At 46.8% G+C, this 270449-nt stretch overlaps 7 protein-coding genes and 1 pseudogene across 16 annotated transcripts; 6 read left to right on the top strand and 2 right to left on the bottom strand.

Annotated features, from left to right (window-relative positions):
• The first annotated feature begins 9166 nt into the window (after positions 1–9166).
• Positions 9167–22357, top strand: HIGD1A (HIG1 hypoxia inducible domain family member 1A). 2 transcript variants are annotated; one of them, XM_066631081.1, is made up of 4 exons: positions 9167–9267; positions 16813–16920; positions 20201–20335; positions 21124–22357. In XM_066631081.1, exons 2-4 carry the CDS (start codon positions 16818–16820, stop codon positions 21171–21173), a joined length of 288 nt encoding a protein of 95 aa, XP_066487178.1. In that variant the 5' UTR covers positions 9167–9267; positions 16813–16817; the 3' UTR covers positions 21174–22357. The 2 variants fall into 2 exon arrangements, with proteins under 2 accessions (XP_066487178.1, XP_066487179.1); XM_066631082.1 differs by lacking the exon at positions 9167–9267 and adding an exon at positions 9330–9517.
• An 11653-nt stretch (positions 22358–34010) lies between these two features.
• Positions 34011–57958, top strand: CCDC13 (coiled-coil domain containing 13). The gene is made up of 15 exons (XM_066629091.1): positions 34011–34234; positions 35440–35588; positions 36154–36296; positions 38955–39035; positions 39898–40008; positions 42132–42236; positions 43714–43866; positions 45233–45409; positions 47427–47633; positions 51302–51432; positions 53480–53554; positions 54992–55123; positions 55811–55965; positions 56646–56745; positions 57714–57958. Exons 1-15 carry the CDS (start codon positions 34011–34013, stop codon positions 57871–57873), a joined length of 2103 nt encoding a protein of 700 aa, XP_066485188.1. The 3' UTR covers positions 57874–57958.
• On the top strand, positions 44003–44122 carry LOC136654658 (5S ribosomal RNA; annotated as a pseudogene).
• A 10051-nt stretch (positions 57959–68009) lies between the features above and the next one.
• HHATL (hedgehog acyltransferase like) lies at positions 68010–96275 on the top strand. Its single transcript, XM_066629093.1, has 12 exons — positions 68010–68247; positions 82744–82897; positions 84004–84071; positions 86587–86700; positions 87990–88184; positions 88614–88823; positions 90569–90740; positions 91720–91864; positions 92535–92570; positions 92762–92963; positions 94072–94213; positions 95949–96275. The coding sequence occupies exons 2-12, from the start codon at positions 82792–82794 to the stop codon at positions 96059–96061; spliced, it is 1503 nt and encodes a 500-aa protein (XP_066485190.1). The 5' UTR covers positions 68010–68247; positions 82744–82791; the 3' UTR covers positions 96062–96275.
• A 7728-nt stretch (positions 96276–104003) lies between these two features.
• On the top strand, positions 104004–113837 carry KLHL40 (kelch like family member 40). The gene is made up of 6 exons (XM_066628669.1): positions 104004–105354; positions 108935–109095; positions 111137–111244; positions 112025–112210; positions 112796–112942; positions 113656–113837. Exons 1-6 carry the CDS (start codon positions 104206–104208, stop codon positions 113765–113767), a joined length of 1863 nt encoding a protein of 620 aa, XP_066484766.1. The 5' UTR covers positions 104004–104205; the 3' UTR covers positions 113768–113837.
• A 1332-nt stretch (positions 113838–115169) lies between these two features.
• On the bottom strand, positions 115170–165969 carry ZBTB47 (zinc finger and BTB domain containing 47). 3 transcript variants are annotated; one of them, XM_066628537.1, is made up of 6 exons: positions 165790–165969; positions 132827–134248; positions 126890–127037; positions 125199–125314; positions 124196–124340; positions 115170–122368 (listed from the first exon to the last, which is right to left on the bottom strand). In XM_066628537.1, the coding sequence occupies exons 2-6, from the start codon at positions 134165–134167 to the stop codon at positions 121944–121946; spliced, it is 2175 nt and encodes a 724-aa protein (XP_066484634.1). In that variant the 5' UTR covers positions 134168–134248; positions 165790–165969; the 3' UTR covers positions 115170–121943. The 3 variants fall into 3 exon arrangements, with proteins under 3 accessions (XP_066484634.1, XP_066484633.1, XP_066484635.1); XM_066628536.1 differs by having other exon boundaries at positions 165839–165969; XM_066628538.1 differs by lacking the exon at positions 165790–165969 and adding an exon at positions 138922–138989.
• Positions 165970–183360: 17391 nt separating this feature from the next.
• NKTR (natural killer cell triggering receptor) lies at positions 183361–231455 on the bottom strand. Of its 6 annotated transcripts, none has more exons than XM_066626927.1 (17): positions 231397–231455; positions 229735–229822; positions 224425–224499; positions 222338–222445; positions 220137–220181; positions 217751–217838; positions 206997–207029; positions 205709–205854; positions 202767–202992; positions 197966–198136; positions 194972–195059; positions 193577–193722; positions 189403–192294; positions 189079–189174; positions 187682–187741; positions 186688–186795; positions 183361–184772 (listed from the first exon to the last, which is right to left on the bottom strand). In XM_066626927.1, the coding sequence occupies exons 2-17, from the start codon at positions 229790–229792 to the stop codon at positions 184694–184696; spliced, it is 4419 nt and encodes a 1472-aa protein (XP_066483024.1). In that variant the 5' UTR covers positions 229793–229822; positions 231397–231455; the 3' UTR covers positions 183361–184693. The 6 variants fall into 6 exon arrangements, with proteins under 6 accessions (XP_066483024.1, XP_066483026.1, XP_066483025.1 ...); XM_066626929.1 differs by having other exon boundaries at positions 197966–198118; XM_066626928.1 differs by having other exon boundaries at positions 206997–207026.
• Positions 231456–242111: 10656 nt separating this feature from the next.
• Positions 242112–257966, top strand: SEC22C (SEC22 homolog C, vesicle trafficking protein). Of its 2 annotated transcripts, none has more exons than XM_066626937.1 (8): positions 242112–242156; positions 244760–244969; positions 247346–247509; positions 248609–248788; positions 249793–249911; positions 250893–250958; positions 254190–254384; positions 256224–257966. In XM_066626937.1, exons 2-8 carry the CDS (start codon positions 244788–244790, stop codon positions 256329–256331), a joined length of 1014 nt encoding a protein of 337 aa, XP_066483034.1. In that variant the 5' UTR covers positions 242112–242156; positions 244760–244787; the 3' UTR covers positions 256332–257966. The 2 variants fall into 2 exon arrangements, with proteins under 2 accessions (XP_066483034.1, XP_066483035.1); XM_066626938.1 differs by having other exon boundaries at positions 255827–256316.
• The last annotated feature ends 12483 nt before the right edge of the window (positions 257967–270449 follow it).

Raw genomic sequence — 270449 nt, 5'->3', positions numbered from 1 at the left:
TTGGGTCAACCATCTCCAATGCGCACGCTCGCGCTCTTTCTTGAATCCCAGTCCAGATCTGCCGGTCCAGCAGTGGCATAGCTAGAGATGGTGCAAAGTTTTGCAGGCGCCTGAATGTACTGTGCATGCGGCCCCTCTCCCTTTCCTCTGGAGCCATTCTGGGTGGTGGGAGCAAAATGGAGACATCCGCCTCCCTGCGTTCACCTCTGTTTTGCTCCAACCACCCAGAATGGCTCCAGAGGGGAGGGGGGGGCACTTGCATGGCACTTTCAGGCACCTGCAAAACTTTGTGTTGTGCATCCCCTGTAGCTATGCTACTGCAGTCCAGTGTCATCTCTTCCTCTTTCCTTAGACAGTTTGATGAACCTCAAACTTGATTGGTCTTCACTTATTATTTTATCCTCTTTTGCCTCTGGTCAGTCTTGGCATCTTGCTGCTATGGTACAACTGATGGCCAGGTAATGCATGAAGGTCTATCTACAAGGTCAAGCAGGACCAGTTTGCACTTTTGTAGCCTGATGCTCTTCTAAAATTTGGAAATTCTCAAATTAACTTCAGCCGCATCAGAATCTCTCAGCCTGCTTCAGCCGTGTTCCTTTGTCCACACATATACATATATACAAAGAGACTCTATTGCAGGAGTCTATAATAGGGGTCTATTGCAACCTACGGCCTGCAGGTTGCATCCAGCCAACCACCTGAAATGGAAGATCACCAGGTGGACAATGTGGTGTTGACAGCGATTCCCATGTTTTGACAGCTGGTTGACAGCTCTGGGCAGGGCAGGGCTGGCTCCACAGCTGTAATCAATCAAGGCCAATGGAGTCTTTGATGGACATTTGAGCGTCATTTGACTTTGATGGACCCATCCAAGGAAGAGGACATGGAAACTCTGCTGGATTGGCCTGGGAAAATTGGACTGTGCTTTGAAGCTGCTGTGGATTGGAGTGGAGGCTTCAGACCTTTACCCACTAAGTTAAGTGGAGTTTTGGGGGAAGAAAAAGCCTCTGGACACGAGAAATTGCAGGGAGTGTGTTTGTAGCAATAAATTTTGTTAATTGCACAAACTGATAAGGGTGTCCAGCAATTCCTTTGCACACCGCAGCTGACTCTTCATGGCCATGAGGCTCTTGCACTGCTGTGCTGTCTGGTCTTACTGTGAAATAACACCCCAGCCCTCCTATCTGTACACATGCACACACACAACACACACATATAAAGTGTGAAAATAAGCTGAGCTGCTGGAGACAATTGAGTGGGCATTTCAAATACAACAGTTGACTTGAACAGATATTTTCAGTCCTGTCTAGCAGTGCAATCCTATGCACCTGCTCCTGGGAATATGCCCCACTGGACACAGTGGAACTTACTTCTTAGTAAACTTGCATAGAGTTGAAAGTTTACTAAGGTAAGTATAAAGCAACACTGCCCTCTACAGGAAATAGATGTTATTACCAATACTGGCAGGTGGTTTTACTGACAAGTTAAAATGAAAAGTTTCCACTGAGACTTTCACATTTCACCTAATGTAACAAGGACACTCCCTTGTGCATGTACTTGAGTGTAACCACTAACAGACAACAGGCAATAAATGTTTCACAAACCAGAACATGCCATGTTCATATACAGCTGAGAATTCTACCTGCATTTTAAAAGTACTAACCCTAAAAGGGCCTAAAAGAAGAGGGGCATTTAAAAGTCAAACAAATGCTCCAGACTTTTTAAGAATTTGGAAGAAAATTAAAATTGTTGCTGTTCTCCCTCCAGTGAGGTGTGGGATGTTCTTTGCAAAGTGGTGTTGTGTGCATTTGACAAGAGCAACGCAAATACATGGCAGGGAGACCCCAGGCTTGGTGATGGTATTGAAATGTGACCCTTTATCCTATGTTTCTGGTGGCAGCAGATGTTAGCGAACCTAACCTTATACTTAGGCATGAGGCCCAATTGGGAGCAATTGGTCCAAACTGGCTTAAAGTCGGCCCTGCTTCCAGGGTTCTGATATCCTCTTCTTCCTATTCCTCTCTCAGCTGCACAGCCCTTGAAGCTGTGCTGCTGTTGGGAAACAAACAGGCAACTGCGGACAACCTTCTGTTTAAATCTTAAAAGTTATCAGAAGACATTGCAAGGATATAAAGCTCACTTATGATAGCTATAAAGTCTGTCCTTTCCCCTGTACTCTTTTATTATCTGCAAATCAACCCAAGAAAAAATAAAAGCAGTTATAAATACAGCAGGGTGTGTCCTACAGGTGAAAGGACAACATAGTGACATGGCAAAATGTCCTCAGTGGTCCAGAAGTCAGTTCATGCTGGATATCCTAAGCCTAAAGGGAATGAACTGGCAGGTATCTCTGGGATATCACTGGAAAGAAGCACCTTCCCCTCTGGGAAAGTCAGCACTTCCTCTCATCCTGAGATCACGTCAAAGCCACATGTATAAATTTTGCACAGGATGAAACAGACAGCCCTCCTGCTCAGTTGTCTGAGGAGGGAGAATGATGGGAGGAGGGAGGAGGATAGAGACCCTCTTAGAACACCTAAGGGGGCTATTCTACAAGTGCCAAGTGAGAGGGGTGGCAGCTTGGGGCAAGCTCAGTGGTGTCAGGGTTTTCATCACTCAGTGCTAGAGGCTAGCATTTCACCCCTATGATGGACCTCCTCCCATGCAGTGGGTGGGGCAATGCCCCGGGTGCTGGGTGTGGAAATGTATCATCACCCCACCCCCACTGGGATTTTTCTGGCTATAACGTTTGATAGAACAGATATATTTCAATGTAGTTTGTTTTATTGCATTCTGCAAGAAATTATGCATTGATTGATATATAACATGATGCTATTATTCAAAAATACCAAGATTTAAAACATTTTGGCCAATAGTGGTGTTACCCCCCCATGCATGTCACATGGTGCAGCCCACACCCCCCAGAGACGCCACTGGGCAAGCCTTCTCTGTAGTAGCACCTCAACTATGAAATTCAATTCCATGGCTTTTTGTTGCAGGTTCAGAACACACCTGTTTCATCTGGCATTTGGTTGCTGAATAGATATTGGCCCTCTACACTCCTGGAATACTGCTGTGACTTGACTGCCTCCCTGGACTTATTTGATCCTCCAATGGTTCAGTGATATGTGTGAGGTCTTGCTTTGTTTTTATGTTTCACTGTTTAATGTTAAAATTAATGTTTTTAGTACTTCTTACCTGCTATGATATGTTATGACCTGTTTGTATTTTGTTATGGAGATTTGTAAGCTGTCTTGGGCATTTGCTTTGACATGGGAAAGATGGAATATAAATTTCTCTAATAAATAAGAAGGATGACCTTGCTTTGTTTCTTTTCCTGTCTCATCACACATCCCCGTACAATCATACATGCACTCAGTCCTTCTCTGGGTAGCAGGCAAGGCTGGGCAAGGTGTCTGAAATGGGAGCCCAGCTGCTCTGCAGGTTAGAGCACCGGACAGGTTTGGCTTTCATCAAAACAAAGTAAAAGATATATGGAAAATTGAAATGGAAGAAAGAAAAAACTAACAAAAAAGACCACTAGATTGTTGTGTTTGAGAGCCAGAGGGCAAGTTTCAAAATAAAATAAAAGCAGAGCCTCACAAAGTCTTCCTGGACCTCAAGCAAACACAATAGTGCATCCTGTTGGACTTGGAGGGGAAGATCTTCCTAGGAATTCACTCCATCCTAGCTGGTCAGCATCATGGGTTGTATCCTAGCTTGCTCCCTCTCGTTTGGCTTCCAACTGCCCTGGCTCCGGATTCTCAGGCTCTCTCTACCCAGGTGGGTAGTTCTCTTGGGTTCCCTTTTCCAATAAGCCTGGCCCCCCAAGTTCCAATAAGCTGGTTTTAAGTTCACCACTGTTAAATTTCCCACTGCCAAGTCAGGTGAGCAGCACTGAACCAATGACCAGGCGTGAGCTAGTTTTGGTCAGAGCTCCTGTTCTCTGGTGATATGATACCAGGCCTTCCTGGGACTTCAATTTACATTTGAAAGAGATCGCCCCAATCCAGTGGGAGATTTACCATAGCACATCTAGTGATCCACTGCCATAAGTCCCTGCCTTGTGATGGTGCAAGTGTGCCTCCATTGGGTCATATGAAGCAGCTGACGGGAACAGCCAAAGGCTCTGTGCGTGTGCAAGAATTACATTGGCAACCTTCAGTCTCGGAAGACTATGGTATCGCGCTCTGGATGGTGGTTCTGGAACAGCATCTAGTGTGGCTGAAAAGGCCGATTCGGGAGTGACAATCCCTTCCACACTGGGAGCAAGTGTAGTGTGTCCCTGGTCTGTCTCCCTGGCTATGGGCCTTCCTTCTTTGCCTCAGACTGTTGGCCAAGTGTCTCTTCAAACTGGGAAAGGCCATGCTGCACAGCCTGCCTCCAAGCGGGCCGCTCAGAGGCCAGGGTTTCCCACCTGTTGAGGTCCACTCCTAAGGCCTTCAGATCCCTCTTGCAGATGTCCTTGTATCGCAGCTGTGGTCTACCTGTAGGGCGCTTTCCTTGCACGAGTTCTCCATAGAGGAGATCCTTTGGGATCCGGCCATCATCCATTCTCACAACATGGCCAAGCCAACGCAGGCGTCTCTGTTTCAGCAGTGCATACATGCTAGGGATTCCAGCTCGTTCCAGGACTGTGTTGTTTGGAACTTTGTCCTGCCAGGTGATGCCGAGGATTCAGTTTCCTCTCCTGTTGTGAGCGAAGAGTCCATGACTCGCTGCAGTACAGAAGTGTACTCAGGACGAAAGCTCTGTAGACCTGGATCTTGGTATGTTCCGTCAGCTTCTTGTTGGACCAGACTCTCTTTGTGAGTCTGGAAAACGTGGTAGCTGCTTTACCGATGCGCTTGTTTAGCTCGGTATCGAGAGAAAGAGTGTCGGAGATCGTTGAGCCAAGGTACACAAAGTCATGGACAACCTCCAGTTCATGCGCAGAGATTGTAATGCAGGGAGGTGAGTCCACATCCTGAACCATGACCTGTGTTTTCTTCAGGCTGATTGTCAGTCCAAAATCTTGGCAGGCCTTGTTAAAACAATCCATGAGCTGCTGGAGATCTTTGGCAGAGTGGGTAGTGACAGCTGCATTGTCAGCAAAGAGGAAGTCACGCAGACATTTCAGCTGAACTTTGGACTTTGCTCTCAGTCTGGAGAGGTTGAAGAGCTTTCCGTCTGATCTGGTCCGGAGATAGATGCCTTCTGTTGCAGTTCCAAAGGCTTGCTTCAGCAGGACAGCGAAGAAAATCCCAAACAAGGTTGGCGCAAGAACACAGCCCTGCTTCACTCCGCTTCAGATGTCACCAGACATTCCACCAGTGCAGGTAAGATGGGAGAGGGGGCGGTTTGGGAGAATTGGGGCAGACATCAGAGCAGGACTGGATCTCAGCAGAAGTAGTGGTGCTGAGATGTGATGCCCCCCAGCCCACACCCTTGGACCTCCTTGGGTTTATGCCAGCAAAAGAGCTAGCATAGATCCAAGCAGGTCCATTGGGGACCAGGGAGTGGTGGAATAGGTAGGTATAAAAGTCCTCACAGTGGTGTAGCTAGAAAGCACTAAGTTTTGCAGGGAGCCTCACCACAGCGTGCAAGGGGCCTCTCCCCTTGGAACAAATGCCTCTGTTTTGGTTCCCCCACCTGGAATGGCTATGGAGTGGCCACTTGCACGCCGTGCTGACACTCCCTACAAAACCTACTACTTTGCACCCCCTCTAACTACACCACTGCACCCATCACAGGATGCAATGCACACCCCATTGCATCAGCACTAGAAAGATATATATATATACTACTGGGCCCTAGTTTCGTGTTCACTTATGCTGTCCAGCTTCATCTAGTCTCGCAGCTAGAGGATTCACACGTGCAAACAGAACAAGCGAAGTCACACTAAGAGCCTATTTGCCCCTATTACGCAACTCCCGCCCTTCCCAGGGAAATCCCCTGGAGCGCCTCTGGTTGTCAATGACATCATCACATTCCACTCCATCTGATTGGGCAAGACGCATGGCTTACGTCACAGGCTGAGACCAGACTAGCGCCTTTCTACACACAGCCTTGGCGCCAGGAGCAGAAAATAGAACCGCCCCCGAAGCCGGCCAACCAATAGCGAATAGCCGGGCAAGGCGAGGCGTGGCTTACGCCCTGTGCCTCACCTTGGACGACCTCACCTCAAGTGTGGAACACAGAGGTATGAAAACTCCAGAGTGACGAATCTCAGACTCTCTTTGGATAAATTCCGGGTTTATATTTTATAACCCTTTTTCTCTCTGGTCTAAATGAGAGTTGTTCATAAAAATCAATGGCTAAATTCAGGATTCGTGCATGATATTTTGTGGGCTGCAGCCACTGTGCATGAAGTGAGATTCTCAGTACAAAACACCTTTTGGGAACAGCAACATCAGTGCAAGGGGCAGAAGGGGCATCCTGGAGATTGAACTGTCGCCTTGCCTGCAAAAGCTAAGCAGGTTCGGCCACTTGGAAGGGAGACCAAGGTTGCAATCCTATCCACACTTACGTGGGAGTAAGCCCCATTGACTATAATAGGACTTATTTCTGAGTAGACATACACAGCAGGGACATGCGGTGGGTGGGGAGGCAGGTGAGGCAGAGCCTCCCCACTGGAGTCCTTCGCAAAGTGCCACCGCTGTTTGAGGTGCCCAAACACTTTCAACCCACGTGCAGAGCGCTGTCCATACAGGATCATGAGCAGCAGTGGCGATAGTTTCCAGTGCTTGGCAGAACGACATGACTGAGATGTGCAAAATTATGAATGAGACGGATAGAGGGATGTTCTTTTCCTTCTCACACAACACCAGAACCAGGGGACATCCACTAAAATTGAGTGTTGGGAAAATAGGACAGATAAAAGAAAATACTTCTTTACCCCTCCTGCAATTGGTCTGTGGAACTCCTTGCCACAAGATGTGATGTATGGGCCACTGTGAGACACAGGGAGCGGGATTAGATGGGCCTTTGACCTTATCCAGCAGGGCTCTTCTTATGTTCTTCTGGTTATGGGAAGCTATCATGAGAAGCTCCTGAAACAATTAATTGTGAAATAAATCACTGATTGTAACCTGTGACAGTTAATGTAATGCACATTAGGGCAAAACAATCAAAACTTCACATACAGGCTAATGCAGTGGTTCTCATGCATTTAGCACCGGGACCCACTTTTTAGAATGAGAATCTGTCAGGACCCACCGGAAGTGATGTCATGGCCAGAAGTGATATCATCAAGCAGGAAAATTTTTACCAATCCTACCCACACTGACCCAGGAGTAAGTTCCATTTACTGTCATTGTTAAAAGAATATACATAGTAGCTTGTTAAAAGTAGAGGTCTGTCACATTTCCCCAAATGCAGTCACATATCATGGCAGCACCAAGTCTAATAGTAGTTGGCAACCTTCAGTCTCGAAAGACTATGGTATCGCACTCTGAAAGGTGGTTCTGGAACAGCGTCTAGTGTGGCTGAAAAGGCCGATTCGGGAGTGACAATCCCTTCCACACTGGGAGCAAGTGTAGTGTGTCCCTGGTCTGTCTCCCTGGCTATGGGCCTCCCTTCTTTGCCTCTTAGCCTCAGACTGTTGGCTAAGTGTCTCTTCAAACTGGGAAAGGCCATGTTGCACAGCCTGCCTCCAAGCGGGCCGCTCAGAGGCCAGGGTTTCCCACCTGTTGAGGTCCACTCCTAAGGCCTTCAGATCCCTCTTGCAGATGTCCTTGTATCGCAGCTGTGGTCTACCTGTAGGGCGCTTTCCTTGCACGAGTTCTCCATAGAGGAGATCCTTTGGGATCCGGCCATCATCCATTCTCATGACATGGCCAAGCCAACGCAGGCGTCTCTGTTTCAGCAGTGCATACATGCTAGGGATTCCAGCTCGTTCCAGGACTGTGTTGTTTGGAACTTTGTCCTGCCAGGTGATGCCGAGGATTCAGTTTCCTCTCCTGTTGTGAGCGAAGAGTCCATGACTCGCTGCAGTACAGAAGTGTACTCAGGACACAAGCTCTGTAGACCTGGATCTTGGTATGTTCTGTCAGCTTCTTGTTGGACCAGACTCTCTTTGTGAGTCTGGAAAACGTGGTAGCTGCTTTACCGATGTGTTTGTTTAGCTCGGTATCGAGAGAAAGAGTGTCAGAGATCGTTGAGCCAAGGTACACAAAGTCATGGACAACCTCCAGTTCATGCGCAGAGATTGTAATGCAGGGAGGTGAGTCCACATCCTGAACCATGACCTGTGTTTTCTTCAGGCTGATTGTCAGTCCAAAATCTTGGCAGGCCTTGTTAAAACAATCCATGAGCTGCTGGAGATCTTTGGCAGAGTGGGTAGTGACAGCTGCATTGTCGGCAAAGAGGAAGTCATGCAGACATTTCAGCTGGACTTTGGACTTTGCTCTCAGTCTGGAGAGGTTGAAGAGCTTTCCATCTGATCTGGTCCAGAGATAGATGCCTTCTGTTGTAGTTCCAAAGGCCTGCTTCAGCAGGACAGCGAAGAAGATCCCAAACCAAGATCCTTGGTGTGTGTTCTTGCACCAAGTCTAATATATTAAAAATATTGGCAGGAATGGGGACCCACCTGAAATTGGCTCGCGACCCATCTAGTGGGTCTGGCCCCACAGTTTGAGAAACACTGGGCTAATGGGTTCTGAGATGTCTATGATGCCTTTGTGACGCATCTGGCCTGGATTGCCTTTAAAAGGGGATTGGACAGATTTCTGGAGGAAATGTCCATCACAGGTAATAAGCCATGATGGGTCTGTGCAACCTCCTGATTTTGGAAGTAGGCTGTCTCTAAATGCCGGCATGTAATTACCCTGCGGAACACCTTGCCACAGGATGAGGCATTTGGTGGGCCACTGTGGGTTCCAGGAAGCTGGACTGGATGGGCCTTTGGCTGCTCCAGCAGGGCTCTATGCTGGTGTTCTATGCTGTAATTAGCCTGTGGAACTCCTTGCCACAGGATGTGGTGATGGGTACATGTGCTCCCTGAGGCGTCTGGGGGGCACTGACGCCGGACTGAATGGGCCCCCTTTGGCCTGATCCAGCAGCAGGACTCTTCTGGTGGTCTGATGACTCTGGCGCGCGCGCGTGACTCTAGCCCCCGAGCGTGTTCCTAGAGTGAGCACGGCTGAGGGGCGCGGCCTGGGCGGGGCTGTGGCAGATGGGCGGGGACTAGGTGCTGAAGGGCGTGGCCTGCGCAGAGACCGGTTCCGGCCGGGAGGCGCGTGACGCATTTTGGCTCGGAGCTCTGCTGAGCAGCGAGGATCGCGGCAGGTTAGCGGAGGGCAGGGGTGGGGGAGGCGGGGGGAGCGCCGCCCACTCCCACTCCGCTCAAGGGCGCCTTCCCCTTCAGCAGCCGGCCCGCCAGAGCAGCTCCTAGCCGGGCCCTCCTCAGGCAGGCCGGGGGTGGCCGTTTCCGCCCTTCAGCGGGCCTGCTTGACGCGTGTGCGCGCTTTCACACGTACGGGGCGGGACACTTGTCTGCTGACACGGACTTTGCTCTGCGTGTCTCCTGCTCTGCGAGGTGCGTCCCCTGTGCCCCTTCCTGGGCTGCTCCCCCTCCAGGCCGTGGCAGGATTGGCTCTTATGCGTGTCGTCAACCTGTGGAACTCCTTGCCGCAGGATGTGATGGCGGCGGCTCTTGTGGGCTCCCTGAGGCGCCTGGTGGGCCGCTGTGAGATGCAGGAAGCTGGATGAGCCTATGGCGTGATCAGCAGGGCTGATCTGCAAGTACACTGTGGAACTCCTTGCCACAGGATAGGGTGGCTTCTTCTGTGCTCCTTGAGGCACCTGGTGGGTCATTGTGAGATACAGGAAGCTGGAAGGGCCTGTGGTCTGTTCCAGAGAGCCAGGGTGGTGCAGTGGTTTGGGAGGTGGACTTTGACCTGGAAGATCCAGGCTCGAATCCCCCCTCAGCTGTGAATCTTCCTGGGTGACCTTGGGCCAGTCACTTTCTCTCAGCCTCGCCTACCTCACAGGTTGTTGTGAGGACAAAAGAAGGGGAGCAGCTGTGTACCCCACCCTGAGCTCTTTGGAGGAAGGGCGGCATAAAAATATGAATAACAATAATAATGTTCCTGTGCAATTAGTCTGAGGAACTCCTTGCTACAGGATAGGGTGGCTTCTTGTGTGCTCCTTGAGGCGCCTGGTGAGCCATTGTGAGATGCAGGAAACCCGGCTACTGCTTGCTCTGCCTCCTTTCCTGCTTCTCCTCTCTGGGACAATGGGCAGCAGAATGGCATATGCCTTTCAGTGGAAGTAAGTGTAAAGCAGGGATGTATTGTGGCTGGGGAGGCAGGTAAGGCAGGGCCTCCCCACAGGAGTCCTTTGAAGAGCGCTGCTGCCGTTTGAAGTACCCAAGCACCCACAATCCATGTGGGTTGTGGGTGCTTAGGTGCCTCCTACAGCAGTGGCACTCCTTGAAGGACTACAGTGGAGAGGCTGTGCCTCACCTGCTTCCCCACCCACCACACGTCCTTGGTGTAAAGTAAAGCACATTGGGGCCAGAAACCAAAACTTCATATATAGTCTAATGCAGTGTTTCTCAAACTGGGTCAGGACCCACTAGGTGGGTTGTGAGCCAATTTCAGGTGGGTCCCATTCATTTCAGTATTTAGACTTGATGCTACCATGGTCTGTGACTTGTCGTAAGAGGCGACTAAACAGCCACCGGGTAGATGGGACTTGTCAGCCTGGGAAGGCAGCTCATCTGAGAGAAGGAAAACTGATCCCAAACCTCCACTGCCTTGTGGCTACATCCAGTTATGGAAGAGGCTTCAGGAGTCAACCTCGAGGCAAAATCTGGAGCCGGAGTCCCTGAGGCAGTTCATGGCTGAACACAGTCACGTTCTGGCAACTCCTGCGACGCCGCTGGAACCAACCGTATTGGTCTCTGCCTTTCCATTGGACCACTTCAGCGATGTGGAGAGGGGGGATTTGCTGCATGGGTAACAGCCTATCCTCCATACCTACTTTACCCAGGCTTTGCGCACTGGAGAGGACACTCTGTTCCAGAACCACCATTCAGAGCATGACACCATAGTCTTCCGAGACTGAAGGATGCCAACAAAGGTCTGTGACTGTATTGGGGAAAATGTTACAGACCTATACTTTTAACAAGCTACTGTGCATATGCTTATAATCATGATAGTAAATGGGAATTACTCCTGGGTAAGTGTGGGCAGGATTGCAGCCTAGGATTGTTAAACATTTTCCTGCTTGATGATGTCACTTCCGGTCATGACATCACTTCCAGCAGATCCTGACAGATTTTCATTCTAAAAAGTGGGTCCCGATGCTAAATGTGTGAGAACCGGGGCAGGAGGTCTGGTCTAGAGGGTTGTTTGCCTGAAGATAACATCCAAAGGTCGCCAGTTCGAGGCCACCGGCACTGTGCGACCTTGAAGCAGCTGACAAGCTGAGCCGAGCGTGGGAGGATGGAGGCCAGAACGAAACATCTGAATTGTTGTAGCTCTTGAAAGATAGAGCCTTCTTTCAATTGTAAAAATCCCTACGGGGATTTAAATTAGCCTGCCTATGTAAACCGCCTTGAATAAAGTCTGAGGAGAAATCTGAGGACCTAGAAAGGCAGTATATAAATACCTGTAAAAACAAACAAACAAACAAAAAAACCACTGGTCTAATGGATTCTGAGCTGTCTGTGACAGCTCAGGAGTGGGAACTTGGGGAGCCCGCAGACAGCTCAATGAGAGTGTCAACCCAATGTGCGGCGACAGTGAAGAAGGCTAATTCCATGTTTGGAATTATTAGAAAAGGAATTGAGAATAAGACAGCTAATATTATGACACTGTTGTGCAAATCGATGGTTAGGCCACACCTGGAGTATTGCATCCAGTTCTGGTTGCCACCTCTCAAAAAGGATATAGTGGAGATGGAAAAGGTGCAAAAGAGAAGCAACCAAAATAATTACTGGGCTGGGGCATCTCCCTTATGAGGAAAGGCTACAGCGTTTGGGGCTCTTCAGTCTAGTCTTCAGGTGCCTGACGGGGTGGGCATAATTATGCAGAGAATGGATAGAAGGATGCTCTTTTCCCTTTTACACAACACTGGAACCAGGGTACATCCACTCAAATTGAGTATTGGGAGAGTTAGACCAGAAAAAAGAAGATATTTCTTTACCCAGTGTATAGTTAGTCTGTGGAACTCCTTGCCACAGGATGTGATTGCATCTGGTCTGGATGCCTTTAAAAGGGGTTTGTACAGATTTCTGGAGGAAAAGTTCATCACAGGTGACAAGCCATTATGGGTATATGCAACCTGCTGGTTTCAGAATGCCAGTTGCCAAGGGAGTGTAAATAGGATGCAGGTCTCTTGTTCTTTTTGAGCTCCCTGAGGTATCTGATGGGCCATTGTGACATACAGGAAACTGAATTGGATGGGACCCTGGCCTGATCCAGCAGAGCTGCTCATATATTGTGTTCTTATGAGTTGGGGTTGAATGAGAGTTCTCCTGGCTGTCTCGGCCAGAAATCAGAAACGGAAAGCCCCTGTTCTTGGCTAACTTTCATCTAGAAACCTCTGCTCTTTAAGTTGGAATGTCAACTCTGATTTGAGGGTTGGGGAAACTAGAGAGTGGAGGATGGGGCAGGAGTTCTGATAAACCTAATGTGCTCCCCCCCCCCCCATATGCACTGTTGTAAAGGAACATGATGGCAATGGAGAGGTTACTGGGGTGAGATGTTAAGATAGTTAATCAGATGTATACATCACATGGCTTTTGAGCAGCTGGGAGAATAATGTTCTGCATTACTGGGAAAGCTGGCAACCAGTTGATGCAATGGGGAGTGCATCGTGCCTGGACAGTGAGAGACTGATGCAAGTGCCTATGGATGCTGAGGTGAAGTAATAGCTTGTGGAGGGTGAGGAATAACCGGAACTGATGTCGTGGGAAAGGCCTCTGTGATGCAATAAGCACCGTAGCTAAGAGTTTGTGGGGCAAGACTTTGTGTGGTATTTCCTGAACTTCTCAAACTTCTAAAACTAAAATTGGAGCCACTGTTTCCTTGTGCCCCCAAAGGTTACCAATTGAATATTTAAGAGCAAGACTTAACTTGCCCTCAGAGGATTCCCCTCCCCCCCACCCTGTGTTCCAACATGCTGCTGTTCTGGGGGCAGATTATTTTGCACTGGGAATGTCTGAATGCTCTAATTGCACCTGATGCAGTCAGATTGCTTGCCCCTAAAGAAACTGATTGGAAGATGGCAAGGTCCGTGTAGTAAATCAGTCAGAGATGAAGGAGGCAACCTCTTCTGTGGAGTGGCAGGTATTTTAATTTATTGCATTATGCTAGGGTTACTTAACGCCACACTAAGTTAGCCCTAGCAACGGACAACTTGAATTGCTGATTTAGGGCTGCTCATCATTAGGAAATCTACTCTGAGGAATACTTCCAACATAATCTCCTATGTAGAGGTTAGTGCAGCCATTTTCAACCACTGTGCCGTGGTGCGCTGCGAATGGTCCCCAGGTGTGCCACGGGAATTTGGGAGAGGGTCATTTATTAGTAGGGCCATTGGGGGATGTGACAACACAGTGTGCCTTGTCAATTATCAAAAAATCGATGGTGTGCCTTGACCATTTTAGTGCCTTGCCCGTGTACCGTGAGATGAAAAAGGTTGAAAATCACTGGGCTAGTGTATGTAGAGCCCTGTACAGATCTGTACTATTGGGATGGAACCCTGTTGCCATGGTTTTTGTTACTGAGCTAAGACTGCAGTGTATGAAATTGCCTGGAGTCAGACATGTTGGATAATTCTGTGGGTTGCCATTACCTTAAGAGTGGGCCGACTTCAGGCTTGCAGGATTGACTTTGGTATTTTATAACTTCTGAAGTCTACTAATGAGAGTCACATGCAAACTAGGAAGGGGTGGGGGTATACAAGTACCGTGAAGGCACTGGGTGCCCTCAGTACCCAGGAATTTTTCTCCATATCAGGACAGAACTCCCGGAACACACCTAAGTCCGCTTCTGGTTTTGCAAACGTTTTTCATTTCAGCAATCTGACTGGGGTGGGAGGAAGACTGTGTGTGGCTGCCCTTTGCTAATCTCTTGCAAATCACTGAGAGACCTACAAGTAGATCCTGATCTGTTCACTCCTGTCTTAAGATTCCAGATAGTGTCCTCATTAGAATGTGGCATATGCCGCTGGTTGTAGATACTGACTTCCAGAGAGCAAACTGTGTGGTTTCCTCCAGGAGTCTAAGGCTGCAGTCCTAAGCACATGTACCTGGGAGTTGGTCCCAGTGCTCAGTGGTGCTGACTTCATAAGATTGGGCTCTTCTGGCACCTTTAAAGACCAGCTTTTTTCTTTCAGTGGAATCTTTCTTATGCTGAAATAAATGAGTTAGTTTTTTAAGGTGCAATGAGACTTTTTGTTGTGTGTGTAGGTTCTAGATTGTAGCCCAGCCCTGGTTGCAATTGCTTGGTGTCCTTTCACCTTCAACTTAGCTGGAAGGTCACTGCTGAATAACCTTCCAGGTCTTTAGAATTTTGGAAACAGTTTGAAGTAGTCTGCTTTGTTCCATTTCACAGCCTGTGTTTGGAAATTTTGTCTACTGAGATTGTGTTTCAAGCTTTGTGAAACCCATTGAAGTTGTTGTGCCACACTGGCCGTACCTGTCTGGTCTTGGCAAGTGCTGTGCTGTTCCATGTATGCTCCAGCTCCTCTCATTGTTTCTCTCCAAGCCTAGGTAACTGAATCCAGAACAGGGCTCCCAGTAACTTTGCAGCTTTCTCTTAAGGAAATCTCAGTATTTATAGGCGTGTTCACAGTGATATGTCAAACAGCTTGCCCAGTTCCTTGCTACCCAGGTGCTGGATCTGGAGGTGAGCCATGTCCCTACTCGGTGCCGGTGTGTGTGTGGGAGGTCTGTGTTGGGCACTAATGTTCCTCCATTTCTTAATGCATTCTCTCTTCTGGTCCTTATGTCTTTTATTGATGAGATACCACCGACACCGGCTTGGCCTCCCTACTCATACAGACATCCATATGTTCTTTTTTGGATGTTTTGAGGGCATAAATTTTGTGAAGCTATGCCTGGCTTCTTGATACAAGAGGGTGGATTGGGAGAAGCTGATCTGGTACAATAGGCAACAATTTCTTTTAAATGGTGACAGATTTATCTCTTCCATGGTAACCAATGGCTAGCGAAGGCTGGGAAGAACTTTGTGTAGAATCTGCAGATAAGCTGCAAAGTCTACAATACTGGCTTATGTATCTCAATGTGCCTTATGTGGGGTTGGACTGTTGATTGACCTCTCCTGGTATTGTGCCCGTTACTAACAGCAGTGGCTCTCCAAGGTCTTGGACAGGGGTCTCTCCCAGCTCTGCTGCCTGAGATCTTTCATTAAAGATGCTTTCTCAAACTATGGGTTGCGGCCCACTTGGTGGATCGCAAAGCTTTAGCTGATTAGTGGATAGCTGAGAAGGCAAATGCCTGGAGCCCTATGGAAAGTGAAACTGAGCCATATTGTGTGTTTAGTTGTGAGTAGGCGAACTTGCCTTGGTCCATTGGAAAGGGTAGGCTAAGAGGTATCCAGCACCAGAATGGTCCCAATCCAATAAATGCAGCCCCCAAAAAGCACCCAAGAAGAAAGTCTCTCCCTCCAAGCTGACAAATGTATTGAGCCCTATGGAAAATGAAACTAAGCTACATGTTTGTGTTCACTCGTGAGTAAGCAAGCATACCTTGACTCATAGTCAGATCAGGTAAAGAGGAATGCAAGGCCACCAGAATGGCCCAGATCTGATGAAAGTGGTGCCCTTCCCTGAAAAGAATAAAACAGAAGCTTGAGCTGTTAAGGTGAGTTTTTTAATTCTAGACTTGTAGAGCTAGGTGTTTCCTAATAGTGATATGGTTGAAACATAAGAACTTGACTTTAACTGGGCACTAGGTAGGACTGAAAATCTTACTGATTTTTTTGGAGGGGGGGGTGGTATTGCAGGCAAATTCACTTAATGGAACAGGTCTGGCTTCCTCTTATTTGTTTTACTTTAATTATTTATTTTAATTTGCTTGATGATGTCACTTCCAGCCATAATATCACCTCTAGTGGGTCCTGGACAGATTGTTATTCTAAAAAGTGTGTCCTGGTGCTAAAAGTTTGAGAACCACTGGGCTAGAGGTTGAACCTGGAACCTTAACATGCAAAACCTGACCTTTTTTTCTCCTTTCCATGGAGAGTTCTGGTAAATATACTCTTGCATTGGTTTGCATGTGTGAACCTCCAAGCACATTGCTACGGTGATCAAGGAGTTTATTCCAGCTGCCCTGCCTATTGTGGAACCATTAAAAGAGAGGCAGTGAGGCAAGATAATTCTGTTTTCGTGAGATATTGGGAATGAAACGTATATGAAACCTTGTCTATGATGCTTCTGGGCTAAATGTTCACTGAACACCTCACAGCAGCTTGTGTGCTAAAACAGCAACCTTTGACAGAACAGGTGACAATATGGACCCAGTGGGCAATGGTTTGACTTTTTCCTTGCTGGTGAATTCAGAACTTGAATTTGACTACATGGCTTGCTAGCCTCAAATGAAGGATTCTTCTAATAGGTTTGGGTGCTTTAATACTTCTTTCTCTTTGAGTTTTGATGTGCTTAGGTTTGCCACATCAGTGTGTGGTGAGCTGAAGACCTCTCCCCGTAAAGACTAGGCTGCTGAGCCAGGCTTCTGAGGTTGTTTACTTCTTGGGTGGATTGGACTGGGCCTGTAAGGCACCCGCCGAGAAAGTGCACTAAAAGAACATCTGGATTTCTACAGCAGTTTTTCTTAATGGGTTTTGTGCTTCCTTCCAGTCAACATGGCACCCAATTCAGAAACTGTTCTCCCTAGCTATGAGACAGAAGACTCACAGACCTCAAAACTCATCAGAAAGACCAGGGAGTCACCATTTGTCCCAGTTGGTAAGTCATTTATGAAACCATACTTGCAGTTGTATTTTTTTCTAGGTCACAAAGGAGGACATAGGTGCCCTTGGATTGAGGCAATGGGTGTAAATATAATAAAGGCTTAGTCACAGTACAAACAGGAAGTCTCTTTGATTTCTTCATTATGTTCACTACTTTTAAGTGAAAGGTGAACAAATGTACTCTCTGGAGATCTGAGACAGCTAGAATGTCTTTATAGTATGGGATTAAGTTGAGCATGCACAAGCCCACAGTCTCACTCCTATTCCCTTGCTTACCTTACCAAAAGGTAATTGCTGCTGGTACCTCTTTCGGCTGATTGACACATGAATGTGTTGTACTTGGTGACTGTTGGCTGCTTTGATTGTACTTGAAATGACTTCTGGGGAAATGAAAGTTGTAACTATGATGGCTTGTTTATACCTGATGATGTAGTTGTCATGGGGCAGGTGTGCATGTATGATCAATCTCTTGGCAGCAAGAATACCTACCTGCCTTGATTCCATCTAAAAAGTGAAACTTTGTGCAATTCGTAGACCCAAGCCAAGTAGGTCTAATCTTGTAAAGCTGCCTGAATATAAGCCATTCGTGAGCTTTTCAGAGGTGGCACATTTAAGGCTTTGTGTGACCTGCATCAGAGTGCTGTTGTGATCATATTGATGCTTCTGCTTCTCTGATAGAGAGAAGCAAGAGGCTGGGTGGCTAATACTTGATGAATCGTGGACCTTATCTAAAAACACTGTGTATACAGCTGATATTAATGTGGCCCATTGGAAACAGCTTTTTCTGGCTGGATCTGCCACATCCTGCCTATTGCCAATATAAAGTGCAAGTGCATCTGAGCAGAAATGTAAAACAAATTTTAGTGATTCACTTATGTGTTGGCCAGGATATTCTCCCCCCCCCCCCCCCGCCACTAAACTATTCAGTGAACCAAACGACCTTGACTTATTTTTCTGAGACAACAACCCCTTGTGAAACGCATAATAAAATCAAATTATAAATATAAAAGCTTCTTCAAATATGTTAATATTTCAAATATGTTAATATTAAAATATGTTCAGATATGTTAATAATGTTTTCAAATATGTTAATAATAAAAGCTTCTTCAAATATGTTAGAAGCAGGAAACCCGCCAGAGAAGTGCTAGGCCCTCTGGATGGTGAGGGAGGGAAAGGGGAGATAAAGGAGATGGCAGAGAAATTGAATGAGTTCTTTGCATCTGTCTTCACGACAGAAGACCTTGGGCAGATACCGCTGCCCGAACGGCTCCTCCTGACCAGGGAATTAAGTCAGATAGAGGTTAAAAGAGAAGATGTTTCAGACCTCATTGATAAATTAAAGATCAATAAGTCACCGGGCCCTGATGGCTTCCACCCAAGAGTTATTAAGGAATTGAAGAATGAAGTTGCTGATCTCTTAACTAAAATATGCAACTTGTCCCTCAAAACGGTGCCAGAAGATTGGAGGATAGCAAATGTCACGCCTGTCTTTAAAAAGGGAAAGAGGGGGGACCCAGGAAACTATAGGCCGGTCAGCCTAACATCTATACCAGGTAAGATGGTGGAATGCCTAATCAAAGATAGAATCTCAAAACACATAGACGAACAGGCCTTGCTGAGGGAGAATCAGCATGGCTTCTGTAAGGGTAAGTCTTGCCTCACGAACCTTATAGAATTCTTTGAAAAGGTCAACAGGCATGTGGATGCGGGAGAACCTGTGGACATTATATATCTGGACTTTCAGAAGGCGTTTGACATGGTTCCTCACCAAAGGCTACTGAAAAAACTCCACAGTCAGGGAATTAGAGGACAGGTCCTCATGGATTGAGTACTAGTTGAAGACTAGGAAACAGAGAGTGTGTGTCAATGGGCAATTTTCACAGTGGAGAGAAGTGAAAAGCGTTGTGCCCCAAGGATCTGTCCTGGGACCGGTGCTCTTCAACCTCTTCATAAATGACCTGGAGACAGGGGTGAGCAGTGAGGTGGCTAAGTTTGCAGACGACACCAAACTTTTCCGAGTGGTGAAGACCAGAAGTGATTGTGAGGAGCTCCAGAAGGATCTATCCAGACTGGCAGAATGGGCAGCAAAATGGCAGATGCATTTCAATGTCAGTAACTGTAAAGTCCTGCACATTGGGGCAAAAAATCAAAACTTCACATATAGGCTAATGGGTTCTGAGCTGTCTGTGACAGATCAGGAGAGAGATCTTGGGGTGGTGGTGGACAGGTCGATGAAAGTGTCGACGCAATTTGCGGCGGCAGTAAAGAAGGCCAATTCTATGCTTGGGATCATTAGAGAACAAAACGGCTAATATTATAATGCCACTGTACAAATCGATGGTAAGGCCACACCTGGAGTATTGTGTCCAGTTCTGGTTGCCACATCTCAAAAAAGACATAGTGGAAATGGAAAAGGTGCAAAAGAGAGTGACTAAGATGATTACGGGGCTGGGGCACCTTCCTTATGAGGAAAAGCTACGGCATTTGGTCCTCTTCAGCCTAGAAAAGAGGCGCCTGAGGGGGGACATGATTGAGACATACAAAATTATGCAGGGGATGGACAGAGTGGATAGGGAGATGCTCTTTACACTCTCACATAACACCAGAACCAGGGGACATCCACTAAAATTGAGTGTTGGGAGAGTTAGAGTTAGGGAGAGTTAGAACAGACAAAAGAAAATATTTCTTTACTCAGCGTGTGGTTGGTCTGTGGAACTCCTTGCCACAGGATGTGGTGATGGCATCTGGCCTGGACGCCTTTAAAAGGGGATTGGACAAGTTTCTGGAGAAAAATTCCATTACGGGGTACAAGCCATGATGTGTATGCGCAACCTCCTGATTTTAGAAATGGGTTATGTCAGAATGCCAGATGCAAGGGAGGGCACCAGGAGGAGGTCTCTTGTTATCTGGTGCACTCCCTGGGGCATTTGGTGGGCCGCTGTGAGATACAGGAAGTTGGACTAGATGGGCCTATGGCCTGATCCAGTGGGGCTGTTCTTATGTTCTTATGCATATGGATTTAAACGGCAGATTGTGACATGGCAAGGCCTGACAAATCAGCTGTTCAGATGGGAAGTTGGAATTCCACAGGGTTGCTGCAAGGCCCTTTGTGTGAACCTGAACTCCCAGCTCTCAGGTCCCAGCCATTTGCCCCTCCTGTTTTTTTGGCAGCTATCTCTAACAGAGTTTGGTTACTGAGAGTTGCAAAACGTTATGTCCTTGGCATATAAAAGTTATATTCCAGTTCGGTCTGACTGTCTCGTTGTCTTTCCCAGGCATTGCAGGTTTTGCAGCAGTGGTGGGCTATGGCCTTTACAAACTGAAGCACAGAGGAGATACTAAAATGTCTGTCCACTTGATTCACATGCGTGTGGCTGCACAGGGCTTCGTCGTGGGTGCTATGACTTGTGGTAAGTACCAAACCAAGACACATCTTCATTGCGGATGTGGGCTGAATAGTCTTTCTTGAAAGTGTGTTTCCTAAGGCGTCGAAGGGAGGATGATTTGTGAGGCTTGTTCTCTCTTGTGCAGGCACAAATCAGTGTGCAAAGTATGCCATATAAGCTTGATGTTGCACAGAGAATTAGTTGGGTGACTTGTAGCACACACATGCTGAAACAAGCTCCTCTCCCTTCTGAAATAGAAAAGGTTCCCTTACTGCTTTGTCTGCCAGCTGGATGACTTGACTTGGTTAGTGTAAAAGGTTTAGAGTTCCATCTCTTAGGGATTCTTCAATCTGACTTGGGTGGCCTTCCTTCCTTCCTATCACTGAGCTATCCAGCTTTGTGGCAGTTGGCCACTATTCTAAATAGTCTCCCTGAATGGTTGCATTATATTGGGTTATGAAGTGGGGATGCCTGTATTGTCCCTGATTTTATATAGTCATAATTTTAGAAAGGGTAAGACAAGGTGTTTCAACAAGAAATAAGCAACTGATCCATGGCTGGCTAAAGTCATCCCTGTGACTTGGTCTGTAAAAAAAGTGTAGCTCGGGTTGTGGGAACAAGCAGTAATAGTTACACTGTTAATGTTGTGACAATCTTGGTGGGGGGTGTGGAAACAGTCAGCTGTAGCAGCCACTGTTGTTGAGGGCAGGCCTTTAACAAGGAGGAAGCTACCACGTCATTACACTCTTTCAGCTTGACCAAACCAGCTTTGTGCTCTAAACCCTAACAGTGTTCTTTCTTTTGTCTTTCAGGGGTGCTTTACTCAATGTATCGAGAATACTGGGCCAAGCCCAAACCATAAGGAAGATTCAGTTGACTGTGTGCTGGTGTTCTTATGTACTCTAGTGATAGACCTCTCACCAACAAGTGGTTGCAAATAAACACAAGGGTGTAATTCTGTAACATAGTACATCAGAGATAAGGCATAAAATTGCCATGTTGCCATTGTTAACTCTAACTTAGGTTGCAGGTGTGAAACTCGGCCCGTCTCTCTTTCTGGCTTGTGTGAGACCATAAATTGGCATTTTATAGATTGTTCCTTTCACCTCACTCATTTTCTTTTAAGTACATGTAGTTGGTAGTCTTCAGCACTTTGTATCTCAAAGGTCCAGAACTTTCAGAGGTTGTTCCTTTAGGCTGTGATTTCCATCCCCAGACTAGAAAAGATGGAAACCTGTCACTCACTGGCTCTGAGTTCTTGAAGTTCCCTTGGAAAAAAGTATGATGTAGAATAGTTACATAAATTAATCTTTAAAGAATAAACCCTATATGGAGGATTACACTATTTTAAAATCTTATATATTGCACAATTTTAATTAAATCATGGAAGTTTGGCAGCTTTAACTGAAGGAAGACATTGCAGTTTCTTGATTTTTTTGGTAATTGTACAGTTCTTCCTGGGTGCCTATTGTCACACTTATTTTAAAGGGCATTGTAATCTGCATTTGTTTTTGTTGGGGGGGGGGTATTCATAATTTAATGGAAATCTCAATGTACTAAAGCTGTTTGAGTTACAAAATAATGCTGGTTGCCATCAGCTCCTTGTCACCAACTGTCATGGAAGCTGGATGAGGCTCAGTGATCCTGGAATTTGGGTACGGAAGATGAGCCTTGGAAATCCCATAAAGTGGCAAGAAATCCCACTGTTCTCCAAAACTGGAGCTCAGCATGAGGTTAGGGACATTGCTTACTCTCTTGCCTAGTCCTCACATGAATTAAAAGCATTCTTGCCAATGTTCATCTGATGCTGAGTGTAGCACCCTCCCATCCCATAAATCACTAAATGTCTGTCTCGTTTTTGACAACTAGTAGAGATGGAAATTATATCTGTGACTGCAATGAAATTTAAAATCTGTAAAAGTCCAGCTGCTTGCATTCCTTGGTTTTTTCAGTGTGGAGAATGGTACTGATCAGTGCAGTGCACATCTCTAATCTATTGACTCTGTTTTTATTAAATATGTACATAAGAACAATTCTCTCCAGAAATGGTCTGTGCAGCCTGTTTTTGTCTTTGTGTGTGTTTAATTGTGCTTGGTTCTCAGACTTCGTCATAAGCCTGGTCAGAGCTGCCTGTCCTCACATAGGGCAGATTAGTTGGAGAAACATGCACAGTTTAGTCTTTGACCTGTCAAATTTGGGATAGTCATCAGGTATATATTTCTGCAGACTTCTAGATAGCTACATGAATCCCATCCACAGTGGCATTATTTCCACAGGCAAAGCATATTACAGTGGTCAACACTCTTTTCACAAAGAACAGGGATGAATACAAGAAGCTGGGTTTTTTCTGAAAATTTATAGGTAGCTGCATTGGTTCTTAAGGAAAACTAGAAAAACTGCATTCTAATAATGTCTTTTGTTAGGCCCAATCAAAATACTACGAAGTCTTGAGGCAATTAGCTTTCAAGTTCTTCAGAAGCATCTTTGGGAATGGTAAGAAAAGCAAAAGGAGTGAAGGTGGAGGGAAGTTCTGGGGTTGGTCAAATGGGCCTCAAGAGTTCTGCATTTTATATTATAGTAGAGCAGGAATTACGAACTTGGCTCCTGATTATGTAGAGAACAAAAATAGATTTCTCTCTTAAATTAGCTGAGTTGAAGATTGCTTTAGGTGTTGCAGGAGATTGAGCAGCCATTTTCAACCACTGTGCCATGCCACATTGGTGTGCTGTGAGTGGTTCACAAGTGTGCCACAGGAATTTGGGGGAAGGTCATTTGCAAGTAGGGCCAGTGCAGGATGTGAGCCCCCCCCCCCCACTGGCAGCATGCTGTGCCTTGTCAATTGTCAAAGATCTAATGGTGTGCTTTGACAATTTTAGTGTCTTGTCAGTGTGCCATGAGATGGAAAAGGTTGCAAATCGCTGATAGAGGATCTAAATTGATCGGGGGGGGGGGATTCTACCCTAAACAAAAGTAAAAGTATCTTGAGGTGGTAGAAGATGTTTTATTTCTGTCCCTCTGCTGCCTGCTTAATAAATTGGGTGTTTCCCAGTCCATAAACACAATGGGGAGCCATTATTGAGAATACCTGTATATACCATTTTTCAACAAAAGTTCACGAAGTGGTTTACAGAGAAAATCAAATAGCTGAATGGCCCCCTGTCCCAAAGTGCTTACAGTGTGAAAAGATGCAGAGTACATCTTGGTCCATAAGAAGAAACAGCCAAGATGCTGATTACGTAAGCAGGGGGAGGCCAGCTCACCTTAAGAGGCATCCTAGGCACCTATTAGTAGGGGCTGCTGCTTCTCCCTAGGATTTTTCAAAGGTGTATAGGAGAGGAGGAGGATGCCAGCCAAGATGGAAGGGCAGCCAGGCTGTGGCTTCTCAGCCTTGCAAACAGAATCCTCGCCTGGAGCCCCAGTGCCTTTCAGCAGGGTTGTCAAACATAGAATCTGTGGGCTGGAGCACCTCCTGGAAGCTGTTTATCCAGCCCCCATGATAATTAGGCTCTCCCAGCAGCACCATCAGTGCAAGGAGATGCCTTGGCCCAAGTAATAATACATGGGAACTGCCATCTCCCATAAAATCCAGCCCAATATCTTAGGGCATCTGAGGGGCTCTCCTTCAAGTGCCACCTTTATCCCAAGTTAGAGAGATGGCAGCTAAGAACATAAGAACAGCCCCACTGGATCAGGCCATAGGCCCATCTAGTCCAGCTTCCTGTATCTCACAGCGGCCCACCAAATGCCCCAGGGAGCACACCAGATAACAAGAGACCTCATCCTGGTGCCCTCCCTTGCATCTGGCATTCTGACATAACCCATTTCTAAAATCAGGAGGTTGCGCATACACATCATGGCTTGTACCCCGTAATGGATTTTTCCTCCAGAAACTTGTCCAATCCCCTTTTAAAGGCGTCCAGGCTAGACGCCATCACCACATCCTGTGGCAAGGAGTTCCACAGACCGACCACACGCTGAGTAAAAAAATATTTTCTTTTGTCTGTCCTAACCCGACCAACACTCAATTTGAGTGGATGTCCCCTGGTTCTGGTATTATGTGAGAGTGTAAAGAGCATCTCCCTATCCACTCTGTCCATTCCCTGCATAATTTTGTATGTCTCAATCATGTCCCCCCTCAAGCGTCTCTTTTCTAGGCTGAAGAGGCCCAAACGCCATAGCCTTTCCTCATAAGGAAGGTGCCCCAGCCCCGTAATCATCTTAGTTGCTCTCTTTTGCACCTTTTCCATTTCCACTATGTCTTTTTTGAGATGCGGCGACCAGAACTGGACACAGTACTCCAGGTGTGGCCTTACCATCGATTTGTACAACGGCATTATAATACTAGCCGTTTTGTTCTCAATACCCTTCCTAATGATCCCAAGCATAGAATTGGCCTTCTTCACTGCCGCCGCACATTGGGTCGACACTTTCATCGACCTGTCCACCACCACCCCAAGATCTCTCTCCTGATCTGTCACAGACAGCTCAGAACCCATCAGCCTATATCGAAAGTTTTGATTTTTTGCCCCAATGTGCATGACTTTACACTTACTGACATTGAAGCGCATCTGCCATTTTCCTGCCCATTCTGCCAGTCTGGAGAGATCCTTCTGCAGCTCCTCACAATCACTTCTGGTCTTTACCACTCGGAAAGGTTTGGTGTTGTCTGCAAACTTAGCCACTTCACTGCTCAACCCTGTCTCCAGGTCATTTATGAAGAGGTTGAAAAGCACCGGTCCCAGGACAGATCCTTGGGGCACACCGCTTTTCACCTCTCTCCATTGTGAAAATTGCCCATTGACACCCACTCTCTGCTTCCTGGCCTCCAACCAGTTCTCAATCCACGAGAGGACCTGTCCTCTAATTCCCTGACTGTGGAGTTTTTTCAGTAGCCTTTGGTGAGGGACCGTGTCAAACGCCTTCTGAAAGTCCAGATATATAATGTCCACGGTTTCTCCCGCATCCACATGCCTGTTGACCTTTTCAAAGAATTCTATAAGGTTCGTGAGGCAAGACTTACCCTTACAGAAGCCATGCTGACTCTCCCTCAGCAAGGCCTGTTCGTCTATGTGTTTTGAGATCCTATCTTTGATGAGGCATTCCACCATCTTACCCGGTATAGATGTTAGGCTGACCGGCCTATAGTTTCCCGGGTCCCCCCTCTTTCCCTTTTTAAAAATAGGCGTGACATTTGCTATCCTCCAATCTTCTGGCACCATGGCTGTTTTGAACTATGGAATGCTATACTGGGGGAACTGCCTCCTCCCTCATGGCTTTTTGGCAAGGGCTCAAAACTTTTAAGGTGGTGAGGCAGAGCCTCACCACTGGAGTCCTTTGAAAAGCGCTGCTGCTGCTGTGTGAGGTGCTCAAGCACACTCAACCCACGGAGCCTTTTTGAAGGACTCCAGTGGGGAGGCTCATGGCCTGGTGTGTCTGTGCTTGATGGGTCATCACTCTACCCTCTGTGCCTCTGTATGCCCTTATTTTGTTTCTTAGGTATTGTTGTTTATATTGTGGTGTTTGTGTTTGATTTTTGTTTTTGTTAAGTCTAACAAAAGCCACCCTGGACTTTTGCCCTGAGAAGAAAGGCTGGGTTTGCGTGTGCAAATAATTTATTGGGCAACTGCTCTGTGAAAGGTGGCGTGTGTATGTATATAATTTATACACACACACACACACACCCTGCCTTTCCTTTCACAGATCAAATGTAAATATATATAAATTATAATTTAACAATTTATATAATACTTCATATAATTAGTTTATAATTATATATTTATATAATTATATATATAATATTGAAATATATTCAATAATATATAGAATTATACTGTGTGTGTGTGTGTATGTATATAATTCAAGGTAGAATATGTGTGTGTGTGTGTGTGTGTGTGTGTGTGTGTGTGTATATACTTATAGTATATAGATTTATGATATAATTTTAATTTAATATATAGAATATATACTATAACCACTGCTATGCCTCAGCCTTCCCTATTTTTCTCTTCCCCCCCCCCCCCGCAGCCACTGACTTTCCAGGTGAGAAGAGCAAAAGTGCTGATGTCAGCTCATGACATCACTTTCTGGCAAATGACGTCACTTCCGGCCCCCAGCAGGCCGAGGTGCGCCTGGCAGCCCCGCCCCCTGCGCTCCCCCGCCTCCCTTGGGTTTCCATGGCGACGGTTGCCGGGACAGCGGCGTCCCGCTCGGAGGCCGGACCAGGGGCGGAGGGAGGGATGCGCCTTTGCTGGCCTGCCCTCCCGGCTCCCGCGCGCGCCCTCCTCCTTCCTCCCCCCACCCTCGCTGGACCCCCGCCCGGAACGGGGGGCCGGCCCGGTCCTGAGAGAGGTACGTGGGGGGTCGCAGGCGGGGGGGCACATGGGGGTTCTTAAGGGTGGGGGTCAGAGGGACGCGCCTGTTCCCCCCAGTGACAGCCCCTCCTCATCTCCCCCACCAGGGGGGGCTGCTCTCCCCTCCTCACTCCCTGTCCCTGGTTTGCCCTGGGGCTGACAGCCCCTCCTCATCCTCCCCCACCAGTGGGGGGCTGCTCCCCCCACCTTTCAGCCTCCCTTCTCTTGGTCACTGCCCCATTACCTTGTCCCTGCTTGGGGTGGGGAGGAGCAGTGGGGAGTTACGTTCACTTTTGCCACATACACCATGCCCCCCCCCCCAGTGACTGGTAGGGAAACCTTTGCATTCTGTTCCTATTTTGCCCTTTGGGGGGGGCAAAGCCTTCTTTACGTTTGCCTCCCACTTTATGTCCCCCTTTGGGATCTTGGGGTGGTGGTGGACAGCTTGATGAAAGTGTCGACCCAATGTGCGGTGGCAGTGAAGAAGGCCAATTCTATGCTTGGGATCATTAGGAAGGGTATTGAGAACAAAACGGCTAGTATTATAATGCCGTTGTACAAATCGATGGTAAGGCCACACCTGGAGTATTGTGTCCAGTTCTGGTCGCCGCATCTCAAAAAAGACATCGTGGAAATGGAAAAGGTGCAAAAGAGAGCGACTAAGATGATTACGGGGCTGGGGCACCTTCCTTATGAGGAAAGGCTACAGCGTTTGGGCCTCTTCAGCCTAGAAAAGAGACTCCTGAGGGGGGACATGATTGAGACATACAAAATTATGCAGGGGATGGACAGAGTGGATAGGGAGATGCTCTTTACACTCTCACATAACACCAGAACCAGGGGACATCCACTCAAATTGAGTGTTGGGCGGGTTAGGACAGACAAAAGAAAATATTTCTTTACTCAGCGTGTGGTCGGTCTGTGGAACTCCTTGCCGCAGGATGTGGTGCTGGCGTCTAGCCTAGATGCCTTTAAAAGGGGATTGGACAAGTTTCTGGAGGAAAAATCCATTACGGGGTACAAGCCATGATGTGTATGCGCAACCTCCTGATTTTAGAAATGGGCTATGTCAGAATGCCAGATGCAAGGGAGGGCACCAGTAGGAGGTCTCTTGTTATCTGGTGTGCTCCCTGGGGCATTTGGTGGGTCGCTGTGAGATACAGGAAGCTGGACTAGATGGGCCTATGGCCTGATCCAGTGGGGCTGATCTTATGTTCTTAACTACAATTCCCAGGAAGCCTTGCAGGTCTCTTGTTATCTGGTGTGCTCCCTGGGGCATTTGGTGGGCCGCTGTGAGATACAGGAAGCTGGACTAGATGGGCCTGTGGCCTGATCCAGTGGGGCTGTACTTATGTTCTTATGGGTTTCATTCCCCCCCCCCCCCGCATGTGAGGCGGGCCAACAAAACCAAGCTGGGCACCCACTGCCACTTGTTCAGCTTTGGAATTGCTTGCTTGCCTGTTTACTTCAGGGATGTGTGGTTGGTGGGGGGGCAGGTGAGGCAGAGCCTACCCACCAGAGTCCTTTGAAAAGGCCGTGTGAGGCACCCACAACCCACACGCTTTGCATGCCTCACACGGCAGTGGTGCTTTTCAAAGGACTCTGGTGGGTAGGCTCTGCCTCACCTGCCCCCCACCCACTGCACATCCTTGACTTGCTTATGTATGTATGTATTTTATTGCAGCTGTAGCTCCTTTCACAACTTTTTTGCATGATTTGTGCTGGTCATAGAAAGCCAATGCATTTGCATGCATGAATTTGCACATTTGCATTTAAGCTGACATGCCCCATGTCAGCAAATGGAAAATGAATTTGTGTCTCCTGTCAGCTTTAGAGAAGTCTTTTTTCCTTTTCCAGAATGACTGGAATATCCAGGAGGTTGCCTTTGTCACCCACCCCAGATCTGCCCTCTCTTCAGTCTAAAAGGTGCCTGAGCGGGGACATGATTGAGACAAACAAAATTATGCAGGGGATGGATAAAGTGGATGGGGGGGGGCACACTTTTCACACAGCTCCAGAACCAGGTGACATCCACTAAAATTGAGTGTTGGGAGAGTTAGAACAGGCAAAAGAAACTATTTCTTTACTCAGTGTGTAATTGGTCTGTGGAACCCCTTGCCACAGGATGTGGTGATGGCATCTCACCTGGTTGCCTTTAAGAGGGGATTGGGCAGATTTCTGGAGGGAAAGTTCATCATGGGTTACAAGCCATGATGGGTCTGTGCAACTTCCTGGTTTCAGAACTAGGCTACCCCAGCATGCCACATGCAAGGGAGGGCACCAGGATGCAGGTCTAGTGTGCTCCCTGGTGGGCCACTGTGAGAATCAGGAAGCTGAACTAGATGGGCCTTTGGCCTGATCCAGCAGCGCTTTTCTTATGCGTTTATGCATGCCACATGTCAGCAACTGAAAACAGATGGGTCTCCTCTAAGGTTAGAGAAGTTTTGTTCATTTCAAGAATGACTGAATTATCCAGAAGCCCAGGTGGTCTGCCTTGGTGGGTCACCTATCCCAAATCTGCCCCACCTGTGAAGCTAAGCAAGATGTCAGCGTAAGGCTTCCTCTCTGCTGCCATTCATAAAATGCCTTGACCCAGACAGTGAAATGTTGCTGAGTGCTTTTGAGTTACTGCTGAACTATGTAGTAAGACAGCTGAATCCACTGTGCTTTTAAATGTTTGACCAAAAGGAAACTCTTGTGACTAATTTCTAAGGGCCAGTCTAGACATGAAGCAAGAGAGCTGGAATTGGGATCTTTATGTGTTTGCTTGTTTAAACTAATAGGATCGACAGGGCTTGCCAAACTGCAATCTGCAGCAAGATTTCAGCAAGGGTAACCTTTGCTCCTGAGCTGTTTCCCCAATTACAGTACAGTAGTCCCATCCTCCCGAGTTATTTGCCCTACAAGATAAAACATGTAGGTACCCATACAACCCTGATTGGTTTAAGAACATAAGAACATAAGAACAGCCCCACTGGATCAGGCCATAGGCCCATCTAGTCCAGCTTCCTGTATCTCACAGCGGCCCACCAAATGCCCCAGGGAGCACACCAGATAACAAGAGACCTCATCCTGGTGCTCTCCCCTACATCTGGCATTCTGACATAACCCATTCCTAAAATCAGGAGGTTGCGCATACACATCATGGCTTGTACCCCATAATGGATTTTTCCTCCAGAAACTTGTCCAATCCCCTTTTAAAGGCGTCTAGGCTAGACGCCAGCACCACATCCTGTGGCAAGGAGTTCCACAGACCGACCACACGCTGAGTAAAGAAATATTTTCTTTTGTCTGTCCTAACTCGCCCAACACTCAATTTGAGTGGATGTCCCCTGGTTCTGGTATTATGTGAGAGTGTAAAGAGCATCTCCCTATCCACTCTGTCCATCCCCTGCATAATTTTGTATGTCTCAATCATGTCCCCCCTCAAGCGTCTCTTTTCTAGGCTGAAGAGGCCCAAACGCCGTAGCCTTTCCTCATAAGGAAGGTGCCCCAGCCCCGTAATCATCTTAGTTGCTCTCTTTTGCACCTTTTCCATTTCCACTATGTCTTTTTTGAGATGCGGCGACCAGAACTGGACACAATACTCCAGGTGTGGCCTTACCATCGATTTGTACAACGGCATTATAATACTAACCGTTTTGTTCTCAATACCCTTCCTAATGATCCCAAGCATAGAATTGGCCTTCTTCACTGCCGCCGCACATTGGGTCGACACTTTCATCGACCTGTCCACCACCACCCCAAGATCTCTCTCCTGATCTGTCACAGACAGCTCAGAACCCATCAGCCTATATCGAAAGTTTTGATTTTTTGCCCCAATGTGCATGACTTTACACTTACTGACATTGAAGCGCATCTGCCATTTTCCTGCCCATTCTGCCAGTCTGGAGAGATCCTTCTGGAGCTCCTCACAATCACTTCTGGTCTTTACCACTCGGAAAAGTTTGGTGTCGTCTGCAAACTTAGCCACTTCACTGCTCAACCCTGTCTCCAGGTCATTTATGAAGAGGTTGAAAAGCACCGGTCCCAGGACAGATCCTTGGGGCACACCGCTTTTCACCTCTCTCCATTGTGAAAATTGCCCATTGACACCCACTCTCTGCTTCCTGGCCTCCAACCAGTTCTCAATCCACGAGAGGACCTGTCCTCTAATTCCCTGACTGTGGAGTTTTTTCAGTAGCCTTTGGTGAGGGACCGTGTCAAACGCCTTCTGAAAGTCCAGATATATAATGTCCACGGGTTCTCCCGCATCCACATGCCTGTTGACCTTTTCAAAGAATTCTATAAGGTTTGTGAGGCAAGACTTACCCTTACAGAAGCCATGCTGACTCTCCCTCAGCAAGACCTGTTCGTCTATGTGTTTTGAGATCCTATCTTTGATGAGGCATTCCACCATCTTACCCGGTATAGATGTTAGGCTGACCGGCCTATAGTTTCCCGGGTCCCCCCTCTTTCCCTTTTTAAAAATAGGCGTGACATTTGCTATCCTCCAATCTTCTGGCACCGTGACCGTTTTGAGGGACAAGTTGCATACCTTAGTCAAGAGATCTGCAACTTCATTCTTCAATTCCTTAATAACCCTTGGGTGTATGCCATCAGGGCCCGGTGACTTATTGATCTTTAATTTATCAATGAGGTCTGAAACATCTTCTCTTTTAACCTCTATCTGACTTAACTCCTCAGTCAGGAGGGGCCGTTCGGGCAGCGGTATCTGCCCGAGGTCTTCTGCCGTGAAGACAGATGCAAAGAACTCATTTAATTTCTCTGCCATCTCTAAGTCTCCTTTTATCTCCCCTTTCCCTCCCTCACCATCCAGAGGGCCAACCGCTTCTCTGGCGGGTTTCCTGCTTCTAACATATTTGAAGAAGCTTTTATTATTCCCCTTAATGTTGCTGGCCATGCGTTCCTCATAGTCTCGCTTGGCCTCCCCTATCACCTTCTTACATTTCTTTTGCCACAGTTTATGTTCCTTTTTATTCTCTTCATTAGGGCAAGACTTCCATTTACGGAAGGAAGCTTCCTTGCCCTTCACAGCCTCTCTAACTTGGCTGGTTAGCCATGCGGGCACCCTCCTGGATTTAGTGGAACCCTTCTTTCTTTGCGGTATACACCTCTGCTGGGCCTCTATTACTGTTGTTTTAAGCAGCCTCCATGCACTCTGGAGAGACTGGACTCTTTTTACCCTCCCTTTCAACCTCCTTCTAACCAGCCTCCTCATTTGAGGGAAGTCTGCCCGTCGGAAGTCAAGGGTTTTTGTTAGAGATTTGCCTGGTATTCTTCCCCCAACGTGCACGTCAAAACGGATCGCAGCATGATCACTGTTCCCCAATGGCTCAGTAACGTTTACATCTCTAACCAGGTCCTGCATACCGCACAATATTAAATCCAGAGTCACCTGTCCTCTGGTGGGCTCCGTGACTAGCTGATCTAAGCCACAGTCATTTAGCACGTCAAGAAATCCGGTTTCCTTATCGTGACCAGAACACAAATTGACCCAGTCAATATGAGGATAATTGAAGTCCCCCATGATTACAACCCTGTCCTTCCTTGTCACCTCCCTGATCTGTTTCCTCATTTCAAGGTCCCCATCAGATTTCTGGTCTGGAGGACGATAGCACACCCCCAGTATTACATCGCTGCACAAGCCTGGTAATTTAACCCACAGAGATTCTACGGTGGAGTCGGACCCACCTTCAATCTCTACTTTGCTGGATTCTATCCCTTCCTTAACATAAAGGGCCACCCCACCTCCAACACGCCCCTGCCTGTCCCTCCTGTAGAGTTTATAGCCCGGGATTGCGGTATCCCACTGATTCTCCGCATTCCACCAGGTTTCCGTTATGCCCACTATGTCAATATTTTCCCTTGTCACCAGACATTCCAGTTCTCCCACCTTTGCTCGTAGACTTCGGGCATTCGCATAAAAGCATTTATACACGGAATGCCCCAGGATGGGCTGCTTATTCGCTCCTTTGTCCCCGCATCCTCTCATTGTGCCAAACCGTCTATCACATCCCATCTCCCTACCTTTCCCAATTTCTTCTCCTACCCTGCCTTTGTCTTGTTGTTCTCTAACCTCCCCATCCTCATCCCATAGGGATGAGGAGTCCCGAACCGGATGCCCCTCGGCTCCTGTCGGCCTTCCCCCAGGGATCAGTTTAAAAGCTGCTCTGCCACCTTTTTAATGTTATGCGCCAGCAGTCTGGTTCCATTCTGGTTCAAATGGAGCCCGTCCCTCTTGTACAGGCCCCGCTTGTCCCAAAACGTTCCCCAGTGCCTAACGAATCTAAACCCCTCCTCCCTACACCACCGTCTCATCCACGCATTGAGACCCCTGATCTCCGTCTGCCTAGCTGGCCCTGCACGTGGAACAGGTAGCACTTCAGAGAACGCTACCTTTGAGGTCCTGGCTTTCAGCTTCCTGCCTAAAAGCCTAAATTTGGCCTCCAGGACCTCCCAGCTACACTTGCCCACGTCGTTGGTGCCGACATGCACCACAGCCGCTACCTCTCCCCCAGCACTGTCTACCAGCCTGTTTGCTTCGCTTCCACAGCTCAAATACTGTATTAGCTTCAAGGGGGTGATTTTTATCTGGAAAATAGTGCAGGTGTGAGGGAGAAAGGTTAATGCCAGTCCCAATCCAGTCTGCATGCACACACACTCCCATGTGTAAGGCTGTTGTCAATTGTTTTTCAAAACTCAAATCTAAATGTACAAAAGTCAGCACAGGATTGCAGAGCAAATCAATGCAGTACACAGCAGACAAAGAACCTTATGTGGAACAGTGTGTGTGTGTAGTATTTCAGATGTCAACAGTGAACCTCTTGCTACTGTTGACTCTCTTATTTTCACACCAGGGATGACAGAGTGTAGAAGCTAACCTACGTGATTTTGTGGAAGAGTGCTAGCAGGTGTTTTCTCACTGCTTACAGTCCTTGGAAACTAGTCTGCATAATAAAAAAGGTTGCTTCAAGACTGCTTCCTCCCCCACTCTCTTCTTCCTCTCCTTACTAGAGGAGCTCTGTGGAATCAAGTTGCTCCATTTTCCATTCCCACAGTAGGATTATATGCATGTGGAGTATTCCCCTACACTGAAGTGAATAGAGTAGTGCTGCTCCAGGAGAGTTCCCTGCACACCTGAGTAATTTTCCCTTACCTTGAGGAGATCTCTCCTGATTGTCCCACCATCACAGGATGCAGCGCACGCACAGCTGCTTCAGTGCTGGAAAGTTGGACAGGATTGGTCCCTTGGTTTCTCAAGAAACTATTTTAGAAAGTGCCCTTGACATATAGATGTTCTGCTCTGATTTTTATTTTCTGTTTTTTTCCCCTGTTAAAAGTGAATAATGGAGTTGGATGAAGAAGTGAATGAAAACTTAAAAATGCAGTTCAAAGCTCTCCAGGAGTTGCAACAGAAGAGGATGCAAAATCTGATGGAGAAAAAGAGAGACAAACAGCAGAGTTTGAAAACCAGCGATGAAGAAAACCAAAATGAGATATTTGGAGTGCAGGATGATCTTGGCTTGTCCACTCTTGACAGTCCAGTGTTAAAGGAAGGCATTGGCATAAAGTAAAGAGCCAAACCTTATTTACTCCTCAGGAAAGTGAAGTGTGGGTGCAAATCTATAGGTGTGAATCTGGCACTGTGGCTGTGCACAGTTGGGCTACAGGAGTCACACACTGGTTTATCTAGCATCTGTAGCATGCTGTCAAAAGTGATCTCACTGTGAGGTTTCTGCACCATACCCTGCCAGATTCAAGATTTACAAGGCATACATAACCCTGCCCTGTTTCCTTACTTCTATGTATGTCTAACAGCTAATATGCAACAGCTAATCAGGCAAACACTTGTGTTGGGAGGGTAAGGTAAAACTCCCACTGGTTTAATTATAATTATCATTAATTCAGGAAAACATGGTAGTTAGTTTTTACATGATTAAAGACTTGAGGACTGAGTTGTCTTCTGTTGGATCAACATTTGAAATTGTTGCCAGGGTTAGATTGGAAGCAGCTTATAATAACAGTGTATCCCCACAGCCACCAAGCTTTTGTTTAGCTTGAACAAAAGCTAAATCATAGATATACAGATAAGTTAGCTGCCCTTGCACTGAATAGGAGAGCATGGGGGATGCTTATCTGCCAAGGAAGAGACAAACGTAGTCAAGCTGTGTTCCAAAACTGTCTCTTTGAAGTTTTCCTGCAGAAACAGTCCCAAGTGAGATAGGAACCAGGGACTGTCCACCTTGCGCTCCTGGCTACTGCGCTACTTTAACTACTAACCATTGATCACTCAATCATTTTCAGGGTTGCCTTGGCCTTTTCTAAAACCATCAGTGTGCTTGGTGCTTTATAGAATAAGGTGCATGCATGGCTCTGTGGACCACTGGGAAAGGAGTGGCTTATTTAATATGTGTTGCGCAAAATAGCATACAGAATTAATTGCTGAAGAATGTCATGATGGCCAACCAAGACCATAAAAACCATGACTGTTAATCCCATCTGCTGATTCTCCCCTCCACATCCGTCCCCTGCTCCCACAGGGTCGCAAGAGAAACGTGGGTTTGGGAATCCTGTGTTGACTTTGCAGAGTGGAGCTTTGCCCAAGGTCCATGCAACTGTATTTGTTCAGGCAGATGGTTTGCTACATTTGCCTCTCCTTCTGCTCCCTCTAGGCAGGGTAGGAACTGCAATGAAGAATTAGTTTTGCACTTCTCTTATTCTCTGGGACCAAAAGAGCCCAGATACCAAGCTTTATGCTGTATTCTTCGTTTTTAGGTTGCTCAAGGATGGAAACGAGCAGCTCCAGCAGCAACTCCGAGAGACTGTAGATGAAAATGGAAGGCTGTACAAACTGTTAAAGGAACGGGACTTTGAAATCAAGCAGCTCCAGAAGAAAATAGAGGAGGAAAGACTGGCCTTGATGGGTAAACTGAGATGCTCTTTTGGCAGACCACATCATCATCCTGATCTCTTTCAGGTTCCATGAGATGCAGCCGATGTAAGGGCCATATAGCAACAAGAGTCTCTTAAAGGGGTGCCTTTTCCCCTTCTCCAGGGATCAGCACATTCCTTCTCATCTGCAGGGACCATTCGTGTTGAGTCAAATCCATATATAAAAAATCCTTGTATAAATAGGCTGGGCTTGTATACTGTTCATCAAAAGGGTCTTAATTAACCAAGAGAACCCAGATTCTGCATTCCCAATAAGTTATGCAGAGTAAGGAATTTGACATAAGCATGATATGTTTGATAAGTTGTTTTCCCTGCAAAATTTTAGAACAGGGCATGATCTGCAAGAAGAAAATAATGATATCCTGTGAAGTGGGGAAAGGAACTCTTGGCCCTTGAGAAAGCATGGAGCAATGCAAGGCATTACGTATCTTTCATTGACTGCAAGAAGCCTCTCTTGCTGTCTTGCACTGCTTCCTTCCTTCTTCCTGGTACACCTTCCTGTGTATTGCACCTGTTCCTCTTTGTCTTCTTTTGCAGGGACGTCTGGCTTGGCAGGAGATGTTGCAGCTACTAAAATTGTCGAACTGGCCAAACAGAACCGTCACCTGACCGCTGAAATTGAAAGGGAGAAAGCCAAAGTGAAACGGCTGAACAACCAACTGAGAGAGCTGGAGAAAGGAGTGAGCATCTCTGTTGCTGGGGGTCATAGACCCAGAGTACTGAGAGGTGCCAAGTAGGTAAAAGAGGTGTTACCTCACCTGCTTTGCACCTCTTAACCCAGCCAGCAGTTGCCAGTAGCTCTTTGGCAAGCACCTCTTCTGCTCAGAACAACCCTTTGATTCTGTTGCCTCTGGTCAATTACTTGCTTTGGCTCTTGCTGTGAAGGTCAGACTACACATAACATTGACGTTCCATGTTTAGAGTAGTAGCTTGAGTAGTATGCTGATCCTTTTCCATCTGCACCCGGCATATGCAGTTGGATATGTGAGGTTTGCTTCTACTGTCACTTTCTGGGGCAGAGAGATGTTCTATAGCAGGGGTCAGGGGAAGAACCTAATATTTTCTGCTTGCTCTGTATGCAGAACCTCCCAGGTTCATCCCACCAGCACCTCCTGTTAAAAGGATCGTAGGTTGTGGGGCTGGGGAAGAGTCCTTGAGGAGCCAGTGACTTGGTATAAGGGACCTTCATATGGTCCTCTGATTCAGCAAACTGCTTGATCTGTCACTTGTCCTTCCCTGGATTTAACTGGAATAGTTCAAGCACTTCCCTCTACCTGTCAAGAAAGCTGAATTAGATGGACCTTTGGTCTGATCCAGTGGGGCTTTTCTTATGTTCTTATGACAAGCAGTCATGAGGCTTCAGGATTTCCATCTTCACCTTGGCAGCTATCCCTGCTGTCCCTTGGTGACATATCATGCAGACCAGACTGTGACTATATAGCATCTGTCTCCCATCTCTGCTTGTGCAACTGCTTGCCCCCTGGTTTCTGTTCCTTGCATTAGAAGTGCTCCAGCATAATTATAAGAACATAAGAACAGCCCCACTGGATCAGGCCATAGGCCCATCTAGTCCAGCTTCCTGCATCTCACCACAGCCCGCCAAATGCCCCAGGGCAGATAACAAGAGATAACAGATAACAAGATATCTGTTATCTTGTTATAACATATAACATAACATATAACAAGATATGGTAAGGCCACACCTAGAGTATTGTGTCCAGTTCTGGTCGCCGCATCTCAAAAAAGACATAGTGGAAATGGAAAAGGTGCAAAAGAGAGCGACTAAGATGATTACGGGGCTGGGGCACCTTCCTTATGAGGAAAGGCTACGGTGTTTGGGCCTCTTCAGCCTAGAAAAGAGGCGCCTGAGGGGGGACATGATTGAGACATACAAAATTATGCAGGGGATGGACAGAGTGGATAGGGAGATGCTCTTTACACTCTCACATAACACCAGAACGAGGGGACATCCACTAAAATTGAGTGTTGGGAGAGTTAGAACAGACAAAAGAAAATATTTCTTTACTCAGCATGTGGTTGGTCTGTGGAACTCCTTACCGCAGGATGTGGTGATGGCGTCTGGCCTGGACACCTTTAAAAGGGGATTGGACAAGTTTCTGGAGGAAAAATCCATCACGGGTTATAAGCCATGATGTGTATGTGCAACCTCCTGATTTTAGAAATGGGCTATGTCAGAATGCCAGGTGCAAGGGAGGGCACCAGGATGAGGTCTCTTGTTATCTGGTGTGCTCCCTGGGCATTTGGTGGGCGGCTGTGAGATACAGGAAGCTGGACTAGATGGGCCTATGGCCTGATCCAGTGGGGCTGTTCTTATGTTCTTATGCCTGGTAATTTAACCCACAGAGATTCTACGGTGGAGTCGGAGCCACCTTCAAGCTCTACTTTGCTAGATTCTATCCCTTCCTTAACATAAACAGTCACCCCACCTCCAACACGCCCCTGCCTGTCCCTCCTGTAGAGTTTATAGCCCAGTATTGCGGTATCCCACTGATTTTCCGCATTCCAACAGGTTTCCGTTATGCCCACTATGTCAATGTTTTCCCTTGTCACCAGACATTCCAGTTCTCCCATCTTTGCTCGAAGACTTTGGGCATTTGCATAAAAGCATTTGTACATGGAATGCCCCAGGATGGGCTACTTATTCGCTCCTTTGTCCCTGCATCCTCTCACTGTGCCAAACCGTCTATCACATCCCATCACGCTACCATTCCCAATTTCTTCTCCTACTCTGCCTTTGTCTTGTTGTTCTCTAACCTCCCCATCCTCGTCCCATAGGGATGAGGACTCCTGAACCGGATGCCCCTCAGCTCCTGTCGGCCTTCCCCAGGGATCGGTTTAAAAGCTGCTCTGCCACCTTTTTAATGTTATGCGCCAGCAGTCTGGTCCATTCTGGTTCAAGTGAAGCCCGTCCCTCTTGTACAGGCCCCACTTGTCCCAAAACATTCCCCAGTGCCTAACAAATCTAAACCCCTCCTCCCTACACCACCATCTCATCCACGCATTGAGACCCCTGATCTCTGCCTGCCTAGCTGACCCTGCACGTGGAACAGGTAGCACTTCAGAGAACGCTACCTTTGAGGTCCTGGCTTTCAGCTTCCTACCTAAAAGCCTAAATTTGGCCTCCAGGATCTCCCGGCTACACTTGCCCATGTCGTTGGTGCTGACATCCACCACAACCACTACCTCCTCCCCAGCATTGTCTACCAGCCTCTCTAGACGAGAAGTAATGTCTGCAACCTTCGCACCAGAGTTCAAATCTTCAGAGTTGCACAACAAACACATCACCTATGTTACAATTTGTGTATTTTATTTTGTAGTTGCAAATGTCCAACATGAGGCTGCAGTCATCCAGTGACAGAAGCAGTCATCCCACTCATAAAGTACCAGAAGCACCTCTGGTAAGAACTGACACTCTCTCTGCATAGATAAGGCAAAAGAAAAGATCAGTGGGTTGATTCTTTCGGTTGTGCCTTCAACTTACCTTCTTTGGACTGGCACCATCAGTTCTTGTATTTGAGAAGGGCTGTAGTTGGTCAGCTCCTTGGTGCTACCTCCATCAATAAAGTCCAGCTGGATTGTATCTTCTACTGGCTCTTAGGCCCAAATCCTAACCAACTTTCCAGGACTGGCATGGCTGTGCCAATGGGGCATGTGCCGTATCCTGGGGGGGGGGCTGTCAAGGGCGCCTCCTCAAGGTCAGGGAATGTTTGTTTCCTTACCTCAGAGCTGCATTGCCCTTACCTTGGTGCTGAAAAGTTGGTTACAATTGCACCTTTAAGCAACCAGAAAGATACTTGAAGGTGATCACAAGATTTAAGAGGCCTTGTTTTTGTGCTAAAAGAATCTCAGGATGCAATCCTAACCCCTTATGTTAGTGCTTTCCAGCACTGACATCAGGGCAATGCAGCTCTGAGGTAAGAGAACAAACATTCTCTTACTTTGAGGAAGCCTCAGTGAGTGACACCCAACTGCAGGATGCAGCACATGCCCCACTGGCACAGCTAAGCCAGTGCTGGAAAGCACTGGCATAAGGGGTTAGGATTGCGCCCTTAGTGATTTACAGTTTCTCATCATTGGCTTCCTGTGATCAGAGAGGCCAGGAACTGAACCAAGGACCTTTAGCGTACAAAGAATGTGCTGTGCCACTGAGCCATGGCCCTTCTCCAGGTCTTGGGGGTTTACTGTATCTGATACATGCCTTTGTTTTAACTGGAGATTCTGTTTTCATCAAACCACACTCCCTGTGTCTTAACTCCTGAGAGCCCAGAGATGAAAGCCTTGCAAGAAAAATTGACAGCTGCCAACTTCAAAGTGTCTGAATATCGAAACCAGCTCCAGACCACAAAACAGGAACTTAAGATGACACAGAAGGTAGGATTCTGCTTGTGATCTGTGCAATAATAACCAAGGTTTGGCTTCTGTACAGTAATAGTAGTGAAGCTGGAAGGGGCTATTTTTCTTTTGGTTGCCCTCCAACCAGTAGGTGTTCCTGGGTTGTCTGAAAGCCAAGTAGAAGTGATATCCATTGGCTGGAAGAAGTCTGCACCTGAATCACATAGTTTGAGGCCCGATTCCCATGTTAATGGATGCTGTAAAGTCACCACAGAATGATTTTACTGTGTCAGTATCACATGGTGATTATTTCTTATTAGTGCAGTCCTGCAGAATGATCACTGGCATCCAGGGAACACCTTGAGAACTGCCAGTCTGCTTGATGTGTTTGGGGGCACATTCATAAGAAAGATTTATCAGTGTGAAGTTGAAAATATTAGTCTAGCATGTCGAAAGGGGGCATGAAAATAAACCTGACGTGAAGGCTTGTTTCTAATTTGATCACGTAAGGTAGGGGGGATCATGCTAGAGGGGTGCAGAGCACTAAGTTTTACAGGGAGCTTCACTGCTGCGTGCAAGTGGCCCCTCCCTCTCCCCTTAGGAACCATTCCGGGCAGGGGAGCAAAACAGAGACGGAACATCTCCGTTTTGCTTCCATGGCCTGGAATGGGTCCAAAGGGGAGAGGGAGGGGCCACGTGCACACCGTGGTGAGACTTCCTGCAGAACTTAGTGCTTTGCTCTAGCTTAGTGGCTCTAGCTTAGTGCCACTGGTGGTTTGTTAATTGTGCGCTTTTGAACTGGAACGAGTGCTTCCCTCCCACTGCCCTATTTTGGTTTTGGTGGCATTGCCTTTGTTTTGTAACCAGGTGCCACTGTAGAACCGCCTACTTTAGAATCAGCTGCCTCATAGGAAGAGACCTTGCAGTGCCATAGTGAGACTTAGCAACAGGATAGACCCAGAGCCACCCCTTGAAAACTACTGTTCTGTCATTTTACTTTCTGTAGCAGTTGGAACAAACCTGTCCTGTTCCATTGTGTCAGATTGCACATGTTTTGACCAATGAACAACTATGGAGCTAAAAATGTGATGGAATGAGGGCCACAGGGAGTTTGCAGTACAAGTCTCCTTGTTGTTTGTTTCCCCACACATAAGTCTGCAGCTTTGGGGGGCAACTGGGTGTTAACTCCCTGTTCTTGTGCCCTTTACCTCCTGCACGCTTTCCTTTCTCCTCCAAAATTATAAATGGACAGCACAAGGTTTGGCAGGTGCCTGTTCCTGCAGCCTCTTTTCTTCTCCAAGCCCTTAAGGCAGTAGCATATCTATAGTGGGTGCAAAGAACTACTTTTTGTGGGGAACCTCACTGTGGCATGTAAGGGGCCCCTCCCTCTCCCCTTCGGAGTCGGGCATATGCCTCTGTTTTGTTCCTCCTGCTCCGAATGGCTCCGAGGGGGAGGGACCACTCGCAAGCTGCAGTGAGGCTCCCTACAAAACCTAGTGCTTTGCACCCCCTCTAGCTACACCCGCTCTAGCTACACCTTAAGGGACAATGCTAGATATTTGCATTTTACCATTACCTGTTTGCTCTTCTTTTTCCTTCCCTCACCTTCTAAGCCTATAAAAGGACATCGTTATTTTCCAGTGTTTCAGTATTGTTTGTTTGGGCATTCTTTATGTGTTGGCATTGTGGGTCATCTTTCAAAAACCACTTGAATACCCTTTGAAGCTTTCAATTACCCATACGGAATACACAAGGTACACAAACTCGAGGTAGGCATGTACAGAATTAGCCAGGATTAGCTGTCCTCTTGCTTAATATAGGAGCTGTTTTGTACAGTCTAGTGAGGCCTGACATCACGAATTGCTGGAGAAAGAGGGGAGCAGCTGTTCACATAGGCCTAGGTGGGTGTGTCGCATTTTCTTAGATGGACTTCTCCAGGTGTCTGTTGGGAAGCATGTTCTGCTGAACCTTGTGAAACCACTCCCAAGAAACCTTTGTGAAAATGGGGAGCCAGAAACTAACTCGGGCCCATTTAATGATCATCTGAAATATTTTAAGTAAGATTTTGATGCATTTCCTGCAGCACATATGAACTGAATTTTAAAAAATGTGACTCAAAACATGTAGGTCAATGTGGTCATAGCTGTCTTTCCCATTGTCAGCTTTTAACAAATGAAGTTGGAGAAGATGTCAGTATTCAAAATCTGTTGTCTACTCCTGGCAGCTGGCGTGGGCGGGCTCAGCAAATCCTCGTCCTACAAGGCAAGGTGAGTTGATGTTCAATTTTTCACCTCTCTTCTGCAGGAAAGAATGTTATCAAGGTCAGATTGACCAGTGTCTGATACCCAGGGTGTTCCCCCCCCTTTCCCTCTGGGATGTGGCTTTGTTCACTAATGTGAACTACTTACTCTGTAACCTTTCTACTGCTTCACCTACATCTGCCTCTGCTTGTGCCACACCTTAATACGTTGGAGATTGATTGATTGGCAACCAGATTGTTTTGGTAAGGTCTTTGTGCTTTGCATTGGTTTTCCCTTTAATTCTGCAAAGATGTTTTCAGTCTTTGTCTTCTTTTGGACCGAAGGGCTATCATATCTCTAGATGCCCCTTTGTATTCCACCTGTATGTATTGTTGAAGGCATCCTTGCATGGCCTTGCAATTGTAGGCTCATTTATACAGCATTGAATGCAACCCATGAACAGCATCAAGTGAGAGTCACATAGGCAGTTTTAAAGGCTGCATAGGTAGGTGGGAGGAGAATGCCAGACATCAGTGGCATAGCTAGAGGGGGTGCAAAGCACCACATTTTGCAGGGAGTCTTGCAGCATGCAATTGGCACTTTCCCCTTCCCTTCAGAGCCATTCTGGGCAGTGGGCGCAAAACGGAGGCTCCAAAGGGAGGGCTGCTTGCATACCATGGTGGGGCTCCCTGCAAAACTTGGTGCTTTGCACTCCCTCTGGTTACACCACTGCCAGACATTCTTCATTTACCCTTGCTTCCCTTCCAAAATGTGTGTGCATCTACATTTTTAAATGATTTTTTCCCCTCCCATTGAGGCTTCATGGCTGGAAGGAAATCCTGCTGGGAAAAAATGGTTTTAAAAAACGGTTTGGGTGGAAATGCATTGTCAGGGAGAAGGATTTTGTTTATTTTTTTAAGGGTTTGTGTCCTGCCTTTCCTTGTCAAAACAAGTTCAAAGCAGTATCATATTACAGCAAAATAAATATCACATTCAAATGACAGCAGCATAAGCTGATGCTGGTCTTCCACAGGAGCAGGGCCCCTTCACTGGGCTGAATGGTTCATTCTGTCCCATTGTTGGGTCTTCTGATTACACCAATGGGAGGAATTGAGAGGATTGTACTTTTCATTATCCTATGCTGCTTAGGATCACAACCTAACATCATGATGCTTTGCATGTTTACTCTCCAGTAGGTCCCACTATGTTCAGTATGGCTTTCTCCCAGGTAAGTGTGAGTAGGATTGCAGCCTTGTATTCACAGTGAAATAAGCCCCACTGAGCTCAGTAGGACTCACTTGAGAATAAGGGTAGGTCTTATGCTGGGAAAGTACTTTAAAGAAGGGAATCTAGATGCCCATCCTGCCACCTGTGGTCCATGTTGTATTCAACCCAGATGCATGGTTATTATGTCACTCCTTTCTGGTCAGATACTGCCCCGTGTTGCAAGAGGAGCATTTTGTATGCACCTGACCCTCTGGGTGTTCTTCACATTCTCCTCTAGGTCCGGGAGCTGGAGAACCAGTTGGGCCAGAGAAAAAGTGGGGTGTCTGAGAGCGGAGCATTAAGTGGCACAAACTCACGAAAAGAATCTGCCCAAGAGAAGAACCTGCAGCGCATAAAGAACTTGGAAAAAGAAAAGAAAGAAGCACTGGAAGTAAGGGTGAATCCAGCTTTCTTTTTTGGAGGGTGGGGCAGTAGGGTTTGGAAGCCAGGGCCGCTTAGGTTTCAGGCTGGTGGGCTGCATCAGAGCTCAAAGTGCTCTTGAGCGAATCTGTAGGCTGCTGTCATTCACATACAGCAACTGTTACCCTGCACATGCCCAATCTCGTCTGATCTTGGAAGCTAAGCAGGGTCAGACCTGGTTAGTACTTGGATGGGAGACCGCCTGGGAATACCGGGTGCTGTAGGCTTATACCATAGTCTTTCAAGACTGAAGGTTGCCAACCACACTGTCATTCACATAGAGGGTGAGCCAGAAATACACAGACACATTTCTATACAGAGCGGCAACTGACAGCTCCAGCACTTGAACAGGCAGAGCTTCCAGTCTGCTCCATTCTCATAGCTAAAAGGAATTGTCTCAAGTTTGTCAAAGTGACCAGTGGCCTCCAGTTTGTGTGGCTGACTCCCTGTCCCAGAAGAGAAGGTATTTTCTCTCCAGACTTATTCATACACCCACTGAAGCATACTTGGTCATCAGTCATCCCCAGGGTTGAGAGTGTTCTGCTTGTCAGATTCATCAGGTGTCATCATTTTCCTGCCTCTGAACAGGTGATTGCTGGCCTTTGTTGTAAGGCAGGCCTGCATATCCCATTACCTGCCAGGCCAAACAGAGCTTATCTGCCATGTATTAAAGCTTGCCAAGTGCTTAGCATCTCTCTGTTTGTGTTCTGAAGGCAAGTGGCAAAAACACAAAGTTTACTGATCTCCTGGTGGACTTCATGCACCTTAATGAATCACAAGCTTTGTAGTAAGGAATTGCCCTATATTTTAAGCCTCAACCTACATGTCATCTGCTTTTCTATGATTCTTTTCTCTGCAGTTTTTGTTTTAAATTCATAGTATCCCGTGGCAGGCTATGCCTAAGGGGAAAGCATAGCACTGGAAAAGGAGCTGCTTAATCCCTTTCCTGTTTGTAGCTCCTCAACTAAAAATTGCCCTCCAAGCTGCTTTTTCAACAACAGGAGTGTGAAGGGGAGTTAGAGAAACTCTCCCCCTCTGCAAGTGAAAAACCAATGCAGAAGGTGTGATTTTGAGCTGGGAAAGGGCCAGAAATTCAGCAGCCGCTCTTTACAAACCTTTATTTTGCTTAGAAGCAGATTGCCAGGTCTGGTGAGGCTGAAATCAAAATTGCAGAGAAAAGGACTGTGGATTTCTGCATAATGTATATTTGTCTCCTAGTCACGCTTGATACAAATGCAAAGCCTTGTGCTTTCTGCCATTGCAGAATATAAGGGAAATATTTTAATGCGCAATGACATACAACATCAATTTCACTTTCCATATTTGCTTACCTGCAGAAACTTACCAACGAACACAATACCCTCCAGAACGATCATGAGGATGTGAAGAAGAAGTTGGAGTCTTTCAGAGCAAGGAACAAAGTGTTGTCCAGTGAGGTGAAAAGTCTGAAGGAGCAAATCTCAACCCTACTGGACAAAGGAAAGCATGACGATGAACTTATTGATGCTTTACTGGTATGATCCGGGAGTGAAATTCCAGAGAGCTTCCAGTTTATAGATGTTTAAATTTCCAGAAAGTACAAAACACCTGTATTATTCTATAAGCACTGTGTAGTGCCAATCCCCCTCTATTGTCAGCAGGTGGTGTAGCCTTGCTGCAGAGGAAATAGCCCAGGTTAATAAAGGTTTTGCTTAAGTAGGATAAATGTGTGCCCAGAGTTGGAAACAGGAGTACACAGACCCCAGTAAGGACAGATAATTAGGAACCAAAAGAAAGAGCATGCTTGGTGAGAAGGTAGGGTAGTAGAAATTCCAGATCTGCAGCAGTGGAATGTTAAGGTGTAGCATAGCTGGAGGGGGTGCAAAGCACTAAGTTTTTCAGGGAGTCTCACTGCGGTGCGCAAGCAGCCCTTCCCCTTCAGTGTCAGGTGAATGCCTTTGTTTTGCTACCCCTGCCTGAAATGGCTCTGAAGAGGAGGGGCTGCTTGCATGCCGCTGTGAGGCTCCCTGCAAAGCTTAGTGCTTTGCAGCCACTCTAGATGCACCACCTGGCTGTGTGAGGTGCTGTGAATGCTTGGGGTTCAAGTGTATATGTTCATATTCATGCATCCCAACCCACATGCTGCTCAGTCTTTGGGTCATTGGTCCATATAGCACATCCAGTGGATATTGGCTTTCACAACAAATGAGATAAATTCATACACAACCATTTTTATTAGGGGATAAATGTACAAGAATAAGGAGAGGGGGGAAAAAACCAAATTTCAATTAAAAAGAAGCAGTAGTTTGAATGGTTAAATTACTGTTGTGGAGATACAGAAGCTTCTTAAGAAAGGGAAGGTGGGAAAAGAATAAGGGGGGCAAGGAGAAATGCTAGAGAGACAGAAACGAGAAGTTATTATAAGGGCACTGCACAGTGCAGGGCTAAAGGCCACAGTAACTGATCTGTATCAGCTTTGAATGGCTGTTGATGTTGTGACTGGTAAGGCAAGGATGCCCAATATTGAGGATTAATCCACAAAACGTTATTTAATTGTTTCAGAGCCCTAATGTGCATGCGTCTGTGGTGACAGCATAGGAAGAGCCCTGTTGTCGATCTGGTTCAGCATCCTGTTCCCGTGGTAGCCAATCAGATGCCCCTAGGAAGCCCACCAGCAGGCAACACCTGTCCCCCATTCAGTGCCCCTCAGCAACTGCTATTCACTGGAGCTCTGAACATGGAGGTTCTTAGCTCTCATAGTTCCTAGCCACTGAGAGCTGTCTTCCTTGATGAATAAGCGAGATACTGTCATTGCATTGTGTGATAGCAGTTCCATAAATACAGGTGTGAAGGCCTCCTTTTCCCTGTCCTGAAGTTTTTTACTGTGCAGGCATGTAACCCTTCTGAACGCCTTGTGACCCATTCGCGTTGAACATTCTGAAGCTGTGCTATGGAGATCCCCAGGCAACATGGATGCTTGGAATGAATAATATAATAATAATAAAACTTTATTTATATCCCACCCTTCTCCCCAAAGGGACCCAGGGCGGCTAACAACATATAAAAGAGATTAAAACATAATTTCACAAACAGATAAAAACATATTAAAAACACATTAGCAGAACCCATAAAAACAGTAGTCAGATAAAAGTCAGAATAAAAGAGCATAAAGCAGCAGAGGAATCAGGCCTGTAAAAAGCAACTAAAAGATGTATAAAAGATGTTAAAAAGGCCATGAAAGAAGGCTTGGTTAAACAACAAGGTCTTCAGGCCTCGCCAAAAAGTCTCAAGAGAGGGAGCCATTCTCAAGTCAGATGGATGGAATGGATCCATCTGATCTGTTGTGTAAGGCACATGACTTTGAGCGACTGGTCCCAGGAATCCATTCTGGCTATTGCATTTCTTCTATAGCGCAGAATCTTGCCTTACTCTAGTGCTCCAAACCTTGCAGGCCCCATTTAAGCAAGTTTGCTGCTAATGCTCCCTTCATGCACAATTAATGACTCCTGTGTATAAAGCTGAGCATCCCATATGCCTACCCTGTTTTGCCAGAGTCAGCAAAAGGAGATGCAAGTCATCTTGAAGAACCTGAGCCAGCAGGATGAGAGGAACAAGGAATGCCAACGGGGCATGGGGCAGCAGCTGAACATCGAGGTGCAGAAGCAGAACTGCCTTATAGAACAACTCAGGCAAATGGTGGCTGAGCGAGAAGCCAGGGTGAAAGAGTTGGAGGAGAAGGTCAGGCAGCTCATGTTGCAGGTAAGCCCAGTCAGACAAAGTTGGATAAGTTTGTCTGAGACCCCCAGATATGGTTGGTGCATACAAGCCCTTTCTTTCAATGAGGCAGGCCCTCTGGCAGAAAAGTCTGTGCGAGGGGCAGCTTCCTGGAACAAAAGCATCATATGCAGATATAGAAGCACAGCTCTGCTGGACCTCTGGACATGACTCAAGGGTTCTCAATCTGTGGATGGAACCCAAACCGTCACAACATTCTCCAAAGCATCAGTGAAGCTGCATGTGATGCAGAGCTGTGCCCTTTCATCCCTTGCAATAACTGGAACAAAAGTAGTCATGAAGGAAGGGGGAGACTTTCAAAATTGTCCCCAGGTGCAGGAATGAGCAGGAAAGGTGCATGTTTGTGTGATTGGAAGTGGACAGAAGGCTGGCAAGGAAAAAAAAGTTGAATAGCCCCTTCCTTCCCTGCCCATCCTCTGCTCAGTCTGAAGTTACTTGTGGCTGCTTTGCATTAAAACAGAAATCCACTGAAGGAACCTGTCAAGGAACTAGGGTGCCCTGCAGTTTGGCCCTCACAGTGGGTGCTGTGAGATAGTTAAGAGACAGAGTGTGCTGCATTAAGTGGGCTATGTATGCATAAATGGATAGAATACACTTTTACTTACTTACTTATTTTGTAAACTTATAACAATGTTTGAGTCTTATGAACACTCAAGGCGGCTTACAGTAATTAAAAATAGTAACAAACATAACCGCATAAGTAAAATTAAGTAATCACTGGAAATATAGGCACAAACAATTCTGATGAGCAAGCAAAATCGTAGACATTAATGAGGTGTGGCTGCACAAAAAGCTTACTGAGCAGCTGAAAACAAACAAAAACAATAGGTAGTAGTAGTAGCAGCAGTAGTAGTAGTAGTAACTTTTATTGTCATTATGCTACAGCACAACGAGGTTTATGCACCTTAGAGATACAAGCATAAATATATACTACAATTCCAACAATCACACTCTACACACTCACCCACACATTCTATACATCATGCATCATAATATAAAAACAGTATAACAGACCATAATGCCCAGTAGCATAGTAACAACTATATCACCTTATTCAACATAATTATGGCTGTGGGATAAAAACTGTTCAGGGGTCGTGTGGTGCTGCTCTAATAGTTCTGTATCGTCTACCCGAAGGCAACAATTCAAAGAACTTGTGAGGAAGTTGGAAGTTTACTGGAAGGGATGGAAGGGGTCTCTCAGAATACTATGTGACTTCTGCAGACAGCGAGATGTATAGATGTCCTCCAAAGCTGGTAGATGAAGGTTGATGATGTGCTGTGTGATCTTAATAATTCTCTGCAGAGCTTTTTTGTCCCCTGCAGAGCAATTTCCGTACCACCCCAAGATATCATAGGTTAGGACACTCTCAATGGTGCAACAATAGTAAGACACAAGCAGCTGCTGTGACAAATGTAACCTCCCAAGCTTCTTCAGAAAATATAACCGCTTTTGTGTCTTCTTTATCAACATGCTGGTGTTAATAGTCCATGAGAGGTCCTCTGTGACGTAAATACCTAAGAATTTGAAACTAGAAAATGTAAGAAAAGGAAGGAGGAGAGGTCAGCAAGAATGAGCAGAGATGAGTTAAACACAGTTGTCAGACAAGCTAAAGCTCAACCTGAGCTGAGGCTGGGGAGGGATGCTAAGAGCATTGGGGGGAAAAGGCTTTTCTAGGTGTGCTTGAAAGAAGAGGGAGGAAAAAGAAGATTTGCAGCTCAGTAAGGATAGTGAATGTTAGAGAAGGCAGGACAGCGCAACTCCTTTTGTGCCTCTGAAATACCCCAAGGGGGATCCATGTGCAACTCACAAACTGCCCAATCCTGTTCCTCTCCCCCACCAACATAACTCGCATTGCGCCAACGGAGGCTGCTTTACAGCAGTCACAAAGCAGTCTCCTCTGGCGCACACTTCAGGCCCAGTGGCAGGGAGGCCAGAGTAGCCTCCTGCATGCCAGCGGGCTCCACAAAGAACCGCTGGAGCAAGTAAACCTACTCAGGGGGTTGGAGTGATATAGGAGGGATCTGAATGGGGTGGGGTGGGCAGAACATGACAGTGACCACCTGCAATATCGCTGATGCAGGTCCGAGTTGACCCATAGTGGCTTCTGAGCCTTACCCCAGGACAAATGTCCCCTTAGCCCAAGGAGACAGACCTCCAGCAGCCAAAAATCCCCATGGAATACAGTGGTAGCTGTGCTGGCATCGCTGCCTGGGAATTAAGTAGGATTGAGCTGAAAATTAGTGTGGGTGGTGAGGGTTCAGAGCTGGAGTTGGAGATTGTCCCAATCTTCAGAAAGGGGGGGGGGAGGATCCAAGAAACTACAGGCTGACCAACCTGACTGATAACCATGTCGTGATTGGGCGTGTGTGCTTCAAACGGGGGCAGCACAGCGCAGCATCCCATAAGTTTTACGAGGAACAATAAGAACATCAGAACACTGCTGGATTCCATTTATTTTCAGTGACTCATTTCTTTGTACAGCAGTTGTCCTCAGATAGCATGTGTAAAACTTGTGACACCCCCTGCAGCCATTATCTGTGGGGAGGGCCATAGTTAGTGGTGAAGCATGTGTTTTATATTGAAAGATCCTAGGTTCAGTCCCCAGCACCTCCAGTTAAAAAGACCTCAGGTGATTGGATTGAGGAAGACCCCTGCCTGAGCCCCAGCGAATCAGAGTAGACAGTTCAGGGTTGGATGAACTCAGTCTGCTGTTTTAACCTGCATTTGCCTTTTATGGATATTTTTGGGTGGAACAGTACATGTTGCTTGTTTGTTTTGACATCCCCCCCCCCAATCGATATGCTCTGGGTGAAGTGGGTTAAGTTCCTCTTAGTCTGTCTACCAGTGTTTGAAGGCTTGCACAACTTGTGACCCACCAAGCACAATGCATCTGCCAGTCATGTAACAGACTGCCAGGCACCTCGTGTTTTCACTGCCTGCTCAGGGCTGCAAAATCAACAGTGGTGTCAAGAGCTTGGCAGGCCACATCATATGGTTGGCCGGCTGTATTGGGCTTGGTGGGTCACAGGTTTTTCAGACCCACCCTCGCACCCTGACCAGCACAACATATACAGGACAAAACTGGAGAAGGAGGCTCTTCCTCTCTCTGTCCTTACCCACTTGACAAGACACAAGAGAATAATTCAAAGGGAGCTTCCCCCACATGGCTGCTGTTTGAGAAGCCTCAGAAACCAGCAGATGTCTGGACAGAGTGTTGAGTCATTAGAAAGAACATGAGGCTTCGGTGTGCGGGTCAAATCCCAAATTGCTGGATTCATTTTTTTTAAGTTTTCAAGAAATTAGCCATTAACCCGTGTAGTTCATAAACCAGCATGCCTCTCACTATTTAAGGTGCAGGAAACTGCACAGATCTCTCTGAAACTACCAGCAAAATCTCCTGACTAGGTTCAAGTAAGAACCTCTGAGTTACCTTAATGGTTTTATTCTTGTGCTCAGATGTGGCCAGATGAATGACTGGGGAGGGGGGTTGCAGAATGAAACTGGGTAGTGGTGGTGTCAGCTGGAGCACCTTGTAGTTCCCAAGAACCCTCTCTCAGTCCTTTGAAAGCAAAGAGGAGGTAGAAAATCAGCCCCATATGAGGTCTAATTTGGTTGCTGTTTTATGCCAGCGTCATCTTAATCAAACAGAGGAAAGCGGCTCAGATTCCACTTCTACACTGTCTACAGAGTCTTTAGACGAGGAGAATTGTTCTGCAGCATCCAGGAAGAGTGACGGCTTCTGGAAGAAAAGCTCTGCACAGTAAGAAAACTGTATTGGATGACTTTTAGTTAATTTCTCATCAACCTGAAGTTTTAAGGGGACCTGGCAGCTTGTTCACAGATTATAAAAATAATTAAAGGGCCCAATCCGAAAAAGGAGATGAACCAGCATAAATCTCTTGCGCTGGCCCAGAGGTGTTGCAAATGTGCCGTAAGGTTTGCACCACCAAGTGAGGAGGAAGCCCAGCCCAAGTCCCGCAAGACTGGCGTAGGCCTGCTCCGGCTGAGTCAGGCTGGTGTGGGATTCTGGAATATGGGGAGAGGGTGGGAAGGAGGCATTCTGGGACAGGGGTAGGGCAGGCAGCAGACAGGCCCATGGGCAGGTGGGCCGCGATTGAGCGGGGGTGAGGCCAGGATCCAGCACTTGTGCCAGATCCTAACCCTGGTCCCAGGCAGCCCGGAGCAGCTCCAGGTTGTTCGGATCTGCACCACCTTGTTAGTGGAGTAGTCCCACTGGGGCTTCTGCAGCATTACTCAGGATAAGGGGAATGAATTCGCCTTGCCCCGGGCTGAGCCGCAGGCAGCCCCAACCCAGGCAGCCTGCCTGCTCCAGGGTAGGTTAGAATTGGGCTGGAAGTCCATTAGCAGGTAAACATTTGTCCTGGAACACAAATAAGGACTTTGGGGCCAGTGTATTTGGGAAGTATGGTTTGCAGCCGGCTCTCTTCTCATTAATCAGGAGTGTGTTCGCAATGCAAATTGTCTGCTGCCTGTCATCACAGAAGGAGGGATTCCAGGCTTCACACAGCAACTCAGATAGATTCTGACTGTGCAAGGCAATCTTTTGTCAAGAGGAAAATGCTCATGGCTTCTGCTAAGTGCATGATTGATCTCCCATCTCTAGCAATGGCTCAGATGCAAGACTCAGGAATGGAATTTGCCACATTTTTCCCAACTGAGGTTCTGTGTTTTAACAGCTGACTGCTGGGCAGGAGCTCCCTGCAGCTTTCTCTCTCATTGTTATCTTCATACTGGAGAAACAGTTTGCTTTCTGTTGTGCAGGAAGCACAAAAGCCTTGCCGGGGAGAAAGGTAGCCACTCTCTAGATGTGAGAGGGCTCTTCCCCAGTTCAGATACAGGCTTCTTATCCTGCGTTGACAACCTTTGACCAGGCAGGGCATTTCAAGGAGTCTCTTGACCATGCTCCCCTGTTCACTTTTCAGATCATTTGGTCACTGTGTGCCTTGATGGAATTCCTTGCAAACCAGAGAGACACGAGTCTCAGTATGGTTCGGCCTGGCTTCTTTCAGTCTGACAGAGAAGCCAGCCGGCGGTCACTTATTCAGGCTCAGATTAATTGTTTGAACATCTAATAAAATCTGAAGCGGAAGGGATTGCTGTCCCAAGGCAACAGGTTATCCGAGATTTGCTTTCACTTGCATTGGGCTGACGTTAGTTTTCACCAGAGGGCAGTCATGTCATTTACTGCTTATTACCAGGACATAATTAGACAGTTCAAATATTTTCATTGGCCGAATTCTCACCCTGTGGGCTGTACCACTTTAAGAGGCCCCCCTCCACTGCAGGATGCAGGACATGCCCTGTTGGCACAGCTCCATCAGTACTGGAAAGTTGGATTGGAATGGGCCCTAAGGCTGCAGTCCTAAACACACTTTACTGGGAATAAACCACACTTCTACTGAGCAGACAGGCATAGGATTGTGCTGTTAATGTTCTTTCATCCAAGCATATTCCCTACACTTAGAAAACTAGCATGTCAGGGAGCAATTCTAGCCTTATCATCATCTGCTTTGTATGGAGGAACATTCAGTCCTCTCAGTCCCCAGCTGCAGTCTGAAGTTGTGCAGCACCGTCACAGGCTTTCCACCTCACTGAGGACTGGGCAGTAGAGTCTAGGCCCAGTTAGTCACTTCCAGACACCTTTAGTTTTGCATCAGTGCAATGAGATCTGTAAATAAGCCAATGTCCTTGCATCAGAGCCTTCTGCTCGCTCCCCAGATAAGTGGTAGCGTGCACAGATGATAGAGACTATTGTAGACAGGTCTTTAATGCTTTATCTTTCCCAGGATGGTGTCTAAAATGGGGCACACTCTTGTGAACTCTGCAGCAACATCATCACCAACCATTTCCTCTCCTGGAAGGTATGTTCAATCCCTTTGTGGTAGCTCAGTGGTTGAAACTGTATTTGGAGTGTAGTGTGGGGTTTCTTCTCCTCCCCATCCTCCAAGTCCATCTGATCCTTTCTAGACAATGCACCAAATTGAGGGAATCAAATGCTGCTGCCCATGCTCTAAAACAGGGGTCTCCAAACTTTTTGGCCAGAGGGCTGCATCAAATATCTGGCATGGTGAGGAGGACCGGAAAAAAAAAATTTAAATATAAAATTTATATAAGTAAATTAGAGATGGAACTTAGATGAGTGAATAAATGAATGAATGGGCTCATTCATTCAACCTCTAGCCCTCAGAACACCCTCCAGACACTATCAGAGCACAGTTCTGGTCATGTTCAGTTGTGTGGGCCAGAGGCTTTCAGGGGACAAGAGGTTGGCCACAAGCCGGAAAGAGGCTTGCTGTGGGCTGCATCTGGCCCCCAGGCCGGGATTTGGAGACCCCTGCTCTAAAATAACCTCTCCTGAGCCCAGGAAATAGAGTGGAGCATAACTGTAGTAAACAAACAAGCCAGAGGGCTAGCCCAGATGGCCAGATTTCAGGTAGGGGCAAAGCCCTTCTCTCCACCTCATTTTACAACATGATAGCTGACTGAGCACCTTGCTTTGGTCATGAGGAGGTTGGCAGGAGCCTTCTTGACTCAGAGAGGCTCAAGGCCAATTTGCAGGTCCAAACCGGCATATGTGGGTCAACTAGGTGGGTGCAGAATCCCTCCACCTATATTTGCAACCAGCTATGGCTAGTGCCCTCCAAAAGCAGTGATGCTCCACCCACCCACTTAAGCCCCTCCCACTTACCCCCACTCTGGCTCCTTGCATCCAACCCAAGCACAAAAGTACATCATGTGTCAGCTACATTTGCTGGTTCTCTTTGCACTGATATTCTGTAATTAAAAGCGGAAGCACAACACTGTACAAGTGAACCAGCGAGTTTGTTTTGATCCTGGAATAATAAACCATCCTGTGCATCGTTCAATCCCTGCAGCACACAAGGCATAGTTTATGGACAAACTTTGATGGTGGTTAATAATAATAATAATAATAATAATAATAATAATAATAATAATAATAAAACTTTATTTCTATCCCGCCCTTCTCCCCAAAGGGACCCAGGGGTGAGACAAATTTGATAGGGATATTAGATCAATGATAGTCCAATGACACCTCCAGATTCAGAGACAATATATGCCATTGAACAGCACTTACTGGGTGTGGGGATCGGGGAACAGCAGGACTAGAGCTGTTGCCTCAAGCCTTGTTTGTTAGGTTACCAGAGGCTGATGGCTGGAAACAGGATATGAGGTTAGGCGACCCTTTGCCCTGATCCCAAAGGGCTTTTGTTTTGCTGGGCGACATACCTTCAGTCACCAAAGTTGACCTAACTGCTTCACCTTCTTCTGCTCTTCAGGATTGCTGAGGCTGATGCCCCTGCTGATATTAAAACTCTGAAGATCGAGATCACAGAATACAAGGTTCTCTGCCAGGCCGTGCAAGTGGAACGGGACAGGTTGATAGAGCTGGTTACCACCTTGCAGAAAAGGTGAAGGAAGTTCTGGAGTGGAAAACATCATGCTCCTTTGGAACAGGCCACCATTTCCCCCTTTTCCAAGCCACTCATGCCTTTGAAAACCAGAAAGCTATCAGGGTAGGAGGGCTTGTCTGTTTCCAAGCAGAAAAGACTGGTGCTTAGTAAGTCTGTGCCTGTGAAAGGATTGGCAGCACTGAGGAGAGAGCGTGAGCAGTGAGGACTAGCGATACCTGCAAGTGTTATGAAAGGAGGTATTTTGGGTTATTATAGTTGCGTGAAGCAAATGAGCAGAAGGAAAATAGTGGCTAGCTCCAGAGAAACGTGGGCAGGCACTAATGGAAGAGCACATACAATGCTGTGCCAGGGAGATTCCATAGCAACCTTCATGCTCCTACTTGTGCATAAGCATTTTTGGATTCTCTTTCAAGTTCTTCATGCAATACTTTAGTGTGGGATGTTAAGAAGGCCTTCAAAGAACAGAAGATGCCTTCTGTATGCTGTTCCAACCTGCTGACACTCTCAATGTGCAAGGATGTCAGTCACTGTATCTCCTAGTTGAGAAGGGAGGAGCAGAGGGTCTGCGTGTAATATGTGTGCAGGTGTTGTGGAGAGAGTTTTTAGCATAAAAAGCACCACATTCTTTCTAGCAATGACATTTAAAAATATTAATTCTCTGAATCCTTCTGTTCTGAATGCCAGGGTGGATGAAAGCATGAGTAAGGTTTGGGAAGCTGAAAAGAAGTTTGAGGATCACCAGCGCAAATACATTGTTCTGGAGCAGCAGTTTGAAAAAGTGAGGCAGGAGGCCGGGAAGAACAGCAGTGCACCAAAAGCGTCCTCCAAAAGCAGAGCAGGTGACCTGGCTGGGAGAATCCAGAGAAGGGATGTTGTCCCAGACCTTGCGTGGAGCATTTCTGCTGGTGTCCATGGGTGGTGTGAGAGAGCAAGCCTGTAGCAGCGTATAGGATGAGCTCCTGCACACTATGAATCGCAACCACTTGCCTTTTGACTGGTTACAGCTAGGCAAATCTGTAAAAGCCAGTGTAAAGCCAGCCCATGGGCCCTTGTTCCTCTTACTTGGCCCAAGGAATGGTGCTGGGGGTTAGGAGTCCAGCCTGATTGAAGCTGCAAAGCACAGTCACCTGGATTCTGGCCAGAACCGAGTCCACCGTGTTTTGGCAGGCCAAGCATCCTAGGGTCTGACTGAAGCACAGCTGAGGTGCTTGGCTTCCTGCTTCCATCTCTCCCTGGTGGTTCGGCCTGGGTCAGAGAGCACTGTGTGCATTCTCTCTTCTGTTCCAAAGTCTCATAAGCTCACAGCCTGGTTCCCTTAAAGCCCACTGAGACCTTGAAATCAGGGCCCATATACCCTGAGGTGGAAGGGAACCAAAATTCAATTTTCCACACTGGAGAAGTTCTAAACAATTATTTTGTATTTGAATTTGGTGGGTATGAATGTTGGAAACAAACACCTGAAATGTGGAGAGAATTATGTGTCAGTCTTCCCGGTTAAGAGCAAGTTCTGTATCTACAGTTCCAACTCTCAGCTCAAGTGCTGGTGATAGGAAAGATCAGTCATCAGCTCAGCTCTCCGAAGTGCCACTGGACTCCCAAATAGAAGAACTGTCCACAAGGTAGGAATCCCTGTCGTCGTCCCCCCCATTGCCACCATTGTTCCTTGACAGTTTGAGAGAGAGCAAATGTCCAGCCCTCAGAGTTGGGAAAGAACCTGAAAATGAGGGTGAGAGTAGACACGTATGCAGATGTGTGCATTTGACCCTTGATTTGTGTGTGTGTATGCACAAAACTGGAATCCCAGGAGATGTTTTTTAGGTTATAAATAGGGTGCAGGAAGCTTGAACAGTACTGAGTGTGGAAGGGCTAAGTGCTCCGATTAGCTTGTTGCCATCGCTGTCCAGAATGACTCTGATAGTGAGTGGGAGGGCTGCTTACACGACACATTGTGGCACCTGCAATACTTACCGTGCTGCCCCCTGTAGCTACACTACTGCTAATGCCCCTACCGCCCCCCCCCCAATGGTTTCAGGCCATTCTGCTCCAACTCCCCAGCTCTATTGGTAAAACAAATCAAGGGTCAAAAGACAGCTGGAGGAGGGAGGAACTGTCTGGATGCAGTATCCAGTGGGGGTGGACGCCACCTTGGAGAGCTTTCAAGAGAAAAAACCCATTCATGGAGGCGAGGTCTGTCAAGGGCTATGATCGATTTGAACTGTTTATTTACTGCCTTTGTTTGCTTTCTGGGGACCACCAGAGCAGCTTACAGAAGCACTGAAACAAAGCAAACCATCTGAATCAATAGCAAACAACAAAAGCAACTTAGGAGTAGAGTAGAAGCACAAGAACAAGTGCCACAAACAGTCAGGTGCAGCCTTGCACATGTCAGGACTGACTAGAGTCTGAACAGAACAAACGTGTCTTCACAGTCCAGTTGAAGACCAGCAGCGGTGGGGCTGGCTGGGCCTCATGGTGGAGGGAATGCCACAGTCTGCCTGTTGCTACCTGTTGTTCCCCCACTAAGATTCCTAGAGAAGAGCACACTCCATTTTCACTTGTGTCAGACTGACCATTTGTCTCCATGCAGGCTGGCCATCCAAATGGATGAGAACAGAGACCTGAAGAGTGCTTTGCAGACTGCCATGAAGGCGAAGGAGGAAGACTTCCGGGTGTACCAGGAGACAGTGGAGCAGGTGAAGGAGATCTTCCTGCACGCTCTGAGGCAGCAGAAGCAGGACAAGAACTGAACCAAGCCCGCCTGAAGAGCCTTCTCAGGGGAGGGGGCTTATCAGGGATCATACTGCACTTGGGATATTGCGGTTACCTATTGCCAGGTTTTTCACCCCACTTGAATGATGATACTTATTTAAATACTTTCAGGAGGGCGAAAGAACCACAGCTAGTCTTGATCCTGTTGAAGACGCTAATGCTGTAGCAAACTCTTGCCTGCAAGAGACACAAAGAGGTCAGCTCTTCTCGTGTATAATGACGTACATGTAACTGTACTCGATGGGACGTCAGGCCTGCATTTTTAATGCAACCCTAGAATCTATGCAAGCTGCATTTGAGACAGAGAGGGACCAGCTTATGCACCTGCCATGCTCCTTGAAAGAAGGAATCTTTAATAAGGGCATTTTTTATCACTCTTTATAAAGTCATGGCAAGATGAAAGGTTCCTGTCAGAACATGTGTTACTTCTGTTGTGCTCGCAGTTTGAAGGTGAATCAAACAGGCAAGACAGCGTGAGATTTGCAATTTTTAACAAAGAAAGAAGATAATTTTAATATTGATAAAAGCATAAAATATTACCCAAAAATGGAAAACATGAGTCCCTCCCCACAGTCCCACAATCTGAAACAATGTGACACACGAGGGGAGGAAGTTGCAGGAAAAGGGGAATGCTTTGTGCTAGCTGGGAGAGATAAGAAAAAGAGTTGAAGTGTGCAGGAGTTCCCCTACAGATAGGAAGAAGCAGGAGTCAGTTCCTCCATGGAGAGGGAGAAGCAAGAAAGGAAAGGTGAATGTTTCATGACCTCTCAGAATGAGACAAAATGAGGCAAATCCAACTCCAGCAGGGACACTGGGTGGAAACTGCAGTGTAGTGGTGATTCCTGCTGAGAAGATAGCTGCATAGGGAAGCGCTGAGCCCTCCTGCACTGCTGCAGCCTCCCACCGACCCACTCGCTCCCTGCAGACTCCCAAAAGACAAGTCTGCTGCACTGGCTGTGTCCAGTGTGCTTCCTGGTCCCTGGCTGTAACACTGTTGTTGCTTCACCAATTCTCTTCTCCCCCCCCCCCCGCCTCCTTTGCTGCTGGTCTTGGCTGTGTTTTGCCCCTCAGCGCTTCATCGCAGACCTTCGCTTCAGGATGGGGGAGGGGGCTGATCTTGAACTTGGGTCATTATTATTTTACCAAATTACTCCACTGAGATGTCCTAAGTCATGTGAAGTGTCGAGGACAGGAAAGCACCAGTGCAGGAGCAAGAGAAGAGGACACCTCTGCGGCTCACTGTTGGCACGGCGCGTTTTGCGTGACTTTTTTTGCCAGGGTGCTCTGTTCTGTGTTCCTGCTGATTCCAGTGCACCTCTCAGGTCTCTCCTCCTGCTTGTGCAATGACCAGCTCTTCAAAGAGCACAATCTGGCTGCTCACACCCGAGATGAAAATCACGGTTCCAAAGTCCCCAGTCTTGGAGCAAGGAGGAAATGGCTCCACGGGTTTTGGGTACTGCCCTTGTAGCCTCGCCCTTCTTGGAACAAGCCTAGAATGCAAAGAAAGAAGCCATCTGTCCAGGGCTGAGTTTGTGCCAGGCTGTAATCCAGGCCTCTGTTCTCACTGCTAAGGGCACCGGGGAAGACATGTCTGGCTCAAGTGGCATCCCAGTCTGGGCATGGGGAGTGTTGGGGGGGGGGGTGGCAGAATGAGTTGAAGTGAAGCAGCAACATGGTTGAGCCCTGACCTGAGCAAGTCCTAGGCCAAAAGGCAAGTTGCGTCGCTCATGTCCTCCTTTTGCCAGGAGAGGCTTTGAAGTCCCCACCCAGGGATGCCTTGATCTCACTTCGTTTGATCCATACGGGTCATTCTTGGGGTTGGGAAAGAAAACAATTTCTCTGAACTGCAGGAGCAGCGTCCACAGCGCCAGTGCACCTCCCAGGATGTCTCCCATTAAAGAGGTGGCATCCTTATTTCTCATGATGTGTAAATAGATACAAATGTACATCAAAATGTATTTATCTTCTGTAGGAAAATGTATATGCTGCATTTCCCACACGCTCAATAAATATGGCATTTCCAATGCAAGCTCCTCCTTTCTGAGACTGACAGCATTTAAATGTGTTCTTCTTTGAGTGGCTCCTGTGGTTCCATCTTTGCCCGTCATCTGCATGTCGCAGGGCACTGCGCTGTTAGACGGTGTTTCAGTGGCTGGTCAGGAGCTGCAAAGGAGGGTCAAGTCAGTGGCTGAAAGCTCTGCCTGGCCCTTTTTATGCGGAAAAGGCGCCACATGTGCCTTTCCCTCGCCATTTTTGTGTGCTTGGAGCCCCTTCTGTGTGGTCACATCTCACTTTCCACAGATGAAAAGAACGACTTGCTGCTACAGCACCATCTCACACCAAAGGTGAAACACATCTGTGCAAGGAGCATTGTTCACCCCCAGCAGATTGCTAATGGCTGTTCTCTAGCTACTGTTAAAGAGCAGACAAAAAAGAAGCCCGTGGAAGAGTAAGACCCCCTCCTCACCTGGATCTGGCTGCAAGAAGAGACTTGTGCTGGCTTTTACATTCCAATTTTATTTTAACGTGTAATGGATTTCAATGGATATTTTAGACCAGCACAATCAAAAAGTGATATCAACAGACATAACCACAGAGGAACAAAGGTGGGTGCCATGTTGTGCGCTGAAAAAAAGCATCCTGAACTCAGGGCTTGGATGGGAGCAGCCACCAAGTGGGGAAGGCAGCTGGGGGGGGGGGGGCTGAGATCTGCTAGAAGGAGATTCTAGTGTGTGTGATTTAAAAGAACACAAATTCCAATGAGACATGGTATCCAGTAATCCTGGTCATACATTTTAGAACAGCTACTGTGTGCAAAACTGGGCAGTGACTCCATGCCCTTATAGTGAGACATGAATCTATTTTCACCTTGCCAGTGTGTGTGGGTATGGCATGAGTGCAGGAACGGCCTTGGAAAGCGGGCATCGTTCATTCCCAGTACCCCTTAAGCCTTTGAAACTGAACTCTGGCTCAGCCCAAGCTGCTCTTGGGAGGAAAGAATGTGGCCCCTGCATTCAACAGATCGCAAATCGCCCAGCGGGTGAGCTGCCTGTGGGGGGGAGGCACCTATTTATATCTCCTGCTAACAAGAGTGGCAGAATCCTGGGAGGCACTGGGCAAAAGCAGGGGTGGAACAGAAGGTGGCAAATGGGAGAGGTGGAGGGACAGCTGCCAGAGCACACATCCCTTTCTTTCCCTGTCCTTTCCAATTCCCTCCAAACTCTTTTTATTTTTCCCCAAAAGTTAGAGCTGTTAACTTGGAGGTGTTGCTCCAATACATTGGAGGTGTTAACTTGGAGGTGTTGCTTGTATACATTGGAGGTGTTGTCCAATGACACTGTGTGGTTGTGCCATTTGCCTTGGAGAAACTTCTGTTGAAAACTCAGGTTTTTTTTCTTGGGAGAAGCCTTGACTTGCCCTACAAATTTCATTTTTGGGAGATTTCAGTCCCGACCATTAACTGGCTGCCTTTGGAACTGACCCCTGACCTTTGGGCTTGCACAGTGTCATGATTGCACAGGGGCTTAGTGCCTGCAGCGCACCATGGAGTGTGGCCTGGTCTCCTGGGGCTCAGATCTCAAAATTCAAGGGGCAAAACTGGAGGGATCAAGGGGAATGCCTGATGGGGAAGGCAACGAAGCCTCTCATCATGCACCTTCAGTGTTGGCAGGATTTGACCCTCTGTTCTATGCCTTATTTTAGAGCAGGGGTGTCCCTGGGCTGGGGTTTGGGCATCCCGTTTTAGAGGTTTCTGCCTCTAAATCACATGTTCTTACAGAGGAGAAGATACTGAGACTGGAGGGATGTCCTGGGTACAGGCGGTTTCTGCGTTAGAACAGCAAAGGGTGACTGGGAGTGGGCTGTGTGGAAAAGATCTCACCCAACTTGTCTGGTTCCACACCTGTAGATTTCCCTGCTTTCCTTGGTGTCAGGCCTCACTCAGGGCTCGCGCTCCTTACTGTGAGGTTCTAGGATGCAAGGGGGGGGGTGACTGGCTGCTAGAACATGGGCAAACCTGGCCCAAGGCCCCTCCACCAGTACCAGAAGTGGCATGGTAAGATCTTGCCCCCCCCAGAGCCGTGCTTGTTGCACCAGATGTCTCCTGGCCTTGCAGAGCAGGTACCCCACTCCCCCCACAATTAGTATGCACCCTTTGTTCAGTGATATGGCACTGCTGCTGCTGCTGTGTCTTCCGTTCCTACTCTAGAGCATCACCACTTCAAACCACTACTTCACTCTCCTCTACACTTCCTCTTCTACTCCCTCCTACTTTTAAAATCCAGGAAGTAGCGAAAAAGGAGCAGCACTGGGGTTGGCTGGTGGACCACAGGCATGCTGTAAAGGAGGTGCTGGAAGGAAGCTGGCCTAGGGGTGCAGAAAGACACCGCCCTAGAGATCTGTCTCCTGAAGAGGTGCCTCAGTCATCCCCAAGGGTGCCTGCAGGTGGATGGTCCAAAACAGGCCAGTTCAGAGGCAGCCCTTGTGGTTCCTTGCGGAGGGAGCCCTGCATTCTTGCCCACCATCAGAGCTCTTTCTCTTGAGCCAAAGGACCCCGTTTGCCATGGATTTCTAGTTGGGTTTTCTGGGTTGCTGCAGCTTTCACACTCCTGGCTCCCCCTCGCATCAGTATCAGTTTCCAGCTGTCCCTTCACAATGCACTTCATTGTGCTTCGGGGCTGCAAAACAATCCGATCGGCCTGTCCTTTGGCTGCAAGAACACTGGTCACCCTGTTCCTCTCTGGCTTTCCCACACCCTGTTCAGTTCACCTCTTGTTCCATTAGTGGCCTGACATACCTGCGGAGGCAATCCCGTCCCAAAGATTTGGGGGAAAGAAGGATGTGCTAACTCTGGACACTCACGGCGGTTACACAGGAAGGCACCCACTCCAGACTCCCTCTGCAAAACAGGCTTCGGAGGTGCTGGGAGCTGCTACGAGGCAGGCGACACCACTGCAGAATCTGGAAGGTGAGCTAAATTCAGGACATCATCAGAACAGTCTCTTGTAGGCTCCTTGGATGCAAAGCAAAAGCAGCTACAAGGCAGCAGACAGAGGAGACCAGAAATGGAAGAAGTCAGATTGACCCTCATCCAGGGAAGGATTTGGCTGGGCAGTAGCATAGCTAGAGGAGGTGCAAAGCACGAAGTTTTGCAGGGAGCCTCACTGCGGCATGCAAGCAGTCCCTACCCTTCAGAGCCAGGTGCACACCTCCGTTTTGCTCCCAGCGCCCAGAATGGCTTTGAACCTCTGGTGGACCTCTGGCCTGAACCAGCAGGTCTCTTTTGTTTATATAGTGGGCTGCCATTGGTTCAATAGCTCACAAATGGCACAGTCGTGTGCTCCAGGTTTACAGCATGCTGGACTCCTCCATAAATGCAGCGTGCTATTCCTGCAGCCCAGAAAACTTGACTGCAGGCCTCTCACAGTACCCAATTCCATGTGGGACTGTAGAACGATGCCAGGGAAGAAAAGAAGACTCTGCTTAAGCTTCTGCTTCCTGCCGTCTCCCAGTAAGTCAGTCAGGAACCCAGTGGGGAAGCATACTGCGTGGCAGTGGGGACCAGGCAGAAACAGTGGACCATTCTCCACCTTCCCTTGGCACTAAGCACTCATAGATGTCCTGGCCCCCCCATGCTGCCTTATGGGCAGGGGGGAGCCAAACTGGACGAGTAGAAGAAAAGGATGTCACTTCTCCATCATCACCAGTCAAGCATCCTGGGGGAGGAATAGGCTGGAGACCAGGGCAGGGAGGGGGGGTGTGAAAGCCAGGAAGGAGGTGGCATTAGTAGTGGTGAACCCCCCTAATATCCTACCCTCTTCCTGGCCTCAAGTCCACAAAATTACTGGCACAGGTCCAAGAAGACCTATTTGGGCAGTGGAGTCTTGCCCCTGCGCAAGGGAACAATGCAACCAGGAGGTTGCAGCGCACGTTTCAATAGTACAGCTACATCAGCAGGAGTGGTGGAGTTTAGGTAGCCCTATTGCATAAGTCCCACTGACTTTCTCCTACATAAGTGCGCATAGGACATCTTCAAAGCCTTGAACTTCTCCCATTCTGTCAGCCATCCCAAGTTCTACCTGCCATGCCATTGTTTCCAGGGCTGCTTGATGCATGAAGGATGGCAGGTCATAAATTAAGACACCAGTCAGTGAAACACATGCTCCATAAAGTAGCTAGCTGCCTTGCTTGTTGCTGTGACTTAATTACTCTGCCTTTAAGTGCTCTGGTCTGACTCAGCACATTTCTGCAGGCAAGATCGCAACAGAACATCCATTATAGAGAAAGACAGTCCCGTCTCACAGTTCCTGTAAGTGCTCAGTCTTTAGGCTCTTAAAAGGTGATCTAGATTGATGCTGTTAAAAAAAATTGCAATGAGAACACATAATTAAGCAAATTAATTATCGCAAATTTGCCCCAATTTATTCCAGTACTAAAACTGGCTTTTGCGGGACAGAATTTGAACATGTTTTTGGCAACAGATCTATTTTGCTATTAGAAAAGGAAAAAAAATGGAGGGAATTCAGGATTTAAAGCCTCTCTCCTGCCCTGGAACAGAAATTGACATGGGGCAATTCAAAGAATGCAATTCAGGGTGCTTTCTCACTAATCTTCCAGTCAAGAGGAGCTGTACAGACTAAGGGCCCAATCCTATCCAACTTTCCAGCGCTGATGCAGCTATGCCAATGGGGTGTGCATTGCAGCCTGCAGTGGGGAGGCCATCACTGAGGCCGCCTCAAGGTAAAGGGATATTTGTTCCCTTACCTTGGGGTTGCATTGCAGTTGTATCAGTGCTGGAAAATTGGATAGGATTGGGCTCTAAGGCTGCAGTCCTGTCCACACTTACCTGGGAGTGAGCTTTACTGACAATAATGGGAATTACTTCTGAGTAGACATGCAGAGGATTGGGCTCTGAATCTGCAAAGGGGACGTGTTTAGAGGCAAAGGAGCCATGGAAAGCTTTGGCTTGATAGCACTGGACAGGCTGCAGCTGCAACTGTTTTTTTACCAAAAAGGCTGAGAGAGGAGCATGGAAAACACCGAACTGCAATGATCTGATCACAACATCTTTATGAAAGTGAGTGAGCGAACACTGGTAATTCTAGAGAAAAGAGCATCTCTGGTTTAAACCATATTCCCAACAGTCATGTACCAATGTTTCACAGAAATAGAGTTGGTCACGTGTTCTTGAAATGCTCTTCTTCTTATCCCAGAGATCTCACCTGAGGCCATGTCCTTTTCCAACACTCTGGATTGCTCTTGGTCCATTCTGTGCTGGCTGTTCTGACTCAATAATAGCCAGTTCTTCATTGTGTGTTAGTAAATTGGCCCTGGAAGGTGTCTTTTCCTTTTCTTAACAGAATGTTTATGGCTAAACTAGATGGAATGTGTCTGTTTGTCTTTTTCAAATGCAGTTCTGGTAAGTGGAAGAGTTTGCATCTTGGGCTGTGGTACAGGGGGAAGGAAAATTTCACACACACACACACACACACACACACACACACACAAACCATATAGGAAGAAATTTACAGGCACAACTTGGATTCACAGTCTGTGGTTAATAGTAACTTAGAGGGGGGTGTAATTTGGATCAGGGTCACAGCTCAGGGGAAAAGGTTACACCCCCTTCCCTCCACATGGTAGCCCTAATCGAAATTAAACTTCAGGGCAGCTGCCTTCTGAACAAGAAAAAGAATATTGGGACGTGCAAACCTGGAACGTCTAGATCATGTCCAACTTGGACCTTAGATTTAGAATGGAGCCGACTGTACTCATCATAAGCAAGAACTGCAAATGAAACATACACAGCCATGTAGTATTATTGATTGGTGGTTAGAGGGGGTAGGAAGGAAGCTCCACACTAATGCTTTGGCACTGGTGGACACTAGAGTCAAATGCGTCTGCCCAATAGAGAGGTGTCACTTCTGTAGAGCTGGAATGAGGGGGGGGGGGGCTATGACCTGAAAAACAGAAGCCCCAGAACTTCTGTATACATGTTAATGAAATTTTGAAAATATCTCCTCCCCACAAATCTCTCCAAATAGGGACAAAACAGTGATAGGATCCAGAAACAGAGGCCACTGGGGAGCATATAGGCATGAACTGGGTGAATTCAAGCCCCTTTGGGGCTGCCATTGCCATTTCAGAGTAACTTTGATGGTTCAACTGAAGTCTCCTGGTGGAGAGGTCAGCGGCAGGATCCAGGGAGCACCTGAGGTGAGAGGCAGCTCACCCATTGATTGCAATAGTCCTGGAGCCATTTGGAATACTGATGCCGTTCCTAGTGGCTTTCCTGATAAGCTGCGTGTCCTTCATGACACTGAATCTGAATTGCTGGGGGCACGAGACAAAGGCAATGCACGTGAATCTGCCTGCAAAGTCACAGGTAGAAGGCACGCTGGACAGAGCAACATCAGAGAGATGTGAAGAGCTGCACTGGCAAGTCCATATCTGCAGCCTTTATTGCGAACTGCTGTGAACATCGGTGAGGGGTGTCAGTTGTGGAAATAAAGGATAATAAGAGCAGTAATGAATAGCTGCACACTTTCCCTTTAAGCTGGAGTCTTTCAGGCTGTTAGGTGCACTCAGGCACTGCATTAGCTTCCTCCTTAGCCTTCAGTTGGCAAGAGATGGGGGCGCTCAAGCCAGGAATTTTTCAGTCCCAAGAAATGTCCCTGAACGGGTTCCACTCCATCCCCAGTCCTCCCCTTGAGGCACTGCAGAGCCCAGCACCAGACAAGGTGACTTGACTCCTCCTTGGCCACCAGACGAGGTGGACCTTGACTAAGGTCCAAGGAGGAGGGTGAGTGTCGAACTTGCAGTCTCCAGGGTCTCCACCGGCCAGAGCTCTAATGAGTGACCGAGCAAGTGAGACGAGACAAGACTGAAGGGGTAAGTGCTTGTTATTTTGCTGCTTATTCGGACCAGGCAATGGGCCCATCCAGTAAATTTCTGTGTGTCTGGTTGCCTGAGTGGCACAGGAGCAGGACTGAGAAGCAAGGTGGCAATCCTAAATGACCTGGTCTGGTGAGATGTTGAACCTGAGCACCAAGAGGTAGAGCCTGAGAGCTAAAGGGGATTTCATAGATCAGGAGGTGGAGCTCGGTTGTACCTGGACAGGGAGGAGATTATGACACCTGGGCCACCAGGGACGGAGTCTGGCTCTGGGGTGGAGCAAATATTTAAAGGTCTTTACCCAGCCAAAGAGCTTCTGCCTTCCAGATCTTGGTCCAGCAACCTGAGATTTTGGTCCTTGCCCCAGAGATCTTGAGAAGTGGCAAAAGCCCTGAAACTTTGGGCCAGACCTTGAGCCCTAGCGGCCCTACTGACTAAAGACCACGCTAGGTGGAGCAGCATCTGTTCCATAAAAGACCATCAAAGTGGTCTTGGTTCTGTGAGAGAGACCCTCTTTTGCTTGCAGAAGGTCCCAGGTTCGGTTTGTGACACCTCCAATGAACTGGAGCTCAATGACCACAGGGGCTGAGCTGCTGCGACCCAGTGCCTTGCAAAAGGTTGATCACCCTTCCTTTAAATGCTCTCTGGGGCAATAAGGGAGGATGTCTCCATGTCACAACCTTCGCCAGAAAAGTGAAGTGAGTTCTGGACACTACAGCAAGCAGGAGAGGAGGGCAGCTGGAGGTGCAGGATCACAGCTGGAGAGTGCCTGGAGCCCCCTTATCTCTCACTGCCTCTGTCTGAGACACACAGGAGCTGGTTTTGCAGGGTCAGGCTGGGCACAGATGCCGTCTCCAGGTTAAGGTCTGGCAGCCTCAGGATCTTGATTCAGCCAAACAAACTTGGGCTGTTCAACTCAAATGCTGAGTGCCCCTGATTTATGGCCTGAGAGCAGCAGCAGCAGCTCCAGAGAGCCACATCTCAGACAGCAACTTAATCCTGCCTGTCCGGAAGCCTGAGAGCCACGATCACTGTGCTAGGAGTGAACTGATATCCAGGCTGTGCACGGGGCGCTTGGAGGGGGACTTTCTCCTGTTCCACTGTCCTTCCACTCTACCCTGAATTAACTTGGGCAGTGGCTGCTACTGTGAGTTGCCTTCAGCGCTTGACAGGCAGCTCCTGGGCCAGCCCCCTCTCTGCAGTGCTGCTCCGAAATAAAAATATCTGCAGCCTTCCACTCTTTGCGAAACTCCCACCAGGGACCTGCCCAGGAGGGAACCCTTCAGGCCCTCGGAAGCAGGTGCTGCAACAGGAGGGGAAGTTGCCTTTTCTTCAGGCCTCTATAAAACTTTGGACTCTGGAAGAAAGATCACCACTCAGGCCCCCTCTTAGACCCCAAGTGTCCCCCTTTTTTGCCTGAGGTTGGCTGTTGTCCTGAACTCTGTCAACTGTCTCTCAAGGTCAGTGGGAAGGGACTGCATGCTGCCAGGAGGGCAGGGTGGGGAGAGCCCGGGAGCAGATTTTCACCAGGAAATGCCTTAAACTGTCAGAGAATTCTTGTTACGGCTCAGCTGTGCCATCGCTTCTTGGTGGACGAGGGGATCAGTGTATGTGACTGGCTAGAAAGGGGTTAATAAGTTGCATCTGCATTGACCTGGCACTGGAAAATAAATGTCTTGCTCCAGAGAGTGAGGACTGTAACTTGGAGAGAGCTGCCACTGACCAGGGAGTTGGTGCTCAGTGCAGCAGACGTGCCGGCCAGGAGTGCAATTCCCTGGAAGTGTCCCTGGCACAGCATAGAGAGGTGCACTGCAGCGCAAGAGAGCAGGGAAGGAAGCTTGTCTTAGGGGGCCTGAGAGCTTCCAGTGGTGCCTCTCTGGGGCAGCTCCGTCTGGAGGGTCCAGTCCCGAGAGAAGATCTCCACCCCGCGCTATCACATTGCGCTGCAGCTACAGAAAGAGCAGTGACCGGGCTAAAATTGGAAAGGGTGGCTGCCTTGCAGCTGATTTGGCACCCCCTCCCTCCTTCTCACCTCTTGAGTGGCATTGCCTGCCTTCTGCTATTGAAGTTCTTGGTTCCCTTAACTGTCTTCCTTCCTCACTAGATCAGTCATGAGCCACCCTTAGAATGTCCCAATAAAATGAGCACTACTTGCACAAGATAGCAGGTGTATTTCACTCTAATTTCTTCAAAGCCAGAAGGATTTCCTGTTGTTGTTGCAGGGGCAGAAATTAGGAATGAAGTCCAGGAATGTAACTGCTCATGTGTCTGACCATTGCCAACTGCCTGGAACTTTTAGCTCAACGCTTTGGGGTCTGCGGCGGATGTGCCCAGGCATAAATGGCCAGCAAAGCAGCTGATGGGCTTTTCCAGAACTGGAGTCCAGTCAAGTCAGTGGTTAAAGCTCTCTAATGCGGCAGCATTGATTTCCATGGGAGAATGGAGCATGTTCTTGGCTCTCTCCCACTGAATTCAAGGGGACGTTGAAGTTGGCGTGTCAGGACCGCTGTTGAAAGTTCAGTAGCAGGGACAGCAAAACGTTGGCAGCCTTAGAGGACTGGACCTCAGATTTTGGTGCGCTATAGGAAGCCACTGCCAAAGCACCCATCTGGTCAATGCAGAATCAACGTGGCAGGATAAGCCTTCAGCTGGGGAAATGTTCTTTCTATGTGATATAAAGCAGGGTTGTCAATACCACCCCAAGGGGTGCCACCTCCCCTGAGGCTGAGACACTGTGGTGCAGGGAGTGGAGCCTGCCCCCTTGGTCTGGGTTTTGGCCTTTCACTCAGAGGCCCTAAGAAGGAGGCTAAGCAGGGGTGTGCAGTGGGGGGGGGCAGGTGAGGAAGAGCACCCCCAGAATCCTTTGAAAAGCACTGCCAGTGAGGTGCGCAAGCACTCACAACTCATGTGCAGAGCGGCCGTGCTATTCAAAGGACTCAGGTGGTGACTCTGCCTCACCTGCCGCCCCCACACTGCACGTCCCTGACACTTCAGGTCAGTCCTGGGGACCTGCCAGCCCTCACTGGCAAGAGCTGCAAGCGTTGCTCCCTTTTAAGTCAGCTCCCAGTTAATGATAATGGAGGACCATCAGCTCAGTATAGAGGGGATTAGACACCTCCTCTTTGCTGCTCTGTCCTGAACTGCCTCTTGCAGAGAGACTGTGCCAGCCAGAGGTGCCTGGCCTGGCTTCCATGGCCCTGCGTGGCAGTCAGGGTTAACCTCCTAGATGACAGCATCATTCTGATCACACCCCTTCTGGAACGCTGCGTCTCCAGAGCATTACATCAAGGCAAGGTGCGGAATCGACGTAAAGATCTGATCTTGGAAGCTAAGCAGGGTCAGGCCTGGTTAGGACTCGGATGGGAGACCGCCCAGGAATACCGGGTGCTGTAGGCTTCTGTCCCAGGGAGCAAGATGACCGATTTCTAAGTGCTGGTCAGAGAGATCTTTCAGATGGTGGAGAAGGCAGAGTGGAAAGGGACACTTCTACAAGTGGACCAATCTAAGGCCTTTGACAGAATAAACAGAAAGTATCTCTGGCAAACAGTGATGGCAAAGGGTGTCCCAGAGGTCATCATAAACTATATAAAAACTCCTTATGAGCAGGCATCGGTTATGCTGCAGGTAAACGGATGGAAGGGAAAAATCATACCCACAGAATCAGGGATACGCCAAGGATGTCCATTGAGCCCACTCCTCTATGTTTTGGCATTAGATCCATTGCTGGCCATATTCCAGGCAGAGCCCAGAATAAAGGGAATCGCCATGGGTGGGGAAGGGAATAGCGCAGAGGCTGGGAATGCCACAAAAACGGTAGCCCACGCAGATGATGTGTACATTATGGTTAGAGACGTGGGTGAGAGGGAGACATTGAAGGGAATAATAGATTAATATAGCAGGGCCTCGGGAGAAGTGATAAACGAGGATAAAACCAAATGTTATTCTCTTGGGTCGAGGTGAGGGCCATGGGGGCTGTTTTTGAAACGGGTGAAAGGAAACAAGAGGATCAAAAGGTGGAATCTGTAAAAAAAATTAGGTATAATTTTTGAACTGAAACAAAGAGGGTGGGAAGAGAACTGGAAACTGTGGGCCTCTAAGGTGGAGGAAAAACTGAAGAGGTGGAAAAAATGGAACTTGAACCTGTACCAGAGGGTGCGTTACATCAATGTGTATTGCGTTCCGATGGCATCCAATTTGGCGGCGATCTATGCCCCACCAAAACAGGTGGTGGACAAGGTTACCCATCAGGTTTTTGTTTTCTTGTGGGGCACTGCCTTCTTCCCTCTTGCCCGAGCAATGGCATATAAGAAGGTGCAAGGAGGAGGACTAGGGGTTTGGGCCCTGGGACCTTTGTCCTTGGTGACCTTTGTCTCCTATAACTTTGACAACTGGGCGAAATGGAGGCAGAGGCTGCAGGAAGGGGGAGCCTTTGCATCTGTATGGGCCCAATTCGGAAACACTTGGGAAAAGACGACCTAGGGACAGAAATGGTGGGCGAAAGAAGAGACAAGATATGTACTCACTCAGGCGATAAAATGATCTTTGCCGGAATACATGAGGGAGGTGGTGACTCTGATGAAGGAGATGGGGCTCTCAGCCAAGCCGTATAAAACCAGCGGGCTGGAAGGGAAACAACTCAAGGATTACGTGTATGAAACGATGGTACAGGAGTTTATCATGAGGCCTCGCCAAGAGAAACAGCAAAGTAAGATGCACCTTTCCGCGTACCTGTTGCAGGAGAAGGTGGCGCACAGCGCCTTTAGCGAGAAGAGAATCCCCTTCAGTTTATGGGAATTAAGTGGAGGGCTTTCCATCAGGTCCTCAGGGTGGGAGCAGCAAACCCATGGTTGCAAGAAGATCAGAAGAGGTGCAAGAGGCCAACCTGTTCAGGGTCAGGACCCTCTAGATCTGTAGGCACTCCGGCGCGGATAGAAACGGTACCCCATTTCGTCCAAGAGTGTATGCCGGCAAAGGAGTTGTGGAGGGGCGTAGCGAGGGCCTTTAAGTGGGTTGAACTGACCCAACAGGCCTGGGAGTCTATCATCTCTGGGAAGGAGCCGGCGGGAGGTATGAGGGGACCCAAGAGGACGAGTAATGCGGGACAACGGAGGGGAGGAGACGATAGGTGGGAGGTGTCGTGGTCTATGGTAAGATTGATAAATCTGTATGTCCTTTTTGTGCTGGGCATCCAAAGGGGCAAAGAAATAAAGGAGAAAAAGTCCACCAACAAGCAGGGATGGGTCCGCTTTGTGGTCTCCAGAGTATACGGCGTCGCGGCTTACGAAAGGGTGAGAACCGGTTGAGACAGGTGGAAAAAATGGTGGGAGTGGTTAGATGGGGTGAATCCACCTGTAACGTGATGTATCCGTGTTCTAGTTAAACAGCTGAATGTAATATGACTGTAGCTGAAAATGTAAAATGTGATTTCTTTCCTTTGTATTAATGATTGTAGTATGAAACTTTTTAAAATAAAAATCTATATTTCCCAATCCCACTAGGGTATGCATGCATTTGTGTGCAGCTCAATGCAGAATCAACATGACAGGAAAGGCCTTCAGCTGGGGAAATGTTCTTTCTATGCAATATAAAGCAGGGTTGTCAGCATAATCAGGCAGGTGGGTGCACTGAATGGAGGAAGAGGAGGAAAAGGCCCCCACCCCTGCATACTGTTTCATGGGTGTATGTACTCCACGTATTTGTTGCTTTCCTATTTCTCAGGAGCAGTTTAGAATTAAGGCTGCTTATGAAAAGCCTGGCTGATTCCGGGTTACTGGTTATTGCAGACTGATTAAAAAGATCTTAAAACAGCAATTTTCAATGTTTTTCCTACGGCACACTGACCTTGATGGTCTTTGCCTCTTGTGATGTCACTTCTGGCTTCCAGGTGACTCTTCCAGATTCTGCTGCTCTGTTTCTAGGACAACTCTTTGTAGTCATGAATAGCCTGTCCCTCTTCCTCTGCCAGCACTAGAGGAAGAGGGACAGACAATTTGTTACTACAGGCAGTGAATTGCCCTAGAAAGTGATCCGCAGAACCTGGAAGAGTTTTTCAACCTCTGTGCTCCAGACTACTGAGGTACACCTACGGAGCTTTCATGGCGCACCAATGTGCTGCAGCACACCGGCTGAAAATTGCTGTCTTAAAATGTTTGAATCCTGCAGTAAACTTAGGCAAAGATAGTTTCTTGTACACAGCATTCAGTCTAAAAGGTTGGGAGATCTAAGGAGAGCGAATCAGCAGAAGGGAATCGAGAATATGCAAATATTCAGGCACATCGTACAGGTCATAAGGATGGTAATCACTAAGGTTCACTTTCAGTACAAACCCAAGTTTCTCACCAAGCATCCCCTTGATGGAGAACTTCAAGTGGTCCTGGATCTCTGATGAGTGTATGGATGTGATACATGTGCTTCCAAGCATTTCTTTCAATCTCCTAGAATCCTGCTGTGCACCCAAAAGCTAGAATTTGTGAATCAATTCTATTGAGCAGGTGCTGTCAGGCTCCAGAGAGAGACCTGTGGTGACTGCATGCTGATCCAGGCAGTAGCACCTAGTGCAGCATGCTCACTCCCTTCCCCTTTATGGACACATAGCTTGCCAGGGAAAAGCCTTGGTAGTTTGTATCCACCGCCACCAGCCCAGGAGATCAGGTTAACCGGAGAAGCTGATTGGGCAGAACCTGCCTCCTAGAACAATATTGAACCTTAGGGATCTCTATCAAAATCAGTCTCACAGTAGCACTTGTAGAGTGAGGAGACAAGACAATCCACTGATCTTTCCCTTAACTGGGCAGACTCAGAATACTATGCAAAGAGTTTATTAGAATGCTGATAAAAAGATAGAGATAAAAGAACCAATTGAACAAGAAAAGGATTAGGGAGAATTGGATTTGGCAAAAAAAAGGTTTTTTTTTGCAGACGCGTGTGGCCTCTGGGACACCAAGTGCCTCTGGGAACTAAGTGCCAGGTAAGGCACAAGAGTTTAGCATCTGGGCGAGGAGAAGGCAAGGAGACCTCTGAGTTTTGGAGAAGGAGAGGAAGAGGAGCAGGAGGAGGAGGTAAGTGTACTCATTCTAACGCTTTGTCTTTCTAACTCCCTGTCTTCTAACCTTAACCTTACCTTTAAAGCAACCTTAAATCAAATTTGAAAGTTAGCACCTAAGGGAGGTACATAGGGCTACTCGTGAGTAAGAGCAGAGTCCTACTCGTGAGTAAGAGCAGCGTCCTACTCGTGAGTAAGAGCCCAAGGGTCAGGCATTTAAATCAAAGTTGAAAGTTAGCTGCACCTAAGGTAGCACTTAATCGAAGGAAGGGAGGAGGATAAAGTTAAAAGCAGGTTTTTCTACTTGTTTAAATTAAACCTATACTTAACCCAGGTTAAACCTAATCCAAGTTAGAACATAACCTAAACAGGTCAGTAAATTGGGACACAGGATCTAGAGAGCAATAAATAATTAAACAAACCCAAATAAAAACTAGCGTGAGGTTACAAAAACAGTCCAGCCTAAGAGAACAGAACTAGGAGGGAAAGGACCTAGGAAGGGCCAATTCCCAACCCATTAAGAGCCCCATTAGGCTAATCCAAGCAGTCCATTCAGGAGCCTGCAGAGTAGGTCACGCCCATCAGCAGCCATTTGCCTTCCTGAGCTTTTGTAAACTCACCTGGGAAGGCCAGCCCCCTTTCAATCAGGAAGGAAGGAGGGGGGAGGAGCCAGCCAGGAGTATAAAGCTAGGCGGGCCATCGCGTGAGGCTCTCTGCAGACGCGTGTGGCCTCTGGGACACCAAGTGCCTCTGGGAACTAAGTGCCAGGTAAGGCACAAGAGTTTAGCATCTGGGCGAGTTCAGCAGCAGGGCGAGGAGGCCAGGGCCCCAGACACTGCCCGTCCTCTTCCCTTGAGAAGAGGGCTGCTATCCAGTGTACGGTTTTTAAAAGAACCCCTAAATAAAACAACAACAACAAAAAAGCTATGCAGTCAGACAGCCAGCAGCAGGGTGGGGGCTATCCAGTGTTCTGCATCGAGTGCCACATGTATGATTATATGCCTCTGGGGCATAAGTCATGGGTGTGTCCTCGCTGCAAGGAGCTCCAGGCTCTCAGGGAACGCGTCCGCTCCCTTGAAGCCTTGGTGGCCGACCTGGAGAAGCGCAGGCAGCCAGAGGAGGACCGTGGGGAGACTTCCGGGGATGATCAGGCTTCGTCCCAACCTCAGGCGTGCAGCTCCTCGGCTGCCCGGGTGGGAAGTCTCGGGACTGGAGGACGTCATCCTGGAGAGGAGGGAAACAATCCCCTAGGGGGGATCCCTTCTCCAGGGGATGGGCCCGTATCCGAGCGCACTCGGGATACTCCTCGGCGGGAGGGGGGTCGGGGGCTTCTTGTAGTGGGGGATTCGATTATTAGAAACATAGAGAGGGGGGTTTGCGACGGATGTGAGGACCGCATGGTGACTTGCCTGCCTGGTGCGAAGGTTGCGGACATCACTTCTCGTCTAGACAGGCTGGTAGACAGTGCTGGGGGAGAGGTAGCGGCTGTGGTGCATGTCGGCACCAACGACGTGGGCAAGTGTAGCTGGGAGGTCCTGGAGGCCAAATTTAGGCTTTTAGGCAGGAAGCTGAAAGCCAGGACCTCAAAGGTAGCGTTCTCTGAAGTGCTACCTGTTCCACGCGCAGGGCCAGCTAGGCAGGCGGAGATCAGGGGTCTCAATGCGTGGATGAGACGGTGGTGTAGGGAGGAGGGGTTTAGATTCGTTAGGCACTGGGGAATGTTTTGGGACAAGCGGGGCCTGTACAAGAGGGACGGGCTCCATTTGAACCAGAATGGAACCAGACTGCTGGCGCATAACATTAAAAAGGTGGCAGAGCAGCTTTTAAACTGATCCCTGGGGGAAGGCCGACAGGAGCCGAGGGGCATCCGGTTCGGGACTCCTCATCCCTATGGGATGAGGATGGGGAGGTTAGAGAACAACAAGACAAAGGCAGGGTAGGAGAAGAAATTGGGAAAGGTAGGGAGATGGGATGTGATAGACGGTTTGGCACAATGAGAGGATGCGGGGACAAAGGAGCAAATAAGCAGCCCATCCTGGGGCATTCCGTGTATAAATGCTTTTATGCGAATGCCCGAAGTCTACGAGCAAAGGTGGGAGAACTGGAATGTCTGGTGACAAGGGAAAATATTGACATAGTGGGCATAACGGAAACCTGGTGGAATGCAGAGAATCAGTGGGATACCGCAATCCCGGGCTATAAACTCTACAGGAGGGACAGGCAGGGGCGTGTTGGAGGTGGGGTGGCCCTTTATGTTAAGGAAGGGATAGAATCCAGCAAAGTAGAGATTGAAGGTGGGTCCGACTCCACCGTAGAATCTCTGTGGGTTAAATTACCAGGCTTGAGCAGCGATGTAATACTGGGGGTGTGCTATCGTCCTCCAGACCAGAAATCGGATGGGGACCTTGAAATGAGGAAACAGATCAGGGAGGTGACAAGGAAGGACAGGGTTATAATCATGGGGGACTTCAATTATCCTCATATTGACTGGGTCAATTTGTGTTCTGGTCACGATAAGGAAACCGGATTTCTTGACGTGCTAAATGACTGTGGCTTAGATCAGCTAGTCACGGAGCCCACCAGAGGACAGGTGACTCTGGATTTAATTTTGTGCGGTACGCAGGACCTGGTTAGAGATGTAAACGTTACTGAGCCATTGGGGAACAGTGATCATGCTGCGATCCGTTTTGACGTGCACGTTGGGGGAAGAATACCAGGCAAATCTCTAACAAAAACCCTTGACTTCCGACGGGCGGACTTCCCTCAAATGAGGAGGCTGGTTAGAAGGAGGTTGAAAGGGAGGGTAAAAAGAGTCCAGTCTCTCCAGAGTGCATGGAGGCTGCTTAAAACAACAGTAATAGAGGCCCAGCAGAGGTGTATACCGCAAAGAAAGAAGGGTTCCACTAAATCCAGGAGAGTGCCCGCATGGCTAACCAGCCAAGTTAGAGAGGCTGTGAAGGGCAAGGAAGCTTCCTTCCGTAAATGGAAGTCTTGCCCTAATGAAGAGAATAAAAAGGAACATAAACTGTGGCAAAAGAAATGTAAGAAGGTGATAGGGGAGGCCAAGCGAGACTATGAGGAACGCATGGCCAGCAACATTAAGGGGAATAATAAAAGCTTCTTCAAATATGTTAGAAGCAGGAAACCCGCCAGAGAAGCGGTTGGCCCTCTGGATGGTGAGGGAGGGAAAGGGGAGATAAAAGGAGACTTAGAGATGGCAGAGAAATTAAATGAGTTCTTTGCATCTGTCTTCACGGCAGAAGACCTCGGGCAGATACCGCTGCCCGAACGGCCCCTCCTAACCGAGGAGTTAAGTCAGATAGAGGTTAAAAGAGAAGATGTTTCAGACCTGATTGATAAATTAAAGATCAATAAGTCACCGGGCCCTGATGGCATACACCCAAGGGTTATTAAGGAATTGAAGAATGAAGTTGCAGATCTCTTGACTAAGGTATGCAACTTGTCCCTCAAAACGGCCACGGTACCAGAAGATTGGAGGATAGCAAATGTCACGCCTATTTTTAAAAAGGGAAAGAGGGGGGACCCGGGAAACTATAGGCCGGTCAGCCTAACATCTATACCGGGTAAGATGGTGGAATGCCTCATCAAAGATAGGATCTCAAAACACATAGACGAACAGGCCTTGCTGAGGGAGAGTCAGCATGGCTTCTGTAAGGGTAAGTCTTGCCTCACAAACCTTATAGAATTCTTTGAAAAGGTCAACAGGCATGTGGATGCGGGAGAACCCGTGGACATTATATATCTGGACTTTCAGAAGGCGTTTGACACGGTCCCTCACCAAAGGCTACTGAAAAAACTCCACAGTCAGGGAATTAGAGGACAGGTCCTCTCCTGGATTGAGAACTGGTTGGAGGCCAGGAAGCAGAGAGTGGGTGTCAATGGGCAATTTTCACAATGGAGAGAGGTGAAAAGCGGTGTGCCCCAAGGATCTGTCCTGGGACCGGTGCTTTTCAACCTCTTCATAAATGACCTGGAGACAGGGTTGAGCAGTGAAGTGGCAAAGTTTGCAGATGACACCAAACTTTTCCGAGTGGTAAAGACCAGAAGTGATTGTGAGGAGCTCCAGAAGGATCTCTCCAGACTGGCAGAATGGGCAGCAAAATGGCAGATGCGCTTCAATGTCAGTAAGTGTAAAGTCATGCACATTGGGGCAAAAAATCAAAACTTTAGATATAGGCTGATGGGTTCTGAGCTGTCTGTGACAGATCAGGAGAGAGATCTTGGGGTGGTGGTGGACAGGTCGATGAAAGTGTCGACCCAATGTGCGGCGGCAGTGAAGAAGGCCAATTCTATGCTTGGGATCATTAGGAAGGGTATTGAGAACAAAACGGTTAGTATTATAATGCCGTTGTACAAATCTATGGTAAGGCCACACCTGGAGTATTGTGTCCAGTTCTGGTCGCCGCATCTCAAAAAAGACATAGTGGAAATGGAAAAGGTGCAAAAGAGAGCGACTAAGATGATTACGGGGCTGGGGCACCTTCCTTATGAGGAAAGGCTACGGCGTTTGGGCCTCTTCAGCCTAGAAAAGAGACGCTTGAGGGGGGACATGATTGAGACATACAAAATTATGCAGGGGATGGACAGAGTGGATAGGGAGATGCTCTTTACACTCTCACATAATACCAGAACCAGGGGACATCCACTAAAATTGAGTGTTGGGCGGGTTAGGACAGACAAAAGAAAATATTTCTTTACTCAGCGCGTGGTCGGTCTGTGGAACTCCTTGCCACAGGATGTGGTGCTGGCGTCTAGCCTAGACGCCTTTAAAAGGGGATTGGACGAGTTTCTGGAGGAAAAATCCATTATGGGGTACAAGCCATGATGTGTATGCGCAACCTCCTGATTTTAGGAATGGGTTAAGTCAGAATGCCAGATGTAGGGGAGGGCACCAGGATGAGGTCTCTTGTTATCTGGTGTGCTCCCTGGGGCATTTGGTGGGCCGCTGTGAGATACAGGAAGCTGGACTAGATGGGCCTATGGCCTGATCCAGTGGGGCTGTTCTTATGTTCTTATGTTCTTATGTAAGGTTGATTCAAAACAGAAATTGGAACAAGGCAAGAGTACCAGTCCAGCAGTTATACAAAAGGCCAGCAGATGACACTGAGACATTGCCAAATCTCACACATGTGTGGTTTAACTGCGTGCTAGCTAGGAATTTTTTGAATGAGCTTGTACCACGCAAAGAGAAGACAGACTAAAATCCTTACAGTTTCTGGCTAAATACAGGTATCAGACCTCCTGAGGATACTGAAAATCGCAGATAAGCAAATCCACAGTTTTTGGCCCCTTAAGTACTCTGAAGGGAAACAGAGCACAGCTCCGGTCCCGCTGGAAGGCTTTCTGAAACCCTCCAGGGCTTCTCCGGCTATCCTAATGCCTTTTAAAGGCATACAAACATGACTTCTGGTTTTTGCCTGAAAAGTAGAAGTAGCGTTTTTTTGCTCTACGAGGCCATTCTGAAGCCCACAAAGGCCACGGGTGGAAAGCCCTCCGGAGGGGACTGGAGCACAGCTCCGGTCCCCTTCAGATGGTTCAGGTGGAGGCACATGTCACTCAATGCAGGACTGAAGGGTCCGTGTTGAGCCAGATCTGCAGATGTAAAATCCATAGTTAAGTAGGCTCCACCTGTACTGTAACTTATGGAACCACCAGCTCTTTACATCCTGTGAGGACCTCTTGAGAGATCACTGAATGAGGAGGTTCTTGGTCTAGTGGAACAAAAGAAGGGTCAACTTCCTTCCGCTTAGGATCCTCAGCCGTAATGATGTCACCTGTTCCCTGATCTCTGCCTGGAGGAGAGTCAGTTGCTTGACACTTGATCAGCCAGTTGGACCAGTCAGGCTGCTTTGAACCCCAATTTGCATTTTCGCTCCACTAAGTTGTCAGCCATGGAATCTCAGCTCTGAACCACAGACTGAATTCCAAGCTGGCTCCCACATAAAAAAGTAAACAGCATATACACAGAAATGCACATAAAAATAGCGATTTTATGATAGGTGCATTTTTAGGAGTTTGTTGTAAGCAGATCATGGCAAACCTGGACAGGAAGAGCGTCCAGTGTGGACGCAGGCTCAACCCACGGTCTTGTCTCGCCTCACTTCCTCCCAGGCATGCTAGTTTTCCATGGGCCTGGGGATTTTCCTTCTGGAGGGCCATGCCAATGTGTGATCCCAGTAGTGTAGCTAGAGGGGGTGGCACGGTAAGTACTGCAGGTGCCACAACACGCCATGTGAACAGCTCCTCCCAATGGCCATTGGAACCATTCCGGGCAGCACTGGCAGCAAGCAGGTGCTCAAGCCTGTTGCCATCTGGAATGGTTTTGACGATGAGCAGAAGGGGTCACTTACATGGTGTTGCAGCACCTGCAGTACTTAGCGCCCACCTTCTAGCTACGCTACAGTGTGATTTCCTTCCCCCCCCCCTTGCAGTTGAAATTAGTGCAGTCTAGAAACTGGTTTCCAACCTCAGTGAGAACCTGGATGCTTTTCCTTTGCAAGAGGCTCAAATGTCTAAAGCAGTTGTCTTTCCTGACGAGGCTGCAGACCTTTGTCAACCATGGTGGAGTTTTGCGTTCTGTCGATGCTTTACTTTGTGGCAATGTGACCCATGGAAAGGCAGCAGGTACCTGTGTGGCTGATAATGAAGAGACCTTCTCAACCAAGAGAAAGGTTAAGAACATAAGAGCATAGGAAGAGCCCCGCTGGATCAGGCCCATCTAGTCCAGCTTCCTGTATCTCACAGCGGCCCACCAAATGCCCCAGGGAGCACACTAGACAACAGGCACAACCTGCGTCCCAGTGCCCTCCCCTGCATGTGACAATCAGAGGCAGCCTGCCTCTAAAACCAGGAGCTTGCACATACCTACTATGACTTGTAACCCATAATGAACTTTTCCTCCAGAAATTTGTCCAATCCTCTCTTAAAGGCATCCAGGCAAGATGCCATCACTACTTGGCTAGTAAAAATATACATTGGGAAACCCATCATGAAATGCATTGAGGGTAAAAGGATGACTGACAGCCCAATCCTATGCATGTCTACTCAGAACTAAGTCCCATTAGAGTCAATAGGGCTTACTCCCAGGAAAGTGTGGATAGGATTGGGCTATGAACATAACATAAGAACATAAGAACAGCCCCACTGGATCAGGCCATAGGCCCATCTAGTCCAGCTTCCTGTATCTCACAGCGGCCCAGCAAATGCCCAGGGAGCACACCAGATCACAAGAGACCTCATCCTGGTGCCCTCCCTTGCATCTGGCATTCTGACATAGCCCATTTCTAAAATCAGGAGGTTGCGCATACACATCATGGCTTGTACCCCATAATGGATTTTTCCTCCAGAAACTTGTCCAATCCCCTTTTAAAGGTGTTTAGGCTAGACGCCAGCACCACATCCTGTGGCAAGGAGTTCCACAGTCCAACCACACGCTGAGTAAAGAAATATTTTCTTTTGTCTGTCCTAGCCCGCCCAACACTCAATTTTAGTGGATGTCCCCTGGTTCTGGTATTATGTGAGAGTGTAAAGAGCATCTCTCTATCCACTCTGTCCATGCCCTGCATAATTTTGTATGTCTCAATCATGTCCCCCCTCAGGCGTCTCTTTTCTAGGCTGAAGAGGCCCAAACGCCGTAGCCTTTCCTCATAAGGAAGGTTCCTCAGCCCCGTAATCATCTTAGTCGCTCTCTTTTGCGCCTTTTCCATTTCCACGATGTCTTTTTTGAGATGCGGTGACCAGAACTGGACACAATACTCCAGGTGTGGCCTTACCATAGATTTGTACAACGGCATTATAATACTAGCCGTTTTGTTCTCAATACCCTTCCTAATGATCCCAATGTATGAGTTAATACATATTCAGTCCACAGCACAAACATAAGGCTGCCAACATTTATTCTATGCTCCCAAGCTTTTAGTAGCCTGACACACAAAACCCAGTGGGTGAGACTTTCTCCATTATTTACCTTCTTGCCAGGGACAGGTGTGTGCATGTCAGGCTGCTGTTCAAAACACAGGTGGAAGACGCCAGAAAGTTGGCAACCCTGCATAACCTGTTCACAGAGGACGCTTAACTGAACGGTATTAATAATCCACATGGTTATTATATCTGCTGCACAGTGTGATGGAGGAGAGCAGTCGTGATCAAGATTATTGGATGTTACTCAGGGCGTGTGTTTTAATATGACATGCTTAAAGCATGCAAATGCAATTAACTGTACAATCAATTGATCCACTAAAGCTTTTCTGATGAATTGACTAAGATTTCTTTAATCAAGTGGTGACCCTGGTAAGAATGCCTAAAGAATTCTTGGCACCCTTACAAAGCTGCTTAGTTCTTTTGAATGGTAGCCTGGGAAACAATTCTGTTTCAAAACAATTTTGTGACAGGCAGAAACCCAAAGGGGGAAGCTTTCCCACTGTGGATGCAGTGACAGGGAAAGCATCATCCGTTGCTTGTCATGCATTGTCAAGGCCACAGGAACCTGGCCAGGTTGAAAACAAGCCAGGACGGTGTAGTGGCTGGGAGTTGGACCTAGAAGATCCAGGTTCCAATCCCCGCTCAGCCGTGAAGCTTCTTGGCTGACCTGGGCCAGCCACTCTCTCTCAGCCTCCCTCATGGGGTTGCTGTGAGGACAAAAGGAGGGAAGGACCACGTACACCACCCTGAGCTCTTTGGAGAAGGGATGGTATAAAAGTGTGAAAAACAAATGATACCTACGGCACAGGAGCGACTGAAGGAATAACAACCGCAAGGAAGAGGACGCTTTGGTCAGGCCCAAACATTCCCTATATAGAATGGCTCTGTAGATAAAACAATCTGAGTGAAGCTGACGCTTTTATCTGTAGCCAGATGCCCACATCTGTCCCCATCTTTCCTGCCCCACCCACAGGTCTGGGTCCTCTGGAGTCGGCGTCAGTGGTGGTGACTCTCCTCCAAAATGGGCATTAAAGCGGCACTGCCTTCTTACGAGCTGGGGCTCTATGCTCTGGTGGTGCTGTGCGCCATCGCTTACAGTGGACACGAGATCTTCGAATGCTCTCGAGGTAACTGACCAAGTCAGAAGAGCCTGTGGTGGGGCTGTCAGTGGTTGGGAGGACCAGAGGGTCAGGCCATCTCTTTCTTAGCTTCCACCCCACCTAAAAAAAAAAGGTTCCACTAACGGTATTCCACTAACAAAGAAAGGGTGTTAGTTTTCATTTATGTGGTGTGTAGATGGCAGCTTCCCCCAGGGCTGGCTTAAAGTTGTAGCCCTAATGTGGAAGTGTCCTCCAGGACTGGCTTCTGGGGTGGAGATCCCTCTGTGGTTGTCTTGTTCTTGTCTCGATGTTTGGCATCCTGTACATAAGATGCTTACACCCCCAGATCAGTTGCAAGACAAGAGGTATTCAGGAATGAAAGGGTGTGAAACTAACCATTAGGAATATGCACCAGTGCATTCAGGTTCAGGTACAGCATGAGAGCAGATGTATACCAAGAACTCAAGAGGCAGGTTCTGCTAAGCGATGAGTTTTGCCATTAGAAAATAGCATTCCTGTTTCATAGAACAAGAATTATAACCCCAAAGGCATGTCGTTCCAAGGAGCTGAGGGCCCAGGCCTATCCAATTACCCAGTGGCATTGTAGCTGTACCAATGGGGCATACACTGCATGTTGTGGTGGGGAGGCAGTCATAGCAGCCTCCTTAAGGTATGGGAACATTTGTGCCCTTATCTTGGATCTGCATTGCAGCTGCACCAGTGCTGAAAAATTGGATAGGATGGACCCTTAGGCTGCAATCTTAACCAACTTTCCAGCACTAACATAAGGGCAATGCAGCTTCAAGGTAAGGGAACAAACATTGCCTTACCTTGAGGAGGCCTCCATGACTGCCCCCCAACTGCAGGATGCAGCACACGTCCCGCTGGCACAGGTATGGAAAGTTGGTTACCATAGGCTAGGCATGCCTAGCAAGATCTAGGACAGCAATTTTCAACCCAGGGTACGCTGCTACAGAAGGTCTGCAGGTATGCTGCAGGAGTTTCAACAATGGTTGAAAAACCCTTCTGGGTTCTACAGCTCAGTTTCTAGGGCAACCCCTCCAATGTGTGTATTTCCCTGCCTGTGAAATTTCTTTGATGTCACCAAAGCTCCCCAACACATTCTTTTGCAGACAGCATGAACCGAAAGCCCTTCCGAGAGAACATAAAACCAGGATGGCATTACTTTGGCAGGAAAATGGTAAGCAATTCAATGCCAGCAGGCACTCATTTGCCAACAGTTGCTCCAGTGGGTCAGCTCGAGGGGAAATAAATGTTCATCAGTATTCCCAATGCATCCTCATTCCCTGTTGCTTGCAAGAAAGCAGGGGAGGAAGGAGATGCCTTCACAGGCATTCAAACTGAACATGATGAATGAGCAAGTTGCAGGAAGAGAGACTAAGGGCACAATCCTAACCAGGTCTACTCAGAAGTAAGTCCTATTTTGTTCAGTGGGGCTTACTCTCATGAAAGTGTGGTTAGGATTGCAGTCTAAGTGATGAGGTGGTTACAGTAGCTTACAGTAGTGGTTACAGTAGCAGAATTGAAAAATGAAGTTGCTGATCTCTTAACTAAAATATGCAACTTGTTCCTCAAAACGGCCACGGTGCCAGAAGATTGGAGGATAGCAAATGTCACACCGATCTTTAAAAAGGGAAAGAGGGGGGACCCAGGAAACTATAGGCCGGTCAGCCTAACATCCATACTGGGTAAGATGGTGGAATGCCTCATCAAAGATAGGATCTCAAAACACATAGACGAACAGGCCTTGCTGAGGGAAATCAGCATGGCTTCTGTAAGGGTAAGTCTTGCCTCATGAAACTTATAGAATTCTTTGAAAAGGTCAACAGGCATGTGGATGCGGGAGAACCCGTGGACATTATATATCTGGACTTTCAGAAGGCGTTCGACACGGTCCCTCACCAAAGGCTACTGAAAAAACTCCACAGTCAGGGAATTAGAGGACAGGTCCTCTCGTGGATTGAGAACTGGTTGGAGGCCAGGAAGCAGAGAGTGGGTGTCAATGGGCAATTTTCACAATGGAGAGAGGTGAAAAGTGGTGTGCCCCAAGGATCTGTCCTGGGACCGGTGCTCTTCAACCTCTTCATAAATGACCTGGAGACAGGGTTGAGCAGTGAAGTGGCTAAGTTTACAGACGACACCAAACTTTTCTGAGTGGTGAAGATCAGAAGTGATTGTGAGGAGCTCCAGAAGGATATCTACAGACTGGCAGAATGGGCAGCAAAATGGCAGATGCGCTTCAATGTCAGTAAGAGTAAAGTCAAGCACATTGGGGGAAAAAATCAAAACTTTAGATATAGGCTGATGGGTTCTGAGCTGTCTGTGACAGATCAGGAGAGAGATCTTGGGGTGGTGGTGGACAGGTCGATGAAAGTGTCGACCCAATGTGCGGCGGCAGTGAAGAAGGCCAATTCTATGCTTGGGATCATTAGGAAGGGTATTGAGAACAAAACGGTTAGTATTATAATGCCGTTGTACAAATCGATGGTAAGGCCACACCTGGAGTATTGTGTCCAGTTCTGGTCGCCGCATCTCAAAAAAGACATAGTGGAAATGGAAAAGGTGCAAAAGAGAGCGACTAAGATGATTACGGGGCTGGGGCACCTTCCTTATGAGGAGAGGCTACTGCGTTTGGGCCTCTTCAGCCTAGAAAAGAGATGACTTTCCTCTTATGTTCTTATTATCTTCCAATCATACCAGGGCAAAGACCCCTGTAACAAATCAGAACTAAAGGATGCTATATTATGAGAGGCATAAGAACATAAGAACAGCCCTGCTGGATCAGGCCATAGGCCCATCTAGTCCAACTTCCTGTATCCCACCAAATGCCCCAGGGAGCACACCAGATAACAAGAGACCTCATCCTGGTGCCCTCCCTTGCATCTGGCATTCTGACATAGCCCATTTCTAAAATCAGGAAGTTGCACATACACATCATGGCTTGTAACCCGGAATGGATTTTTCCTCCAGAAACTTGTCCAATCCCCTTTTAAAGGCGTCCAGGCCAGACACCATCACTACATCCTGTGGCAAGGAGTTCCACAGACCAACCACACGCTGAGTAAAGAAATATTTTCTTTTGTTTGTCCTAACTCGCCCAACACTCAATTTTAGTGGATGTCCCCTGGTTCTGGTGTTATGTGAGAGTGTAAAGAGCATCTCCCTATCCACTCTGTCCATCCCCTGCATAATTTTGTATGTCTCAATCATGTCCCCCCTCAGGCGTCTCTTTTCTAGGCTGAAGAGGCCCAAACACCGTAGCCTTTCCTCATAAGGAAGGTGCCCCAGCCCCATAATCATCTTAGTCGCTCTCTTTTGCACCTTTTCCATTTCCACTATGTCTTTTTTGAGATGCGGCAACCAGAACTGGACACAATACTCCAGGTGCGGCCTTACCATTGATTTGTACAATGGCAATTTTGGGGGCAATTTACAAGAGGGGCAATTCATTGCTAATTTTTCAGGTGAGATCAACTGCCTCACCTGCTTCCCCACTCACTGCACGTCCCTGCTGCTGCACTACTGGTCTCTGCGTTTTAGATGTTGCACCTATTTAGGACAGGGAGCTTTCTTGTCTTCCTTTTTTTTAGAAGAACAAATTGCTTTGTGAACATTTGCTGATACAAATATTTTTATTAATAATAGCAGTAAATATGAGAGTTGGTGCTCTGATGGCCACGCTTCTGTCCTTGCAGGACACGGCAGACTTTGAATGGGCCATGTGGTTCTCCTCTTTCAGAAACTTCATCATCTTTGCCCTTTCAGGGCATGTGCTCTTTGCCAAAATCTGCTCCATGACTGCGCCTCAGGTGAGCAACAGCCACAATTCCTTTCCTCGTTTCCTCAGGACAGCAACTTACTTCCTCAGTGGTAATTCCTTTGCCCAGCAAAATGCGCCACCTGCTGACCAAATGTTTTGAATTATACAAAGACTTTGTAAAAGAAATCAAAATGTTACACAAAAAACATTTGAAATATAATCCAATCAGCCCTGTCCAGTGGCCACTATCCGGCACACAATGTTGTCTCCAGGGATTTGTTGTCACTGGTAATCTGCACCCCCACCCCACACACACACTTTTGCCTCTGCATTATCCCTCCTGAAAATCGCCAAAATGCTGGCCATGTCAAGATTATGTACACACACTTTATAGTGTTGATTATGCTATACAGTGGACCCTCCTTATCCACGGGTTCGGGGTTCACAGATATGACTCAACCCTGATCCTGACCGAAGCCTGGACGTGACCGAAAGAGTCTTCTGGTTGCTTCCAGGTGGAGTTCTGGGGAGGCCATGTGCAGCTTCCCTGCAACTCAGAATGCCTTAGGAGTCCTCCGAAAGGCACTTCTGATTTTCACTGAAAACGAGATGTGCCTTTTGGAGGCATCCAGAAGGACTTCTGGCAACTGGAAGGCACTTCTGATCATCTTAGGGAGGCGCTTGAGGCCCTCCCCACAGATTCCATTATCCACCTATAGCACTATCTGCGGGGTGTCTGGGAATGGATCCCCTACCAAGAATTACAAGAGCTTGTAATTCAAGCACAGGGATATTGTAATTCACACATATACTATAATACGATAGTGAAACACTAGCTTGAGTAACAGCCCAATCCCCAGTGGCATAGCTAGAGGGGGTGCAAAGCACTATGTTTTGCAGGTGCCTGAACGCGACATACAAGCGCCCCACCCCCCTTTGGAGCCATTCCAGGTGATGGGAGCAAAATGGAGGCATCTGCTTCCCTGCCTCCCTGCATTCACCTCTGTTTTGCTTCCACTGCCCAGAATGGCTCCAAAGGGGGGGGGGCCGCTTGCACAGTGCATTCAGGAGCCTGCAAATTTAGTGCTTTGTTCTCCCTCTAGCTATGCCACTGCCAATTTTCCAGAGCAGATGCAGCCAAAATGTAGCCCCAAGTAAAGCTTTTCCCACAGCTAAGACTGGGAGAGGAGACCTGCAATGCAAGTTCACTTGCTGGCTTAATGGGGGGGGGGGTCTGCTCTCCCATGTACAGCTCCATGACATAAGAGAAGCAGGCCGGATCCCCCGAGCCCGAAAGAGGAGACTGACAGTGCTTTCTTGGTCTCCTCCTCCTCGCAGCACAGGTCTGTGGTCTACATGCTGTACGGGATCTTGGCCGTGCTGGGCGCGATGGGCAGCACCTACCTGATGATCATCTTGTCTCACTGCCTGGTGCTCTACACTGTTGCTCTGGTCAAACGGAAGTGGCTCTGCTTTGCGGCAGGTCTTTGTAGCCTGGCCTCGTTCAAGGTGGAGCCCTTCAACACCTGGCAGGTAGGTGCTCAGCGAGCTTTGCCTTCTCAGAGCAGGGGTTTGGATGGGTTCTTGGACTGGGGGCCTGCATTGACTGGCAGTGGCTCCCCAGAACATCAGGGTCGGTGTCTTTCCCAGGCCTGCCAGGGATTGAACCCGGGACCTTCTGCATGCAAATCAGGGGTGCCACCACTGAGCTATGGACCCCTCACACCAAGGCGGATCTGACGGCACTAGATCTGCTGGTTTAAATCGGAATCTTCCCTGATCGGGAGCAAAGGAGAAGCGCGTGGGAGGTGTCCAACTTCTGGAGTGGAGGCAAATGGCGCTCAGCCCTCCCTGCCTGATTTCCTCTTTTTCCCTATAGCTTTTCTCCCCCCCCCCAATAGCTTCTGCCCAGCTGAGCTCCCGTTTCCTCTGTATATGTGGTAACTGTTCTCTTTTGCGCAGAACGGGTTTGTAACAGGAACTTTTGATCTTCAAGATGTTCTCTTTTATGGAGGGAGCGGCTTCAGCATCATGCGCTGCATGAGTTTCGCCCTGGAGAACTGCGAGAGGAAGGACGGCAACTATTCCATCTTTGCCCTGCTGAAGTACAATTTCTACCTGCCTTTCTTTTTCTTTGGACCTGTCATGACCTTTGACCGATTCCATGAGCAGGTGGGTGCTTGTTCACATGGACCTGGTGGCCAGGTGGCTTTTTCACCTGCTGTTTTTCTTCCTCAGTGCAAATGTACTCATATCAGTAACAGTAACTTGTGTGAGCAATGCAGAGTTGCCAGTAGAGCAGAGCATGAGGGGCACCTACCCAGGGCAGGTCACTAAGCGGGGGCGCATGACTACCCCCAAGCTCTGCCCTAGTTACGCAGGAGGCTCTGGCGGCTCTGCGCCCTGCTCCTTCTTGGGAGCCTCCAGAGGAGGAGTGGGGTGCGCGAAGCTGCCGCAACAGGCGCCCACTCCTCTGGAGAGAACCCAGAAGTGATGTCGTGGTGTCACCTCCCCCAGGTGCCAGGCAGTCTGTTATGGCTCTGCAGCAGTGGGATGGAAAGCGGTGCAGCCGAGGTCTTGCCACACATTTCTGAGGACTAGGAGGTTGTAACAATGGAGATGCTTGCTGTCACTGTTTGGTTGGGATATGGGAGCCTCAGATGGGAACCTGGGTCAGCTATGAAGCCCACCAGGTGGCATCGTTGAAGTTGCACACTTGAGCGCAAGGCAAAGGGAAGGGGTTACACTTCCCCCTTTATGAGCGAAAGAGATTGCCTTCACTGTGCCGGGGAAGTGGTAAAACCCATGCTGTGCTCCTCACGTGCTGTCCTGAAACCAGGTAGTGCAGGACTGTAAATGAAACTCAAAGTCCTAGCAGTGCCTGAGGAGCACAGTAAGGGGGGAGCTACTTCTCAAGTGAGTGGGGATCAGATCATTGCAGCTTGGTGGCAGGTTGGAGGGAGGGGGTGGCAGCAGACTCAGGGTAAAAGGCACCCCAAATCCACTGCCGCCTTGGACCCCCTGCAATCTGCTGCTGATTCAGCTGCAACACATGGCCTCATGGATGTGCTGGTAGCGCATGGAGACCATAGCCCACATTCAGATGCTGCTCTGCTCAGCCTCTTCTTCACGTGACATCATAGGGGGAGTGAGATCACTGCCCACTGAAAGGTTCTGTACACCCAAGTGGGGTCATGCACAACGAATGGTGTAAATGATGTAAAATGTTGCAGGGATTGATACAACAGTAGAGATGGTAAAGAAGAAACTAATAATCTGAAATCTGCCCAGAGAAAGAGTCTTTTGAAATTGCAATATCGGACACGGCCAGTGGGTGTCACTGTTTTTACGCATGAATAGAACAGGGCTGTAGACTGAATGGGTCTGCTGCAGGACAGAGAAAAAATAGCACACTTCTGCTATTTTATGGGATGGGGAGGCACAGGAGGAAAAGGGGCAAGGAGATGCATTCTGGGAGGAGGGAATTCAGAGCAGTAGCTGGATACCAACTGAAAACGTGGAGAAAGAATTGCCTGGGGAGCAAAACCTTTGAGCCTTTACATCAATACATTTAAGGGCTGTCTTAAAATGATGGGGGGTGTTTATATGTAGAACTTTATAGAAGGGGGACACACAGATTGGTTTTTTGGAGATGGGGAGTCTACAGTTTTGGAAGTGAAATACATGCAGATTTTTCTGCTGACTGCAGGGCTGCAGGAGCTCATTGCATAGGGGGTTGTCCCCCTATGTTTCCTCTTGAGGATCTTTGTCCCTCCACAGATTATCCACATACATCAGAGAGCCACACACATCAGAGATCATCCATGCACAGACCATCCACACACATCAAAGATCAGTTCTCTGATCTCAGAAGTGAAAGCCAGCCCCAGAATCTTCTTGTTTCTACTTGGTCACAGGTGAACATTAGTGAGCTGCGGCGTAAAGAAAATGAGATGTGGCACATCCGTGTCCATGCCGTTGTCCACCTTGCAGCAATCATGGCCGTGGACATCTTTTTCCACTTCTTCTATATCCTGACCATTCCTTCAGACGTGAAGTTTGTGAACCGGCTCACAGACTGGGCATTGGGTGAGAAAGGGGTGCACAAGTTGCCGGGGGTGGGATTTTCTAGAGGAAAACAACATGAGGTGAAAGATTTAACTCCCCTTTTCTGTGCATTACAGTCCCAACTGAAATCTTCACGTGCCACCCCTATGATGGACCTCCTCCCATGCAGTGGGTGGGGCAACACCCAGGGCATCGGGTGTGGTAACGCACCATTGCCCTGCTCTGCTGGTTTTTTGGCTATAACTTTTGTTAGACTAGAGATATTTCAACGCAGTCTGTTTTATTGCATTCTGCATGAAATTATTCATCGGTTGATATATGACGTGATCGGTTTTTATTATTCTAGCCACTTGAAGAAGCTGTGGATGCTGAGAACCAATCTCAGCGAAGACACAGAGGCTGAACTCAGCCAGTGGGGTCACAGCTGCCCATTGGCAGAAGGTGATTGACATCTGGGCAGTCATTGGCTTCAATGGCCTGCCCAGGCCCCAAGTGACTATAGGCAATAAAGTGTAGAGGGATGACCTGAGTGTGGCAGGTGCTGACCTGAGTGTGGCAGGCACCCCACTGCCAGTCTTGGGCCAGAAGAAAGGAGGCTGGCCACACCCACCAAGAATCTTTCTTATGCGTAGCCAGATCAGTCAGCAGATCCTCCCCAGCCTCTGTAGAGGTTGCCGGGCCAGGCTTCCTGCCAGCTCTTTGCTGTCTGCAGACCCATCTTTACCCAGTCCTTTGGCTGCACAGGAACCAGGTCTGATGGCAGCCGGAAAAAAACCCAGCAACCTGGTACGGCAGGTCCTCTGACTGTTCCCGGTATGATGAACCTTGCCTTTCGCCTGGCAGCCCCGCTGTTCACTGCACTGGAGATCCTATGAACTGGGCTTATCCTCCCCCCCCCCATCACTTAGCAATGGATCCCTTCTTGGTGCAAAATGTACATGGTGCTGGTGCTTTCCTGACCACAGCAGGCTGTCCTTCTCCTTCCTTTTTCACCCTGCAGCTGGCCTGGCATACTCCAACCTGGTGTATGACTGGGTGAAAGCCGCCGTAATGTTCGGGGTCATCAACACCATTGCTAGACTGGACCACCTGGATCCCCCTCAGCCACCAAAATGCATCACCATGCTCTATGTCTTTGCAGAAACGTGAGTCCTGGCAAGCTCTTTGTGGGGTGAAGCGTTGGGCGGGACCAGGGCCTTCCACCCAAGGTCCAGGGTATGATGGGAGGGGATTCTGAAACATAAAATGAATGGACCTTGGGAGCAAACTTCAAAACAGGCTTGGACAACTCTGAAGCTGTGGATCAAACCCTATGAGGAGGGGAACCTGTACTCCGTAGACAAACTACTTTGCTACTGAAAGGACCAGACAGTAGAAAAGGACAGCAGCAGTCAAGGAAACAAAACAGGAATGTGCACTGAGTAGAAGGAACAGAACAACAGGAGCCACACTCAGGCAAAAGCCCTGAGGGCATCTCTTTTCAGATCTAGAAGAAAGTTCACAGCCTCTCTCCAGTGCCAGATAGGCCCTTGGGAGAGAGGAAACAGTCCCATCTTGATGCATGGCCTTCACTGCCAGAATGGCTCCGATGGCGAGTAGGAAGGGCCCCTTACAGGATGTGTTGCGGTGCCAGCCTCCCGTAGCTACATCACTGCGCACCAGCAGTGCTCTTCTTTCATTCCTGGGGACTGTGGGATTCATGCACAGATCAAGGTGTTCTGCACTGGCCATAAAGATTGGCAGAGGTGGGCAGAGCTCCAGGAACAAACAATGAATCAAACATTTATTATTTCAATATTTGTGTTTGTCTTCCAGGCACTTCGACAGAGGGATTAATGACTGGCTCTGCAAGTAAGCCTTCCTTCCCACGCCACTTCCCTCTCTTGGGGTCCCCGAGTGACTTCTAATTCTCAGAACAAACAGTTAGCCACTTGTGATAAATAACCTATCAAGTAATACCAGTGAGACTCCACAATGCCTTGGCTGGGGCCATCTGGGAGGAATGGGAACCAAACCAAGTATGGTATTTTTGGGACTCCCAGGTATGTCTATGATTACATTGGAGAGAACCATGACAACATCTTGAAGGAGCTGATGGCCACCGTCTCCACCTTTCTCATCACTACCCTCTGGCTGGGGCCCTGTGAGATTGTCTACATCTGGTCCATCTGCAACTGCTTTGGCCTCAATTTTGAGCTCTGGGTGCAGCAGTTCTTCCAGCTGAATCGGTTTGCCGGGATGGAGGTAAGAGGCAGCCTCCACCACTTGGGTTCGACCAAGAGTTAGGAGCTGTATGACAACTAACAGCTGGGGATGGAAATAAGCATTATGATCCCCAGGTGCTCCATTGGCTTGATTTTAGTCCGAGCCAGAGAAGAATTCCATTCCTTCGCCATTCTAGCGCTCAACCCCCCACCCACATTCCTCCAGGGCCCTCTCCCCTTCTTTCCAACCCACTGTCTTGACTACTACTGCTGAGAAAAGAGTTGGGAAGATCAATGGTGGGCAGTCTCAAAAATCAGTTCAGATCCACTTGGAAATAAGCTGAACTATTTCCCAACTTTTGGGGAATCCCACGTTCAAGTCAACCCGATTCCATCCTAGACAGTCGTGGGGGGAGGGGGCTTCCCCATCACTACCGACACTGCAGCTTTTGGCTCTGCCCCTGCTTTTGTCAACTGAATTACACCACATTTTTCATTCCTTATGTCGGATCCACATTCTGTGGCAGTAAGCGTGCTTCGTACTGCTGATGCCTTCAGGGGACTCTGTAACGTGTAAAAGGGAGTGACACATCTTCAAGCACTCAAGACCATGACGCAAGGATGCATCAGATGTCCACGTTTTGCCGGAGTCCCTTGGCATGTGTGGGAACAAGCCTCTCCCATTCACACATGACTTACCATGTGTGTTCCTTTTAGGGCAGCAAATGCCTTTGACAATACCAAGATAGTGGGCTCTTGCTGATGGGTTACTGTTGTTAAAACAAGAGAAGTGCTAATTTAGGTGAAATGGTAGAGGAAAAAGTCTAACAATACAATCCGTTCAGGCTGCCGGCCGGAGTCTGTGTCATCTCAGAAGGCCAGGACAGGTGACTAGAATACAACTAGGTTCCTTCCAGCTGAATCAGCCCAAGTCTTTCTTTATCAGCTTGCTTCTTTGGCCAAAGCACATTTGGTCTACAGGAGGAAGGGTTGCTGCTGCCTTTGTGATGAGGCTGTTACTGATCCAATATTTCTGGCTTTGGGATTTACTGTGCCAGCAGGAAGAGTTCCTGCAAGCGTGATCTTTTCAAACAAAAGAGATTAGGAGGAAGCAACCCCTCCTCTCTCGTGTGTTCTTCCCTGGACAGGCCAAGATGTCGGAAGCCATGTCCCGGAGGATCAGAGCCTTCTTTGGGGCAGCCAACTTCTGGGCGATTGTCCTCTACAACATCCTGGCCCTCAACAGCCTGGACTTTGCCCTGCTTGTCACCAAGAGAATTCTCCAGACTGGTAAAGCTCCTCCCATTCCCCCTGAACAGCCCTGACCCTTTCAATGCTTGGAGTTACCTATTCTTACACAATAGTAACCCATCCACCAGAAGAGACTCTGCACACAAAGGCTGTTTTGGTTACCTGGCCTCAGTCTGTGAAATTCCACCTTCCCTGTCTCAAGGTTTCTCTGCCCTGCCCCCCCACTCCTTTTCCCTTCCCACCAACAGCACACCCTTTTCTGGCTGTCCCTTGCCCTCTCTGTGAGGTTTTTACCCAGTCCCATTGAATCCTTAGCCTCTCCTTCCTTGAAAATCTTTGACTATATAAAGAGCACTCACAACGCACTCTCTCATGCACACATGCATCCGTGTGCACACAATCTCAATGTTCCCATACGTTGGCCTGCCCAACAGCCTCATTGTTTATATATATATTTGGAGTGGCCAAACTGCAGCTTGCGAGCCACATGGGGCTCTTTGATTCCTAATGTGTGACTCTCAGATATATGTTGGCTGAGCTCCTTTTTGCATCACAATTAATATAAAAGGTACATAGGACATTTTCAAGCTTTATAATTATCTACCAGTTATAAACTGAGAGTCCTCTGGATTAAAACAGATGTTGAATGTTCCTGGTGAGTAAATATGCTTAAGAATTTAAATGCTTCTTAAATATTGCTGCTCTCAAACATCTGAAGTTTATTGTATGTGGCTCTTAAGCAAGCTTGGCAACCACTGATATATATTAAATTTGAAGTGGTGACACTTAGCCACTATACCATTCCCACTTAAATTGGGCAGAATTCAAGGTTGATTCATTTAAAAATTGAGACGTGGCTTTAGCCCCAATACTGGCAGTCCACGTGGGTGCTCTGAGTGTATATCTGACTACAAACAAATATCGGTTTTGAAGCAGTGTAACTCTCCTAGCTCCTACAAAACAACATAAGAAGAGCCCCGCTGGATCAGGCCAAAGGTCCATCTAGTCCACAGTGGCCCACCAAGTGCTTCAGGGAACACACTAGACCAGGGGTGCCCAAACCCCAGCCCTGGGCCACTTGCAGCCCTTGAGGCCTCTCAATGCAGCCCTCAGGGAGCCCCCAGGCTCCAATGAGCCTCTGGCCCTCCTGAGATTTGTTGGAGCCCACTCTGGCCCGACACAACTGCTCTCAGCTTGAGGGCAACTGTTTGACTTCTCATGTGAGCTGTGGGATGAGGGCTACCTCCATTGCTTGTTGTTTCATGTCTGTGATGCAGCAGCAGCAGCAAAGGAAAAGCCAGCCTTGCTTTCTGCAAGGCCTTTTATAGGCCTTGAGCTATCGCAAGACCTTCATCTATTCATATAAGTTCATCTTTAATATATTCATTTATGTAAATTTATTCAAATTTTAAATGTAAATTAATTCTTTTTTTCCCCGGCCCCTGACACAGTGTCAGAGAGCTGATGTGGCCCTCCTGCCAAAAACTTTGGACACCCCTGCACTAGACAACAGGATCCTAAAGAATCCTCTGTGGTGGGCATTTAGCGGTGAAATTTCCTCACTTCTCTTGCTGAACCACAGAGCCTATGGAACCCTGAGGAGATGGAATGATTCTTAGACCAGGTCAATTCTCTTGTATCGATACAATTGGATTCCCTCACAGCCTGTCCTGTCCACAACAGAGAGAGTGATCTGACCACACTCAGCTTGGCAATATCTACCTTGCCTGATGGCTCTGCTGACCGCATCTGCCTCCTGTCCTCTCATTCTCAGGTTTCCCCCTCAGCACTTTCTCTATCTGGTTCATCACTTACTGTGGTGTGCAGCTGATCAAGGAGAGGGAACGCCAGCTGGCCATTCAAGAAGAGAAGGAGAAGACAGAGTAAAGGGCAGAGAGAGAGAGAGAGAGGAAGGAAGGCCAGTAAAATGGCAACGGCCGCTCAGCTTTATCCTAAGCATGCTGGGCTGAAGCCCCAGTCACTGACCACATCATCCAAAGTGCTGTTCGCTAACACAAAGCGGTGCTTTAACCCTGTACAAACTCACCTGTGCAATAGAATCCTCTTCCTATTTAAATAAAGATATTTTCTATAAGATTCACATGCAACTGTGACCAAGACTCTGCTACTAACCATTAAATGGGTTTAAGCACTGCGTACATATGCCAAAAGCTCAAATCCCCTTGTTTCAAGAAGGTACTATAATATATCATACATTATTATAGATGGGTGTTTCCCAAACTGTGGGTCAGGACCTGTTCCCAAACAGTGAATTGTGAGCCATGAAAAGTTTTTGACATTTTTTTTTTAACTTTGCAAGCATCTTTGCCTGGTTTGCAGAAGAAAATCATTAGCTAGCATGCTAACCTGTGGTACAAGGTAATATCCCAAAATTAAAATACCACATTTTCTTCAGTAATTGGAGTGCTGCAGATCACATAGGAACCCAGTTTCAACCTTTTGTCTAAACTGGAAGTCCCTAAGTGCACATCTTGCTCTCCAGTTCAGCCTTCGGGGTATCCTGGAATGACTGCAAAGATCTGGGGGAACAGTTCTTAGGAGTTTCGAGGTTCTTCATTTCTAGAGAAAGTCTAGCAAATGTCTACACACACACACCCTCTAGCAGCCTCAGAAGCACAGAAATTATTATTTATTATTTATTTAATATTTCTTTCTAGATCTCTCTCTCTCTCTTTTTTTTTAATCTGGTGGATCACAATAGATTGTCATTTTAAAAAGTGGGTCCTGGTGCTAAAAGGTTTGGGAAGCACTGATATAGATCTGTGCTGTGGTAACATTGCCTACCATGATTGTGGAACCCACATTGCAGAAACTGTGGCCTCTGAGGAAGCTCACCAAAGCTGTGGGTGAAACGTCATATTTCAGTTTTTAGGTTTGAGTTTTTAGCTTTTTATTCTTGTCTTTTCAGTTTTTAGTCTCAAGTTTTAGTTTTAATCTTTAGTTATTTTAGCTTCAAGTGCCTTTAGTTTTTAGTTTTCAGAGTTTTTAGCTTGCTTTTAGTTTTAGCTTTTTAGGTTGAGTTTTAGTTGTTGTTTTTAGTTTTCAATTTTTAACTTAGTTTTTTTAGTGTTGGTGATAGTTAGCCACCCCCCCCCCCTTTTAGGATTGGCTTCAGCTCATTAGATAAAAAAGCTAGACCACGGCACCTAACCCGAAAAATTGTTAAGTTCACTATGGATTCCAGCCATGAAAGCCTTAGCATGTTTACCACATTGTAGACCTCTGGTGTATCTACCACAGAGGTTTTGTGGGTTGCAGAGGATCCTGGGACATAGTCAAAAGCACACACTCTGTTCACTCATCTATCCTTCTGGACCTCGCTGCTGCCCATGTAAACTGGACCTACTGCCCTTGAAAGATGCTGCTGTTTTTCTTCTTACATGCATCCTAGAGTGGGCTATCAGGCTTCGTGGTGAAATGTGCTCTTTGTTCACCGAGTGCTTCCGTCCCCTTCTCTGAAATGGCACCCATGTTGTAAAGGTGACCTTGTTTTACTACTGGTTATGCAATGAGTTCCAGAAAGGATCTCTCCTCACTACTTGAGTGGGCAGCAAAGGTGGGCAAAAGAGGATTGATGGAAGTGAGTGTAAAGGAGTGCACACTGAGGCAAAACTCCCAACTTGCACTACTCTGATGGGGTCTGAACTGGCAGTGACTAAGAAGGAAAGAGAATGTGAGGTTCTGGAGGCTGCCACACTGAAAACATCTGCTCAGTATGTGGCAGCAGTAAAAAGAAATTGTCTGCATTGAAAATTTAAAACTGGCAGCATTGCTGTGTTCTTGTACAAACTTCCCTACATCTGGAAAGCTGCATCTTGTTCTGGGCATCCCAGACGTGCAGTTATGCCATGGGAAATAGCAACCACAAGTGCATTCATGCAGTGGTGTAGCTAGAGGGGGGGGTGAAAAGCACTAAGTTTTGTAGGCGCCTGAATGCACCGTGCAAGCGGCCACTCCCCTTTGGAGCCATTCTGAGCAGGGGAGCAAAATGGAGCTAGCCTTCCTATGTCTGCTTGTATCCTCCTCGTGCTTTTCTACTGAAAGGGGCTGGACATCCCCTTGGAAGGTTTGCCCTTCTGAGGGCACTGAACTTCCTGTTCCTGCAAGGGACATGACAAGAACAGTGGCGCAGCAGGATTCATGTGCTGTTGGTTTACTGTGTTTGTTTCCTGTGCCAGCATGCACCAAGCAGTCAGGCTGCTGTCCTCAGCATGCTCACTGCCACATTAGTGGGACTCGCACACCCCTAAGCATGCTCAGCATTACAGCCTGATTTCTGCCTGGATCATGTCCGAAGGGCTGACATACTTGCACAGGAGCAAACCTCAGCCTTGCCTTGGGGTTTGCTTCTAAGCAAACAGGCAGGAAATTGTGCCTCAAGGTAGGAGGTGGGGATGCTCTCCCATGCAGCCACCACACACCCCTTCACACCCACACTCGGAAAAGCAGACAAAGACTTCAATGCCAAAAATAATGTTCTTATGTAACAAGAATGTAAAAAGAGATTCAATTGCCTCTGCAAGGCACTGGAGGGACTATTGATTAGCTGCCAGCATTCGCCTTCCTGCCTTGCCAACTCCTGTGGTGGAGTCATAGAGGCCTCCTCAAGACAGGGGAACATTGCAGTTGCAGAGGGGCTGGAAAGTTGGGGAGGCCTGGACTTTTAGGCTGCAATCCTACAGATGCTTAAATACAATGGAACTTACTTCTGAGTAGACATGCTAGGATTTTGTCATCAAGTGCAACATCTGAAGCGGCATCTTGGAGGGGGTGTTTGGCAGTTTTGTGTTTCATCGCTGACAATCTTGTGGGTTTTGAAAAGATCCCTTTGGGAGGAAGAAAGATGGGGAAGAATGACTGGCAGGAGGTTCAGGGCAAACAGAAGTTTGTCTTCATCTAATTCATCAGTTCATGGAACTCACTGGGACAAGATGCAGTGCTGGTCTTGATGGCTTTATAGTTGATTTGAGTTTCATGGAGTTAGAATAATTCAGTGAGTAACCATTTTCCCTGGGCCCGAATAGAGAGAACATATTGCAGGACTCAAGTATTAGCAAGCTGCTCAGCATGGGTTACAAGTCATGGTAGGAATGTGCAGGGCAGAGGCAGGCTGCCTCTGTTTGCCAGATGCAGGGGAGGGCACCAGGATGCAGGTTGTGTCTGTGGTCTTGTGTGCTCCCTGAGGCATTTGGTGGGCCACTGTGAGATACAGGAAGCTGGACTAGATGAGCCTTTGGCCTGGTCCAGTGGAGCTGATGTTCTTATGACAGACGTCCTTTCATGCCATTGTGTTAAGGAGAAGAAGGAACCATGTCTCCACTTTCAATACAGAAACTATGGTGCGAAAGCAGTGGCTGTTGGACATGGCAGGGCCTAGGAGAGGGGGTAATTTGTACCCAGGCCCAGGGTCAGGAAGGGGGCCCAGGAGCCAAAGGAGGGGACCCAGGAATTTCCTGGGATCTCACGTTCTCCAGTCTCACTGCCCACGCAGGATGCTGGGGGCAATACTGTGGGCACATGGCCACGACTACTGCCATACACACCAGGCCCAGGATTGCATACATTCCTTAACAGTGTCACATCTGGGAGGAAACTGATCTGCTACAATAGCTCTTTGGTTTGTGGACCTGAACTCCAAAGACTATTCCATTTGGTTCCACTTTCCCCCTGCCTGTTTTACCCCCATTACCACCACCCTCCATTCTGTTTCACCCCTTCCTCTTTGGGAACAGGCCCAAAAGAAACTCTGTACCCCCTGATAAAATTCTTCTCCGAGGCCCTGGGACACGGACATCAGGATGCACAATGAAAAAGAGACACAGAACAGCAGCCACACTTCATAAAAGAGCTTGAGGACCAAATATTATTACTGATAGCACAAATGTACACTTTTTAAAAATTGGCTTTCCCGTTTGTCTCCATAGCTTGATTTGCAGTGGAGCAGATTACAAAAGTAGGGGAATAAGAATGACCAACAAGACCTTCCTGGTCTTCCTGGGTGATTCTTTGGTCATCATTTCCCTCTCTCGAACTACAGGGTATATTCTGGATCTATTGATGTCAGAGCCTTACTGGACCAGTTAAGAAGAATGTGGAAGCTTCATGTTGCTTAAAAAAAAAATTAATCTCACAAATCACCCTCCTCACTATGGTGACACTACAGACATTGTTGTTAGTTTTCCCCTTTCCAATTCCGTGGTGTGACTCAGCCCACGGAACATCCAATCCCTGGCTTCAAAATGAATGGCTCAAGAAGCAAAAGCGCCATGACGGTCCACAGCGAGTGACTGCCAGGAGAACTGACACACTCAGTCCGTTCACAAAGAGGCTAAATTTAAACAGGCAGCTGAGCCTGCTGGAATTTCAGAGAAGGATCTAAAGTCAAATGCCAGCTGAGTGAGTTGAGAGACAAAATGGGAGCCTGGGTAGGGAAGGTGTCCATTTCACAAGGTTAACGTCTCTCTCAGGCTGATGAGACAATGTCTTCATTTGGGGTTAGCACAGCTTAAAGGCTGTGAAACTACATTAACCCATTTCTACCTGTTCCACAGGTGTATACATTTGGTCTCTGTTGCGTATATGCAACGTTGGGCAGAAATGGCTTCAGCACTGAGCAGCGCCAAAGGCAGGGCCACTCATCAGTTTCATACTCAACCTGAATTCCATTTTTCTTTGCCGTCTTGGTAGCTCATCTCATGTTCAGCAAACTTTGTCAGCGTATAGATGCTTAAATACACTTTGCAACAGCAGAGATCCTTAGACTGGCCTGTTGGGGGAAAGGTTCACCGGAGCTTTTCTCTTGACTTGCTATTTTTCCATGTACTTTACATTTCCAGCCAGAAGGGGCACAGACCACAAGAGGCTTTGCAATTTCATCAGTGATTTGCAACCAGTGTTGAAACTGGTTCAGTTGCTCTCTTCCACATGTGCCTTCAGGAGACTGCTTAAACCCTATCATTTTGTTCAGCTTTTGGTGGGGAGTGATGATTGTGTAGGTGGTAGTGTGGCTTCTAGGGTGGCCTTCAGCTGGGGCTTTTATAAACCTTTTTATAAAGTATGAAGGCATTTTTTTAAAAAAAATATTTTAAAAAAATATTATTTTCATCCTTTTGTGCTTCATTCTGGAATTGGCCTTGGGTCACCCCTCTGGCAAGAAAAGAGGATATAAATAAAAAACAAAATGAAAGCAGCCTAAAAGCAGCTGGTTTGGCTGAGAAAGCCAGCACAGAGTGCCACACAGGTCAAGCTGATCTGGGTCTTCTGAAAGATTAAGAGTTGGTTAAAATGATAAGTCACGTTGGAAGGGGGCAAATTCATACAGCTGGGGAAAAATATACTTTGCAGCAGCTGAGAGGATTAAGAAGGGAGCACAGGGATGGGAGTAGGAGCTGCTTTGGAAAGCTTTTCTAATTCTTGGTTTGCTGAAAAAGACATACCAAATGTGGGCATGCTTAGGAATTGCTGATGGTACCCACTCACCATTAAAACTGAAAGTAACAATAAATTAGGGATCATTAACCCGGTGTAAAGAAAACTCCAAATCCACTCTGTAGAAGTCCTAATTCTATAATCAGAATAAGACTGTGTAAGATTGAGGGAGGTGAACTGGGGCAGGTATCAGTGGCAGTTGCAGAGCCAGTGGCGGAAGAGGGACAGACCACTCATTATTACAGACAGTTGCCCGAGAAACAGAACCCAGAAGAATCTCCAGGAAGCCAGAAGTGACATCACAAGAGGTCTGCAGAGAAGGCCATAGAGGTCAGTCTGCCGTGAGAAGAAAAATGTTGAAATCCTAGGAGTAGACAGTGGACCAATACACTGGGTCTAAGGCAGTTGCAGGTACCCACTGTCATCTGCTAGGATCCCTTTCATTCTGACTCGGCCACTCACCATGTTCAACTGATGGGCACTTGTTCAAGAACTGCTAAGGAGAGTGCTGAAATCAATACTCTTCCTGGGAAGGTGTGAACCCAAGAGAGGGGAAAATATTGTATTTGGGCACACTGAAGTGCAGTAGCATAGCTAGAGGGGGTGCAAAGCATGAAGTTTTGCAGGGAGCCTCGCTGCGGCATGTAAACAGCCCCTCCTCCTCCCCTTCAGAGCCATTTCGGGCAGGGGGAGCAAAACAGAAGCATTCAGCTCCGTTTTGCTCCTCCTGCCCAGAATGGCTCTGAAGAGGAGGGGCCGCTTGCACGCTGGGGTGAGGTTCCCTGCAAAACTTCAGGCTTTGCACCCCCTCTAGCTACGCTATTGCTGAAATGCAGGCTGAGTACTAGAAAAGGTTGCTAAGAGGTTTCTGCAAGGATGTCAGAAGAAGCTCCTAGGATACTGTGGTCATTGTATCAATATGGTTTCAGGGCACACATACATGCTAGTTAACCACCTGCTCAGCCTGTATATTTGTGAATAAATGGTTTATTATGAAAGAGCACTTTCAGTTCCTCTGAAACTGCTCTGAAACTGCTCTGAAACAGTTCCTCTGCTTTCCACATGCTTTCCACATGCGCTGCCTCCGACGTATTCTCGGCATCACCTGGCAGGACAAAGTTTCAAACAACACAGTCCTGGAACGTGCTGGAATCCCTAGCATGTATGCACTACTGAAACAGAGACGCCTGCGTTGGCTCGGTCATGTCGTGAGAATGGATGATGGCCGGATCCCAAAGGATCTCCTCTATGGAGAACTCGTGCAAGGAAAGCGCCCTACAGGTAGACCACAGCTGCGATACAAGGACATCTGCAAGAGGGATCTGAAGGCCTTAGGAGTGGACCTCAACAAGTGGGAAACCCTGGCCTCTGAGCGGTCCGCTTGGAGGCAGGCTGTGCAACATGGCCTTTCCCAGTTTGAAGAGACACTTTGCCAACAGTCTGAGGCTAAGAGGCAAAGAAGGAAGGCCCATAGCCAGGGAGACAGGCCAGGGACAGACTGCACTTGCTCCCAGTGTGGAAGGGATTGTCACTCCCGAATCGGCCTTTTCAGCCACACTAGACGCTGTTCCAGAACCACCTTTCAGAGCGCGATACCATAGTCTTTCGAGACTGAAGGTTGCCAACTAGCAACTAACGAAAGAGCACTTGCACCTCTTGTGGTGCTGTAAGAAAGCTGTCCCTGAAACAACTTGCCACTGGAAGAAAGAAAGAAAGAAAGAAAGAAAGAAAGAAAGAAAGAAAGAAAGAAAGAAAGAAAGAAAGAAAGAAAGAAAGAAAGAAAGAAAGAAAGAAAGAAAGAAAGAAAGAAAGAAAGAAAGAAAGAAAGAATGTGCACAAATAAAACAAATCAGAACTTCCTTTAAGAAAAGCAAGGAAGGTCAGGGGTATTTGCAAAATCAGAGCTCTTTCCTTCCCTCACAACCAGTGTCAGATGCATTTCTTTGTTGTTGATCCCACTCTGACTTTGCAGTATATTTTTAGCACATTAAGCCTTACTCTGGATTTAGAAGAGGGGAACAGGGATGTGGCGGCCTGGATGCATCTGCTGCGTCTGTGCAAAAGAGCCCCCACCGGTCCTGGGGTTGATTGCCAGGGGTTTATCAGTTTGATTCTTGGAGGTACAATAATCTGTCATTTCACACACATGGTTACGAAGGCAGCCAGTCAGGAGCCTCCCTGGTGAGAGTCCCTTAGGATCAAGACCATTCGGGAGTGACTCACGACAGCTTCTGCCACTGATCTAGAATTACTTTTACAGCTGTTGCTTGGCCTCCTTGAGTCACCCCAGCCCCCACCCCTCAGAGCCACCCCTCCCCTCCCCGGCAAGCCAGTTTGTCATATTAAAAGGTGATCGGCTTACACATGCTCGGGTATGGATTCCCTAAGCCCTGTGGCTATATATAAAAGCCCCACTTTTGCTGTGGACACCAAGACACACAGCCAGCTGCGTCGGCAGCAGGACTCTCACTTAGCACTTGGCTTGGCTGCGAGGCAGATCTCCGACGTGCAGTTTGAAAGCAACTGGAAGATTAAATCAAGGAAAGGAGGAGGGGAAGCTGAGCAAACTGCTGGTTCCAACCATGGCTCTGCCAGTAGACCAAGCTGAAGAGCAGCGCCTCTACCAGCAGACTCTCCTCCAGGATGGGCTTAAGGATTTGCTCGACCACAACAAGTTCCTGGACTGTGTCCTGAAAGTGAAAGGGAAGGAGTTCCCCTGCCACCGCCTTGTGCTGGCCGCCTGCAGCCCCTACTTCAGGGCCATGTTCCTCTCAGACATGGAAGAGAGCAAGAAAAGGGAGGTCAGCTTGGAAGATGTGGACCCAGACGTCTTGGGCAAGATCCTCCACTACATCTACACTTCAGAGCTGGAGATCACGGAGCAGAATGTCCAGGACATCTTCTCGGTGGCCAACATGTTCCAGATCCCTTCCATTTTCACCATCTGTGTCTCCTTCCTTCAGAAGCGGCTTTGCCTCAGCAACTGCCTGGCCGTTTTCAGGCTGGGACTGATGTTGGACTGTGCCCGTTTGGCGGTCTCTGCCAGGGATTTCATCTGTGACCGCTTCGCCCTCGTCTCCCGAGACGAGGAGTTCTACCAGCTCTCTCCTGATGAACTCATCGCCATCATCTCCAGCGATTCCCTCAACATTGAGAAAGAAGAGTCTGTTTTTGAAGTGGTGATGAAGTGGGCCACAGCCAGGGACCGCGAGAGCCGGACCAAGGCCCTCCCAGTGGTCTTTGAGAGCATCCGTTTCCGCCTGATAGACAAGGATTACTTCAAGAAGCACATCGAGCAGCATGCCCTCATCAAGTCCAGCCCAGAGCTCCTCAAGAAAATCCAGATGGTGAAAGATTCTCATGAGGGGAAATTCACAGTGTTGAAAAAGGCAACAGGGAAGAAAAAGGGGGACACGAGATCTGGGGACAATGTCATAAATGGAGGGGTAGAAGAAGGGGCTGACAACGAAGAAGAGGACGTCCTCCCAGGGGTCCTAAATGACACAATGCGCTATGGGATGTTCCTTCATGACCTCATTTTCATGATCAGTGACTCAGGGGCAGTGGCCTATGACCCAGGGGCCAACGAGTGCTATTTTGCCTCTCTCTCTGCTCAGATTCCAAAGAACCACGTCAGTCTGGTCACCCGGGAGAACCAGGTCTTCCTAATTGGTGGACTTTACTACAATGAGGAGGATAAAGAAGATCCCATGAACTCCTATTTCCTGCAGGTACGCAGCACCTCCTTCCCTGGAGTTGGAAACAGTGTGCAGCTCATGGTTTCTAGATGTAGAACAGTACTCACTTTCCTTTGAAACAGTGAGTCAACCCCTGTTTCAGTCAAACTGATTGGATTCTCTCTTTCAGGTGTTGGGACATGACAGCGGTGGGGGAATTGAAAAACTAGACTGCATGCTGCCTACAACTTGTAGGGACCATCCTAGTTTTGTTACGAATGTAAACAGTAGTTTTGTTGAAACAGACCAAAGGTCTGTCTAGTTCAGCATCCTCTTTCCAGTGGTGCCCAGACAGGTCCTTCTAGGAAACTGACAAGCAGAATATGGAGATTAAGAAATACTGATTAATACTAGGCCAGGGGTGTCCAAACCTTTTGGCAGGAGGGCCACATCATCTCTCTGGCACTGTGTCGGGGGCCAGGAAAAAAAAGAATAATTTACATTTAAATTTGAATAAATTTACATACATGAATTTATTAAAGATGGAACTTATATGAATGAATGAAGGTCTTGCAGTAGCTCAAGGCCTATAAAAGGCCTTGCACAAAGCAAGGCCAGCCTTTCCTTTGCTGCCACTGCTGCATCACAGACGTGAAACAGCAAGTAGTGAAGGGAGCCCTCATCCCACAGCTCAGGTGAGAGGTCAAACAGTCGTCCTCATGCTGAGAGCAGTTGCATCAGGCCAGCATGGGCTCCAGCAAGTCTCTGGAGAACCAGAGGCTCATTGGAGACTGGGGGCTCCCTGAGGGCCTGATTGGGAGCCCCCGAGGGCCGCAAGTGGCCCCTGGGCAGGGGTTTGGGCACCCCTGTACTAGACCATAAGAAGAGCCTCGCTGGATCAGGCCAAAGGCCCATCAAATCCAGCTTCCTGTATCTCACAGATGCCTCCAGGAGCGCACAAGACAACAAGACACCTGCATCCTGGTGCCACTCCCTTGCATTCCGAGGCAGCCTACTTCTAAAACCTGCAGGTTGCACATCCCCATCATTGCTTGTAACCTGTGATGGAGCTTTCCTCCATAAATCTGTCCAATCCCCTTTTAAAGGCATCTAGGCCAGGTGCCATCACCACATCCTGTGGCAAGAAGTTCCACAAATTAATGACATGATGGGAAAAAAGCATTTTCCTTTGTTCCAACTCTCCTGAGACTCAATTTAAATGGCTGTCCCCCTGCTAATTACGTAGGCAGCCACAAAATGTGGTAGTAGTCTCCAGCTTAGATGGCTTTAAAAAGGGATTAGACAAAGTTGAGAAAGTGGGGAGGAATATCATGACTGGTAGGCAGGGTGGCCGTGTGGAAACTACCAGGTCAGAGGCAGCATCCTGCTAAATACTTGGTGCTGGAACGCAATGCCAGAGGGGAGCAAATGCTTTCATGCTCTGATGGGGAGCTTCCCGGGGGCATCTGCTTGGCCACCGTGGGAAGCAGGGCCTGCATTGGGCTGACCCAGCAGGGCTCATGTTACATTTCTATTGAGAAACTTGGCCAACTGCTTTGTTTTCTTATTTATAGAGTTTACTACATTAGCTCAGTGTCCTGTTGCTGTAAGAACAATGCACAAGAGTGGACTGAATAAGCTGGAGGCTGCTGCCAGCCCAACCATGAGACAGCCTGATGTGGCTTGCGTCAATGGTGGGAAGGGGGCTTAAAGGTCCAGGGAGTCCTTTACCCCTATTTTGCACCACTTCCCTCCAGCCTGCTGCTGACATGAGCCATATTGATTCACTTTCCACTCACCTGAGTGGGAAACAGTTCATTCGCCTCCTTGCCATGTTCCTCGTGTGGTCTTTGCAAACCTGGAAATGTGGGGGTTCCACTTTTATTTAAAGGGACTGTGCAAACTCCATTGAGTTTCCCATAAGGTCCCATAAGGTCCTTTTAAATAAAGCTGGAAGTCCTGCACTTATGAAAATCACACAAGAAGCACAGTAAGAGGCTTTCCTCCCCCCCCCCCATGGACCCATTGGCAGAAGTGTCAGACGGCATCAGACAGACCGTCCTGAGTGGGTAATGACATGATGTCTTGAGGCAGCTCTTCGTCTGATGTCAGAATGCTGGACCCATTGATCTGACTCAGCAGAACAGTCCTAAGATTCCTATTTCATTCATCACCAACTTTAATCTGAATAGTAGCACTTGAAAATGTTCAAAGCACTCCGCCCATATTTAACTCCGGTCTCCTTGAAGGAACCCTGTAAGGTCGTGTCTAGATGGGGGTTGGCAGCCGAGGTACAGAGGAAAAGGTTGCCCTAGGTTGCAATTCTATCCACGCTTTCCTGGGAGTAAGCCCCATTGAACTCAATGGAACTTGCTTCTGAGTAGACATGCAGAGGATTGGGCGGCTAGTGAGTTCATAAGTGAGGTGAGATTTTGGCTAGGGCTATCTGATTCCTTGCCCCATCTCTTAACCCCTACGTTCAAATGCAGCTAGTTTTACAAGCAGAGGAATCACCCTTACAAGGTGTCAGACCCCAGGTTCCTCTATAACTCCTGATGTCTGTGCTAAGTGGATTCTCCTAGATTTCAGACAAGGATCTGTCCCAGCCTTACATGGAGATAGCAAGGACTGAACCTGGAACCTTCTACATCCCAAGCACACACTCTGTCACTCAGTAAGGTGCTCCATCCCTGACACAAGCCTTTCAACTTGTGCATGTTCATCCTGTTTCCATCCTAAAAGTAGCTCTGCAAGCTACTCAACTAGGGGCATTTTTCTATCAGAAACGGATTGCATTTAGAGCATCCCAGGACTGACCCATCTGTGAAACTGAGACCATCACTTCAGATGGCAGGTTACAAGTTGGCAACCTTCAGTCTCGAAAGACTATGGTATCGCGCTCTGAAAGGTGGTTCTGGAACAGCGTCTAGTGTGGCTGAAAAGGCCGATTCGGGAGTGGCAATCCCTTCCACACTGGGAGCAAGTGTAGTCTGGGTTAAGAACATAAGAAGATAAGAACAGCCCCACTGGATCAGGCCACAAGCCCATCTAGTCCAGCTTCCTGTATCTCACAGTGGCCCACCAAATGCCCCAGGAAGCACACCAGATCACAAGAGACCTCATCCTGGTGCCCTCCCTTGCATCTGGCATTCTGAGATAGCCCATTTCTAAAATCAGGTTGGCAAGGGGCACTCACTTACCTTCCACTCTCTGAAATGAAAAAGGAAGAGGGGGACAGAGCAGAAGAGGAAGTGTGGAGGAGAGGAGAGAGGTAGGCTAGAGCATCTCAAGACACTCTAGTCCACCACTCTCTTCTCTTCCACATTTCCTCTATTCTGTCACCCTTTTCCTTTTCCAGTCCAGGAAGTGGGAGTAGCAGGGAGGGGCTGGCATAACCCCAGGTGAAGGGGGCAGCAGTTGGCCGCCTCACATTCTGGGAGATTTTGGGTTGACCCTGGAGCACCTCACTCTGCAGCAGGACTTCCTCATTTGGGTTCAGACTTAACTTCTAGTAATGGTGATTCTTCAGTGACCACTTTAGAAGACTTGCCCCATTGCCTAAACTCAAGGCAGGATTCCATTCCGTCTTCATGTATGGAGAGTGCCGTGAGGACTGCCTTTTGTCTCTCTGCAGTATGACCACCTGGACTCAGACTGGCTCGGGATGCCTCCTCTCCCATCCCCGCGGTGCCTCTTTGGCCTCGGTGAGGCAGAAAATTCCATCTTCGTGGTGGGAGGGAAAGAGCTGAAAGAAGGAGAGCAGACCTTGGATTCTGTTATGTGCTATGATCGGCTGTAAGTGCACAGGGTCTTGGAGAGCAGGCAGTGGTTTCAGGATTTCAGGCTGAACTTGATAGTATAGTTGGCTAAAAAAATATGATGTTGCTCAATAAAGTCTCCAAGTGCAGTCACAGGCAAGAGACACTCAGTTTTGAACCCTTCAGCACTCTGCCTAAGTCTGACGGACGACAAAAGGGTTGCCATTTAGTCAGTGGCATAGCTAGAGGGGATGCAGAGCACTGAGTTTTGCAGGGAGTCTCAACACAGCATGCAAGGGGCTCCTCCCCCTCCCCTTGGGAGTCATTCCAGGCAGTGGGAGCAAAACAGAGGCATTTGCTCCCTGCATTTGTCTCTGCTTTGCTCCCACAACATAGAATGCCTCAGACAGGGAGGGGGAAGGGCCCCTTGCACACTGCGGCTCCCTGCAAAACGTAATGCTTTGCACCCTTCCAGCTACACCATTGCATTTATTTATCGAAACCAGCCAAAAAAGAACCACTTGGCCTTCAAAACAAGGAATGACATGTCCTTTACCCAATCCCATTCGACTCTGTGGACTCTGGTAAATCAGCATCCCCGCTTTGTCCTTAATTTTACCTTAAAAGCCGTGCTGGATCAGTCCAAAGTCCCATCCAGTCCAGCATTCTGTTTCCCATTGTGGTCAACCAGATGTTCTGCAAAGGATGCAAGCAGGAGAGAAGGGCACCCTGTCACCTCTCATTTCTCCCCTGCAACTGACATTCAGAGGCCAAACCTGGAGGTAGCACAGAGTCATCAAGACTAGTGGCTAGGGGTGGACCTGTCCTCCAGGAATGCCTTCAGCCAGAGCAGGCTTTAAGGCAACTGGGTCAATTGTTCCCAATTGGGTTCTGTGCCTAAGGGTCATCTTTGCTAGTATGCAAGTTTATATTAAAATGTGCTTAGATTCATTTGGTCCATTAACTCACATGCACTTTTTAAGCATACGTTTTGGTTGCTTTCCAGGCCCCTTGGAAGCCTGGACCCCAGGGATTTTCCCCCTGCCCCCCCTTCTCAAGTTTGGTGGCCAGGCTTTTGTTCAACCCCCTTTTGAACCTTCCAGGCTCGTGGCCATCAGGCACACCTTGTGAGAATGCATTCCACAAACTAATTACTTCAGGTGTGAAGAAGCTCTCCTTTTTGTCCATCCAAAATCTTCTGCCAGGCAGTTCCACCGGATGACGCTGGTTCTAGTATTGTGAGAGGGTGAGAACAGGTTGTCTCTCTCAACTCTCTCTACACCAGTGGTTCTCACACGTTAAGCACCGGGACTCACTTTTTAGAATGAGAATCTGTCAGGACCCACGAGAAGTGATGTCATGACCGGAAGTGACATCATCAAGCAGGAAAATTTTTAACAGTCCTGGGCTGCAATCCTGCCCACACTTACCCAGGAGTAAGTCCCATTGACTATCATTGTTAAAAGAATATGCACAGTAACTTGTTAAAAGTACAGGTCTGTAACATTTCCCCAAATGCAGTCACATACCTTGGTAGCATCAAGTCTAATATATTAAAAATAAAATATTGAAATGAATGGGGACCCACCTGAAATTGGCTCGCGACCCACCTAGTGGGTCCCGACCCACAGTTTGAGAAACGCTGCTGTACACCATTCATAATTTTAGAAACCTCAGTCAGGCCCCCATCACCTTTTTCCAAGCCAAACAGCCCCAAATGTTGTACCCTTTCCTGGAAGGGAAGTTGACCCACCCTGCAGTCCTTTTGCTTGCCCTCCTTTGCAGCTTCTCTACTCTACATTTTCCTTTTTCTCTCTGTAGCTTTGATAGTCAGAAATTCAACAAATGCAGATACTCTTCTCCACCCCAGCCCTGGGAAAACAGCATCTGTTGAATTTCTGCTTGCTTTGCAGACATAAATTGTGCATCATGAAAAAAAAGTGACAATCTGTGGGGTGGGTGGGGAGAAATAGGCCTGCTGAGAGGGTCAGAAACTTGTTGGCTGACACAGGAAGCCTGCGGAGGGAGGAGCTGCACATCAGCCCCTGGATTCATAAAACACTCTGCTTGTCCACCAGATCCTTCAAGTGGGGTGAAGCCGACTCTCTCCCTTATGCAGTCTACGGCCATGCTGTGGTCTCTCACAATGACCTCATCTACGTCATAGGAGGCAAAGGAAATGATAAGTAAGTATGAAAACAGGGGAGTGGGTGGCCACTATGAGGGGGATTTGACAAGGGGTGTTGTTTTGCCTTTTAAAAAAGGAGCATTCAAATGAGCTTCCTTCTGTGCAGATCCACTCTGAGTTGAAGAAGAGTGTGTTGTTTAACCAAAGCAGCACAACCAGGCTATCTATATAGGCAAACTAGTGCTACCCATGCACATGCCCTTGTAGTGTAGGAGGCTGTTGCCTGCGCTGCTGGAGGCAGTGCACAGGGGTTGCTTTGCAATCATTTGACCAGGCCCTATCCCCACGTCCCAAGAGATGTGATCGAGAGCTTGGTCTCCATCGGTTGCCTGAAGGACAGGCCCAGTGGAATGCCAGGGAATAAAAGAAGTGGTGGGTGTTCACAATGAAAATAAAAAATACCATAGTTAATTTGTGATCATGTGACATTAGATGGCATTTCGCTGCCCGGAAGGAGTGGGAGGGACCGCTTACACTGCATGTTGTGGTACCTGCAACACTTACTGCACCACCACACCCTGTAGCTAAGCCATTGCGATGCCTTGTCATTCTGGAGGAAAGTGTTGGTCACCAGGAGAATCACTGCTACTGCCGCTGTTGCCAATCATCCCCCTGAAGAATTACCACCATATTGCACTTGGCTCCATTCAGTGGTCTGGGGGGGAAGGGGAGGGGGAGGTTCTAGTAAAAACTAAAGTGGATCCTGCAAGCTTGAAGTCTGTGCACCGCTGACCCAGCACATGGATGTGTGTCAAATATGCCTCTCTGTCTTTCACAGGAAGTGCCTGAACACAGTGAGTGTCTACAACCTGAAGAAGTTTGAATGGAAGGAGCTGGCCCCAATGAAAACAGCCCGGTCTCTGTTTGGGGCCACCATCCACAATGATAAAATCTTTGTGGCTGCAGGAGTGACTGACGCTGGTCTGACAAACTCGGTGGAAGTTTATGACATTGCAAGTGACAAGTATGTGCCATGCCCAGCAGGACACAAGAGCCATAGAAGGGAGATCAGCAAGATGCCCACTGGCCTTGATTCCACTCTGTCCTTTCCCCAGCATTTCTTGCTACCTGTGTGCCAGTGTACAGTGTGGGACGTTTCCCATGCACTTGAAAGACAGCCCCGTGACCATTTTCCCAGGCCTTGATGCCATCCTAAACCCACATCCAGGGCCTTTTCATGCACACTGTAGGAGACCATGGCCATTAGTTGGGCATGTCTCCTGACTGGGAAAAGGCCTACCTAATGCAGAAAGTCCCACAGAGATGCAACAAGCAGGATCCAATGCTGCAGACTCCCTGTGTTGGGAGTGATGGGACCATCCATCCCCCCCCCCCCAATGCAGAGGTACACAGAGAATCACCTGTGTGCACCCCAGGCCAAATAGCATCACACAGTGAAGCAGCAGGCATTCCTTGCCATTCCAGATTCTGAGACTTCGAGTACAGAATCCATGCCACTCTGCTCATAACTAGGGCTCCTACTATGTGCATGGCAGTCTGCCACCAGGAGGTGAGTTTTCTAACTCTTTGCTCTTCTGTGCTCTGGTAGATGGGAAGCCTTTACAGAATTCCCCCAGGAACGCAGCTCTGTCAGCCTGGTGAGCCTGGCCGGCACCCTCTATCTGATTGGGGGGTTTGCAACGGTGGAGACTGAGTCGGGAGAACTGGTGCCCACCGAGCTCAATGATGTGTGGAGGTAAGGGATGACAAGACATTCATGGATGAAAGCTATTCTATTATTATTATGTTGATGCCCAAGTTAGTATAAGGAACACAGGAAAAGCCTTGCAGGAGCAGATCCATGCTGGATAGTCAAATAGCCTCAGGCACTCACAAGCAAAGCAGGAAGGAGATGGCCTGATGCTTCTTCCAGAATCTGGTAGTCAGAGGTACACTACCTCTGAACTTGGAGGCTCCATCACAGCCAACAGCCTCCAGTAGCCCTCTCCTCCACCAGCATGTTGTATTCCCTGTAAAACCATTCAATTGCATTTCTCAAGACACAGAAACCCCATGACCAAGTGGCCACTCTTTATCTCATCCCAGGCTACTTCTTCAGGTACCCCAGCACACAGAGGCTCACTACCCCACAGCAGGCCAGCCAAGGGACAGGTTACTACCCACAGCAGGCCAGCCAAGGGACAGGTTACTACATTCCCCCACAGCAAACCGGCCTGAAGTTATGCACTGAAATAGTCTTCTTTGCAGAAGAAAAAGCACTTAGCCCATGCTCAGAGGCACTCCATTGAAAATACCACCATCTTTCTGACCAAATAGTCAGTTAATTGAAAAGGTTCAGAAAGTGGAGCAAAAAATGAATGCCTAATGAAGACTTCACTCCAGCAAAGGTGGTTGTCAGAGGCCTGTTTGCTGCCCCTCCAGAATCGTCATGTTCTTTCTTTTCTCCAGGTATGACGAGGAAGGGAAGAAGTGGGAGGGCATCCTCAGAGAAATCCAGTATGCCTCCGGCGCCACTTTTCTACCTGTGAGGCTCAACATTCTGCGACTCACCAAGATGTGAAGCTGCCACGTTGTCACTTTGACTTCCTGCTCCTGCCCTCCCTCTCCCAACCCCTCTCCTTTCTTTTGTAAGCCTGTATTTCTGGATTCAGCTATGCAGAGTCGTTTTTATTAGATAAAACAGAAAAAAGATCCTGCATTTGCTATTTTCTATTTACTCAGCCCAGATCAATAACAAACAGGACAAGCTGAAACTCATAGGAGATAAAATCTGTGGAAGTCACTTTTGACAGGTGTGTGCCCAGTTTGTGATGATGCTGTGCCCCCAAGTGCCTTTGCCCTTCCTCCGACTTAAGCCTAAGTCTAAGTTTACCTCTGCTGTCCTGAGCCAGGAGTAAGCAGCCGTGCACTGTAGGAGAGCCAGGCAGGAGTGTGGTCACAACTCCACTGCGGGCAGGCGGCCCCCATGTTCTCCTCAGGTTTAAAGGTGCTGCTCAGCTCTCCCACCTCTGCATCTTGGCGTGGTACCTAGGAGGTTGGAATAAAACCAAAGTCCAAGGAAGGGTCACTTCAAATATGATATTGTGTAGTAGTAGTAGCAGCAGTTTGCACATGTCCTGAAGCTTTGATCCAAGGCAGCAATTTTCAACTAGTGCGCAAACACTGCTGCGCTGCAAAAGGTGTGCCATGGAAGTCTGTGCCATGCAAAAAGTGTGCCATGGAAGTTTGGAGCACAGCAGTTGAAAATCACTGAAACATTGTTCTGGGTTCTGCAGCTCTGTTTGTAGGGTAGCTGTCAACACAATCTTATGTATGTCTGCTCATGTCCCATTGTGCTCAGTGGGGTTTAGTCCCAGGAAAGTGTCACCTCTCTGTAGTTACAAATTGTTTGTCCTCCTTCCTCCGCCAGGACGACTTGTTACTATTTGCCCTAGAAAGAGCTGCAGAACCCAGAAGAGTGTCCTGGAAGCTGAAAGTGGCATCACACAAAGCACAGGCCATAGAGCTGAGGTTCTCAAACTGGGGCGCTGCCTTTAAGGGGCAGGGGAAGGCAGCAACATGATCCTCAGGATTGCGCTACTGCCAGGGCTGATTGGGGGTTTTTTACCTTCCAAACTGCTGCATCGGCCTGGGTGTGTGTGTGTGGGGGGGGAGCCCCACAGAGCCCTCTGCAGGGCTCCCCAAGCTTCAGTAAAAAAAAGCAATCAGATTTTGCCATAAAAAGCAATTCTGGTTTTGCCATAAAAACAAGATTTAAGTCGTTCTCTGGGTGATCCTGCGGAGGCAGCAAAACCCTTGAAACTTTAAAGTCAGTTCTTCCCATCTGACAACCTTAATTTCAGCTCTGGTCATGTCCTATTCCCAGCCTTTATACATGCCTACAATGAGCACTGATTAGGCTCAAGAGTAAACACAGAGACTCCTCTGGAACAGAAACACAGACAAGGGCCAACAATGTTCTTTTTTATTATTTATTTTGGTGTACGTTTGAAACAGTTCTCCAATTCCTTAAAAAAACCAAAGCAACCCCAAATCTTAACAGAACACTATGGCCAGTGGCGTAGCTGGCGGGGGGGCATATGGCTCCGTATTGCTTCCCCCGCCGTGAATGACTCTGAAGGGAGGGGCCGCTTGCCAGCCCCGCTGAGCCTCCCTGTTGGACTGGCTGCTCGGCCCCCCTCCAGCTACGCCACTGAATATGGCAACTGTGATTAAGCAAGGTTGTTTTCTCAAGTGTTTCATATTTTAACTAGAAAAACTGGGGCCCAGGTTTTAATTTTTTGCCAAAGAGGATTAGGAATGTTTATGGTTCACACAGATACAGAGATCCTGGACACCAGGAGCTTGTTTCCAATTTCCTTTCAAGAAAAAAAAGAATTCTTCCTAAGGAGACTTCAACAGGGAGGTGCTTTTGATACCAGGCCAGCCAGCTATCCAACCATTTCAAATGGGAGGGGTCCTCCTGCTCTTTCTACAGTATATTCATTACATCTTTTCTACCAAGTCCAGAGGGGAGAATGATGTCTGTGAACATGGTGCCTGCTCCACGTTTTGGCAAAGTGCCTCCTTCTTGGTTGGGCGCCAAGGGAGCAGTGGCATAGCTAGAGGGGGTGCAAAGCACTAAGTTTTGCAGGGAGCCTCACCGCAGCATGCAAGCGGCCCTTCCCCCTCCCCTTTGGAGCCATTCTAGGTGGTGGAAGCAAAATGGAGGTGAATGCAGGGAGGCAAATGTCTCCATTTTGCTCCCACTGTCCAAAATAGTCCAAAGGAGAGGGGCTGCTTGCACGCTGCAGTGAGGCTCCCTGCAAAACTTAGTGCTTTGCACCCCCTCTAGCTATGCCACTGCAAGGGAGTGGCTCCACACCACTGCAAGAGGACCATGGGCATGGAAGTGATCTCAGGGATTGGCTTCTGAGGGCAGCCCTGTGCAAAACCGCAAGAAACACTTGCTGAGGAGGTGCAGTTGGCCAAAACACTGGCAAGCTTGCTTGTTTGTGGGAGTTCACCTGCTCAGCCCCATCTCTGTGTGGGCAACCCTGCAGGGGAGGCGGGGTCGATGCACTGTGGAAATGCAGGATCACGCCTTGCCTGTGACAAGCGAAGCATTTCTCAGAAATCTCCATCACTTCCTTGGAATTTTGTGATTTTTTTTTTAACTTCTGCCCTCATTGATTGGCGTAGCATAATTGTTATGAACTTGGGAGTGGGGTCCCCAATTCAAATTTTTCCTTGGTTATTATTTGTGAGATGCAGAACATTGGCCTACCTTACTGGGCTGCTGTAAGGATTACTGAGTGTACGCGAAGCACACTGGGACACCCGCCACCCCTTCTCTATGGTAGTGATAATTATAGTTATGAATAACAGTTACATAACCACTAAGTGTTTAAATGGTATTGTGTTAAATCAGGCCTGTTCAAATGCATTTGCATTCAATCTCTGGAGACTGGAAGGAAGGTGGCCAAAGACCCCCCTCCAATGACAAGGCTGAACCCTTTTTTGTTCTGCCCTCCCTTCCCTGATGATGTGCCAGCCTCTGCACCTCTCACTCTCCAAGATTCATGGTCTTCACTCGTCTCCCCTCTACATTTCTCTGTTCCCCCTTTTCCTTTTCCAATCCAAGAAGTGGAAGGAGAAAGAACAATAGAGGCAAGTAGGTGGACGGAGATAGGTACCTCGCACCAATCTGTTGCCTGAGGCAACCACTTCATTCGGCCTCCTGGATGGGCCTGGAAGTGGACTGTGGCAGGGTTGCCACCCTTTCTGCTTTTCCAAGCTTAAGCCTGCAGAGTTTAAACAGTAGTCCAACTAGAGACCCTAAAGGAGCTGAATCCCACTGGCAACTGTTGTTCCCAGGCCACACTCTGGCCCCCCTTTCCAGTACCTGTGACAGGAAAGAAGAGTCGGACTGGCCAACTGCTCCTCAGGCAGACCAGCAGAGCACAAGGATTGCACTCAGGCATTCTAAAGATGCACTCCAAGGAAAAGTCCAGAACAGTCAGTTTCATCGAGAGTTTTAAGTAAAACTTTGCTGTCTCAAACTGTAATCAAATAGAATACAGTTAGAATTCTGAAGATAAACTCTGAGCCAATGTAAGTGGCATTCTGTGACCTGCATAAATAATGCAAACTGAGCACATTTCAATTGCTCCTTATTTTTCACAATTTATTCTAAAATCTGTGTTGCATCATTTATTCTGGTTTTGTCAGTCGTAGGAGGCGCAAGGACACTGAAGCCCCATCACTAAAAATGTTGTTCAGCTACCTCTGGTCATTGAGGTTTCAGTAGTCCTTGCCCACCTACTTGCAAACATATCCCCACAGTCATAAGGACCAGAAATTTGCTTTTAAAAGAAATGAAATTAGAGAATCTCATGAAAGTGAATTGTGCATTCTTGCTGCATTTTTTCCCCAAGTTTCTTTTGCAACCAGCCAACCATGGACAACACCATCTGCACTCCAGCCTCCCATACAGTACAAGTTTTTAGCCATACATTTACCCCCTAAAACATGAAAAGACACCTTTACACATTTTGGATCAATCAATAAATCATGCCAATACTGATCAAGATAAATTCACCCCACTGGGAGAGCTTGCTCCTGTCTGAGATTTCCTTCTGTTATGCCTAATCTAGTAAAATATTTCACCTCTTAAGATGCAGGATCGAAGCTCTGAAAATAAGATGTAACCGTTAAGAACTTGCACTCGTCACACCTCTGACAGATACCCCTCCTGTGAAATGCATTCAAGCCATCATCTTCAGCAGACCCCACAATACTCCAAAAGGGAAAGGGGGCAGCATTGCAAAAACCACAGCAATCTTGCAGTCCCTCCTCTGTGAAGGGAAAAAAAGGAGGAGACCATGAAGGGTTTCCAATCTTCCTGCTTTCCGTCCTGCTTCCAGTAGGAGACAAACTGAGAAATTGGCCTAAGGACACCTGTTCGTGTCTAGGACATTGTCTTTTCAAAAGGTTGCCTGACAGTCAGTACGGAGCTCATGTTACATAAAGTGTACAATCCTATGCAAGTTTACTTGGGGCTAAGTCCTATGGCACACAGTGGGACTTCTGAGTAAAAATGCATATGCTATCACTGTAGCACAGGGGTGTCCAAACATTTTAGCAGGAAGGCCACATCATCTCTCTGACACTGTGTCGGGGGCCGGGGGAAAAATGAATTAATTTACATTTAAAATTTGAATAAATTTACATAAATGAATTTATTAGAGATGGAACTTATATGAATGAATGAAGATCTTGCAGTAGCTCAAGGCCTATAAAAGGCCTTGCACAAAGCAAGGCCATCATTTCCTTTGCTGCTACTGCTGTATCACAGACATGAAACAGCAAGTAGTGGAGGGAGCCCTTGTCCCACAGCTCGGGTGAGAGGTTGAACAGTTGTCCTTGTGCTGAGAGCAATTGCATCGGGCAAGCACAGGCTCCAGCAAGTCTCCAGAGGGCCAGAGGCTCATTGGAGACTGGGGGCTCCCCGAGGGCCGGATTGGGAGCCCCCAAGGGCTGCAAGTGGCCCCCGGGCCGGGGTTTTGGGCACCCCTGCTCTAGCATATCTTTTATATTTTGGGGGGGTTATTCTACAACCCTACTCTTCAATTTGTACACTTTTGTTCTGAAACCACTGCAACTCACTCCAAGAGCCTAGGTTCATTCTGGACATGTTTCCAGGTTTGGTGCCAAAGGAACACGACTCTTGTAGAGTATTATCTCCATGGTGAGACCACACAAAAGCTGCCACTTGAAAGCAGTGGCCATCTCTTGCTCAGCCAGACAGCAGTTCAACAGCTCGGGGGGTGGGGCTTAGGAGCAAGCTAGATGAGCCGTCTCAAAAACCGAAGCAAAAACAGAAGTCAAACCATCTAATATGTTTGAAGTCATTTAAACCATATTTAAGTTTTTAAAAATGCAATAGCGCCATCCATTTGGAGCAGGGTTTATGTCTCACTGAGCCAGTGGGCAGAAGTACAGAAATCTCTGAAGGGATCGTAGCACCTCTATAGCACTACAGTTCCAATATTCTGGCAGTTTCACCTAACTCTCTGGAAGCTTCCAGAACAGTACTGTGCAGTTACATCAGCAAATGCATTTGCCAGTGAACCACAGTATGGGGGTGGGCGGCTGCCAATTGCTGCCACCATCACCATCTCCCCTCCATGTGACTTGGTCGTATTCCCATCACAGAGCCCAGTGGGAAGGGAGGGCAAGGGTTAAACGCCTCTCTCCACACGCTGGTTCTCTTCTTGAAATGCTCTCCCTTGCCCCAACATTAGCAGAACGAGGCAAACACGGCTTTCTGCTCCAGGTGGGAGGAAAAAAAATGGCTGATGCCTTACTGGGGGAAGACGCAACAGCACTAGTGAGGGCCCTTGTGACTCGAGAATATACCGGAGACATACCAAGATGGCTGCGGTCATCTCTGCTGGGGTGCTGCTTCCCTTGCGGAATTAGAAAACATACAATATGTGGATAATACACAATTGTGAAAATGAAAGTTGCCATATATTTTCTAGGACATTTAAGACGTTTTTGAAATAAAAGTATCGGAACTGAGATTCTCCCGCCCACCTCTGCACCCAGCCCTGCCAGATCTATACAGAATAAAGTGCTTCATTGTAAAAAAAAAAAAAAAAATCACACTAAAGGAGAGTCAGCAATACAGGCTTCTTTTTTCTTTCCTTCTTGGCATATTTGGACAATTGATACTAAATGCCGCGAAAGTTCATACTGCCAAATGTCAGGCATTCAGAAAATTCGTCTGAGGCATGTGAAGTGCTTTTTTCCTCCAAACTTTCTTCCAAACTGACACATGCTACTGAAGTTTCAGGTTAGGAAACTGGTTTCTTTCTTCCCAACATTAACGACCATGTAATAGTCTCTGAAGAGCTGGTTCTGTAGAGTCATATTGGGAAGCCTCCATTCCGCTAAGCAAAAGATTAAATATGTCAAATATTTCTTTCCCAAAGAGTTCAGTACTATGGCATTTATCTTAGCATCCTGCCAGTTCACAATTATTGCACTGTCTTGACCTTTTCCGAGCCACAACCTTCTTGATGCATCTTTTTTGTCCATTCATGTTATGGCTGTTATTCCAGGGGCCAGCCCTGCTTTCATTCTCTCTCTCTCTCTCTCTCTCTCTCACACACACACACACACACACACACACACACACACACACACACACACACTCTATACGTAGAGAGGCAAAGTGGTCTGGATGTCCTGGCTGAAAAGGACACACCAAGTTTCAGGAAGGGGAGGAAGGAAGAGGAATTTTCAAACAAATATTCAACATAATTCTGATGTTCCTCATGCACACAGACATGTTTGTGACACAGGTTCTCTACGCAGACAGGGCAAATCCATCTGTGAGCTGCTGTTATGCAAGTTATAACCAATGACATGAGGTCTGAATGGGCACCTCGTCACCCAAATGTCTTTGAAATTAACGGTGCATGCTCACTGGCAGAACACCGGTGGATCGATTGCACCCAGATGTTTCATTAACCTGTAGCAAAGTACAGGCTAACTTAACAAGTGAGCAATTAAGGAAAGGTTACTATGACGGATTAACAAAGTGCAAAACGCGCTAAAATAATAAATTCTTAAAGTTACAAAAGGCCAAATATCTCTCTGCAAGTCAGCTCAAAACCATCTGACAGAGAAGAACCTAGGCAGGTATGTTTTAGTGGAGTCTGCTTAGTGCATTAGCTCGCTAAAGAAGAGTGTCCCCTTCCTGGAATTCAAGAAGGATGTAGACCAAGTGTTGGAGTTCTTGGTAGAGGGATCTATCCATCTCTGAACCACTTCCCAACATGGCAACAGATATTCCAAGACCTTCTGTAAAGCCTGCTTGTCCTAAATCCAATTATAAATTGGAGAGGATGGGATGTAGCAGGCTGGTGGATTCCAGGAAAAAGCAAGAATGAGACCAGAACAAGGCCTCTAATGCACAGGTGCAATTTCATCGACCATCAAAAAAGTTTCAGCCTCACCTCAACCAGTGTGCAAGAAGGAAGAGGCCAGTTAAGGTACAAAAACTGAGGAACTCCAAGTCATGCTAAGTGACCAGTGACAATGGAAAAGGGAGAAGGTGAAGGAAGGAAGGGTTAGGCTGGAGCAAATGTGTGACACACACTCAACCAAGCAGCCATCAGTCGCCAGTTACAGCTTCAGCACCAGTTGACTGCCATTTCCTCATATACCCTGTTCCATGAAGAGAGGTTTGTGAGTCACCCCATTCCTCTCAAGAGAAGGAGTACAGTTGCCTCCTTCAAGTTGCTGGCTTGGATGGAAGCATCTGGCACCAACCCTAAGGAAAGCGCACGCCCCTCCACACCACACCAGGCAGGGTAGGTAAGGAAGAGAATGGCTTTAGCTGAGTCATGACCATTGTCCAATTTCTTGGATGGTCCTGGGTTGCAAGAGCAAAGGAACAGCAGCAGCATTTGGTCTACACCCTTACATGGATGAACAAGGTGGAATGTTACCTTCGTGTTCTATGCAATCTGAGCAGCAAAGGTGCCTTGCAGGCTCCTGGTGCTTCAGCTTAGGTGGAAAACCAAAAGCCCTTCAAGCTAAAGACATAAGATGAAGCCCATTCAAAGCAAAACCCAGCCCAGCTCCCGCTCCCCCAACCCTCCAGGTTCCTAACTGAGACACCTGCTGGGCACTTACTGAATTACAGACCAGTTTTATGCACATGCGCAACAGAAGGGAGAGGCCTAGTTGTTAAAGTTCACTCTGCTGGCGGGAAAGAGAGGAGGCGGTGGTGGTAAGTGAGGAGGAGGAGGGATGCTCTGGGCGTGAGTGTGCATGAGTGGCAAAGGGAGTGCATGTGAGTGAGGAGCTGCGTGAAGCGGAGCTCCGGCTGTCAGGTGGGGTGAGTTGGCGCCCTGGGGCACAGAGAGGCCGAGGGAGTTCAGGTCGCTGTTGCTGCCATTGTTGCTGGGGTTTGAGGAGGCCACAGGGTGGCTGACACGGAAACATTTCTCCTTGTGGGCCTTCAGCATGTTGGAGAACCGGAAGCGCTGCCCGCAAACATCGCAAGGGTACGGCTTCTCTCCCGTGTGTGTCCGACGGTGACGCTTCATGTTGGGCCGGCTGGTGAAGCTTTTCCCACAGATCTCACAGATGTACGGCTTCTCACCTAGAGAGGGGGGAAGGAGAAAGTCTCCCTAACTGGTTCTATTTGCAAAACCGTGCGGACTCTGCATTAAACAACAGTGAAATAAATACACCTTGCAATCTCACAACTCTGCATCGCAGGAAGCTGCAGTCCATACACTTAAGATAGAACATTAGCACAGCAAATACAAGATCACTGGAGAGGATGCTTCACAATTTGGGACCCAATCAAGGCCAGATACAGATCAACACAGATCATATCAATGGAGTTCCTCTTAATGGCAGCTTCCTGTATTTTATTTGTTGCAATGGAAGGGATAGGACATCAGGTTGGGCCAGCTGGTGAAGCTTTTCCTACAGATCTCACAGATGTATGGCTTCTCAGCTAGTGAGAGGGGAAGGAGAAAGTCTCCCTAACTGGTTCTATTTGCAAAACCTTCACTTACTGCCACTTACTTACCCATCCTACTTACTACCCATCCTAACCCCGCACCACCACCATGCTAACAGCATGAGAGGTGCGCACTTCATGTTGTGATGGTGGTGAGGACCTGAAGGCAAATGGGAGATAAGTAAAACAAAAAATAATTTTAAACTTTAAGTCAAAAAGACTTCATATAAAAACTTATTTTACGTACTCTCGCCTAAGCCTACAGGACGCCTGTGGGTCTCCTCTGATATCTACCAGCCATTTTGGTGGAGTATATCCAAGGAGAGAAAAGGGGTGTCAAAGTTTTGAAAAGAGGGGATAAGATCTGGCATGCGCACCTGCCACCAGACCCACCGTCCCCGACAGTTCCCAAGTTCCTCCGCCAACATGTCCCATTAATCCCAGGATTATAATGCACAGGATTATCTGCACTGGAGCAGGACGCTAGAAAACGGAGGCCTCCTTATGGAGCTGTCCTGCTGTCGCGCAGAGGAGTATAGGATTGGGGCGTTAGCCAGCATTTGACTTCAGGTCAGTGAAAAACAGTTTGAGAGGAAGCTGGCAATGCAGGATTTGCTGGTTCTTCGAGAAACCAGCACCTGCCTCAGGAGAACAGACTGGCCTGCATCAGAACAGAGAAGCTCTGGAATCTGGAAGAGGACATGAGTGATTCAGAACACACCCATGGCCAATGCCTGTCAGATCTCCTCTCTCCCAACTTCCTAGAGGAGCCTGCTTGGACTAGAGAAATGCATACATCCCAGGCAAATTGCATGTCTGTGGCCTGCACATGCAGCTGAAAGAAGTGGTAGCATGAATGGCACCAGCTCCGCTGCAGGTGGCAGCATTCAATTTGTCATTGGGCTGAGGGGGATTCTGGGGGAAAAGTGCCAGCCCCTGGGGCATCGCGAAGCTGGTGACGGCAGCAAGAAAGCAAAAGTCAGGAGGCAACCGCAGCACCCCCAAGTCCCAAATTTAAAGTTGAAAGGACTCCGCAAAGAACATTTGGCTCAGACCTAATTTTTAAAACTCTCCTATAGAAATCAAAAACTTATGCTATTATAAAACTAGTATAGCAAGAGGAAAAAGTCCAGTCTCTGCTGTGTTCGTCTTTACTTGGGGAGGGTGCTTTACAGGGGGGAGTATTCCAAAATGTGATCCCACATCTGCAGCCTGAAGTGGTACAGTCCATTCACTACTTCAGGACTCTACCACTTCATCCCCCTGTCTGCGTAGACAAAGTTTCTTTTTATAAGGAGGAACTCCTGGGAGACCATGAAGCCCAGTGTGGGAGACTGAGCAAAATCCCCAATGTACAGTCAGCAAACTTTCAACGACAGGCCTGACATCATCCACAGGGATGTAAACAAACAAGCCCATAGCAAGACGACCCGGAGGGGGGATAGGCAGAGCCCTTACCTGTGTGCGTCTTCATGTGCTCGTCAAAGTACTGCTTCATGTTGAAGTCCTTTCCACACCACTGACACATGAACTGCTTGTGGCCAATGTGGATACTCATGTGGGAACGCAGCTGGTACTTGTACTGGAACCGTTCATTGCAGTTCTAGAAAGAGAAAGGATGGAAGTTAGGGGGAAGAAGACACAGAAGCTCCAGAGACACGACATTGACATGACATCTGCCCTTCTGGATGAGACCAAAACGTCTATGAGTCCAGCATTTTGTTTTCTTAACAGCATCCTGTTCATTCAGGATATAAACGCTGAAAGATTTCTGGTCAGGAAGTTGAAATTAAAACTAAACATTATGGAGAGTCCCAGAGCACTTTAGAGATTAACCAGTTTAAAGTGGCATGAGCCTTTGTGGATCATGTGGGTGTCTGTACACTCACACACACAGAAGGAGAGAAAACACTGGACAGTATCCAGAGGAATGTGTCCGTGAGTGGAAGCTCCCTTCTAAAAGAGGTTCCTTCGTGTGAGCAGAAGACTCCTTCCGTTCTTGAAGGGAGTTCTGTTCATAGATGCATTACTCTGAATGCCACTTGCCAAAAACAGGCTATGGACCAGTCTGGCAGAAGGGGTGACACCACCACCATTTTCTCTGCATTTGTTTCTTTACATTTTTATTTATTCGTTTATGTCAAAGGGGTGGGGAAGTGGAAATTGGAGAGAAGAGAGAAAGAGAATTGGCAGTGGTTTGCATCATTTGGTTGACAAAAACCTTTATTCACACCACATGGAATTCACTGCCACACTCTGCTGCAAGGGTCCCAGGTTCAATTCAAAGAAAAATACCCTGCCCAAACCCTGGAGCGCAGCTGCTGGTCAGTGTAAATGCTGCTGACGGAGATGGACCCAAAAACCTGACTTTGCCTAGGGCAGCAGATTCATTGGTCAGCTTCACCCAAAGGTGTTCTGAGAGAGGCAGGCAACCAGAAAGGAAACAGAATCTTCTTCTCACCTCACATTTAAAAGGCTTCTCCCCCGAGTGCTGGAGAGAGTGTACCTTCAAGGACATGCTCCGCTTAAATGATTTCCCACATGTCTCACAGGTGAAAGGCATGTCCTTTGTGTGAGCTGGAAAGCAAGGAGAGGACGCATGGCTATTACGCAGAACTGTTCAAAGCAAAGGTGCCAGGAAACGTGTGAAAGTCCTGCACAATCACTAGCACAGATTCCTCCAGGCTGGTTCCAGGAGACTATGCCAGACCCTTGTGGCCATCATAACTGGATGCTTTCTCCTAACGGTCACCTGAAGTTCTTTGAGCCGATCTACATAATCAATAGACTTTTAGGATGCAGCTCTTGTCAGAATGTTAGTACCACAGGTTTCAGCTGTGGATGACAGAGCTGCCCATTCATGAGGCTGGCAGTGAACGTTGCCTCGTGCAGCAGACTGGCAGGGGGCTCCCACTTTTGTCCACTCACTTACCTCCACTGCTCCTCTTTTTCCTTTGACTCCCTGGACTGGAAAAGAAAGAAGGGGACAGAGTAGAACAGGAAGTGTGAAGGAGAGGAGAGTGGTGGGCTAGAATGTCTCTGACGCTCTAGCCCTCCACACCTCTTCCTTCCGCTCCATCTCTCTCTTCCTTTTTCAATCCAAGGAAGAGCAGAGGCTGGCACATCACCAGGAAATACATTAAAATAATCTCGTTTTGACTTTCAGATATTTTTTTTTTCTAATGGCTACCTACTGTTTTAAAAAATAGGTAACATGGTATTTGCTGATGGGGTGATGGCCACAAGCTTAGATGGCTTTAAAAGCCCCCTTTTAAAAGGGGTTTGGACAAATTCATAGAAGGCAAGTCTATGGATAGCCAGTGGCGTCGCTAGAGGGGGTGCAAAGCACTGTGTTTTGCAGGAAGCCTCACTGCGGCATGCAAGCGGCCCCTCCCCCTCCCCTTCAGAACCATTCCAGGCGGTGGGAGCACAACAGAGAGGCATTTGCCGCTTGCATGCCGCGGTGAGGCTCCCTGCAAAACTTAGTGCTTTGTCCCCCTCTAGCTACACCACTGCTGATGGCTACTAGTCCTAATGGCCAGACAGCATCTCCCAGTTCAGAAGCAGGTGTCCCTAATCACTGGGAGGTCACAAAAGGAGAGGGTTTTTCCTGCGCCTTCTGCTTACTTGTGGGCTTCCCAGAGACATCTGGCTGGCAAACATGGGCCACAGGATGCTGGCCCAGATGGACCCTTCTTATGTCTGTAAATACGGAGGCATGCGCAAAGAACACTTCCTCCAGGACAAGGCTGTAGTCCACAATAATATAGGTGAGAGGATGGTTGTGCTTGTTCCCCAAGATCATGGTGCGACAGGGAGTGGTGGGGGAAGCCCAAGCATTTCAGAGTAGCCTTGGACAAGATCCTGCATCTTGAACTGTACCCAAAAGCAGTAGCAGAGCTACGGGGGGAAGAGAACTCTCCCTTGCCGTTGGAGCCATCCACAGAAGCAATGTCGTGAATGGCTCCAACGGCAAGAGGGAGAGGCAGCTTTCAGGGCATATTGAGGTGCCCTGCAAAACTCAGTGCTATGTCCCCCGTAGCGACGCTAGAGAACCAGTGCCACATTGGAACAACCTGCGCCAAGCCTTGCCCCATCTTCACTGAGCATGCCCGCCACTGCAGCCTCCACCTGCCTACTTGCCACACTTACCAACCATGTGCTTTCGCACGTGTGCCATTGTGTAGAACTTCTTCTCGCAGATTTCGCAGGAGAACTTCTTCTCTGCATAGCCATGCACAATCTTGTTGTGCTCGTGGAGTGACCAGAGCTTCTTAAAGGCCTTCCCACAAGTGACACACTGCAAGGAAGTAGAAAGGTCAGGCTGACATGGACAAGGCAGGAAGGGTATCGGGCCTGAAATAGAAAACCTTGTTCACAGACCTTCCTAATATGCTACATTATATCAACATTCATCTAGATCAGTGCCTCTCAAACTTTTTAGCACTGGGACCCACTTTTCAGAATGACAATCTCTCAGGACCCACCAGAAGTGGTGTCATTAACCTGGAAGTGATGTCATGGACACCAGTTTAGGTTTCAAACCCAAGCCATGACCAGCCAAAGGTCTCATCACTCAGCACGCTTGTGCTGTTATTTTGCAGAGCTTGGAATCCAAACATTCCGGCTCGGAAGTCAAAGCAGACTTGGATCTTCTCCAAGCACACAGCCCTTCCCCTTTCCCAGCGTCCCATCTTCTCCCCTATTCAGGGCAAAGCACCAGGCCTCTCTCCCACTCAGAGCCCGCCCTGCCCAGCAACTCTGCACCCTGCATTTTCAGCTCTGTATTTTCAATGGCAGCTGAGCTACATGGCCCACTTGAAATTATCTTGTGACCCATCTAGTGGTTCCTGACCCATAGTTTGAGAAACATTGATCTAGATCAGGGGTGTCCAAACATTTTGGCAGGAGGGCCACATCATCTCTCTGACACTGTGTCGGAGGCCGGGGGGAAAAATAATTAATTTACATTTAAAATTTGAATAAATTTACATAAATGAATATATTGGAGATGGAACTTATACAAATGAATTAAGGTCTTACAGTAGCTCAAGGCCTTGCACAAAGCAAGGCCAGCCTTTCCTTTGCTGCCACTGCTGCATTACAGATGTGAAACAGCAAGCAGTGGAGGGAGCCCTGGTCCCAAAGCTCAGGTGAGAGGTCCAACTGTCATCCTCTTGCTGAGAGCAGTTGCGTTGGGCCAGCACGGGCTCCAGCAAATCTCTCGAGGGCCAGAGGCTTATTGGAGACTGGGGACTCCCCGAGAGCCTGATTGGGAGCCCCCGAGGGCCGCAAGTTGCTCCCGGACCGCTGTTTGGGCACTCCTGATCTTGATGTTCTTAATAATACACCTGAGTTTGCAAATGGGTTCTGAATTCTTCAAAAAGACAAGGGCAGGAAGATGTCCACCCCACATCTCAAATGTATGGAAGGGAGCACAGGCTAGCCCTGTGTTTAGTGTTTGTGTGGAAGATCAGTCAGGGTCTGGATCATGGGAGCAGCTCTGCAAACATACACATGTACACATGTAGGGCCTCTTACACACAAACACCAAACAGGGATACCAGCTCCCCATGTTTGGTGCATATAAGGAGGTGGAACATCTGCACAGAGCTACTGTATTGATGGAATGTATTTCTAGAGTGATAAAATCTTCTGAACATCACACAACAAAACCAAATCAAACCAAACCACTTCTCCTTTTCGTGTGCATTTGTCCATCTTTGCTTTTGCAAGAGAAGCACTGTCAGAATGCCGAGATGGACAAGAAGCAGGGGAGGGGCACAGACTTGGCTGGCCTTGATGGTCGGTTGTGATTTATGGTTCCCATGCCACCACCCTGACTCAAGGGAGCGGTGGGATAAGTCAGCGAAGACCTCCTTCCCAGTGTCAAGCTCAAGAGAAGGGTGGGGATCACCCCCTAAGTCAGAAGTGTCAAACATAAGGCCCGCAGGCCAATTTATCTGGCCCCTATTGGGTTCTCCCAGCATGATAATTAAGTGATCCCGTATCTTGAAAATATGAACAAATTTGCCCATTTTCTCTGCTCAATGATGTTACTTCTGTCCCTCAGCAGGCAGCATGAATGCTGTCTTCGGCCCTCTGTTTGAACCAAATTTGACACCCCTGCCCTAATATGGATTTTCAAATCCATACCATCTGTTGGCCTGGGGCTGGTCCAAAACACACTTGCCAAATGCACATGAAGTCACAGAAATATATTAACCAACCACTAACTGAGTCTGCAAACCACAAATATGCTTTTACCAAAACCAACCAATACAAATTTGCTGTTGAATGTTTTGCCTGCTGGTTTTGACCCAACAGCCCTAAATTACAGATCTGAATTCAAATGAATCCAGACAGACCACGTCCTCCATCTTCCAGGCACATAAGCAAGTGCTGTAACTGGAGGGGCTGCAAAGCACTAAGTTTTGCAGGGAGCCTCTCTGCGGAGTGCAAGCAGCCCCTCTCCCTCCCCTTTGCAGCCATTATGGGCAGGGGAGCAAAACAGGCATCCCCCCAATGGCTGAAGGGGAGGGGCTGCTTGCGTGCCACGGAGAGGCTCCCTGCAAAAACTTAGTGCTTTACACTAAGTAAATAGCTATGCTACTACACAGAAGGACAAATATGTACGAAGATTCACTGGATAACAATCAAAAGGCATTCCACTGTTAAAAGTACTATATGGAGCTCTCTTGTTAAGGGATTAATTCCACACAATAGTCTTCTATTAAGGTTTGGCAGGCAGCCTGGTGACATTCTCTGCACGGCCACGGTCCTGCCACCACCACATGTCGCAGCATGTGGTTTAACTTTCTGGCTTCAGTCAATTCCTAGATAGTCCAGATTTTATCTAAAAATATTTTTAAGGCACTTAAAAACAATGACCTACATAGAACTTGAATCTGAAAATTGATGCGATCGTCTTTTTGCTCACACTCCCAAACCGCCTGCCAAGGAAGTTGCTATTTGCATCGCACAAAGGGGGAGCCAAGAGATTTTTATTGCCCTCTTCCTCCAAGAAGGATCTCCTCCCTCCAAACAACCCTGTAGCCTGAGGGATGGCGACTGCCACAGGTCGCTCAGGGATCCAAACCACAGTCTCACCTACCACACTAGCTACACTAAAAGCCACCTTGCCTTTTTCTTGCAACAAATTCCGCATGTTGCTCCGCAGGCGTGAAAGTCCTGCCGCTTTTCCAGTCCACCCTGATGCAATTCCTCCCCCCCCCCCCACTAACTGGCATTGCAGTTCTATTCAAAACCACATTTGTAAGCTGTTGCCAGAAATCCTTTTTCAGAGAAGTCAGTCCAGCAAGAAGCCCTTGCCATATAGATCCAGGGCACAGTTACACAGTGGCGTTGCTGGGGGGGGCGGCTGCACCGGGTATGTCACCGGGGGGTGACGTGCTCTGGGGGGTGATGCGCTAAAATCGTGGCTTTAGGAGCTACCCCATCATGCCATACACCATTGGATGTGGAATTCCCAGTGGAATGCAATGCAAAAAACAGAACCGAAATAGCTCTTTTCCTTCAAAAGTTATGGCCAAAAAACTGGAAAGAAAAAAATGAATGGATCCCTATGGAAAGTGAAAGAGAGCCGTATCGAGCGTTTACTCGCGAGTAGGCATACTTGCCTAGTCTGTCGGAAAGGGCAGGCGGAGAGGAATCTAACGACACCAGAATGGTCCTGATCCAATGAATGCAGCCAAAAAAAAACACCCGAGAAGGAGGTCCCATTCCTCCCAGCTGCGAGTCTATTGAGCCAGCCATGGGGCCATGTTTACTCACGAGCAGGTGAACTTGCCTTAGTACTTCAGAACGAGCAGGCTGAGAGGATTCCAAGGACATCAGAATGGTCCTGATCCAATGAATGCAGCCCCCAAAAACACCCTAGAAGGACATCTCTTCCTCCCAGCTGCGAGTCTGTGGAGCCCTATGGAAAGTGAAGCAGCCTCATGTCGCATTTACTCGCGAGTAGGCAGACGTGCCTTGGCTGGTGGTCAGGCCAGGCAAAGGGGAATGTGAGGACACCAGAATGGTCCCGATCCAATGGAGCTGGATTGCAACAAATGTCCAGAGGCAGCCTCCCCCCCTACTAAAAAGGACAAAAAAGTGGCTTGAACTGGTAAGGGGAAGTTTTCTATTTTGCACTTGCAAAGCCATGAGGGTCTTTATCGGAACAGGACTGGCTCCCCCTTATTTAATTACTTCTTTTATTTTAATTTAATTATTTATAATTATTTATTTTAATTTGCTTGATGATGTCACTTCTTGCCATGACATCACTTCCAATGCGTCCTGGACAGATTGTCATTCTAAAAAGTGGGTCCCAGTGCTAAAACTTTGAGAACTGCTGCAATAAGGTGTTAGTAAGTTGACACGGGGTGTGTGTGTGTGGACTCTACAAGTTTTCAAAATCACTAAAATCAGAGTTTGGAGGAATGAGACCATCATGTTATATATCAAACAATGTGTAATTTCATGCAGAATGCAATGAAACAATCCACATTGAAATATCTGTGTTCTAACAAAAGGTACAGCCAAAAAAGCAGTGGGGGTGGGGTGATGGCACATCACCACGCCCACCACCTGGGGTGCCACCCCACCCACTGCATGGGGTGACGCGCGGGCCTCCCGTACCAGATGACTCGAATTCTAGTGACGCCACTGCAGCTACAGCCACATACCTGAATGCTACACCTTCCTGTCCTCCAAAGAATGGAAACCTGTTCTAGAGCCCTGTCAACAGGCAACCAACCCAGGGACAGTAGCGTAGCTAGGAGGGGGACTCAAAAGTACTTTAGGCACTACAATGAGCTGTGTAAGCAGCCTCTCCCACTTGCCGTCTGGACAGTATTGCCATCACTGCCTGGAATGGCTCTGACGGAAAGTGGGAGGAGATGCTTACACAGCGCACTGAGGCACTTGCAATAAGTATTGTTTTGGGCCCCCCTCCTAGCTATGCTACTGCCCAGAGAACTGGTGAGGCTCCAGCCTGCAGTCTCCAACTCACTTGCACATTTCACTCTTGCTCTAACTGAGAGTAAGTGCGCTCATGGCAGGAGCAATATCATGCCGCATGCTCTCCTGGGTCCTTTATAAGGGACAGAGGTGGTGAACCAGGAGAAAGAGAATCAGGCAATTGGCCCCATGACAGAGCAATACAGTATCGGCTGTAGGCCAAGACAGTCAGGAACAGATTCAGGCCCCCTCTCCTGCCACCACAAAATCACAGAGAAAGTACCCACATCTGAACGGTGCCTCCCATGAGGTTTTATCAGGCATGAAGGGCACAATCCTAAGCAGGTCTACTCAGAAGTAAGTCCTATTGTGTTCAAAGACACACACATAACATTTAGGGAAGGGGCTGCAGTTCATTTGTCGGTCACATGTCCTGCCTGCAGAAGGTCCAAGATTCAACCTCTGGCATCTCCAGGTACGGGGTGGGAGGAAAGAGCCCTGGAGTGCAGATACTGTCGGTGTAGACAGCGCTGAGCTTGGCAGACCGCTGGTTGGACTCGAGGCAACTGCATATGCTCAACACATGATTAATGTATGATACTAAACGAGACATGATATTTCACAGGAAATAGGGACAGAATGTGCTTCCCACGGGGCCTACTGGAAAAAAAACAGAATGCTGAGACAACTGCAAGGGATTCTCCTCTGCAAGTGGAAACCACAACGGAAGACTGTCTCCATCGTCCCATAATCACAGCAGCATGCAGCCTCCATGGCTACACTCCCCACGGCTCCAGTAACGTCTGCGTATGGGACATCTCACAGGATGGACCCGGCACAGGGGTTATTTCCCTGGGGTAGGGAATAACCACATCATATGCCTGACCAGCATGCTCTCCTGGAGGCAGACACGGCTGAAGTGGTGGGGTAAATTGCAACCGTGCCACCAGGATACGGAAAGAATGGACCCCCTTTTCAGCAACACACACACAACCAGAGAGAGAGAGAGAGAGAGAGAGAGAGAGAGAGAGAGAGAGAGAGACCTTGCCTCATGTTCCAGAATCAGCAGCTGGAAAGGCAGACTGGAAAAGAAGTGCACAAATCAGGAAGGGGAGACCTCACCTGGATGTTCTTCTCACAGTCCGTTTGGTGATGCAGCAACAACTCGCTCTCCAGCAGAAACCTCTTGCCACACTTGTCACAGATCTGCATGCGGCTGTGCGTGACGTTCATGTGTTTCTCCAGGTACCAGCGGTTGTTGAAGACTCGGGGGCACTTCTTGCAGGGGTAGTGCTGCTTCTCCTCAAGCTTCACCTTCTGGCTGAGTCCATCCTGTTCCTTCTTCTTCTTCCTGCCTCTTTGGTCTTCCTCCTCCTCCTCAGCTTCTTCTTCACCATCCTCTTCTTCCATTGCCATGGCAACCTTGGCCGTTTCCTGGGACCGCGTGGACATCTCAGACTTGCTGGCCTTGGGTGTCCTGCTGGGCCTGAGGGGCTGACCAGACTTCTCCCTTTTAACCACACCCACCTCTTCGCCATCGTTGTCATCCTCCTCCTCCGAAGTCTCCTCCAAATCTTCCTCTTCACTGTGCTCTTCTTCCTCCTCCTCCCCTACCTCAGCTTCATCTTCTTCTTCCTCCCCTTCCCCATTTTCTTCCTCTCCATCCTCCTCTGTGGCCCGACTTTCCCCATCAGGGCGCCCAGTCACGGTGGCAATGGCGGCAGTTTGGTTGGTGGTGGTGGATTTCCCTTCCATCCCCTTGGATACGTTGAGGGTTTGATTGTTGAGGTTGACTTCCACAATGATCTGCTCTCCGCGGTTGAAAGAGCCCCGGTCACCCAGACCCACCTCAGACTCTTCACCCTCCATCTTGCAGACAGGTGGGCCGCCGTCCTTCTCCTCCTTGTAAAACTTCTTGCCAGCAACCGCAGAAAGGTTCTCGTTGCCACCACGCACCGCACCATCCTCCACCCGTACCGAATATGGATCGTTCCCCTCCCGGGCATAGATCTTGGGATGTGGGGGGTCCACCTCTTGCTTGATGTCGCAGTAATACTGAGATGGGACATTCTTGCCACAGTTGTCTGCGGGCAACGCCATATTGCTTGCCATGGCCAAGCTGAGAGATCTGGTGTTGATGAGCTCTTGGCAAGACGAAGCAATGTTGTTCATCTGCAATACGGCAGCTGCGCTCAGGACGTCTTGCACGTTGCACGCATTGACCAAGAGTTTCGAGGTGTAGATGAAGTTCAGGATCTGCTGGAGGCCTTGGGAGGTCACAGCCTCCAAGGAGAGCTCTACCCGTTGAAGCTGCTTGTTTTGGGTGAAGAGGGAGTGGAAGAACTGGCTGTAGGCAGCAAGTACTCCCTTGTGGGCTGGGAAGGTGCTTTTCTGGGGCACCAGGACTATGTCTACGTCACACAGGTCTGGTTGAAACAGGCGCTGCTCATTCAATCTGTCCATCAAACACGTGAAGTGGAGGGCTACATCCTCCACCAGAGAGTACTCAGCAGTAGGGAAGTCAGTCGTCTTTTCGACTATCAGCTGGCAGAAGGGAAAAAAAGAAAGATGGATCACAAAATGCTGCAAAGAAACACACCACACACCCCGTCTCCTCTGAATAGCCTCACCCAGCAATCCCAAGTGACTGTCTCCACGCCTACATCCGACCATAACACTTAAGACTGATCAGGAGCACTCTGTGGTACACTTATCTGCATACTGAATCAGTAGCACAAGGACACACAAAGAGGCACTCTCAGTGGCTGACTCTAACCCTGAAGAGGTAACTCAAAGTCTAAGCTACAATGGAAAAAACCGGTGGCCAAGGAAAAGGAAAGTCAGCCCTTGTGATAGAGCAAGCTATAAATTCCATTCAGTAAAGAAATATCTCCCACCCAGTTCAGATGGACCACTAATGGAGAGATTCCCCCATAGCAAGATCCTCCTATTACCCTGGTAAGCAATCTGGGAATATGTTGGGCCCATCCAAACAGTTCCTGGATTCAGACATTTACAGATGGCACAGCTTTTTGCCACATTGAGGCAGCTAATGGCAAGTGCAAACAGTGCACTAATGCCCATCATCGACACCAGGGGTGTCAAACACAATGCCCACAGGTTGGATATGGCCCTCAGTAGCTCTTTACTTGGCCCTGTGATAATTGGGGTCTCCCACACCTTGAAAATATTGTCAAGATTTGCACATTTTCTCTTCATTCACATGTCCTCTTCTCTCAATCATAAAATGAATTTCTATATGAGAACAATGTGCTTATTTCTGGCCATCATTGGCTTTAATGACATCACTTCCTGTTTAATGATGTCACTTCCAGCCCTCAGGAGGCACCATGAATGCTATTTGGCCAACTGTATGAAAAATGTCTGACACCCCTGACCTACACATTTCTCATCTCTTAGACTAAGACCCAAGAGAACATTTTACCTAGTCCATATAATGCCATTGCACCGCAGAACTTACTTGCCTGCACATTTTGTCTGGCTGTGTTGTACATAAACAGCAAACACATTGTAACTGAGTTCTGCTAAGCCCATGCCAAAGGCCCATCTAGTCCAGCTTCCTGTATCTCACAGTGGCCCACCAGATGCCTCAGAAGGCAAACAAGACAACAAAAGACCTGCATCCTGGTGCCCTCCCTTGCATCTGGCATTCTGAGGTAGCCTACTTATAAAATGAGGTGGCTGCACATACCCTTCATGGCTTGCAACCTGGGATGGACTTTTCCTCCAGAAATTTGTCTAATCCTCTTTTAGAGGCATCTAGCCAGATGCCATCACCACATCCTGTGACAAGGAGTTCCACAGACTAATTATACGCTGGGTAAAGAAAAATTTTCTTTTGTCTGTCCTCACTCTCCCAAACTCTTGAAAGAGAGAACTGCTGGAATCAAGACTCCCTAAAGGGCTCCTGCCAGCAGCTTAGCTACAGAGGTGACGTGGTAAGCATTGCAGGTGCCCCAAATGCACGGTGTAAGCGGCCCCCCCACTCGCCTTTGGAGCCATTCTGGGCAGTGACAGCAAATGTGTTGTAAGTGATCCTATTTACACAGTGCATCGTGGCACCTGCAATCTTTACTATGCTACTGGCTACTGCATGTCCTTCAGCTGCACCCCAGAGTAAGGCAACCGCCACACAATTGTTGTCATCATCCAAGGACACAGCAGAGTGTGGCCAGGGAGGTGGTGAACACTTTGTCTCACCCAAATCTGGAGAAACTTCAGAGTCACCAGCAAAGCTTCAGCACTGGGCTTTACTGGCCTAGGACCCAGTGGGTCAGTTTAACATGCTGCCACCGAACCACAAGAAAAGCCACATCCACCTGCAGACAAAGAGTCGTGTCGCCCATTTTCTCTCCACAGCATCTGATTCATCACAACTTGGCAACACAACATTTCAACCCCAAAACAGCATTTTCTTTCCTTGCCCAGGAGAGAGAGCCACGTGGCTTGCCGAGCCAAAGTGACAGCCCATCCGACTGCTTGGCGGGGTAAAAGTCACTCTCGGTAAGCATAACATGGTTCGAAGAGATGACATGTGCTTCCAAGTTCAAAGCAAAATATCCACCTTAAAAGAGGTGCCCACAAAGGAAGTTCCCGCAAGCTCAATGTAAACTGGGCTTTGCACTGAACTTGCATGGGCTCCTTTGTGGGCACCTTTTAATGAACCCATGGGCACTGCAAACAGGGCTGGTCCAGCCAAGTCTGACTAAACTGCCTCAGGAAGCAGACTGTCACCTTCATCTGCCCACTCATCCCCATTCCTGGAAGCGTAGTAGAGAGGAGAGCAGTGGGCTACAGCATCTCCTGTTCTCCTCCATCCCTCCGTTGCTTTTCAAACACAGGGAGGGAAGAGGCTGGCACACCCCTGGGTAAGGGTGAAGGCAGCATTTGGCACAGGTGCCAGGAAGTCTTGGGCTGGTCCTGTCCATGAGGTAAACTGAGGCAGTTGCCTCAGGCAACACACTGGCAAGGGATGCCCACCTCCATCTCCCCACTTGCCTTCTCCTCCCACTGCCTGGATTGCAAAAGGAAGAAGGAAGGGAAGCTCCCACAAGGAGCAGAAAACAGCCTGCACAGAGCAGAAGAGGAAGTGCACTCGAGCAGCAGAGCACAGCCCTCTCCTTCACACTTCCTCTCCCCTCTATTTTCTGCTCAATGAGAGTGTTTGCTACTCACTCCATGTTTCTCCATGTCACGCCTGTCTTTAAAAAGGGGAAGAGGGGGGACCCGGGAAACTATAGGCCGGTCAGCCTGACATCCATACCGGGTAAGATGGTGGAATGCCTCATCAAAGATAGGATCTCAAAACACATAGACGAACAGGCCTTGCTGAGGGAGAGTCAGCATGGCTTCTGTAAGGGTAAGTCTTGCCTCACAAACCTTATAGAATTCTTTGAAAAGGTCAACAGACAGGTGGATGCGGGAGAACCCGTGGACATTATATATCTGGACTTTCAGAAGGCGTTTGACACGGTCCCTCACCAAAGGCTACTGAAAAAACTCCACAGTCAGGGAATTAGAGGACAGGTCCTCTCGTGGATTGAGAACTGGTTGGAGGCCAGGAAGCAGAGAGTGGGTGTCAATGGGCAATTTTCACAATGGAGAGAGGTGAAAAGCGGTGTGCCCCAAGGATCTGTCCTGGGACCGGTGCTTTTCAACCTCTTCATAAATGACCTGGAGACAGGGGTGAGCAGTTAAGTGGCTAAGTTTGCAGACGACACCAAACTTTTCCGAGTGGTAAAGACCAGAAGTGATTGTGAGGAGCTCCAGAAGGATCTCTCCAGACTGGCAGAATGGGCAGCAAAATGGCAGATGCGCTTCAATGTCAGTAAGTGTAAAGTCATGCACATTGGGGCAAAAAATCAATACTTTAGATATAGGCTGATGGGTTCTGAGCTGTCTGTGACAGATCAGGAGAGAGATCTTGGGGTGGTGGTGGACAGGTCGATGAAAGTGTCGACCCAATGTGCGGTGGCAGTGAAGAAGGCCAATTCTATGCTTGGGATCATTAGGAAGGGTATTGAGAACAAAACGGTTAGTATTATAATGCCGTTGTACAAATCGATGGTAAGGCCACACCTGGAGTATTGTGTCCAGTTCTGGTCGCCGCATCTCAAAAAAGACATAGTGGAAATGGAAAAGGTGCAAAAGAGAGCGACTAAGATGATTACGGGGCTGGGGCACCTTCCTTATGAGGAAAGGCTACGGCGTTTGGGCCTCTTCAGCCTAGAAAAGAGACGCTTGAGGGGGGACATGATTGAGACATACAAAATTATGCAGGGGATGGACAGAGTGGATAGGGAGATGCTCTTTACACTCTCACATAATACCAGAACCAGGGGACATCCACTCAAATTGAGTGTTGGGCGGGTTAGGACAGACAAAAGAAAATATTTCTTTACTCAGCGTGTGGTCGGTCTGTGGAACTCCTTGGCACAGGATGTGGTGCTGGCGTCTAGCCTAGACGCCTTTGAAGGGGATTGGACAAGTTTCTGGAGGAAAAATCCATTATGGGGTACAAGCCATGATGTGTATGCGCAACCTCCTGATTTTAGAAATGGGTTATGTCAGAATGCCAGATGCAGGGGAGGGCACCAGGATGAGGTCTCTTGTTATCTGGTGTGCTCCCTGGGGCATTTGGCGGGCCGCTGTGAGATACAGGAAGCTGGACTAGATGGGCCTATGGCCTGATCCAGTGGGGCTGTTCTTATGTTCTTATGTTCTCAGACTGGTTCTCTTGAACCACTAGCTGCTATCAGCTCCACCTCCACCCTCAAGTGTCAGGGAATGAGCATCAAGAGTCTTGGCAAAGCAAACTGGCACAGCAGGACTGCACCACACACAGCACAACACTATAAATACAATTGCATTTGCAGCCCGGAGCACTTTGACCCACACTGCAACTGGAACAGAAGGAGACACGCAGATATGATGTTGATACAGACCTCTGGGGCACTGAAGAAGAGCCCCAAATTTCTCAGAGAAAGGCAGGGAATAATTGCATGTCCCAAAAGCCATGAAAGCTACCGACCTTCACACAAGAATTCTGGCAGCTATCAGTCAAGAGATCCTTGTGCATCTGCTCAAAGGTAATTACAGTCCATGAAAAAAGGTGACTCATTTACTTTGTTAAGAGAGCTCATTTGGATGAGTTAAAGCATACAGTTGTGTTTTAATGGCCAGGGGCAAAGTCTCACCTCCAAAACTCTGAGTCACACTGAAGAATGTGTCTCCTTAGTAGCAGCCTGCAATGGAAAGAACAGCTACTGGTCCTTACTAGAGAAAGATGAAAATATTGTTTAATGAAAGGCAGGAAATTGGCTCAAATGGAAGAACCTCTTGCGGACTGCCAAGCATTGGCAGGTAAGTGAGGACTCCTGGAGGAAGCAATAGCGTTGGTTGCATCTGACATCTACGCTGTCATGTACCAAGGGGTTTTGTAGCAGTACTGAATACCGGCATTGATTCGCTGAGCTGCCCTAACATCACAGAAGGTTTCTGGCTCCTATTGGCTGAACAGCTCTGATCCTAGGGAGGAGGCAGGAGGGCTAGATAAACCAGAGGCCTGAAAAAGAAGGCAACAAGGGTCAAAGGCAGCAGTAGGCTAACAGAAATAGCGCTGGAATGGGGGGAATAAAAAGTCAAAAGGCAAAAAGGGGGGGCCATGATGGAGACATAAAATATTATGAATGGGATGGATAGAGGGTGGTTCTTTTCCCTCTCACACAACGTCAGAGCCATGGGACATTCACTAAGATTGACTGGTGGGAAATATTTCAAAAAGAAATATTTATTCTCCAGCACATAATTAATCTGTGGAACTCCTTGCGTAAGGGATACTGTGATGGCACCTGGCCTAGATGTCTTTAAAAGGGGATGGGATAGATTTAACAGGTGAAAGTCCACTGCAGGTTATAAGTCACGATGACTATATGCAACTCCGGGCGCAATCTTAACCAACTTTCCAGCACCAAGGGAAGGGCAAAGCAGCTCCGAGATATGGGAACAAACATTCCCTCTCTGAATGCCAGAGGCAAGGAAGTGGCAACAAGATACAGGTACCTTGTTGTCTTGTGGCCTCCCTGAGCCATCTGGTGGGCCACTGTGAGATACAGAAGCTGAACTACTTGGGCCTTTGGTCTGATCCTGCAAGTCTTATGAAAGTGGAGACACATGCGCCAATGTTAGGGTTGTGAGTGCTGAGCCAAGGAGAGGAACACGTGGCAAAATCCTGTGCCAAGGGACCACAAATCCCAAGACTTACATAAATGATGCAAACAATGACAGAAAATTTGCCACGCTGGCTTATTTTGTCGCTGCTTCTCCTCCTCCAAGGAATGTGGCTTTGGTACCTCTCCTTGATGACAGAAATCTGCTCAGCTCTCCCTGTTGCATTGTGGAGATCTTGCCAGACACAGCCTACCAAGCCTATCAGTTCATCTTCACACTCACAAAGACTAGATGCTTGCTTGAAAAAGAAGGCAGTGTTTCTCAGGAAGGTCCACTCTGCACCCAGAACCAAACACAATGCTTGTGGAAGCCCCTGGTGGGAGCCAGGTAAGCCCCCGAGGCTCAACCCAACTCTCTCCCTGATGTCCACAGTCCTTGATCGCACCTGAATCTTAATTACAGAGATAAGCCCAAAACTGTGCTGGGAGCTTCGTCCTCACAGAGTGCAAATAAAGAAACCCAGAACGCGTGGCTCTTGGCACCTCTCCTTGGCAGCTGCGGCCCTAAAAAAAACCCACAACAATCATTGCATAATCTGACCCTGATCCGAGAGCTCTCTCTGCTGGCTCTTTGACTCCAGCAAGACGAGCAGATTCCTCTGCTCTCCTTCCTTCCTCTCTGGCCCAACCCGAGTCTGTCATTGGTACAAGACCAGGGGAGTCTTTAGCCCCACACAGTCTAGAGTCAGGTAACTGGATTACCTGTTCAGTGTTTCCCGGGGAGGGGAAGACAGTGATCAGATAAACCAGATCGTGGAGCTGAGAGGGGGAGAGAAAGGCCTTATTAAAGCCATCTGTCGAGAGTGCAGGTGGTTGCCAGCATGTATTACGAAAGACGCCACATTAATAGCAGAGAGGCCAACATGACCCGCCAGCACATGGAAAGAGGAGGTGTCCAATTCGTAGTGGTAGGTCTTGGTCCTGAGAAGCCAAGCCAGGGAGCCAAGGGATGCCAGAAGAACAAGGGAAAGCTGGGCTGTTGGTCAAGCATCTCAGCTGCCAGTGACAGACAACAACCTGAGGCTCTGCACACTGCTTCCACCTTCCCCAGAAGAACAGCCTTGCTGCCTCTGGCCAACACCTGTCTAGCCCAGCAGCCAGTTCCCAACAGCGGCAAGCCATCTTGCCCAAAATGCAATTCGGTGAGTCTTATGTTCTGCTGCAGGACTGATTACTACCATTTTTATCTCTATAGTGCCATACGTGTGATCTAAGAAGTACAACTGGATAGGTCCCTGCCCTGAGCAGATTACAATCTGAAATCTCAACCACAGATGGGACAGAAGAAAGGAAGGGAAACAGAGCCTGGAGCAAACAGGGGAAGGATAACCAATTACTTCAGTGACACGGCCTTAGTTGAACTAAATTGGGATAGGAGGACTTAATGGAGATGCCAACAGAAAAGACAGAGGTAGAGAAGTTTGTGTTATAGGAGCCCATATTGTGGGGGGGGGGGAGAGAAGAAAGATGTACACTACACTCCTTGTAGCACAGGTTCTGCTTTTGGCCCACACCCCATTGCTCACATTTTGCCATTTTTACAATATGACACATACAAGGCTACACGGCGCGTAATAGCTGCAAACCAGCTGTTCCGAGGCAGGACACCCCAGTCCCGGCTCCTGCACTTCGACATACATTCTTTTCTCGTGTGTCTTCCCCTAAGAGAGCAAGATTAGTCCCAGCTGATCAAAGGCTTTTCTTGCATCCCTCGGGGACTGTGAACAATCACTGCAGCGCAACCCGCAATGAGCCCTGTCACAGCAGTGGGAAGCCCGGCTCTGGCACAGCGCTAGCAATGCTGCCTTGCCGCTGTTCTTGGGGGCATTCAAGGTCACTTCCATCCCTCAGACTCCCCCCCCCTTCCCAGGGAAGGCTGCTGTCACAGCTGAGCAGCTACCCAGAGTGACAGAAGTGCAAACTCCAGTAATTTACGTTGTGGTCGGAGCTTGGAAGCTGAACGGCCTTCCCACTCGATAAACCCACTCTTCCCCCCTCGCCCCATCATATTTTCAAATACGGCTGTTATTCCAAGAAACAGCAAAAGCTGCTTCTTATGAAGAAGGTCCCATAATACAGAAGTGTGAAATATCCCCTAATTATGTAGGCAGCAATTGTTACCCTACACATGCCCAATCCTGTCTGATCTCAGAAGCTAAGCAAGGCCAGGCCTGGTTAGTACTTGGATGGGAGACCGCCTGGGAATACCGGGTGCTGTAGGCTTATACCATAGTCCTTCAAGACTGAAGGTTGCCAACCATTTTTGTTTCCGCCAGTGGCGTAACTAGAGGGGATGCAAAGCACTAAGTTTTGATGGAGCCTCGCCGCAGTATGCAAGTGGCCCCTCCCTTTCAGAGCCATTCCAGGCTCCTAGAGCAAAACAGAGTCTCTAGCAGCCTGTTATGGCTCTGAAGGGGAGGGGGAGCTGCTTGCACGCTGCAGTGAGGCTTTACACCCCCTCTAGCTACACCACTGGTTTCCACCACACTGAAAAGTGACATTTCATGTTTGGGGCATTTATCTCCAAAAGCACAATGTGGCAATAGTCAGAGTTTTGGAATTATTTTGCATGTGTGGTCAGACCAGAGCATTTGTGCTCAAGCTTTCCCATTGTTTTAGGCCTGGGGTGATTGCACAGGCCGAATATTATACTAGGTTATACAAATCTATGGTGCAGCCATATTTGGAATACTGCAATACCACACTCCCAGAAGGATATTGTAAAAGTGCAAAAGAGGACAGCCAAAATTATCAGAGCACCTTCCTTATGAGGAACATTCATGTTTGAGGCCTGTTGGCTAGAAAAGCAACAATTAAGGGGGGGTATGATTGAGACATAAAATTATGCATGGGATGGAGAGAGAAGAATTACTCCTTCTCATGCAATACTTTAACTAGGGGTCATCCAATGAAACTGACTGGCAGGAAGGTCAGTTCTTCACACAGTACATAATTAGTATGTGGAATTCAGTCTCACTAGATAAGATGATGGCCAATAGCTTGAAAGGCTTTAAAAGGGAACTGAATTCATTCATGAAGGACAGGTCTATCACAGGCAACTTGCCCCAGTGTCTCTGCCCTACAACAGAGTTCAGCTCTGGAGCATGTCATAGAACAGCAGTTGGGGGGGGAGAAAGTGGGGGGAGAGACATTTGCCTTTCTTCCGCTCCTGCTCATGGACTTCCCAGAGGCAGCTGGTGGGCCACTGTGGAAGGACCCTGGACTAGAAGGGCCTTTGGCCTGATCCAGCAGGGCTTTTTGAATGTTCTAGCTCAGTAAATTTCAACAGGTGTGGCGTGGCACATTCGTGTGCTGTGAAAAGTTCGCAGCTGTGCCGTGGGAGTTTGGAGCACAGCGGCCGAAAAACTGCTGGAAAACTCTTCTGGGTTCTGTGGCTCTGTTTCTAGGACAACTGTCTGTAGTAAAGAATTGCCTGCCTGTCACAAGGTGGGTTATATTTTGAAGTGTCATAGATTTAAAAACATGAAATGTAGAAATTAGAAATGTAACTGAGGAGATGAGTACTTTGATCGGGGACAACCACATGAAAAAGCCTTTGATGCGAAGACATATCTTGACTATCCCTTTGATGAAATAACTTTATGGTTATGCAGAAATCTGATGTGTTAGGAGTGTTAGCTAACAGGAAGAGAGGAGAAGGGTTAACTTGAAGTAATTCAAGTTACTTCAAGTTAATTCAAGTTAAGCCAGAGCAGCAGTTTTCAACATTTTGAAAGAAGAAGGGCAAGTGAGGAACCAAATGGCCATGAGAAAGGAAGATAGTAGATGACCAAAAGATAACACCCAGGTGAAAATTTAGGAGATCATGCTAAGTATGTACATGGAAAGATTCTGATTGGTCAAGGGGATGAGCTCAGCTGAGTCAAGTATGACTCAGCATAGAAGTTATGATTGGTGTGGAGACCTCACAGGGTCTAAAATGAGTTCTCGATAAGAAAGAGCTGAGTCTTCGAGAAAGTGCTGTTCTTTCCCAGCAATGGCTGCCAAATGTTCTGCTCTCTGGACACTGAGATGGATCCAACTTGGGAAGTAGGATAGTTGTAAGTAGTGTAGTTCTAGTAAGCTTTCTTATTTTGTATGGCTTTGTGTGTACCAGCCTTTCTTAACGTTGTCTCTGAGAAGCCCACCATCTGGGAGGGTGGCAGCTTCCTATGTACTAACCTTAGTTTGTTCAATAAAGACTTTGACTCCTAATGGAGTGTGTGAGAGTTCAGAGGTGGGTGGAACTGCTCAGAAGGACCAAAGGAACTTGCTGTAGCAGGTGGACACAGTTGCTGGTTATATCCTCTGTCGGGCCCCTCTGTGAGGGGCTCTGCAACTTCTGTTACACTGCCCTGAGACAAGTCATTACTACAGACAGTTGCCCCAGAAATAGAGCCGCAGAACTCAGAAAAGTCTCCCGGAAGCCAGAAGTGACATTACAAGAGGCAAAGTCCGTAGAAAGGACCATAGAGGTCAGTGTGCTATGAGAAGGAAAATGTTGAAAACTGCTGCTCTGGCTTAACTGAACATCATTTGCATTTTGGAAAAGAATTATTTTATACACAGATGCATATACATGCATATTTTTGCCACGTTAATTCTTTCCCCCTCCCCCTAAAAAACTTTTCTAGGAATGCAGTGAGAAAAATGCACCTGGTTTTCCATGCAACAGCACAGACCAAGCAGCTGTACATCTTCCTGACTCTCCATGGTAGCTGAGAGTCATTCTCCATTCTGTGCAATAGGCTTAAATGCACAAGAAGAGGCTGAGGCTCTCACAAGACAGAATTCTGCGTCTAACACCAGTTTCTGCATTGACACAGTCCAATACACAGAATACAGAGCCCCAATTATGCAACAGGTTTATAGCTTTGCTCTCCTCCCCTGCTTAAATAAGGTTTTGCAAGTAAGCAGAAGAGCCATATGTTATACTGGATATAGAACTCAGCTTCCCAGTTCACAAAAATGCAGCTTTCTAGTCCTTTGGGTGGTAAAGGAAACCTGGAGATGGCAAATATCTGCAGACACGGATGGTCAGAGAAGCTTCTTGCAATGACCTCCAGTGGTCAGAGGGAGGGTTTGAGACTCCTTGACTTACTCAAGAGCAGTAGCAGCAGATTAAATAATGCAAAATAAGGAACATCTTGCTAATTTGCATAATGTATACAGGTCAAATAGTGGGGGTTACCTTGGTGCAAACCTGCCCTAGTTTGAGGCTCCTGTTCTTCAAAAAGCTCACAGCAAGCCATCTCTGGCCTTTCCATTTGTCCCACTGAACTTTTGCCCTCATCCCTGGTTGTCCCTGCACCATCTTGCCATTACATCCAATGGATCTGGCTCCCAAGATACAATCACCATGTTTCCTCCGGGCAACACACAAATCCTGCCTGGGGTTCAATGAGTCACTAGAACAGCAGGCTCCAAACCCTGGCCCATGGGCTGGATCTGGCACCGCTGCAATCCTTCCCCTGGGTGAATGGAGCTTACAGTTCTGCTGGTGAGCCTCCTCTCCATGCTGCCAATTGCCCTCAGACTTTGTGCCAGCCAGTCACTTCTGGGTTCCGTTACCCCAGCAGGCTTTGTACCCAGATTTCTGGGCAGACATGGTTAGCCGGCGCAAAGTTTGGGAGTGATCAGTGGCACGGAGAGGAGGCTCCCCAGTGGAATGGTAAGCTCTGTTTGTGCCAGGGATGGATTTTCCGGAAGCACAGCAGTTCCCAGTTTGGAGACTACTGCACTAGAACAAGCAGCTTCACAAGACAAGAATGAGATAGCCCAGAAGATCGGAGGAGACATGATTGTCATTATGTCACCTCCAAACTTCTGGAATGCCGAGCTCATGCAGGTAAGCGCTGCACCAGGGGACGTGGACTCCCAGGATGCCCCTGCTTATATTACCAACAGACAGGTGAAGGGTGAGATAGGCTATTCCAGGCATGTCCAACAGGTTGATCGCAATCAGAGGTAGACTGCCAGCCCCACTTGGCTCCATCTCTCCAGCAGCTCGCCCCGTTGCTAGGAGAGAGCTTGTGCCAGCAAGTCGTCTGCCGAGGGCTTGCTGCCACTGCTGATCCTTTGCCTGTCTTTTTTCCCTGCCTGCGGGAATCTTGCCTGCGGGTGTATTGGGGGCGCTTGTTGTTTTCGTGCCAATAGTTTGTGGGTACCCCAGGGGGCCGCTGCCCGCACCCCGCAACAAGATGCCACAGGCCCAGCGTCATACCTGGTCTACTGCCTCTCAGAATCACCCATTCCTGCCCCCGCTCCAACACCCCTTAGAAGTGTGTTTTATACCAGGCGATATCCATTCGCCTGGGCTTTAACTGAATACACTTACCGTATTAGTTGTGTTATGTGGTGGTCGCTGGTCGCTTTATAGTTCGCTTTCATTAAACGTTTTCGGGCAGACACAACAAAGTGTCAAGAATTTGGTGATTTTGGCAGGCTTTTCCAATTTTGTTCTAACTTGCCTATGCCTTGCCTTCAAATTGGTTCAAACTACTGTGACTTTTGCTTGCCTCTGCAATTTTATTTTGCCTAGCCTTTGCGTTGATTCTACACTGCAATTTTATTTCGCTTAGCCTTTGTGTTGATTCTACACTGTGTGCAGAATTTATTAAATCGCGTGTGGGGTTTTTGAACTTGTTTGGCGGTATTTGATTTTATCTGGTTTGCTGGACAGGTGTTTGAGTTTTTGTGATGATTGTTTGGTGGTATTTAATTATTGGTCCCAGTATGATGAATTTTTATTTTTACTTTTAGAACTGCATGTGTGGTTTTGGCATCTGCAATCCTTGTATTGCACATCATTCAGAGGTCTTCACTTTGGGACAGTGACAGTTTTGGACCAGATTCAGCCAGTGTTTATACTAGCAGATTTAACTAGCAGTTAAAACTTAGCAGATTTGGCCTTCTTACATCCAGTCACCCCAGTATATCGAAGATGAGTGTTCCAAAGAAGAGCAAAACCTACCACTTTCATGATGAATGGGAAATGGACTACTTCTTCATCATGGTGAAAGACGAGTGTTGTTGTCTAATTTGTAACAACCCAGTATCCTTGCCCAAATAGGGTAATCTGGAATGTCATTATAAGGCTCTGCATACCAATAAGTTTGATGCTGATTTTCCACCCAAAAGTGAAATTCGTAAACTGAAGCTCAAAGAACTTAAATCGAAATTGGCTACTCAGCAACAGTTGATGGCGAAGCCAAGGCCACATTCGTTCAATGCAACCATAGCATCCTTCAAGGTCAGCAACCTGATCGCAAAGAAATGCAAACCTTTCACTGAAGGGGAATTTGTAAAAGATTGTTTTCTTGAAGCAGCTGACAATCTTTTCGAAGGATTTAAAAATAAGAAAGAGATCATAGCTGTACAATTGTCAAGAAACACCGTCGTGCGGCGAATAGAAAAGATGTGTGGAGACACAACTGAACAATTGTTGGAGGATGTTTCAAATTGTGTTGCTTTCTCACTCCAACTGGATGAATCCACAGACATAAGAGACATAGCCCAGTTACTAGTCTTTATTCGGATGGTTTTTGAAGACTTCAGTGTTAAAGAAGAACTACTTGGAATGATTTCTTTAAAAGGGAGAACAACCGGTCAGGAAATATTCAGTTCTTTCCATTCTTTTGTGACAAAGTGTAATCTTCCATTGCATAGACTTGTTTTCATCACTACTGATGGAGCAAGAGCAATGACAGGTGAGGTTAACGGTTTCATAGCCCTCTGAAGACATGACGACTTCCCAGATTTCCTTTCTTACCACTGCATCATTCACCAGCAAGTTTTGGCAAGCAAGAGACTCAATACAAAGACTGTCGTGGACATCACTTTCAAAATTGTAAATTCAGTTCTTGGAAGATCACTTCAAAGGCGACTTTTCAATCTTACTCTTGATGAAGGGGCAGCGGAAATCATTTTGCATACAGATGTAAGGTGGCTACGTAGGCACAAATGTCTGCAAAGATTTCATGATTTGCTGAATGAAATAAGAAGTTTTTTGAAGGAGAGTGGAGATGACCAAGCAGAGCTGAAAGATGGGGAGTGGTTATGTGATCTGGCATTTCTCGCTGACTTTACAGGCACACTAATTGATATGAACCTTGAACTACAAGGTAAAAACAAATGCATTGGCGAGATGATGAGTACAGTTTCATCCTACAAGAGCAAATTTGAGCTAAAGATGACTGACCTTGCAAACAACACTTTTGATCATTTTCCTAATATGCAGGACCATCTAGGACAATATCCAAATTTTGTTTTTCAGAACAAGAAGTATGTGACAGAAATCTGTTCTGTTATCCAGGAATTCGAAAATAGATTCTGTGACTTCCAAAAAATTGGAACTGGTGTGGAGTACTTGTCATACCCATTCAAAGTAGATGTGGACATTAAAGAAACTGCAGCTGCTATCAGTAAAAATTACTCATTGTACAAGCCATCTCTTGAAAACGAAATATTAACCCTTAAAAATGACATTTTTCTCAAGACACGTGCTGAGCAAGAATCATTTTGGAAGCTAGTGCCTAGAGACAAATTTCCCAACTTGAGAAGATGCAGTGAAGCTGAACACTCCTGCTGTTCACTATTCACTCTGAACACTCAGTTGTTCAACTTATTTGTGTGAATCTGCGTTTTCCCATCTGAAAATGACAAAGAGTACACAACGTTCCAACATGACAGATGAACATCTCCAGGATTCCCTGAGACCGGCCCTCCCGCAATATTCACCCAATTTCAAAAAGCTGGTGGATGAAATACAGGCTCAGATGACTCACTAATGAGCAAGAGCAAAATATTAAAGATTGTGCAAGATTAGCCTGGATCAATACTCGACCTAAATTTAACACAAATTACTCAATAAAAGTTAAAGAAAGTTATTAAGACAGTTAAAGAAAGTTACTACTCAATAAAACTTTAAGAAAAAATGTACTTTCCATTTCCCCTCGCAGTTCTTACTGGATCTTCGTCTCTCTGTTTTGTTTTTGCTTAATTTGCCTAACAGCTGATCACATCCAAGTAAATGACAGAAGGTTCATTAAAAATGGGGGGGGGGAATCCTCCAACTTTATTGGGTTAAAATTTAATTTGAAACTAATTTGAAACTTAATTTTCATGGTGGTAGATCACCGGCACTTTTGGTCAGAAAAAGTAGATCACGACCTGTTCGAAGTTGGACATGCCTGGGATATTCTGCCCAAGGTCTGCCACTTTGCACATGGGCAATCCCAAATCTGAAACAGGAGTTTAGGAGTGCATATTTGGCAGGTCAAATATGTTCAAAGTATTTTTAAAGCACTAACTTTATTAGAACAACAACCACTACCACCAGGGAGATACTGTAATCATCAAAAAGTTTGATCACAACACTTATCACAATAGTAGGATAATTGATACTGTGAAATAATGACAACAGTTAATAGTTTTCGTATGTGTTAATGTGTACCATGTGAATGATTTCTCTGCATGTGAACAATTATCTACATTTCTCTACATGTGAACAATTTCTCCACATGTGAATGTTTCACAGGGCAGTTCCCTTTGACTTCCAAACACACTGGGGCTAGTCTACAGCTAGAGTTGTTTGTTTCTGGTTAGTAAGATATGTTTACACTCCAGGTCTTACTGAATACAATAGGTCTACTTCTGAGTAAACACCATTTTCAAACAAAGGTGTTTGAAAATGCTACAAAACTGCACTCCTAAATTCTAAAGCTACAAAATGGCACCCCCAAAATTCCTGCATCAAGCAAACAAGGATAAGTCACCGTGGGTGATTCGGGGGGGGGGGGGGAGTGCCTGCAGTTCTAGCAAGAGACCAGAAGGGGGAGCTTGCTGTGCTGCAGTGGGGCTAGTTGGCAAGCTGGCTTCATGCCTACCCTTGCTGAAGAATGACATCATCACATAATGCAAATGGGAGAGCAGTCATCTACAGAACAGATTTTTGGCTTCATGGAATAACAGACCAAATGCAACAAATAACACAGGATTTCAAAAAAAAATGCAGCGAGTCTGCAGCAAGCAGGCTGTGAAGGAAGACACCCAGCCAGGCTTGGAGCGAGCGCTCATCTTGGCTTCCCACCAAGGCCCAGAGGCCTGTGAGGGGTTGAGGAGGGAACAGCCAGAGCTGCTGATCTTGGTCCAGCTACAGTCCAGCGACTCTGCTGAGGCCAAGTGAAGGTCAGGGGGAAGCGCTGTGCCAAGGCAGGCTGCCTGTTCGGCCCCCTCCTTTGCAACAAGCAGGACTTGGTGAGCGCAGGGCGAACGAGAGCTCAGCTCAGAGCACTGCAATCCTATGCAAAGTAGAAGTGGCAGTAAAGTAACTTAAACACGGGAAAGGGAAAGGAAATAGACAAGGAGCAGAACTCAGTGCAATGAACACAAGGTGGCCACCAAAACAGCCCACCACGTGGAGAGCCCTCTCCTTCTCCAGCAGGGAAGAACAACGTGGCGCAGGGACAAACATGTGATTCAAGAGTGCATCACCTTCCCCCATTGCCACACACGGCAGGGGTGGGGGAGGAGAACCTTGCCCCAGGTTGCCATTTCTGGTAGCACCTCTGCACTCTTCTTCATGCTCCACCCTCTGCACCAGTCATGGCGCTCCCCCCCCCCGCTAGGCCTGGGGTAGGAAACCTTTGTGGGCCAAGGGGCCACATGTTCCTCATCATGCCTCCACGGGACATCCAGGTTGCCAAGCTCCTCGAGTGCACACAGGACTTGGCTTGGGAGGCAAAGCTTCCCATCCAATACGCCTCCCAAGTCAAGCTCTGCGCAAGTCGGACGGGATCAGGTTGTCAACCCCCACCTGAGGCCATTCCTTCCTGTGAACTCACTGCTCAGCCAGTGTGCCACCTGAACTGGCGTTAATCCAGAGCTCTTTACTGGCACTGCTGGTTTCTCTCAATCCCGGTGCTTATACCACCACTGTGTACTGTATTTTTTTATGATTGCTTTGTGCTGCTCCAGGAGTTCTGATAAACAAAGGGCAGGACAGAAAATGCCAAACCAATAAAACAAACATCCCACCATTCCTTGCTGCCTCAACAGACTCTGCTCATGGGAGGAAAACAGGTCCTCCAGTTCAAAGGACAACACTTATTGGCAGGCACAAGCCAAGAAGCCCCAAAACTTCTCACGTCAAGCTATTAAGCAGTACCCACCCACCCACGCACCCCCTGTAGCTGTTAGTCACTTAAAGAGAAGACAGCAGAAAGAGTCAGGTCTGTAGGGCTGTAGCAGTTCAAGCAAAGCACTGAAGACGTGGGATTTCTTATAGGGAATAGAATTTCATATCCTGAGAATCTCAATTTTGGTTTAAAAAAATAAGTTTCTAGCCCTCAAGCCTGTGCTGCTCAATGGGAAGGGACTCGTTCAAAATGCCTCCACCTCTTCATCAGCACCTCCAAAACATTTCCCCCCTTGGCAGTGCTCCTCGTGGAACCAACAACCTGTACAAAGACTTTCTGGCATGCATTAGCTCAGTGTTCCAGCACCCCACATCAATGCTGTGCTGCTATAGCTACCACACATATGTGTGATGAGGGTGAGAGGGAGAGACTACCAAGAGAATTCATAGGGAAAGGAGAGTTGGGACCCAGGTATTAAATCTCACAGCTTTGGCACTGCACCTTGCTGATTCCCCTCTTCTCTTTAGCCAACTGTTCTATCCTTCTCTTCTAAGGAACCCTAAGGACAATAAGGGTTTCCCCTCTCCAATGCCCTAGTGGTATAGCGTCCAACAGAATGAGAGTGAGAGATGAAGCCTGTTTGAATGTACAGCCAAACTGAGGCTTGGTGCTACCAGTGGCATAGCTAGAGGGTTTGCAAAGCAATAAGTTTTGCAGGGAGCCTCCCTGCGGTGTGCAAGCAGCCCCTCCCCCTCAGAACCATTCTGGGCAGAGAAGCAAAACGGAGGTGAATGCCCATTTTATACTCAGTGGCATAGCTAGAGGAGCTGCAAACCACTAGGTTTTGCAGGAAGCCTGAAAATACCTCCATTTTGCTCCTCTGTCCGGAATGGCTCTGAAGGGCGGGTCTCCTTGCACGGTCTGGGAAGGCTCCCTGCAAAACTTAGTGCTTTGCACCCCCTCTAGCTGGGTGTTAATGGACGAGTTCTCATATACTCTTCCTTTCTCTCCCATTTACTTACATTCCAACCTTCCTCTGAAAAGTTCAGAATGGGACACGCAGCTCCTTTCCACCCATTTTACGCTTCCACCCCAGCACGCAGGGCTCAACTGAGAAACAGTGATGGGTCCGAGGTCACCGTCACGCCCTCAGTGAGCTTTGTCTCTGAGCAGACATTTCAACATAGGCCTTCCTCAGTCCTAGTCCACCAATTTAGCCATTACAGTCTGGGGCTTGGGACTTCCAACACCAGTTTGCAGGCAAGGACAAACCATGGTTTGCCCTCTTGGATGGACTGTCAACCAGTGGTTTGCCACACGCACAGTCTCAGGTCCAGAATCACAGCATGTGATGGGGGAGAGGGAGGAAGGAGATGGCACATGGGGTCCTCTTCAGAACAACAGTGACTGACCCAAGGTGGCCCATCAGGCTGCATGTCTGAATGAGAATTTGAGCCTGGGTCACCCTGACTTAAAAGTCAACACCCTCTTTCATGTCCAGTTGGCATTTTTCCTTCATAAAGGGTGGGTCACACTCTAATAATTGTCCAGAAAGAGAGTGCAACAAACAGGAAGACAGTCCCGTCCCCCCCATGAGGGCTTTCAAACTGAGAAGTGACAGCTCGGTTGATCCTTCAGTGCAGCCAGGAGAAATTGCAGCAATGCACTCCATGCTAAAAAGCCTCGCGTTTTGACACATTGAGTTCACAGACAAAGAGGTTTCGCTTTATTTACTAATACATACAGCACACCAGACTGAATCTTGCAAGCTAAACACCTTTTCAGTTCACTGGCGGTATTATTGGGTTTGCCAAAATCCTCCCTCTTCTTGTCAGTTATGCAATCTAAGCATGCCAGGAACCTAGACTTAGAGTGGGCACCTTTGGAGTTAAAAGTTCTGACACTGTGAACAGGCTGCCTCCGTCCGCACCCAGGCTAATTTTTTATAAAGATTATTTATATAGCAGCATAGCTAGAGGGGGTGTAAAGCACAAAGCCTTGCAGGGAGCCTCCCTGCGGTGTGCAAGGCCCCTCCTCTTCGTAGCCATTCCAGTCAAGGGGAGCAAAACTGGTGGGTTGCAACCTGATTGTTGGAGGGTCCCCAAAGGATGATGGAAAGATCAGATCAAAAATCAGATACTGTAGCTGTTAATTACCCTTCAAAGAGCTCAGCTCCTGTAGTTTGCAAGCATGTGTAAATATAGGGAGATAAGTTTTTGAGGGTCTTTTTTCTGGTTATTATTACTTATAAACAAACAAGTTTTTCTTTCTTTATCTCCTTTTTAAAAAGCCTGGTAATCCTAGGTGGGTCCCGAAAAAGTGTTGTTCAAAAAAAGTGGGTCCTTGTACTAAAAGGTTTGGGAGCCACTGCTCTACCACCACTCCTTCCTATCTCCTGGCCTGAACATCCATAGCCACCCTCAGTGACTTCCTCCAAGTCAGGCAGGCATAACAAGCCATGGTCAAGCCCATTGATTTTCAGTGTTTTTCTTCTCATGGCACACTGGCCTCTATGGTCTTCCCTTTGGTCTTCACCTCTTGTGATGTCACTTCCAGCTTTCAGGGGACTCATCTGGGTTCTGACTGTAGAAACGAATTGTCAGAGCCAGAGAAAGAAGGACAGACAATTCCTTAGCTGTGGTGTAGCTAGAGGGGGGTGGAGCGCTCAGTGTGGCAGGAAGTGTGCGAGCGGCCCCTCCCCTTCGGAGCCATTTCCATATGGCTCTGTTTTGCTCCGCCCGCCGGGAATGGCTCCGAAGGGGAGGGGCCGCTCACACGCTCCCTGCCACACTGAGCGCTCCGCCCCCCTTCCAGCTACGCCACCGTTCCTTAGTACAGACAGTTTCCCTAGAAACAGAGCCACAGAACCTGGAAGAATTTTCAGCTGATGTGCTCCAAACTCCTACAGTACACCTGTGGACCTCTCACAGCACTCCAGTTAAAAACCGCTGGTCCAGCCAAACAAAACCCATTATAAGAATGGGTGACCATTCTTGTGACCAGAGGCATGAAGAGAAATGAATCATCCCAAAATGTACACAGGGGAGGCAATGCAGGCAGTTCTGAAAGATGCATTTTGTTTTTGAGAAACAGATATTTGTAACAGACTAGGAAGGACGTGGGAGGAGGAGGAAAGCAATGCAACACCAGGTGCCAACAAGTTGAAGAAAGATTTCTGAAGCTGGCAAATAAAATTAAAAACATGGAGAATGTACTGGAAGAACAAAAAGTGGGAAACAAACAGCTTGCGAATGTGACTGATAATTTAAGGAAAGAAGTAGATGAACTTGGAGAGGATCTCAAAAAATCCAATGAGTAAAGCTTGGATAACGGCAGACAAAAGAATAAGTTTATTCTAAAAGGTGCATCTGAGAGTTAAGGGTTTTGTTGAAAAGTGGCTGTTAGGAATGCTCAGAACGCCCACCAGTGGCTTCCTCCCACTCAGGCTGACCTTGTCCTCTTTTGCGGCTATGACTCCTGGTCACCCTGCCTTGACCAACAACAGCTGCTCTATGGTTGCAGTGATGCTTGGAGCAATTCTATGTTCCCTGTACTACAGATGGGGGAGGACCGAAGCTGAAAGAGAATATCTCACCCACTAACTTCTTTCCAAGGGAAACCCAAGCAGAAGAGCACTTGGCAAACCTCCCTGCTTTGGCCCCGGCCCATTTAAATACCTCCGGCCACAGTAGGAAGGGAGAACGCCCCTTCCCGTCCAGGCAATAACTGCCATTCCATACCTGCCACCAGTGGGAGACAGCTCAAGCAGCAGAGCACCTGGAAGGAAGAAGCTGGAAGCAAGATGTAGGTGGTGAAAAAGGACAGAAATCCAGCACAGGCAGCCCAGTCCCAAGGCCCAGGGCTACAGCGCTGCTGAAATGGGGACTGCTGCACCCAGCGGGGCAGGGAAGCAGTGCCAGGTCTCCCGAGCAGTGGCCAGGCGGTCCCAAGGCTCTCCTCAGATCTGCCCCCGCTGTGGAGTGGGGACAGAATTGAGACGACCCACGCTGGGTTTCCCTGCCCAGGAGGGAGGCTAAGATACGGCAGCAGAGCCCTACTGCCATCTCTACCCCCTCCCGGGTCTGCTCACTCCCTGCCCTCCCCTCACCCCAAAAAGCCCTGGCGCTCCCAAGCCGATGGATGCTGGGCCCAGCGCCAGGCGTGCGCAGGAACCACTGGCGCGAAACAGCCAGGCCAGCAGCACAACAACAACAACAACAACAGTATTTATATACCACTTTTCAACAAAAAGTTCACAAAGCGGTTTACAGAGAAAATCAAATAGCTAATGGTTCCCTGTCCCAAAAGGGCTCACAATCTAAAAAGATGCAACACCAGCAGATAGCCACTAGAAAAAGACACTGCTGGGGTGAGGTGGGCCAGTTGCTCTCCCCCTGCTAAATAAAAGAGGAGCACCCACTTGAAAAAGTGCCTCTTAACCAGTTAGCAGTAGCTAACCAGGTAGCACTGGCGCAGCACCGGCACCACGGCCCACAGGATCAAGCCCTCGGTCTGCAATCTTATCACACTTACTCCCCAGTAAATCCCACTGAACTCAATGGGACTCGCTTCTGAGTAGACATGCATCGGACTGCATTGATCACGCTTTCCGAGGGCACGGCAAAATCCGAGGCCACAGTTCCTTCTTCGCTGCTATCTGGGCTCGCAAAGACACACTGTGCAACCTCTCAATCGGGTTTGGTCTGCAAAGTTAACTTGGCATTAAGGTTACAAAATGAAAAATAAACTGGGTACCTGGCTGAGGTCTGAGGGCAGAGCCCGGAGCAGGTGAAGTGGTCAGGTGGCGGGGGGGGGGGGGGAGGAGAGGAGAGCCCTGTGATTTTTGGCAGGGGTGGGGTGAGAACCCAGAAGAAAAACTAACTATTCACTTCTCAAGCTATGCAGCTTTTAAAACCTGGCTTTGCTGGCAACTGACCCAAGAGCAAAAAATAAATAAAAAAACCAGCCAAGCTGAATTTTTGCTTCTTTTATTCTTTGTTGGCTGGCAACCCGACTTAGCACAGGGGCTGAATTTTAATCTTGGCTTGGCTTTGTTTATTTTGCTTTAACTGACTGCACTGAAAGCGAATGCTTAAAATCTACCATTACTCCAACCTGAGCGTCCACAACAGGGACAGAAGGAAGCACTGGAAGCTACTAAGACTGGGCCACCATAAATACGTGGCAGACGTCAGGGCAGCAGCACAGCCAGACGGGGAGCGCAGCAAGTACTGCAGCTGCCGCAATGCAATGCCGCTGCTGCCCCAAATGGTTCCAACAGCAAGTGGAAGGTGCTGCTTAGACTGCACGTTGCAACCCCTGCAATACTTCCTGCGCCACCCAACCCCTGCTGCACTACTGCATCCAGGTCCAAGGAGGGCCCGCTGGTGCCTGCACTGCCACCAGAGCCTCTTTCAGTACTTGGCAGCACTCTTCTCTCTGCATGGCTGTGGCTGGAAACACCCCAAAGCCCTGGTCCTGCACTGCTCAGCAGCAAAACTGCATCTGGGGAGAGGAGGAGACGGGACTGATAAGGGCCCCTCCGGCATTTCAGGAGAAGTAGTAAGAGGAGCGTCACTGTGGGCTTTGCTCCTGTTGCACCCCCAGCCACTCACCGTCTGGTCAGCCACCGCCACCCCCCACACAGGAGGGAGTCCACTGGAAGGCCCTCTGACTGGGCTGGTAAACCTGTGCCTGGACTGTATCATTTCAGTGGTTGAGTGCTCCTGGAGTACAAACAGTCCCTGGGTGTAGAAAACTAATATATCAGGGAGAAAGCTAGACAAGACAAGAGTCCTTCTGCTTGGCATGTCGGTTTTCTTACTGAAATTGAATTTATTACTACAGATGGTTGCCCTAGAACAGTTTGTTCCCTGCCATATCACTTCACACTGTCCACTAATTCAAAGTACCTCCAGAAGTAACTGGCAATGACATCATTGCCAGTTAGTTCTGGGTTGGGAGACCATATGGGACAAGCACCAATAAGAGGCCCAGGGTGGACGGGAGGGCCTTTTTGGGAGCTCTGCCCATCAAGCTGAGCCTCCTACTTCTCTTCGTTGTGTTGCATTCCTGGTCTCGCTGCCAGGCGGTAGGTATCCAGGGGTCCCACGAGTACCACCAGACACCACCTCAAGTACACTGGTGGTACCCGTACCACTGGTTGAGAAACACTGCCCTAGAAACCGAGCCGCAGAACCCAGAAGAGTCTCCCAGAAGCTGGATGTGACATCACAAGAGGCCAAGACCACAGTGTGCCAGGAGAAGAAAAACACGGAAAAATCACTGATCCATAGCCTGGGCAGCTGCCACGTCTCCCACTCAAAGCTGCCACTCTACCAGCATTCATTTGGGTCTATTCCAGAAAAACCTCTTCACTGCCCCTCCTTCCATTAAAGGGCATTTCAAGTCTAGGCTCCCTCCCATAACTATCAAAAACAGGCCATGCCCTCAGTGTGATGCACAGGATCAGTGCCTTTGAGGCCATCCCCACTGATGATAACCTGCCACCCACAGCAGTTTGGTGAGAATTAACAGCCTCTTCCAGAAGTGGAACTGGGGCTGCCCCAGGAGCCGGGCCTCTCCCATGGGCTGATACCGCTTGCTGACTTCTCAGGACTCCTCGATGCTGGTGCCGCTGCATGAAGTGCCTGGAGGGGAGGCTTTGGCCTTCCTGCCTGCCCAGCACCAGCTTCCCACTCCCTGCAGAAAGTGGTTCTTGCTCCGACCTGGACAGGGAATGGACTGATTTTGGATCTCTCCTTTCCATGGGATGCCTTGAGCCACTGCCCCCCCCCCGGCACTCCCCAGCAATGCCAGCTTCTGAACCTGCAGGCTGGTTCTGCCCCGGTTGCCAGTGGCCCGTTGCCGACAGCAATAATCTTGCATGCCCCCAGCTCAGTGCCGTGCTAATTCAGGCAAAATGATGATTGCACTTCCCTTCCCCAAAGCTGGCACTTCACTGCCATTTTCTGAAAAGTGCTCCAATTACAAGCTGCGTTAGAAGGGCACAGTGCCACATCTCTGGCAATCACATAATGGTACAGTTTTATTAAAAGGCAGGAGGGAAGGGCAAGGACGGGGGGGGGCTTGCAGTATCATTAGATCCATGGATTGGTGTTCCCATTCAGAGCAGATTTCCTGCAGAATCCACCGATGACTTGGGAAAAAATTGTTTTACATAACAGGAGTTTGCTTGCCGCTGCTGCTCACACACAGCAGAGCCCCAGCTGAAGGCCTGCATTCTGCGAGGGCCGATAATCCCGCAGGCTGCCCTGAAAAGTATGCTACCCTTGCGGGGCCTGGACTTGCACTCCTGGCAAACCCCAAGCTCCGACCGGCTGGACACGAGAGCCAGTGTTATGCTTGGAATGCAGACCGGAACTGGAGGCTGGAGAGAACAGTTGCAAAGGAGGCCAACGCAGAGAGCTGCCTGCCAGCCCCTTCTCTACGCGGGAAGAGAGGCTCCGCAAAGCACCCCTTGCTGCAGAAAACCACCCAGGCCAGCCTCAGGGCTGGACAGAGTCCTCCAGGGTCACTGGGCGACTGACCTGGGCAGCACCAGACACACCTGGGGTCTGCTTCCTGCCACCATCCTTCCCCACAAGGCTCCCAACATCCACATTGCTCCAGGGCACTGTGGGGGGAAATGGCAATGGGTGCCTTGGGTCAGCAGGCCTGAGACAACTACCACTGCCAGCCAGAGTTTGCTGAGGCTCTAGGACCTCAGCACTGGACACATCCTGAAATGCGACGCTCCACTTGGAACCTGAAGTGACACCTTCCGGAAAGGGGGCTGCCATCTCAGATCCAGGCTATCCAAACGGCAGGTGATCGGCTGCAGAGGAAAACCTGTGCACATGGCTGATGGGAACCTGGCGCACCTTTTGCTTTCCAAAATTCTTGTACTTTGAGAGCATCAGAGCAGACACAAACTTACTTTCTCCCAAGTTTGGGGTACTGAGCATATGAAGAGCCTGTTCCTCCCTCTCCTTTTCTGGAGATCCCCTGGCTACGCCCTAGAATCTGGCATCCTAACAGCCAAAGGGAGTTCGTCTCACAGGTGCTGCACGGGCTGACAAGCAGCTGAAAGGAGACAGCAGACCGAGCAGGGAGGGGTCAGAGAGGATGAGGCTCTGCTCACACAAGGCTGCCTTGTCTCAGCCAGGACACTCAGCACCATCTACACTGGCTGGCAGCAGTTCTCCAGGGTTTGGCAGGGGCTTTCCCTGTCCCAGCTAGAGAGGCTGCCAGAGACTATACCTGGGGCCTCTACCGCTGTTCAGTGCAGCCTTTGCTCTCTTACACACACACACATGCATGTTCCCCAAATGCACCCTGAAAAGCAGCACCTGTAACCTAGGCACACCACTTATGGCAGGGCAGATCTCTACAGGTCAGCAAGCTCTCAGACTCCCAAAGGCAGCCATCATCCCCTTGTCATGTGTTAGCCAGGGACTGGTCAGGCCTTGAAAAAAATTCTAGCTGGGTAGCAAGACTTTGGCACAAGCTGTTGCCATCGGTTTCTGCCTGCACATTGGTATAGGCACATCATCACAGTACCTGCCTGGCACACACTGGGCCACCCAACAGTGGCAGCTGCAAGCACAGAGAGGCCTTCTTCCTTTCCTCAGCTGCCATGCAAACAGTGATAGAGACAAAGTGTGTGCCACTCACATCTTTGCACAGGCCGTGGCTGCCTCCTGGGCAGAAATAATTGGGCAGAGTGCCCTCTCCAAAGGAGGCACCTGCCATATTCCCCTACTTAACTGTTGCAAAACAGCCACATGGTTTTTTTGGGAGAGCTGGAGTACCACTGTGGTGTGAGACTGATACCGTTCAGAAAATCCCCAGTTCAAATCTTGCCCCTGCCATCAATTCAGTGATCTCAGGCAAGTCAGCCTCTCTCTCAACCCATCATCTGCACTATAGGAATAATAACAGACTACCTTATAGGGTTGTAAGGAATTCAGCAAGGTAATGCATATGAACCACATCAAACATCCTAAACTGATCCATGACTGCAACTGGGATTTTTTTTCTTTCTAGCTGAGGAATGTAGTGAAAAGGAAAAGTTGTAGTTTAATTCCCTCTGGAGTGAAAAAAAATTATTTATTGCTGAAAGTTAAGTGGGAGAGAAAGTATAGATGCATCATTGCATGAGGTTAGTTTCCAGAACAGAAAACCTGCTATTAGAGGCTCATCAAATATTATTCAGTGGCATTTCCAGCAGGACATTGACAGTGTTCATGCCTTTTGTTCCGTAGGGCAAAAACGGTGCTGCCTGCCCCATGTTTCCCAATATCTCTTGTTTGATGCCTTGCCTTTTCCCGATGCTTTGGTTCCATTTTTTCTTGTTCCACTTCTTCCTGGGACTAGTAATTCCAACCAATCGGAGATCACTTCATGATCAGGCTGCCATCATAACAGTAGCCTTGTCATTAAAACTGGTTACAGTACATCCAGGTATAGACGTATGGGAGCAAACCAGCCAGCCTTGCACTGGCACGCTTCATAACCATGCCCCTGACTCTCCTAAGGTATGGTTGTGGTCGGCAGAGGCAAACGGTACACCCCGGAAGGGCTTCTGACTCCAGTTTCAAACACTGGATGCTCACCTTTCCAAAGCACAGGAAGAAACCCTTCCTCAGTACAGTGTTTGCCTCTTCTGACAAATAGGACACCCGGGGGTAACCCAAGTGCATGGCTGTAGCGTGAAGCACCTGAGTATACCATATCATTTGAATACTGTCTGAACAGGGTTACTAAGGAGCTAGACTACACAAAGATGTCAGTGAAGACAAACGAAACAAAACTAGACTGTAAAGCCTTGCCCTCGCTCTGAATGGGCAAATGGTTGCACTACCTTTCGGTGTCACCTCTAATGCACATCTAGCTATTGCAGCAGAATGATAGGAAAACTGAGCCTGGATACACAGAACAACCTTAACAAAATGCAGTTTAACCCTAACTCTAACCCTAAGAATAGCTCCCTCTCTTGAGACTTTTCCACGAGGCCTGAAGACCCTTCTGTTTAAACAAGCCTTCTGAGTTCTCAGCCTTTTTAACATCTTTTCAACATCTTTTAATTTTTTACAGGCCTGATTCTTTTATGACTTGCTGCTCTATGCTCTTTTTACTACTTTTTATCTGACTACTGTTTTTATGATATGTGTTAAGATGCTTTTATCTGTTTTTAAATTATGTTTTTAATCTGTTTTAAGCTGTTGTAAGACACCTTGAGTCCCTTCGGGGAGAAAGGCGGGGTAAAAATAAAGTTGTTGTTATTATTATTATTATTATTAATGCAGAGGTTTTTTCACTGCAGGTGGCACAAAGAGACTGCTGTTCATTCCCTACTGAATCTGGCTTGCCTCTTCAGTCTAACATAAATCCTGGGTGGACTGCTAGTCTGTGACTATAGCAGGGCATTCTAAATCCTGGCCTGGGTTTAGAATGTCTGCAGCAATGCATTCAAGTTCACCCAAGTTTGCAGCTGTAGGAAGTTTTTACCAACTGTCTGAAAGCTGGCAATGGCAAAGCCTGCCAGGCCTCTCCAGCAAGGGAGCTGCATGGGACAGGGGGTGGTTTGCACCACCGAGAAAGCCCCAGTCCTCAGAGTCAGCAGCCAAGAGTCTGAAGGCCAAAGCATTTGGAGTAGGTCACACAAGATGACCAAGGGACGCGCCCTGAGACATCTGGGCTCCATGACATTTAGGTCTTCAGACCTCTTCGATTTATGCAAAATACCTGTGCCCCTTCAGGTTTTCCTAAGGCATCTCCTGACTTCCACCAAGGGAACCCCACTCCACAAGGGAGCATAGGCAAGGACACCAGAAGCTGCCAGTCAGACCACCATCTAGCATCTAGTTTTGTGCAGCCTAAAAGGTGCAAAAGAGAGCGACTAAGATGATTACGGGGTTGGGGCACCTTCCTTATGAGGAAAGGCTACGGCGTTTGGGCCTCTTCAGCCTAGAAAAGAGGCGCCTCAGGGGGGACATGATTGAGACATACAAAATTATGCAGGGGATGGACAGAGTGGATAGAGAGATGCTCTTTACACTCTCACATAACACCAGAACCAGGGGACATCCACTCAAATTGAGTGTTGGGCGGGTTAGGACAGACAAAAGAAAATATTTCTTTACTCAGCGTGTGGTCAGTCTGTGGAACTCCTTGCCACAGGATGTGGTGATGGCGTCTAGCCTAGACGCCTTTAAAAGGGGATTGGACAAGTTTCTGGAGGAAAAATCCATTATGGGGTACAAGCCATGATGTGTATGCGCAACCTCCTGATTTTAGAAATGGCTATGCCAGATGCAAGGGAGAGCACCAGGATGAGGTCTCTTGTTATCTGGTGTGCTCCCTGGGGCATTTGGTGGGCCGCTGTGAGATACAGGAAGCTGGACTAGATGGGCCTATGGCCTGATCCAGTGGGGCTGTTCTTATATTCTTAGGTAAGGCAGAGCCTCCCCACTGCAGTCCTTCAAAAAGCTCCACCACAGCATGAGGTGCGCAAGCACTCTGAACCTCTACACAGAGCACACTGGTTGTGAGTGCTTACAGACCTCACACTGCAGTGGTGCTTTTTGAAGGACTCCGGTGGGGAGGCTCTGCCTCACCTACCTCCCCACCTACCACACATCCCTGCTTTCCATGCTGTGCAGTCATAGCCAATGGGCTTTCACAAATACTATCCATTATAACCCCTAAATAATCTCTCAGAACAATCCAGTGACAGGGCAGATGGCTTGCTCTCGTTCTTTTGGCTTTTACATTATTGACGCAAAGCCTTGCCCTGTCCCTGTGATGTCTGAACCCCACTCTTTTCAACAGGGCCACACGGACTGTTCAACTGGCTGGCTTAGTTGGGATCACCTCCAGGTGTGACCACCAGCTGTGCAGTGACACCAGGAGGCTAGGATGCTGAGGGAAAGGACTTGGACTGGCACATCCACAGGCCTTGTGATTGGTTTTCTCTTTAGCAGTGCAGCCATGAAGGTCTATAAAAGCCTGACTGCTCAGTCAGGGAGGTCTTCATGAACTCTTCACTTCATGTCCAGTGATTTTCAATTGGTGCTCCCTGGCACACTGGTATGCTGTGAAAGGCCTGCAGATGCGCCATGGGAGTTTGGAGCACAGCGGTTCAAAATTGCTGAAGAAAGACTCTTCTGGATTCTGCGGCTCTGTTCCTAGACTCTGCCGGAGGAGGAAGTGGGACAGACAATTCATTACTACAGACAGTTGCCCTACAAACAGAGCCACAGAACCCAGAAAGAGTCTTCCGGAAGCTGGAAGTGACATCACAAGACGTGAAGACCATAAAGGTCAGTGTGCCATGAGAAGAAAAACACTAAAAATGGCTGCTACGGTTTGTTTAGTCAACTACCAACAAGTTTCCCAGCCAGGCATGCCCAGGGATGCCTGCCCAGGAGTGACCCAGCCATCTGGCGGCTTGAAATGGTCGGGTGGAATAGCTCCCTTGTGTGCAGACGAGTCTCCCAACCCTCTGTCTGCCACTCCACTGGGTGCTCTGATCCTCCTCTGCCTTGCTGGGAGCTAGTCAGAAGAGGATCGCAGCAGAGGCAGATCCATGGGAGAAAAAGAGAACGCTTCTCGCTGCCTAGTTAGTGGTTACGAAGCACCAAGTGGGCAGAAAGAGACAACTGGGAGTTCTTTGTACAAGAACGAGGGTACCTCTGCACTCATTCACCTGCCCTGGGGGGGGATTTCCACACACTCCCAAAATGTGGCAGTGGGTGAGGGATCCTGACAGCGCAGGGATGCTCCCTGCCTCTGGGACTACCCTACACAGGTTACAATTATTTTGACTTTTTCCTGGCAAAACTTTCATGCATTTAACCACTGAAGGACAAGCAAGAATTCAACAGGCGAAGTTTCCTTGTCATTGAGTCTCCAGGCCAGGAAAGGCTTTGCTTGTTGGATTTTACCATATTAGCATTAAAGGTGCTTGATCCCTGCCCCTAGTTTACCCCTGGATGGCAGAGAAGAGCAGTACTTGAAGTCAAGCATGGGCCCAGATGGTTTGCTGCTTTCATGTCCATAGGTACCTCCTAGTAATTTCAGTGGGACTTGTGCAGGAAAACATAGAGCAGGATTGTGCCTTTAACTGCAGGTAAGAAAAGGAATGATATGTAGGTATCAGACCAAAGGTCTACCTAGACCAGCATTCCTTTTCCCACAGTGGCCACCCAGAGGCTTTCAGGAAGTCCACAAGCTATTTGCTTCCACAAGTGGTGCCCCAACCATGGTGGCTCCATCCAGATATCATGGCTAATAGCCATGGAGGCCTCCCAGCCCCAGGATTCTGGGTGCTGCTTCCTAAGTGCAACACGCATAATTTGATTTCTTAGCACTTGGCGACTGGCAGCTAAATGTGTAGACTTCTCCACCATGTTTGAATCAATACCCAACTCTAAGAAAATTCTGCCTGTGATGTTCTAACTCAGAAGGTCCATTCAGACATGCAAGTCAACTTGTCAAGGCTGCAGTCTTCTAGACATGACAATCCCAGACAACAGCATTACGGGGGGGGGGGGCAAAGTACTGTACTAAGTTTTGCAGAGAGTCTCCCCACGGCATACAAGTGGCCTCTCGCCCTCCCCTTCACAGTTATTTCGAGTGGGGGGGGAGCAAAATGGAGGCAAACACCTCCATTTTACGCCCGCACCCAGAATGGCTCCGAAGGGGAGATGGAGTGGCCATTTGCATGCTATGGAGAGGCTCCCTGCAAAACTTAGTGCTTTGCCCCCCCTTCTAGTTACACTACTGGTCCCAGCAAACAAACTCTACAGAAGGTTAAAGTATTCTGCGTTTTGGATCACAGAGTTTTCCCTAAACTTAATTCCACTCAGCAACCAAATGTCCTGCTTCCAGAAGCCAAGGTTCTCACTCCCTTTTAAGTCTGGACATTCTTCTCACTCTGCATTTACAGCAGGCCCCCCAATCAAGCAAAAATCTTGGCAATCCACAGGCCTCCCATCCCACTCCACCACAAGGGTCCCTCCTTGAAAATCCTGCTGTTGAGAACCTCCTGCGGCGTGGCAGTGGACCCAGAGGGCCAAGTGGGCCAGAGCTTCAAGGCATCCCAGCCATCCAAAGGGGCCACTCCTTCACTTCCAATACCAATTTGATTTCTCTGATCCTGCCTGCCCTTCAGCCTTAGTGTGGAGAAGTCTCCGGCCCTCCCTCCTCCCCTAAGCTTGCAGCCCCCCGCATCCTGCGCTGCAAGTCTCTCACCTCCCGACACACCCAGATGCGCACACCTTGCGCACGAGGGGGGAAGCCAGGCAAACTTGAGCCACTTCCTTGCTTCCTTCCAGGAGGAGAGGAAAGACAGACCTGGTTCTGCTGCACAGCTGGGGAGGGGAGGGGAGGTTCTGCTCCCCCTTTGCAGTCCCGCTGGCGACCCCAAGCGCAGGAGCTCGGAAGGGCCGTCAGAGGGAGTCGAAGGGCTGCGGGAGGGCCCGGCCAACTTGCCCGGACTGCAGGGAGTGAGCGGATGCGCTGCAACAGCACCGGCCTGGCTGAAGGAATGTTAACCCTGTGCCTGCCGCGAGGCAGCTGTCGTTGCGCTGCGCGGCCCGCTTCCCCCCCCCCGGTCACACATGCGGAGCAGCAAAGGACCGGGGAGCCCCCCCCCCCCCGGGGCTGCGATGCGTCGGCCGCGCACACACACCTTGTGGCGCACACAGACCCCCGCGGCGGAGGAGGAGAAGGCGCGCTACCATTTTGCTGCAGGGCTCGCGGGCCGGGGGGTGAGCCCCGACGCTCCTCTGCTGCCGGGGGGGCTGCGATCTCCATGAACGCCTCGGGGAGGACGCGGCTGCCTGGCTGCGGGTCTGCGGCGCGCTGCCCTCCGCCTCCGCCGCCGCCTCCGCCGCGCTGGCTGGCTGGCCGGCTCAGCGCCGCTCCTCCTCCTGCCGCCGCCCGCCCGTCATGTCAGCCCCGGAGGAAGAGGGAGGGAGGGATGCTGGCGGGCGGGCGGCCAGTGCCAGGGCCGGTGCCAGCCTCCAGTGCGGCTGCGCGCCGGCCGGGAAGACACCGCTCCCCGGGCGCAGGTAGCGCGCGGCGCAGGTGCGGGCGGCGCGGCCCGGCCCAGCCCAGGCCCGGCCGCCCTCCGCTGCTCGCGCCCGCAGGAAGCCCCGCTGCAGTGGCGTAGCCGGAGGGGGCAAAGCGCTACCTTTTGCAGGGAGCCACACTGCGGCGGGCGGCGGGCGCCTTCCTTCTGCACCCCCTGCTGGAATGGCCCCCTGCAAAGCTTAGTGCTTCGCCCCCCCTCTGGCTATGCCACTGGGAGGGGGAGGCACCCCCTGCCTGGAATGGCTCCGAAGGGTGGCCCTTGCACACTGCAGTGAGGCTCTCTGCAAAACTTAGAGCTTTGCCCCCCCTCTAGCTATGCTGTGGGTGGGGGAGGCAAGGGAGCATCGCCTCCCCAGGCCCCTTGCCAGACAGGCAGCGCAGGACCTGAAGAGCAGGAAGCGTGCTGTGTGGGAGCCCAGCGTGGCTCTCCACCCGCTGGTTCCTGTTGGTGCAGGGCTGGAGGACGCCCCCTGCCTCTCACCCCAGAGGTGGAACCTGAGGGGCCCCTGTCCCAAGTGCTATGTGGGGGGGGGGCCACAGGACAGTCACTTCTAGGTTCTCCCCAGAGGAGGAGGCGGCACTGGTGGCTTTGTGCCCCCTTTGTGCTCGGGTAGCCTCCACAGTAGAAGAGGGGTGCAAAGCCACCAGCACCTCCTTCTCTGGGGAGAACCCAGAAGTGATGTCATGACGTCACATGACATCATGATGGCACTGGAGGCTTCTAGTTATGCCTCTGGACCTGCCCCTTTTGGCTGTCACTGCTGCCTCTGAGGTGAGAGTGAATGCCTGGAGCATGTGAGGAAAGGAGGGAAGGCCCGGCCTAATTTAAAAGACAGCAGGCAAGGTCTGGGCCACAGACAGTGGCGTCTTGGATGGGGGGGGTTGCACATGATGCTCCTCATCATGTTGCTTCCCAGGCTCGGGGGGGGGGTATTTTGCATTGCTTCTTCACCACCTAACACCTTAGCACAGCCTTCCACAGACACAGCCCTGCTGGGATCCTGCACACACAAGCAGTGACCATTGTGCAGGGGGGAGGCGGCGCGCCTCACACCTCCCAGTAGAGCCCTTTATCTTCATTGCTGCCTCAGCTGGTCACCCAGAGGGGAGGTTTGCCCCCCCACACCATCCCTGTTTTCTTCCTGTCACCACAAGGGAGCTCAGAAAATGCAGCCTCTGGTCCTACGAGGCAGCCCTCCACTCTGTGCACATGTCCTGTTCCACACATCACTTGCATCCTTGTGCACAGGCCATAAGCAGACCTCTGCAGTCAAGTGAGCGGGAGCAAGGCCCTTGAAAGACAAAGATTCTGCTCCCTCTATGGCACTTCTTCCTACAGAGAGGCTGCCAAGGACAGGTGGCCACCTGCCATCTCCATGTTCAGCTGGCTGGCTGCCTGCCTCCTCCATGAACCCTCTTTCCACAGCATGAAGCTTTTCCTGTGGCCTTCACTAATGGGACCAAGTGCTGGGGCCTCCTGAGGGCTGCACATCAGAGAAGCAGACAGCACTTACATGGTCCCCAGTGACGGGGTCCAAGCCAGTAGTGGCTAGCCAGGACAGGATCTGGGGGTTGTGGTGGCAAGTCCAAAGAAAAGATCAACTAAGCCACTCCGTCCCATACGATATACATGCTTAAGGAAGGGATTGAATAGGAAACAAGACTGTGCACATAAGGTTTATATAGGTTTGCGACTCTGCAACATTTGAATTAATGTGCGCTGTTCTGGTTGTCCCATCTCAAAATGGATACCAGGGGGCGAGGTGTAGAAAAGAGTAACCAAAATGAGCAGGGAAGGGTTAAAGCTTTGAGAGCTTTTTAATTTTGGAAAATGGTGAGAAGGGGGCCATGTCTATCACACTAAGGCATGGTGTGGAGATCATGGTTACGCCTCCCTCTCTCCCAATCCCAGAATGTGGCCAATAAAATGACATTGACTGGCAATGGATTCAGGAGAGCCCAAAGGAAGTACACTTTCATGCAGCACATGGTTTATGGAATGCATGGCCACAAGTTGTGGTGATGGTGATGTGGTGATGGTCACTGGTTTGGATGGCTCAAACGTGTACCAGACAGATTTTGTAGAGGGTGGATCTATCAATAGTCTTTTCACCTCCTTCCACCACCCAACACTGTCTGCTGTAGGACAACCTGCTTGCTAGGCAGGAAGAAAGGAGGAAGAGAGCAATAGAAGAAAAAGGAAAGGGATGGGCTGGTGTGTTGTTCAAGTCAGCTGTGTTCTCTGGGCTGGGATCTGGCAACCAGGCCTTATCTGCTGATCTTAATTGGGGGGTGTGGAGGGTGGAGTTACACAAGGAGAGGAATGTGAAAATCCCTGGTCTGGACAGAACTGGGGGTGGGTTTGTTTGTTTTTAATACATGCACACCAGGAACAGAGCAGTAAGATCTGGAAAAGGTTGAGCTTTCATTGGATTCCTCTCTTTTGTATCACTGATTGTTTCACCCCATCCCACCCCCAAACAGGACACAGTTGCATCTGGTACGCATTTTGATATGGCTTCAGCTGTGTGCAGTAACCTCTTCCAGATGTTCTTTACCCTTTGCAAAGCCATTTGTTACAAGTCTGGCATTTCTTCTGCCTCCAGTTTTTCTCTCCTTTTAAAAATTCTATCCCTCTGGTCTTTAACCCTCTTCGGGCACTGAAAAATGTCAGCTTTTTTTGCATGCCTCTAAACTCACCATCCGTCCTCCCCAGACCACATGTTACAAACAGCTGAATACTTGATAAGAACCTTGCAGCATGACATGCTCCTGCCAAAACATCCAAGGTTTTAGAAGCAAAATGTTAGTGGCATGTTTGCTATACGAGTGTGCTGCATGCACAAATATTAAAATGTCTGTCTTGCAGGGATGTGCGGTGGGTGGGGAGGCAGGTGAGGCAGAGCCTCCCCACCAGAGTCCTTCTAAAAGCACCGCCGCCGTGTGAGGCACCCAAGCACCCACAACCCTCACGGTGACAGGGCTTTTCAAAGGACTCCGGTGGGGAGGCTCTGCCTCACCTACCTCCCCTGCCTCCCTGCTATCTTGATGTCCTGGTTGTGACCCATGGGATCAGGAAAGCACTTTCCTCATAATGATTCTGATCTTGAGGGAAACTAAGTTTTTCTGCTTCAAAATTTTTTATAAAGCATAATTTTCCTTACCTTACCTTACTGATTTAGTCATAGGATCTCTCTGATTTCAGATCTCCTGTTGGGTGCCATAAGGACTGCAAGGCTTGGTACAGGCCAATAACATCAGTGGTGTATCCCAGTGCCAGACACATCTGCGTAGTTGAAGCTTTCAAAAAAGGGATCGGGCCACAATCCTTGGAACCCCAGAAAAAGGGTTCCCTCCTCAATCTTGCCTAAGCAGGCTGCACTATAACCTTATCCCAAATGTATGGAAATATTATCAATCTGTTTTCTGATTGTGGCTCAGTTAGTTATTGATCACAAATACACCTTTTGCAAGAATATTGTATATACTTGTAAAAACAACAACAAAAAGAATACAGATCTTTAAAGACCAGTAACATGGTCTCCCTTGACCTGCAGTCTGCCTGCTATATCCTGACAACTGTGGGAGAATATAAAGTAAAGTTGCATAAACACTACCCTGGGAAGAGGAATATATGTTGAATAGCAGTACTGTCTCTTCTAGCTTGGCCTGGGAACAACCTCAATAAATACAGTTGAGCAATATAACATACCACCTGGTTATTAGCAATGTAACAAAGCCTTTTCAATCCAGGCTTTGAATATTTCATATGTGGGCAGAAGCTTTCAACAGTTCTGGGAGCTGCTTCAAGGACAAACTGTTGATACCGAGGAACCTTCCATGTGTGTAGTGCAACTTATGTTTCACCATTCTAATATTATGCAGCTCACAATCAGATCCACCGGGTGACAATCAAATAACAGCAGTAATTGCCAGATGCAGGGGAGGGCACCAGGATGCAGGTCTTGTGTGTTCCCTGGTGGGCCACTGTGAGATACAGGAAGCTGGACTAGATGGGGCTTTGGCCTGATCCAGGGGGGCTGTTCTTATATTCTTAACAAACTAGGGGCTGTACAAGTTTTACATACTGTACGTATGAACATGGCCCTGCCTCAAACTTACAATCAGAAACCAAAGCATTGCTATGTTGAGTGTTGCTCAAAGAGCCAGTATGAGAATTAGTTAAATTCTGCACTTGCATCAAATGGCCTGTGCTGGCAATGGTCTGCCCTGCGGAAAAGCCCCCCTGCGGCAAAGAAAGCTGTCTAAATACAGTCGGATAGGAAGAGAGCTGCATTTATTATTATTATTTTATTAATTTATATTCTGCCTTTTTGCCCCATGGGCACACAAGGCGGCCTACAACAATTAAAAATACAAAATTAACAACTAAAAACATTTATGTTCTCTCCTTGAAGAGGCTTTGTTTTTATGTGGGGGAACAGTCAAAGATATAATCCCCCCCCCCACCGCACACACTTGCAGACTAAGGCTGCAATCCTATCCACACTTTCCTGGGAGTAAGTCCTATTGACTATAATGGGACTTACTTCTGAGTAGACATGCTTAGGATTGGGCTGTTAATCTACCACCTCTGAATGCCAACTACTAATTCAGAAAGCTTGGGCTTTCTGCTAAAGTAGCTGATTATAGCCAAGACTGGTTCCTGTTTTCATTGGCTGCCTAGTGGCATTTTGAATGGGTCCCACTGATATTAAGGTTAGGGGATATAGTTGGGCTTCTGTCTCCTTAATGGATGGGTAGTTTGTTGGCAACCTCCAGTCTCAAAAGACTATGGTATCGCGCTCTGAATGGTGGTTCTGGAACAGCGTCTAGTGTGGCTGAAAAGGCCGATTCGGGAGTGACCATCTCTTCCACACCGGGAGCAAGTGCAGTCTGTCCCTGGTCTGTCTCCCTGGCTATGGGCCTTCCTTCTTTGCCTCTTAGCCTCAGACTGTTGGCAAAGTGTCTCTTCAAACTAGGAAAGGCCATGCTGCACAGCCTGCCTCCAAGCAGGCCGCTCAGAGGCCAGGGTTTCCCACCTGTTCAGGTCCACTCCTAAGGCCTTCAGATCCCTCTTGCAGATGTCCTTGTATCGCAGCTGTGGTCTACCTGTAGGGCGCTGTCCTTGCACGAGTTCTCCATAGAGGAGATCCTTTGGGATCCGGCCATCATCCATTCTCACGACATGACCGAGCCAACACAGGCATCTGTTTCAGCAGTGCATACGTGCTAGGGATTCCAGCACATTCCAGGACTGGTGTTTGGAACTTTGTCCTGCCAGGTGATGCCGAGAATGCGTCGGAGGCAGCGCACGTGGAGGTAAGAATGTCAGTAGGTGTAGCTGTACTCAAACCTTCTTGCAAGGCTTCCCTCTCCAGTTTGTTAAAGAAAATGAAGGATGTCTTCTGTTCAAATGAATGGGTGCAACCCCAAGGAAAAAACAGTACCCTGAATGCATACAGGATCCTGAAGTGACCATTCCAACCAGAGAATGCTTGTTTCTCAAAACTAGAATTTCAAAGGCCAACTGAAGCTTTTCCCCCCCTAAGGTGAATAGGACGCGCAGGGATGTGTGATGAGCAAAGCCACAGTAGGGGCAGGTAACCAAATGTCCAGGTAACCAAAAGGCCTGCAAACTTTGCTCCAAGTGCTTCTAAAATTAAATTCAAGGCCACAAGGAACCTGAAGTGATCACCAGTAACTGACTTGAATTTTTTTTATTTTTCCATTTTTAGCTATAGCAGTTTAATTTTTGGCTTTCAAACCCCACAGTATATTTGACTTTTTGTAGTACTTCTCTTTTAGGGAAATTGTTTTTCTTGAATACAATCTTCATTGAGATCAGGGGTCTCAATGCGTGGATGAGACGGTGGTGTAGGGAGGAGGGGTTTAGATTCGTTAGGCACTGGGGAACGTTTTGGGACAAGCGGGGCCTGTACAAGAGGGACGGGCTCCATTTGAACCAGAATGGAACCAGACTGCTGGCGCATAACATTAAAAAGGTGGCAGAGCAGCTTTTAAACTGATCCCTGGGGGAAGGCCGACAGGAGCCGAGGGGCATCCGGTTCGGGACTCCTCATCCCTATGGGATGAGGATGGGGAGGTTAGAGAACAACAAGACAAAGGCAGGGTAGGAGAAGAAATTGGGAAAGGTAGGGTGATGGGATGTGATAGACGGTTTGGCACAATGAGAGGATGCGGGGACAAAGGAGCGAATAAGCAGCCCATCCTGGGGCATTCCGTGTATAAATGCTTTTATGCGAATGCCCGAAGTCTACGAGCAAAGGTGGGAGAACGAATGTCTGGTGACAAGGGAAAATATTGACATAGTGGGCATAACGGAAACCTGGTGGAATGCGGAGAATCAGTGGGATACTGCAATCCCGGGCTATAAACTCTACAGGAGGGACAGGCAGGGACGTGTTGGAGGTGGGGTGGCCCTTTATGTTAAGGAAGGGATAGAATCCAGCAAAGTAGAGATTGAAGGTGGGTCCGACTCCACCGTAGAATCTCTGTGGGTTAAATTACCAGGCTTGTGCAGCAATGTAATACTGGGGGCGTGCTATCGTCCTCCAGACCAGAAATCTGATGGGGACCTTGAAATGAGGAAACAGATCAGGGAGGTGACAAGGAAGGACAGGGTTGTAATCATGGGGGACTTCAATTATCCTCATATTGACTGGGTCAATTTGTGTTCTGGTCACGATAAGGAAACCGGATTTCTTGACGTGCTAAATGACTGTGGCTTAGATCAGCTAGTCACGGAGCCCACCAGAGGACAGGTGACTCTGGATTTAATTTTGTGTGGTACGCAGGACCTGGTTAGAGATGTAAACGTTACTGAGCCATTGGGGAACAGTGATCATGCTGCGATCCGTTTTGACGTGCACGTTGGGGGAAGAATACCAGGCAAATCTCTAACAAAAACCCTTGACTTCCGACGGGCAGACTTCCCTCAAATGAGGAGGCTGGTTAGAAGGAGGTTGAAAGGGAGGGTTAAAAGAGTCCAGTCTCTCCAGAGTGCATGGAGGCTGCTTAAAACAACAGTAATAGAGGCCCAGCAGAGGTGTATACCTCAAAGAAAGAAGGGTTCCGCTAAATCCAGGAGGGTGCCCGCATGGCTAACCAGCCAAGTTAGAGAGGCTGTGAAGGGCAAGGAAGCTTCCTTCCGTAAATGGAAGTCTTGCCCTAATGAAGAGAATAAAAAGGAACATAAACTGTGGCAAAAGAAATGTAAGAAGGTGATAGGGGAGGCCAAGCGAGACTATGAGGAACGCATGGCCAGCAACATTAAGGGGAATAATAAAAGCTTCTTCAAATATGTTAGAAGCAGGAAACCCGCCAGAGAAGCGGTTGGCCCTCTGGATGGTGAGGGAGGGAAAGGGGAGATAAAAGGAGACTTAGAGATGGCAGAGAAATTAAATGAGTTCTTTGCATCTGTCTTCATGGCAGAAGACCTCGGGCAGATACCGCTGCCCGAACGGCCCCTCCTAACCAAGGAGTTAAGTCAGATAGAGGTTAAAAGAGAAGATGTTTCAAACCTCATTGATAAATTAAAGATCAATAAGTCACCGGGCCCTGATGGCATCCACCCAAGGGTTATTAAGGAATTGAAGAATGAAGTTGCAGATCTCTTGGCAAAGGTATGCAACTTGTCCCTCAAAACGGCCACGGTGCCAGAAGATTGGAGGATAGCAAATGTCATGCCTATTTTTAAAAAGGGAAAGAGGGGGGACCCGGGAAACTATAGGCCGGTCAGCCTAACATCCATACCGGGTAAGATGGTGGAATGCCTCATCAAAGATAGGATCTCAAAACACATAGACGAACAGGCCTTGCTGAGGGAGAGTCAGCATGGCTTCTGTAAGGGTAAGTCTTGCCTCACGAACCTTATAGAATTCTTTGAAAAGGTCAACAGGCATGTGGATGCGGGAGAACCCGTGGACATTATATATCTGGACTTTCAGAAGGCGTTTGACACGGTCCCTCACCAAAGGCTACTGAAAAAACTCCACAGTCAGGGAATTAGAGGACAGGTCCTCTCGTGGATTGAGAACTGGTTGGAGGCCAGGAAGCAGAGAGTGGGTGTCAATGGGCAATTTTCACAATGGAGAGAGGTGAAAAGCGGTGTCCCCCAAGGATCTGTCCTGGGACCAGTGCTTTTCAACCTCTTCATAAATGACCTGGAGACAGGGTTGAGCAGTGAAGTGGCTAAGTTTGCAGACGACACCAAACTTTTCCGAGTGGTAAAGACCAGAAGTGATTGTGAGGAGCTCCAGAAGGATCTCTCCAGACTGGCAGAATGGGCAGCAAAATGGCAGATGCGCTTCAATGTCAGTAAGTGTAAAGTCATGCACATTGGGGCAAAAAATCAAAACTTTAGATATAGGCTGATGGGTTCTGAGCTGTCTGTGACAGATCAGGAGAGAGATCTTGGGGTGGTGGTGGACAGGTCGATGAAAGTGTCGACCCAATGTGCGGCGGCAGTGAAGAAGGCCAATTCTATGCTTGGGATCATTAGGAAGGGTATTGAGAACAAAACGGTTAGTATTATAATGCCGTTGTACAAATCGATGGTAAGGCCACACCTGGAGTATTGTGTCCAGTTCTGGTCGCCGCATCTCAAAAAAGACATAGTGGAAATGGAAAAGGTGCAAAAGAGAGCGACTAAGATGATTACGGGGCTGGGGCACCTTCCTTATGAGGAAAGGCTACGGCGTTTGGGCCTCTTCAGCCTAGAAAAGAGACGCTTGAGGGGGGACATGATTGAGACATACAAAATTATGCAGGGGATGGACAGAGTGGATAGGGAGATGCTCTTTACACTCTCACATAATACCAGAACCAGGGGACATCCACTCAAATTGAGTGTTGGGCGGGTTAGGACAGACAAAAGAAAATATTTCTTTACTCAGCGTGTGGTCGGTCTGTGGAACTCCTTGCCACAGGATGTGGTGCTGGCGTCTAGCCTAGACGCCTTTAAAAGGGGATTGGACGAGTTTCTGGAGGAAAAATCCATTATGGGGTACAAGCCATGATGTGTATGCGCAACCTCCTGATTTTAGGAATGGGTTAAGTCAGAATGCCAGATGTAGGGGAGAGCACCAGGATGAGGTCTCTTGTTATCTGGTGTGCTCCCTGGGGCATTTGGTGGGCCGCTGTGAGATACAGGAAGCTGGACTAGATGGGCCTATGGCCTGATCCAGTGGGGCTGTTCTTATGTTCTTATGCAAGTCACATGGCCAATGCAAATACACTTCCACAGTACCTCCTTCCAGAAACCTCATGAGGAAAAAAGATTCAGGCAGGGATCCAAGGAACGCCTTGGGTAACATCCAGGCATTTCCACACACAGAGGTATCCCTGTTTTCCTTCTGATCACAGCTGCTCCTCATGCGGCTTTGGAGGTGGCTCCCAGGTCCCCTGGGGTCCAGTGCTTAGGTCCATGGGAAGGCCCAAAGCATTGCTTTAGTAAGCAGGGCTTCAACACAGACCAGTGTGAACAGAGCCCCCACATAGGGCTTTGGATCCCAAGTCATCACCTGGGTCAGGAAGGGTGACATGGAAACAGTAAGAAATTTTGCTGTGCCCCTGCAGGGGTGTTTTCAGGTCTTTAGAAATCTATTGTGGAAAGCCAGTCATTTTCCTTGTTACAGTTGTTTTATTCATCATTCAGTTGATCTATCTTGTTGAAATGACACCTATGAAACAACTGGGCTAGAACTGCTTTAAAGCATCAACACCACTACTTTTTTTTTTTTTAACTTAGTTAGGTTCTGATAAATATCACACGAATATCAGAAATATAGTTTGGTTCTTATAAATATCCAGTGTTGCCCTTTTTCGGGTGCCCTTTAATGCAGAATTGAGATTGGCACAAAAACAGTGCCCATAGATCCCCTCCGTCCTGCTAACAGCAGGTTAACCTTTAGCCCCCTTGCTCACTTTTGAGGGGAACAAATTATTCTAGTCACAGAACTGGTGCAACCCATCCAGTCTGACCCTACCAGGACACAACAGGGAGCCACAATTGCTATTTCCCAGTGTGCGTACTGGGTGATACTTGTGTTTTCAAACACATCATTGTTTCCAAGGTATATTAAAAATATTATGCGAGTGACCCTTTGAGTCCAAACTGTTGTCCTCACTTCAGATTGGGAAAGTTGTATTCTAATAAGGTCTATTAACCCCTTTTACTAAAGTGCTGTATGACCAATAATAATTAAGGTACAATCCTCTTTTTACAAGGGCAGAGGAAATTCTAAGGTTAATGGATTTAATCAGGGGCAGCATCACTGCTTCCGATTTAACTTTACTGGATACCACACTTCCAACAAACAAAATGGGAACTCAGTAACCAGTTTCTATTTATCTCCTGCATGTCCTACCTCCAAAATAGCAGGCATTTAGGCAAGTGACAGACTCCCCGTTCCTTGGAGGAGGAACTCCACCTTCCCCAAATGGTCTTGTGCAACCTACCCTACACTCAGGACTGACAAACAAAACACCATCATTGTGAATTAGAAAACAAACACCATCATTGTTTTGAGGTAATCTCAAAGGGAGCCAACTCCAGCCTATGGGGTTTTCTAGAGCTTAACCAAATCTGGAAAGTAGGCATGCTTCCTCCTCTCTACATTAAGCAATTCAACCCCATTTATTGCTCCAAAGTGAAGAGTAAGCAATTGAAGTAATATCTTTTTTTCTTAACGTACACAATACATTTATTTTTTAAAAATCAACAGACCACCTACCATACGGGGCAAAACAAAACACTCAATTGGACAGTTAGCACTTCTAAAACACAAAGCTTCTTCCTACAGGCAGAAATAGAACTTGTGCGCCTACATATGTTGTCTATCCACAATTCTCCCTCAAGATTTCTATGTTAAGGTATGTATTGGCAACCTTCAGTGTTGAAAGACTATGGTATCGCGCTCTGAAAGGTGGTTCTGGCACAGCGTCTAGTGTGGCTGAAAAGGCCAATCCGGGAGTGACAATCCCTTCCACACCGGGAGCAAGTGCAGTCTGTCCCTGGTCTGTCTCCCTGGCTATGGGCCTTCCTTCTTTGCCTCTTAGCCTCAGACTGTTGGCAAAGTGTCTCTTCAAACTGGGAAAGGCCATGCTGCACAGCCTGCCTCCAAGCGGGCCGCTCAGAGGCCAGGGTTTCCCACTTGTTGAGGTCCATCCCTAAGGCCTTCAGATCCCTCTTGCAGATGTCCTTGTATCGCAGCTGTGGTCTGCCTGTAGGGCGCTTTCCTTGCACGAGTTCTCCATAGAGGAGATCCTTTGGGATCCGCCCATCATCCATTCTCACGACATGACCAAGCCAACGCAGGCGTCTCTGTTTCAGCAGTGAATACATGCTAGGGATTCCAGCACATTCCAGGACTGTGTTGTTTGGAACTTTGTCCTGCCAGGTGATGCCGAGGATGCGTCGGAGGCAGCGCATGTGGAAAGCGCTCAGTTTCCTCTCCTGTTGTGAGCGAAGAGTCCATGACTCGCTGCAGTACAGAAGTGTACTCAGGACGCAAGCTCTGTAGACCTGGATCTTGGTATGTTCCGTCAGCTTCTTGTTGGACCAGACTCTCTTTGTGAGTCTGGAAAACGTGGTAGCTGCTTTACCAATGCGCTTGTTTAGCTCGGTATCGAGAGAATGAGTGTCGGAGATCGTTGAGCCAAGGTACACAAAGTCATGGACAACCTCCAGTTCATGCTCAGAGATTGTAATGCAGGGAGGTGAGTCCACATCCTGAACCATGACCTGTGTTTTCTTCAGGCTGATTGTCAGTCCAAAATCTTGGCAGGCCTTGCTAAAACGATCCATGAGCTGCTGGAGATCTTTGGCAGAGTGGGTAGTGACAGCTGCATCGTCGGCAAAGAGGAAGTCACGCAGACATTTCAGCTGGACTTTGGATTTTGCTCTCAGTCTGGAGAGGTTGAAGAGCTTTCCGTCTGATCTGGTCCGGAGATAGATGCCTTCTGTTGCAGTTCCAAAGGCCTGCTTCAGCAGGACAGCGAAGAAAATCCCAAACAAGGTTGGTGCAAGAACACAGCCCTGCTTCACTCCGCTTCGGATGTCAAAAGGGTCTGATGTGGAGCCATCGAAGACAACAGTGCCCTTCATGTCCTTGTGGAAAGATCTGATGATGCTGAGGAGCCTGGGTGGACATCCAATCTTGGGGAGAATCTTGAAGAGGCCGTCTCTGCTGACCAGGTCGAAAGCCTTTGTGAGATCTATGAAGGCTATAAAGAGTGGCTGTCGTTGTTCTCTGCATTTCTCCTGCAGTTGTCTAAGGGAGAATACCATATCAGTGGTGGACCTGTTGGCTCGGAATCCACACTGCGATTCTGGATAGACGCTCTCTGCAAGTACCTGGAGCCTCTTTAGTACAACTCGGGCAAACAGCTTTCCTACAACGCTAAGGAGAGAGATGCCGCGGTAGTTGTTGCAGTCACCCCTGTCACCTTTGTTCTTGTACAGCGTGATGATGTTTGCATCCCTCATGTCTTGAGGTACTCCACCTTCTCTCCAGCAGAGACAGAGGATTTCATGCAGCTCAGTGACGATGATCTCTTTGCAGCATTTTAGGACTTCAGCAGGGATGCTGTCTTTTCCAGGTGCCTTGCCAAAGGCAAGGGAGTCCAGGGCCACGTGAAGTTCTTCTAGGGTTGGTTCACTGTCAAGCTCTTCCAGCACAGGCAGGCACTCAATGTTGTTCAGTGCTTCTTCGGTGACTACATTTTCTCTGGAATATAGCTCAGAGTAGTGCTGCACCCAGCGTTCCATCTGCTGCGCCCGATCCTGGATGACCTTGCCTGTGGCAGACTTCAGAGGGGCAATTTTCTTCTGTGTTGGACCTAGGGCCTGCTTGATACCATCATACATCCCCTTGATGTTGCCCGTGTCAGCTGCTATCTGTATCTCGGAACAGAGCTGGAGCCAGTAGTCGTTAGCACATCTCCTGGCAGTCTGTTGGACTTTGCTGTGAGCAGTTCGGAGGACCTGCAGGTTGCGCTCACTGGGACAGGCCTTGTATGCTGCTTGAGCTCTCCTCTTTTCCTCAATGACTGGTGTCAACTCCTCAGAGTGGGCTTCAAACCAGTCTGCCACCTTGTTGGTCTTCTTGCCGAATATGGACAAGGCGGTGTTGTAAACGGTATTCTTGAAATGTTCCCATCTGTTGGATGCGTTTGCGTCGGCCGGGCCTGGAAGAGATTCCTCAAGCGCTTGTGCAAATTCCTCCACTTTTCTCTGATCCCGGGTCTTGCTGGTATCAATGTGAGGTCTTCCTTCCTTTTTCGTGTGATACAGTCGCTTTGTTTGCAGTTTCACTCTGCTGCACACCAGGGAGTGGTCAGTGTCGCAGGCAGCACCATGATAACTGCGTGTGATCTTGATGCTGGGAAGGCTGGAGCGTCTGGTGAGGATCAGGTTGAGCTGGTGCCAGTGCTTTGATCTTGGATGTCTCCAAGAGACTCTATGTTGGGGCTTTGTGTTGAAGAACGTGTTGCTGACAGAGACCGTGATGACAGCAAAACTCTAGCAGGCGTTGGCCATTTTCGTTCATCCTCCCAGTGCCAAACTGACCTAAGCAAGTGGGCCATGAACTGTTATCAGCACCAACTCTAGCATTGAAATCGCCGAGGATGAACAATGGCTCTTTTACAGGGATTTTCTTGACAGTGGTGGCCAGGTCATCATAGAATTTGTCTTTGGCTTCTGCTGGAGACTGATGAGAGTGATAGGTCCTGCTGATGACTGGAGCTGCAGGGACAAAATTCTTTCACTTCCCACAGTAGGTGGGATGATGGATTTCAGCAGGGTATTTCTGACCGCAAAGCCAACGCCATGTTCCCTGGTTTCGTTTGGTGGTTTTCCCTGCCAGAAAAATGAGAAATTTCTCTCCTTGACAGATCCGGAATCTGGCAGCCTAGTCTCTTGAAGAGCGACGATGTCCATCTGCAGTCTGCTCAGCTCCATGTCGATGACAGCTGTTTTGCGTGCGTCGTCTATTTCTTGCAGGTCATCAGAGAAGCCAGGTGTCATTGTCCTAACGTTCCAGGTGCCCAGCTTTAGGGCAGTAGTTTTCTGTTTTCTGTTGCATGGTGCAGAGTTGTCGATCCGCTTGTCGGTTTTCACCCTAAACCCCACGCACCCCATGAGGTTAACGGACCGTGGCGAGGCAACACCTTACTGGCTGGGGACTGCCCAGCTTAAGGCGGGCGGTAGCTGCCCAATGAGATGCAATGATCTCTCCCACCGTCGGAAGCAGCCCCTGGCGTCATGCTCTACGCCAATCGAGCAAAGACTTATAACCGGTAAACTGCTGCTTCCCGTGTTGTGCCGACGCCGTACGGCGAAGTTGGAGTGTCCTCTCCAGTGCGCGAAGCCTGGGTAAAGAAGGTATGGAGGATAGGCTGTTACCCATGCAGCAAATCCCCCCTCTCCACGTCGCTGGAATGGTCCAATGGAAAGGCAGAAGCCAATACGGTTGGTTCCAGCGGCGTCGCAGGAGTTGCCAGAACGTGACTGTGTTCAGCCATGAACTGCCTAAGGGACTCCGGCTCCTGATTTTGCCTCGAGGTTGACTCCTGAAGCCTTTTCCAGAACTGGATGTAGCCACAAGGCAGTGGAGGTTTGAGGTCAGAGTTTCCTTCTCTTAGATGAGCTGCCTTCCTAGGCTGACGAGTCCCATCTACCCGTTGGCTGTTTAGTCGCCTCTTACGACAAGTACAGCCAAACTGAGGGCCTATTCTTAGCCCCCAGCCCCCAGGGTTGACCTTACGTTTCCACAAATTTGGAGACCGATAGCACTAACAAACATTAATTTTAGAATTTTGGCTAAAATTCTTAATGAATGTTTGGCAAAAGTTGCAAGTAAAATTGTAATTGGTTGTCAAACAAATGCAATTCCCAGCAGATTTATGGCAGATTCACTGTGCTTATTCAGAGAAATATTTCAATTAGTAAATAAGGGAAAATGGAGTCGAAATTTGGCACAGTTAGACCAAGTCAAAGCTTTTGATAATGTACACCATGAATACTTATGGGAAGTCCTCTTGTGGAAAGGAGTGCCTTATGAGTTTGTTAATAAGATCAAACTGTTATATGAGGGAGCAACTGTGACACCCCAACTAAATGGTTGGAGAGGAGGTCAGATCCCTCTGTTATCTGGAGTTAGGCAAGGATGCCCTTTAAGTCCTTTGTTGTATGTTTTAGCTCTAGATCCTATTTTAGCAAAGGTTCATTTACTGGGATCCAGTTACCAATATGCCATAAATTAGGTCTGATTTCCAAAGAGTGTTCAAATCTAGAAAAATGGTACAGAATTAACAGATAGAAAAAAGGATCAAGGTTATGTGGTGGTCAAACTTGTAGCTCATGCTGACGATGTTTCTGTTCTAGTTAAAATGGGGATGAAATTAAAAGACTTATCTTGTTTAAGAGCTATGAAAAATGTTCAGGAGCAAATCTGAATATTCAAAAAAGTTTTTTAATTTCTCTTACTGCAAAAAGTGAAAACATTACAGTTATTCAAATGCAAGATGTGATTAGTTTGAATTCAGGAGTCCAAGAGCCACAAAAAGTAGATTTTGTTAAACTTTTGGGGATTTATTTTTCAGTAGAGTAATGGATGGCATATTAATTGGAAAAATTGGATTGAAAAAGTAAGGGAGAAATTTAAATTATGGAAAACCAGGCTGGCTACGAGAAGGGCGGGATGGCCTGGGTGGCAGCAGAGGTGGGGCTGGTTGCAAGGGAGGTGGCTGCAGAGGGTGTACCGACCCATCACCTGAAGAGTCCTACCTGTAACCATCTGCTCCTGTACCCGTGTAAATACCTGTAAACTTGTGTAAATAGTTGTAACTCTGTATTAAACCTTGGATGGGCAATATGTTAAGGTATTGACAATATAATAATGTACCCATTTAATAAAAATTGTCAGATGGGAGTCCATTAGGGATGCACCCAAGTTTAATATACTTGAAAGTAAACTTCAGAAATTAAAATTATATAAGAGGAATAAGCAGCTTCCTAGGCATCAACATGAAAAGTCTTTCTGGATCCCTGCTGAAGATCACATCTGCAGCAAGCAGAATAAAAAAATCTCTTAAAAATGCAACACTTCTGTGACCTGGGTCCTTTGCATGACTGGAATGCTCCTTCCTTTCCTACAAGCAATACTCTGGGTGCCACCCCATATTTTTAATAGTCCTGAGACTCAGTGATACCTCCCACGCTTTGTGAACAAGTTTACTGTTATGAACTGGTGCTGTCGGAAAACTCTCCTGTGTTTTTAGGCTGGTGTACCAGTTAGCCATTATTATCACAACTGCATCAAATTCACCTAGCTTGAGACAGTTTCTCCGAAATGCAATATAGCAGTGGTTCCCAAATTTTGAGCTGTGGCTCCCCTGGGAGCTGTGGAAACCAGCCAAGGGACCCACTGAATCCTTGCCACCCTATACAAATTAGGATTGTAGTTCTAATGGGAAGCCACAATGACCCACTAGGTCAAGGGAGCCAAAAGTTGAAAAAGTTTGGGAATCAATGCAATACAGTCTCAAGGTGCTAAAGCAAAGATGTTTTGCCAAGTAGGGATCTCATTTGAGTTGGGGATGCTCCACGTTGGTTTCAATAGCCAGAGTAACAGCCCAACATCACACAAACATCTTCCAGTGCTTTTCTGCAATCAGATAGCAGTCATCTTATTAAAGTTCCTAGTATGGCAGGCATGCATAGGTTCAACTCTAGAGGGAGAAGCATTGCTGAATTCAATGATTATTCGGTTTGCACGGGGAGTCACCCCAGATACTACGTATCCTTGTTAGGAAGTTGTTGAAAGAAAAATAAAATGTAATACATAAAGAGTCAACTAAATGCAAGAGTTTACAGTACTTACAAACATGTTTACAGCTTAATAATGAATGAAATGTATGGTGTATTTTTTTTGCAGAATTGCAACTGAAAGAGGTTCACAGCTTCAATGAGGTTGATGTGCCCCCACCCCAAGAATTTGTCATACAGGCCTGATAAAACAGAAGAGAACTATGTTTCAATCTTCATTTTTGTCCTCTGGTATTTTTTATGAACAATGAGTGAACAACATCAGATATTTAAATGATTCATATTTTTAATTACATAAAAGAAAAAACCATGTTTTAAAATGTACAGCTTTTGGTTTTGGACAAACAACCATTTTTCAACATCTAAATGTACAGCATCTCAAAATCATAGAATGTTGACCAATTCATTACCACCATTACCGTTTCAGCCAACATTTTCCCAGCTATTAAACCCAATTATTGATGGGTCATTTCTGCTGTAAAAAAGTCGTTATTCAATATGGAAACTTCTATACACTGAAATATTGATTTACAAATGTATTTTTGTTTGGAAAAAAATGACATTAAAGCATGAAAAAAGCTGAGGGTCTGTACATTGAAAATGATTTTTTTTGTAAGCTGGTTTACAGACAGTTTGCTGTTGTCAAGACTTTTTGGTACTGAACACTGAAAACAAATTTCCATGTCTTCCTTTGTTTCACTTCTAGGGTATAGCACCTGATACTATGAGCACATCGACACTTGATGGCAGTCTCATGCCAGAAAACAGTGGGGAAGCCCATCAGAACCTTCTCTTATACAGGTCTCATCCACTGCAATGAGGACTGGATGAAATTATGGTCCTCAGTGAAATTATGCCAAACTCTTTCAACCCCAGTATGAACAAACATTACAGCCAGCCACATCACAGACTTTTTCAGGTCTACGTTTACAAGTACAAAGGCAACAAGAACATTATTCCTGCATTCCTGGCTGGATACGAAACTTAAACAGGTTTAGTACCATTTGTGGAGTCTTCACATACACATGGTTAAATGTGTTCAAGTAAGAGCCTCGAGCCTGCCACCTGAACTTCAATGTTTCTTTTCTATTCTTTGAGAAAGCTCACTTTGCAGTGAAGCAGTACAAAGGGAAAAGGTAAGCAAGGGACAGGGCAGAAGGCCCACCTTAATGCTCTTTATCCAGATAGGTGCACGGATAGACTGATGCCATGTACCACAGACACCACTGAGTTGATACATGAGTGTTTAAGGAAAGCTTTTGAAGTAGCTACACAGAAGGTAGCCTTTTAATAGTAATATTCTTCACAGCTTCATAGTTGCCAGCGTGTTTTTGGGAACAGGCTAGAAACCATCTGTTACCCCCAAGAGATTAATCTGATGCAGCAGAACTCTCTCTCAAGACCCAAGGATACCTACAAGTCCACATAAACACAACCTCATGACTGGGAAATTAGAAGATGTCCATCAGAAAGGAAAGTGCAAGAAAAAAAACCTGCTCGAAGTTATAAATAAGGCCTCACATCAGTAGGCATCCTTCACTTTTACTTGGAGCACTGAGAACAAAAAAGAACTTTTTAAAAAAAAACACAGTATTGATATAAAAAAGCCCTGCTAAATGCAACCAACTTTTTCAACAGTATGTTTTCAGCTGTATCTGCTGCTTTCGCTGGGACTCCGATTGTTGGAATAACTGCGATCGCTTTCACTGTCAGAGCCATAGGATCTACAAAAAAAAGATACACCGTAACAATGCGCACTGCTCAGTTATCACATTTGTACCTTCAAATATAGATCCCTGCAGCAGTGCCCACTTTAAAGTGGAACAGCCCAGATAAGAAATAAAACCTCTTCCAATATATCTTGTGTATATATAAGCCTTATATAAGCAACCACCTTCTTCCATATAGAACCTTCTTCACAACCGCCTTCTTCCACATAATCTGGTCCATTCTCTAATGTCATCAGAAGGGGCCCTGTTGGTTGTGCCGTCATTGAAAGTGGTGAAGGGAATGGCGGCCAGAAACAGGGCCTTTTCGGTGGTGGCACCTGCACTATGGAATTCTCTCCCCTTTGAATTGAGAGCAGCTTCCTCATTATTAATGTTCCAGCGGGGCCTGAAGACTTTTTTATTCAGGAAAGCCTTCGAGGCACTATAAGGGCTGTTTTTATAAATTTATAAATTATGTCTTTTACCACGTGCTTTCAATCTGCTACTATGTATTTTATCTTGTTTTAATTGTTTTTAAGTGTTTTGTATTTTTAATGCTTATCTGTTGCCTTGCATTTTAACTTGATTGTTAGCTGCCTTGGATGCCCTTTGGGGAGAAAGGCAGAATACAAATCTAATAAAATAAATAAATAAATTATGTAAACCAATTTAAATACAGGTGTGTCCCCCATAACCAGTATCGGTTATCACTTATCTGTGGGTCCAAGAGGGGTGCACCCCCGTGTCCATTACAATACCTTTGTTTTCCCTTAGAAGCAATTGAAGCAAGGGTGTTTTTTGTTAATAATGGAACATGCTTGCTCCACTAAGAATGTGAAGCACAGACGCTAGGAGACTAACAGAACATTAACAGGAAGAAGTACAGTTCCTGCTTTCTCTCAACATTGGGTTAGTCTCCTCCCTGCAAAGTGCAGGCCGGTTCTGGTTTTTCAGTGGAAGCTTCTCACATAGGGAAGGTGTTCCCCAAGGAGGTTCACCTGACACCAGTTCCGATGTCCTTTGGGTGCCAGGCACAGATTCTTTTTATTTGCCTAGACTCCATCTTGTGACATCTGGCTGGCTTTGATCTGGGGCTGGGGATTCTGTGATCTACCTTCCTTATGCAAGGAGCTTCACCTGAAAAGGTCCCCTTTCAATTTGTCACCTGCCTAACTGCAGAAGGCAAGGGGACACAAAGAAAGGCCTCCAGAGGTTTGGAAAGAGGTGGCAGCCCAACAGATTAGGGTTTATTGGGACTTAGGGATAGGGTTTGAAAATCTCAGCTTGAGAACTTTGAATAGTGTTGAGAAAAAGACCAGAACCCAGTTTAAGTACAGGCAAAATGAGATCACCAGGTGTTAGCTCAGAATACAGCCACCAAGGACAGTTTCTGAGAAGCCTTCAGAAGCAGCCCCGTGTGCAACATATTCTGGTAGTATGATTCAGAGGTTACCCAAGAGGGATCTCTGTACCTAGGATATCTCTGATTGGTAGATGGATCCATCCACTTTAGAAGGACTCACAATAAAGGAACATGGGACCAAAAGAAGAAAGGTATTAAACTATTGATTTTTTTTTTCTTTCCACACACGTTTACATGGATATTTTTCTCCTTTTCATCTCATCTAGTCTATGAGTTGCCTGGAAATTTTTTTTCCAACAGACTTGCAATCAAGTGTATGTATTATTTAGTGGCACATCCCAGTTTACCAGCAGAAATCCAATTTAATATCCTAGTCTCGTTTCTCTTCCATTTCTGTGGAATTTTAACAACTACAGGAAACTCATATAAAAAATAAACAGAACTGCCAATGGTGAAGTACTAGAAACAGACAGTGTGCCAAAAGTCGTTTGCATATGCTGAAAGGAAGAACCCGGTTTGTCCAGTTCAAATGACAGACTTGAAGCCTGACTGCTGAAAGTCATGTACCTGGACCGTCGGTCATAACTGCGAGATCTGTGGTAACTGTCACTCCTTTTGCTCCTGCTTCGACTACGGCTTCTACTGTAGTAACTGTCATAGGTATAGGACCTGCTTCTATGGGTTTAGTAAAAAAAAAAAAGAGTAACTGATTATTTTGTCTAGCAATAAATGTCATACGAATGGTTAAAATTAGAACAGTTTCGTAGAAACATCATATCCAGAATTCTAAGCCTATTAAACTGATGTGCAATCTTCTGAGAAAGTAACTAAACTTTATCTTTGTAGACTAACTCTATATTTCATTAGATACTAGACCAGAGGTGTCACACTCGTTTCATGCAGCAGGCTGAACAGCATTCATGGCACCTGCTGAAGGCCAGAAGTGACATCATTAAGCAGATGACGGCCAGAAATAAGCACTTTGTTCTCACGTAGGAACTCATTAGTTGCCAATGACAGAAGAGAAAATATGCAAAGGGAGCCCAATTATCACATGGGCCACCCTTACAGCCACATCACTTTGCGGCTCAGCAGCTGAGAAGTGCTCCGCAAAGTGATGTCTTGGCAGAAGCAGCCGTGCTGAAAAGGCGGTCCATGTGATCACAGGGCTCTCCCTGTGCTGCAGTAGCATCCCCCTCTCTGACCTCTCTTGGTCTGCCCCTCTTCCTGTAGCACTTCTTGGTTTTGGAAGCCTTTCCATCTTTCTCCCACAGCCTTAGCAGAAGCAGTACTGTTGAATGGAAGGCACTAGGAGAGCCCAATTATCCAGTGGGCTGGTTAAAGAGCTTCTGAACTTGCCTTTCTTTTTATAAAACTGCTGCCTTGTGCCCTTCAGGGAGAATGGCAGGATATAAATTGAATGAATGAATGAAACAAAACAGCCCACTAATTCCAGACAGGCTGGAAACTAACAGCCACAACACCATATCATCCACTTTTTGCTGACAAATCTATTATGTACATGACAACATTTTTATTAATGTTCTAATTCGTAGTGTACCTTGATCGACTACGGTGATCATAAGAACTGCTTCTGGATCGGCTTCTGCTGTAGGTACGACTATCAAACAGAAAAAGAAGGATATGAGCAGTCCTAGTGCTGAACCTCAGAAGCATTTTTAAGCTCACAAAGACAATTCTTCCTATCTTAAAGCATTAGACATAGTCCCTGAACCATTTTCACAAGTGACAAATTATCTGAATTATTTGACAGCAAATGGTGGATCAACAGAAGGGCTGCTTCTGGGGCTGGCATCTTTGGCATTAGGCAGCCCCAACACCCACCTGCAGCTCCTTCTGGAGAAAGAGCAAGGAACCTTGACTCTGTCACCAACGGACCTCGTCCCCTGCAATATCCCCGATATTTCTGTGCCACGGAATGAATATTAAGTGTATGCTGCTTTGCGAGCCGAGAATGGCTGAAAAGGGCATGATAATTAGGCCCTGTAGTACCTTAAAGGCTAACTGATTCAGTTCAGCATAAGCGTCTGGGTTACAGTCCACTCCATCAGATACTTGAAGTGAAATCCTCCACAATCCAGTATACATTTACATGTGGATAGAAAGATGGTGGGTAGCATCCAGACTGGCACATCCACTGCTGGTAGCCGTCTCTGTAGGTAGAGATTTTACCTCACACATGCAAGGGAGGAAAGGCTTAACAGTGGACACACTAGTTGGGATGCTCCCCAAGAGCTGTCTCTACATAAATACAGCTGCCTACAGAGAGTTCTTGTCATGAATCTGATGAGGTGGGACTGCAGTCCACACCAATGCAGGCCAACATGAATGCGCTGTCCTTCAAGGTGCTCCAAGTCTGTTTTTGCTGCAACAGACTAACACGGCTACTACCTCTTGGGAAGTCCAACAGGAAGCTAAGTGAAACTGAACGTGATTTCAACTACAGGCACCCTCCCCCATATCCACAGGTCTCATATATGCAGTAAACAAATCCCCCCTCCCCCCACATTGAACAATTGACTTATCTTTGTCCAACTGCAGCCCTCCTGTTGCTGTCTCCTCTGTCTCTATGTGCTCAGAGGAAACATTTTGGGGTGCTGAAAACAACATAATGCTAACTGTTGTGTTTTCAGACCTCCAACCTGCTTTCTGTAAGCACCTTCTGCATCCTCTTAGCATCTGCAGGTAGTACAGAGACAGAGAGGCAGTGACAGGAGGGCTGCCTTTGGGAAAGATAAATTATTTGCTGAATAAGGGGGTTGAATTGCTGAACTGCTTCTCGCAGGGTTCACTATTATCCACAGTTTCCAGTATCCTGGATAACAGCAGGAACCTACCACCCCCATGGATACGTGGCGGGTGCCTGTACATGTGAGAAAGCTTGGAAATTAATCTCTCATCTCCGGTCTTCTCCTTCCTTCCTTCCAAAGGCTTTACCTACGGCTCCTGTAACTGTGATAGGAACTGCTTCGACTTCTGGAGTGACCTCTGCTATACCATCCTCTGCTCCGGCTTCGCGTGTAGCTTCTTGATCTATAGATTTACAATCACATGTAGTGAACAATTGAGGCAAGAAATAAGGGACAACCTTCACAGATTGTTTTACATCTGTAAGAGAAAATGCCTTGAGATTTTCACAGCTAGCGAGTGACAAAATGGCTAGCATACATTAAGCAAGGAAAGGGAACCTCAAAAATGAACCCAGAGCACAAAGTTTTTCTGAAACAGCCATGCCCACTGATGTGAGCAAATGTTACCCACCTGTAAGAATAAGTGGAACTTCTTGATCGACTCCTTGAATGACTATAGGAGAGAGATCTTGTTCTGTGCCTGGATTTAGGATCCGATTTGCTCCGTGACCGGCTACGGCTCCTGGACTGGCTGTTCTCTCGTGTCGGGGAATCCTCCTCACTGGAGCTCTCACGGTTTCTTGGTCTCCGATTGAGCCGTGCTGTCTTTCTAACTTCATCAAATAGAGAGCCTGGCCTAATTTTGTTCTTGCTTTTAATTTCTATCCTTAAACCTTGTGGTTTGGAATCAGATGATGACGCCATGTTTTTGGTTTCTAAAGGATTAGCGGCAGTTGCTGCTGCTGGAGTAGCCACCTGGAGATTCCCCACACCCTGTAACGGCTTCCATTTATTATCCCCCATGCTGCTCTGGGCATTGTCAGCCATTTCCGTTTTCAGCACACTTTCTGCCACAGACATTGTAGTGCTGGGGTTGGGACTATGTTTCTCCTTCTCTGTTTTGCTCTCTTTAACACCAGCCAGTTCTTTCACATCCATTTCTTGCTTTGCATTCCCTGCTTCAGAGTTATTTGATGCATCTGTGTTCTTACCAACCTCCTGGAAGCTCACCTTCAGGTTGACTGGAGACAGGGCCACACTGACCTTCACAGGCGAGGTGTGATCTGGAGTACAGATCTCCATGTCATCCACCTGGGCAACCTCCACCTCGTTTTCATTATCTGCTTTGACAGTATTTGCACTTGTTGAATCATCCACATTATTGGAATTTAGAGCATGGACTGAAGTCAACTGCTCCCCACTGCCCTGACCACTAGTAGCAGGAGATGTGCTGCCCACAACTTTATCCAGTAATAGGCTCTCTTTGTGGAGCTTTCCTTCACCCCCTGCTTGTTCTCTGACCACTTCACTGTTCTCAGATACTTGCTCTCTGGCTTTACCTTTAGTGTCGCTTGTAACTTGCTTCTCCTTCCCACCTTTGGCTGTTGGTTTTCCAGCGATGTCCTCCTCTTCGTCTTCCTCCTCCCCAAACTCCAGTGGAGGCTGCCAATGAAATGCTTCCTTCCGTTTTTGAGTCTTGTGCTTCTTCTCCTTCTTCCCCTTGGATTTCTCTTTGGACTTTTTGGAATGTGCCTTTTTGAGGCTCTTTTTAGATCCACGCTTTGGCTTCCTTGATTTTCCCGGCACATCTGAATTAGAATGAGAACTTTCGGAAAGGGAGGCTTGTTGCTTACTTGCCTTCAGTGGGCCCAGGGAGGAATCCAATTTTGTCTTACATTTGACAAGGCTGATATCTGTGTCAGAGTCTGAAGTGGCTTCACCTTCCTCTTTACTGGAAGATAATCGTGAATCATCTTTACCGTTCCTGTTCCTGCTTCTTTCGGAGTTTGATCCCGAATCCCACTTACCATCTGAATGAGTTTTCTTTTTTGCCTTCTGACCACTCCTCAGAGACTCAGAAGATTTCTCTGTCAAAGCTCTCTTCTTGGAATGGCCACTGCCCCACTCAAGATTTAGCTTCTCTTCAGGGGCATCACGAGCTGAACTACTTTCACTTTGCTTCCGATTGGTTTTTTCTGGCTGTGGCTGCTCCTTCTCTTGGACTGGCTGCATTTTAGCCACCTGCTCACTGTCTGTTGAGAAATCCAAAGAGGATCTACTAGCACTCCCCCTCTGCTTTTGAGAAGTCACATCTTTCACACATGGCAGAGTACTCTCAGAACTGCTTTGCCTTTTCTTTGACAGGCGCGCATCTCTCTCTCGGGATTCAGGTTTCGTTTTCCTTTTCTGTCGATTGTCATCACTGAAAGAAAAATAAGAGGATGACTCACTGTAGCACGACTGATCACTAGGGAATTTACTCACTGAATGGGATCTGATGGTGGAGCGAGACCTCGATCGAGAACTGGATGGACTTCTGGATCTTGAATAAGACTTAGAATAGGATCTGCTTCGAGAGGTTCTGCTCCTTGATCTTCGCCAACTATCTGAACTGCCCTCACTCCGATTTTTCGAATAACCACTCCGATCACTATCTGAGCTCTTTCGCCTCTTCCTGTATGAAGAAGATGAGCCAGCTTCTTTAGTATTTACTAAACTGTAGTTGGTCTGAGTAGGTATTACATGGGTAGTTTTTGCTTTCATTTCTTGAATTCGCTCATATGATGGCTTCCACGGCTTTTGTCCAGGTTTCCACCTAGAAGGTGGTGGACTGTCACTTAGGGGTATAACTTGAATACTTTCAGTAACAACAGGCTGTATCACAACTTTATCACTCTGTGGCAATACTGTCCTTACAGGTTCAGCCGTCACTGCCTTGTGTTCATTTAAACGAACTGCAATATTTTTTGGTGACCTGGATACTGTCCTCAAATGCCTTGAATTTGAGCGAGATCTTGACCTGCTCCTAGAGCGAGAGGACTTAAAAGCAATTCTTGACCTTGAACTTCTTCTAGAATAAGACCTTGATCTGGACCTGTAGTATGACCGGGAGTCTCTGCTTGACAGAGACAGCGAGCTCCGGTTATCTCTCTCTGATTTAGACCAATTCCTCCGAGAGGAGGAACCCCGAGATGTCAGTGAGGAGGAACGGGACACCCTCTCACGATCACAAGGTGATTTTGTCCTTCTAGCGGAAGAATGAGAAGATTTTGTTTTTCTAGTAGAAGAATGAGAAGAATCTCTCTCTGTGGAAGATGATACTTTCTTTTTTTTAATTTGCTTATGCTTCTTAAAGTGTTTTTGCTTTTTGGCCTTTTTTTTGTGCTTTGTCTTTTTCTCCTTCCGATGCTTTTTGTGGTGGCCAACGTTTTTTGCGCTACTTAGATCTGAATAGCCATTGTGTGACCAAGATCTTGACCTCTGGGATGGACTTCTTTCATCCCACCTTCCTGGATCACTCAATCTAAGGAACAAGAAAATAAAATGAATAGGCATTCCCTTACATTTGCTTGCTCAAGTTCTATAGTTCCCAGCTGAGAGACTGTCAGTTTCAGGAACTACGCCGCAAGGTCTTGAAGATGTAGAGACAGATACGTAATCTGGAAGATGCTTAAGACATACAGGGATCTTCCTAAAGAGGAAGTGAAGTGGGTCTTGGCAGTTACAGCAGGTGGAATTAAACTGATCACACCTTGCCTCTGGTATAAAGAAAGCAATAACTACAGAGAATGTGTAAACAGACGTTAAATAAACAATTCAAATGACTCAAAAGGAACTCAAGTGTGAGTTCCAATTTAGTGTTGTGCATCCACAGGATGGCCAATGGCACACATAAAAAGAACACTGTGAGGATGTATTAGTCAATGAAACTGCCCAAAGGCCATGTTTAATACTCAGGAATACCTTCTTATTGACTCAAATCTATTTTCAGTGCAGTTTGCATGAATGACAGTTCCAATTGCTTTTGCATGTGTGTGCAGCCACAGAAATCATTCTGAGAGTCATCCTATGGATACAAAACTAGAGCCAGGGTGGTGTAGTGCTTGGGGAGGTAGATTTAGACCTGGAAGATCCAGGATCAAATCCCCTCAGCCACGAAGCTTCCTGGGTGACCCTGGGCCAGCCACTTTCTCTCAGCTTTAGCTACCTCACAGGGTTGTTGTGAGGACAAAAGGAGGGCAGCGGCTGTGTACACCACCCTGAGCTCTTTGGAGGAAGGGCGGTATAAAAATGTGAAAAATAAAATAAATAAATCACAACTAGCACTTAGAGAGAAAAAGGGAATCTGATCAGTGTTTTTCAGAAATGAAACAGTCAGAAGAAACATGACTTTGTAGAATGCAGATAAGCACTCAAAGGATGTCTCAAGAACAGTATTTCTGTTACATTATAGAACCGGAGTAGACATATCCGGATGCACTGCTGCTCGTAAATACATGAGCCTTTGAATGAGAGTAACAAAACAATTAATTGTTAAGATAAACATACACACTGTGTTCCAGAGAGCCTGCTTCCTCAGACCAACAGGATGTAAGCAATATCCAAAGCAGCCAAGTGATATTTTCCCTAAACCCAGGACCTCAATCTCTCACCATTCAAAAGTTAGAACATTTCAATCAAGTACAATAACATTCACCTAAGTTGTAAGGACAACAGATGACTTGCATGATCTGTGCTTACAAGCACTCCTGTTTTACAGGACATGAGTCATTTAAGAGACCTTCATATTCCCAGCAAAAACTTACTTGTCCCCTTTACTCCATTTCTCTCCACTGGGTGGCCTGTAGGCTCTTAACCTCTGCATCTCTTCTTTCCAGTGTGGGGGAGTTTCGCTGCTCTCATCATTATCAGATTCTGAACAGGAGCAGGAACCAGGTGGTGTATGGTATCGCTAAATGAAAAATAATGCAAGTAGGACATTATCCAGGATCCATAACACATGAGCGCACACAGAGTCACCTAACAAACATTATCTACAATCAAAGAAACTGCTGGGGGCAATTGTCTGCTCAGCTTACAGTGACACACATTCTACATCTACATTCAGTAATTGTACATTTGCTGTGGAAGACAGCAAGTTCTGCAATGCAAAAAAGAAATGCTTTGCCATAAGAGAGGTCAGGCCAACACAACTAAGAAGTGACACTTCGCTGCAAGAGAACATCTGCTCCACCAAGAGCTACATATAGCATCAACTCTGAACTGTCTCCCTAAAGGTTTTTGTTTTTTTTAAATTCAACCCTTTCTTACTTAATGTCTTTGCAGTTTTTTATTTCACAACACTGCCAGCCCAACCATGAGGCAAGTGAAGCAGGCTGCTTCAGTGACAGATTGTGAGGAGTCCGAAGAGGTGCAGATTTGGGGTGTGCTTCACCCCAAGTCTGCCGCTGCCTCCCTCAGGTCTGCCACAATAGTCTACTTCCTGCTTCTCCAAGCTAAAAACCGCTACCTTTCATTGGCCACCTTTCCTTGCTACCGGTGCAGTACAAGCCGGAAGTGCAAGATTTTCAGCTTTGTTTACAGGGACAGTGTGTGCTGTCCCTTTAAGTAAAACCAGCAGTCTTGCACTTCCAGGTTTGACAAAACTGCACAAGAAGCAGGGTAAGGACACCCTCAAGTGCTGCGACAGAGGTGGCAGTCATGGCATCAGAGTGGACGGTACTCCAGGATGCGCAGCCCTTGCTTCTATAAGCTGCAAGTGTACGGTAATCAGAGTAGAAGAATACTTTCAGCTGCTATCTGTGATTCATTCCTATCAGGCCCGCAATGGTTATGCTACCCATATTTTCAGTTTTGCCACATCACGTTCTAGATTCTCGACTCCTGTTGAAGAAAAATCACACTCAGCTAACACATCATCTGGACAAGTAAAATCTATTGTTATTTTGTCTTTGCTCTCAAACACCCAGGCCTGATGTAGAACACGAAACTGAAAGGTTTGCTTGCTTTATTTTAACCAGTGAGCATTCCCTGTAGCCATTGCTACCAACACTATAAAACATACGGCAAGCACATATAATCTTTATCCATATAGCTGTACTACTATCTTTTATTCTTTCCCAGTGTCCACAAATAAGTGGAATTCCGATAACCGCCCTTTTTGATAAATACAACACAGCCCAATATTATGGAAAACACACTATTGTGCCTCTTCCTCTGATTTTTCTTCCAGATTTCGACACTGAGGGCTTCTGGTCAGTCAGAACTGGTGGTACATCAACAGGTTTCCTGAAATATTAAGAAAAATGCAGGGATAAGAGCAAAGGCATGGGGGAGAGGGGATGACATATGGACTTCTTGCAGTAAAACGCTAAATGCAAGGTAATCTGAACAAGCGACTCAGTTATCTGACAGAAACTCCCCCCCATGACATTTTAACCCAAGGCAAAGGAGCCTCCAAAGCAGCAGAAGTGGCTGGCAGCAGTACTGCACATCATAGACTCCCTGCTCCATCCGCTCTCTAAGATGGAGACCCCCTCCCCCATCAAAGGTTGGGTTGCTCCAAGGAAAGATGCTTCTTTAAGGAATGACTAAGAACTTCCTATGGAGATCTTTGTTCAGTAAGCTTCCCTAAGGATGGCAGCTGACTTTATGCTGGGCAGTGTTCCCTGGGGACCAGGGTAAAGCATTCTAATGTTTATAAAAGGGCATCTTATGAACTGGGCTGACTGCAGCACAGATTGACTCTAGAACTGAAAAAGTTTGGGAAAGAAATCCATTGCCTTCAGCTGAACCAGAGGGGTCCTTAATTGAAATAAAGCACTCAGATGAATCAATGAGCATTCACTCAAAATTTAAAGCCCTAAGGATCAAAGAAACGGTAACCCATCTGGATCAGAAGCTTGAGTCAAGAATGGAAAGAGTCATGCCTTCAATGCAGTGGTTCTCACACATTTAGCACCAGGACCCACTTTTTAGAATGAAAATCTGTCAGGACCAAGTGATGTCATGACCCGAAGTGACATCATCAAGCAGGAAAATTTTTAACAATCCTAGGCTGCAATCCTACCTACACTTACCCAGAAGTAAGTCCCATTGACTATCATTGTTAAAAGCACATACAGAGTAGGTGTTAAAAGTACAGGTCTGTAACATTTCCCCAAATGCAGTCACATACTATGGTAGCATCATGTCTAATATATTAAAAATTAAATATTGAAATGAATGGGGACCCACATGAACTTGGCTCGCGGCCCACCTAGTGGGTCCTGACCCACAGTTTGAGGAACACTGCTTCAATGTATTCCTACACTGTCTCCTCCATGCGTGCCACAAGTAGGCAGGTTGAGTCTCAGAAACAACTCAATAAGAACTCGGGCATACTAGATTACGATGATCAAGATGTGCATCTTTCAAGCTGAGGAAGTTCCTGCACTTAGAACTTGCAGCAACTGAGAGTAAATATGAAATAAAATACAGAATTCTTGGACTATCTGGTACTCTTGCACTTTTTTAAAATAGTCTTTCATAGGGGCCCTTGTTGGGAACAGGACACCTGATCAGGAGATCTGGGCAGATGCAACTTTTCTTGCAGTGCCATAAAGGCAATCGAATATTTCAGCTTCCACATACAAAACGTAAAGCTGGAAGGTGAGACAGACATTCCTAGATAAATGAAGTGCACTTTTCAACTGTGCCATCATTTCAGCAAGCATCTCCTCAGAAATGTAAACTGTGAATTATAACCCTGACATTGTATTGGCAACCTTCAGTCTCGAAAGACTATGGTATCGCGCTCTGAAAGGTGGTTCTGGCACAGCGTCTAGTGTGGCTGAAAAGGCCAATCCGGGAGTGACAATCCCTTCCACACCGGGAGCAAGTGCAGTCTGTCCCTGGTCTGTCTCCCTGGCTATGGGCCTTCCTTCTTTGCCTCTTAGCCTCAGACTGTTGGCAAAGTGTCTCTTCAAACTGGGAAAGGCCATGCTGCACAGCCTGCCTCCAAGCGGGCCGCTCAGAGGCCAGGGTTTCCCACTTGTTGAGGTCCATCCCTAAGGCCTTCAGATCCCTCTTGCAGATGTCCTTGTATCGCAGCTGTGGTCTACCTGTAGGGCGCTTTCCTTGCACGAGTTCTCCATAGAGGAGATCCTTTGGGATCCGCCCATCATCCATTCTCACGACATGACCAAGCCAACGCAGGCGTCTCTGTTTCAGCAGTGAATACATGCTAGGGATTCCAGCACGTTCCAGGACTGTGTTGTTTGGAACTTTGTCCTGCCAGGTGATGCCGAGGATGCGTCGGAGGCAGCGCATGTGGAAAGCGCTCAGTTTCCTCTCCTGTTGTGAGCGAAGAGTCCATGACTCGCTGCAGTACAGAAGTGTACTCAGGACGCAAGCTCTGTAGACCTGGATCTTGGTATGTTCCGTCAGCTTCTTGTTGGACCAGACTCTCTTTGTGAGTCTGGAAAACGTGGTAGCTGCTTTACCGATGCGCTTGTTTAGTTCGGTATCGAGAGAATGAGTGTCGGAGATTGTTGAGCCAAGGTACACAAAGTCATGGACAACCTCCAGTTCATGCTCAGAGATTGTAATGCAGGGAAGTGAGTCCACATCCTGAACCATGACCTGTGTTTTCTTCAGGCTGATTGTCAGTCCAAAATCTTGGCAGGCCTTGCTAAAACGATCCATGAGCTGCTGGAGATCTTTGGCAGAGTGGGTAGTGACAGCTGCATCGTCGGCAAAGAGGAAGTCACGCAGACATTTCAGCTGGACTTTGGATTTTGCTCTCAGTCTGGAGAGGTTGAAGAGCTTTCCGTCTGATCTGGTCCGGAGATAGATGCCTTCTGTTGCAGTTCCAAAGGCCTGCTTCAGCAGGACAGCGAAGAAAATCCCAAACAAGGTTGGTGCAAGAACACAGCCCTGCTTCACTCCGCTTCGGATGTCAAAAGGGTCTGATGTGGAGCCATCGAAGACAACAGTGCCCTTCATGTCCTTGTGGAAAGATCTGATGATGCTGAGGAGCCTGGGTGGACATCCAATCTTGGGGAGAATCTTGAAGAGGCCGTCTCTGCTGACCAGGTCGAAAGCCTTTGTGAGACCCTGACATAACCCTGACATTAAGGTATGTGATTACTGGAAAAATGTGTTACCACCAAGAATGAACAAACAAATGCTAAAAGAGAAAGTTTATTGCTTACGGTTCGGGCTCTACAGTTGCAACTGGTGCATCTCTTCTCAACAAAAACCTGTTTTCTGGCACAGGAGGAATTTCTTCAGGTCGGACAACAGGTTTGTCCCTTTTCATATTCACGTCCACTAATTTTTCATTTCCTTCACTTTTGTCAGAATGGCTGGTTGGAAAGAAAGCACTTTTGGGAATATGATAAATAGTTAAGATGCAAAAGCTAGTTTTGACATTTTTGAAAAACCCAAATAAAAACAGCTATATGATAAAGCATAACCTCACACACACGCTAAGGCTTTTGGGGTTGAATGAGTCTAAAACATAATTTAAAATGTTGCTCGAGTCTTCAAGCCACGGATTAAAACACAATGCAGGATTCGAGTCCCAATGTTTCACTTTCAACTGTGGAAAGCATCTTCAGGGGGTTACAAAGAATGCTCTGTGTTCTGGGTAACATCCCTTTCTGTACGTAGCCCAAGTAAGTATCTAATTGGTCTCATCTGCTAGCTGGCCACCAGCTTAATTGCCAGCTCCTGCTTTAATTCTTAAAGGCATACTTACACTCTTTGCCTGTTCATCATTACCTCAATTTCCTATATAGGATTCCCCTCAAAAAATTTTATTCTAGTACTTTTGAGTCCTGGACGCCAGGAATTACTTATACTGAGAGTCTCTTTTTTTCTTTGTTCATATTCTTTTGTTTTTTAATTTCAATGGCCTACCTGGTCTGTGGAAAGAGCCTGAGTTTGTTTAAAATTTATTTGGGGACCAGTTCTCACAGCATGCTCTGTCACTGCTGATTTTTCACTTTGTTCTAAGTGGCAGTAGCATTCATGTTCCTTTACTCTAGTAATCACATTCCTTTTTGTGGTCCCTATGCAGACTTTTCCACATCTGCAAGGAATACGATATACACCTGCTGTGGAAAGTGATAGTCCTCATGGACCGCAAAACCTGAGATATCTTTTTGATAAGTCCATAGATGGGTCTGTGGTTAGCTTTCTCCAATATCCTCCCAATCTTATTCGGGATGTTCCAGATATAAGATGTCATCTTCCTGTGCAGTCACTTTTTGTCTTAGTCACAATGTTCTATTAATTTCTCGCTCTGTGTGTCCATTTTCTTGCATGGCTCTGGATACATATGTCTATTCTCCAAGTATTGAGAGTCCAAGATACATCTAGCTCTGGTCATCAAGGTGTTAATTAGTCCTTATTTTTGCCTAGGACGCTGAATAGAGTTTTAATGCAGATAACAGTCCTTTCTGTACACTACAACTCAGCATGCATCTTCCTTGCAGCTGACAAGCACATCCAGGAATGGTAACATCTCAACTTTCTCTTGCTCCATGGTAATTCTGATAGTGGAATCTCTACTATTTACATCTAGCACAGGATACAAAATTCTTTGGAACCCCTTAAAGATGCTTTCCACAGTTGAAAGTGAAATGTTGGGACTAGATCCTTACAGAGTGTTTTAATTCGTTGCTTGAAGACACGAGCATCATTTTTAATTATGATATAGACATAACAAGTTGCCTAAAGTGCAGGATGAACTTTCCAAACATAAAGAGTTCCCTTGAATTCAACAATCTATTATACACGTACCTGGTTTAAAAAACAAAAACTTAACTTCTTAAAACAGTATCATTCACTTTCCTCAACTACTGAAATAAAGAAAACTTGTCTGTTGGTTACCAGCTTCTGTTCCCCAGAGTAGAGACATCTATTGCATCAATTTTCCAATGAACAAGGACAGTGAGGAGGCTTACATACTCCTCCACAAGTGTACTTAGAGTGCCATGGAAAAATCAGTGAGGTTCAACTTTACTGTGATGCGCTTACACTTGGTTGACCAGCCACTGTGAAAAGTTGGTTATTCAAACTTGCACATCAGCCTGTTAGTTTATGGATTAAGTTGCTGTTCCTGGGAATTTTATGTCCTAGGAACTTTGTTACTCATGCAGGAAGTCTTACAGTCAAGCAGTTAATCTTAGTGAAAGCCAAAGCTCTTAAGGCTCATGATCAAATGTACGTGCTTATGCTCAAAATTGTAAGAACATAAGAAAAGCCCTGCTGGATCAGGCCACAAGTCCACATAGTCCAGCTGAGTTTTCCACAGTGGCCCACCAGCCACCCCTGGGAAGCCAAATTCACAAGCGGGAGAGAAGGCATAGTTCACTGCTTAGAGATCGCCTACTCCCGTACAACCTGGTTCGTCCTCTCAGGTCATCAGAGAAGGCCTTTTTACAAGTGCCGCCGCCTAAGGAGGTACGTGGGGCGGCAGCAAGAAACAGGGCCTTCTCAGTAGTGGCACCAACGCTATGGAACTCCCTTCCCCTTGACTTGAGAATGGCTCCCTCTCTTGAGACTTTTTGGCGAGGCCTGAAGACCTTGCTGTTTAAACAAGCCTTCTGACTTCATGGCCTTTTTAACATCTTTTATACATCTTTTAGTTGCTTTTTTACAGGCCTAATTCCGCTATGAACTGCTGTTTTATGCTCTTTTTTATTCTAACTTTTATCTGACTACTGTTTTTATGGTTTCTGTTAATGTGTTTTTAATATGTTTTTATCTGTTTGTTAAATTATGTTTTAATCTGTTTTTAATATGTTGTAAGCCGCCCTGGGTCCTTTTAGGGAGCAGGGTGGGATAGAAATAAAGTTTATTATTATTATTATTCTCTGCAACTGGTTTTCAGTGTTACACCACTGCTGCATCTGGTGATAGCATACAGCCATCACGACTAGCAACCCATTGACAGACCTGTCTTCCATGGGTTTGTTCCCCAAACAATCAAAGCCAGTGGCCACTACACCACACCTTGTGTACTGCCCACAGACTAATTTTGTGCTGTGTGAAAAAGCAACTCCTTTCATCTGTCCTAAATTTCCTGTGCCAATCAATTTCATTGGATGACCCTTGATTTTAGTATTGTGAGAAAGAAAGAAAACCATCTCTATCCACTCTACACCATGCATAATTTTATTTGTCTCAATCAATCATGTTCCTCCCTTAATTGCTTGTATCTCCCAGCTAAAAAGCCCAAACACTACAGCCTTACCTCATAAGGAAGGTGCTCCAGACCTCTGATCACTTTGGTTGCCCTCTTTTGCACCTTTTCCAACTCTGCAATAGCCTGCTTGAAGTGTGGTAACCAGAACTGGATACAGTATTCTACATGCAGCCAACCACAGATTTATATATGGCAATATAATATTAGCATTCTCAAGCCTTTTCCTAACATCCCCAGCAGAAATTTCTCTTCACTGCTGCTGTACATTGTGTCAATGCTTCCATCCACTATGGCCAGATTTTCCACTGACAGTTCAGAATCCTTTGGTGTAGATGTGAGGCTGGGATATTTTACCCCAACGTGTACCACTTTATACTTGTTGACGCTGAACAGCATTTACCATTTGTTAACACATTCACTCAATCTAGAAAAGTCCATTCAGTATTATTTACAAACTGCTTCGGTTTTTAACCACCTTAAACAGTTTGGGGTCACCTACAAACCTTGCCACATTATAGTTTACCCTGAGGCGCCAGTTGTGCATTGCAAAGGTAGTAATAATATCCTAGCACTAAAAATCAGGGGTCTGATGTTCAAGTAATTTGTGATTTTCCCTATCCTCTCTTATATTATGGTATAATGATACTGAGGACAAAATGAATGTAGCAGGAAGATCCATGTGTGCCCCAAGGATCTGCCCTGGGACCGGTGCTTTTCAACATCTTCATAAATGACCTGGAGACAGGGTTGAGCAGTGAAGTGGCTAAGTTTGCAGACGACACCAAACTTTTCCTAGTGGTGAAGACCAGAAGTGATTGTGAGGAGCTCCAGAAGGATCTCTCCAGACTGGCAGAATGGGCAGCAAAATGGCAGATGCGCTTCAATGTCAGTAAGTGTAAAGTCACGCACATTGGGGCAAAAAATCAAAACTTTAGATATAGGCTGATGGGTTCTGAGCTGTCTGTGACAGATCAGGAGAGAGATCTTGGGGTGGTGGTGGACAGGTCGATGAAAGTGTCGACCCAATGTGCGGCGGCAGTGAAGGCCAATTCTATGCTTGGGATCATTAGGAAGGGTATTGAGAACAAAACGGCTAGTATTATAATATATTGTGTCCAGTTCTGGTCGCCGCATCTCAAAAAAGACATAGTCTTTTTGGAAATGGAAAAGGTGCAAAAGAGAGCGACTAAGATGATTACGGGGCTGGGGCACCTTCCTTATGAGGAAAGGCTACGGCGTTTGGGCCTCTTCAGCCTAGAAAAGAGATGCCTGAGGGGGGACATGATTGAGACATACAAAATTATGCAGGGGATGGACAGAGTGGATAGGGAGATGCTCTTTACACTCTCACATAATACCAGAACCAGGGGACATCCACTCAAATTGAGTGTTGGTCGGGTTAGGACAGACAAAAGAAAATATTTCTTTACTCAGCGTGTGGTCAGTCTGTGGAACTCCTTGCCACAGGATGTGGTGCTGGCGTCTAGCCTAGACGCCTTTAAAAGGGGATTGGACAAGTTTCTGGAGGAAAAATCCATTATGGGGTACAAGCCATGATGTGTATGCACAACCTCCTGATTTTAGAAATGGGTTATGTCAGAATGCCAGATGCAAGGGAGGGCACCAGGATGAGGTCTCTTGTTATCTGGTGTGCTCCCTGTGGCATTTGGTGGGCTGCTGTGAGATACAGGAAGCTGGACTAGATGGGCCTATGGCCTGATCCAGTGGGGCTGTTCTTATGTTCATGTATGCTGCCCTGAACTCCTTAGAGAAAGAGTGGGATCAAAAGTCCCCAATACCTTCTTTGGTCTGGTGTTCGTTTGTTTTTGGGTTCTTCCTTCTTCCTTTCCTCCTTTCGTCGTTTTTTTGACTGTTTAGCTTTGGTTCTCCTCTTACGTTTCCTTTTCTTACTTCTCTCATTTTCCGATTCACTGTCAGATGATGATTCAGTTGAAGTAGATGAGCTACTTGCGGAGGAATCTGAAACTTCTGAATGGGTAGACACCTTCCTCTTCTTCTCCAACACTTAGGATGACAAAAGTTATACATTTTGATCATTCCTTCCAGAAAATATCCATCAACATTCACCATGAGTAAAACTATAAAACAATGATACTTTTCCTGGAAAACAGGAATACTGCCCAATCGGCATACACGTGCTATTGCAAATATATTTCAAACTTTAAGGAAACTACTGAAGAATCTTTTTCCTCTCTTGGTGCTTCCACAAAACCCAGTTGGTTCCTAACTTAGCTTAGTTTCTCCCTTCCCTTTCATTTTCCTTTTTCAAAAATGGCATTAAAAAGGATATTTGTGTTTCATGTGTTTATGGACAGCCAAATGACAACTGGTGAAGGATATGCATGCAATACATAAAACATATGGCATGATAACCCCCAGTGGCTGTTGCAATTTTATTGGGCTCCCTTCCCTCCCAAACCCTTCAACAGGGCAAGTCCTCCGCTGCAGACTGTTACTGGCTGTTGCTGGTAATGGGAGGCCAGTTTCCCATACACGTAATACAAGTGTTCTAGGGTCCTGGCCACAAGGTACACCACAGGCCAGCCCACATAAACAGTCAATTCAATATCAGGCACCTTCATATGTTCATGAGTGAAACTGTGCCCATAGGGGGAAGTATACCACTTTTCTAGAAGCATTACAAAAAAGAGTGGGGTGTCAAAAGATGTCTAAATTTAACAAAGTCAACAAATTGTGTGGATAGCAGAGCCATGAAGATATCTATTTTTACAACAATTTAAGCTTCTAGAAATGAGCAGTAAGCCAGAGCTTCATATTATCATTTACATGTTTCAAATGGTCATGCCTCGTTATCCACTGGGGTTCCGTTCCAGAATCCCCAGTGGTTAAAAAAAAAAAAATCAGTGGATACCAAATCAGCGGAAAAACAAATCCAGGTTTCTTGGTCCTCCATTGTTGCCCCAGAATGCACTGGCACAGAAGCTAGACCACATTCAACTACTAGATGGAGTGGATAATGGAATCTAGTGGAATGCAATTATAATAACAGTGAGAAGGTAGGAAATGGGATTTTGATGCTTTTCTTCCTTGTTACAAGGCATGTAAAGGTGGACCTTGCTATCAGTGGCGAGTCAAATCAGTGGATACCGAGGTCTCACCTGTAATTTATGGCAAGAAAAATGTTAAAAGTTTCTAACATTTCATATTACAAACAAGTGTCCTGCAATGTGTTATTTTGTTCAGTGGCACCACTAGGGTTCGTGTCACCCGGTGCGGGATGCCAGCGCGTCACCCCCCCATGCAGTGGGCAGGGCAATACCCCAGGTAGTGGGCGTGGTGATGTACCATCACTCCACCCCCACTGGTTTTTTGGCTGTACCTTTTGATAGAATAAAGACAGAACACATTCTGCATGAAATTACACATTGATTGATATATAACATGATAGTATTATTCTTCCAAATTATGATTTTAGTGATTTTGGTCACTACTGGTGTTACACCCCCCCCCCCCCACGGGTGTCAACTTACTAGCACCTTAATGCAGCAGTTCTCAAACTTACTGGGACCCACTTTTTAGAATGACAATCTGTCCAAAACCCACCAGAAGTGATGTCATGGTGGAAGTGACACCATCAAACAAATTAAAATAAATAAGTATAAATAATTAAAGTAAAACAAATAATTAAATAAGCAGAAGCCAGCCCTGTTCCACCAAGTGAATTTCCTTTGTAGCCTGCCTGCAATAACACCCTCCCTCCAAAATCAGTAAGGTTTTCAGCCCTACCCAGTGCCCAGTTCAATTTAAGAACTTCTGTTTTAACCAGATCACTGTCAGGCTTTGCAAGTCTCAAAAAGGTTCACCTTATCAGCTGAAGCCTGTTTTGATCCTTTTTAGCGGGGGGGGGGGGGGGAGCTGTCTTCTGGAGCACTTGTTGAGCTCCAGTTCCATCAGATCAGGACCATTCTGGTAGCCTTGCACTCTCCTTCACCTGATCTTTCACAGCAGCCAAGACACGTTCGCTTACTCACGAGTAAATGCGACCGTGAGGCCTAGTTTCGCTTTCCATAGGGCTCAATACATTCATCTGCTTGGAGGCAGGGACTTCCTTCTCAGGTGTTTTTGGGGGCTGCATTCATTGGCTCAGGACCATTCTGGTGTCATTGGATTCCTCTCAGCCTGCCCTTTCCAACGGACTAAGGTAAGTTCGCCTACACACGAGTAAACGCGCGATACGGCTCACTTTCACTTTCCATAGGGATCCATGCATTTTTTGTTCTCCAATTTTTTGGCCATAACTTTTGATAGAAAGGAAATATTACACTCTGGTTTTTTTTTCATTGCATTCCGCTTGAAATTCTGCATCCAACAGTATATAATATGATGGGGTTACTCCTAACCGCTGTGATTTTAGAGTGTCACCCCCCCAGTGTGCGTCACCCCCCCAGTGTGCGTCACCCCCCCAGTGTGCGTCACCCCCCCAGTGTGCGTCACCCCCCCAGTGTGCGTCACCCCCCCAGTGTGCGTCACCCGATGCGACCCGCACCCCCTAACGATGCCACGGATTTTGTTCAATAATCATCAGACCATGTTTGCCCAGATGAAGGTAGTCAAGCTTAGCATAATACTGTCACAAAGTGAGAAGTACAGCAGACAAATAAAAAGGAATTCTAATCTGAATTAAACGCTAGCTGAATTCTAGGGTTTCTAGAAGAACCGAGCTCTTCCCACGCACTTCAGGCGAGAATTAACTACTTACCATCCTTGGCAGATTTTGCAACCAGGACTCCACAGTCAATAACTCGCACATCTGCATATGGCCGGCTTGCTGTATCAGTTTTCAGGTTTTCTATTTGTTCTATTACTTCAAAACCAGAAATAACCAGTCCAAAGACAACATGTACACTGCAGAAGATGAAAAAGTACACTGGTGGATACACAAGCAGAATTACTTGGAATGACATTCATGCTCCTCTCATTCACTTCATTTTTCTTCCTAGGGGACCCCGAGAAAACTTATGTGGTCATTCTATCTACCCATCTACCCATATTTATTCCTCATTTGAGGCTTGCACCTGATGTACAAAAATGCATGTGGAAGGCAACAGCTTTCACCCCCTGGCAAAGGAGGGCAACAGCCATTCTGAGCACTTCAGGACAAGCATGCCCTTCTGCGACATCCCTGACCAGTTCCTCTGTGTGGACCGTGGAATAGTCATATCCTGTATGAGTGGCTCAAGGGTGGCGCAGCTGAAGTGGCCTGCTCCACCAAGGGGTGTGGGGTGAAAAGTAGGCAACAAGGAAGAAGTTATCTTGGGCCTGGTTCCCATCAACTCAGAGAAGTCTTCCTCCCCTGACGCAGGATCTCCTGCATCAGATGACTCGCTCAAAGTCATGGGTAATACAAGCGGCCTGCTGCTGATCCAACGTGTCTTGTCTTGTTGCCCATTGGCTCCCTTCCCTGGATCATACCAGGGCAGGTAATTCTGGTGATCCGCAATCAAATGACAGGCATCAGCAGGGAGGGGAGCCTATTTTTTCAACAAGGGTTGCCACTTGGAACCCTGCTTTCTTGATTACAGAACTGAACAATGAGAGAAAAACATTTCCCTGTGAAACCTGGAGTGCCAAATCATAGGATATGCCTGAACTGGGGAGTATTCTGCCCTCAGAAGGGTAAGCCGGTAGAAACTTAGAAGGGTAGGGTAGGGTAGAAACTCCTACCTCTTTTGGCAGGCAAGTGCTGCTGGGATGCATGCAGACACAGGAAGTCTGCCAAAAAATGACAGAGAGAGGAAGGGACTAGCATGGCTTTTGCCTTGAAGAAACTCCCAAACTGGAGCAAATGTATGATTGCAAGTTCTGTGTGCACTGAAACTCTTGAATGTTTCACATTCACAGGTGGGTTTTACAGTGGAACAACTGCATGTCTGATGGGGCCCAAGTTCAACCAACATGTTAGCCACCATTGCTTCTAAGAGAATATACTCAGTTGATTAGTCCCAAATGTTCCTAACGTACTAGAAGATAAACAAATTATGCCTTACCTATCAAGATGAGGAGCAGGTTTTGTAGTTCTGCTTAACATCAACACGCATGAGATTATTTTTTTTAAAGGCAGGTGTTCAGATGAGGAAGAAAAAGGCAGAATGACACATAAAATAAAAAAGTAAGGGAAGAAGAAAAATCAAACATCATTAACATTACTGTACACAAATATTAGAGACACACTAAATACAAGAACTAGATTATAATTTTGTAGTCATCAATGTTACAATGTAAAGCCATATTTCAGTTTTTCCTCCGTATCAAATGAAATGCATGCAGTGTGTATAGTATTTAAATAAAAATACAACACCTCCATTTTACAGTGGCTGCAGTGGGGCAAATTGTGCATCTTTATAAGACTTTATAAACTTTATCTACTGTGTGAGATTTGCATTGTTGTGCAGGACTGCAATCTGTTTCTTGGCAACAATACAGAAGTATCAAACAATTTAGGTGCTGCTACTACTACCACCAGTTTACACTATACAACTCTTTGAAGTCAACTGTATTAGAGACAAACAAAAACCGCATTTTCTACACACTGACTGGCCTCTCACTATGCTTCTGGGTCCACAAACCAATTCCAAATCGCCTCACTAGAGTCTGATCTACAGAAGCTGATACAAAAAAAGAAATAAATAAAATGGATGGGCAGTGAAGCAACTTGACGGGCTTAATCATTCATTTCTGCTATTGACTCTATACTGCAATATAATGGCCACATGTACTGATTACATTTAATTATCCAGATTATGTTTTAAAGGTTGTTCAACTATTGTTGCCTTTAAATGGGCTTTAACATCTGGATGAAGTGTATAGGATGGAAAATCTTTCCCCTTTTTTTGAGGTAATGAGTACTTCAGAAAACAATTTCAAAACTGCTTCTAAACCACTTTACAGTAAGGCTGTAAAATTACAACAGGAAATGCACAAGACTCTAGTCCATTAATTGTACTCTGAACATGAACAGGTGGTAATGGCATCCTGCAAATCCATGCAAATTATTCCTGAACTTCCATCACCTTCTCTCTTTCTTGTTTTACGTCAGGACACCAGAATACTTCTTTTGAAAAGTTATTCATTCAAACGTGCTACCAATAATTATTTAGTCCTTCTTAGTCACGCAATCCCAAGCCCTAAATAGCTTTGCTCTCTCAGATCAAGTCAACAGCATAATGTTAGAAGTCTACAAATGTATGGAACCAGGAGCCTGGGGTGAGGGGAGAATAACACATGCCTTTTCAGGTCACCCAGAAAGCACTCCTGGAGCAAAAAGCAAGAACTGCTGCAGAGTTTATAACTGTGATTCAAGGTCTTCTTCCTTAACACATGCCTCATTCTCCTAACAAATTCCTGCAAATAAGAAGTTTCCTAAATCTTCAGTGAAATAAGGGCAGAGTTTTGTTTTGTACAATGTTTAGACTCAGAATGAATGTGCCAGGTTCCGTTACACATCCTTGGTTTCTGTTTAACAGAACTGAGGCTGAGGCATATGCTTAATCTTCACAGAAATAAACACAGACTGTGGTGGGTGTTAAGAATACGCATAAGTGTCCCAGAATACCAAATAACATTCACAAGCAAGCCAAAGAGCAGAATGCATCGTCAAGCATGTCCATACTGCTAACAAGCTCCTAGGGCCAGTTATTATCCTGAAGTGGATACTGCTGACCCCAACCACGTTGGGCAACATTCCAACAGCTTCCCATCAGAATAATGAATGAACCAGCCCTTAATAAATTGGATAAGCATTTTGCTAATCTGATTCCTCATAGAGCTAGTGAGACCAGAGGTTAGACTGTTGGAGCTCATATCCACAAAACTCCAGAAATGGGTGTACTGATGTCTATTAGCACATCCCTCAGCTCTCATTCCCCTATCCATGAAATGAGAACAATGGAGCAGAGGTGCTGCAAGGATGAGGATAGGTTGCTTACCTGTAACAGTAGACTGAACGTTCATCTATGCAGCCACATGTAGTGGAGTTCTGTCATGTGCAGAGCTACTTTGGAAGCTTCCAGAATTTTGCTGAACATTTTGCCCCTGCGCTTGAGTGGAGAAACACCATGCATAGTTGTGTGGCTCAAACACTGGTGGAATACCCAATCCCTCAGTTCCTTTGAGGATCACCTCCTGGTTAATGTCCCACTTAAGAGACTATCCAGCAGCTGAAACCAGACATGATTGGGTGGTTTGTGCATCTGCACAGATGACTATTCAAAGAATACGCCACCTGTTTTTCTCCTTTGTGGTCTCTGTGCAGTCATACATAGTGGAGACTAGCTAGCTTTTCTTCCTTACTTGGAGGTGGGGCAGTCAGTCATAAGGAGATCTGCATATGAGTTAAGGGTGGCCCACCCATGCAGGCAGATGATGTGGATTGTACCACCACTGAACTGGGGGGGGGGGAGGTGAGAGAAGTGGATTTGGGGTGCTCTTTACCCCAGGTCTGCCACTTTCTTTTATCAATCCACACTGATCTGCTTTCCACCCAGTAAATGTGAGTGGAAAGTGAATCCTCTGCCTCCTTAGCTTCCTCCTGGCACAGATTCTTCCAATGCAGAAGGGTAGAACTTCTGGTTTGTTATTTCTTTGAGCAGAGGCAACAGTGACCGACCAGGGGCAGCATCCAAGACATTCTAGGTCACTCCACCCTACCACTAAGTCTCAATCTCATGTTCCGTTTAGTGTCTATTCCATCTGACTTCATCAGACCAGTGTTACCTGGAAAAACTCAGGCTCACAGCATAGGATGAAGCCCCTCTGGTGGAGTGTGCTCTCAAGATTAGTGGCTCCTTCTGGGTGAAATATGATGAATGGAAGGTTGGGGAGGGGCATACAGTTAACCATTACCTTGGTGCAGAGGGCCAGCAATCTGTAAGATTGTCCTGAAAATGAGAGGGAATAAATCCACTAGCTCCATTAAGAAATCCATTAGAGCCGACAGCTCTATGGAGGATGCATACCAAGTTGCCCGATACCCAAACTAGACATATGACTGTTGGGGCGAATGATGTTGCAGGCACTGGTCCCAAATTGTGCACACTTACAAAGTATTTTTGATGCCATGCCACCCTGTTTGTTCATGTAGCACATAGCTGTCTTTTAGAATCCATACTATCCAGTCCTTCAGGATCCTTCCTTTGTAGACAGCCAGCACAAAATGACGACCTGGCCTTCCTTCATTATGGTGACCAAGTTCCATCAAGGGAGACTCAGTGAGATCCCTCACCCCACAATGATGTGCTGGTGCTTATAGTCCGAGTTGGACAGAGCAAACCCCTCAGAATAATTGATTGGGAGAATCCACCATTGTAATGATGATAGTTCCTGGTCTGAAATGAATAGCTGTTTACAATGGGTATGCATGCATGGCCTGAACACCAACAGGAATCATCTCTGGAAGGGCCTCTACTGCAAATACTGTAGTGATGGACACCATATGCCAAGAGTAGTATATTCTGGGAACAGTGATGTTTGGATGTTCTGTGATGAGGTATATTATGGTCTGATGCCCAGATAAAGGACAAACAGAAGCATTCCTGACTATGCTGCTTCAGTGGCAGTTGAACAGGAAGTTAAGAATTGGGTATTCCACCAGCACTTTGAGCCACACACCTGTGCACAGGGCTCCCCCATCAAGCAATATTCAAAGCTCTGGAAGCTTCTGAGGTCGGCGCTGCACATGCACAAACTTCCCCTACATGCAACTGCACCACAGAGACTAGGAAGGAAAACTATTGTAAAGCAAATTGCACATTCAAAACTACAACAGAAATTAGATAGAAAACCTTGATTAAGATTTCTGAAAAGTTACCAGGAGGGAGATTATCAGAGTCATGACCAACTCCAAATTCCCACAAATTTCTATTGGAAAGTTGATATTCAACTGCCCATTAAGAGACCGAAGATCATCGCACAAAAGAATATTTCATTTGTAATTATAATATTTAAGAGACTAATGTTTTTCATTTTTTCATTACCCAGTTATATTAGTCTAAAAAGTTTTAGAAGCCAATGAGGGAAATAAAAATGCACTGTACACTTGAGCAGTGAGGACAGTTATAATATTTTTAGCTGTATTTTTACTTCCTTTCCCTACTCCAAATTTATCTGTTTCAACAAGCTTGAAAACATATTTGAATAATATCATACAAAGTGGTAGGTGCCTGGACAACCTTATTCAACTAAAATTTCTTCCACTGAAAGTCAACTGCATGAGAGCAGTAAGTATAAATGACAGTGAGCAACCCATCTCACTTTTTTATAACCTATAAGCACAATTTCCTTCTAACAAGAAGTTGCTTTAAAAATGTTGCCTCTTGAGCCCTTGAAAAAGCTTTTCTCCCAGGAAGTGACTAGCCTTCCACAACTAAAAGTTAATACTATATCATGAAATAGTGTTGAAATTGAATTTTTCTCATTAGGAGGAAGAAACTAGACATTATATACAAGTTAAAAACAGTATTGTCATAAAGACAAACTGTCTCTCTCAAAGCTGGTACTGCCCCCACCCCCAGAAGAACCTCACCACCACAAGATTTAATGCACATATGATCAGAAAAGGACAAGAAAAGACAGAAAGAAGAGAAAGAACACAGCCTTAGAGGAATGAGACATTACCTTTGGAGCGCACGATGTAACACTGTTTCTGTAAATTTTACACAAAAATGGCAAGAAATAAATTGTAGTACAATTCCAAACAGAACTGTCTATGTTTAATACAAAGTTAAGATATTTTCCAAGTGTATGCAGTTTTCAAAGTGTTTGTAAAACCAAGGATACAAAAATAGGGCTCTAAATTTTCTTTATGTTCATATTTGGAAACTTATTTTACCTTCAGGACTGCAACAGTAAAATAGATGTTTTGCTTATGCACTAAAGTGCTATTAAAAACAATAAAGTGTTAAAATCCCTGTCTAGCAAAGCTCTTATTCTTTTCCATAATTTTCAAAAACATTTCAGCTACACACATGTATAGTCAGGTTTACACAATTTGCCACAAGAGTAAATTTGTGTTGTAGAGGACATCATGACCCATAATGAACAATTGGAAAAGATTACTGAAAAGGTGATTTACTAATAAAGTATACTAAAAATGCAGAAACTCGTATTACTACTAGCAAAAAAACCCTCATTTTGAAGACACTCTCACCCCTCCCTGAGAAAAAACAGAACAGTCCAGTACAGTACACAAGTACACAGCCCAGTACACAACATGTGAAAGGCAGCAACTAGGTTTAGATCAAACACAAAAATCAGACATAACCAGGCAGAAATGTTCTTTAGCAACCATCCTTCATTTTAATGTGTCGGCCTGGATGCATGGGCCAGAAAAGCACTAACTAATGGTCCAGTCCTCCTTGTGCCTGAATATAAAATGCTAATGTAAGGTCATATACCATGTTGTGATGATGCTACAGTTCCAATGCTTTGACATTGCAAGTATATTTATCACTGCAACCCTTTAGTATTGGGTGTTTCAATATTATTTTCATTGCTAATACTAATTAGCCTGGACGCCTTTAAAAGGGGATTGGACAAGTTTCTGGAGGAAAAATCCATTATGGGGTACAAGCCATGATGTGTATGCGCAACCTCCTGATTTTAGAAATGGGTTATGTCAGAATGCCAGATGCAGGGGAGGGCACCAGGATGAGGTCTCTTGTTATCTGGTGTGCTCCCTGGGGCATTTGGTGGGCCGCTGTGAGATACAGGAAGCTGGACTAGATGGGCCTATGGCCTGATCCAGTGGGGCTGTTCTTATGTTCTTATGTTAATTACAATGCTAATAGTAATCACTAATCAAGTTTTTTTAAGACCCTCTCTCTTACCATAAGATTGTATTATGCAAAAATCACATTCACGGGCTTAATTTTATTTGATTTTAGTCCTTAGAATAACTCAACAGAACCATTCATGACTAAATTAAGCTTCTATGTAAGCTTGGGCTGAAGGATTGATATTAAGCAAAAATATTTAAAGTAGGTTAGTATTATCAATCAGCTATTTATGAAGCAAAGAAAAAGCTGTGAAAATAACCTCAAAGACTAAGATCTTCTAATGGGGCTGTTTTAATAAATGGATCATGCAAAAAAGAAGCCTCTCATTACAAACAAGGCCAGATACACAACCTTTAAATTCTATCACACAACATTTGTGTAAGTGGAGTTTTCCCCAGCATGAAATAGAAAAGCAACAAGGCTAGAAAAATAGCAGCCCCAGCTACCATGGTTCTTGCATTTGGAAATCATTTTCTTTCTCCAGTCCTGATTTAGAGAACGATCCAAATGTTTACAACAGTTCAGAAACAAAACCCTAGGTGAGCAAAACCACACCAGTTGCATATTTGGAAAAACTTTCATTTTCAGTACACTGTTTAAAAGTCAAAATATTTCCATAGGCATGTACACAAGGAGACAATTGCATAGCCTAAAACTCATTACCTAGTAATGGCATAAGCAACACCAGGGGATGGAAATAAAGTGTTAGATAAAGTCCCCCCTCCCCCAATGCCACATTTACTGTAGGCTGGTATAATAACCCACCCCCCCAAAAGGCTCCCACATTATGACAGGTATATACACTTGCACTGACTGTATCTCCTGCCTGCTCCTCTCCTGTCCTGGTTACTTTTAAAGCGGGTTTAAAGTAATGTGAGAAGAGAGACAGTTCAGATGACACACACCCCTCTAGTAATTAGACAATGTAACCAGGAAGGAAGAGGAGTAGATAGGACATGCACATGGCATGAATGTGCACAGTCATTACTGCATGGGGCTGGTTTAGGAGAAAAACATTGTGAGAATTAGCCTTTCTTGCATGTTACACAACTGATATTCAGAGACCCATGTTACACAGTCCCAAGGGCACTCAGCTGGATTTTCCTTCTCCATCCCCCTCTTTGACCTCCACCCATGTCACATATCCCCCAACCTACTTGAGAGGAGTTCAAATGGTCCCATGCCCACAGGCATGCAGAACAAGTTGGGCAATACTCTTCTTGATCCTAATCCATATTCTTTAAAAGGTATACTTCCTCATGTGATCAGAAATACTGAAATGTTGTCTAGGACACTGAACATTCTCCATGCTGCATACACACCATGCTGCCAGTGGGGGGTTCACATCCCCATTGGCCCTACTAATAAATGACTTCCCCCAAATTCCAGTGGCACACCAGTGTGCCACGGCACAGTGGTTGAAAATGGCTGCCTTAGAGGGCCTGCACCAGGGGAACACATGTTTGTTGGGGGGGCTGTCACATGAGCACCATAAAACCCTTTGTGGCAGCGCAAAGCCCAAGCGCACAAGCAGGAAGGCTGGAGCCTTCCCGCATGTGCAGGCAGTTGTCAGGAGGTCCACCAGATCAAGTATTTTCAGTGTGTGGGGGGGGGAGGGTTTGAGCAGGGCAGGAGGAGGGAGGAATGGGACAGTGATAGGGTGAGCAGATTGGGCCTGATGCGGGATTGACAGTGCCATCATGCATCATATCCAATCACCTTCTCAAGCCTGATCCCAGCTGCATGGATCAACGTGGACCTGCGCCAGTGATATAGCTGGCACAAGTCCAAGTTGATCTGTTGTGGCTGCTGGAGCTTAAACCAAGGAGACCAGCAGCCAAAATCCTTGGCGGAATGCAGCATAGCCGGTGTCACTGCATCACCATGTGGGGATTTAGGTGGGATTGGGTTGTAAGACACACAAACTGTTTTTGAACATCTGTTTCATTGTGACTCTCTCTCAGGCTCCTGCTATGAGTTAATAACAGTTACAGGTTTTAAGATTTTGCCTGGATTTAGGTGTAGCAGGAAGAAACAGTTTCCCCATATGAGGATGAGCTTGGAGACTACAGGTTAAGGGGCTCCCTGCTTCCCTCTTACATTTGCAAGAGAGGAGAGCTGCACAAAGCTCTTTCTTAAAGCAAGACACCAGGATTTCTTGTGACAGCTGAATCCAGCCATGTCAACCTGCCAGAACGTACAGCAAACAGCCTAAAGTGTTCAGCAAAACAATTATCCTAGCAGAACAAAATGAATTCTGAAGTATTTTTTGTCATGTTTATCATCTGCATACTACCCATTAGGCCTGGAGTTAACTGATTCAATGTATATGCATCATTCAGCTGGGTTCCAACAAAATGCTATCAACTGAGAGTCTGATAATGCTCACAGCCCAATCCTACTCATGTCCAAACAGAAGTAAATCTCACTGAGTACAATGGGGCTTACTCCTAAGTAACAGTGCATAGAATTGCAACCTTAGGGCACAATCCTAACCCCTTATGTCAGTGCTTTCCAGCACTGACATAAGGACAATGCAGCTCTGTGGTAAGGGAACAAACATTCCCTTACTCTGAGGAGGCCTCCATGAGTGCCACCCAACTGCAGGATGCACCACACATCCCATTGGCACCGCTAAGCAAGTGCTGGAAAGCAATGATATAAGGGGTTAGGATTGTGCCCTTAGTGATTTACAATATATTTCTGAGGATGCAAATCTTGTTCAGCTTGGAGGCCCACAGGAAAATATACCACATATGAAAGGGCCTCAAATCTTGGGTGATCTCATTTGTAAATTGCAGAATTTTCTGGTTATTTCCAGGCAGCATTTTTAAACTTACCGTCCTTAGACAGTAAATAATCAAGGCTTGTTTCCTCATCTGAAGAGTAGGTATTTGTTTCTGATGATTTGGCACCATTGACATGCTCAGTGCTGTGGTTATGAAGCAGGAGTGTGAACATGAATAGCACAAAACTTAATTGAGCGTTGGCTTAGTAGCAACTGCTGTTAAGGCCGCATTAACTCACCCATTCCACCCGTCACACTGAAAAGGCAAATTGGTAGTTTGGAATGAGGCTGACATGGAAAAAGCAGCAAGGGGGCAGGGCGTAAAAATACTATCTGTGAGTTCACTAGAGATAGCTGCTCATGGGACAATACATTAAATAACTCTGGAAGGCTGCATTCCTCTCAAAAGTTTGCACCCACTCTGATCAAAATCCTGCACTTGGCACACAGAGCACAATATGCAGTGAAGCTCTACTGCAACCCTCCTTTCCCCTACCATGTCCCTCCAGAGATAGCACACCACTTGCGCACAAGTGCATTTTTACTTGGTCAAGCCATCGGCTTTGGGTGAGACGAGTGCCTCATTTTCAGGGATCCAGGGTTCACTCTTCCCAGGCCCTCCATATGTAGCTCAACTCCTGCTTTTAGAAGTCAGTGGCCTGGTTGAGTTACAGTATGCCCAAATCAGACTATTGAAATAGTGTGGACCTATACCTACTTACAAACAGCATTTTACATACAGTAATTAGCACCAAACTGTGGGCTTCTCCTTTGGCCCATAAAATACAAGCTACTTATCCTGTTCCATTAAGCAAATGCTTACAAGCATACTGCAATATAAAATAAAAGAAACTTTAGAGCCCTTCAGTAGCTTCTCAACCAGCAGTTGTAATTTCTCAAGTTCAGATAAGCTTAAAAATGGAAATATGTGAGCAAGGGATAAAGTAGCAAGAAGAATTAAACTGTTTATTGTTTTAATTCACTACACACAGAAAATATGATTTATGCAAAGCTCAAGTTTCAGGAAAAGCAACTTTCTGTTAAACTAAATAACCACCAACAGAATTCACTATAAACCTACCCACCTTTTCCCCAGAGAATCTGAAGCACAGCAGATTCCCAATTCTTCTTGCAGTTACTTTTGCTTTCCATTTTTGGGACATTCTTTAGGAAACCACCTAAATATGCCTCTTATCTGAACCTTATTTGATCACAGCAGAAAGAACTCTTCAGACAAAAGAATGAAACCCTTCAGGACAGTTTACTCCTTTAGCAAGGTAGTGAAGCGCCATTCATTCTAATCCACTAAGAAAGATGGCAAAGTTTGCACAGATTTGAGTATAGTAGCACAGACTGTAATTCAACTGAAACACAACAGCTTGAAGATCCATCACAACAAAAATGTATTTTTGAAACAAGTCCTCAGTGAATAAAGCTTGCATTTTTGCAAATGAGAATAAGAGAAGATATTTGAAAGACAGAAAAGGGATATTGAAACAAACCGAGAAAAGTGATTAAGAAGATAGTTTGAAACTTAAGCCTAACGTTCACTTAGTATTCATAATATAACTACAAAGCTAGAATAGGTTTGTAACAAAAAACCTTGAAACAAGCTACTTTGCCACTTAACATTGAAACTAGTTGAAAAGTAGTTCAAGGGATTCAAAATGTGTGCAGAAACACTTTGGTACATGTGCACTATGCAGGCAGTAAGTATGGACAAACTTCAGACAAGTTCTCCTGAAAGAAAAACTCCCTTCGAAAATACACTTTAACTGCTGCTTGTAAATTGACTCTGATTAAGATAATCAGGTCAGTAGCAAAGACTGTTTATATGTTGTGTACTGAATTTTAATTACCATGGGCTGCTGTGAAAAGCAACTCTTGTCTGAGAAATGGAAGAAAATATAAAATACTACACGGAATTCTTTTTGAAATGCTTTTATATTTTTTAAAGATGCAAAGCAAAACCAAATATTCTAGAAAAAGCAATATGCCTATAAAATATACATTCTCTCTCTAATTTTGAGAAGAGAAGCAGAACAGGAAGCCTACCAGCATGCTTATAGCAATTTACTTTTTGCTCAAATCCTTCCTTAAAATCAACTAGCAATACCATCTTTCTCATGAACAGCGCTTCTCCATTTTAGAAAAGCTTAGCTCTCAAATTACATGTACTTACATGAAAAACTGGGAACCATTTGTATGTTTCCCTCTGTTTGCCATTGACAAAAGGAACGCTCTATCATGTTTCAGAATAAAGTTTTCATCTGTTTGAAGAAAAGAGAAAGAGAGTTTAGTCAGTTTTTCTGAACCCTTAAGTGCATCAAAGAGATCACTAAACTGTAACAAGGAGGAATTCTCCAGCTGTTCACTAGGAAAACTTTAAAAAGCAAGCTACATGATAAAAGTGGAGACAATTTACACAATCAAACCAGGAACACCCAGTACAAGATACTTGAGATTTGTAAAGTTACTAGAGTGATAACAGCTTTTAAAATTACTTTAAAAACAAATAGGGTTGTTACAAAGCTGCCTTTACTGCATTTTATCTTGGGTCAGTCCATCTCAATACTGTCAGAAATGCGGGGGGGGGGGCACTCTCTAAGGACTTTCTCAGCTCAGATACTTTTCTGTGACTGACAATGCCAGGGATTGAGCCCTAGACCTTATGCAGGTGTGCACATGCTCAATCACTGAACTACAGCCCTTTGTTCAACTCCATCCTAAGGAAATTATACAAGATTAAACATCATTTTTCTGCTGTGAAGCAAGACAATATCTCTGACTGGCTGAAGAGTAGGCCCCCTGAACTGCAGGAGCCTTAAATGCCATCTTTCCTGGAATACAAATCCATCTAAAGTAGGGGGAACACAGTGCTTGGTAATTATTGGTTTCTCTGTAATCCAAATCACTACTAATCACCCACTTGCTGAAAGTCTGGAGTGGTCAGCTACAGTGAGATCCTTCTTAATTCTAAAACCTGTCTTGAACACAATTACATTTGCTGTCTAAGGGAAATCAACCTAACATTAAATATACTCTTCCTGTCTCTCAGAAATCCACTCACAGAGTACACTGTCTCTTTTCCATGAAGTGTTCCCAGGCAGAAATGCATAATTTATTTTCCTTAAATCCAGGGAGCAGTCAAGTGATTAATTCAGCTTAGGCTCAAGACACAATTTTTTAAAACCAAATGCAAAAGTTAATAGAAACAAATCTCCAAAAACAAAGGAGAAAACTGTGCCATCTTTTCAGCTTCAGTCCGAACAAGTTAGACATTTAAGAGTAAAGTGTTGGTTAGAAGAGTATAGAAGTCTTGAACAAAACTAGTTTTAGTCAGGAAAATGGTTTTCACTTATAAATAAAATTGTAAACATTTATGACTGAACAGTTTAATAGAATAACTACAAACGCACAGTAGTAGAATATTTGTACTCACCCATTCTACAATCTTAGAGAAAATTATAGTAAGGACTTTCTCAACCACTATCAAGGACAGTCTTTTCTGCCACTAACTATATTTAGTGTCAGAACATAAGGTTTGAAGCACATACCAATAGGGAAAAAAAATGTATGCTAAAAACTATACTCCATCCAACCATTTTCAGTACACACAGCTAGGATGGTGTAGGTTTGGGAGTTGGACTTAGACCTGGAAGATTCAGGTTCAAATCCCAACTTGGTCACAAAGCTTCCTGGGTGATCTTGGGTCAATCATGATCTCTCAGTCTCACCTACCTCACAGGGTTGTTGTGAGGACAAAAGGAACCATGTACACCACCCTGAGCTCCTTGGAGGAAGGGTTGTATAAAAATTTGAAAAATAAATTTTTTTTTAAAAACTGTAACCAACAGTGCAACAACATCAACACCTTGTTCTTGTTTTTAACACCAGTATCAGTTTTTAAAATATTACAAAACTCTTCATGGGTGAAGTTAAACAATGTCAATTGATTTATTGCTCTTATGAAAAATAAGCACCTTCTGAAAAATATTCTTAAAGTTCAATACACATACAAACCTTAAAAGGTCAGGGAAAGGGAAGACTTTTCAGAGATAAGAATTCGGAATCCCACTATTTCCTTGCCCAAAGAGAAGACCACTTTAGAGCCTCTCAAACTAGGCTTCTCTCCAAGCTACAACATTTACCCAGCCACAAATTCATTATCAGTGGTCCATATATTGACTAAAAAGGGTGCAGGGGAACAGTTTGAATTTGTGTTGAGCTTTTGTCTCTTACCTTTTCATTTTGCAAAAGACCACATTCTCTATAAACAAAAGAATATGTTGACAGTTTTAGGCAGGAAGACAGGAGTTCTCATGAATCAAGTTGCCTAGCCTCCATGCTGAAGTCACGTTTAACCACTAAGTTAGCCGCAATTAATTTTGACCATTAACTCTAATATTACAGTATATGTCTTAAAAAAACCTCATGCACATAGATAATATCCATGCAACATTATTTTCATGCAAAGGTGATCTAAGTAGACCTTCTCATTAAACATTTCAGGAATCAAAACTCTCAAAACTGAAGCAATAAACCCATCAAAAACTATTCAATCTTACCTTTGAAATATCCACCATAAATAGATTCACCTCCTTTTCCATTACCTAGCATAAAGAAGTACACATTAAACCCTGCAGGAACATTTAAAAGATTTGGAATAATTCACAGTATCTAGTGAGAGACATTGGGGACAATTAGGACCATCTCCACTTAATCCAGCTTTGAACTCTTGATTAATGATTTTTCACAAGTTTCATTAAAGATTTGTTTAAGCTGAATTTTCAATCCTGTAGTACAGCTAAGGCGCAAACCAGTCCTTGACTTGGGCTCATGCAAGTCCCTTGCACTGACCCAGGAGGGTCACAAACGTCCTCAGAGAAAGCCAGGCTGGAGCTCAGAGAGGCAACAGCCTGTGGTGACAGAAGCCTCCGCGCCAGCCTCCTCAGAGCACCTTGCGTCGGCCTGGCTGCACTGGCACTGCAAGGCTCTGAGGTAGGCGAGGGAGGCAGGGATGAGGCGGAAGGGAGGCTTTCCTGGGCGGGGGAGGGTGGGTGGTGGTTGGCCCCAGGGCCGAGCAGGCAGGGAGTGGGAGGTGGGGCTGGGGTCCAGCAGTTATGCCAGATCCCAATTCCTGTTCCTAGGGGGAATGGAGCAGCTCCAAGCAGCAACACTCTCCTTAGATTTGTGCCACCTCAAGGGGTGGCACAAGTCTGAGGAGACCCATAGGGGCCAGTGGTGCTTACCCAGAGGTAAGGGGAAATGTTTCCCTTCGCCTCTGGCTGAGTAGCTTTTGGCTCCTATCCTGCGCTGGATACAGCGTAAGCCTCTTGGCTTGCCTGTTCCAGCGCAGGATAGGATTGCACCCTAAGTTCTACAACACTTACAGCCCTAAATGGGCCACCCACAAGAACTCTGTTATTGGATTAATAGGTACACAAGAGTTACTTTTCTCCTTTGGGGCCTACTTGCCTCCTCTTTTCCCTGCACTTCCAGAATGGTGTATGGGGGAAAGGGTAAGAGAGTGAGATGTACACTAGAGATGACAACACATATTGTATGTAGAACTGGCAGGTTTTTTGTTTCTGCATCCAACAGGAAATTCATAGTGGTACAATTATACTTTGTTCACATCTGCATTTTGCAGCTCAAGGTTGCTCCCTGCACTAAAGCAGTTATTGAGCAAACTCTCAGCTGTGGACGCAACTTACGTTAAGCCTTCAGGGTAGCAGGAATGAAGAAAGCAGCAGTAACCAAGAAGTGAGTTAACAAGTAGAGCAGCAGTGAACATTCAAACCCAGTTGTCAACAAATTACTTCCATGTGACATAACAAAATTTCTGCACAATACACATCCGTAGGTTTTCATGGCCAGTAATAATCCAGCAGTTTATCATATCCAGGTAAGAAGACCATGACTGTAACAAAAGATTAAAATCCACGCTGTTGAAAATCCAACTTTTCTTTCTCTGACTTTTCCAGAACTTTGTCAGAGAAACTTCATCAGGAACATGGCCTCTCAAGGCTCGTTTCCCTGACAAAGTTCTGGAAAAGTCACAGAACAAAATGTTGGATTTTTAACACTATGGATTTTAATCCTTTGATACAATCATGGTCTTCTTACTCAGATAAGATAAACTATTGGATTTTTGCACAATCTCATTTGTGTGACTCTTGTGGCAGAATGTCACATACAATGATTCTCCACACACGTAATTTAAACTGCACATGCATGTGAAATTCAAACAAATTCTTACATAGAAATGTCTTCTGTGTCAGAATTTTATCATATGTGGAGGAGCCCTGATTAAACTTGCCTCCACACAGAGTTGTTGGGGCTGACATCACAACTGGTTTAACATCCAACATAATCAAAAATTATTTTTCACAAGTGCTGTCTTTGTAATGTAGTATTATAGTGAAACAAGAACATGTCGCCAATTATGAGTCAACCTTTAAAGCAACTGTACATTTCTTTTCCTTAAAATGCAATGCTTTAGAGCAGAGAAAAATTTTCTCAACTTTTTTTTAATTGATGGCCCCAGTGAGCCTCATCAACCCTCTGTGGTTCCCCCTTCTCTCATAGCCAACGTTAATTGGAAAAGAGGGTCTTTACCATGGACCCTGTTTATTCCAGTGGTTTCTAACATTTTACCAAAGATAAGGGAACCACTAAGTCTTAAAAATTAACAATGTTGTAGTTAACTACTACAGGCATGCCTATTTAGCAAAACAAACCAACAGAAATAAAAATGCCGCTCTACCTTCACTGAAGTCTCCACCTTGAATCATGAAGTTTTTAACCACACGGTGAAATGTAGAACCTTTGTAGCAGAGCTTTTTTCCAGTTGTTTTCCCAATTCCTTTTTCACCTAAAAGGAGGAAATATATGTAGATTATTAGCTTAGAAAAAACTGCCCCTCTCTTTTTAACAATTACATACAATAATATATTTGGGGATACACGAAGTCTCCCTATTCCCTTCCCCAAAAAGTTTTAATGCTGTGAGAGGTGGCCAATGATTGCTTGACATTAATGATCACATCAGTAATCTTTGCAATCACTTGAAAGATGTTTCAGAGAAAAGTAGTCCAGATACAGATCCGGAGAGTTTAAATAATATTTGATCCCTTGAGTGTGAGAGAGAACCAACAATCAAACAGCTACTGGAAATTCCATTTTGATATTTCATTTCACTGTGCAGGAAACAGAGTGGGTAAAAGGCAGGAAAATTCAACAAATGAGCCTAAAGTTGCAATTGTACACATGCTTAACTAGAAGCAAATCACATTTAACTCAACAGCGCTTACTTCTGAGTAGACAATCAAATAATTGCGCTGTAACCAGCGTTCCTGTTTAGCTGCATGGCTAGAACTTGAACCCTGTGCAGCTTCTTTGTTAGTGCTCTGGAGCTCAGTGATGACATCATTACTGTGTGCTCCAGGTGCACTGTGTGCTCCAGTGGTCCCCACACAGCCACTGTCCAGTTCCATGCACTTCCCTCAGAGATTAAACATAGACTGTAAAACATAGACCATAGTCCTCCTTGGGGACTATTGGAAACAGGGGCTCAAAAGCTCCATGTTAAATGTTCTACATTTGTGAGGTATCCCCGGGGGGCTGGGGATAAGAATAGGCCCTCAGTTTGGCTGCACTTGTCGTAAGAGGCGACTAAACAGCCACCGGGTAGATGGGACTCCTCAGCCTGGGAAGGCAGCTCATCTGAGAGAAGGAAAACTCTGATCCCAAACCTCCACTGCCTTGTGGCTACATCCAGTTATGGAAAAGGCTTCAGGAGTCAACCTCGAGGCAAAATCCGGAGCTGGAGTCCCTGAGGCAGTTCATGACTGAACAGAGTCATGTTCTGGCAACTCCTGAGACGCCGCTGGAACCAACCGTATTGGCTTCTGCCTTTCCATTGGACCATTTCAGCGACGTGGAGAGGGGGGATTTGGTAACGGCCTATCCTCCATACCTACTTTACCCAGGCTTGGCGCACTGGAGAGGACACTCTGTTCCAGAACCGCTATTCAGAGCATGATACCATAGTTTTCCAAGACTGAAGGATGGCAACAAGAATCCGTGAGGTATACATTTTTACTCCACACTGTAGACCAGAACACCACCACACACTTCCCAACCCATACCTGATGCTACTCAGATCATCTGGCACACTCCTGAGCCTAGCAACGAAGGTTACACTAGACACGTATAAGTAAGTCACTACAGTGTACTGAATGCCAAAGTATCTCAGAATGCCAGATGGAGGGGAGGGCACCAGGGCGCACGTTGTGTGTTGTCTTGTGTGTTCCCTGAAGCATTTGGTGGGCCACTGTGAGACACAGGAAGGTGGACTTTGGTCTGATCCAGTGAGGCTCTTCTTATGGTCTTAATATCTGCTTTCTCACTCCCTTAACACACAGGGCTACAGTATCTCCTGAGAAGTCTCACTATCATAATACAGGTAGTTTCATAAATCTGATGATAAGCTTCTGCATCTTATAGAACTACCAAAAGTAGTTATGACCAGGTTGGCACATGCACACACTAGAACTTTTAAAAAGACAGGCTTGTTGGTGAAAATGTACTTTTTGTATCTGCCCCAACTCAAGTGGGAAACCAATGGTGGCTCATCTCTGACATCACACAGAGCTCTTTAGTACCTTGGAGGCTCACAGTCCAATACTATGCATGTCTACTCAGAAATGTCCCATTATAGTAAATGGGGCTTACTCCCAGATAAGTGGAGATAGGATTACAGCCTCAGTCACATTTGAGAGGCCTCATTATGCTGCTGTGTATTATCTAAAATTGTTTACAGTTATTCACAATGATGCAAAAAGCAGGTTACCTGTACACAGGGAGAGGAAGTTTTTGCAAGTCCTTGGACATACATCCGAGAAAAGTTGAAATACAATTCGACCAACTGGAATAAAATTATAATGCAATTACTTTGCAACTCTAACAAAGTTGCAGTCATGAACTTTAATTAATATACTTTCATACGCTCTTGCTGCAGGTTTTTAAAATTAAAACATTTTGCCCAACACATTTGCTGGAACAATTAAAACATTTTGCCCAACACATTCTCCTGCTTGCACATGTGCTTGCACATGCTCGCTCTCGCTCTCTCTCTCTCTCTCTCTCTCACACACACACACACACACACACACACACCTTACAAGACTTGCATGCCATCTCTCTGGAAGGACGAGGCAAAGAAAGAGACAGAGAAAGGGGATGTGCCTGGTGGCCATTTTTATTTCTCATTGGTGAATAGGCACGTTGGTATGTACAAGTTTGACACTTTAGTACTCTTCTATGGATTAATTAATGATCAAAGAATCCATCAATTGGTTACACCAGTGGCTCCCCAATTTTTTCAACCCATGGTTCCCTTTATCTACTGGCCACTGGCTGCGGCTCCCCATTGTGTTACTTTCGGGGGGGGGGCGGGTTGAGTATGCCAGACTTCGGTAGTACTTCCGTTTTTCTCCCTGAAAATAATTGGGATGAAGGGAGCTAGAAACAGCAGCAGACTTTGGCAGCCACTGATGCCAAGTGAAACAACAGGAATGGAAGCCACAGCTGGACCCAGCCAGTAAGTCAAGAAGGGGAGAGAATGCTGCAGTCTCTGCCTTTCTCCAGTTCTTCCTCTGAGAATGCTGGCTTTGAGGAAGGGCAGGGGCTCCCAGGGATAATTCTGTGACTCCCCTGACTGCTTTCAGTGGCTCCCTAGAGAGTTATGGCTCAGTTTGGGAATCACTTGGTTACACCCTCAACTAAGTTAAACAGCCAAAGCTCCTCAAGGGGGGCAAAAGAACCTAGGCAAGCATCTACTGCAAAGCAATCTTCAAGACCATGTATATTCATTACTCCCTTTAGTTTGACATACTAAAGCACCACATCCCCTGGTGTTTCTATACAGCAAAGCAATGAGTTCATTTGCAGATTCTCTTGAGCCTGCAAACTCCATGCACAAATGTTTACACGAACATTCAATGATACAAACATTGGGGAAAGTCTCTTGTGCACAAATCACTCTCTACTTTCTGTGAGGCAAGAAGATCAAGCTAAAAAACAACAGGATTAAAGACACAGCATCTGTCCCTTCTACTCTTTGCTGTTCCCAGTTATAATTTCTCTTCCCTCACCAGTAAGCAGCCTGGCATTAGGGAGGAAGAGGCAGTGTATCAACTTCTCACATTAGTACAGGGTAACAGGATCAGCACTGCTGTATTTGACAGCAGCCAATAGATAATGCTCACTCTATTTTTGTGTCTCTTCCCAGATACACACATTTCTGGCAGAGAAAAAAAAAATAATTTATGGCATTTTTCATAAGGGGGACTCATAGTCTGAAAAGTTCACTAGCAAAATGAAAAATGTCCATCAAATGGAAAAACAGGTAACAGAATCAAGATTCCATTGCATCTTCTGACTTGCAGCAAGCATGCTTTTTTCCTAGGTGCTGCTGGTCTCTTATATTTCCCTCTACCCCAGCGACTGATATCTAGGCCTCTTACTCAGACATCAAGCAGTATCTCCTCAATACCTTGCATTAAGTGATCAAGTCTTTCCCATTATAGTACTTCCTGTGCAGGCAGACTCTGCAACAAGCTACTCCCATCCTTACCGGCCTTGTCCACACCAACTGCCCAATATTTATGCCTCTGCCACCTATAACATTCTTCTGCCCAATGCCTTAAAACCTTCACTCCACTACTTTAACACCCATAAGTAACTTTCTCTCCCCAGTTATCCACACCCCTATAAAACCTTGTTCTCCTCCCTCTTATATCCCAACACATTCCTGCCAGTGACCTTCACCATCCTCAGTCACCCAAAGGAGCCCTGTGGACTCCTTCCTTTCTCTTTTGCTGCCCTCTTTGCTTGAAACTGCCTCCCAGAATACCTTCATGATTCACCTCCACTTCCTTCCTTCCTTCCAATCCCCCTCCAAACTCACCTTTTCCAGGAAGACTCTGCAGTTTCCAGTCCCAGTACCCTATAAGTACAAGCTTTAATACGTGTCATTGCAACAACTGTGTATCCTTCCCCAGTTCATCCCTGACTTCTCTTGGTTCCCCTTCCTCTGTGTTTATTTTTGGATCGTGTGCTTTCGGGGCAAGAAGTGGGACCCATCTTATTTGTTAAGATCCAAATAAAAGAAATTCTCAGAACTCTGACAGTTTTTAATACAGAGAGAAGATTTTCATAGGGGAAGGAAGGCACAAAACAGTAGTTGGAAAGTCATAAAAAATATTTTGAAGAATAAATATGAAGTGCTTTGAAGGTAGATATGTATGTAGGCTACTAAATAAGAACATATAACACAGTAAATGTACTATTAGATTATTTTGTTCAGAGGACCCTCCTCATTTGCAACAATAGCTTTTTTTAAAAAAAGATTAAAAGTCTAATAAATGTGCTAATCCAGAATCTGTTCCAAACTTTTAGAACAGACTCAAACAGGTAGTCTGCTGAATGACTTGAAGTAAAGTTCTCCAAGAAACCCCTAAAAATCTTATTGTCTCAGGGGTACTTGAAAAAGAATGGAACAATGGTAGAAAAAGGCAGGTCATGCTCCAGAATGCCTTGCAAGACAGGAATGCCTTGCAATAACCAGCAAGGCAGGAAGGGAGGTAGCTAGTTGGCTGTGAAAGCCCCACCAATAGTTAGTTTTTATTCATCAATTCATGTATGAAACAGTGATTGAAAACCAGCACAGTAAAAAAGCTGAAACATAATATGGAAAGTGATCAATCACCAAGAATTTCTCAGCACACTTCTGGTGCAAAACAGTGCAAAGGCAGAGTTTTCTGTTCTTCAAACAGATAAAAAGAGAAAACACTGTGATAAATACATGAAGTCTGGGCTTTCATAAAGAGGAGATGAGGGCTTGTATTATTAATTACAAACATTTTGCTAATACGAAGGGTACAATTTATGGAAATGGGCTGCCAAGGGATATGCAAGTGAAAAAGGTTGGCAACCACTGCAAGAGAACCAGGAATCAAATCCACCTTTAAGGTGCCTGGTGTGTTAAGTCAGAAACTCCACGTACAACATACAACCCATAACACATAACTGGGAGTGTACAATTCAATTCACAGCAAAGAGATGCAGCTGCATATATTTGCAACCCTTTTTACTCAGCAGTAGACGCACTGCTTTCCATGGGTGTTATTCTTAAGTAATGGTGCACTGAATTGTAGCCTGGGAAGGAGGATCCCATCCTGGTGTTTCAAAAAACAGACCTGCTTTGCAAGCATTTGCAAAGCAGAACCAGGCTGCAGCAGAAGGGAGGAGAATAAAAGGTTAACAAATTGCTTCTAAGGAGCTGCCTGCTGCTTGAGAAACTTTTCAGAGTTGAAAGGCTTTGCACTCTGATTGACCCGGAGATAAGTCGAAGTGATTTGAGCTTGAATACTTGGCAAAAATTTCATATACTATAGGCGAGTATCTACAGTATTTTAAATGCAAGCAAATTTGGCAATTCAGAAGGAAGCAAAGCAGATGACAATTTAATCTGAAATCTGTCCCTTCCCCTATTGAAGGAAAGATTTCCAGTCAAGTGCATGTCGTTAGAGCTCTTTTTTCATCTCTAAATGTTTTTTGCTCCTCAAGTAAGATGTTTCTTCTTCCATTCTGTTGGACTATAATGCACTATATACAAGATTTACAAGAAAAACGTATCCACAAATGGTAGCGAAATAAAATTAGGCTACAAGAAAGAATTCTATCTAATTATGTGTATCGTGAGTTACTTGAAACATTGTTAGAGAAGTAAGTTATTACTTCTCTAACAATGTTTCAAGTAACTCAGGATATATAAAGTCTATATAATATAACCTTTATGTGTACACATTATATAAAGGTAAGAAACCGCTGCAATAATCCAAGAAACAAACATCAAAACTCAAATATTAAAAAGCATTTAAATAGATCCAATGAAGAGAAAGCACAGTAGCATGTTGTCCAAAGTTTGACAGGAGAGCCAAATGTTCACCAGTATTCCAAACAGGTTAGCAAGAGCATTAGGTTTCAAGGATCCATACAGATAATTAAAACAAGGGATATCAGATAAGATACTGTCACTGCTGCAATTAATGTAATCTAAAATCCAGACAGTCCGGCATGATTAGATCACTATAATTAGGAGGCAACAACACACATGACATAAGCCCCCAATTCCCCATGCCATAAAGTCTATGACATACTATTACTGGCTGCCACAACCCATAGACAGGTGGAAGAAATATGCAAACTAAGAAAGATGGATCTGAGGACTATAAAAGATCAAATCTTTCCTTATGTCAGGATTTAATCTATAGTGTATCCAATATCACTTCCACAAATTTTCAGCATATTCAACTCCCCTGTCATTATAAGCATGCACTTCATTTGAAGCCATTTTATTAATCTTGCATCACCCACACAAAACAGGATGCTTAGAAAAAATAACTCCAGACTATTAATAGCTTGTCATGCTTCTGCTGTACAATAGATAGTATTAACACATTTTCCCCCATTAACATTTCAGTAAACAACCAAATGTGAAAGATTAAACATTTGAAGACCAATTAACAAAGCATTAATATGCAAGGAAGATCATCCCAAAGAGGTGCTAGAACAGGCAAAGATCTCCCCACATTAATTATTTGTATTGTCTATATTAAACGGTATGGCACTGAGTTATTTGTTCATCCAACTGCAATTAGACAGGTATAAGTGATCAGCAGACTCCACATTATAAAGTGACTGAACTTTTTCTAATACATAAACATCAACATTCAGACTTCTCTAATTCAAATTCGAAGTTATCCAGCGACATATTCTTATTTTCTTCTTTGCACAAAGCCAAACCCTTCTCAAAAGAATTACAGACAGGCTTTTAATACAACACAACCATAAATCAAGTACTGATTTGTGTTGCTGCAAAGTAGACTTTGTTAACCTTTAGCCACAAATAGCAACTTTCAAAACTGCTGCATCAAGGAAAAGAGATAATTTTATAGCAATACGAATTAAAACAGCTGCATACATAAAATATCTGTTCTAAAGAACATGCTGACTACATGCACTTCTCCTTCAGGGCCACTACTGACTCAAGCCTTTTTTGAATAAACAGTAGCATCACAATGACCCCAAACCTTACCTGGTTCTCGATTGATTTCTATGTCAAAGAAGCACTGAGGCCGGTCCTGTACCCCCATGGCAGCAGGAAGCCCTGGCACCGCACCACCCTGAGAACAACAAAAGTATCTCAGAATCGAAATAACTCAAGAGTTCAAGCAGCTCAACACTAGCTGCACACTAAAGAAGCCGAATGCTATTTATTGCGGCTTGGAAGACGGTCCAAACTGGGGGTCCCTCCCACCATAAAGGGGGTAGTGCTAAAGCTGGAAACACCCACGCCACAAAGCAGCCAGAGGCACAGATTTCACATGAACCAATCTGAAGGTATTTTTTGATCCTTCACCAGTTTAGAGCAGAAGTCTCCAAATTTTTCAGTAGGAAAGCCACATCATATCCATTATGCATTTTAGTGGGCTGGACAGTTTTATATAGGTTTTATATAAAAATTACTTTTATATAAAGCAATGCAAAACACAAGGTCTCCGTCCAATCAATTGCAAAACTGGTTTGTAATGACTGGTTTATGCAGGTACAAAAAAGAAACAGGGCTTAGCCGCCCTGGGTCCCTTTTTGGGAGAAGGGCGGGATAAAAATAAAGTTTTATTATTATTATTATTATTATTTCCTCTCTTTGATTTGTTTTTATCAGCAGAGGTGAGGCTCATATTGAATACATACTGGAGGGTTTAAAAGCATATGGTCCAGGTGGCTAAAATTGAGGGTTGGCCAGCTGACACCACTCTGGCCATATGGAAAGAAGTGCAGCAGACAGACCTGCACATGAGACTTTGCAACAAAGGTTGGAGCCTGGCTCAGCTGCTGAAGAATGAATCTACCCCCTAAGAGGGAGCGTGCAATGGCTGGAACAGGTGTTGGTGGGGGGAAGGTGCAGTCAGTGGTGTAGGGGGGGCAAGGCACTGAGCCTGGCAGGGGGCGTGGGGGGGCAAAGAAGTGTCAAGTTTCCAAGGATCAGCTCAAAACCTTGTGGCGGGCCAGGCACAGCCCCCAGGTCGCGGTTTGGTGACCCTGATGAGCGAGCAAGCAAAGAGCAAGTAGTAATTCCACGGCCCGCAGTGTGAATGGTATGCATAGGATGCTCGTGATGAAGGATGGAGCATGTGGGGGAGCTTGACACCCCCCCCAAGAAGCTTGGGAGGATTCCACCTACGGAGAGGAGCACTCCAGGGTGGAAGGCAACAGGGGCTCCACTGGGCATGCGACACTGTGCAGCAAAGACTGCCATGGAGGGACTCAGGTGTCAGTGGGGGGCAGGTGCAGGCAGTGGCGTAGCTGGGTGGGGCAAGGTGGTGGCAGGGGGCGTGCGAACGACCCCTCGCATTTGGAGCCATTCCGGGCGGGGGAATGCCTTTTTTGCTCCCCCGCCCGGAATGGCTCCGAAGGCGAGGGGTCGTTCGCACGCCCCTGCCCCCCTCCCACCTTGCCCCCCCTCTGGCTACACCACCAAGCCACACACATCACAGGCTGCCACAGGTGCGCAGCAAGACCGCTGCTGGCTCTACTGCGCATGCGCGAGGCGGCCGAAGACCCGGATGTTGCCGTTGCTCCTGAGGGGCGCCCGGGATACCGCGTCCCAGCGCGGGGGGAGGGGCGCTGCGAGCCGCCCCTGAGGGGCTGCGGTGCCCGTCTGAGAGTGCATGCGCCCCCCTCCGCGGCTCCTCACCTGCCGACAGCCGCTCCTCGTCGCCCACCAGCCCGCCACAGGCGCCAGCAACGGACCTGGTGAGGGGGAGGGGCACGCAGGCGGCTACGCCCACTTCTCGGGAGCGCGTCGTTCCGCGCATGCGCGCGCTCTTCCCCGTTTTTGTCCCCGCGTCTCCTCCTATTGGCCGTCTTCTTCAGCGGAGGCAGATGACGCCATCTGGCCACGCCCTTCGGTTGGCCTGGGAGAGAGGAAAAGAGGCGCGGCGCTGAGCGCGTCAGTGTAACACGCATGCGCGCGTTCCCGCCGGGCCGCTCCTCTCCAGTGAGGGGGAAAAGAGGGGCTCTCGCTGAAGTCTCGCGAGAACTGGCTGCTAAGCCAGCGCGGACGTGGCTCTTCCTGGCCCGCCTGTCGCTGTGAGGTGGGGCTGGGATGGGATGTCAGAGGGCGGTGCATCCAAGTCACAGCACAATACAGAGCAATTCTTTCTTAAAAAATGCCAGATTCACAAAAAGTATTATTCTCCATCAAAAGTTAAGGTTTGCTGGACAGTATGGCTAGCGTATTCTTAGTAAGGAGATACAGTCAGCCAAACCCAGCTGACATGTGCTCCTATAGAATCCCCAAGGTTTTCAGACAAACACCTGTCTATCATGGTCACATGGGCAGGAGGTCTGGTCTAGAGGGTAGAGCCTCCGTCTGCCTGAAGATAACATCCACAAGGTCGCCAGTTCGAGGCCACCGGCACCGTGCGACCTTGGAGCAGCTGGCAAGCTGAAGCCCAGCTATTCCATCTGCTCTGAGCGTGGGAGGATGGAGGCCAGAATGTGAAACCAGATCAGAAAGAAACATCCAAAATGTTGTGGTTCTTGAAAGATAGAACCTTCTTTCCAATTGTAAAAATCCCTACGGGGATTTAATCAGCCTGCCTATGTAAACCGCCTTGAATAAAGACCAAGAAAGGTGGTATATAAATACCTGTTGTTGTTGTTGTTGTTGTTGTTATTATCTTACATTTCATATACAGTGGTGCCTCGCATAACGAAAGAGTTTTTCGATTGAGTTTGGTAACTCGCATAACGAAAATTTCTGGCCTTGCTTCGCATAATGAAAAATTTTTTAGGTCCGTGCTTTGCATAACGAAAACTTTTTAGGCCCGTGCTTCGCATAATGAATTTTTTAAAAATTAAAAATTTCGTGTATGCTTCAAATTTTAGAAATCCTCTGTACAGTATGTATGCCTTTAAAGAGCACGTAATAAACACTTTGTAAACCAAATTTGACTTTGTTTTGACCTTTTTTGCCCATAGGAACGCATTAATTAGATTTCAATGAATTCCTATGGGAAAACGTGATTCGCGCAACGAAAATTTTGCATAACGAAAGGATTCGCGGAACAGATTAATTTCGTTATGCGAGGCACCACTGTATTAGATTTGGTGTTACTGTGGTATGTGGCTGCATTTGGGGAAATGTTACAGATCTGTAATTTTAACAGACTACTATGTATATGTTTTTAACAATGATAGCCAGTGGGACTTAGGATAGGATTGCAGCCTTTTTTATTTTTAAAATAATTTTTTTTTAAAACATCAGAAACTGCTTGGGAAGGTTAGGAGTGTTCTTTATTTTAAATAAATTTTTAGACATATTTATTGTAAACTTTTAATTTACTTAATTTGATTTTGTCTTATGGGGGTGTTAAAAATTTTCGTGCCTGATAATGTCACTTCCGACCCTGATATCACTGTCAGGTTAACAATGTAACTTCTGGTGGGTCCTGACAGATTGCCATTCTAAAAAGTGGGTCTTAGTGCTGAAAAGTTTGAGAACCATTACTCTAATGGCATGAATGCTAACTGTGAGGTTCCAGCTTCATGGTCGCCTTTCCTTCCTCCCAACAAGTTGAGGAATGAAATTTTAGCCAGCAGCCCCATAAAATTTTGCTGTTTCATGGAAATCCTGATGCTGCTAATGGGTAATAGGATTTGTGCACTCTTAGTAGTTATCCAGACAAGAAAATCATTCTGTTCTTTGATCAACCAGAGAACTCACAGCCTGTGGGAGATTGGATCCCTTACCTTCCAGGATGAACACCACCACAGCAAGGGAATGATCAGCATAGCCCCCACCATTGGCCAGAGAGGAGCTGCTATAGGCATTTGCTTCCCACTTTCTGCCCCCAAAATAATTTTGTTCCAACTGCTACATTGCCTTGGGGCTGAAAAAACAAGTGATGCTGGCATAAACCAGAGGACTAAGAGGCTTCTGGGTTTTCCTCTCGTAAGTTTTTTTGGAAATAGTTTTAACTGAAAGATGGAGTACAGGTGCAACCTTGTTATACACGGATATTTTATGCATTTGACTCAACAGGAATGGCCACTGCAAATGAGAAGCAATGTGCTGATCCCTAAAGAAGGGGGAAAATGCACTCCTTTAAAATGCTTTTCTTACTGTTGTAGAGATTTTTATCTCAACATGATGAGAAGGGCCCTTTAAATTAAAGGAAAACAGTCCTTTACAATAGTTAGAGGGCAACCAGCTGACAATCCATCAATCATTCTCTCTCCAAGGGACCCCTTCCCCCTGAACACATGAAAGAAAGACAGTCCTTTTTAAGGACCTGGAGAGAGACAGGGAGACTGATTGTTGGATAGTTGTCTTAATGACTCTAAACATCACAAAGGTCTGCAAGACTGTTTTTAAATCATCTCAGCAACAGGACTTTTGTTTTTTAAATTGATTTGCTATAGTGCGGATTTTTGCCATCCCTGGGAGTTCTGGGAATGGAACCCACGCAAATAATGAGACTCAGCCTGTATAATCTGTAAAGAAATAAAAGTAAGGAAGAAATATCCCCTTCCCCCTCTTTTCTGGTTTGCTCAGTCGTCCTGAATTGTTCGGTGTTCTTCAATTACAGCTGTTGCAAGGGGACAACCTGACTAATTTCCAAATGAAAACCCATTTTCTGCTTTACATTGAGGTTCTACCATGTGCTCCATAGATGGGTAGCATGAAGAGAAAGTACCCCTTTGTAAAAAAAATAATGCCTCTCTTGGTGCCTTAGGGCACAATCCTAACCCCCTTCCCAGCACTAACATAAGGGCAATGCAACCCTGAGGTAAGGGAACAAACATTCCCTTACTTTGAGGAGGCCTCCATGAGTGACACCCAACTACAGGACGCAGCACATGTTCCATTGGCACTGCTATGCCAGTGCTGCAAAGCACTGACATAAGGGATTAGGATTGCACCCTTAGACAGGTTTTTACAGCCTAATCCTATGCATTTTTACAGCAAAGTAAATCCTACTTATTTTAATACTACCCCAGAAATGGGCACAGGATTGTGATCTAAAAGGGACTGGCACCACCTGTGATTGAAGTCCAAGTTTCCCTCCAAGCAGGGCTGGTGCCATATCACTGCATAGCACCTAGCCGTCCCTTGATGCTAAATTAGTGCTTAACAGTAAAACAAAAATTGTAATCAATTTTTAAAAACATGTCCCTGGTGAGCAGGTTTTAGGGGTACAGGATTGTCACCTTGGCAAAAGATGTGTGTCTCTTACAGTGGCTACGTGGGCTGTACCCGAGTAGAATGTTTCTTTGGATATAACTGTATCAGGTGCAGAGTTCCTATCACATAGAATGTGCGTCAAATTGAGCGTTTTTTGAGCCCTGAGTTGAACGTATGTCTGAACTTTTTATATACTTTGGCAAGACCTGTGTTCAAATATCAACTCAGCCATGAAGCTCAGTTGGCTATGAGGCCAATAATAATAATTATAATAACAGGTATTTATATACCACCTTTCTTGGTCTTTATTCAAGACCTTATTCAAGGCGGTTTACATAGGCAGGCTTTATTTAAATCCCTTATTAAATAGGGATTTTTACAATTTGAAAGAAGGTTCTTTCTTTCAAGAACCACTACATTCAGGTGTTTCATTCCGATCTGGCTTCACATTCTGGCCTCCATCCTCCCACGTTCAGAGCAGATGGAATAGCTGGGCTTCAGCTTGTCAGCTGCTTCAAGGTCGCACGGTGCCGGTGGCCTCGAACTGGCAACCTTGTGGATGTTATCTTCAGGCAGACGGAGGCTCTACCCTCTAGACCAGACCCTCTAGACCAGACCTCTAGGCCAACCAAGCTGATAATCTTGAATTGGTGAGGAGTGTCCACCTCCAACCGCCTGCTCATCTCCACTGCTGCTCCTCATCCTCCTTGGATTAGAAAAGAAACGATAGAGCAAAAAAGGAAGTGTGGAGGAGAGGAGACTGGTGAGCTAGAGCAGCAGTTCAACAGTTTCCTGCACCCTTCTTCCTTCATTCCCTCCCCCTGTTCCTTTCCCAGTCTGGGGAGTAGAAGGAACAGTAGTTGGCACACCACCAGGTAAGGAGGGGGCAATATTTGGCACACTGCCTCAGGTGCCAGGACCAGTCCCCAGGCAAGGACCTATCACATAGTTACTGTGAAGATACCATGATATATATACATTGTATAACCCCTTGTATACTTGTCCTTGGACGAAGTGAAAATACGTGGGTGAGATGAGGCAACATCAATCTTACAAATGTTTCCTCAGCACAGGAGCTACAGCTCAGTGGTAGTACACGTTTTGCACGTACAAATCCTAGGTGTAATCCTGATCATCTCCAGGTAGGACTGGGAAAGACCCCGTCTGAAACTTTGGCCTCAACATGCCAACACACCCCCATGGGATACAGCGGATGTCACTGTCCTCCATTGCCACGCAGTAAATTATGGTGGATTGGAAATTATGGTGGAAACTGCCCAGCAGTTTCATACATCCATGTGTTGCAAGCAGCCCGTGTCAAAATAAATCTTTTTAAACTGGGTATGAAAAAGTTAGTTGGCAACCTTCAGTCTCGAAAGACTATGGTATCGTGCTCTGAAAGGTGGTTCTGGAACAGCGTCTAGTGTGGCTGAAAAGGCCGATTCGGGAGTGACAATCCCTTCCACACCGGGAGCAAGTTTAGTCTGTCCCTGGCCTGTCTCCCTGGCTATGGGCCTTCCTTCTTTGCCTCTTAGCCTCAGACTGTTGGCCAAGTGTCTCTTCAAACTGGGAAAGGCCATGTTGCACAGCCTGCCTCCAAGCGGGCCGCTCAGAGGCCAGGGTTTCCCACTTGTTGAGGTCCACTCCTAAGGCCTTCAGATCCCTCTTGCACATGTCCTTGTATCGCAGCTGTGGTCTACCTGTAGGGCGCTTTCCTTGCACGAGTTCTCCATAGAGGAGATGAAAAAGTATGTTTAAATTATGACTTGCAAGCATAATTCTAGCCGCAGGAATTGTGCTGTCAAAGAGAAGATTAATTTGAAAAGTACACTGATCAAGAAGCTTTTTATTGTGTATTATTATGAAGCTCTTTAATGTTAGGCCTATAAGGACAAAAAGCCTCCAGGCAGCCGTTCATTAAGCATCTTGTAAAGGTGAACAGAATGTAACTTTCCCTTGCCAGCTTTTGACAGTTCAAAATCTCAAAGGGACATGAATAGCTTGGGGCTTGGTAATGAAAAATGAAGCCATTCATTTCATGGATTTACGTACTTTGGTTCAAGTGCTAGACAGCACATTACTGTTGTGTTGCTAACCAATATGGGGGGAGAGTCATGTGAGAGGATCTTTCCAGGATGCTGGTGTAGTCCCCCCAAACCTCATTGCCAATTTGGCACAACTTACTTCAAAGCCATGAGGTTGGTACCTGTTACAGGTGATCCAAATCTGTTGACTCAGAATAACAGATTGGGGCTCAAGTCATATTTTGTTGGTAAGTAAATGCACTTTTGCCTCCAGGTTGCACTTTCATTGCTGCATGGACAGTGTTTGCATGAATGTCACAAATCCCTATTGCACAGTGCCCATAAAATCACTAATAGTACAATCCTATGCATGTTTACTCAGAAGTAAGTCCTGCTGTGTTCAATGGGCTTACTCCTAGGAAGGTAACCTAAGCAGCACAGCTTCTCCCACAATGTGTGCCCCATTTTTGTGCCTTTTAATAGTTGCATTTCATTGCTTTGTGTTTTACTGGTGCACTTTAGAAGCTGAGCAATGCTCAAGTAAGGAGCACTTCTCTAACACCCTAAGGAAGAAAGACAGCATGAGGACAACAGCCAAGCTCTTATTGGGAGAAGGAAGAACAAGCTTTCTGAAGATTTTAACTTCTTGTCCAGTTATGGTACTATCCTGTCTTTTGTGTCTGCATGTGTGCAGTTTGCATGCTCAAAAGCAGTAAATGATTCCTCACGAAGATGTGTTGCACATCCACTGAGAGGAAGGCACTACCAGCATACCCCAGAGCTTTTCAGGAAGCAGATCCACTACAGGTGAAGGATGTGAAGTGCTTTGAACTTTTCAGTTAAGTGACATCAATGGTAAGTATTATTATTGTTTCCGTGGAGGCTGGTGCAGAAGGATTAGTGTCATAAAATGACACTTGGTGGAAGCCCAAAAAAATAGTCTTGCATGCCAGGAACAGAGAAAGAAAGGGCTGCTTTCAATGAATGCTTTCATTATAGTATAGTATTGGCAACCTTCAGTCTCGAAAGACTCTCGTATCGCGCTCTGAAAGGTGGTTCTGGCACAGCGTCTAGTGTGGCTGAAAAGGCCAATCCGGGAGTGACAATCCCTTCCACACCGGGAGCAAGTGCAGTCTTTCATTATGGTATCTAAAAATGCTACAGGAGACTTCGAGGACTCTGTGAACCAAGATCACTGCCTTCCCCTTTTAATGACTGCATTGTTTCATACAGACAGAAAGGTGATTTGCCAACGTAAGAAAAATTCATGCCATTATTTTTGCAAATTGGGTAAGCGCTGTGAAATACTGTGAAAGCCTGGGTGTGCATTTGCGTATTTAATAGCACTTTATATTGCAAGTAGTAGAATCCACTAGCCAGTCCTTTCAACATTTTATATTTCCTAATTCTTCTGATAAATCTTTGGCCTGATTTCTGTTGGAAATTAGGTACAACATTGGCTGCAGGACACGGGGGGGGGGGGGCGGCAGTATATTGCCCAGAAGACAGAGGGTCCAGAGGCTGCATGTCTCAGAGATCCTCTCTTGCAACAATTTTCAACCTGTGTGCTGCACAGTGTGCTGTGAAAAGTCCACAGGTGTGGCACAGGTGTTTGGAGCAAAGCAGTTGAAAATAGCTGGAGAATTCCTTTTAAGTTCTGTAGCTCTGTTTTTAGGGAAACTGTCTGCAGTAACAAATTGTCTGTTCACTGGAATAGGAAGAGGGACAAATACTACCTTCAGTTGCACTAGAATCAGTCTCCTGGAAGCCGGAACCAACATCACAAGAGGTGAAAACCATAGAGGCCAATATGCTGTAAGAAGAAAAGCATTTAAAACCAATGCTGTGGCCTATGGGAGTGTTTCCCTACCTTGCTTCCTCTCTCCCTACTGACCTTCCAACAGGCAAGATCTACTAGCCTCATGAGCTCTGCTAGCCACATGGAGTTCACCATGTCATTAGCTCACCCATGCAAAGGGAGTAGCTCTGGGATTCCCCATTCCTAAGTTTAGGAATCTGTACTACCAACAGCGATGTACAGGTTTCTCTGTTGTCAGTTGAGCTTTATCATTTGAAGCCTCCTCTGCTCCGGCTTTATTGTAAGAAGCAAACTAGTGGAGGTTGATGGGGATCAATCGGAAAAAGGATCTTCCACCATATGATTCTGTCAGTGCAAATTAAATATGTGTCATTATGGTGATAAATGGGTAAGTAACCACAGTTGAGTTGGCTGATCCATGTCACAAATCCCCATGATGAAGGAGGCCTGTATCACCCTATCTGACTGCAGAATGGAAAAAGAGATAAGTTGACCACAAAATGGCTTGCTATGATTTCACCCCTGTGCTAGGAACTTTAACAACATTTACTACCTTGACACAGACTTGGAAATTTCCCTTTGCTGTGAGCACCTGGTTCAAGGTTTGTGTTTTGTGTATGAAGTAGGTTTGTATATAGCCCTATACTTTTGTCTGTGTGCAATTTTATTTATTTATGCATTTATATCCCATATCATTGTCCCTAAGAAGGGCTCTTGGAGCAGCTAACACACTTGTTGTCATCCATAAATCTCGGAAGACTATGGTATCGTGCTCTGAATGGTGGTTCTGGAACAGTGTCCTCTCCAGTGTGCGAAGCCTGGGTAAAGTAGATATGGAGGATAGACTGTTATCCATGCAGCAAATCCCCCCTCTCCCCATCACTGAAATGGTCCAATGGAAAGGCAGAAGCCAATACAATTGGTTCCAGCGGCGTCGCAGGAGTTGCCAGAACGTGACTGTGTTCAGCCATGAACTGCCTCAGGGACTCGGGCTCTGGATTTTGCCTCGAGGTTGACTCCTGAAACCTTTTTCATAACTGGATGTAGCCACAAGGCAGTGGAGGTTTGGGATCAGTTTTCCTTCTCTCAGATGAGCTGTCTTCCCAGACTGAGGAGTCCCATCTACCCAGTGGCTGTTTAGTCGCCTCTTGCGACAGGTACAACCAAACTGAGGGCCTATTCTTATCCCCCAGCCCCCAGGGGTTAGCTAACACAACAAATACAGAAAAAAATATATTCCTAGTAACACAATCAATAGCAAAGAAAATTAAAAGGCAGAAAGTAGGGCTGGCATGCCAAAACAAGCCTTATTTAATTTGCCATCCTAGGGCCCAATCCTATCAAATTTTCCAGCCCAATTGTGCAGCCACAATGCAGCTGCAGGGCAAGGGAACAAATGTTTCCATTCCTTAAGGAGGCCTCTGTGACTGCTGCCCCACCACAAGATGTAGTGCATGCCCCATTGGCACGGCTGCACCGGCCCTTGAAAACTGGATAGGATTGGGCCCTAATTCTGAAAAGTTAGGTTTATGATAAATCTTCCAGGCACTGAATTCCATACTCTAGGCACTGCTACTGAGAAGGGCATATGCTGTCTTCCATACACCACATACACTGACACACACTGCATTGTTTGCTGATGCCTGAAGCACATGGATAGGTTTGTGTGGATGTGCTTGATTTCACGGGTGATTATGTTCAAGAGTTTCTAATGAGGTGCACGAATATATATGAAATATGATTGGCAAGACACTATGCAATTTGGCTGTAGTATTAAGGATGGCATAAAAGCAGTTCTGCTAAACATACAGCCTGTCTTTGGGCATCAAAAATGGCGTAAGGTCTCATCTGTGGTCTGCATAGGGAGACACTGCTTACTTTTCCCTGGTTCTGCTGCTCCTGTGCTGCAGAGCAGTCCAAAATTAAGCAGGTGAAGTTTTTCCCTGCAGTGGGGTGATGAGCCCAGCATGATACCAGCATAGGGAAGCCTGGAGATCACTGCCTTGCAAGACGGGAAAGCAAATGTCCACTGGTGCCAATGGCTCACAGAAGCCATGCTCTGCAAGATGATGGCAGTGTAAAAGTTGAATGATGCAGATGCAAAAAGCAGCAGGAGGCTGCTTGAGAGGGACACTGTGTTCCTGCACGGAACATTTTCTAACTCAGTGTTATCAGAGGTATAAGTAGGGTGGAGCTTGAGGGGCATCTGCCCCAGGTACTACATGGGGTGGGCCTGTAAGGCGGTGACTTCTGGGTTCTCCTTGGAGGAGGATGTGCTGATGGCTTTGTGCCCCCGGTTCCTTCTTCTGTGAGCTCCTTGGAGGAAGGTCAGGAGAGAGGTGTAACTAGAAGCTCATGTTCCCAGGGCAGTGATGTCACATGACATTGTGATGCTACTTAAGCCAGCACCTCCTCCTCTTCCAATGAGAACCTGGAAGTGGCTTCACAATGTCATGTGGCATCACGTCACTGCCTCTGGGCGCCTGGGCCTCTAGCTACACGCTGAGCGTCATGCAAAACATGCGGCCCATCTTGAGACAGGCGAGATTCGGCTTCTTCCAGGTGGGCTCTGGCTGGTCATGGAAGCTGCTCTTGGAGGGGCTTCACCCCCAGAGTTTGATTCTCAAGCACCTCCTGCCGGTCCCGGCCCCCAGTTCCATGTACGAACCTTCCTCTCTGGCTCTTGGGCGGCCATCCTATACTCACATTTTCCTGCGAGTAAGCCCCACTGAACACAGTGAGATTTACTTCTGAGTAGACAGTCATGAGCTTGCCATTAGGCTGCAGTTTCCTGGGAGGAAGGCCCACTGAACACGGTGAGATTGATTTCTGAGTAGACATGCCTGGGCCTGCTCTGTTAGGCTGCTGTCCTATTCAGCATGCTCACCTGGGAGTAAGTCCCATTGAAATCCATGGGGCTGACTTCTGAGGAGACCTGCAGAGGCAGGGGCCCAGTCCTGTGCCTGTCTACTCAGAAGTAAGTCCCACTATAGTCAATGGGGCTTACTCCCAGATAAATGTGGAGTGGATGGCAGCCTCAGAGCCCAGCCCTGTGCCTGTCTACTCAGAAGTAAGTCCCACTATAGACAATGGGGCTTACTCCCAGGTAAGTGTGGAGTGGATGGCAGCCTTAGAGAGCAGTTCTATTTAGGTCTACTCAGAAGTAAGTCCCATTAGAGTCAATGGGGCTTACTCCCAGGAAAGTGTGGACAGGAGTGGAGCCTCGGAGCACCGTTCTATGCAGGTCTACTCAGAAGTAAGTCCCATTACAGTGAATGGGGCTTGCTCCCAGGGAAGTGACGGGCGGAGGGCCAGAGCGTCCCCGCGCGCGCCACTCTAGCCGCCCGTCTCGGTGCCCGGAAGTGGCGTTTGTTGTGGTGGCGGCGCCGCTTGCCCGGGAAGGCGACGCCGGAGGAGGCGAGGTGCGCGCCGCGGGGCTGGAAGGGCGCCCTGGGGGCTGCTGGGCGGCGGCAGGGAGGGGCAGGAAGGGCTCCGGTGGGCCTGCCTGTGTGTGGAGGGCGGAGGCCTGGGGGCCGAGGAGGGGCCTGGCTGAGGAGCCGGGAGTCCTTCCAGGGGGGTGGGAGGGGAGACCTCGCGGGGGGGGGGTCTAGATGACCTTAAAGCAGCGGTTTCCAAACTGTGGGTCCGACTCAGAGCCCTAGTGGGTCGCAACCCAATTTTGGGTGGCTCACCAAGCTGACAGGGCAGGTGAGGCTCTGGGCATCAGGGGTTAGCCAGCTGCTTCTGGGGGGGGGAGTCCTGCTGCCGCCTGGTCACCATTGCAGCCCCCCCCCCGCATTTATAACCCAGATGGGCTCCTAAGGGTACTGCTACTCTGGGCGGGTGGGGGTGGGAGGGGCTGAGCTGGGAATGGCTGAGGAGCTGGGAGTCTTTGCAGGGGGGAGGGCAGGAGGGGAGATGGGGGTTGTTTAGATGACCTTAAAGCAAGGCTCCAAGTGGACAGCAAGGGGTTGGTGTGGTTGTCTTGACTGAGGCATATGCAGAGTGCCAGCTGGGGGAGGCACTCAGGAGGGTCCCCACCACCACTGTGGAACATACAGGCATCCCCCACCCACCCAAACTACCATTTTATTTGTTTAATGCAGTGCTCCCCAAGCATCCAGGGCTCCTGTGTTTTCTTCTTCCCTTCAGCCCTGTCCTAGCCTAGAGCACTGGTTCCCAAACTGTGGGTCGGGAGCCACTGGTGGGTCATGGCCTGATTCTGGGTGGGTTTCCAACGGGTGCTGGAAAGATCAGATAGTTAATTGCCTCAAGTCCTGACGCTGTTGAAAAATCAGGTACTGTAGCTGCTGATTGCCCTGCAAAGAGCTCAGCTCCTGCCTGCAGTGCACAAGATAGCTGGTAACTGCCCTGCAAGGAGCTGAGCTCCTGCAGTTTGCAAGCAAGTGTAAGTAGAGAGAGAGGAACTTCGAGGAAAATTTGATTTCATGCATTAAAAATCAGTCACTGCAGTGTCTTCATTGGGGGGTGTGAGGCTGTGGCGTAGCAGGAGGGGGCAGAGCACTCAGGCGGGCAAGCGGCTCCCCCTTCGGAGCCATTTCTGGCGGGGGGGAGCAAAACGGAGCTGTACGGGATCCACTTTTTAGAATGAGAATCTGTCAGGACCCACTGGAAATGATGTCATGACTGGAACTGACATCATCAAGCAGGAAAATTGTTAACAATCCTAGGCTGCAATCCTGCCCACACTTATCCAGGAGTAAACTCAATTGACTATCATTGTTAAAAGAATATACATAATAGCCTGCAAAGTACAGATCTGTAACATTTCCCCAAATGCAGTCACATACCATGTTAGCATCAAGTCTAACATATTAAAATTAAAATATTGAAATGAGTGGGGTGAAATTGAAATCCACATAGCGGGTCCCAACCCACAGTTTGAGAAACACTGCATTACACCATGTTGGGTCTGTTAGAAGAGGCTGTGTGTGAACTTGCAGAATTTAGGGGTGTCTTTCTTCTCAGATACAGTAAGCCCTCACTTGCAGTTGTTTCATTCAGCACTGTTCAGTTTTAAACTTGGTCAGCAATTCAGTCTTCTGACCCCTGCATCCTCTGAGGCCGCACATTGTAGGGCTACTAGAAGCAGCTTCCAGGTTGTGGCGGGCCCGCGACCCATTTCCTTGGCCTTGTCCTGCCTCAGAATGCCTTGCAGGTAGCTTCCACAAGACCTTCAGGGATGTGACAATGCTTTGTGGAGTGACAGGAAACTCAAGAGAATGTTATTGAGCCAACCTACAGTAAAATTAGTTTTGTTATAAGTTGTTTCACCTAAAGTCGCAGTTTCCAAGAACCCACAAGTAGATTTGGATGACCTTATTTGGACATCCAAAATCCAGACATTTTTGTCCGAGACTTTTAAAAAACTTTCTGTAGTGTGAACACTAGAAAGTTTTCTGCTTATTCCTGTGTGCAGTGCAGGTACATGCTGTAAGTTCTGTTCCCTGCTCTGTGGTGTGTACCTGTATAAACTTTGTTGAAAAATGTCAAAGAGGTCAGCGGACATCTGTATGAGTAACAGTGGAAAGAGCAAGAGGAAGCATTTCTCTTTATATTAATGCAATTATTCCTGATGAATCCAAAATCCAGACTCCTTCCCATCCCAAGCAGTCAAATTAAGGGTACTCAACCTGTGTTGACAACTTTAAGTGAGGACTTGCTGTACAGCCCAGCAAGTCAGTGAGGCTCACAGTTGGAGTTATACTTTGGAACTGGGCTAAAGTCTTCTGAAATGTAGTGCATTTTTTATCTTGTAAGATTAGACATGGGTGTAGCTATGCAGTTGCTTTGCAGACCTTACAATGTAAGCATTGTAATGGATAATGGGGTTACTGTGCTGTGCTTCAGTGCCGTGTAGCTTCCTTTTGGCAAGAAATGAGAAATCGCAATCCCATCAGTACTACTTATTTTCAGTTGCCTGAAAACAAAGAACTGAATAGGCTCTTACTTGCATAGCCTATTTAATTTTTGCTTTAAACTTTCTTAATATACTTATTTGCAGGCTGTCCCCATGAGTTCTCCTGAGGAGGATGTCCATGATCCTCTTTGCCTGCGTGGTGCGGGTGAGGGATGGACTTCCACTGTCTGCCTCCACAGACTTTCACCTAGACCAGGACTTCTTGGAATGCAGGAAGAGACTCAAGTCCTTGTCATCCATTCTGTTGCAGTATCCAGAACGTGGTACAGCCAGAGAACGTGACCTCAGTATACAGTAAGACACAGTTCGACTTGAGATAAGTAATAATATAGTCTCCAGGGATGGATTCTAGAGCATGCCGAGACTGTGGTAATGTGGGTTCCTGTCCTGGCTTTTACAAGGGACAAATCTGACTGTTGGGAGAAACTATTGAAAGAACAAGTAAACTGTTGGGAGAAACTGAAAGGGAGAAACTGTTGAAAGAACAAGTAAAGAATGTTATGGGAGCCTTAAATGGAATGAGCTCTGCAGTTTGATAAGCTGCTCTGAAGTGCTGCATACACACATCCTGTAGCCAAGATCTTAATCACAGCTGTTGCTGCAAATTCTGTACCAAAGTAATCTGGATTCTATATCAGGAAAAGCTGAATTCTGTCACACTTAAACCAAACTGTGAACACTTGCAAAGATCAGCTTATTGTGTATATCATTGTTGCTGCTGGTCCTTGAGAAGAGCAAGGAACTCGGCTTTTTATTCTTAATAAAAAGAAACATTCTTTTTATTGTATTAGTACTTTACAATGCAGCTTTGAAAATTTGGTCTTTGACTTTCAATATATGAACCAGCTGGTCATACCATCAGACACTGGGTAACACAGTCTGCTACCTATTCAAATATCAATCCAACTTACAACTGCAAGTAGGTTTATATACATGTAAATGAAATCATAGTCTATTCTCTTCCTGTTTCCCTGCCTCAAGTCCTCTTTCCATCCTCTCTTGTCTCCTTTATGTTTCTAGATTGTGAGCCCCTAGGAGTAGGAACTGTCCACTCACCTGTTGTAAAGCACCATGTAAATAGATCTTGTGACATAAAGGAGATGTGGGAATGAGTTGAACTGCCACGTTGAATTGAGCCCACTATCTCTATCTCTGTTAACCCCCTCTCATGGTTTTTAAAATAACTACCAGGGGATTTTACAATCCTGTCTGCTTTGATCTAGTTAAAGAAATTCATTTTCATTGATAATGAGGGAAACTGAATGCTGACCTCAGTTGGTCTGATCCAGCAGCCAGGGAAGTACAGGTGCAGCCTATTTATCCACGGATTTTTTTTATCTTCGGATTTGTCTCGACAAGAATGGGGCGGGGGAACTGAAATTCAGACACACCTTTGCCTCCTTTGCCCTGCACTGGAGTCTCGCTCCATTTCCAGGCAGCCCAAAACACTACAAAAAGGCTCTGCCTCACTCAGGCAGGGAAATAACCCTGGAGCCCTGGAAGAGGTTCCCCTTGCAAAGGAACAGTAACACTCCTGGAGCCCCTGAGCTAGGGAAGGGGGGGCCCCAAAAATCTCTGTAGCCAGAACATGTGCAGCAAGGTGGAGCTCTCTCTCTCACTCACTCACACAGGGGCAGGTGTGGTAGCAACAGAGAAGATTGCTTTAAAAAACCCAGGGAGTGTTTGCCAAATCCCCCCCCCCCATTGAGATGGTGCAGGCAATCACTGACCCAAGCAAGCCTTCCCACCAAGCAAAGCATGAGATATAGCCTACAATCCTCTCCACACTTTCCTGGGAGTAAGCCCCATTGACTACAGTGGGACTTACTTCTGAGTAGAAATGCATAGGGCTGGACTCTTAAAAACTCAGCAGGACAGCTGGCAACAGGGAGGGCTGAGTATGGAGGGGATTGATAACAGCTGCCTTAGTTTCCTTCCATCTGGAAGTGTCAGGCTGCAGTGTATTTGTGTAACTCTATGGAATTTAGCATGAGTTTTTTGTTGACTGTAGTTGGTTTCCACTCTTGGGTTATCTTTGAGCAGCTAGTGTTCTATTACTGTGACTGACAAAACCCTGCCTGCTTGTCCCTCTGCGTAGTCCTTGCAATATAGTATATCCATTCTCTTGCAGACTTCACTAGCTCAGCTTCAGGCAGTAGTTTTGTTTACAAATGAAGTCTTCTCTGAATCCCATTTCTTCATAGGGCCATAAAAAAAAAAACAATCCTAGCCATTTTAACCCAAAGATGGAATGTACACACTTTGTACACAGTGTACATTACACTGGAATGTAAATGATGCTAACCGACACACACTTAAATACCTACAACATAGTTTCTCAGCAGCAAAGTCATCAGTTCAGGTCTCTCTCAATGCTTATAAACTGGTACCAAGTCACTTCATGGTTACATGTAGGATAAGCATTTATCTGTGCCTGTGGTTTCTTTGAGCAGTCTTGCCTCTGCTAAGATTCACAAAATGTTATGTTGCATGTATGCTATACAACTCTGTGCTTGTTCGGCAAACAGCACTGTTTCTTTTTTACTTCGATGTTAAGATCAGATCTTTGGTTATAACACACAGATTGTTTTCAGTACACCCTTTGGTTTCTCTGTTCTGTTTAGGTTTCATGTGGTACTGATGGTTAATTTTGGATCTCTTTCTGCTCAGCTTCCATTCTTTAGGTGATATTGCCTGCCTGGGCATCTGTGCCAGCAGTTATCCAGCCGTCATGGCATTTTGCTTTCTGGAAGCGCTCCACTGGGAATTCGCTGCTTCCTATGATCCTGCAAGTGTAGGACTGGCTTCCAGACCATATGCCTTTCTTGAGTTTGGTGTGTAAGACACATGCTCTCCTTTTGTGAACTAATAGTAGTGTTAAAATACATTGGGTAACATGGTTATTTGTACTCACTGATGTACCCTTGTGATCCTTGATTATTTTATTTGCTGAGAGATAGCAGAGGAATGTTAGTCTTTCCCTAACAATGAAGTAATGTCTTATTAACATAAGCTTTGGTTTACTCAAGTAGGTGACTGATTTAAGAAATAGCAGGATACACAGCCTGATCACCTGCAGGTTAAGCCAGACTTCATCCAGAACAATGCAGTTGATTGAAGCTGAGGGTTTTTCTTTGTCACAGCATAAATACCCAGTGTGTTCCTCCCTGCTGTGAATTGTATGCTCATTCCCACTGATTCTTGTCAGTGTGCAGGTGGAGCCTGTGTTCAGCCAGACTCAGCCCCACCTGAACCCTCATAGGGAACCAGAGCTGTGCTCTAGTCCCCACTGGAGGACTTCTGAAGCCCACAGAGGCCATGCACACATCCCCAGGCCTCAGAATGCCTTAAAAGGCATAAAAAAGTCATTTTTGGTTTCCCTTGGGAAACTGGAAGTCACATTTTTTTTAAAACTAGGAGCTGTTCTGAAGCTCTCAGAGGCCGTGGGCGGACGTGCACAGTCTTTGCGGGCTTCAGAAAGCCCTGGGGGGGGGAGGGACCGAAGCTCAGCTCTGGTTCCCTGCTGAGGGCTTAAGGAGCCAAAAATCATAAATTTATTTATCTCTCATTTTCAGTATCCACCGGGTGTCTGAGAAGAATCCCCTGCAGATACCGAGGCCCTACCTGTGTTTGTAGCTCAGATAGCCCACCTGAACTCTCTAGCTAGTCGTTTTGCACTTTTTTAGCCCCTGAGCAGGCGCTTTATTTCTTTCTGTGGCCAGTGGCTACCAGTTATTCTTTAGAAGCTGTTTAGAAGTTGTCTTGAGAGGTTTGCACAGTTCCCTAGGCTGTGTATAAGCAGTGCTAAATAAAAATTCCATGTAAATTGTGCCCTGTGAATATTCTTAATTCTGCAGATGTGCCTTATTTATATAATATTTTCTTACACCGAATTGTATGATTGTGACCATTTTTCTTGCTGCCATGTTGCAGACAATGTCATTCAGAAAATCAAAAGCCGCTTCAATTATACGAACTGCTTGCAGACCAAGTTCAATGTGGAAAAAATCCAAGAAGAGCTTCACCTGCGGCCTCCCGCACTCATAAAGTTGGAAGATGCCGAGCTGAGGAATGGGATGCTGAATGGGCATGCAGAACTTCATGTGGAGTCTGGTAAGTTTCAGCACCCCACAGTGAATTCATTGCTGGTAATAGCCAGGGCTTATTTAGCACAAATGAACATTAATGTAGTTTAGTAATTGCTTTTGCTGAAGGCTATAGTGGTAACTGGAAGCGAACACATGATAACATTAATGTATAAGTTTGTGATAAATCTATGTGGATCCTGAGCAGTTATCAAGACAGTATGTAGAAACCACCTGATGACACAGAATGAGATCGAAGTTCACAACAGCAACCTGCTGTCTTTTGCAACTCAGGCCAACTCATATGAATGCAGTAATGATTATGGTGAGGTTTTATAGTGTTTGAAGTGCTTTGCATACATTGTTCAGTTGCAACCCTGTAAGGTAGATCAGCATTGTGATCCCCATATTGCAGATCAGGGAGCTAAAGATGAGAGAGCAGTGCCATGCCAAAGGTCACTTAGGTAGCTTATAGCAGAGATGAGAGTCAGACTGGGGGCTTCCTGAATCTTAGCCATTCTGCTCCGCAGGCATGGTGGATGGAGCCAAAACAAAAGAGGCATCTGCATGTGAGATGTGAGATTTCCTGAGTTAATACTTGGGGTGGCTTTACTCAGGATATCAACTCTGTTGGATGTTTCTAGTCTTAGTGTAAAGAGAACAAGATGATGATCTTGATACAAGTAGACCATCTCTGTTGCCTTTGAATCAGAACTCCAGATGCTGGTGTGTCTTGTCAAGCCTTCAGCCTTCTGGTGTGGCCTGTCAAGCCTTGAGGTCTCCCTTGTGTACCTTCACTGGTAGAGGGATGTTTGCTTAAGGAGCAGTCACTTCTGTTGTTTTGTTTTCATTTCCATATTTCTGAAATCCAGGAAGAATTGTAGGAATAAATATGGTTGTAACATGGAAGGTATCTAGGCCAGGGAACTGTGGGAAGCCGTTACAGATACTGGACTGCTCAGGAAGCATGGGAAAAGAGTGTAAGCTTCCAAGCACTCCCTTGATTCATTTTCTTCTTGAATTGACCTGAAGCTGCTGCGTACAGAATGCAACCTGTGTCTGCCTTGGGAATCTTGTCTCTAGTCCTCAACATCATGTGCGGAGCTCTCAATCTCATTCGAGGAGTTCATCTGGCAGAGTATTCATTTCAGGTAACTTGAGTGATCGCAGGATTTCGAATTACCCAGGTCCCACCTCTTAAGGCCCAATTTCCACTATCACGTTGGACATAGTGCAGTTACTATGGGATGACCTTACCTTGCCAGGTTCATGGACATTTTGGAGGGGGGGGGAGCTCACTCATATGGCTTAGTAATGTGACACTGAAGTCTGAGCACAGTAAATTGGCCAGTACTTAACTGCCTAGAAATCCAGTGAAGATTTGTAACTCACAGAGGTATAAAATGTAGTCATCTACTCCAAACAATAATGGGAGCAGCAGAAAATCCTCCTTGTTCCCAGGCAGAGTTAAATATGTTTGTAAACTTGTTTATTTTTCTCCCTTTAGAATCTCAGAGGTAGTCTTGCACTAATTTACCACATTTTAACCTGAAAGTCTGCATATAGGCACATCAAAGTTGGTCCAGTAAGAGAATATTTCAGCTGTTTTGTACTCCTGTTAATGACATTCAGGAAAGATTTAATTGAGCATAAGTACTCTTTTTTCAAAGGGACTGTAAGTACTGAACTCTAAAGACATACTGTTCTGCAGACTTAACAATGAAATAGTAACTTTACACTTTTAATATCCCAGTGTTTCATTGTTTTTTACTTTTTTCTTGGTTCTTTCATGATGTAACTTGCTAGGTGCAGTTTATTCTGATATCTGTTTCTTATGACATAAATCCTGGTTTAGTTCTCGCCTGATCTAATGGAACCTCTTGAAAAGATGTACATCTTAAAACTAGTTTGATCAGGTTTGTAAGTAGCTACCCACCAAGTTACCTCTGACAATGAAAAATCTCTCTTAGATGACCCAGAAGAGAATCATTACAAATTCTTCCCACTGTCTTTAGGTAGAAATGATTACCACAGTTATAGAGGGGCTAATAACTTCCTTTGTGATCAAATAGGTCCATGTAGTTATTTGAATGGCTCAGTTAATTTGACTTTCAGATATTCTCTTTCAACAGGAAGATCACAAAGGAATTGGAAATGTGATAGCGTTTCTGCTACCATTTGTAGCCTGCTTTGTGCTGGTAAGTATTTTTTTTTCTGCTTTCTCTGTCTTTTGGTGGTGCTTGTTATCCTTCCCTTGACAGCAGGTGTTGGCAGCCTATGGCCTGTGGGCCGGATCTGGCCTGCCACCCAATGTCCTCCAGCCTGCGTGGAGCTCAGCTTGGGAGGCAAAGCCTCCTGCCCAGTTTGCACTGGATAAGGCATGGCAGAGCCACTTGTATTCCACAAGCCGGAGCTCTGCACAGTGCTTCTGGGAGCTTGGAAACCCAGAAGTTTGGCAATGATGTGATGATGTTGTTGCCAAACATCTGGCCCCTTTGCCTGAAAAAGTTGCCAACCCCAGCTTTATGGTGTTGTGGCACTTTAAAAAGAAAACAGAGAGGAAAGTATGGACTTACACAGGACTAAAAAATTATTGATTTCAAGGCAAAGTTAGATACAGTTCATTCAACAGCTAACCCCCCCCCCTTTTTTTTCTTGAAGCAAATTTTTACAATAATCAAAATTTAGCAAAATGTTCTCTAAAACTTGAAACCATGCATATATGCATAAGCATATTCCCATATTCCATGAACCAATAAAAATGGGAGCATGGGAACCCCGAGACACACCATAGACACTTGTCTATAAGTCAATCTCATAGATAAGTTGAGGGCAGGTTTTGAGCCAAAAATTCATGGAATTTTCTATGACCCTCAGATAAGCTGGGGATTAAACTTAAGGAGATGTCTGAGTTTGACTAATTTTGTCTGATTTTACCTGAGACCAGATCCTGAAAAATAACCTACTAGTAATTGCTACCTAAGAACTGTACAGTCTTTAATTTATTAAAAACATAGTATTAAAAACACAGTATGCATATATAGCGAAGAGTCCATGACTCGCTGCAGTACAGAAGTGTACTCAGGACGCAAGCTCTGTAGACCTGGATCTTGGTATGTTCCGTCAGCTTCTTGTTGGACCAGACTCTCTTTGTGAGTCTGGAAAACGTGGTAGCTGCTTTACCGATGCGCTTGTTTAGCTCGGTATCGAGAGAATGAGTGTCGGAGATCGTTGAGCCAAGGTACACAAAGTCATGGACAACCTCCAGTTCATGCTCAGAGATTGTAATGCAGGGAGGTGAGTCCACATCCTGAACCATGACCTGTGTTTTCTTCAGGCTGATTGTCAGTCCAAAATCTTGGCAGGCCTTGCTAAAACGATCCATGAGCTGCTGGAGATCTTTGGCAGAGTGGGTAGTGACAGCTGCATCGTCGGCAAAGAGGAAGTCACGCAGACATTTCAGCTGGACTTTGGATTTTGCTCTCAGTCTGGAGAGGTTGAAGAGCTTTCCGTCTGATCTGGTCCGGAGATAGATGCCTTCTGTTGCAGTTCCAAAGGCCTGCTTCAGCAGGACAGCGAAGAAAATCCCAAACAAGGTTGGTGCAAGAACACAGCCCTGCTTCACTCCGCTTCGGATGTCAAAAGGGTCTGATGTGGAGCCATCGAAGACAACAGTGCCCTTCATGTCCTTGTGGAAAGATCTGATGATGCTGAGGAGCCTGGGTGGACATCCAATCTTGGGGAGAATCTTGAAGAGGCCGTCTCTGCTGACCAGGTCGAAAGCCTTTGTGAGATCTATGAAGGCTATAAAGAGTGGCTGTCGTTGTTCTCTGCATTTCTCCTGCAGTTGTCTAAGGGAGAATACCATATCAGTGGTGGACCTGTTGGCTCGGAATCCACACTGCGATTCTGGATAGACGCTCTCTGCAAGTACCTGGAGCCTCTTTAGTACAACTCGGGCAAACAGCTTTCCTACAACGCTAAGGAGAGAGATGCCGCGGTAGTTGTTGCAGTCACCCCTGTCACCTTTGTTCTTGTACAGCGTGATGATGTTTGCATCCCTCATGTCTTGAGGTACTCCAGCGAGTCATGGACTCTTCGCTCACAACAGGAGAGGAAACTGAGCGCTTTCCACATGCGCTGCCTCCGACGCATCCTTGGCATCACCTGGCAGGACAAAGTTCCAAACAACACAGTCCTGGAACGTGCTGGAATCCCTAGCATGTATTCACTGCTGAAACAGAGACGCCTGCGTTGGCTTGGTCATGTCGTGAGAATGGATGATGGCCGGATCCCAAAGGATCTCCTCTATGGAGAACTCGTGCAAGGAAAGCGCCCTACAGGCAGACCACAGCTGCGATACAAGGACATCTGCAAGAGGGATCTGAAGGCCTTAGGGATGGACCTCAACAAGTGGGAAACCCTGGCCTCTGAGCGGCCCGCTTGGAGGCAGGCTGTGCAGCATGGCCTTTCCCAGTTTGAAGAGACACTTTGCCAACAGTCTGAGGCTAAGAGGCAAAGAAGGAAGGCCCATAGCCAGGGAGACAGACCAGGGACAGACTGCACTTGCTCCCGGTGTGGAAGGGATTGTCACTCCCGGATTGGCCTTTTCAGCCACACTAGACGCTGTGCCAGAACCACCTTTCAGAGCGCGATACCATAGTCTTTCGAGACTGAAGGTTGCCAATACATGCATATATAGTATGTATACGTAGCATAGCAAAAACAGTATTAAAAACAGTCTCCAATTTAGTAAAAACTGTGATCTGTCTCATAGTTCATAAGATACATTTTTATTCATTAACTTTTAAAATTGTATTATTCACAACCTTTTTGTAAACACTTTCAGAGTAAGGCCACAATCCCATTCACACTTTCCTGTGAGTAAGCACCATTCCCTTTCATGGGACTTACTTCTGAGTAGACAAACTTAGAATTTGGCTCTGAGTGCACTGTAAACAGCATACCAGTAGAACCATTAATCAAATTCTCCTTTAAGGTGCCTGGTATGTTAAGCCAGAGGCTAATACAACACACAACTTAGTTCACATAACTGGGTGCATGGAATGCAATTCACAGCAGAGAAACAAGCAACAAGGAGTGACTGAGCAAGTAGCTGCACATACTGTTGTTGCAACCTGATTTATTCAGAAGTAGACCCTGTATGTATTCTGATGTGACTTTTTTTCTATGAGTGCTTTAGAACAGTTGTCTTGGGAAATTTAAATGATACTAGAATAGTGCAGTTATTTCCCAGTTTTGGTTCTGGGATAGTTCTGCAGTTCTCAGGAGCAAATGTGGTGTTGAATGTGGCACTTGGTAGCCCATTAACAAAGTGCAGAAATACAGCATTGAAAATGAAATTAAGCACTTGTTCTTATGCAGCTCTGTTGTTGAAGTTCTCTTTGGTCCTCTTCCTCTTTTCACAGTGCTACCTCTACTTGTTCTACAGTTCAGCAAGGAAGATAAAAGTCTTTGTACTGTTTGTCACCATCTGTCTATGCAACATCTATTTGTATGGATTAAGGAATGTGTGGCAGATCCTTTTCCACATAGGAGTGGCTTCTCTCTCCTCTCATCAGATACTGACACGACAAGTTGTGGAGAAACAGCCAGACTTTGGAGTATGAAAACAATCATGGAATTTCTTTTGTGGTTTTTAAACACTTTTTGCCGGGGGAGGGAGCACTGCTGGTTAAATAGCCTAGGTAACACGGTGGGTTTTTAGCGGTGATTCTCCCTAGAAAGTGGACTTTAGCAAAAACAGTCATAGTTTCATAGCACTGGAAAAGATCAGAAATTATCTGGTCCAACTCAAGGCAGGATTCTCTACATGTCAGATCTCCTGTGTAGATGATAAGAGACCTCCCAGGGACTTTCTGCGTGCCCCTCTGGGCTTCTAGGAGAAGGGGTTGCAGTTGTAACTAATCAGGGACAACTAATCTGGATGACAGTATCCCATCAGCAGAGAACAAAATATGAGGTACAGATCATGGATGGTGTCACATTACACTAGAGGGGATGTGATGAGAGAGCCTTACAGCAATGGTTGATGCTGCAGGGATGCTGAAATTCATGAGATAGCAACCCTGACTTCCAGATCCTCGGTATGCTCTCCTTGAAGCACTATTAGAGTCAACTTATGCACATCAGAATTGCATTGTGTGCTTCTTGGCTTGTGCCACTTCACACTGCAGGCAAGGGGTGAAATCTTTGAATTGGCACTCAGCCTTCCCCCCCCCCAGGTTTCTTGTACATAGGTACGTAGAGAACAAGCTTCTTTTAGGGAAGGGTTCTAGACTTGCTCAGTCCTTAAAATGTTAACTTTTTATGCAGGGGAGCATTCAGACCTGTGAATTCTCCTTCTGCCACTTGGCACAGTCCAGCAAAATTTTGTTCATTGTTTTTAGATTGGCTCTTATAGCATTATTTATGTCTTTATTTAAAAATTTCAGTGAAAATACCTATATCTTGGCCTGGCCCACTCTTCACTAAGTTCCCCTTGCATTTCCACTCAGCCTGCTTTTTGTGTGAACTGTGTTTTAAACTGGGGCTTACTGGCCTTTCTGGCTGGAGTGGTGCCTGACGTGGAAGTGCTGAAACAGGAATGGACCACACTCTTGCTTTTTAAGCTTCTAGAATCAAGCAAGAAGAGGAAGTACAGCACCTTGGCATCGGGAGCACCTGTACAATTCATGAGGCTGCCACTGCTTTTGCAGCTGAAATGATGCTGTGGCTCAGTTTTTGCTGTGGTTAATTTTTGATACCTGGTGCACAGGTATTCTCTCTCCTACTACTTAAAAGTGGAGGCATGCTTTGTTCTTAGTTTAAAAAATACATTTTTCTCTCCCCTCTCTCCATCAGAACTGTAGGATTAGCAACTTTCTTGCAGCTCCAGGATGGCCCATTTAATGCCATCTCCTGGTCTTGTTCCACTTTGTCCAGTTGTTCTGAACTTGGGGATGGGACTCTCCTTTCTGGGCAACGGTACTGCTCCTGGGATTCTGTTGTGCCTGCAGCAGAGCCTGCATCAGGGAGTCCTAATACATTCTTACCTCCTATCTAGGAATGATATTGCTTATCAGTGGCAGAGGCAAAATCAATGCTGCAGAGGACCTGCTGCTCCAGTGGACCTAGAACAGTTGACACATCCAAGTAGATGGCTTCAAGCCCTCTTACAGCACCCAGTTTGGGAAGAGTTGCTGTGGCACCTGTTGACACCGTTATGCCCCAGTCTATTTAAAATGGCAGCCCAAGGAGGAAAGGAGTGCTCTAGAAGAAGTGCATTTAAACAGACCTCTTTGTTGTAACCCAGTAGCCAGACACGTTTGCATTGTGTAAGTTGTTGGTGAACTTGTGCTGCAGGTGTCACAGTTGGGAGCTTTGGCACATCCAGATGGGAGCAGGAGGGTTTGTGGGGCCTCGGTCTGACCTGTTTCATACCCACTTTCTGACTTCCTCAGAGACCAAAGCACAGAGGAGCTCCATTGCCCATTAGTCCTTACTGTGGTGGTGAACCTGTATCTGGGCTGTACCGCTCCACGCGACAGATGGTGGACTCCTACGACTGAATGCTCCTCAAAGAACTACTACCAAACTTAGCAGACTAGATGCTGAGAACAGCATGAGCTAGAACTCTTCTCCCAAACCTCTTCCCACTGATGTAAACTCCTGTTGATTCTTAACAAACCCCTTTCTTTTGTAGTAATGAAAAGCAGTCTCTTCCACGAGAGAGTAGAGCAGGTTTTCTCTCTCTGATACCCTCATTGCAGGCTGGTGGGGTTTTAAAATTTTGTGATCCAAGTTTACCATTTGAGCATGCACTTTTGAAAGTAGTGACTAGAACTGCACTTCTCAACTTTTGCTGCACGGTATATTCCAGTATTTAATATGTGGAAATATATTTACCAGCATTAACCATTTGTGTACCCTTTTGATAACTTTTGGAAGACATTGTTTTTGTGTAAAGTTTTGATGCAGTTTTTCTTGAAGATCTGTCCAATTGAGAAGCTACTGTACAAGATACTCTCGTATGTGGTTGCTGAGGTACAGTGAAGCGTTAGATTGCACTGTTGCCAAGCAAAGTATTGCACAGCCATCCTTGTTGCATGATCTGTAGGATTCATCCCTTGGTGAGGATTTCCACTTTCTCTCTCAACTATTAGTGGGGATGGAGAACTAACTTTGTAATTTGCTGGCAGCCTGAAATGAGAGCTGAGAACATGAACAATTCTCTAAAATTTAGTGTTGTGCCATATGGAAATTTCATTGCTTATTTAACAGCTAGCGCTCACATCCTGCTTACAAACAGGGTCCATATCATTCCTCCCCCCCCCAAAAAAAAACTATCACTTCACTGTCCATTTTCCTCAACTTACCATGTCCCCCTTATAAGCAACACCCCGTTGGTATGCACTCAATCTGGGTCTAAATCTTTTTACAAAATAGAAGATGTTTGAAATTTTACTGGTGATCCTTGGCAAACATTTAGGGGAAAAAACTTGCCATAGTTCTTGAATTTGTATTGCTCCAGAATGTGGATGGGGGAATTGCACTTGTGTACACATACATAGGAAATTAGCTTTGCCAAGAGAATCTCCCTGTGTCCTGGTTTTTCCAAAAGCAGGGAATCTTTCATGTGGCAAAGTGTTTGACCACGCTGTCTTCTCATTGGGATTTAGCTCTTACATAAAAGTCAAAATGACTGAAAAAAATGGGGATTTGGTTGACCAAGGAAATGAAGAGCTTGAAATATTGCTGGCTAGTGAGAATTTGCCAACCTCACGGAGGAGGGACTTCGGTGTGGGTATTGTTTGCATGCTGGGTTTAGTGTTAGAACAGAACGAGCACCTTTGGACCTGCCCTCTTGGGTGAGCTTTATTTAATCACTCAAGCCCTAGCACCCACTGACTTGCATTCACACCATACAGAGAGGGCCCATCCTTGGCATTGCGTGCTTTACTATCTTGTGCCCTCTCACCACCCCAGTCGGGTTAAAAGATGGCTCTTTGTTTTGCAGAATCAGGCTGAGAATGGTTTGCATGGAGCTGCCCAAAGGAGGACTTTGGGCCAAGATCACCACTCTATCCTCCAGATCAGTGGTTCTCAAACTTTTAGGAAGTGTTACTCCTTAAGTAAGTCTTTGCGGGGGAGGAGCAAGGGCAGTGACACGGTACCCAGGATCCTGTCGCTAAGGTGGGGCAACGGTGCTTTTACTTACTGGGGGCAGCAGCAAGGAGTGGGAGTTGTGGGGAGCCCCACATAGCCCTCCCCAGGGCTCCCAAAGTGTTAGAATGTTGAGAAACCAGTTTGCAGGAGGCGGTTTGCGTGCGCTGTTTCTCAACACTAACCCTCGGGGAGCCCTGTGGAGGGCTATGTGGGGCTCCCCGCATCACCTGCTCCTTGCTGCTGCCCACAGTAAGTAAAAACACCCCGTTGCCCCGCCTTAGTGATGTGAACCTGGGGGTCACGTCTCTGCCTTGCTCTTCCCCTGCCCCTTAAAGGGATGGGGGAAATTTTACACAAACCGGTGAGTTGCAATTCACCAATCTGAGAACCAGTGCTCTTGACCAGTGGTTCCCAAAGAGTGTGCTGTGGCACTGTTAGGTGCTGTGGCAAACTCACAGGGGCACCACAGGATGTCCCTTGTGGCCTCTTCTTGGCTGTCCTGGGTACTGCCATCATGGATCACACAAGGTCTTTCGCAATCCAAGTTGGTGACTCCCAGGAGAGCCTGGAAGATGTTTTTAGGAATTGCTGCTCTAGAGCACAGTGTTCATTCTTTGTTTTGGTATTGCATCTTTTATTGGAGGTGAATAATGTTTTTGATATGCTAATTTCAGTCCTTCTAAGAGAGTTTCCTGCTGTCATAGTAGTGCACTAATGAGACTTTTGAGAAGACTTCAATAAAATGGGAATTTGGCGTGAGTTTTCACAGAAGTGGTCAAACTGGGATGCAGGCAGGACCCTGTATAACTGAATGCTCCTCTGTCCAAAATAATTCCCAGCACATCAAAAACTAGCATATCACAAAGAAGGCCAGATCAGACCTCTTCAGTCTGAGATAACTTTCCATATGGAAGCTTTTAAAAAATACGGTGTAACATGAATCAGGTGAGTCCCTGCTTAGAGTCTGCAGTGATATAACCCAGGCACTGGTATACCATCCCAGTGAGGTTTTAAGAGACCCCTCCCTTGCTTGAACCACAGTCCAGGACTCTGCAAAGTAGCCTTGCTGTTTCTGTGCTGCAGCTTCCTCCTCCAAATGTTATCTGCAATTTGACTGAAGTTTTTTTAAAACAAAAGAAATTGTTGAGAGCTTTAATGAAAAGGGGCAGAGTTGAGGGGATATTGTAACTGCAGCTGCAGAACAGCCTGTTTTTTAGTGCCACCATTTCCTATTTGTTTTTTGCCCCCATTTTCGTTCATATTGCATGCCAGATTTGTTTTTCTTCAGAGTGAAAGTCAACAAGTTCATTGAGAGCAAAACAATATCAGAATTTAACATTGTCAGAGAGATTAGATGATTGAGAATCTTGAACCAGCTCCCTCCCCTTTTTTTATTTTTAAACCAAAGATGTTTCCAACTCTTCATGGAAAAGAGGTATCAGTTTTTGGGAAGAAGTTTTTGCACTGTAAAAGACAACATAAATCTCTGTAAAGTCATTTTGCATGACTATATATGTACATTAATAGATACAGAGTGAAAGAATAAATGACATTTTTTGTATTGACTGGTAAGTTGTAATTTGTACAAGACCTGGCTATCCTTCCCCTTTCTGTCCAAACCCTTGCATCTCTTCAGGGTCTAGATTAACTCAGTCAGACACTGCTCTGGGTTGTTCGTCTATGGGAACTCCTTGGCTTGTCCTGAACCTACTGCTACTTGAGGTCAAACTGGACGTGTGCCTGAATTTGCAACATGGCCTGTTGGAGGACGGGTATTAATATCACAGATGGGGGAAACCTAATGAAACTGGTGGGAGGGTTGGGGCCCATGCTCTCATTAGGCATCCCTACTTGGGGGCAGGCTTAGTCGTTTGGGCCCATTTGCAGACCTTGCGTGCATTGAGATAGAGACCCATCATTTTTCTGCTCTTTAGAGATTATATGGTTATCAGGAAGTGACATCTCTAGTAAGTGATCTTAACCTATAACATTCTCTCTCTGCAGTGTAATATGGCAGCATCCACTCCCTGTACGTCTTACTTTCAAGCACTAGGGAGCAGCAATATACTAACCAAGCCCACATGGGTGGAATGGGACAGGCAGCAGTCTGGGAATTCCAGAATCTGCTAGTTGCTCCGGTTTGTCTTTCTACTACATAGGCTCTGTGCCCTCTCCTTTCTTGTCTTGACCACAGTGGGACACGGCAGGAGCTGCAGGATCTCAGCAGAGCAGAGAAGGAAGAAGGGAGGGAGCTTCTCCCCCATCGCTCCTCTCTACATTGTCACAGTGCACTCCAGTGAGTCACAAGAACAGTAGCAGCAGTCCAGGACGGACGAGAAAGAAGCTTAATCTTTCCCCCGCCCCTTCCTTGTTCTGTTTCGAGTCCACGCACAGTGGCCCTAGGGATTTGGAGTCTTCCAGTATGATAGTGTAATTCATGTATGGCTGGAGGAAATCTGCTTGGAAGCTTCTGTTTTGATTTAGCTAGAGCAGGAGTATCCAAACTACATGGCCCCCCACAAGATTTTATCCGGCCTTCAGCAACTTAAAACATACTTTTATTGCTAATTTTTTTTGCAAACATTTGACAGTTTTACTCATATCATTTCTCAGTTTAAGCACAGCATTTTTTTCTTTATAATTGTCACAATTTTCTTTTGTTCTGAATCTTATCATGCTGATTACAAAAAAGAACCAAGTAAAATTTACTCATTTAAAATTCATTCATAAAACTGATTTGTTTTTGGCCCACAAAAATGGGTAAAATATGCAATGTAGCCCTCCTATGGAACATTTTGAAGACCCCTGAGCTAGAGCAACTATTTTCAACTGGTGTGTTGTGAAAGATGCGCAGGTGTGCCTCAGAGTTTGGAGCACGGTGGTTGAAAAGAACTGAAAAACTCATAGTTTTTCAAACTCATAGAGTGGAGGAGGAGGTAAGACAATTCATTCACTTCAGATAGTGCCCTAGAAGCAGAGCCACAGAACCCAGAAGAGTCTCTTGAAAGCTGGGGGTGAAGACCGTAGAGGTCAGCGTGCTGTGAGAAGTGTTGAAAATTACTGCTCTAAACTGAGTGAAGGGGGGGTGGTTAGGGAGAATGCAAGCCTCTTGAGTTCCTGTGCATGGCTGCTATGGGTTTGGAACCCTACAGTGCAGCGGGTGGGGGAAGGTCAGAAGGGGAAAAGCCCCTCTCCCCCCTGCACACACTGCTGCTCCTGCTGAGATGGGAAGGGTGGAGGGACAGGGAGTGCATCATCGATCTGAGCACTTGGGACTGGATTGGCGAATTGTCTGTTCTTCCCAACTGGGAGGGGAGAAGAAGTTGGGTAATTTCTGAGTGAATCCAAGGCAAGATCTTAAAAATTTTCATGCTGGATGATATACTTCTGGTCATGACATCACTTCCAGTGGGTCCTGACAGATTCTTGTTCTAAAAAGTGGGTCCCGGAGCTAAATGCATGAGAACCACTGAGCTATAGCAGTCTTGACCAACACAGGCCACAGTCACAGGACGTGTTCTCTGGTGATGCCCACCTTGGGAAGGTTTACTGAGGGTGCTTATTTTTTTGATATGGATGGTTGTTATAAGCTGCCCATGGTTGTGTTTTTTTTTCCTGAAGGGCAGGCTAGAAATATTCTAAATACAAACCCAGTATATATACTTTTTCATAAGCAAAGGGATTTGTCCTGCCATGTGTGCCCTCTGTATGCAAAACTTTGAATTGCATCTAGTGATCCTCACCTAGTAAATAGAACAGTAATGTGGCCAGGAATATCAGTACTCTTAATCACCACACTGACACAGAGAGGTGGGGGCTGGCTACCTGCATAGACTGTTAGTAATGGCAGAGGAGCAGGGCCAGGAAAACACTGGCAGCTCAGCTGACTCTGATCATATTTCAGTTATCTCTAAATGCCTTTGTATAGCCAGAGGTTCCCTTTAAAGAAGTAAAAAAAACAACAAAAAACAGAGGGAAGGATTTGAGGACAAAAAGCCTCTGTCTGAAGAATGATTAAAAGTGAGATGTGAAACACCCCACAGGCCTCTACAGCAATATTACTTCATTCTGTGGCTTTCGATCCAAGCAGGATAATTTTTTTCTTCAGTTAGCTTACAAAGGAAGGTCCTTTATTTTCTGGCTGTGGGCGAAATATGAAAAGTCTGCTCTGACAACTCACAAAACAGACACTGCCACAGATCCGTTAATGCTCATTTGTCCAGTTGTGATTCTCTCTCTTCATTATCTGCAGAAAAACAGAATTCTAGTTTGAGTTCTGTGAATTCCGTTCACATCTGCCTGAAACCCTGGAGAGCTGCTGGCCACCAGCATGAACCATCCTGAACCAGGAAGGCTACAGGCTGGCCCTGCAGAGGGCTGTTTTGGGTGTTCATTGGGATTTCTACAACACCTCCAGGTGCTCATAGCACCTGGCAGATACTCTTCTGCCTGGGCCGGCACATTCTCGCACCCACTCTCTGGCTTTCCCTCTCCCCCACCTGCCAGATTTCCCCTTTCTTTCCCCCTTCTCTCTGGCTTCCCCCCTTTCTCTTCCATCTCTCCAAGGTTTCCCTTCAGGAGAGGAACTGGCGAGGAGGAGGGACAGACAGACAGTTACTACAGACAGTTGTCCCGAAACAGAGCCACAGAACTCAGAAGAGTTTTTCAGCAATTTTCAGCACTGTGCTCCAAATTCTTAGGGTACACCTGTGGACCTTTCACAGCCCATCAATGTGCCGTGGCACATCAGTTGCAAATCACTGAACAAAATGCAGCAAAGTTATATGGGGTCACTCAAGGGATTTTTGAATAAAGGGCTCTTATTGTACCAAAACTGTACTGCCGAAAGAAAGTGGTTTGCAAGAATATATTGTTTTGGTTACTGTCAGGAGAGAGAAGGGGGCCCTTCTCCTGTCTCCTTTGTGAGTGAAATAGCCTGGGTACTTGAAGGGGGAATCTTACATTAATAAGAAGTGCCTGCCATAGAAATCAACAAGCCTTAGAAAATGAAAAATGGATTGGCTCCCTTTCCACTTTGAGACAGACTGGCATTACAGTCTGGCAGTAACACAGCCTCTGTTGTTTTGCTGTAAGAAATATAAGGATTAGTTTATAAGAGACAGTGTCATCGATCTTTCTTAACACATTTTCATGTGAATAAACCTTTACTGTCAAGTTTTCATATTTTTCTTTTTTTCAGCTCAGAACTAGCATTTGTCTCCTTGAAATGTTGCGAGCGCGTAGCCAGCCTGGTTTCTCCCCCATCCCAGATCGATTCCTTCTGCGTTAAATGTTCATTTGGCTGGAACTTCTGAATAATTCACTGGTGGAAAAGGTTATGCAAAGGCCTCCATTATCTATGAGACTGCTTTTTGCATCAAAGACCCCAATCTGAGAGAGCATCTCAGGCCTGGTGATCTGCTTAACACAGCACTAAAATTGGCTTGGTCTAAAATGACCTACCTTGGCTGTTTGTCTGGATAGGGTGAGCAGTTGTTCTACTTCTCATTGTGACTGAAAGAACTAACCAGCCTGAGGAATTTAGGCCCAAATAGGCAGTATGGGACCTGGTGCATCTCTGTTGGCCCCTTGGGTCTTGGGTTTGCTGCTAAATGAGTGACTGCAATACCACACTCTGGCCATCCATGAAGGTGGTGCTGAAGTGCAGCAAAGAAAAGAAACCAGCTCCCCTCTTTGGCAAGTAGCTATGGTGGCACAGTGACCAAAGTGCCTGTGTGGTCCCATGGCCCAGCACCCCTGGTTAGAGATTCCTGACACCCACCCTCCCGGTTTTGTAATGTCAGAAGCTAAACGCACCCAGTTCTGTTAGAGGCTATTACTGCACGGGAAGGGGATAGCATTGTGTTTCTGTTTCTAAAACAAGTAAACAAACATTTGTATAAAATGGACTTCTGTATAGTAATATCTGACCAAGGTGTGGACTGTGTCTGGACTGTACCACTCTGGACTGCAGGTGGACGACTAAAAGGCCTTTGTATGAAACAAGTGATCTCTGCATTGGAAAACAGCTAGGATAGTACCCTTCTCCCTGAGTGATTACTTTTTCATGTGCAGGGAATTCTGTTGTATGAACAGTATTTGCTCCGTGATAGCTGCTGCCCTCTTCCTAGCGGATGTCTCTCAGGGCTGGCCCATTTTCGATCACTCACTTCCCTCCATTGTTCTCCCTTCTCTCACTCCCTGGATGGGTAAAGGAAAGGGGATTGAATTAAAAGAGAGAAGACTGGAGGGCCACAGCAGCAGTTTTCAATGGGTGTGCAGTGACACATTGGTGTGCTGCGAAAGGTCCACAGGTGTACCATGGGAGTTCGAAGCAGTGTTGAAAATCACTGAAAAACTTCTGTACTAACAAATTGTCTGTCCCTCTTCCTGAGTCAGCAGAGGAACAGATAATTCATTAATGCATATAGACAGTTGCCCTAGAAACAGACCTGAAGAGCCCAGAAGAGTCTCCCTGAGGCCAGAAGTGACATCACGTAGAGGTAGCCATAGTGGTCAGTGTGCCGTGAGACAAACCTTAAAAGTAGATGGGCTAGAGTGGTTGGAGGCTGGCACACTGCAGGGCAGGGAGCAGTATCTGGCAAGCTGCTGCAGGTGCTGAGAGGCCTTGGGTGTCTCTGACATCTCTGAAGGTGAAAAGAGGTGCTGTGTGAATCTTACTATACCGTGAGGTCTCCCTGGAGGTTCGTTCCCTGTGTGCCTCTCCTGCCTGAGGTGAGGTGTCTGGCAAAGGAGAGGCCCTCCGGAGGGTCGCCTGAGATGCACTTTTTGGATTTTTTTTTTTTTGGGAAGGAAGTCCTTTTCAATTCTCCAGGCTTTTAACCCTTGTGTGATACTTGTTTCTATGCTGCAGTTGTACCTGATCATTTTTACCAAGTCTTGCTTTACTCAGTCATCTCATGATTGGCATTTTTATTGTTTGCTGCCCTGGAAAACATTACCAGTAAAGAGTGGGATATAAACTGTAAGAGAAAAATACTATGAAGGCTGAGCATTCACTTGCTAGGAAGATCCCTTGCTGATAGCCCAGGTTTGGTTTTCCTCAGTGGAACTGAATAGAGACATCTAGAGATCTTTCTTGATGAACGCTGTTGGAGCTTGGAGAAGGTGACCCATGGGCGAAGCGTGGGCAGGTTGATGTGAAAAATATGAGTGGTTTGCAGATGGAAGGGCCAGAGAGCTGACAGTACCTCAGGGTCTCTGTGGGGCTGAATTTGGGGCAGAACTGCTGCTGTCTTGTACAAGTGCCCAGTGGTGTAGCTAGAGGGGGTGCAAAGCACTAAGTTTTGCAAGGAACCTCACCGTGGCATGCAAGGGGTCCCTCCCCCTCAACTTCAGAGCCATTCTGGGTGGGAGGAGCAAACTGGAGGTGTACGCCTGTCTCTGAAGGGGAGGGGGAGAGGCCGCTTGCATGCTGTGGTGAGGCGTCCTGCAAAACTTAGTGCTTTGCGCCCCCTCGAGCTACAGCACTGCAAGCTCCTGCTTCTTGCTTCCATATCTTCGCTTCGGTTTCTTTTAACGCTTCGGTAAAGCAGCTACCACGTTTTCCAGACTCACAAAGAGAGTCTGGTCCAACAAGAAGCTGACGGAACATACCAAGATCCAGGTCTACAGAGCTTGCGTCCTGAGTACACTTCTGTACTGCAGCGAGTCATGGACTCTTCGCTCACAACAGGAGAGGAAACTGAACGCTTTCCACATGCGCTGCCTCCGACGCATTCTTGGCATCACCTGGCAGGACAAAGTTCCTAACAACACAGTCCTGGAACGTGCTGGAATCCCTAGCATGTATGCACTGCTGAAACAGAGACGCCTGCGTTGGCTCGGTCATGTCGTGAGAATGGATGATGGCCGGATCCCAAAGGATCTCCTCTATGGAGAACTCGTGCAAGGAAAGCGCCCTACAGGTAGACCACAGCTGCGATACAAGGACATCTGCAAGAGGGATCTGAAGGCCTTAGGGATGGACCTCAACAAGTGGGAAACCCTGGCCTCTGAGCGGCCCGCTTGGAGGCAGGCTGTGCAGCATGGCCTTTCCCAGTTTGAAGAGACACTTGGCCAACAGTCTGAGGCTAAGAGGCAAAGAAGGAAGGCCCATAGCCAGGGAGACAGACCAGGGACAGACTGCACTTGCTCCCGGTGTGGAAGGGACTGTCACTCCCGAATCGGCCTTTTCAGCCACACTAGACGCTGTTCCAGAACCACCTTTCAGAGCGGGATACCAGAGTCTTTCGAGACTGAAGGTTGCCAATACACATCTGCTGCACCTGTATCCAGTATTTGCCAATAAAGCAAATACGGCAGAAGCATCTGACGTCTCTGGTAGAAATCCTGAACAGCACCAGAGCTGGCATCAAGCCCCACAGAACAGTGTGGATTTCTCTCCTGAGTCTTCTGCCAAACGTGATCCTGTCTGCCTTGCTTTGGAAAGGGTGACCATCATGCTTCTTTGTGCAGAGAGCTTGCAAAACAGCTGGAGCCTGTGTGTGAGCTCTTCTCTCTCTCTTTTTTAAATTCCAGCTGTCAAACTAGGAAGATAAATACACAGTCACATCAGGGTCTCGTCACACAACACATGGCTCACAAGCCCTGATGGTTGGATGGTGGCTTGCAAAATATTCTTCACTCTCAGTGTGTTATCTGATGCTGCCTCCGGATACAGGCAAAGTGATTTCCTTCTTGGGCTTCCTTCTTTGTATTTTGTTCCTGAATCAAATTTGTGCCCTGAATCAAAAGGGCATCAATAGCAATTTGCTTGGATTTATAGCAATTTTTAGGATTTATAGCACTGAGTGATCAGTTGGAAGGCAAAAAGTGGGAATAAATGGGCAATTTTCACAGTGGAGGGAAGTGAAAGCAAGACGAGGGAGGTAAGAACAGTCTGTCTATATATCCTTTATAACTTGAGTATATAGAACATACATGTTCTGAATTTGGAGGCAGCCAAGCTTGCAGATGACATCAAACTATTCAGGCAGATTGTGAAGAGCTCTGACTTCTCCAAACTGGGAGAATGGGCAACCAAATGGCAAATGTGGTCCAGAGTCATTGCCAGGAAGCATGTGAATGTCGCAGGGCCATGCTAAAGCCTTCCTGCGTAGCTGATGAAATAAAGCACTGTACATGAAAATGCATCCACCGACCTCGCAAGGACATCTCCTTGTGGGCCAAATGCCTCCCTCCTATTCCACACGGTGCATTCCTTGTGCTGGTCTTGCATTTTATTCATTGATCAGCTGCCTTATAGCTGCAAAGGAAAAGGGAAGGACAATCTGGCCCCAGCTGTTGGCCAAAGGAAGAAGAATTGCTGGAGGTTCTCTCAATAATACCAACAAGCAGAAAAATCAATCTGGCTGCTGGAAGGCAGAGTCTCCTCCCATGTAGAAATTCCTCTCATGAAACAGTCCCCTTCCTTCCTTAAGAATATTTGTATACAGCTTTTGAACAAAAAGGTACAAGTATGCCCCAACTGTCCCTACAGACCTGGTTCCTGCATAATCTTCCCCATTTGCCAACACAGTGAGATTGGGGAATGTTTTAATGCATGACGATGATCCCTGTAATGTTGGGTTCCACAGCTTTGGCAGGGCACATCTGAACATCACGGTTTTATTTTTTTATTTTGTTTAAAACATTTGTACTCTGCCATTCCAAAAGCTCAGGGCAGCTTATAAAACTTAATTCATAAATCACAGGATAAAATGAGTTTAACAAAGTTATAATCTAGATCATTTAAAACCAGCACAACAGTAACTCAATAATTCTAAAAACCCATAGAACTAAAAAAGCAATACACAACCAACAAAAACACATGAATATACAATAAAAACAGGTTACATTAAAGACATCCAGGAGTGTTCCACTCTTACCCACCACCAAAAGCTAATGTAAATAAAAATGTTTTTAGGCCTCACAAGAAACTTTCTATTGAAGGAGCAGATTTGAGATGCTTTGGTAGTGAATTCCATGAAAGTGGCGCCACACAGAGAAGGTCCTCTTTCCACCACACCCCTCACTTCTCCCAGCAGTGGCACTATCAACAGGGCCCTCTTGGATGACCTAAGAGAGCAGGCAAGATTATATGGGAGTAGGCGGTCCCCCAGATACTGTGGTTCCAGGCCATACTGGGCTTTAAAGGTAAGTACCAGCACCCGGAAACAAATTTTGACCCGGAAACAAATGGACAGCCAGTGTAGCCACCAGAGCAGCAGCTCAACTGAGTCAAACCATCGAGCCCCTGCAACCACACAGGCTGCCGCGTTCTGTACTAACTACCGTTTCCGGACCGTCTTCAGGTGCAGCCCCGTGTAGAGCGTGTTACAGTAGTCTAAAAGGGATGTCACCAAGGCATGGACTACTTTGCCAGATCTGACTGACACAGAAACGGCTGCAGCCAGCGCACAAGCCGAAGCTGGGCAAAGGCCCCCCTGCCCACTGCTGTCACCTGGGCATCCAGGAGAAGCTATGGACCCAGAAGCACCCCCAGGCTGCACACCTTCTTTCAGAGGGAGTGGTTGTCGAACAGGTTGGTTGTCTAATATCTGCACTGCAGGTTTCTGAACGAAGAGGACCTCTACCTTGTTCAAATTGAATTTCAGGTTATTGGCCCTCATCCAGACCCCAACCAGACAATGCTCCAGGTCCTCAACAGCCCCCCCCATCTGATGAAAAGGAGAGATAGAGTTGAGGATCATCAGCATACAGATGACACCCCACTTCAAATCTCTTCATGACTTCTCCAGTGGTTTCATGTAAAATAGCATAGGGGACAGGATGGAACCCTGAGACATCCCACAGGTGAGAGGCCAGGGTGCCAAATACAAGTCCCCCAGCACCAGCACCTGGGTACGATTGGCCAGGAAGGAGTGGAACCATTCCAGTACTGTGCCCCCAGCCCCAACTCAGCTGACTGCCCCAGGAGGACACCATGGTCAATGGTATCAAAAGCTGTTGAGAGGTCCAGCGGGACACATAAGAACAGCCCCACTGGATCAGGCCATAGGCCCATCTAGTCCAGCTTCCTGCATCTCACAGCGGCCCACCAAATGCCCCAGGGAGCACACCAGATAACAAGAGACCTGCAAGGCTTCCTGGGAATTGTAGTTAAGAACATAAGAACAGCCCCACTGGATCAGGCCATAGGCCCATCTAGTCCAGCTTCCTGTATCTCACAGCGGCCCACCAAATGCCCCAGGACACACCAGATAACAAGAGAACTCATCCTGCTGTCCTCCCTTGCATCTGGCATTCTGACATAGCCCATTTCTAAAATCAGGAGGTTGCACATACACATAATGGCTTGTAACCCATAATGGATTTTTCCTCCAGAAACTTGTCCAATCCCCTTTTAAAGGCGTCCAGGCTAGACGCCATCACCACATCCTGTGGCAAGGAGTTCCACAGACCAACCACACGCTGAGTAAAGAAATATTTTCTTTTGTCTGTTCTAACTCTCCCAACACTCAATTTTAGTGGATGTCCCCTGGTTCTGGTGTTATGTGAGAGTGTAAAGAGCATCTCTCTATTCACTCTGCCCATCCCCTGCATAATTTTGTATGTCTCAATCATGTCCCCCCTCAGGCGCCTCTTTTCTAGACTGAAGAGGCCCAAACGCCGTAGCCTTTCCTCATAAGGAAGGTGCCCCAGCCCAGTAATCATCTTAGTTGCTCTCTTTTGCACCTTTTCCATTTCCACTATGTCTTTTTTGAGATGCGGTGACCAGAACTGCGGTGACCAGAACCTGGAGACACAATACTCCAGGTGTGGCCTTACCATAGATTTGTACAACGGCATTATAATATTAGCCGTTTTGTTCTCAATACCCTTCCTAATGATCCCAAGCATAGAATTGGCCTTCTTCACTGCCGCCGCACATTGGGTCGACACTTTCATCGACCTGTCCACCACCACCCCAAGATCTCCCTCCTGATCTGTCAGACAGCTCAGAACCCATCAGCCTATATCTAAAGTTTTGATTTTTTTGCCCCAATGTGCATGACTTTACACTTACTGACATTGAAGCGCATCTGCCATTTTGCTGCCCATTCTGCCAGTCTGGAGAGATCCTTCTGGAGCTCCTCACAATCACTTCTGGTCTTCACCACTCGGACGTTTGGTGTCGTCCGCAAACTTTGCAACCTCACTGCTCACCCCTGTCTCCAGGTCATTTATGAAGAGGTTGAAGAGCACCGGTCCCAGGACAGATCCTTGGGACACACCGCTTTTCACCTCTCTCCATTGTGAAGATTGCTCATTGACACCCACTCTCTGCTTCCTGGCCTTCGACTAGTTCTCAATCCACGAGAGGACCTGTCCTCTAGTTCCATGACTGCGGAGTTTTTTTAGTAGCCTGTGGTGCTGCACAAGGCTCTGGATCAGGGGTAAACCTCCTCTGCAGGGGAGACAGCATGTTGTGGCTCTGTGCCCTGGGGCAGCACCTGGGCCAGGTCCACAACTGTTTCAGAGGCCTCTAAATCTTGTGAAAGAACTCTTTGCAGACA

This window comes from Tiliqua scincoides, chromosome 5 (genome assembly GCF_035046505.1).
Source record: "Tiliqua scincoides isolate rTilSci1 chromosome 5, rTilSci1.hap2, whole genome shotgun sequence".
Classification (NCBI taxonomy): domain Eukaryota; kingdom Metazoa; phylum Chordata; class Lepidosauria; order Squamata; family Scincidae; genus Tiliqua; species Tiliqua scincoides.
Note: the sequence above shows the minus strand (reverse complement) of the source record. Positions and strands in the feature narration are given on the sequence as shown.

Bases quoted from the DNA above. Each gene is read 5' to 3' on its own strand.
- SEC22C (XM_066626937.1), top strand. From the start codon at position 244,788: ATGTCCATGATCCTCTTTGCCTGCGTGGTGCGGGTGAGGGATGGACTT. The intron at 250,959-254,189 runs GTAAGTATTTTT...CTCTTTTCACAG, and splicing joins TTGTAGCCTGCTTTGTGCTG to TGCTACCTCTACTTGTTCTA. The intron at 254,385-256,223 runs GTATGAAAACAA...TGACTTCCTCAG, and splicing joins AGAAACAGCCAGACTTTGGA to AGACCAAAGCACAGAGGAGC.
- HIGD1A (XM_066631081.1), top strand. From the start codon at position 16,818: ATGGCACCCAATTCAGAAACTGTTCTCCCTAGCTATGAGACAGAAGAC. The intron at 16,921-20,200 runs GTAAGTCATTTA...TGTCTTTCCCAG, and splicing joins GTCACCATTTGTCCCAGTTG to GCATTGCAGGTTTTGCAGCA. The intron at 20,336-21,123 runs GTAAGTACCAAA...TTTGTCTTTCAG, and splicing joins CGTGGGTGCTATGACTTGTG to GGGTGCTTTACTCAATGTAT.
- HHATL (XM_066629093.1), top strand. From the start codon at position 82,792: ATGGGCATTAAAGCGGCACTGCCTTCTTACGAGCTGGGGCTCTATGCT. The intron at 91,865-92,534 runs GTGAGTCCTGGC...TTTGTCTTCCAG, and splicing joins CTCTATGTCTTTGCAGAAAC to GCACTTCGACAGAGGGATTA. The intron at 92,571-92,761 runs GTAAGCCTTCCT...TGGGACTCCCAG, and splicing joins ATTAATGACTGGCTCTGCAA to GTATGTCTATGATTACATTG.
- KLHL40 (XM_066628669.1), top strand. From the start codon at position 104,206: ATGGCTCTGCCAGTAGACCAAGCTGAAGAGCAGCGCCTCTACCAGCAG. The intron at 105,355-108,934 runs GTACGCAGCACC...GTCTCTCTGCAG, and splicing joins TGAACTCCTATTTCCTGCAG to TATGACCACCTGGACTCAGA. The intron at 111,245-112,024 runs GTAAGTATGAAA...TGTCTTTCACAG, and splicing joins GGAGGCAAAGGAAATGATAA to GAAGTGCCTGAACACAGTGA.
- CCDC13 (XM_066629091.1), top strand. From the start codon at position 34,011: ATGGAGTTGGATGAAGAAGTGAATGAAAACTTAAAAATGCAGTTCAAA. The intron at 53,555-54,991 runs GTATGTTCAATC...TCTGCTCTTCAG, and splicing joins ACCATTTCCTCTCCTGGAAG to GATTGCTGAGGCTGATGCCC. The intron at 55,966-56,645 runs GTGACCTGGCTG...CTGTATCTACAG, and splicing joins GTCCTCCAAAAGCAGAGCAG to TTCCAACTCTCAGCTCAAGT.
- ZBTB47 (XM_066628536.1), bottom strand. The intron at 125,315-126,889 runs GTAAGTGTGGCA...CTTGCTTTCCAG, and splicing joins CGTGCGAAAGCACATGGTTG to CTCACACAAAGGACATGCCT. The intron at 124,341-125,198 runs GTGAGAAGAAGA...TTCTCTTTCTAG, and splicing joins AGAAGCCTTTTAAATGTGAG to AACTGCAATGAACGGTTCCA.
- NKTR (XM_066626927.1), bottom strand. From the start codon at position 229,792: ATGGGGGTACAGGACCGGCCTCAGTGCTTCTTTGACATAGAAATCAAT. The intron at 205,855-206,996 runs GTAAGGCATAAT...CATCTTCTGCAG, and splicing joins CCTGCTCCTCATCTTGATAG to TGTACATGTTGTCTTTGGAC. The intron at 186,796-187,681 runs GTACACTACGAA...CTAAACCCATAG, and splicing joins GATCACCGTAGTCGATCAAG to AAGCAGGTCCTATACCTATG.